General features: G+C 39.8%; 3 protein-coding genes, 1 long non-coding RNA gene and 1 pseudogene across 7 annotated transcripts in view; 2 read left to right on the plus strand and 3 right to left on the minus strand.

Annotated features, from left to right (window-relative positions):
• Window positions 1–9225: 9225 nt before the first annotated feature.
• Window positions 9226–30278, minus strand: EFHD2 (EF-hand domain family member D2). The gene is made up of 4 exons (XM_023499935.2): window positions 29226–30278; window positions 14727–14874; window positions 13433–13567; window positions 9226–11306 (listed from the first exon to the last, which is right to left on the minus strand). The coding sequence occupies exons 1-4, from the start codon at window positions 29555–29557 to the stop codon at window positions 11172–11174; spliced, it is 750 nt and encodes a 249-aa protein (XP_023355703.1). The 5' UTR covers window positions 29558–30278; the 3' UTR covers window positions 9226–11171.
• An 83-nt stretch (window positions 30279–30361) lies between these two features.
• On the plus strand, window positions 30362–34965 carry LOC116422846. The gene is made up of 2 exons (XR_004233384.1): window positions 30362–30706; window positions 34675–34965. It is a non-coding gene; the product is annotated as an uncharacterized LOC116422846 (long non-coding RNA).
• A 14535-nt stretch (window positions 34966–49500) lies between these two features.
• FHAD1 (forkhead associated phosphopeptide binding domain 1) lies at window positions 49501–221621 on the minus strand. Its single transcript, XM_031962819.1, has 32 exons — window positions 221515–221621; window positions 212326–212532; window positions 197848–198079; window positions 188899–188981; window positions 184444–184842; window positions 171683–171806; window positions 164891–165021; window positions 160663–160737; window positions 156510–156614; window positions 152688–152795; window positions 146573–146656; window positions 143102–143254; window positions 139131–139326; window positions 133435–133505; window positions 132531–132662; window positions 129143–129250; window positions 124873–125046; window positions 123682–123907; window positions 107718–107768; window positions 107180–107249; window positions 105634–105740; window positions 103751–103910; window positions 102515–102614; window positions 94545–94674; window positions 90609–90754; window positions 87906–87989; window positions 77700–77920; window positions 74364–74529; window positions 72756–72836; window positions 66071–66124; window positions 57734–57787; window positions 49501–50404 (listed from the first exon to the last, which is right to left on the minus strand). The coding sequence occupies exons 1-32, from the start codon at window positions 221605–221607 to the stop codon at window positions 50288–50290; spliced, it is 4242 nt and encodes a 1413-aa protein (XP_031818679.1). The 5' UTR covers window positions 221608–221621; the 3' UTR covers window positions 49501–50287.
• On the plus strand, window positions 83705–84686 carry LOC100932520 (annotated as a pseudogene).
• A 32529-nt stretch (window positions 221622–254150) lies between the features above and the next one.
• TMEM51 (transmembrane protein 51) overlaps window positions 254151–288358 on the minus strand; it is an 88558-nt gene continuing 54350 nt past the window's right edge. For 3 of the 4 annotated variants that reach the window (XM_031962822.1, XM_031962820.1, XM_031962821.1), the window contains exons 2-4: window positions 266239–266313; window positions 255745–256238; window positions 254151–255433 (exon numbers count right to left, since the gene is read on the minus strand). In XM_031962822.1, coding sequence (XP_031818682.1) covers window positions 255034–255433; window positions 255745–256088 — 744 coding nt within the window. In that variant the 5' untranslated portion in view covers window positions 256089–256238; window positions 266239–266313 and the 3' untranslated portion in view covers window positions 254151–255033. The remainder of the gene's footprint in view (window positions 255434–255744; window positions 256239–266238; window positions 266314–288358) is intronic. The other variant, XM_031962823.1, reaches the window with a different exon arrangement.

Consider the following 288358-nt stretch of genomic DNA (forward strand, 5'->3'; position numbering starts at 1 on the left):
TTTTTGATGCCTTTGTCAGTATTTTCCCAAGATCCCCAGAGGGTTGATGAGGCTGAGAAATAGATCAGGTGAAGGCTGATTAAGAGCTAGAATTTGATACTATGCCCCTAAAGTTATTAAAATGCCCTTTGACCAAGGGAAAATGTTATTAAGTGTATATCCCAAAGAAAACAAGGAAGAGAATTTAAATGTACAAAAATATTTGTGGCAATTTTTTTGAGGTGGCAAAGAACTAGAAAATATAGGGGTACCCAACAGCTGGGGAGTGGTTGAACAAAAACATGGGATATAAATGTAAAGGGATACTATTGCCCCATAAAAATGAATAAAAAGGACCATTTCAGAAAAACCTGGAAAGACTTATTTGAAGCGAAGGGAGGAGAATTAGGAGAACGCTTTATATAATAGGGACAACATTGTGAAAACAACAATAAAAGATAAAAGAATTCTGATCAACATAATGACCAAACATGATTCCAAAGGACCAATGGTGATCATAGTAGGCTACTCTCTTGACAGTGAAGTGGTGAACTCAGAGTGCAGAATGATACATATATTTGTGGCTATGGATTTTTGGATTTTGTTTAGCTTGACTACTCATGATTGTTACAAGATTTGGTTTTTTTTTTCTCAACAGGGGAAAAGTTGGGAGAAAGAGAAAACAAATGTTCCTTATTTTAAAAAGAAAATTAATGAAAAGATATAATGCTTAGCAAAAAAAGAACTAAAACTGGTGGCTGGGGAAGTGGGTAGGTATTCATTCAGGTATGTTACTTCCTCTCCTTATCCTACCAGGCTCATAAGGTAAATTTTTCTCTTCCTTCCTTCCTTCCTTTCTTCCTTCCTTCCTTCCTTCCTTCCTTCCTTCCTTCCTTCCTTCCTTCCTTCCTTCCAGGACCCTTTCCCACCTAGTATAAGGCCTTGCAATCAATCATTTAATTAATAAGCATTTATTAAGGACCTATTGTGTGCTTATCATTGGATTAGACACTGGATCAAGATTGAAATTGCCCCTGCCCTCAAGGGGCTTCCATTTTAGTAGGGAAAACAAGTATAGATATATACAGAATGAATAAGAAGTAGTTAGGAAGGGAGGGCATAAGCAATTCATTAATCTAGAGCCTCAGAGGTCATTAATTCAAGCCTCTCATCTTAGTGATGAGCCCTACAGATTTGAAATGATTTGACCAAAGTCATCCAAGAATTAAGCAGCAGGTATGGAATCAGGAAGGGCTTCCTGTAGGAGAAAGTGACTCAGCCCTGTACAGAAGAAGTGAGAGGTTCTCCGAGATAGAATTGAGAAGAGAGGGCATTTGAGGTGTGGGGAATAGAATTATGCACAGCAGGCACTTGGTAAATATTGTAGAATTAACCCTAATTGAATTTACCTCCTTTAGCTCCTAACTGCTGGGATTCTCTGTTTTCCCTTTTTTTCCTTGCCTTCCCTTTGGGCTTGCCAGGTCTTCTTGGCAGACATGCTGCGCATGGGGAATGAGGGGCAGGTGCTGCATTCTCAGGCATGATATGCACTGGGAATGAGGGGCAGGTGCTGGATTCTCAAACCCAGGGTGAGATGCAGCAGCATCTGAGCCTCCTCACATAACTGGCACCCAGTGTCTCCACTAGGTAGGATCACCTTGGGTTCCACGAGCATCCCACATACCCAAGAACTGCTCAGGCAGCATCTTCGGGGAGGATCAGAACAGAGGGGACCAAGTTTGTCCTGACCAGGCTCTCCTTCCCCCTCCCTAGGCATCCAAGGCTAAACTCTCAGAAGCAAAACCTCTGGTTGGGAAATCCTGAGTTCAAATCTAGACTCTTCCATTTACTAACAGTATGACAATGGAAAAGACATTTCCCCCTTTATGTCTCGGTTTAGGAATAGATGAAATTCTAAATTCTGACATTACAGTTGTGCTTCTCTAGAAGTGTTTAAAATTTTAATTTAAAAAGAAAAAAAAGATCTTGGGAGAGAAATTTCCTCCAAATGTTCTTTATTCACTTCTCTGTGCATGGGTTGTGTTCCCCACAGGTAAATGGAAGCTTCTTGAAGGCAGGAGCTAGTTAGTTTTTTGTTTTTCTGTCACCAGTGCCTTATACATAATTAACTATCAGTTTTGATCCATCCTTTTTAATACTGGAAAAATCAAGTAATTCTTTTGTAAATGAGTTTCCTTAAAAGGAAAGCTGTCTACAGGACTGTTTTTAAAAGGACAGACAGAAGACATAGTGGATAGGGACATCAGGAAGACCTCAGTTAAAATCCGATCTCAGACACTCAGCAGCTATATGGTCCCGGGAAAGTTATTTAACCTGTTTGCCTCAGTTTCCTCATCTATAAAATGGGGATAATTGTAGTATCTATCTCCCAGGGTTATTATGAAGATCAAATAAGATCATCTTGATAGGCTGCAGCTTCTAGGAGAAATATAACAATAATTCTGAGGCCCCTGTCCTTTGGAGTGCTTTTGTCTAACAATCTGTTTGTCAATGACCCTACTCAGGAATACTGTAGTATAGTCCTACAAACTTTGCAGACTACCAGATAACAATCTGTTGGTCAGTGATAACAGGTTTTCTGAGACAAATGTTGATGTACATACCAGACCACTCCTCAGTTCTACCTCTAAGCCATAAAATTAGCATATCCGAGACATGAAGAATCAGATCTCTCTGTCCTTTCCTATAAATTTATCTTCTTGCTGCTGGTTCTTTGCTAAATTCTTTTGGAACTTAGTCCGCTTCAATTGATGTTACAATTATAATAAACTTTGCCCCTTGACTAGGAGATGGATCCAAGTCTGCAAATTCTTTTGAGACACCTCATGATATCAGTCTGCAACCCCAATATTTTGGGGTCTCCTTTTGAATCTCAACAATATTTGTAAAGCCCTTGGCACAGAGCCTGGCACATAAGAAGAGGAATAAAAATGTTAAAGATGTTTTAATTATATTGGGGTTTTTTTGGCCTCAATAGAGGGTGATTATTCCCCTCATGGATGATGACTGAATGGGATAAATTGAGTGAAGACCTCTTATAGGAATGTGGCCTTGAACTATGCCTGATTTATGACTTGAGACTTTGCAATAAGTTGAGCTGTAGCTAAACAACTGCAGGTGTTCGATTGTCTTGGATAAACATTTCTCCTCCTATTTCTCTCCATCTCTTAATTCTCATTTATGTACTTCTGATGTAAACTATCCCCCTGATTTTTTGGGGGGAGGAAGGCCGGGAAAGGCCTTGAATTGAAACCCCTCCCAGCCTTTAGGAGGGGTTCTACCCTCCTGTTTATAGGAGAAATTCCCAAATAAGTAATCTCTATCTATGATTCAATTGGAGATCTTGGCCAGGGGCATAATCACCACCCTATATTTAAAGGTCCCCAGCTCTGGGCCAAAAAACCCCAATATAAGTAAATGCTGTGTGCCTAACCCTTTGCAAATAATCCTAACAGGAGTTTGCCAGCTGATGAAGATATTTTTTTCTCAGTATAATAAACCCATTTTTTGCCATAAACCTCACCTCTTTCATTTGGGTTTGCAAATTCTTTCACAAAGCCTGTGACTGGCCAGGGAACCCCATTGCTGTCAGGGAATCTCTCAGCCCTTATTTTTCACACCTCAACACTTCTTTTAAAGGTGATGATGGCTTTGGGAATTCAGATAACAGAATTCTCTCATCCAAGAATATCTGCTTGTGTAGCAGTTCTGTGAGGAAATTTGAATTAAGAATTTGTTATTTACTCTTTTGATTCTGGCATAGATTTACACGTTTAGAGTGTAAGCCTGGACTCCTGGGAGAAAAGGTCAGGGTAGATGGAAGCTTCTGCATTTAAGGTCTATGTAATCTTGTGCTTTGCAGATTGTGCTTTCTACTCCTCTACTGATATGTTGTCTGTTGGGAGTTGCCCTTTCTCCTGAGATTGTTACAAATCCCTTTTTGCTTTTTTTTTTTTTTTTTTTTTTTTTTTTTTTTTTAATCTTGAGAGTCTGATTTTAATTTGGGCAAGGATCATTGTCCCACAATGTGACCCTCAGCCTGCAGAGGTGGAAGACACCCCAACAATGTTAGGGTCCCCAGGTTGTTGTCCGGGTATGGTGAAAGAATTTACAAACTCAGTTTGTTTCCAAGTTAAAGGCAAAGATTTATTATGCTGCTAATGGAGGGCTAAGTTCCAAAAAGAACAGAACCAAGGAGCAAGAAGATAAATTTATAGGAAAAAGAAAGAAAGTCACTTAGATACTAATTTTATGGCTTAGAGGTTAGAAATGAGGAGTAGTGGAGGTGCAGTTGAGGACTGTTGAATTCTAGGGTTTAGAGATGGAGTTGCAGCCTATCATTGAATTCCCAGAAACTTTATTACTGACCAACAGATTGTTATCTGACAGCCAGTTTGTTTGTGGTACTACAGTACTCCTAAGGCCATGTCACTTTAAGGTTATTGCTATTTCCTTCCTAGGAGCTACACCACATAAATCTAGTATTCAAAAACCCCAAATATGACTAATCTGGCTCCCAGATATCTTTGTAGCATTTCATATCACCTCTAGACCTTCTCCCTGAACAAAGGAGGTCAAAAAACCTAGTTATTTCCTATATAAAAAGGCTATATCCAAGGTCCTATCTCTTAGCTCTGTGACTTTGCCCTGTGCCTCATACCTGCATTGTGCACTTTCTTTCCATCTTCCCACTGTAGAATTCTTCATTTCTCTCAAAGCACAGATTAAATGAAAATGACCTAATATGATTTTGGGATCCCCTGGCCTGGCGGCTTCTGTTCTAAGGGGTCAGTGGCCCTGGGGCTCCTGGTTTTGGAATCTGCCTCAGGAAACTTTCAAGCCCAATCTGTCAGATTCTGATTACTCCTTGGCCAGAGCTTCTGGCTTTAGGAAACTCTCACAGATCAAACTCCTGAGACAGTAGTGAATAAAACCACTCTCAATTCATCTGGAAATTACTCCCTAGCCTTAGCCTTGGGCTATAGAATTAATAAATCTATGATTGAAAGAGGTATAAGTGTATCATCTTGCTTCAGTTTCCTTACTGGATTCTCTTAGAATTTAGTCCGCTCAGTAATGACTTTACATTGCTTTCAATAAACTTTGCCCTTGATTAGGAAATGGGTTCAAGCCTGTAAATTCTTTTGAGACACTTCGTGTCACTAGTCTGGGATTTTTGGGGTCCTCCTTTCTCAGTCTCAACAAAACTTTATTCCTTTTCCTGACCCTCTCTTCCCTGTCAGTTGTTAGGGATCTCTCTTTGACATTTATTATTATCAATATGTATTTATTTTGAATATTCCACATATTTGCCTGTGTTCAGATTGTATAAGCATCCGGAAGATAAGGGACTATTTTGGTTTGGGGCTTTGTATTATATTTTAGTGATATTGTAAGCACTTAATAAATGCTTACAGATTAGCTCCTATGTCTTTAATGCTTTAAGATTTTCATCTTCTATGGTGTGGGGAGGTATCCCTGGAAGTGTTATTGTCTTTTTTATTGATTATGAAATTGGGGCTTAAAGCAATTGAGACTTTCTCAGAATCACTCTGCTAGGGTCAGAAGCAGGTCTCAAGCCAAACTTTTTGACCGTTTCACTTCCCAAGCTTCTGATGTGATCTATGATGTGGGCTTTGGCACCAAATAATGGCAGGTACCAAAAGTTGGGGTTCTGTCATGAGTTCACGATAGCCCTTCTCTTTGGCAAAAGGTAGATTCATTAATGTTTGTGGCAACCCTTTATGTAGTGACCAGAAACTGGAAACTGAGTGGATGCCCATCATCTGGAGAATGGCTGAATAAATTGTGGTATATGAATGTTATGGAATATTATTGTTTGGTAAGAAATGACCAGCAGGATGATTTCAGAAAAGCCTGGAGAGACTTACATGAACCAATGCTGAGTGAAATGAGCAGGGCCAGGAGATCATTATATACTTTAACAACAATACTATATGATGATCAATTCTGATGGACGTGGCTCTCTTCAATAATGAGATGAACCAAATCAGTTCCATTTGTTCAATAATGAAGAGAACCAGCTACGCCCATCGAAAGAACTCTGGGAAATGAGTGTGAACCGCAACATAGCATTTCCACTCCCTCTGTTTTTGTCCACCTGCATTTTTGATTTCCTTCTTAGGTTATTTTTACCTTATTTATAAGTCTGATTTTTCTTGTGCAACAAAATAACTGTATGGATATATATATACATACATTGTATTTAACATATACTTTAACATATTTAACATGTATAGGACTACCTGCCATATGGGGGAGGGGGTGGAGAGGAAGAAGGGGAAAAGTTGGAATAGAAGGTTTTGCAAGGGTCAATGCTGAAAAATTACCCAAGCATATATCTTGTAAATAAAAAGCTATTTAAAAAAAAAAAAAGGTAAATTTATTTAGAGGAATAGGTTACTGTAGTGCTCTGGTTGGTTTTCTGGAGCCTTGGACCAGCCTTCGTTTCAGCTGAGTAATCATCATGTGAATAGCCAGGGATAAAGTCCAAATTCTTTATTGTCTCCTTCACAGTCTGCCTTCTTGATTGGGGCCTGGGCTGGCTTTCTGGAGGCCTTGGTCTCAGTGGGGGGAGCAAGGGGACAGGCCAGCCATGTTGAGGCTGATGAAGATGGAATGTCTCTCCTTGGCTCCGAGCCCTTGAGCTCCAGCCTCCAGTCCTCTGTCTTCTCCGAGTCTGTCTCTGAGCCTTCTCTAGGTCTGACTCTGACCTCTTAAATACTCAATTACAATTACATCATTACAGAATACTGAGTATAAACCAATCATTATATCACTAGGGAGCCATTATTTGTTGAAAGATTAATTCAGTCATACTGAACTAGAGAACTATTAATCACCAGGTTAAACTAGAGAACCCTCATCTCATCAATTCCACTAAGTTAACACCTTGTTGTAAGAATTCTTGTCCAAGTACAGAGTTCTGGCCAATTACAGGTTACAGATTAAATGGTTACAGAAAAATTAAAACACAATAGACACAAGGAATGGTATAGAAGGGGGAGCCTGTGAAAGACCAGTTCTTCAGTAGAAAGGGAGCACCCCATGAGAATGGGGCATGCCCTTGGGCTGGCAGGCTAAATGCTGAAAGGGACTTAGCACCCCAAAGAGTTAGTTATCTGCAAGGGGGAGAAGTGGGATAGGGAAGCATAGTGGATTTGGGGAGATACCATGTGGCGTGGGGGAAGGGGAAGGAGAAGGACACTAGACTCAGAGGGTAGTGGTGGGCTGACCCCAAGGAAGGCAGCAGCACTGGGATGATCCACAAGTAGATTTTATAGGGAAAAATTTAACCTCAGGGTCATGTTTGGGATTTCTACAGAGGGCCGGTCTCAGGAGTTTGATATGACTTGGATTTCAGATGGAGGACCTCCCTAGTGGGTGGGACCATGGAGCAAAACTGATTTCTATCAGAGCCTTCCATCTGCTTGCCCCAGGAATCAATTCTTTAATTTTGCTTAGGACCTCATCACTTCCACGAAACCTACAGAGGAGAGACCTTCAGATGGAGGTTCCTCCTCATTTTGGCCATAACCTTCCCTGCTTATATTGAGACAGTTAGGCAGGGGAATCAGGAAGATCTGCATTTGAATCCTGTCTCAGTCTTACTCTGTGACTCTAACACAAGTCACTTATCCACCTGTAAAATGGGAGTGACATTTTTGTACCTCCCAAGACTTAGTATAGTACCTGGCACATAGTAGGACTTTAATAAGTATTTGCTGAAATGAGATAAGGCGAAAAGTGCTTTGTGGACCTTAATGGGCTCCAACTAAAGCTATCATTGCAGTGTGGGAGGTGGATGGAGGGTGGAGCTAGCCTAGCCTGGTGCAGTTCCCTGCTTGTGGTTTTGCTGATTTCCACCAGGTGGCAGCAGTGCCCAGTTAAATGCCAGGCTCTTTGCTGGCCTGTTCTTGCTTTCCCCGGCGCCATTTTTCAGTCATTTTCCAATGATATTCAAAGAGTTCAGGGGGACCCTTCTAATGCTCGGCTGCTGGAGACATGAGGAAATGAAGTGCTTTTGGGGGGACTCAATTAAGGATCCCTGAAAACTGATGGGGAGGGATGGGGTCAGAGAAGAGTATGATCATAGACTTGAGTCTGGTGGGGTTTGGCTTGGGAAGCCAAGGATACCGACCTCGGTACATCTTATCCAGGCCATTTTGTCTGTGCCCCTGCCCAATGCCCCTTTCCAGCTTAGATGCCCATCTTTGACCCTTTGGAGCAGGAATAACTCCCTCTCCAAGCAGCTTTCCATCATTGCCCCGCTGGCTCACTCTACATTTTCCTAGCATTCCCATCCAGAAAATGAAATGGTGTGAGACACCTCAGGCAGGTGACTTTTATGTCTTTGAGAGCGTTTCCTCATTTGCATGATAAGAGAGATGAATTAAATTAGCATTCTCAAAGCTGGACTCTGGTTCTGGTTGCTTTGGAAGTAATTTAAAAAGTATAAAATGTAACCGTTTTTTTTATTTTTAAATTTAGGAAAATCATTTTAATTTCTAATATGTTAAATATCTCTAGATAACCCACATAAACAATAGCTTTTTGGTATTCTCAATAATTTTTAATAGCATAAAGGCCATCTAGGTGACTTAGTAGATAGAGTGCTGGGCTAAAGGTCAATAAGACTTATCTTCCAGAGATCAAATGCCAATTCAGACACTTACTACCTTTGTGAGTCTGGGCAAGTCACTTTATCCTATTTAGTTTCCTCATCTATAAAATGAGCTAGAGAAAGAACCAAAAATGAGCTAAAGAAATACTAAATCCAGTGACTTTGCCAAGAAAACCCCAAATTGAGTCATAAAGTCAGATATGATTGAACAAATATAATGGAATAAAAAAAATTGAGAATGGCTGAAATAGATGATCTTTAATGTTCCTGTCATTCTGACATTGTGTTCTTAGAACTTTTCCAAGTCCTCCATTTTACGTTCTAAAGTCCTTAACTGTTTTAACATGTTTCCTAAATGCCCTTTCAGCTCTGATATTCTCTAAGATTTTATGCCTCTGAAGCCACACATTATAGGTGGCTAAGTAAGGGACCCTGACCACTCTCCCCTTGCCACCCCAGGTTTCCATTCTTTTTTCCCCTATACTAATAACTGTCTTGCCTCTGAAACCTCCCCCAACTCTAATCTCCTCTTCCACAATTACATCCCCCCAAGCACCAAAGACACCACACACATAAAAATATAGAATGGTTTTTATTGTATTTTAGTTAAAAAAAATAACTTCCACTGAATGAAGTTTTTTTTTTTTTTAAAGGGGGGGGGACAAACCCAAAAGCAAAAAAAAAAAATTTATAGTCATCTGTACAAAGACATTTCCTAAGGAAACACCACCGGGGATTCCCGTTGCTGCTTCATTAGTATCTCTGATTTCTGCAGATTATTTATACCAAAATAAAACCTCTGAAAGTTCAACAGTGAGCTTAGTATGATCTTCTGAGTTACTAAAATAAAGGGTATTGAGTCTAGAAAGCAGTGACATTGTCACGAGAGACACAGAGAGGTTGCATAACTTCAGTGGCAGAGCGGGTTGGTTTGTGTTTTGGCTGGGCGACTGACGACCGATCACAGCATTAAGAAATCACATTGACAGAAAACACAACATCTTGGGAAGCAAGGCCACCACTGGCTGTCGCTCAGGCCGTGAGGTTGGGGGGGAGGTCACAGAGGAGCCAGGCCAGGGGCTCTCATGCTTCCCTAGCCTGGTGCACACAATAAGACTTGTCTTGATCACCAAAATCAACCTGGCAAGACAGTGAATAATGTCCAGTCGGACACCGCACCACACATTTGTGTGAATGGAGAGAATGACGAATGAATGGGTCTGAACTGTGAAAGGAGAAAGGGCAGAACCCAGGGGCTAAAGCAGACCCTTTGGCTCTTCAATGTCACAGTGCATGCAAATACACCTAAAAGCACTTTTTGGATGCTGCCTGGAGAAGTCCGATAGTTGTATTTTTTCTCTCCCTTCCTACCCCACAATTTTCCCATTCTTTGTTTATTAAACCCTCCAGCATTGTTGTGCCCCACTGAGGCCCTTGGAGTTGGGTGTTTTTGCCCCACTAGGCCCACTTGTGCCTTGGACATCCCATCTTATGGGATGACAGTGGGCCTAATGAGGCAAGAGGGGTACAACTGCTCCCCTACCTACCTCAACCCAGTCTGAACATGAGGCGTTAGAATTTAGATACATGGTGGGATGTCCTTGTACTACTGAACTATTATCATGGGACTTCCAGGCTTTCTTGCCAGATCCGGGGGGGGGGGGCAAGGAATGATGGGGAGACCTTGGGAAAGTAACAGTTTTCCTTGGCCCTCTGTTTTCCCATTTGCAAAATGGGGTTGGAGAGATCTGACTAGATGCCCTTTGAAGTCCCTTTCAGCTCTAGGGCTTATGTTTCATCTATCTAAGCTGCCCCTTGGGAAAGTGACAGCTTTCCTTAGGCCTCAGTTTTTCCATCTGCAAAATGGGATTGAAGGGATCTGACTAGATGACCTTTGAAGTCCCTTTCAGTTTTAGTGCGCTGATTTTATGTTTCATCTATCTAGGCTGCCCCTCTCTGCTCTCTGACTTGTGGTAAAGGATTGCTTTTCCCCTTTCTTACATGATAAGAGGTGGTAACTGGCTCCAGAGCACGGGGCTGATGACCTGTTTTGAGCCCTGAGGGTTCCTTGTGGGGCTGGCAGAGCTGGCAGGGGTTGGCGGAGGAGGAAGATGAGGGCAAAGGAGAAGGAAGGAAGGGGGTGGGAGAACAGAGAGAAAGGGGAAGGGGTCTGTGCCTGCAACTGCTCTAAAAGGGCATGTTCTTCTACTCAATGGAGAAGCCCGTGCACTGGGGGCTACAGGGGAGTCCTAAGGGCCTAGATACAGGATTATATCTGAAAGGGGTTTCCTGGAGTGGGCAGAGTTGCCAGAGGAAGCCGGTGGTGATGGCCGTATTGTTAGGGGAACACGGGAAGAGCAAACAGGCAGGAACTGGGAGGCTGGGTTAAGGCCCAGGTGGGCTCATCATTCACAGGCAACAGCTCTTAAGAATTGGTCCGTTCAACCATGAGCTACTCGGCCTTTCCTTGGAGCCTCCATGGGGCAGGGGCCAAGAGGGGCTGGCTGGGCCCCGCCCTGCCCCCTCCTCACTGCTTGAAGGCCGACTGAAGCTCCTTGAAGGCGGCTTTTCTTTGTTTCTGCTCCTCGGCCTGTCGTTTGCGTTCCTCCTGCTCAGCTTTAATCTCCTCCTCGAACTTGCTGGAGACATTGATTGCTTGGACCTAGAAGTACAAGGGAACAAGGGAGTCAGGGTTGGGCCACCAGGAGAAAAGGAGGGGAGTGTGGGGGACTACCTTCTGGCCTTCCCACCCTCCAGAAACTCCTTCCTCTTTGCTCTTTTTATCTCTTTCCTCTTTCCCATTTTCCAGTTCCTCTTATAGGTTGGACTCTTCCATCAGAATATAATTGTGAAGGTACAGACCGTCTTGCTTGTTTTCCCCAGCATTTAGCACAGAGCCTTCATTCATTCTTCTATCTAACTCTGTCTTTTTCTATGTCTTCTGCCTATCTCTGTCCCTCCCCCTCTATCTATCCATTCATCCTTCTGTTTATCTAATTTTTCCATTCATTGATCCATTAATATGTCCATCCAGCCCTCTCTCTCTCCCCATCTATCCATTCATTCTTCTTTTATCTGTCTAGTTTATCTGTTCATCCATCTCTCTGTAGTTTATCCATTCATCAATCTATCCATCCCTTTTTCTCTCATCTATCCATTTATCCTTCTCTTATCTATCTAGTTTATCCATTCATCTGTCTTTTTCTATCTCTTCTAGCCTTCTGCCTCTCTCTGTCCTTTTCTGTCTCTAACCATCTACCTTCTCTCTGTCTTTCCCCCTCTATCCATTCATCCTTCTGTTTATTTACTTAGTTCATCCATTCATTGAACCATCCATTTCTTTCTATCTATCCATTCATTCTTCTATATATTTATCTAGCTCATTCATTTATCCATTTGGCCCCTCATTTCTTTTTAGCCATCCATTCATCCTTCTGTTTACTTATCTAGTTTACCCACTCATCTATCCATTCATCCCTCTCCTCTCTCCCCCATATTCATCTATTCATTCTTCTGTTTATCTAGTTTATCATCCTTCTATCCATCTCCTTTCTCTCTGTCTCTAGTTTATTCATTCATCTATCCACTCCTTTCTTTGTCTCTATCCTTCTGTCAATCTATCTATTCATCCTTCTGTCTTTCTATTTAAATTTCTGCTGATGTATCTAATTATCTATCTCTCCATCCATCCATCCATCACTATCATATACAGTAGAAAGAATATTTGGAGTTAGAAGAGATCAGGGTTCAAATCATCACTCTTACACTTAGCTAGCTGTGTGACCCTGGAAGAGTGCCTTTACTTTGATGAGCCTTTGTTTCCCCTTCTGTAATATTAAAATTCAGGTCTGGTTGTGACAGCCACCTACTCAATAAACTGCAGTATCTCTCAGAATCAAATACAAAATACTCTGTTTGACATTTAAATCCCTTTATAACCTAGCCCTCTCCTACTTTTCCAGTCTTTTTACACCTTACTCCTCAACTCTATACTCTGAGATCCAATGGCACTTTTGCTCAAACAGGACGTTCCATCTCTGGGCATTTCCTCTGGTTGTTCCTCACACCAAGGCTCCTCTCCTTTCTCACCTCTGCCTTCCAGTTTCTCTACCTTCCTTCAAATTTCAGCTCAATTCATCTCTTTCACAAGAAGCCCTTCCCAATCCCTCTTTTGGTGCCTTCTTTTCTTTTAACTATTTCCTATTAATTTGTTGTTTTTCTCCCATTAGATTGTAAACTTCTTGAGGGCAGGGGCTGTTTTTTTTTTCCTTTTCTTTGTATCCTCAGTGGTTAGTAAAATACCTAGCACACAGTAGGTGCTTATTGACTGCCGGAGTCCCAGGGCTTTGAGTGAAGATGTGACTTTTTAAAGATCACAAAATTAGCAAACTGAAGAGCCTTGATTCAGATCCAGGGACCCTGATTCCAAAGAAAACCCACTTTTCATGACAGTGAGTGGGGGGGGGGCACAGGAGGGATAAAACTATGTTTATATGACTGGGGTGAGGGACTTGGCAAAAGGTGATAGAAATGGGAGCATGTGGGGAAGGAATTCACTTAACTGTGTTGGAGGCCAAAGGAGAGGGGAAGAGATGGAAGAAAGGCTGCACAGCTTGTTCTGGGGGTCTAAAATTAGGGGATTTTAGTGTCTTCTGCATTATGATGGGTCTGGTTCTGCTGCCTCAGACCGCAAGGCCAGGTGAGAAAGCCCTCCTGCCTTCCTAGCCCATGAAGAAAGCCACAGAGCTCCACTGGGAGCACCGAGCTTCAAAAACCAAGATTCCTTACTTTGGCCTCGAAAAAGTTCTTGGCTCCTTTAACGCCCTCCGTCGAGACATCGATTTCGGAGCGCTGGGCGAGAACATGAAGACCGCTGTCCTCCTGCAGCTCCCCTGCTGCCGACTTTCGGAAAATCAGGAGGAACTGCAAGAAAAGAAGGAAACCTGGGTCATGAGGAAACCATGTAAAGGTCTTGGGATCATGGTCCCCTCCCATCAGCCCAGCAACCCGTCAGCATGGAGAACTCATCAGGTTTGAAGGTGGGAATCGCTGGAGTCTGGGAATCTCCCTCAGAGGCGTGGGTTAGTGACTACTAACTACTCACAAAGGTACGTGACTTTGAACACTGCTCTGCAGATCTCAGTTTCCATACTTGTAAAGTGAGAGGATGAGACTACATAAATTTTAAGATATCTTCTAACTCCGACATCCCATGTTCTAAGGGCCCTCCCAGCTCTGACCTCCTGGGTTCTAAGGGCCCTCCCAGCTCTGACCTCCTGGGTTCTAAGGGCCCTCCCAGCTCTGATCTCCTGGGTTCTAAGGGCCCTCCTGGCTCTGACATCCTGGGTTCTAAGGGCCCTCTCGGCTCTGACCTCCTGGGTTCTAAGGCCCCTCCCAGCTCTGACATCCTGGGTTCTAAGGGCCCTCCCAGTCCTGAATTTCAAGTTTACAGGATCATAGATTCTAGGCCTATAAGAGACCCCAGAAATCCTCTAGCCTAAGCTCCTTGTTCTACAGAGTAGAACTCTGAGGCCCAGAGAGGCTAACAAGCTTAGCTTCAACAGGGTCAGCTATGGGAGGTGGGATTTGAATCCAAGTCTTCTTGAGTCCAGATTTAGCACTACATACACTAAGTCACCAAGGTTGGGCACAGGGATACTTGTTGAATGAATGAATCAAATCCCTAACTGCTTATATCTGGATACTTTGTCCTGGATCGAGAGAGAATATTAATATTCTGATTTACCAGATCAGTCCGACTATGACAAGCTTACCACCTCCTAGGAAGTTTACAGTATAGGCAAGTAAGACATTTCTCAAACTCTGGAACCTGCAGAGCCAGCCAAGTTATCAGTCCATTTTAGTGGTGAGTTAATTGAAGGACAAGAATGAGGGTCCCCTCTCCCGGAGGCTTCATTATGTGAGGCCTGCTTTTGGGAAACCCAAGGAGGTCTGAGGCCCAGGTATTTTGAGGTACCCCCAGGCCTCTATTTTGAAAGGGGATTCTACTTTTCCCGACTCCCTTTTGTATCTCCCATGTTCAGCATCACCATCAATGGTGATGGCGGCCTCGGCTCCCTACCTCCCGGAAACTCAGCTTGTTGTCAAGATCCTCATCTACTTCTTTGATCATGTTTTTCAGACCCAGATGTGTCTGAGGAGCTTCAAGTTTCTCCATCATGAGCTTCAGCTCCATCAGGTCAATGAAGCCATCTCGGCCAGCGTCATACCTGGGGGGTGAGAACAGCAGAGGGTGAGAACAATTGTGGTTTCTGTCCAATCCAAACTCCATCGGCTAATGCCCTTAGCAGGAGCTGGTCTGCCAATCACATGAGCTCCAGGGGGAAGGGACAACACTGGAGACAGTTTTATTTACCCTGAGCAATTATTCTCCATAAAACTACTAATATCACAGCTGGGCCCTTAGAACAAAGCTTCTTAAACTCTGGGTTGTGATCTCATGAGACAATTCAGAATGTGGGGGTCAAGAAAAATATGGCAACAATAAAAAGTATCAAATAATTTCCCAAGATTTAATTCTTTGTGTAAAAAAAGCAAAGCACATCCATCCTATTAGTATGCAAATTTGCTAATTTAATAAATGGCAAAATCATATATATCCCAAAAAACTGTTTCAAAGTAAATTTCTTTATGATATATTATCAATAAATATTGATTCATATGCCCATTTTATGTTACCTATATTATTTGAGTTGTACAAAAATTTCTTGGGTGAAAAGGGGCTGAGAGTGGAAAAAGTTTGAGAATACACAATGTATTCTTAATATCAGAGCTTGGAGGAGCTTTAGAACATGAACATCAGGGATGAGAGAACCCTCAGAACACAGAATGTCGGAGCTGGGGGATCAGTAGGGAGCAGAATTTAACACACAGAATGTCGGAGCTGGGAAGGCACTTAGGACATGACTATCAGAAATGGAAGGACCCTTGGAACAGATGGGAGGATTCTTAGAACAGAAAATTTTGGAGGGAGAATAGGATATCGCAGCTGGGAGGAATCACAGAATAGACTATCCAAACATTAGGATATAAAAAAATAAGAACGTGGAGGGACTTTAGAACACGGAATATCAGAACTAGAAAGTGCCTTAGAAGAACCAAGACAATCAGAACTGTAAAAGGCCTGGGAACACAGAATGGAGAACATAAGAGTGTCACAGTTGGAAAGAATTTGAAGATCATCAGATTGAATCTCCTTTTTTTTTTAACAGACAAATAAATGGAGGTTTGGCAGTCAGTCTCCAGAGGACAACTCAAATCTTCTGACAGTTCACTTTCCATGAGAGTCCACTGTCTCTACACAGAGGAGACAAAAGGGGAGGGCAGTTGATGATAATGATCCAGTTGTCCTTGGGAGACTGGCATTTTAGACACACCCAACCTCTATCTCCTTTCCCAGGATTCTCAGCAATTGCCTCAGAGGACCTGTTTCTAACCTAATACCCCAAACTTCTACCTAGCCCTACTTTTTAGCCTTGGCTCCTTCCTTGTTGAAAGTATACCACCAGAAACATACAGAATTTAAGCTCCTTGTGGACAGGGGCTATTAGTTTCTGTCTTTTTGTTTCTAGTATCCAGTACCTCAATATAGTTCAGGTACAATAAAAGGCCTGTGGAACAGCTGAATGAAAATGACCCTCCCATCAGATTTCTGCAGATTAATTCTTCCTTTCAGCAGAAATAACAATTCTTTCTGCAGACCAACTCCCCCCTCTATCACAACTGCTCAGCAGAAGCTAGTCCCTGCCCTTCTGTTCTGGAAGGGAAGACGTATTTAGGGCACTCTCAGCTGGTTAGCTCCCAAAAGACATTTGGGAAACAGACACTGCTCATAAGAGGCCTCTCTCCCCCTGGTTTCCATGAGCCTCCCCCTCCCCTGCAGCTGTGCCGGGGTTAGGAGCAAGAGCTGCCAAGGGCACATCACACAGTGGGTGGGGACACAGGCTTGCTAACATGTACACAGGCCCCTGCTTATCAGTCAGTCAAACCTCTCCCAGGCTAGGGTTGGGCAACTGACGACAGCTGCAGTTCTGGAAAAACCTGGGGGCTTCAGGAAGGGGACCCTTTTCAGGCTTGGGGAGATAGAGCCCTTTGTACACTTGCTCTCATAGATAGGATGCTAATAATTGGAGTAGTCCAACAGCAATAGACTTAGAGGATGTCAGAGCTGGGAAGATCCTTAGAACCCAGGAGGTCAGAGCTGGGAGGGCCCTTGGGATACAGAATGTCAGAGCTGGAAGGATCTTAAAAGACCATCTGGACCAAAAGTCACACAGTATAAAGAAGGAATTTGAGGTTTATGGCAGCTGAAGGGGCTGACCCACAGAGCAGTTCATTTTATTCCTGGACACCCGACTTCTGCTCCTGCAGAGCGATTTCCTGGGTGAGCTATTTAGAGAGCTTCGGGTAGGAATGTGGGCATGTTGCCAACCTGTTGTAAATCAGCCACTCCCTTGAACTCTCTCTAACTGGGCTCTCTTTGGCAGCCAGAACAGGGCTCTCCATCAGCAAATGAGTTTGAGAGAAAAAAACACTGGATTTAGAGATGAAGACCTAGATTTGAATCTTGATTCTGCTTGCTGCCCCTCTTGTGGCTCCCTTCTCCCTCTCTGGATGTGCTTCTTCCTTTCATAAAATAAGACCCTTTTGGTAATAAAAGTGTGGCTACTTTCCTTAGTGGAAGGACAAGGGCAAGATTTCCATTAAGTCAGATTTACATGTCAAATCAATCATCTGAAGGGGTCTTGGAGAAGGGCACATCTCCAAGGCCTTAGATGGAGAAAAAACATGAGAGGAGAGAGAAGGGCTCCTTCCGGGTCCCCAGGCAATCGATGTTGCTAAGGACTAGGGTGGCTGAGGAAGCAAAGTGTGAACACATCTCTCTATGAGCAGATACATTGGTGAAGGGATGTGAGAAAGGATGTGAGAGGATGTGGTCAAGGCTGTTGGGAGGTGGAGGGACTCAGGCCGGTCAGAAACCAGAAGTGCCTGAGGTCTACCCCCGCTCGGTTTCCCCAGAAGCCTCCATTTAGAAGAATACCAGAAATAATAACTCCTGGAGGAAGCAATCTGAAGTGGGCAGAGCTGGGTGATATTGGGCAAATCATGTGATCTTTTCCAGCCTCAGTTTCTTTATCTGTAAAACAAGGAGACTAGAAAATGTGCCCTATTCCTTCTAATTCTATACTTGGGCTTACAGGGCTCTCTGGGGCCATTCCTCTGCCTCGGCGAAGGACAATTCTGAAACCGCCCAGTCTGCCTGCTATTTATCTTGCCCATAAACGTTCTCAGGGAAGGCAAGAAAAATCAGGAGAACGAAGACCAGATGTTCTCATTTCTACAGTTCCTTCCAGTCCTGGTAGCAGTTTACAAATATCTCTACATTAATATTCAGTGATTCTTCTCTGCAGGGACTACAAGAGCTCCATTTCATTCGCCACTCTGGAGGAGGGTCCACGGTGGAGTGACTGTGAGCCACTGCTCAGGCCTTAGGCCGCTCAAAGTCAATAAGTTTCCAATCAATGAGTCTGTGGTTGCGGTCTGGGTCCCCAGGGCCCTGCCCACGGGCCAAATGGTCTGACAGACATGATTAGGGAACGGAATGCCTTGGAGCAGGCCACAGATGGGCCAGCCAGACTGACAGCAGGGGCTGCCAGGGGAACTGAACTTTTATGTGACAGAGGGGGCTGTCCTGAGGGCCGACAGAGTCAAGGTGGGGCGGGGATTTATGACCAGCCACTGTCCGAAAGGACCCGTGTTTACAGCTCAGTGCTTTGCACTTAGTAGGGTCTCAATAATTGTTTGGAGAACTGAATGGAGCTAGAAGAGGCTGGGGAGCTTATAGGAAAGGCAGTGAAGAGTGTGCCGGGGGCAGAGGACCTGGTCTGAAATCCTGGCTCTGCTCTGCCACTGGCTCCTTGTATGACCTTAGGCAAGATATCTTCTTCTGGTCCCCATTTCATCAGGAAAAGCAGGAACTTCAATTAGGTGATTTTTAAGACTTCTGGCTTTAAAACCCATGATCCTGCATTTGAGTCATAGGTTTGAACCCTGAATTTAACTCGTTATATAATTATGTAAGTTAAAGCCTCAACTTTCTCATCTGTAAAATATTCCATAGAGCTATTGAGAGATATCACAAAATATCAGCTCCTTACAGAAAGCAACTGTTTCACTTTTGTCTTTGCCAACAAAGCTGGGTCCTGAGGAGGCTACTTAATGTCGAAGGAACTGAAAAGGCTGCTTGCAACTCAGACCCCCATAGGAGGATGAGCTGTCAGTTGGTTACCACCAGAAAAGACTGGGTATTTTCATTAGCTCTAGGAGCAGTGGTGGCTAGGGGGCTTGGTCTGGAGCCAGGTAGACAACCTGGAGTTTAAATTTGTCCTCAGATACTTACTAGTTGTGTGATCCTGAGCAAGTCACTTCACCCTATTTGCCTCAGTTTCCCTCTCTGTAAAATGAAGTGGAGAAGGAAATGGCAAAACACCCCAGGATCTTTGCCAAGAAAACCTCAAATGGGGTCATGAAGAGTCAGACACAACTAAAAACAACTGAACAATTGGCACACTTTGAGCCCATGGTGGGGCAGATCACCCTTGAATTAGGACTGAATTCCCCCTGAGTTTTGTGGGGTCAGTACCCAGGGTAACCTGGAAGAGACTTTGGTCTGTATCAGGAAGGCGGAGGGAGAGGAGAGCAGAGGGTCTGAACCTGTGGGCACTCCTAAGTCTGGCCTGTTGTTGGTCTGAGGCCCCGGGTGGCCCCAATTCTTCCCTCTGGGCTCAGTTAGGTCTCATTTCCTTCCCCTCAGTTCCCCAACCCAGTGCCTGCTGCTGGATAATCCAGAGCTCCCTCTCAGGCCTTGTGTTTGATCAGCAGGACAACGGCTGCCAGTCCAGATGTCAGCAGGGAGCGATTCTGAAGACGGGGATCTAGCTGGCAATGGCACAAGCCATTTCCAACACTCGCTCACTTGGGAGCAGGAGCAAGCTCCTTCCCCCTCTATTCTGCCTCAGATTCCATCCAATTCTGCAAGGAGGAGGGGAATGGAGGAGCAGAAAGGCAGATGGAAAAGTCTTTCTAAGGTAGTTGAGGCACAATATTATATCATTAGTTTCAGAGATGATTTCATCCCATTCTATTACCCATCTCTCCAGAGAGGTAGGTGATGTGGCCACATGTGGCTCACTAACTTTCTTCATATGAATGAAGATTGAATACTTGAAAGTATCAAAGCTAGGACAGTCCTTAGAACCCAGGAGGTCAGAGCTGGGAGGGCCCTTAGAACCCAGGAGGTCAGAGCTGGGAGGGCCCTTAGAACCCAGGAGGTCAGAGCTGGGAGGGCCCTTAGAACCCGGGATGTCAGGGCTGGGAGGGTCCTTAGAACCCAAGAGGTCAGAGCTGGGAGGGCCCTTAGAACACAAAAAGCTAAAGCTAAAGGAGTCTTAGAACATAGAATGTAAATCATCTGATAGGGGCTTTGGAACAGAGACTGTCAGAGCTGGAATAGCCTTACAAAGTCAGATTAGGAAGGTCCTTAGCACACAGCATTTAGGGAGGGACCTAGACAAACCTCATTATCAAGATAAGGAAAGTGAAGTCCAGAAAAAGGAAGTGACATTCCCACCACCACACGGAGAAACCTTGTGCAGCCTTTTCTCCTTTCTCTGGCTTTCTCCCCATCCCCCTCCTGCCCCAGGGAAGGGATTGGAGGCTCATTCATTTGCAGAGAGGGGGAAGGCAAGCGCCGGGCCTCAGCACTGCCTGTTTGGTGGGCCAATCCATCCCTGGCCCTGCTTGGCAACAGAGCATCCGGGCCGGGGCTCAGCACCTTTCTCACTTGCTGAGAGCCCGGAGACCCTGGCACCCTGTCTACATTCCTGCCCGCCTCTCAGTGAATAGCTCATCTCGGGAACGACTCAGCAGCTGCAGAAGCCCGGATGCTCACGGACAAAATCAGTCCCTTCCCCCCCTGGCCCCGGGTTGGAACAGCTCACACATCGCACACGTATCCTTCCATTCAGACTAAGACCCCTCCTCCTCCTCCTCCTCCCCTCCCTCATAATGCCTCCAAGCCCCAGGGAAAACTGCAGGGCGCTGTGGTCCCAGTGGAGGCCTGAGGGGGCGGCCTATGGGCTGGGGAGGGGGGGGCCCGGGGTCAGGGAGGGGGCCTCCAGTGGGCCGGGGAGGGGGCAGCCGGGGCACCAGAGCTGGGTCTCCTCCAGCAGCTCAGCTGTGGAATGCAGGTGGGCATTAGCAAGGAGATGGGCTTTATTCCCACTTGCTGCAGCCATTTTCTCCATTGGGGTTGAACCCTTGAGTTTGTGACTCATTCACATCCCATGACCCTGAGCCTTCTCTTTCCTTACCAGGCTCCCAGGCTCAGGTTTATCTTAAAGTTAGTAATGCCCTTAAGAAACTCACGATTCACTTACACCATTTCCCAAATGGGGAACACTGAGGCCCACATATAGCTGTGGATAAAGGTAAAAGTCTGGTCTATAGTTGACACTATAACTAGAAACATAAAATCATAGAATAGAACTAATAGCAGAATTGACTGGAAGTGGGGGAGGGAGCCTAGAACACAGAATATCAGAACTAGAAAGAACTTTAGAACACAATGTCAGAGCTGGGAGGGCCCTTAGAACCCAGGATGTCGGAGCTGGGAGGGCCCTTAGAACACAGGATGTCAGAGCTGGGAGGGCCCTTAGAACCCAGGGGGGAGAGCTGGAGGGCCCTTAGAACCCGGGAGGTCAGAGCTGGAGGGCCCTTAGAACCGGGAGGTCAGAGCTGGGAGGGCCCTTAGAACCCGGGAGGTCAGAGCTGGGAGGGCCCTTAGAACCCGGGAGGTCAGAGCTAGGAGGGCCCTTAGAACACAGGATGTCAGAGCTGGGAGGGCCCTTAGAACCCGGGAGGTCAGAGCTGGGAGGGCCCTTAGAACCCGGGAGGTCAGAGCTGGAGGGCCCTTAGAACAAGGATGTGAGCTGGGAGGGCCCTTTAGAACCTGGAGGTCCAGAGCTGGGAGGGCCCTTAGAACCCGGGAGGTCAGAGCTGGGAGGGCCCTTAGAGCACAGGATGTCAGAGCTGGGAGAGATTCTTAGAAGATATAACTCTTTCCATCACCTACTCACTCATTCATTCATTCAACAAGAATTTATTAAGGTCCTACTATGTTCCAGGCACATTGCTAGGTGCTATAAACACAAAAACTAAAGAGCCTCTAGCCTTAAGGATTAATATTCTGAGGCAGAATGACTCCACAGCAGAGAAGTCATCTCTATTCCTCCCCCCACCCCCACAGCAGGACTCAAGTGGGGATTACCCAATCACTCACCACTTCCTCCAACTCAGCTACACTGGATGAATTTTGACATTGGATCAGTCTCTGAATCAGTCAGGGGAGAGTGTGGGGGTGGGGAAAAGTTTTTTTATAACTTCCTGGGGACACATGGGTGAGTCACAGAATCAGTCTCAGAGCTCACAGGGACCTCAGGGGGAGCTTATTCCAGCCCATACTGGTACAATGATCCCTAGTACCAGTGTCCTTGCTGGATACTGACTAGCTGTGCCACCTGGGAGAAGTCCCTGCCCCCTGTAGAATGGGGGGATTGGTTCCTTCATAGCTGTAGATATAAACCAGTGATGTCTGAAGTGAGTTCATTCTCCCTTTACCCGAACCCTTCCAAAGAGAGGGAAAGCCAACCATCTCCCAAAGCAGGGCGTCCCACTTTGGGACAGCCCTTATACTCAGGAAGTTTCAGTCATTCACAAGCTTTTCCTTTTGCAGAACTGAAATTTGCTTCTCTGCCTCCTTTCATTTTTCCCTCTTAACTCCCAATATTCCTAATTATACCCTTAAGGGCACTGTAAGGGCACTGATTGCACTTCCACTAGACCAGGGGTCCTCAAACTACGCCTGCGGGCCAGATGCGGCAGCTGAGGACGTTTATCCCCCTCACCCAGAGCTATGAAGTTTCTTTATTTAAAGGCCCACAAAGCAAAGTTTTTGTTTTTACTATAGTCCGGCCCTCCAACAGTCTGAGGGACAGTGAACTGGCCCCCTATTTAAAAAGTTTGAGGACCCCTACACTAGACAGTCCGGCCAAATATTGAAAGAGGGCTCGGCTCTCCCTCCTTCTCCAGGCTCAATATCCCAGGTTCCTTCCCCTAATGCCCCCAGGCCTCTTACCATCCGGCTCCCTTTCTGTGGATGTGCTCCAGGTTATCACTGTCCTTACTACAATGTCAGGATCTGAACGGGACACTTAATACAGGGTCTGAGAAAGGAAGGAGAGTGTGGATGTCTCACATCCGTTGTCTCCCTCTTCATGGAGCATGATATCTATCAGTGGCAATTAAGAGGAGGGACCCGTGGTGCAGGCTGGGGTGTCAGACGAGAGACCAAGGTCAGGGTCAGGGCCAAGGGGAGGTTCTTGGAGTAAGCTGACTTAGCCCTCTCCCTCAGCACTGTGTGTGGGGGTGTGTTCGGGGACCAGAGAACACTATTTTTAGCAGCCCCTCCAAGTTTGTTCCGTTTGTAGTGGTCTCCCTTGTTCTATGACTACTTTACTGGTCACAAGGCTCAGTCCCATGGGGACTGAGACAAAAGTTTAATCAGGGTGACTGACCATGGGTGCAAGCAGAGAGGTAAGATTTTCTGAGGCCTTTTAAAAATGTGTACAAGAAGGGGAGGGCTATGTGGTGCAGTGAATACAGCACTGGCCCTGAAGACCTGAGTTCAAATCCAGCCTCAGACCCTTAGCTGTGTGATTCTGGGCAAGTCACTTAATCCTGATTGCTTCCTCAAAATATGTGTGATTTCTGAGCTTCTACCACTATGATGGAAGCAAGTTAAGAAAGAGGAAAGGAATAATAAAGGATTAAGAAAGTGAAATTTATCGATGGCTCAGGTCAGATCAGAAAACAAAAGTCAAGAAGCAGAAAAATGGCTTTAGAGTGGAATCCCACTGTTATGCTTTCCAGATCAGATGAAAGATGTGGAGGATAAAGTCACTTTAACATTTCTCCTAACCTTGGTTTCTGCATCACTCACTGGATCTTGAGCTAGAGTTGGAACAGCCTGAGAAGCAATCAAAGTCCATCCCTCTTCATTTTACTGATAAGACTAATAGAAATTAAATAACTTGTTTAGGATCACACAGCTAGGAATTATTTCAGGCTGAATTTGAACTCAGATCTTCCAGGCCCAGCATAGCTACCAACTTAGAGGGTTAAACGTCAGTCCCACAGGAGCTCAGGGATACCTGGTTGTGCTTGGATGTTGGGAAACCATCTCTTCTCTCATTTGAGGAGTCCCTTGTGAAATTAAGGAACTGGTCTATGCTGAGCAAGCAAATGGCCAAATGACCTGACTTCCTTACACCGGGGCAGGCCCCCCAGAAACCACTTCCTCTGCCCCAGTTGTAGGAGAGTTGTGGCTTTAGAAATTCAGGCCCAGAACCCAGAGCTGGAGTGCTGGACTCTGCCTTATGAGACCTTGGGACTAGCAGTGGAGGAGGCAAAAGATGCTTTTTTAAACTATATGATATAAGATCAATCCTTCCATAATCCTAGCTTTAGTTTCCTCAGATTTCTCAGTTTTGACTTTCCTTTCAACTTTAGCCCATTTTTTACATTCTGTTTTCTAAGGGCCCTTCCAGCTCTGACCTCCTGGATTCTAAGGGTCTTCCCAGCTCTGATATCTTGGGTTCTAAGGGCCCTCTCACTCTGACATTCTATGATCATTCTAAGGCTCTTCCAGTTTTGGCCTCTCATGATACTTTTCATTATATGATGAAATTGGAGAAGAGGACCAGGCTACAAAACAACCAGAGGTGGGGCAGCTAGTTGGTATAGTAGATAGAGCATCAGCCCTGAAGTCAGGAGGATGTGAGTTCAAAGTGACCTCAGACACTTAACACTTCACTGTGTGACTCCGGGCAAGTCACTTAACTCCAATTGCCACCACCACCACAACAACAAAAACAACAACAACAACAACAAACCAGAGGGAAATGAAGAAGGAACAAGCCTGAGCCAGAACCACATGTCTCCCCTGGCCCAGGAGGAAGGCTGAAGTCAAATAAAAATAGACAAGGCAGAGGCAGAGGTCAAAAGGAATGAATGCACTGAAGTCAAAAGAAACTTGCTGTATTCTTGGAGAGATGATTAAGGACCTTCCCTTATTTAAACCCCACTTGGGTGGAAAGTTCTCAGCCAGACAAATACGTCTTCCACAGATAGTCCAGATGGATTTAATTGATTTTCGACTTCACACAAATGTTCTCCTGGTTTTGTGGGTTGTGGATGTGGTAGGAGAAAGTAGCTTTTCCAGGCCATCCAACGGGATGGTGCTGAACTACTGTGGACTTAGGAACTTAACCTTCACCTCCTCTCCCAGTGATTTTCTCCAATGAAGTACTGGTGCTAACTTCTACGTTACTCTGGGAAGAGTGATTGCTGTCCTTAATCTCAGCAGACTGGTTGGAAGTGCATAAAGTCCTGCCTGCTCCAATGGAGGGAGGGATTTTAAGGCAGGGACACATGCAGAGAGTGCCCATTATCTCACCACTTCCCTAAGGAAGATCTTGGTTGGGTAGAGAGAAAAGAAGCTCCAGAAAGAAGGGGAAAAATGGGAGAAAGGGGAACATAGTGCAGTGGGATGGGAACATCCAATGGGACTCCCAGCTGGGGACCTGCCTGCATTCAGATCCCAACTCTGATATTTATATTAGATGCTAGATGACCCTGGGCAAGCCACTTGATTTCTGTGCCACAGTTTCCTCAGGGACATTCCCTACCTCACAGGATAAAACCAGCTGCAAACCCCCAAAGCACTCTGGAGCTAATAATTCTAATATTAGAACTAATAAGAGGTAGTAGTATGGGGCTGAAGAAACTGTCTGAAAGGAGGAGCTACAATTGGGGTGATCATTTACTGAGTGATGACAGGGACCTTAAGAGCTTGTGAAAGGAAAGAAGGCTTGGCTGGAGAAAAGGGAACCGTGTAGAAGGGACTAGTTGGCTGCCAAAGGCCCAAGGAGAGATACAGGGCTGGGTTGATGTAGGGCAAGTTAAGGAAAGGGGCACTGGCCTCTGATTGCATGTCCGGAGACAGAATTACACACTTGCTGCTGCTGCTGCTGGTGATCTCACTTTACACCACTCAAAGCCTACCTGAGGGGGCACCCCAGGGGAGAGATGGTTGAAACACCAGCCAAGCGTATTTCTCTTAGCAGAGGGAATTACTGGAAAAAGTCTGGGTAATTTCTAAAAAGGAAGTGAGTTTGGGGTGAAAGAAAGGGACCAAAAGGTTTCTGGGGTTCTTTCCATCATATTACGGTCTTGGGAAGTTGATAACCGCAGGAAAAATCAGAACGCAGCAGGTGAGGCTATCCAACACAGCCCAGAGGGGAAGGAAGACAATCTGGGGCTGATTTTGACTCATCTCCCTAGAACTCACGAGGCAGCTCTGCATAGGGAAAGGTCCCTGTGGATAAGAGGAGAGAGCTGCTTAGAAAAGAGAATGTCCCAAACTAAGAGGGAAGGGGCTGGGGTGGACATTTAGAACAGAAAATGTCCAAGCCAGGAAGAACCTTAGAACAGTGACTGTTGAGGCTGGTCTGGGTTATTCTAACTTCCTTATTGAAAAGATAAGGAGACTGAGGTTCAGGGAAGGGAGGATAGATTTAGATTCCTACCTCTGACTCATGTTCTCATCCCATCAAATAAGGGAGCTGAGGGGGGAGGGTGTGTGTGCAGGTTGGGGGAACTGGAGGAAATCTCCATCCTGGGTGGGATCAGTGGAAGGATTTGGAGGGGAGATGGGCTGGGACCCAGGAGTTCACTGGGCCTCAATGTCGGGAGCAGAATGGGTTTTTGTCTTCAACAGGAGCTGGTTGGTTACTGCTCAACAGCCTGGGGACTGCCGGTCTGGGCTGGCACAGTGGTGCCTTGTTTTCCTTGAATACTAAACCTGCTTGAGCCAGAGCCCAAGACGAGCCTATGGCTGATTCCCTAGAAGGCCCCAGCTCTAATCATTTCTTCTCCCAAACGGGGAGCCTACAGGGCTTGTAGCAGTTCCATCCAGCTAGGAAGTGGGCAGGTTTCCATTCTATTGATATCCTGTGGATGGGGACTTTCTAGATGGGGTTGTAAAGGTTGGAAATTTCCTGGGGGAGGCCCGTCTTTCAGAGCCAAAACAGGAAGGGAAGGACGGAAAGGAAGGAACTTTGGAAAGATTTAGGGCAGGGCTGTGTGGCATTGGCTGCAGGACATGAAATAAGGTAAATTAGCTGTGAAGTTGTAAAGAATCATGGGAAGGTAACATTTAGAGTGGAAAGAGGATCTTGGAGCTCATCTAGATCCTTTCATCTTGCAGAGAAGGCTGTCCAAGGTCAACGTAAGCAACACCTTGTGGCGCAGGTCCTAACTTGTCTAAACCCCGAGGCTTTTTATAATTAAAGGACATGGAATCAGACACCCAAAGGTTTAGCCTCCTAGGAAATGTTTCCTGAGCTTTCCAAGGAATTAAATGCTAAAAGAGGACCTGAGAGAAGGTTTGGGGAAGCTAGGTGGTGCAGTGGATAGAGCACCAGCCCTGAAGTCAGGAACATCTGAATTCAAATCTGGTCTCAGACACTTAAAACTGCCCAGCTGTGTGCCCCTGGGCAAATCACTTAAACCCAATTGCCTCAGGGAAAAAAAAAAGTTTGGGAATTATTGTTCTAATAGGTGGCACAATGAATGGAGTGCTAGGTTTGGAGTTAGGAAAACATCTTCCTGAATTCAAATCCAGCTTTACATACTTATTAGCTATGTAACTCTGGGCAAGTCATTTACTCTGTTTGCCTAGTTTCCTTATCTGTAAAATAAACTGGAGAAGGAAATGGCAAACCACTCAGTGCCACAAAAACCCCAAATGGGTCACAAAAAGTCAAACCAGTCCCCTCCCTATCCCCTTATACCTCAATTTTACTCAATGGAGAACATACACATACATCCATCTCTCATGTAGCCATGGAACCTTCAGGACAAGGAGAACTGGGCTCAGATACTTTAAATCCATCCAATACCTCCAGAAGATCATCCAAGTCTTCTGAGACTAGGGGGGAAAGGAAGGGGAAACCTATCCTAGAGAAATTCCTAAGGCTGGAATGAGTTCAAACTCCTGTCTTCTAATTAGCTATTCAAATGAAAAGGATCATGGGATCACAGCATTTAGATCTGGAAGAAGACCTTAGTGTCCTAACAGAAGACCAATTTCTTCTTGCTCAAGGTCATAAAGCTAGTCAAAGGTGGAGCTGGAATTTGAAGTCCTCTGACTTTGGACCTTTTGGGGACCCTCCCCAATTTTACTGAGGAGGAAAAAAGAAGCCTAGTGAAATAAAGGTAAGTTGCTGAAGGTTAACCAGAATTCTGAGGTCTCAATCCTGGGAGAGCCAAGTCTCGGAGACTCCCATTATATCACACAGCCTTATCATGAAGTCAAAAGTTTCAGTATCGGGAGAGAAAAGCAGAAGGGAGAGAAGTTGTGAAATTGGGGGTGGGAGAGCTGGGGGAAGAGCATTTGCAGAAACAGAACAGAATCCAGTCCTGCTGGGAGTTTGGATTTCTGATGGGGCTGGCTGCTAAATGACAGAGACAGTCTCCTGATGCCCCCATCCCGCTCCTGGCACAGAGACAGTTACCAACCTTACTGCATCACCTCCTTGAGCCGACCAAAGTCAGAGCTCAGACTGGAGGCTCTTTACCTCCAAGCTGTCTCACCTCCCTCTCTACACCTCACCTCCCCAAATGCTCTCTCTCCAACCCAAAGATTTCTGGGCCACAGTTCAACCATTAGGACCATTCCATCATCGGGAGCCAATGTTCCTGGAAGCCATTTGCCCTTCTCATTCCCAGGGCCCATGAGGGCAGCCTCCAGCCGGTACCTGCTCGGCAGGCTTCCTATTCCCTGGGAACTTTCTTTGGGGCCAGCCTGTTTTTCTTTTAGAAGCCCCGGTAGCCAAGGCCTGAAGAGGGGATAAGGGAGGAGAGGGGGAAGCTAGTTGAGGGGATGGGATAGAGGCAGGGAGAGAGATTTGAGTCTTAAGGGGCGCTTCAGCCTTTACTATCCCAAAGGGGAGGGGACTGGTGTTCTAGGTGTGTTTTTTCCCCACCTTACAAGCAAGAAGTAGGGATTGGGGATAGGAAATCTTAGAGAAGGTTTAAAGGGGCCCCGTAAATGGGGCCACTTCACTCCAGGGCCCAGGAGGAAGGTTTTCAGGAGACCGGAGAAGATATTCTTAAGGTGGGAGCATATAGAATGGATACAGAACTGCAGAGTATGAAGGCACGGTTTGGGGAGGTAGGGGAAAGAGAAATTAAGGATCTTGGGAAAGTCTGGGCCTCAGTTTCCCTATGTGTAAAAGCAAAGGCCCCCAAATGACCCTAAGGGCACTTCAAGTTCTGAATATCCGTGATTCCGAGAAGGGCTGGAGCTGGGGGGAGGAGGCACCTGACCCCAGAGCGAGTTAGGGGGAGGGGGACAGTGGGGCTCAAGGAATACACTCACTGCTTAAACATCTTCTCCATGTCCTTGATCTGCTTCCTGGAGAACTCCTTGAACTCGGTGTAGGGGTTGAAGACCCTCCGGCTGGGGGACACAGGCTCTCCGATCCCCAGGTTGAGGTCCGCGCGCCTCTGCAGCTTGGCGCTGAGCTCGCAGTCGGCGCTGGCCAGCGGATCCCCGGACTCGTCCGCTGCCCCGGGCCCTGCTCCGGCCGCGGCTCCATTGAGCCCGGACTGCGGCCGCTGCTCCTGCCCCTGCTCGTGATCGGAGCCCTCGCCGCCGTCCTCGATCTGCAGCCGCCGGTTCAGCTTGGTGGCCAGCTCGTCGGTGGCCATTGTGGCCGGGGGTCTGGCCGCGCCGCGCCGAGCGGGGCTGCTGGCAGGGCTGGGGGGGGTGGAGGGGCCGGCTACGGCTGCGCGGGCGGCTGCTTGCGCGGCGCGGAGCTGCTCTCTCTGGCGCGCCGTGGGACTGGCCGCTCCGGCACGGCCACTGGCTAGCTCGCTCCTCGCTCGCTCGTTCACTCAGCCTCCCGCTCGGCTCCCTAGCCTCTTCCTCTTCCTGACACTCCCCAGCGCCAGGCACCGCCTCTTAAGGTGGGACTTGGGGCTGCGCAGCTAGCCGGCGCCCCCCGCCCCATTCCTCCTCCGTCCCCGCCCAGCCGAGGTGGCTGCTTTGGAGGGCCGCTGGGAGGGATGCTCTCTCTATTTTTTTTTTTTTTTTAAATAGACATCATTTATTTATTCCGTGGCCGGACTGAGGTTTCGAGGGCGCTGACCTCCCTGCCAGGGCTTGGGAAGGTGGCTTGGGAGCAAAGTCTTGGCTTCCAAACTTCCCTTCCCCCAATTCTTCCCATCCCCCAAGGCAAGTTGGAGTCACTATCCAAGCTGAGCCCGCTAAACGGGACAGGTCGGGCTGGGGAAGTGAGGGGAGAAAGGGTATAGAGGGTTAAGATTTCTCTTCCGTAGTTCCCAACCCTATCCTTCCGAACAGTTTCCCAGGAGGTGATGAGCAAGAAGGGTGCAGGGTCAAGGGCTTGGACCTGAACTATCTTCTCCTTATTCCCCCCACCCCTTTCTCCGGGATCCCCTGCAGTGAAGTCATCATCCTATGTTTGTGACATCGGCACGTTACCATGGAGACGACTTGATGTCAACTGGTCAGGCGGTTCTCACTGCAGGATCCGGGAAGGGGCGGAGGGGGGGGGGGGGGGCGGCGGGAGAGAGAGGTGAAGGAAGAGAGGGACCCAGGGAGTCAGGAACTCGGGCTCAGACACAGCGGGAGCTTCTGGCTTCAGTCAAAATGGAAGAACAACTGGGAGGGGTGGGCTGGGTGGACTGGAGGCAGAAATTGGCATCGTCTCCAAAATGAAACTTAACATATGGGGGTGAAAGGTGGTGGGAATGGGGAAGCAACCAGTTCTGTCCCAAGGCCCGCAGCCAACAGATGGATGGCTTAGGAGAATTAATTGCTTGCTGGGGGAGGAAGTAAGGAAGGTGTGGGGATGGGGATTGGGGAGGGGGGGGGCTGAAAGGGTTATGGGGGAGGGGGGTTGGGGCAACCTTCTCCAGTCCTGTCTTCCCTCTTCAGCCCGGTGTGATTTAGGTAACGAGGTGTTGAGCACTGAAATAATCAGCCAGAAACTTGGAAGGGATCTCAGAAACCATCTAGTCCAATCAAAGCCTGAACAAGAATCCCCCTCAATCACCCCCTGACCCCGCATCTCGATCTTTGCCTGAAGATCTCAGTGAGGAGGAATCCATTAACTCCCCAGACAGTCCATTTGTTACATAGGGCTTAAATCTGTCTCCCTCCAGCTACCCCCACCCCCCCTTCCCAGTACTTCCAGTATTGCCTTCTGGGGCTCAGAAGAGCAAATCTTCAAATACTTGAAGACAGATGCTGGGTGGCTTCCTTTTTATTTTGTGTTATGTGCTTCGTGGAGAACAGGGCGAAGAATGTTCTGGTGGGGCAGATGGTGTTATAACAACTGATGCAGGAACACACACATTATTTTGTCTCCAAAGCATCCTGTTATTTGCCAAATTGGATCCAGGCTTCTAAAATTCATGACCCTAAAAACGAGAATGATTTCCCCCATATTGTTAGGGACAGTTGTTGCTGGAACTGGGATTCAGTTCCCTAGCCATGTGATTCTTAAGTTAGCTTCCTCAATAAAGAGCCAGCCCTGAAAGCTCTAGGCTACAGTGGAAAGAATATCTCATTCTGATCAGAAGACCTAGATTCAAATCACACCTATCTGTGTGATCTTAGCAAAGCAATTAACTTCCCTAGTTTCTCAGTTTTCTACTCTGTAAAATTAGAGGAAGTGGACCACTTCTTCTCTCAGGTTCCTTCCACCTCCAGATCCATGGTTCTTTATATATACATATACATATATTTCAAATTACATGTAAAGATTTCAACATTCATCTTTGTAAGATTTTGAGTTTCAACTTTTTCTCCCTCTTTTCCCTCCAAGACAGCAAGCAATCTGATATAGGTTATACAGGTGCAATCGTGTTAACCATATTTCCACATTAGTCATGTTGCAATAGAAAGAATCAGAACAAAAGTGGGAAATCAGGAGAAAGGGGGGAAAAAGAGAAAATAGTATGGTTCCATCTGTATTCAGATTCTACAATTCTTTCTCCGGATGTGGATAGCATTTTGCATCACAAGTTCTTTGGAATTATCTTGGATAATGTTGCGTTGTCAAATCAATCATAGTTGATCATTGAACATTGTTGCTGTTGCCATGTACAATGATCTCCTGCTTCTGCTCAATTCACTCAGTAGCAGTTCATGTTAAGTCTTTCCAGGTTTTTCTGAAATCATCCTGCTGATCATTTCTTACAGAACAATAATATTTCGTTATATTCTTATACCACAACTTGTTCAGCCATTCCCCAGTCGATGGCCATTCTCTCCATTTCCAATTCTTTGCCACCACAAAAAGAGATGCTATATTTTTATACATGTGGGTCCTTTTCCCTTTTTATGATCTCTTGGTGGTCCCATGTTTTAGCCCTGATATATGCATTCTATTGAAATCCTCTGGTCATCCAGGTTGCTCTCCCACTCAGCTCTCTTTGTCCATTCATAGACTAATGTGGTAGCAGCTTAGAAATAATGGTTCTGCAGTTTTCCTGGCTCTTAACTGTTTTTCTTCTACATTGCCACCTTGGTCTGGGCACTTGGGGTGGGCATGTGTGTGTGTAGTTTTTACCTGCACTATCTCAAATCCTAGAAGGGCCTCATATCAACATTTACTCAGTAGCAGCCAGCCAGCAAGCTATGTATAAAATACTGTCTTAGACCTTGAGAATATTAAAAAAAAAAAGTCTTGCCCTGAAGGACTTAGCTGCCAAGCCCAGTCACTTCTCCACTGGCAAATTTCTTTCACCAATCCTTCCCACATCAGCGCTTCCCCCCTCACTCAAGAACTCTTGATTGCCTAATTTGACAAGAAAGTTGGAAGAGGGATGTCTTTCTCCTCAAAACTCTGTCTCTCCTACCTACTAACATTTTCTCTTAACTCCACCAAACTAGAAAAAAAGCAAAAACAAAACAAAAAGCTTAACCCTCCCCCCCCACCCCCCGCATCATCAACATATGCTGTACACATGATATGTGTATGAGACACAGAAGAGCTCTTCTGCTCTAAGGTCTAAGCACGCAGATGATCCCAATTGCACATTCTTTGCATTGCCTGAGGAGTCATTCTTATCAAGTAATAAGTGGTAATAGACAATGATGATCTTAGGAACATAAATGACAGATATATAACTTTAAAGGAACTTAGAGATCATTGGTATAATTCCTTTATTCTACAGAGAAGGAAACTGAGACCCAGAAGGTTAAATAATTTATCCAAGATTATAGGAAATAAAGCAGCTAGGTGATCCTGCAGTGGGATAGAGTGCTGGACTTGGTATCAAGGAAGACTCATCTCCCTGAGTTCAAATCTGACTTCACATGACTTAGTCTGTGTGACTTTGGGCAAGTCACTTAATCCTGTTTTGTTTCAATTTCCTCATCTGTAAAATGAACTGGAGAAGGAAATGGCAAACTGCTCCAATATCTCTGCCAAGAAAACCCCAGATGGGGTCACAAAGAGTCAGACAGGATTGAACAACAATAAAAATGTACCAAGTACTCTGCTCAGTGCTTTATATTGTCTCATTAGAGGGGAACAGAGAGACCTTTGTTGGTATGAACAGGCAGTAGTAGCAGATCATGAAGGGTTATGATAAAAGAAAAATAATATTGGAAAAAAAAGATGGATGGGCTGATAACCCAATGATAGTATTGTGATCTCAGGAAACCCCCTAGTATCTGTAGCAAACATATGAAGTACATGATGTGATAATATGCTGTTTTTCACTAGCAAAAGTTTTTATTTAAGAAATCTTTAAAAATATTGAATCAAATGTTTATTTGCACCTAGGCAGATCCATTGAACCGGTTTGCACATGGACTGGCTTGTCTTTAGATGGATATATTCTTTCTGAGGAACCTCAACAAATATATTTATTGTATTTGAACTCAGCTGTTTGAAAAATCAAAAATTTGTGTGTGTGTGTTTGTGTGTGTGTGTAAAAGTTTGGAATCTAGCATTTGGGCAGTTTGATTATGTTTAAATGAATGAAAAGCAGTCATTATACCTTGGCATGTGCAGAGTTTTAAGTAAAATATGAGAGGAGATACTACCCTTGAGGAGCTTATATTCTAACGTCATTCAGGCATTTCAGTCATATCTGACTCCTTGTAACCCCATCTGGGGTTTTCTTGGCAAAGATACTGAAGTGTTTTGCTATTTCCTTCCCTAGATCATTTTATAGATGAGGAAATTGAGCTCGACAAGGTGAAGTGACAGGATCATATAGTAGATAAGTGTCTCTGAGGCTGAATTTGAATTTATGAAGGTGAATCTTCCAGATTCCAAACCCAGCACTCTGTGTACTATGGTTCCTCCTAACTGCTCCCTTTATATTCTAACAGGGGAATTGGTTGGCCAGTGAAGAGCATTTTGGTTTGGTTGGTTGGTAGAGAACCATTGGGAAGCTGATTGACATGACTTTTCCAGAAGCAGAGATAATAATGATCTAATTATAGTCAGAGAAAGAGGTTAAGAGATGGAGAGAAAGAAGAATTCATGCCTTCAGCTGCAGAGTAGATGTCAAGAAAACAGTTGGGATAGAACTCTGAAAGAATGGCCTGATTAGGGGCAGCTGGGTGGCACAGTGAATAGATCCCTGAAGTCAGGAGGATCTGAGTTCAAATCCAGCTCAGACACTTAACACTTCTTAGCTGTGTGACCCTGGACAAGTCACTTAACCCCAATTGCCTCAGGGGAAAAAAAAGAATGGCCTGGTTGTCTGGGAACAGCTGGATACAATTGGGTTTTATGAACTTGCACTTAATGACTGGGACCCCTTTTGATCCTTGGCAGGAGGTCCAAAGCTGAATGGATTAAAGTATCACAGAGCATCATCTTTGGAGGTTTGATGGTACAAAGGGCCAAGAGAAAAAAAGATGCCAAGATATGCAAAATGAACATTACTAGAGACCATCCAAAACCATCTAGAAGTGCTGTGTTTTCCACTAATTCTTGATTAAACAGCTGTGAAAGGCACAGCAGGGTATGAAAACGCAGGCTTTTTTAAAAAAAAAAGAGAGAAAAAAACCCCAAACAGTTTTTGGAGAAGGAGGCTATCTTTCTGCTCTTAGAAGCAACCACAACTTTGAAATAGAGCTAATAAATGGGAATTATGCCTTCAATAATCCAGTGACCCTTCACTTACCTCAGCTAATTATCAGGCCCACAGTGGAGCCTCCAAGTAATAAGACTTTTTTCAATGTGAAATGTTACAGGGATGCTTGAGATGGGAGCAATATGCTGCCGGAGATGAAATATAAGGATTCTGTAAAGGGTCTGGGCTCTGTAGAGTGTCTAGATCAGGGAATCCTAATCCTTTTTAGTGCTCCTATGCCATGATTTTCAGTAAACCTCTCCATAACCCCTCTTCAACATGGAAGGAATTCTATAATGTACCACATATATGCATGGGAGAAGGAAAATAAAAATGTGTTTTTTTTTCATAAAGAAAACTTTATTTAGTACATAAAAAATTTAAGTGTCTTACAATTGTTAAAAATTTAGAGAGTTACTGAGAGCTTTGGTTTTGTTTCTTATCAACCAACAGTTATATTCTTGGTATAGTTTTTGAGAGAGATGCCCACAGATCACATCTAACCAGCAGATTGATCCTTGCTCTGAATTTGATTGAGAGCAGAAATGAGAATCTGGATTCACAGAGATTAAGTTTGTTGATTAAATTTTATAAATGGAATGGTGAGCTCCTTGTGGGTACTGTGGTTTGAACGAGATATGCTTCTCAAAGAGTTCGCTGAAAATTCTGCAGCTTCATTGATTAAAAAATCAATTCAATTCAGAATTTCTGTATATTTTTGGAGACCAATTAGCTTGTCTTTCACTGAGTCATTAGCACTTTTTTTTTTTTTTTAAAGTTCAAAATGAAAGAGTTTAGTAAGAGTCTTGGTAAGACAGTCTGTATCAGATTTTCAGATGCATTATAATGCTTCCTCCCCTTTCTATCTCGTCCTTGTCTTCTCCTGTCTTCTCATGATTCTTTCTTCAATCCATAAATTTCACTAACATGACTATTTTCAGTGCATTTTTATTAGAATAATGTAGGTATTTGCCAACAAGATTCTCCCATTCTTTGGGAGTAAGCCACTTAAACTCTTTGAGTCAATTTCCTCATTTGAAAAATAGGTATAAGGAGTCCTGCAAAAATTTCACCTGGATGTATATCTACAAAGGGCCCTTGTGAGGATGGAATGAGGCAATTTTATATATATATATATATATATATATATATATATATATATATATATATATATATATATATATATATCTTTTTATAAAATTTTAAAAGCCTATAGACCAGCTATAGTTCTTCTGGTTATTCATTTCAATTCAGTCAGTATTTATTAGGTATCTACTATATGTCAGATACTGTCCTGGGTGCTAGCTATATAAATGAACCCCCCTATGGGGACAACATGGACATAGCTAATTAAATACTATATATATGTATGTGTGTGTGTGTGTATCTCCATTTATCTAAAATGCAAAATAATTTCAACTAGCAATGGAGTTAGGTTACTGTGATTTTCATTCCTTTTCTCTGTTTTTTCTCTTTCTCTCTTCCCCTCTCCATCCTCTTCCCTTTCTCCTTCCCCTTCTCTCTGTCTCCTTCTCTGTTTCTCTGTCTTTCTCTGTCTGTCACTGTCTCTATGTGTGTCTCTCTATCTCTCTCCTTTCTGTCTCCCTCACTGTTTCTCTGCCTGTATCTGTCCCTTTCTCTTTTCTTCCCTTCCAAGCTCTTATTCTCTTTCCTTCTTTTGCCAAGCAATTTTAGAGCAATCATTTCACCTTTCTTGGCCTCAGTTTCCACATATATAAAATACAAAAGGTCTAGTCAGTTGACATATGGTCTAAAGTTACTTCCAGTTCCTATATTCTATTATCAAGTACCTACTGTATGCAGTACATTGTGTTAAGTGCTGGGATCACTGAGATGAAAAAATGACAGCCCCTATTCTCAAGGAGGTTACAGATTTAAAGAGAATAAAAAACTCACCCAAAAAGTTGTAATTCAGAGTTAAAATGTGAGGAGTGCACAGGAAGAACTCAACAGGGAAGAATTCTCTTTTAATTCAGGTGATCAGAGAAAACTTCTTGGAGGAGGTAACACCCTGTATAATATCTTCAAAAATGTGCTCAGCAACAGGGCTCATAAGGATAGAATCCCAGATCTAGAGCTAGAAGAGACTTCAGAGATCACTAAGTCTTGCCCTTTCATTTAGGGATAAGAGAGGTGAGGTCCAATGAAGTTAAAGGATGTTCTGGAGGTGGATAAAGTGAATTCAGGACTTTTGGCTTTTTTCTGTGACACTGCACTGGGAGCCATTTATAGAGACTCAAGTGTTTAAACAGTAACCTTTAAGGGTCTTTTGCAGAAACATGTCCATGGGGAAATGAGCCAGGCCATCCACAAAGTGCCAATAGGACTTGGCCAAAGAGAGACAAAAGCTCCATTCAAGACTCTGAAGAACTGGTACTCAGAAAGCCAGATTTAAGTTGGAAGATTCTTCCCCTCTGCAGCAGCTTCCCTGAATAATTCATAAGAATATCTCTTATTCTTGGGTATTGAGTCTGGGTCCCTGTGGATAGAATGTGGGAGAGCTTGTATTATCTATACAACTGTCTATGGACTTAGGACCTTGACTGTGTCTACACTGTTCTTGCCCCGCGTTGACATAAGACATTGATTCTACATTTTATTTGGATTTTAATCTCTTGGGAATGTTGACTTAAGGAATGGCTACAATGCAGATGTGTGCTAGAGCCAGCTTGAACAGGCTTGTGAGAGCTGATAGTTAAATCAGGCTGCTAGGTGCACGTGTAGAGTGCCAGGTTTGGAGTCAGGAAGGCTCATCTTCCTGAGCTCAAATCTGACCCTGAGCAGGCCACTTGACTTTGGTTACCTCAGTTTTGTAATCTGTAAAGTGATCTAGAGAAGGAAATGGTAACGTATACCAGTATTTTTGCCAAGAAACTCCCAAATGGGGTCATGGAGTGTTGGAGATTACTAAAATCTGCAAATGCTGCCAATCATGACCTGATTTGATTTTTTTTTGCCATTTTCCTAAATTAAGAAAATAGGAAAGAAACTGTTAAGAATGTGGTTAACATTTTAAAGTGGGTCATGGTTATGTGCTATCTCCCTTGGAAAGCTGGTTGTTAAATATTTACCAACATACTAATTCTGTGATGTCACAAATAAAAGAGAAGGGAAGGAATAGGAATAGTTTCCATTTCTAAAGTCTTTTACAATTACAAAACTCTTTCAATTCAATTCATTGAGCATTTATCAAGTAGATAATGAGAAGAGCCTTGAACTTGGTCTGAGTTTGAATTCTAACTTTGCCAATTAGTCTGTGTAATCTCAGGAAAGTGTCAGGGCTAAAATCTGAACTCAGATCTGACTGTGAAGATGTTATCTACTCCATAAGTTTATGTTGCCAAGATTGAGGCAAAGGAAAGAGGAAAGCATGAAAAATAACTGGTAGATACCAAGGGATCATGGGAAGTCTAAAAATTATCAATCAGGAAATAACTGTTAGGGAATCATCAATTGTTCAAGCAACACATTAAACATGCATTAATTGACTACTGTGTGCCAGTCACTATGGTAGATCCTGGGGGATACAAAGACAAAAATAAATCATCCCTGCCCTGGAGAAGTCTAGCTACAGTCTGACTGTGGGCATAGCCAAATATAGGCAAAATAGACACAGGGACATTTGGGGGTGGGGTGGAGCAAGGGAAACATTAGCAGCTAGTGGGAATCATAAAAGGGAATTACCCTCAGAATTCTGGGCCTTAAGCTCTGGCTTCAAGTGGAAGCAGGTGATTTAGATTGTTTAAGCATTATGAAAGGAATTGCCTTCCAGGAAACACACACACACACACACACACACACACAGACAGTTTTCAAAGAGACAGGGGTGAGCCAAACACCAGTTGTGAGAACCTTCCAGTACTTAGTCATCACTGACTTATGTTCCTTGTCCTCCCACATCCACTCTCAAATAGCTATCTTTTGGGAGAGGGAGATGAAGTCATGCTAAGAACAACAACAGTTAATTTACGAAACTTGGAAGGGCTCTCAGTGCCTAACTTTCCAATCCACGCCTAAATCAGTCCTTCACATCATACCCAACAAGTGATGAGTCCAGCCTTTGCTTGAAGACTTCCATTGGGAGGGGGATCCCCCTACTTGCTGAGCTATCAACCCTTTTGGGCAGCTTTGATCATTAGGAAGTTTTTATTTTTTCCCTGCTTCAGGTGTCACCTGTTGCCCTTGCTCAGTCTTCTGGGGGCCAAGATTCAGCTGGAGGTTGGTTGTATAGATCTGTGAGTCTATATGAGTCTAATGAGATGATCATTAAATCTCTAGGAGCTGAGAAGGTCACCAAGAGAAATAATTCTTAGAGAAGAGAGTCCAGAAGAGAGGCTTAAGTTATGGGGACTGACATTGCTGATGACCCCAGGAAAGGAGAAAGAGCAGACTTGATCAGAAAGAAAAGCAGAAGAGTGATGTCATAAAATCACCTTTAACATCCCAGCTTCTTAAATTGTGGTTTTTAACTCCACATGGGGCCTTGTAACTGAGTGTGTGGGGGGGGGTTGTGAAATTATGATTTCTTACCAATAAATGCTTGATTTTTATACTTGTTTTATACTCCTACGATATACCTATGATCTCCTATATATACCTATGATCACATAAAAGATTTTCAGATGAAAAGGAGTTGTGAAGGGAGAAAGTTTAAGTAGCCTTCTTCCATATAACAGTCCCTCCAATACTCAAAAGCCAGTTCTCATGTCCCTGTGTCATCTTCACTGGGTTGGATAGAAAACTTGGGTGCAATGAAGGAGAAAAGGAAAAAACAAGCTTTTAGGTAGGACTCCAGAGCATGGATTAGGTGGGTGGTCTCTTTCCAAAGAAACAGGTATTAAATTACTCATCTTGGGAAGTCTTTGAGTAGAAAACAGATGAATTCTTGTTAGTAATATTGTAGGAGGGATTCCTGTGGATGGGAAATGGATTAGAAGGCTTCTGAGATGAGTGGGAAAGTAGTAGACCCCAAAGCAGGAAGACCTGCATTCAGATCTCACCTTGGACAAAGATAGGTAGAGTTAACTAGATGGTAAAGTGGTTAGAACACTGGGGCAGGATTCAGAAAGAGCTGAATTCTAAGCTAATCTCAGTGATTTAGTAGCTGTGTGACTTTGTGAAAGTCACCTAACCTCAATTCCCCTCAACTGTTAAATGGGACCTATTACAGTACCAGTATATCATGGATATAGTGAAGATCAGATATTTATATAGCACTTGACACAGTGCCCAGCAATTAGTAGGTGATATATAAATACTTATTCCCTTCTCCTAGTCATGTGAAATGAAACAACACATACATTTATTTCTCAGGGCCTCAGTTTGGCCTCCAAGATCCCCTTCAGCTCTAGGTTTATGATCTATTGACCTCTAAGGTCCTGAGCTAGATAGCTATAGGTCCTTTCCCAAACTAGATTTTATGATTCTGTGATGGTATCATCGTAGGAAGCTCTCGCCCCCACTCCAAAGCAAAGAATCAAACTGGGATTAGGAAAGCAGTGAAGGAGCTATTTGCTAATAAAATTAACACTTCACTTAGCACTTTACAAACACTAGCTTACTAATTAATCATCATCAACACTAATTTTAATCTGTGGGAAGCCCTGGGTAAAGCAGGTTAAGGAGGGTTAGTGAAGGGAAGAAAGGGATCCTGGGAATCAGAGATAGGTCTCAGGTTGGGATTTGAATATTGGTGGATTCAGGAATTCATCTCTCTTTTCCTGGATCCCTGATGCCCAGTACAGCATTAGCAGATTGGAAGGAGGGGAAAGAAATGATGTACAGCTCCCACTAGACATTCAGATGGGGGAGGAGAGCAAGGGCTACGTGTAGCAGGCATACACCTCTCTGGAGGTCACCAGAAGCAATTCTATCTGCAGAAATCCTCTTGGTGGTTGTCTTGGATACCAAAACAACTCTTTCTGAAAATGATGCTTATCCCCTTTCAAGTGAATCACTTCAGGCTATGGCTTGGACTGGAAAAGCAGACCATGTTTTCAGCATTGGATAAAAACTGAACAGGGGGTTGTGAATTACTCTACCTGAAAGTGTCAAAGAACAGTCATCTCTCTGCCTTGGGAGTGGTTATCAAACACCCAAAGGTACTGAGATGAGGTGACATTGATGTCAAAGAGACTCAGTACTTAGGTGGTGGGCTAGCACCAGCATGCTTGCAAAGAATAGAGCAAAGAATGCTAGATTCAGAGGTAGAGGACATCCCTCCTCTGAGACTGACTGCTGTGGGATCTTGGGTAAATTATTTAACTTTACCTGTAAAATGAAGGGAGAGTGGGCTGTGTGGATCATATGGTAGTTCTTTCCACCGTTAAATCTATGATCTAAAAATCTTCAAGAAAGTGTAAATATTGTAGTGAAGTATAGAACGAGAAGAGCTTATTTTTCTCAATATTGTCTCGTTTTCTCCTCAAAACAGCTCTTTGAGGGAGGTGCTGTTATTATCCCATTTTTGTAAATGAGGAAATAAAGACTCAAACTTTAAAAGACTTGCTCAGGATCACACAGCCAAGATGATCTGAACCCAGTTTTACCCGACTCCAAATCTAGGATAGTATTCATTATGTGAAGTAGATAGAATATCTATGTGGGTCTCCCCGCGTGGCATGGGCTAGCTTTTCCATAGGCCCTAGTCCTTAAAGGTTAGGGTACATTCCTTTAAAAGACATGGAAACTGACTGCTTAGCTAGCAAAATCAATTTGCCAGGAGGCTTCAGACCCATAGACTAGCAGCATGATCTATGTGGGCTAGCCCTGGGATGTTCTGAATCAAGGATATATCTCCAGTGATCAGGCCTTTGTTAATCACAGGCTGCCCTCCCCTCCCAACTCTCTGGACATGCCATAGAATCTTGTTGCCTTACAACTCAGTCCACCCCTGGGACTTTACACAGTGGAAGTATCTTACTCTTTTTGATTGGCTGGTTCATTCCAGAACCACCATTTTAAGGGGCCATCTACATTGTCATTCCTTTGCAGATGGCACTCTTGTTTCTTTGGCCTTTTTCTATCATCTTTCCATTTCTCTTCCCACCCCTCTATTCTTTTCAGCTTCTTATGGATTGACTTTCCCAATAGAATGTAAGCTTCTTAAGGGCAGAATCTTGTCTTTCTTTATGCCTTCATTTATATTTCCTGCACTTAGCACATGAGGAACATTTAATAAATGCTTATTGACTCAAATTAATCAATAATCATTTAGTTTATGCTAATGACACTGACTTCTTACCTTCAGTATGAGATATAAAATCATCTGTTTGATGTTCAAAATTCTTCATAACCTGGTCTCTTTCTACTTTTCCCAGTCTTTTTACATATTATCTCTTTTCCCCTGTTCCCAACTCTTCAATCCAGTGACACTGGTCACCTTGTTGTTTCTTGAATTTGACACTCTATGTCCCTATTCTTGACAGTTTTCCTGATTGTCCCTCATGCTACTAGAATGTTCTCCCTTGTCATCTCTTCCACCTTCAAGTCCCAGTAAAATTTTCACCTTCTTCAAGAAGGCTTTCCCAACTCCTCTTAATGCTAATAGATTACCTCTATTGACTCTCCTCAATTTATTCAGTCTATAGAATTTTTGTGCATATTGTTTTGTACTTTAGATCGTGAGCTCACTGAGGACAGGTACTGTTCTTGTATTTTTTTTTTAAACCTGAATGTTAGCAGAGTGCTTAATACATTTATTGTTATTACTGTTAAGTCTTTAAGTCATGTCTGACTCTTTGTGACCCCAGCACTCTTTCAACCATAGCACGCCAATATAGTCCATGGTATGTTCGTCAGCAAGATCTGCAAATACTGGCATGGCTTGTCATTTCCTTCTTCAGTGGACTAAGGCAAACAAGTTAAGTGACTTATTTAGGGTCACACAGCTAGTAATTATCTCAGGGCAGATTTAAACTCAGTTCTTTCAGACTCTAAACTCAATGCTCTATCTACTGAACCATACATTTTCCTCAACATATACTAAGTGCTTAATAGTTGTAATGCTTGATACATAGTAGGTACTTAATTGACGTTTATTGATTTGACTTGATTTGATTGCACAGTTTCCTCTGGGTTTAATAACCATTACACATTCTCATCTACTCAAAAGGTGGTTCTGTAGAAGGCAGAATAGAAATGCCAGTACTGTTTTCTCTTTGACTTCCTCATCCTATAATTCGTGGATGCTTCAAGCATCCTGTGATCACACTTGCACACTCTAAGGAACAACCGCCCCCACCTTTCTCCTCAGCTCACAGGAGCCTAGGCACTCTTAGGAAATTGCAAATTTGACACCTTCTGCTCCACCCTGCCCACCCCAGCCACATGCCTCTATCCAAAAGTTAACAAGAGCTTCAAGAAAACAACCGTATTAAGTGAACTCACCTCTCTTGCCAAGAGTGGCCACAGTATCTGATAGGACTTGGGCCTACATTAAGAGGAAAGTATTGGGGCACATCTAAATTCCCCAAAGAGCCTTCACCATTTGATATTTTCAGATATTATAAAGATTTAAAGAACTAGGCTTTGGTTGGAAAGCATACCCAAATGGTAATAATAATAACAACAGCAACAATACTGATTTAAAAATCACATTTACATAGCATTTTATAACTGCAGAGGATCTTTTAGCTAGATATTCACCCTCCTCATTTTCTAAACATGGAAACTGAAACTCAGAGTGTTTAAGTGACTTGACCAATGTGTCAGAGCTGAAACTTGAACTCAGACCCACAGAGCCTGAATCCTTTAAAAGGGATTTTCCTCCAACTATCTTGTGGGTCAGTTGTAAAAAAAAAAAAAAAAAAAAAAGTCCATATTTTGTATATGCGTACACTGAGGCTCAGAGATGTAGCAACTAATTTTCAGTTACACAATTAGTAAAGAACAGATCAAGTCGTGGACACCAGAACTTCTGATTTTCAAGAGAAGGTTCTAATCTCCCATTTTGATTCTCAGGAGTAGGCTCTATGCTCCATTTGGATTCCCAAGGGCAGCCTCTATACCCCATTTGGATTCCCAAGGGTAGCTTCTATCTCCCATTTGAATTCCCAAGGGTAACCTCTATCTCCCATTTGGGTAGTCTCGATCTCCTCCTGCATTCCCAAGGGTAGCTTCTATCTCCCATTTGGATTTCCAAGGGCAGCCTCTGTGCCCCATTTGATTTCCATGGTTAGTCTGTATCCTCCATTTGAATTCTCAAGGGTAGTTTCTATTCCCCACACCATGTGATGGTTGACATCATGTACCTCTCAGTTATCAGAGCTTGCTTAAAAAGGATCTAAGAGGTGTTGTTTTTAAAAATGATTAAATGCTCCCAAATTTTGTCAAAAGGATATTTATGGCCATCCCTTTGCTGAAGCTTGTGGACCAGAGCCAGAGAGATGAGAGGAATAGTCCTGTTTTACTTTGTAATGATTACCAAGGAAGACCAAAAACTTTCCTGCAAATGTAATTTCTCTGTCCAAGGAACCTTTCTGACTTGGCAGTGCTTGGTGAGAGTCTCATCTGAGAATATAATTTATGCCCTTGAATTCTCCTAAGTGCCTGCATGAAAGAAACCCCTCTGAAGGAAGTGCAGTCTGGGTCCAGGAAAGAAAGCCTGGCCCATCCCATCTCAGGGAAGGGATGCTGCAAAGATGCTCAGGGGAACAGATGGGTTAGGAAACCTTCAAAACAAATCATGAGGCACATGAGGTCACACGCTGGCTCAAAATAACTCAGGACATGGCACAGATGGAAATGAGCTGCACATCTTGATGGAAATGGGGCCAAAATGATAGGCTGAGCTGTTCTACCAGTGTCCGGGACCTATTTCACTTCTTCCTCTTGTTCATAGGAGCCTCTAGTTTTTCAGTCTATGTAGACTCTTTGAAGAAAGGCTGGGGGAGTCGGGCCCAAAGGTGATAACTTTTTTTTTTAAAGAAAATTTTAGTGCTATCCTAAAAAAATCAAATTGACTTATATTTTCCAGTGTATCTATCCTAACTTCCCTTCCCAGAGAGCTCGTTTTTACTGGAAAGAATGAAGTTGAAGGCAAAAATAGAATAACAAAACTAACCAGCATTCTGAAAAAGTCTGTAGTTTTTCATACCCATAGTCCCCCACCTCTGCAAAAAAAAGTGGGGAGAGGCAGGGAAGGATGCCATCTTATAACTTTTTCAAAGTCAACTTCGTTGTGTTAGCATAAAAACAAAGAAGAAACTGAAGGCTGAGAGAGTATTAGCAATTCATTTTAAGAGGCATTTCCTCTTTTTTCAGTAGTAACAAGTCCCAGTCATGGTTTGTTAGTTGGATCAAGTAAAACCTGTTTGCCAAAGAAGGGCTTTTCATACACATAGATATGAATCCCCACTGCCCACCATTGACCATTTCTTAAAGAAAAAAATGCTTATCACTTTTCATTTAACATATTTCGATTGCCCTCCAACTGGTATCTCTGATTCAGCTCTCTCTACCTCAAACCATTCTTTATATAGAAGTACCCATGGTTTTCAGGGCATAAGCACAGTCTGAACTAGATTAAAATATAATTGGGAAACATTTACTAAAATAAAAACACAGATTAAAATATAATTGGGAGACATTTACTAAAATAAAAATACAACTGTTGTTTAGTTATTTATGTACAACTCTTTCTGACTCATTGATTTGCCATTTCTTTCTTCAGCACGATTTACAGATGAGGAAACTGAGGTAAACATGGTGAAGTGATTTGACCAGGATCACTCAGCCAATAAATATCTGAGACTGGATTTGAACTTTTTCTTATTCCAGACTTGGCCCTCTATATAATTTAGCACCTAGCTGCCCCAGGTTAATTTTCTAGGAAGGATTTATGGGAGAATCTGGACAAGAATTCCATGATGACCAAGCATTGATGGTGTCACAGAGGTTGCCATCTATACCAGTGGAATTAGTACCCATGCCAATGAGATGGAGATCTAGCAAATTATTGAGTATTAGGTGATAGCTCAAAGCCAGGTACTGGCTTTTTTCAAATTCCAACTAAAATCTCATCTACAAGAAGTCTTTCCCAATCCTTAATTCTAAAGCCTTCTCTCTGTTGAGAATATCCAATTTATCCTGTATAGAGCTTGTTTTTCATTGTTTGCATAGTGTCTCTCCATTACATTATAAGTTTCTAAAGGGCAGGGACTGTCTTTTATCTTTCTGTGTTTATGGACTGGCTGACACCTATGGGCCACCATAATATACACCAAAAAGTTAGGAATTTGGAAAATGGGACTGACATGGCTGACATAAGGCTAGAAGTAGACCCTGAAGTTGTTCCATTTGGGAGTTACTTTTTTTCCCCTTTGTCTTTTTTTCTGCACCCGCACTCCTCATTCATTTGGTGAAAGGCCAAAAGAATCTTAGGAATGAAAATATCAGGCAGCCTTAGATAAAAACGTTCTCAGTGATTTGGTTGAAGAGTAGCCCCTAAGACAGTGCTGAGTTTAGGGGCCTAAGATGGAGTGTGCAAAGCCTTTCCAACGTAAGTCAGAAAGAATTTTAGAACAGATACACTGACTTTGGCAAGTAATTAGTGAAGTTAAAAAAAATAAACTTTATTCCTGTGGGTCATACTTAGATGACTGGCTATTCTAGGTTCCAAAAGAACTTGGCTCTAGAGTTAAGGTTGTCCTTTCAGAAAGGAAAAGTTTACCATAGCCAAAGCTCTGAGGACTAACAACTGTCCTACACAGAAAAAATCAGCTAAGGATTTTTTCTGTGTTCTGATCCTGGGTCTGTTAGGGTCTGGTCTGTCTGTTAGATCCTAACTTTCCTTCCTTCCTTCCTTCCTTCCTTCCTTCCTTCCTTCCTTCCTTCCTTCCTTCCTTCCTTCCTTCCTTCCTTCCTTCTTGCCTTTCTTTCTTGCCTTCCTTTTTTTCACCTTCCTTTTCCCTTTCCCCCTTCCTCCCTTGATTCCTTTTTCCTTTCACTCTTCCTCCCTTGCTCCCTTGCTGCCTTCCTCCCTTCCTTTCTCCCTCCCTCCCTCCTTTATTCTTCCCTCCCTCCCTCCTTCCTTTCTCCCTCCCCTCCTTCCCTTTCTCCCTCCCTCCTCCCCTTTCTCCCTCCCCTCCTCCCTTGGTCCCTCTTCCTTCCTTCCTTCCTTCCTTCCTTCCTTCCCTCCCTCTCTCTCTCACCCATATAATAAATTTGTAAAGCTATGCAAAACAAATTCCAATATCAGCTATATCCAAAATTGTGTCTCATTCTATATATTTATATCACTTCCTCTCTGCCAGGAGGAGAGTGGCATTTTTCATCATCAGTGCTCTTGAATCATGCTTGATTATTGTGTTGGCCGTGGTTTTAAAGTCTTTCTAAACTGTTCATTTTTACAATATATTATTGTAATATAAATTGCTATTGTGGTCTGTTCACTTCATTCTGCATAAGTTCATACAAGTTCTCTCAGGCTTCTCTGAAACCAACTCATTATATTCTGTCATAATATATTCAGCCACTTCTCAACCACAGGCACACATTTAATGTCCAGTTCTTTGCCACTATAAAAAGAGCAGCTATAAATATTTTTGCACACACAGTACTTTTTTCTTATTCTTTTATCTCCTTGGTTTATAGGACTACTAATGGCAAGTGAGTCAAAGGTTTTGCACAGTTTAGTGGCTTTTTGGAGCATATTTCTATATTTCTTTGTCCCAATTACAGTTCTACCAATCATGTAATATTGTGCCTTTTTCCCCATAGCCCTTCCATTTGTCATTTCCTCCTTTTTATATCAGCTTTGTAAATTTCATGGGTATGTGGTTTCTCAGAGTTGCTTTAATTTAAATTTTTGTAATTAGCTATTTGGAACATTTTTTCCTTTGGCTATAAGTAGCTTGGATTTTCTCCTTTGAGAACTGCTTATTCATATCCTTTGATCAGTTATTTGTTGTGGAATGGGTATTATTCTAATCAATTTCAATCAGTTCTTTATATATCTTAGAAATGAAATCTTTATCTAAGAAATTTGCTGCAAAGATTTTTCCTAATTAACTCTTTCCCTTCTAATCTTAGCTATGTTGGGTGTGCATGTGTGCATGTGGGTGCCAAACTTTTACGTTTTTTAATAATCAAAATTGTTTTCATCTTCTGTGATTTTTTCTATCCCTCATTTGGTTATAAACTCTCTTAAAGAACTGAAAGGTGATTTCTGTTTTGCTCCTCAAATATTTATGATCCTTAATAAAGGTGGTTAAGGGGCCAGTGGTTAAACTCCGAGTTTCTTTATTTATAAAATGAACTGGGGAAGTAAATGTGAAACCATACAAATATCTCCATCAAGAAAACCCCAATCAGGGTTATGAAGTGTCAGACATGACTGAAGTGGCCTTTGTTATTTAAAACGCAATTATCTATTCAGAGATTGCATTCAGTATTGGTTTAAACTCAATTTTTACCAGATTGCTGGCTGGTTTCAGCAATTTTTGTGAAAAATTAACACACAAATATTTTGGGCTACTAGGTTAGCTTGCTTCTGTATGTCATACATTTAATTTGTTCTATTGATAGTACTATTACTAAATAACTTTAATGATTACAGCTTTGTAGTATAGTGTGAGTTGGTACTGCTAGGGGTCCCCTTCCTCTTATCTATCTATCTATCTATCTATCTATCTATCTATCTATCTATTTTGCTGAGGCAATTGGGGTTAAGTGACTTGCCCAGAGTCACACAGCTAGGAAGTGTTAAGTGTCTGAGGCTAGATTTGAACTCAGGTCGTCCTGACTTCAGGGCTGGGGCTCTATCTGCTACACCAACTAACTGCCTCCTCCTTTTAACTTAGGGCTTTGTTTACTCTTAAGAACAGAACCTTAAGTCTCTGGGTTCTAATTTAAAGGAGAGATGGCAACCCATTCCATTTCCTTCTCTTGAGAAGTAATAGCCACTCATCTGAGATTTGCAGTTGAAGCCAGTTATATAGAAGTTATAGCCTTTTACCTATCAATACTGTGCCAAGTATGAGCAGTGATAGTCATGGCACTAGCAGGGTGCCAGTAAGCAGCAATCAGCTGAGGCCAGCAGAAAGTAACACCCTTAAGACTATGTAGCTCAGTCTTATTAGACCAAGAAGAACAGTACAATGATATCACCAAACAGCAGTGACAGCTCTAAAGCATCACAGGAATTGCCTCTAAATACATGCTCATTGTTCACATATATTCTTTGTGTGTGTGTGTGTGTACCTGTTCCACTAGTGGGATATATATTTGTGGAAAAATGTGTCTTAGGTTTATGAGAAGAATCTGCTATTCCTAATTTTCTTAGTATGTTTCTTCATTCAATACCTTGTTTTCAACTAATTGTATCTGCTGGTTGATTAGTAAAAGTAAACACATTGGTGGGGGCTCACAAGCTATGGTTCTTGACTAGATGTGAATATACAAAGTATTTCAAATCTAGGATAACTAGTGCAACCCACTTGGAAATGGAGAATAGGCATCCTCAGGTATTACGTAGTATAATAAAGGCATTGACTACTAATAACTTGAAAAATAATTTTATTGTGGTCAATGACAACAGTGAATTCTCACTCTTGATGGTTTAGCCATCTTTGTTATAAATTGAAAGACATTTATAAAAGAGACATGACAAAGGGATTGAAAAGAGAGTTGAGAGAGTGTCGAATGAAGGGAAAAGCAACTGAAGAAAAGAACAGGTATTCTTAGCATAATGAAAATGGGTTTAACTGACAATAATGCCTTTGACTTTTTCAGTCCATGAGAACTCAGTTTGTTCCTCAGGACTTGTGGCTTGGTTTATGAACTAAGTTTTTCTAAATTTATTTCAATGAACTCAAAATTCAACGTTTAACAACACTCCCTCCCTTGGCAGCCCAAAGTCCCATCCTATCACATGGAGGCAGCTCAGAACAAGAGTTGCCAGAACCACAGGACTTTTTGCCCTGTGGTCCATTAAAGGATTTACTGGGAGAAGAGGGATGGAGGGAGGGGTGGGGGTTGGGGGGAGCCTCCACTTGGCCATAATCCAAACAATGCATTGCATCATCTTTCTACTCAGGACCCTGGATTCTGCATTAATGATTTTGATTTGGGTGATGTCACACATTCATCTGAAGGTATTAAACACATACACACACACTCCTTTCCGCCACACATTCTGAAATTTGGTCTTGTGCAAAATGCAAGTCCTAGGGGAGGGAGGAGAAGCCAGTTCTAGGTGAGATTCAAAGATCTAGGAGCAGCATTCCACATCTGTCCAGAGAAGGCTCCAAGGGACTTGTGATTTGAAAAGTGTAGTGGGGCACAATTTTGTTAATTACTATAGTTTGTTTTAGAGAAGAGGATTTCCAGGAAGGCTCTATGTGGTGATTCTTTGTTTGGTAGGTCTTTCTCCTGGTCTGTCTTGGAGGTGATCTTTTTGGCCCTCAGCTTTAACACATAAACAAAGACATATTCATTATTACTCATGAAAATCTTTAAATAGCATTCAACCTTTCCCACTCATTTTCAGTGACCAGGACTCAGAGTCATAATTAGCCTGAGACGGCTGGGGTGCTGTCCCAGAATGCCAATATCTGGAGGGAGCCATGATTTCTTACAGCAGCCTATGCCTCACCTCATAGATCTCCCTCCCTAAGCCCATTTTGCCTTAGATTAGTCCCAGATGGTCTGTCCCAGAGTTCATCACCATTTGGCTTTCTAGTGAGACTTCTGGACTGATAGGTTAGAGACACAGCTCTTGTCCTGATTCTGTCCTCAATTCTTTGTGTGACTTTGAATGAATGACCTCATGGAAACTCAGAATCTCAGACTTGTAAGAGATCTCAAAGCCAACCAATCCAACTATAACTAATTCATTAATTCAATAAGGATTTATTAAGTACATATTATATTCCAGTCCCTGGGTTAGATATTGGAACTATAAAAAAGGAAGGAAGAAAGAGGGAAAGGAAGGAAAGAAGGAAGGAAAAAAGAAAGAAGGAAAGAAAAGAGAAAAGACATTTCTGGAACTCCTTCAATTTCTAATATTCCTCTACCTTCCAGAAATTATTTTGTATATACTATGTACAAATTTTTTTTATCTGAGTATATACTGCTGCTTCTTATTAGAAGAACACAAATTCCTTGAGGGCAAGAATTATCTTATTATCTTCCTTTCTTCTTTCTCTCTCTCTCTCTTTCTCTCTCTCTCTCTCTCTCCATTTTTTTTCCCTTCCCCTTTTCTTGTTTCTGTCCTTTTTCTTCCTCCCTTCCTTTTTTCCTTCCTTCCTTTTCTTCCTTCTTCTTTTCCTTCCTTTCTCTTTCTGCTCTCTTTTCTTCCTCCCTTCCTTTTTTCTTTTCTTCCTTCTTTCCCCTCTTTCCTTCTTTCTTTTTTTTTTTTTCTTTTTTTTTTTTATTATTACTTCCTTCCTTCCTTTCCTTTTTAATTTCTCTTTTTCCTTCTTCCTTCCTTCTTTTTCTTCTTTTTTCCTTCCTTCTTCCTTCTTTCTCAATTGAACGTCTTGAAAATTAAAATTCAACATAGAACTGCCAACACAAAAACCAAATTAGTAAAAAGTTCCTTACTAATACAATAATTCTATCTATTTTAACCATTTTAGAAATTAAAGTATTAAACTAGATACAAAAGTAGCTTTATCTTTATGTAACCATTTGTCTCGAATATAGTTTGAGTTAAAGAAAACAAAGTGCTGAAAGTCTGGAAAGGTAGGAATCTGAATAATAATCTCACCAATATCCTCCTCTAATAGGGTGATCCAACCTCAGCTTGAAGACTTGGTACAGCTGACTGAGCTCTGAACACTGTGCCTACCCTTTGATCCAGCACTTTATCCATTAAACTACTGAGCTGCCAAGATCTTCAGGCTTATTATTCTTATACTTTATGAGTCTGCCCATTCCTTATTCTAGTTCTTTTTGCGATTGGACCAGGGGGGGAGGGAAAGGAAATAAACATTGATTAAGCACCTACTGTATACTTTATTATCTCGTTTGATCCAAGGTCAACTTGATGAGGTAGGTTCTATTAGTATCTTCATTTTACAATTGAAGAAATTCAGATAGAGATTAAGTGACTTGTTCAGGGTCACACACAGTGTGTGTGTGTGTGTGTGTGTGTGTGTGTGTGTGTGTGTGTGTATGTGTAGTATAGAAGGGTTTAGAGTTCAGGAAGCCTTGTATAATCATTTAGATGCAGATTGGATTAGATAGTGATCCAATTTTGGCACCCAAGAGCTCCTTTAGAAAAAATCCAAATACTATATCTGTATCTGTAGAGGAACTCTGGGTATGGTAGCTGTTAGTAATTGGTCTAGTGACAAATGGAAAGTGGGAGATAAGAAGAGGCTGGCCAGCTGGGAGAGGGAAATTCCAGAAAATGGAGAAAAGCAAAGTTTGTGCAATTGTGTTTGAACATCAACAGAAAAGTAACCAGAGATTGCTGATCAGACAACAGTGAGTGATATTTGAAACCACAGGTGTTAACTTTGAGAATGAAAAAATAGCAGCTAGACAATGTACACAGCAATCAGTAGGTACAAATTCACATCTGATAAGATCTTCTAAATTCAGCCACCAGGAAAGGAGTGAGAAATCTTGACCAAGAATAGCTATTAGTAATGACAAATAGGGGACATCTCAAAGAGCTATATAACTGTGCATACAGTTTTTCCAGGAGTTCTTCTTATGGGTCTATATCCCAAAGAGATCATAATAGAGGGAAAAGGGCCCACATGTGCAAAAATGTTTATAGCAGCCCTTTTTTATAGTGGCAAGGAAATGGAAATTGAGTGAATGCCTATCAATTGGGGAATGGTTGAATAAGTTATGGTATATGAAAGTAATGGAATATTATTGTTCTATAAGAAATGATGAGCAGGCTGATTTCAGAAAAGCCTGGGAATATTTACATGAACTGATGCTGAGTGAAGTGAGCAGAACCAAGAAAACATTGTACATAGTAGCAACAATGATCATCACATGATCAACTATGCTGGACTTGGCTCTTTTCAACAATGAGGTGATTCAAGGTAATTGCAATAGACAAATAGAAAGTGCCATCTGCATCCAGAGAGAGAATTATAGAGACTGAATATGGACCAAAGCATAATATTTTGACTTTTTTGTTATTGTTTGTTTTTTCTTTCTTGTGGTTTTCCCCCCTTTTGATCTGATTTTTCTGCAGCACGATGAATATGGAAATATGTTTAGAAGAAATGCACAAACGTAACCTATATTGAATTACTTACTGTCTTGGGAGGAGGAAGAGGGGAGAGATGGAGAAACATTTGGAATACAAGGTTTTGCAAAGGTGAGTGTTGAAAACTAGCTTTGCATATATTTGGAAAAATGAATTTGGAATTTGGAAAAAAATAGGGAGCTTCACCCAAATTGGAGATTTTATTACTAAAATGCATTGATAATATATTATACAAGAATGATTAGTGGATCATTAAAATAGCCACATGAACTGACATTTATATGATTTAATTTTTTTTTTTTTGAAGTAGAAGGTTCTTCAAAATTATCTAATTTGTTTTACCTTACAGACAGGGAAGCTGAAGCTCAGAATGGTGGGATGATTTGCCTAGGGTCACGCAGCTAATAAGCGTCAGAGGTAGGATTTGAACCTAAGCCTCCCCAATTTCAAACGTTTTTACAAACACATACATTTTAATATAATAATCACATTATTAAAATATATTTAATATTATATAATTATGATATATTTAACTTATTTTAAAATAGATTTGCCATTTTATTTTAATATGTTTAAATATATTTTTTCATTTTAATCTCACTGTCATCCTGTAAGTGGTTAATAAATGCTTGTTAACTAAGACTTGAAGTTAAATGATAGACCAACTAATCAACAAGCATTTATTAGATTCCTTTTGGTTGAAGGTCTGTGAGCATTGTAGATGCAATGACAAAAAAAACAACAATCCCCCCCCCCCCAAAAAAAAAAAAAAAACAACTAAAACCAAAGCTGCCTGCCCCTAGGAAGCTTAGATTCTACTGAAGAATGGTTATGTAACTAATAAGTATCAAAGACTGGACACGAACCTGAATTTTCTTGACTCCAAATCTCATTTCCCACCTTTGGCATTACCTAGGTAATCCTGGCTTGTTTCCTTGTTCATAAAATGAGGGGCTTAGACCATACATAGGAGGTCCCTTCTTACTAGAGCTAGGATCTTAAATCCAGAATTTTGTGAGCTCAAAATTCCTTTTAGCTGTAAAACTTTCTGATGTCTAAGTTAGAGAGAGAAACTATACAACTAGGAGGCACATTGGAGATCATTTTAGAGACAATGTCATTTTAAAAACAATGAAATGGAAATTTACAGTGTCAAACAAGGAGGAAGGAAAACAAGCTGATATTTGAACTCGGTTCCTCTGACTCTCAGTCCAGTCTGCTTGCCAGGATGCCATGGCTGCTGTGTGAGGTGGCAAACCTTTATTAAACCTGTGACCTTGGTTGGAATCACAGCTTCAATATATATTAGCCATGTGGCTAAATTATTTATTTCAAACAATCATGGGATTCTAAATATAGAATTAAACCTCCAAGGCCATGTCATTCAAACCTCTCATTTTCTACATGAGGAAATTGAAGTTTGGGAGCTAAGCAATTTGATTCAAGATCACCTAGGCAATAAATATCAGCGGTAGGAGCATTAATACCTGGGGTCACCTGGGAAGGCTTCACAGAGAAATCCCTTGGACTAAGCCTTGAAGGCAGAGAAAAACTTCTAAAGGCAGAGAGGAGAGAGTACATTCCAGGACTGGGGATAGTCTGCAGTAAATGCCCAGGGATGGAAGAGGGTGGGAGGATCACAAGGAAACATTGAGTAGTGTTGTTTGGTTGGACTGTTTGCTTGTCTATAAAGTATGGAGAATGGTAAGACCTGAGCTTTGCATCTCACCAGGTTAATGTGCTGAAAATGGTTTGCACATCTTTAAGTTCCAATACAATCCTGCTAGAATCCAGTAAGCATCAACAATGTGGCAGGTCTTGGACACTATGGGTCCTGTAGATAAGGAGGGTTAATCAATGGAAAGAGGGATGGAGGAGAGAGGAACTCAGAATCTGGTTTCAAATGCTTCCTTCCTACCTCTGTAACATTGACTAAGTCACCTCATTTCTGCATTTCCTCATTCATAAACAAAGGATTTGTGACCCTACAGTATTCCCTTTCCTCCTCATTGTGTTGGTAAGCTGTCCTTGCAATATATTAAGCATCTTATACCACACATTAGTAGTGTTTGAAGGCCAAAAGTTGGCTTTGAAACATGGTGACTGGACTTTTGCCTCAAGTTCTAGAGATCATGCCATTTAGATCTAGGAAGTCCTTAGAAATTATCTAGACTGGCCCTCTCACTTTGCAGAGGAAGGCCCATGTTCTTGGCTCAAGAACAATTAGGTCAGAAAATCTTGAATTCAGAATTAGAATACTAGTTCCATGAGTCCAAATTCAGGGCTTTTGCTATGATACCACAATGCAGGATGCCAAAATACCACAGTATCTGTCATCTCCTTCATTAGAATGGTTGCTCCTTGATGTAAAGGACTGGTTTTAGATTTGTGAATTCAATGCTTAGCATAGTACCTAGCACACAGTAGGCACTTAATAAATGCTTGCTAAAGGACAAATTTAATCGGAGAAATGGGTGGATTCTAACTCAGACTATCAGAGATGTAGCTCTGAAAAAGCCCTTAGAATTCATCTAATGCAGTGCTTCCCATTTAGGGATTTGGGCCCAATGGGATGGTCAAAGGAATTTGAGCTAAAAAGTCTTTAATCACACTCTTGAAGCATGAAATAATTGCCCAATTATATCACAAATGTTTTTTCCTTTGTGACAACAAGAATATGCATATCTGAAGCATTATGTGCATGTTTCTGCAATTATAGGTAGAACAACATTTTACAATTATAATCATACAATGTAAATTTTAATTTGGAACTTACGGGGACAAAGCTATCGTTGTGGTTATTGTAAATACTTAATGAACAAATCTAAGCAGAATATCATAAATTAAGTAACCCCACAGGGGTCACAACACACTTGTGGTTGCTGATGAAAGGGGTTCAAAGAACAAAAAATCGTGAAATCTAATCCAATCTAGTTTATAATTGAGGAAACTGGGGCCTAGAGAGAAATGACTTATCCAGTTAATAAAGGGCAGAAACAGGATTTGGAGCCAGATCCTATGGCTCTTTCTTAAGACCACACTGCCTCCCCTCTAACTTAAGGGTTCTCTACAAGGCCATGACATATATGGTACCCATTTGGCCAAGCTTAGAAAGAACCTGAAGTTCTAGGAATCTCCTTCTCTCTCCTGGCCAGGCTGGAGCTACTTCTTGGGGCCAGTCTTTGGAAAGCCCATCAATCATTATCTATTGCATAAATCCTCCATCACCATTTGGTCTGGGTCCAGACTTGAAGCAGCCTGCCAGTTCCCATCTGCCTCTGTCTCTCACATGTGTGTGTGGATGGATGGATGGATCACACCACACTTGTAAAAGGGTATACCCAGGAAAAGACCTCAGCCAAGAGCCTGCCTCTGCACACGCTCACACTTCAGTGCAATGGTGTTTTGGCTGAGAAGGTACTTCCTACTTTAAGTACTAGACAGTTCTGAATTTGGGGACAGAATGTCTTTTGTTTCTCAAACTCCACCTTTACAGGTTATATGACCTTCAGAAATCATTCTCTGGGCCACAGCTTTCTCATCTGCAAAAATGAGCCAATTGAACCAAGCAATTTCTCCCCAAGTCAAGCATGATATAATGTCTATGGCTTTGTTATTCTTTCATGCCTGACTCTTTATGAGCCAACTTAGGGTTTTCTTGGCAGAGAATTTGCTATTTCCTTCTCAAGCTCATTTGACATATGAGGAAACTGAGGCAAACCAGGTGAAGTGACTTGCCCAGGATCATAGAGCTTGGGAACGTCTGAGACTGGATTTGAATTCAGGAAAATGAGTTTTCCTGATTCCAGGCCCAGCTCTCTATGCCTGTACCACTTAGCTGTCCAGGGAATTACAAATGAGATAATATTTGCAAAGCACTTTGTCCAGTATCTGGCACATAATAGGTGCTATGTAAATGTTTATTCCTTCCTATTCTCTCCCTTAATTCCCAGTCTTGGAATCAGGAAGATTTTAGTTCAAATACTACCCTTGGACACTGTGAAGGGAATGGGTAACTGTGAGACCCTGGGAGAGTCACTCCTCATCTGTAAAAGGAGAGTATTGAATTCAAAGGTCTGAAAGGTCCCTTCCATCTCCCAACTTATGATCCCACAATTATTTATGATGGCTTTTGTTTCCTCTTTTTATAAAAGGAAGCCTGAGGTAAGGGAGGGACAGTGAGTCTATACCTTTATAGGTCCCTTCCTATCTTCAGTGTTCTTTGATTCTATCAAATACAGGCAGTTTAGTATAGGGGAGAGAGCATTGCTGTGGAGTCCAAGGACCTGAATTCAAATTCTGCTTTTCTTACTATGTGGCTTAACTCTCTGGTCTCTATTTCCTCAATTGCAAGATGAAGGAATTGGATTAAATGAGTCATAAACTCTTAATATTTGGTGTTTGGGAGCCCTGAGCATTCATTGTTAGAAAGCTCTTCTAGAAATACCCTCTAGAAATGTGTGCCAGCTCACTCTTGTCTCTGCCATCCCACAAATAGCTCACTGGGTTCTTGGGGATGTGCCAGCCTTTTTTTCATTAGTGATCAATCTCTAACTCACCGTAGAAGTTGAGTCAGTAACTTTGCTCTTCACCATTTCAACGTATACTGGCTTCTGGAAAACACAAAGAACACCAGTAAAACTTAGCTGCTTCTTTTATTTACTTTCCAGACTTGGAAAATGGAATACTTAAAAAATTTTTTTTATTAAAAGTGAAGAGAATTCCTGAATGAGGAAGTCTTCTCTGTCAATGCAGGTGGACACTTTGCTGCAGGTTCTAGTGTCCGATGTAATGTTCTGATGTTCCGAGGGCAGCCCAAAACAGATTGAAATGGAATTTGGAAATACTTAACAAAATAAATACAAATACAACAAAATATAGATGATGTTAACGTGTTTTTCCCAGATAATATGTGGCCAGCAAGGATCCTTATGTACTGTTTTTATTGAGTTTGACACCATTGTTCTAGACAACTGAGATGTGAAGTGCACATGATAACATTGTCAAGAGGTGTCAGAGACAGGATTTAAATTGGACCTTCCTGTTTCTGAGATGGACACTTAGTCACTAAGTCACTGATTGCCAGAAGCTGAAACTGGTTGCTCAGATCTCTCAAATGCATTGTCCTTTAAAATCTTTTTAAAGGAGGTCATTAGAATCCCTTAACGCAAACCTTTTGTTCCAAGCCCTCTCAACTCTAACAATGTGTCCTAACAGCCCTCCTCCAAGGACCCTCGAAGCTCTGACATCCTGTGTTGTAAGGGCCCTCCCAGTTCTGACATCTTGGATTCTAAGGGCCCTCCCAGCTCTGACATCCTGTGTTCTAAGGTCCCTCCCACTGATATTTTGTTTTCGGTGGGCCCTCTCAGCTCTGATGTTCTGGGTTCTGAAATGGAATTCCTCTATGAACTAAAGTGATGCAATCTTGGCTTTTAAAAGTCACAGGAGAAAAGGAAAAAGCATAACAAATGTCTGCTTGGGGGGAAAACACCCCACACCCTGTGTCCCATTTCATAATTGTATTATATTTTATCACTATCTCATTCAAATTCTTACCACATCACTCTATTTTTTCAAAATAAAAGTTTCATAATGATGACAATGTATTTACTCTCAAGTATTTCTGTATCCTGTTAATAAAAATACCTTGTCAATAGTAGCCAATTAGAATAGAATAACCATTTTTTTGTTGTTGATTTTTGGTATAAAATAAGGCCTATAGGAAAACCTAGTTGAGTTGTATTCAGACATATTTCTAGGCATCCTCCAAGTATTGCAAGTTGTTAAAAAATCTGTTATCAATTTGGTCTTTTTCTTTCATAGACCATAACAATTCTAAGCTCCCTCTCAGCTTTGACCTTCTATGTTCTAAGGATCCTCCCAGTTCTGACATTCTGTGTTCTAAAGACCCTCTCACCGCTGATATTCCAGGTTCTAAGAGCCATTCTGACTCTGTGTCTTTAAGGGTTCTCTTAGCTCAGACATCCTGAGTTCTAAGGCCCCCTCTGGTTCTGACATTCTGTCCTAAGGCCCATTTTAACTTTAGCATTCTATATTCTCTGAAAGTGAATTCAGGTCTGAAAAAGAGGTTCCTGAATGGGTGAGCTGCAAGTTCTCTTGCAGGGCACCTCTGGGGGCCACCTCCAGGGCAGGGATAGCTCCAGACTGGCAGGAGCCAGCAGGAAGTGGGAAGCTATCCTTGGGCATCCCCCATCAGCTCAGGCCCAAGCAGAAGAATGCCTAAAAGCAGGGACACTTCAGATGCCCTCTGGCCCCCTTCTCCTCCTCCTTCTCCTCTCCCTCCCTGCCAAGTCCTCTTCTTCCTCATGCTTGCTCACACAGTCTCAGCCGGACTCTTCAGAAAAGGTTGCTGCTGAGCCTGCTTTGGAGAGAGTGCCAAGGGCCAGGAGCAGCAACTCTTGTCTATGGCAAGGGGCTTTCAGGCTCTGGTTTGGAGGTGTCCAGACAGTTAAGTTCCAGAGGAGGCACTGACCATAAGGCTTGGCCAGAGGGCCAGTGTATGCAGGAGCCTTCACCCACCAGCTCCTCTAAACCAGTGGCTGCAGCTACAACTTTGGACTCAACAAGTCTTTTGTTTAAGCAAATATTCCCTTTGGACTTTTCCCCTACAGCCCAGAGATTTGCTCCGGTGGCAAAGTAAGTTCTTGTTTTATTGAGCCAAGGTCCCCAAAAGGAAATGGTTATTTTGATCACTGTGGTGAAGCAATGGAGGTGGCCAATGTGGGGATTCATTTTTGCTTGACTGGTATCATTGTCACAAGGGCTTTATTTATTTATTTTTTAAGATTCTGAGGCTGAGGTGGGATAATAAATATAATTTTCACACACACATACACATACACTCACCCTATTTGTATTTAATGGTGGCCATCTCTTGGGTAAAGTTTGGGGGAGGGAAGAAAGAAAGGGAAAAAAGAAATTTACATGTTAATAACTTTGTTGTATATTTAAAAGGAGCAGCAAGTTGTACACAGTATATTTGCCATTTCATGTACAAATGTCTTTTCTTAAAGAAACCTTATACCTGTTATGAAAATTTTTATTTTGTTATATTAATTAAAAATAAAATAAAATAAATTTAAAAATTCAAGAATAAGGGTGGGAGAGAGAGAAAATAATAAATTGAAAAATAAAATGAAAAACTTTCTTTTAAAAGTTCATTTTGATTAGTTTGCTGTCTTAGAAAAAGGGTAGGGAAGAGAGAAGGAAAAAAATTTATAACACAAGGTTTTGCAAAGGTGAATGTTGAAAACTTATCTTTGCATGCATTCAGAAAAAATAAAATACTATTTCAAAAAGTTAATTGTGGAAGATCCCACTATTTTTATAAACATTATATTGGATTCCTGCAGCTCCCCTTCTCCCTACCTCTTCTCCCTTCCAAACTTCTACTCCCCCCCATGATTTCCAGCTACCTGAGAGTGGAAACTCTGGAGGGAATTTTCTGGGTCCTGCAGCTGCTAGGTAAAAACATTCCACCAAATTTTCAAGGGGCAAAGGATCTTGATTCATCCAGTCTGATTCATACATTCATAAGAATCCTCTCTATAAGAACCATGACAAGATATCCACAGACCTCTCTTAATAATCTCCAGGAGTGGAGAGTCCCTTCTCCTTTCCTTTCTGGATCAGCTCATTCCTCTCTTGGACAGGAAGTGTTTCCTTCTAACAAGTCTAATTTAGACAATTCATGGGATTTCAGCCATGGGAAAGAAAGTATCTTCCAGAAAAATCACACACAACACACACACACAACAACAACAACAAACCACATGGAAGAGAGTTTTAGCAGAATCTGGGCTTAGTTGATGACCACTTCTGACTACTTTCCAGTGATGGAACTAGATTTACTTAGTGATCATTGAATTATATTCCTATATATCAGAAATAGGAAAATTCTTTTTGTGGAGGCAGGAGAGGGGGAAGGAGAAGACTTGCACTAAAACCAGTATTTTTCCAAGCTTTTTGAACCTCAGAGTTAGAACTCAGGTCCTTAGTGGTCCTTTGGTCCAACTCATACCTGGACAAGGATTCCTTCTACCACATACAGAAGAAGATGATGCCTTAGAAGCTCTTTGGTCCAACTACCTCATTTCAGAGGAGGAAATTGAGATTCAAAGGCTTGCCCCAAGACCAGCAGGTAGTAAGTAGCACAAATGAGATTTGACCTCAGGTATCCTAACTCTAAATTCAGAGCTCTTTCTGAAAAGCTCTCTCACCTGAGAAAGAGTCACTAAATCTGTTCTTGAAAATCTCCAAGATGAGGAATTCATTACCTTCAGAGGCAATTCATCTCATGTTTGGACAGCTCTAGTCATAGCCTAAATTTCTAGCCCTGCTCCTAACTCTGTCCTCTGGGGACAAAGAGAACAAGTTGAATCTCTCTTCCACATAAAAAAAAGTGCTTCAAATACTTGAAGACTCATGACTTCTTTCTCCCAGAGAAATCAGCCCAGTTCCTTCAATTGATCTATTTATGGCTTGATCTCAGGCTCTTTATTATCCTTGTTTGACTTCCTCCATCCGTTCTTTCATTTAGCAATGTTGCTTTTAAATTTCTAGCTCTCAATATGATACTCTAGAAATGTTCTGACCCAGGTAGAAGACTGAGCTCATCACAACCCCAAAGGGTGGCTATACCTTCCTTAATGGCTTCTAAGATCTGACATGTTTTCATAGTTAGCATATTCTGTTATTGCCTCATAGTATGCACAAAATTCATCTAGACCCCTGGATCTTTTTCAAATGAATTGTCATCTCCATCTTGTACTTAGGAAGTTGATTTGTGGCTTAAGAGACACAGATGTTTTGAAAAATGCTGGGATTTTCTCAAAAGGCCTCAAAAAGCATAAGATTGAACTCAATTCTTACTGACTTCAATCCATCCTCTTTTTTGGATACATGCTCACATTTTGACTCACAGATCTAGAAATGGCAGAGTCTCAGAGGCTACCTAGTCTATGAGGAAACTGAGACTTAAGTTAATTGATTTACTTAAGTAGTTCACCCATGTATTAGCCTCCAAAATGGGTTTTGAAACCCGGGTTTCTGAATTCACAGCCAATGACCTTTCCATGGTATCCTACTGTCTTTTATTGCCACTACAAAATTCTGATTTAAAAAAAATTTTTTTTGGAGTATATTTTTTGGGGAAACCTTCCTTTCATTTGGTGCAATTACCAAGTAAGGAAGCAAGAGGACATTGGGTCTCTTCTAGTTCTAAATTCTTTCTTTGACTGGGTCTGATTAGGAATTGTATTACAAGCAGCCTTGTGAAGTGGGTAACAGCTGATCAAAACCCTTTCTGACCCAAGGAGTTCTCTCTTTGTAATGACTTGCAGACCAAGGTGCATGCAGGAAGAGGAACTTCTCCTCCTCCCTAACCTTGCCCCTCCCTGAAGAAGGCTTTCTGGGGCCAAAGGTGGCTAAGGTTCACAGATGCTGCCTTCTCTTCTTAGTAACTCTTCTCCTCCCAAGTCTCCTCCCTCTCATTTCTGGGAGAAGCACATATTCATTGGGTTTGAAGTCAGTTGTTCCAGGTTCAAGTCAATCAATAAGTATGTATTAATGGTGGGGGGCAGGAGGGGGCAGGAAGAGGGGATGGAAAGCAAAAAAAAAATTTCCAATGACCTTATATTCTATCAGACACTAGTCTGTCAAAATGTAGATTGGGCAGATGAGCCTCAATATCCTAATTTGCAAAATGGGCATAATATTAATGGTATCATTTTCCTTACAGGGTTATTGTGTGGAAAAAAATTTTGTAAGTCACTGTAGAAATAACAAAGATGGCAGCAGCAGCAACACCACAATATGTAATATTGCCATTTCCATCCAAAAGCCAATTTCTGATCTACTTCATTTCTGGGCTTTGGTTTTTTCATTAAGTTTCCTTCAAGATGACCTGTAGTCTATGAGACCTTTCCCAAGTCTTTCTTTTGTTATTGCTGTTTCATCTTGAGTGTACTTTGTATTTGTATTATTTGATGGTGGTACAGTGGATAGAGTACTGAGTCTGGAGTCAGGAAGACCTGAGTCCAAATGTGGTCTCAGATACTTAGGAGCTGTGTGATCCAAAACAAGTCACTTAACCCAGTTTACCTTGGTTTCCTCATCTATAAAATGAACTGGAGAAGAAAAATCACTTCAGTATCTTTGCCAAGGAAAATCCCAAATGGTATCACCACAGAAATTACTGAGCAACAACAACAAAATTATGTGTCAGGCATTAAGTGTTTTACAATGATTATCTCTTTGATCTAAAAATGACCTTGGGAGTAGATGTTATTACGAGTCTCATTTTATAGATGAGGAAATGGAGGCAAATAGAAGTAAAGTGATTTGCCCAGTACCACAGAGCTAGTAAGTGCCAGAAACTGGATTTGAATTCTGATTTTCCTGACTCCAGGTCCACTATTTTACCCATTGTACTACTTAGCTAAGGAAAGCTCTGAAGGGAGAGGACATTAATACCTGGGATCATCTTGGAAGGCTTTGCAGAGAAGTTCCTTGAGTAAAGCCTTAAAAGCAGAGAAAGACTTCTAAAGGCAGAGAGGAGGAAGTGGATTCCAGGACAAGGGACAGTCTGCAGTGAATGCCCTGGGATGGAAGAGGGTAGGACCACATGGGAAAGGTTCAGTAGTCTTGCTTGGTTGGAGTATTTGCTTGGCTATAAAATGTGGGAAATGTGCCTCTCACCAGGTTAATGTGGTGAAAATGGTTTATATATCCTTATGTTCCAACACAATCCTACTAGAACCGAGTAAGCACCAACAATGTGCCAGGTCTTGGACTTTCTGTGTTCTGTAGGTAAATGTGAGTTAATCATTAGAAAGAGGGCTGAGTTCAAATTCCTTCTTGGCCCCTCACTGCCTCTGTGACATTCATAAGTCACTTTCTCTCTTCATTTCCTCATCTACAAAACAAAGGGGTTGTTGAGGTCCCTTCCAAGTCTGTAACCCTACAATCTCCCATCTCCTCCTAATTGTGTTGGTAACTTATCCTTAGAATGTATTCAGACATCTTAATTATAATAATACAATGTAAATTTTAATTTGGAACTTTTGGGGACAAAAGTTATCATTGTAGTTATTGTAAACACTTAATGAATTAATCTAAGCAGAATATTATAAATTAAATAACCCCACAGGGGTCACAACACACTTGTGATTGCTGATGAAAGGGGTTCAAAGAACAAAAAATCTTGAAATCTAATCCAATCTAGTTTATAATTGAGGAAACTGGGTCCTAGAGAGAAATGACTTATCCAGCTAGTAAAGGGCAGAAACAAGATTTGGAGCTAGATCCTGTGGCTCTTTCCCTAAAACCACACTGCCTCCCCTCTAACTTAAGGGCTCTCTCCAAGACCATGACGTAGATGGTTCCCATTTGGCCAAGCTTAGAAAGAGCCTGAAGTTCTAGGAATCTCCTTCTCTCTCCTGGCCAGGCTGGAGCTACTTCTTGGGGCCAGTCTTTGGAAAGCCCATCAATCATTATCTGTTGCATAATCCTCCATCACCATTTGGTCTGGGTCCAGACTTGAAGCAGCCTGCCAGTTCCCATCTGCCTCTGTCTCTCACATGTGTGTGTGGATGGATGGATGGATCACACCACACTTGCAAAAGGGTATAAAGACACAGGAAAAGACCTCAGCCAAGAGCCTGCCTCTCTACACGCTCACACTTTAGTGCAATGGTGTTTTGGCTGAGAAGGTACTTCCTACTTTAAGTCCTAGATAGTTCTGAATTTGGGGACAGAATGTCTTGTGTTTTTCAAACTCTACCTTTAGAGGTTATATGACCTTCTGAAATTATATTCTCTGGGCCACAGCTTCCTCATCTGCAAAAATGAGAGGATTGAACTAGGCAATTTCTCCCCAAGTCATTCAAGCATGATATGTCTGTGGCCTTGTTATTCTTTCATGTCTGACTCTTTATTCGTGGACTTGGGGTTTTCTCGGCAGAAATAATAGACTGGTTTGCTATTTTCTTCTCCAGCTCATTTGACAGATGAGGAAGCTGAGGCAAATCAGGTGAAGTGACTTGCCCAGGATCATAGAGCTTGGGAGCGTCTGAGACTGGATTTGAATTCAGGAAAATGAGTCTTCCTGATTGCAGGCCCAGCTCTCTATGCCTGTACCACTTAGTTATCCAAGGCAATACAAATGAGATAATATTTGCAAAGCACTTAGTCCAGCATCTGGCATATAATAGGTGCTATATAAATGTTTATTCCTTTTTTTCCTCTCCCTTGATTTCTGGTCTTGGAATCTGGAAAATTTTAATTCAAATCCTACCATTAGACACTGTGAAGGGAATGGGTAACTGTGAGACCCTGGGAGAGTCATTTCAGCCATGAGACTCAGTTTTCCCATTTGTAAAATAAGAGTATTGGACTCAAAGGCTGGAAGGTCTCTTCCATTTCCAAATTTATGATTCTATAATTACTTATGAGTGCTTTTGCTTCCTTTTTTTTTGTAACCAAAAGCTGAGGGAGGGAGAGGGAGCCTATATCTTTGTAGTTTTATACCTTTGTAGTATAGTGGAGAAAGCACTGGTGTGCTTTCCTGAATTCAAATTCAAATTCTGCTTTTCTTACTTTCTTATTATTTATGTAGCTTCACTCTCTGGGTCTCTTATTTCCTCAACTGCAAAATGAAGGAGTTGGATTAAATCATATGTCAAATGTTTTCCAAGTCTAAAACTCTAATATTTGGCATTTGGGAGCCCTGAGTATTAAGTGTTAAAGACCTTCCTGGGAAATGCCCTCTAGGAATGTGTGCCTTCTCACTGTTTTCTCTGCTATCCCATAAATGGCTCATTGGGTTGTTGGGGATGTGCCAGCCTTTTTTCATTAGTGATCAGTCTCTAACTCACCATAGAAGGTGGTTCAGTAACTTTGCTCTTCAACATTTCAGTGTATACTGGCTTCTGGAATAAAAGAAAGAACACCAGTAAAACTTAGCTGCTACTTTTACTTACCTTCCAGACCTGGGGACTGAAATACTTTTTCAAAAAATTCATTTTTTCCTGATCCAAATATTCTGGAAAACAATTTGGAATTATATCCAAAGGGCTATCAGATTGTGCATATCCTTGGATCTGATAGTGTCTCTACCAGACCTGTACCCCAACGAGATCATAAAAAAGGGAAAATGATCCACATCCACAAAACAGTTCATAATCTGTCCTTAGGGATCACCCATCAGCTCCGACCCTTTTTGTAGTGGCAAGGAACTGGAAATTGAGTGGATGCCCATCATTTGGGGAATAGATGAATAAGTAATGGCATATGAATGTAATGGAATATTATTGTTCTCTAAAAAACAATCAGCAGGATGATTTCAGAGAGGCCTAGAGAGACTTACATGAACTGATGTTGAGTGAAGTGAGTAGGACCAAGAGAACATTGTACAAAGCAACAAGATTATAAGATGATCGATTCTGATGAACTTGGGTCTTTTCAACAACGAGGTGATTCAGGCCAGTTCCAATAGACTTGTGATGGAGAGAGCCATCTGCATCCAGGGAGAGGACTGTGGGCACTAAGTGTGGATCTCAACATAGTATTTTCACCTTTGTTGCTATTGTTGTTTGTTTGCTTGTTTTTTTTCTTTCTCGGTTTTTCCCCTTTTTGTTCTAATTTTTCTTGTGCAGCAGGATAAATGTAGAAATATGTTTAGAAGAATTGTACATGTTCAGCCTGTATTGGATTGCTTTCTGCCTAAGGGAGGGAGAAAAATTTGGAGCACAAGGTTTTGCAGGGGTGAATGTTAAAAGCTATCTTTGCATGTTGTATGTATTCTGAAAAATAAAAAGCTGTTATTATAAAAAACAAAAAATTCATTTTTTATTAAGTGAAGAGAATTCCTGGATGAGGAAGCCCTCTTTGTCAATGCAGTTGGACACTTGGCTGAAGCTTCCAATGTCAGATGCAATGTTCTAATGTTCCAAGGGCAGCCCAAAATAGATTGAGGTGGAATTCGGAAATATTTAACAAACTAAATAAAAATACAAAATAACATAGATGATGTTAACGTGGTTTTCTCAGACAATATGTGGCCAGACAATATGTGGATCCTTATGTGCCTATAATAAGACCCTGGTTTTTTGTTTTTTTTTTTTTAACTGAGTTTGACACTACTGGACTAGACCACTGAGAGATGAAATGCCCATGGAAACACTGTTACAGGGTATCAGAGGCAGAGCTTCAACTAGGCCTTCCTGTTTCTGGGAATGACCACTTAGCCACCAAACCACTGACTGCCAGAAGCTAAAACTGGATGCTCAGATCTTTCAAATGTATTCTCCTTTAAAACCTTTTTAAAGGAGGTCATTAGAGTCCCTTTGAGTATAAACCTTCTGTTTTAATATTCCTCCAGCCCTGACATTGTGGATTCTGAAGATCCTCTCACCTCTGATATTGGTTCAAAGTTCTATCTCAGCTTTGACATCCTGAGTTCTAAGGCCCCTTCTGGTTCTGACCTTTTATGTTCTAAGGATCCTTGCAACTCTGACATTCTGTGTTCTAAAGACCCTCTCACCTCTGATATTCTGGGTTCTAAGAGCCATTCTGAGTCTTGACATTCTGTGTCCTAAGGATTCTCCTAGCTCTGACATCCTGAGTTTTAAGGCCCCTTCTGGTTCTGACCTTCTGTCCTAAGGCCCATTTTAACTTTAGCATTTTATGTTCTCCGAAAGTGAATTCAGGTATGAAAAAGAGATTTCTGAATGGGGGAGCTGGAAGTTCTCTTGCAGGGCACCTCTGGGGGCCACCTCCAGAGCAGGGACAGCTCCAGGCTGACAGGAGCCAGCAGGAAGTGGGAAGCTATCCTTGGGCATCCCCCATCAGCTCAGGCCCAAGCAGAAGAATACCTTAAAAGCAGGGACTCTGCAGATGCCCTCTGGCCCCCTCCTCCTCCTTCTTTCCCCCCCTGCCATGCCCCTCTCTTCCTCATGCTTGTTCATAGAGTCTCTGCCAGACTCTTCAGAAAAGGTCGCTGCTGAGCCTGCTTTGGAGACAGTGCCGAGTGCCAGGAGCAGTAACTCTTGTCTATGGCAAGGGGCTTTCAGGCTCTGGCTTGGAGGTGTCAGTTAAGTTCTAGAGGAGGCACTGACCATGAGGCTTGGCCAGAGGGCCAGTGTATGCAGGAGCCTTTACCCACCAGCTCCTCTAAATCAGTGGCTGCAGCTACAACTTTGGACTCAACAAGACTTTTGTTTAAGCAAATATTCCCTTTGGACTCTTTCCCAACAGCCCAGAGATTTGCTCCAGTTGCAAAGTAGGTTCTTGTTTTATTGAGCCAAGGTCCCCAAAAGGAAATGGTTATTTTGATCACTGTGGTGAAGCAATGGAGGTGGCTAATGTGGGGATTCATTTTTGCTTGACTGGCATCATTGTCACAAGGGCTTTATTTTTTTATTTACTTATTATCTTTTATTTATTTATTTGCTTATCTTATTTATTTATTTTTTTTAGGCTGAGGGTGGGACAATAAATATAATTTCACACATACACACACACACACACACACACAAACCTATTTGTGTCTTTAATGGCTATCTCTTAGGTAAGCTTGGGGGAGGGAAGGAAGAAAGGGAAAAAAGAAATTTACATGTTGTATATTTAAAAGAAACAGTAAATTGTACATAGTAGATTTGCAATTTCACGAGCAAGTATCTTTTAAAAAATTTATACTATGTTATGAAAATGCTTGTTTTATTCTGTAAATGTAAAATAAAATAAATTTTAAAAAAAGGGTGGGAGAGAAAATAATGTATTATCTAGTCTCTGCCATCTTGACTCCCCCCCCCCCCCATAGTGAATTGAAAAATAAAATGAACAACCTTTTTAAAAAAGTTCTTTTCCATAGAATTGCTTGCTGTATTGGGGGGGAGAAAAATTTGGAATACAAGGTTTTGAAAAGGTAAATGTTGAAAACCATCTTTACATGTATTTGGAAAAATAAACAAAATGCTTTAAGAAATTAATTTTGAAGGATCTTGCTGCTTTTGCAAACATTTATATTACATCCCTCCTGTTCTCACATGGGTTGCCAGCTACCTGGAGAGTGGAAACTCTGGAGGGAATTCTCTGGTCTTGCAGCTGCTGGGTGGAAACATTCTACCAAATTTCCAAGGGACAAGGGATCTTGATTCATCCAGTCTAACCCATACATCAGTAAGACTCCTCTCTATAAGAACCATGACAAGATATCCACAGACCTCTCTTGATAACCTCCAGGAATGGAGAGTCCCTCCTCCTTTCCTTTCTGGGTCAGCTCATTCCTCTCTTGGACAGGAAATGTTTCCTTCTTACAAGTCTAATTTAGACAATCCATGGACTTCAGTCATGGGAAAGACAGTATCTTCCAGGAAAACACACACACACACACACACACACACACACATCCCACAACAACCAAAAAACCACATAGAAGAGAGTTTTAATAGAATCTGGACTTAGTGGATGATCACTTCTGACTGCTTTCCAGTGATGAAACTAGGATTATTTAATGATTGTTGAATTATGTTCTTATTTATCTCAAATAGGAAAATTCTTTTTGTGGAGGCCAGAGGTGGGGAAGAAAGAATTGTACTAAGAATAGGATTTGTCAAGCCTTGAAGCCAGAGTTAGAACTCAGGTCCTCACTGGCCCTAAGGATTCCTTCTACCACACACACAGGATGATACCTTAGAGGCTCTTTAGTCCAACTGCCTCATTTCAGAGGAGAAAACTGAGATTCAGAGGCTTGCCCAAAGACCTGAAGGTAGTAAGTAGCAGAAATGAGATTTGATCCCAGGCTCCCTAATTCTAAATTCAGAGCTCTTTCTGAAAAGTTTTTTCACCTGAGGAGGAGTCACTCAGCCTTTGCTTGAAGACCTCCAACGAGGAACTCATTATCTGGAGAGGCAGTTCATCTCTTGTTTGGATGATTCTAGTGATTAGGAAATTTTCTTACTTATACTAAATCTAAATTTCTATCCCTGCTCTTATTTCTGTCCTCTGGGACCAGCAAACAAGTTGAATCTTACTTGAACATGAAAAAAATGCTTCAAATACTTGAAGACTCATGATTTCCTTCTCCCAAAGAGATCAGCCCAGTTCCTTCAATGGATCCATTTATGACTTGATTTCAGGCTCTTCATTATCCTTGTTAACTTCCTTCATGCATTCTCTGATTTAGTAATGCTGTTTCTAAATCTCCATATCTCAACACAATACTCCAGAAATGTTCTGACCCAGGTAGAAGACAGTGGACTCATCATAATCCTATTTAAGGAAGCCATGCCTTCCTTAATGTCTTCTATGATCTCACAGGTTTTTATAGTTAGCATATTCTGGTATTGCCTCATCAATGCAATCCATTTAGTCTCCTGGATCTTTTTCAAATGAATTGTCTTCTCCTCCATCTTGTACTTGTGACATTGGTTTGTGGTTTAAGAAACACAGATGTTCTGAAAAATGCCAAGATTTTCCCAATTCTACTTGCACTCAGATTGAACTCGGATCTTATTGTCTCCAAGTTCAGTCTCCTTTTGTGAACACATGTTCACATTCTGGCTCATACATCTAGAATTGGTAGAGTCTCAGAGGCTCCCAACTTTTGCAAAAACTGAAGCTTAGAATGGTTGAATGATTTACTTAAGTATCTCACACAGGTATGAGCATCCAAGGTGGGTTTTGAACCTTGGGCTTCTGAAGTCCCAGCCAGTAATTTTTCCATAGCACTCTCCTCTCTTTTATTGTTACTCCAGAATATTTATTTTTTAAAAAATGTTTTTGGCGTATTTTTTTGGGAAACCCTTTTTTCATTTGGTGCAACTACCAGGTAAGGAAGTAAGAGGACATTGGGTCTCTTCTAGTTCTAAATTCTTTCTTTGACTGGATGTGATTGGGAATTATATTACAAGCACCCTTATGGAGTGGGTAACAGCTGATCAAAACTCTTTCAACCCAGGTAGTTTTCTCTTGCAATGACTTGCAGACCAAGGTGCATGCAGGAAGTTACTTCTCCTCCTCTCGAACCCTGCCTCTCCCTGAGAAGGACATTGAAACTTAGCACCTTCTTTCCTTCTGGAGCCAAAGTTGGCTAAGATTCACAGCTGCTGCCCTTTTCTTCTCAGTAACTCTTCTCCCATGGGTTCTCCCTCTCATTTCTGGGAGAAGCACACATTCATTGGGTTTGGAGTCAGTTGTTCTGGGTTCAAGTCAATAAATAAGTATGTATTAATGCTGGGGGGGGGGGGAGGAAGAGAGAAGGGACACAAAGCAAAAAAAAAATCCCAAGGACTTTTATTTATCAGATACTGGTCTATCCAAATGTATTCACCTGAGTGCTAGTACCAAAATTAGATTGGGCAGATGAGTGTCAGTATTCTCATTTGCAAAATGGGCATAATATTAATGGTACCATTTTCCTTACAGGGTTATTGTATGGATAAATTTTTTTGTAGACCATTGTAGAAATAAAGATAGCAACATCATAATATGTAATATTGCCCTTTTCATCCAAAAGCCAATTTCTAACATACTTCATCTTTTTATTCATTACTGGGCTTGTGGTCTTTTCATTTAGTTTCCTTCAAGCTAAGCCCACTAGTCCATGAGATCTTTCCTGAGTCTTTTGTTTTTGCTGTTTCCTCTTTAATGTACTCTGTATTACTTGTTGGTGGTGAAGTAGATAAAGTACTGAGTCTGAAGTCAGGAAGACCCGAATCCAAATGTGGCCTCAGACACTTAGGAGCTGTGTGACCCTGAACAAATCACTTAACCCAGTTTGCCTCAGTTTCCTCATCTGTAAAATGAATGCTCACAACCTCAGCATTACAGGCTCCAGCCTGATAATCCCTCTCACTACTACCTTCACTTTCACTGGGGAGAAACTACCTACAGTGGAGGGCAATAGCAGCAGCATCAATGGGGTGTTACATCTGGCCAACCTCACATCCCTCCTGCTCGACCAAAACAACCGCCAGGTGAGGTGAATGCTGAGCAAATGAGAAGTGCTGATGCAATTTTTTTCTTATCAAAATGTATCAAATACCAAATTCAAAGCGTTTGGGGGCAAATGAGGGCTGAGGTATCACTGTATATTCTTTATATTTACTTACCTCTGTATATATAGGTTATAAGCTCTTTGAAGGAAGAGACTATTGTATTTGTTCCTTGTATAAAGTAGGTGATCATTAAGGGCTGAATTGATTTGAATTCAGGTGGCTTAGTAGATCTAGAAGACTGAACTCGAAGTCACTAAGACCTGAATTCACATTTTGCCTTAGACACTAGTTATATAACCCTAGTCCTTTAACCTCTTTATGCTTCCATTTCCTCAGCTGTAAAATCAGGATACAGAGGCTATATTAGCTCTAAGGTCCCTTCAAAATCGAAATGGAGGATCCTATGAACTGCTTTTCCCTGACCCCCGGAAGGTCTTCCTCTCCCTACCTTTATTCAGGAACTCAGTCTGGATTTTTACTTCAGTGTAATCAATAGCTTGGAAGTTATGTGGCTGGTCTTTAGGAGCTAGAATCCATCTAATAACATTTCTAATCATCGTACCCGTTCATGCCTCTCTTTTGTTGTACAGGTGAAAGGGGGCATTTCCTTTAAGCTCTTCTGCTCCTGCTCCTCTAACCGTTCCTGGGGGAAAACAAGACTGGATCAGTGTTTCCCAATCTGTGCCTACCCTCAGCATATCTGTGAACTTCTTGGGATACTGGTAGCCTCTAGGCTGACCCACTTGCCCATTTTACATCCATCATCTCAAACCTATTTCCTCCCCCCCCCCATATATGTATTTTATTTTATTTTTTTACAAATATGTTAACTTTTTAAATACACATTTCTTTAGAAATCATGTTGGGAGAGAAAAATCAAAACAAAAGGGAAAAACCACAACAGAAGGGGAAAAAACCAGGAAAAAATAGTGTTGATTTACATTCAATCACCATAGTTCTCTTTCTGGATGCAGATGACATTTTCTGTCCAAAGTTTATTGGGATTGCCATGGAACAACTTTTTTTTTTTTTTTTACTGCATAAGGATACACATTCTCCCTCAGAGAAGTCTTTCAGAGGTGAGATAGAGGTGATGGTGTGATGACAGATATCTAACAACTGGTTTCCTGAAAACCTAGGACATGCTTTTAAGATTAATCTGCTCTATTTCCATTTTCCTCCATAACTTTTAAGTCTATGTAATCAATAAAATAATAAAACCCTGAAGCATAAATGCTCACAATGAAAAACTGAACTAGCTACTAGCAGGTAAAATAGTGATATACTTTTCTTCTCCATCAGAGTTCATGAGCATGTTCAAATCTATCTATGGATCTTAGGTAAAGAATCCGTGATCTTCCCATCTCCAGGAAACTGTCTCCTGATAAGACTAAAATAGAACTGGGAATTTACACATGATTGAGCAACCTGGGAGAGGCAGGAGGAGCTTCTTTTGGATATATCTCTTTACTTCCTAACAAAATGAGCCAGCTGCTGCACCATGAGACAAACATCTTTTAATGTCCCTGACCCTGTTTTCCTCCTCCTCCTCCTCCTCCTCCTCCTCCTCCTCCTCCTTTTTTGCTGAGGCAATTGGGATTAAGTGACTTGCCCAGGATTACACAGCTAGGAAGTGTTACATGTCTGAGACCAGATTTGAACTCAGGTCATCCTAATTTCGGGATGCCTCCTGCCTCAACTGCCTCCCTGATCCTTCTTAAGCCACTCCAGCATGGGGAGCATCACTGAGCACAGCTGGAGGTTTTACTTCTTAGGTTCAGAAAACATCAGAGCTGGAAGGAAACATATAGTCCCCAAACCTCAAATTACAGATGAGGGAACTGAGGCTGAGTGAGGGAGTACCTTGCCCAAGGCCACACACTTCATTAGGCTTAAAGTTATGTGGTTTTGAGGCATCAAGTTCCATCCACCAGCTTCATTTGCTGGAGGAAGAGCCAAAGGTTCTAACAGGGGAAGGGTCTGGTCCAAGACTTCAAAGGTAGGAGAACCAAGATTTGAGTCTGCCAGAAGATCATGGGTAGAGCTGGAAGTTACTTTGGAGCTCATTATTTTACAGCAGGATACCTCCTGGTTAGTAAGTGCCAGAGGCAAGATTTGAACCCATGTGCTCTGACCCTTTCAAAGTATGATAGAGGCATTAGCCACTGACCTTCTGCTGCTTGATGGAGCGGTTCATCCTCTTCTCCAGGCTGAGCTGGTGCTCAGCTCTCTCCAGGGCTTCTTTTAGCAGAGCTTTCTCTTCTGTCTCCTTGTAGATTTCATCTTCTAGTTTACTCACCTGTTCCTGGTACTCCTGCACGGGCATTTTATTCTGCCTGGTCAAAGAGAGAAGTAAAATCTCTTTCTTCTCCTTTCCTGTAGTTACCGCCTCCCAAGTGTTTTCCTAGGAAGGCCTCTGTGTGTTGTGGCACAGGGCCAATTGAATGGTTTTATAATAAACTGGAGGCTAGGGTAATAACAACAGCATTGATGATGATGACAAATCTGTATTGCTTTCTCAAGCAACAAAAAATATATATTCTATAAACTGCCTCAGAATTCGATCCTCTATTAAGGTAGAATTGAAGGGAATAAGCATTTATAGTGTCTACTGTTTGCCAGGCACTGTACTTCAAGCTTTATAATTATCATCTCATTTGGTTCTTACAACAACTGCAGGGAGGTGAATACCATTAATGCATTATCTTCATTTTACAGATGAGGAAACTGAGGCACAGAGAGAGGTTAAATGATTTATCCAGAGTTATATAGCTGTTAAATGTCTGATCTTCCTGACTTTAAGATCCAGCCACTTAGCTAAGGATTGAGGATTGATCTTGGAGTATGAAAAACAAGATTTGAGTCCCATCTTTGACAAAGAATAGCCATGTGGAGGCAGAGAGGCACACTGGAATTAAAATCAGAAAACTGAGTTTAAATCCTTGCTATTGACTAGCTATGAGTAAGGAGCTGTTAGATAGTTGAGAGGATAGAGCTCTGGGCTTGGCTACTAGAAGACTTGAATTTTCAAATCCAGCCTCAGACGGTTAGTAACTGTTTGGCTCTGAGCAAGTTATTTAACCTCTGTTTGGCTCAGTTTCCCCATCTGTAAAATGGAGATAATAATTACCTGCTGGATAAGTTACTTAACTAGTTTGCCTCAGTTTCCCCTTGTACAAAATAAAGATAATAATCATACCTTCTCTTAAGCATGTTACTTACTCTTTGCCTTGTTTTCCCCATCTGTAAAGTGGGGAAATCACACCTATCTCCCTAAGATTGTTGTGAGGACCAAAAAAGAGAATAATTGTAAATGTTTAGTACAATGTTTGGCACATCATAAGTTTTATATAAATATATAACACATATATGAACGTATGCCTATTATTATTTATAACCTGTGTGACTTTTGACAAGTCACCTCTCTTGGCTTCAGGTCAAGTGAGAAGGTTGGTCTCCAGGGCCCCTCCTTAGAAGGATGATACCATGATGTCTGGATGAGTCACCTAACATCCCAGGGCTCCAGGCTACAGAGATTATGAATTACTGATGAATAACTGATTCGTGGTGCCCTGGAATTCCCATTACCAGTAAAACTAGGTTCAGACATTTTTGTTTTCAGATTTCTCCCAGTTCTGCCATTTTCTATTCTATGGTCCCTTTCTCTTATGCTATTTGATGTCTAAGGTTCCTCCCACCACTACCATTTTGTTCTAAAGTGTGTCCTGGTTCTGACACTTTCTGTTATGAGCTCTTTTCTCAGCTTTGATGTTCTCTACCTTTGGGTTCCTCCCAGATTTCATATTCTGGGTTCTATGGGTCCTTTTAGCTTTTAATGTTTGAAGATTCCTCCAACAGGTGCTCCTTCTCTGCTCCTTTCTGCCTTATAGACCACTGGGCTGCCCAGACTCACAGTTTAGGTTAAACTTTTTGGTGTTGAACATTACATTCAGTTTTCTTTAGAACATAATTTTGGCTTTTTTCTCATAAGAGCCCTCCAGGAAGGCAACTACCTTTGGGGAGTTGAGAATGGAAGATTATAGTCTTGCATGGTGAATATGAGTATGGCAAGGTATGACTTATGTGTGAGAAATGGTACAGAAAGCTAAGGGTGTCTCCGGCTGTACTTTGACACAGCGGGAACTTAATAAAATGCCTATTGATTGATTAGAGGAGGAAGTGAACTTGGAAATGATGTTCACTTTAAAGTAGTGCTGATCTTTCTAATTGATTTAAAAAGGAAGAATGGATCTTCTAGCTTGTTGATTACATCTTTATCAAGGAAGGCAATTCCAATGGACTTGTGATGGAAAGGGCCATCTGTATCCAGAGAGAGAACTATAGAGGCTGAATGTGGATCAAAGCATAATATTTTTTTTGAGGGCTTATTTATTTATTTTTATTTCTCTTGTTTTCCCCCCCTTTTTGGTCTTGTTTTTCTTGTACAACATGACAAATATGGAAATATGTTTAAAAGGATTGTACAGAGGGGAGGAAGAAAAATTTAGAAACAAAGTCTTTCAGAAAATGAAGGCTGAAAACTATCTTAACCTGTATTTGGAAAAGAAAATACTATTGACCTTTATCACAAATATTCTTAAACTAGGGTCCTTTTGATGGTTATGTAGAAAGATTTAAGGAATTTTGTAAGCTTGGAGAAAAAATATATTTTTATTTTTAGTAACCTCTAAATGAAATTTAACATTTCCTTCAATTATTTTAAAATGTTATTAAGAGGAGGAGTCCATAGGCTTTTTCATCAGACTGCCAGAGGGATACATGATCCCCCCTAAAAGGGTAAAATCCTATTTTACCAGCACCTGTTGGATGCTAGGGATTGTGTCAGTGGGCTTGGGGAAGGGGCTAAAGATGAAAGTGAATTTATCTCTGTCTTCAAATTCCTTATAGTTTTTATTTTTTTAAAAAAGCTTTTTACTTTCAGAAGATATGCATAGATAATTTTCAATATTCACCCTTTCAAAACCTTGTGTTCCAATTTTTTTCTTTCTCCTTCCTCTCCCACCTCTCCCCTAGACAGCAAGTGATCCAATATATGTTAAACATGAGCAATTCTTGTATACATATTTCCACAATTATCATGCTGCACAAGAAAAAAATCAGATCAAAAAGGGAAAAAAGCAAGAAAGAAAACAAAATGCAAGCAAACAACAACAAAAAAGGTGAAAACACCATGTTGTGATATCAGTCCCTACAGTCCTCTCTCTGATTCTTGATGGCTCTCCCCTTAGTTTTTCAAATGGGATATTTAAGGTAGGGCATAATCAAGGAGAGATACAGGATGTGGTTAGGCAGTGGAGGGGATGCCCAGTTCGGTGAGAGCTGGCATCCAAACTGGCACTGCAGAAGACAGAAAAGTTAAAATCTATCTCATTGTATTTATTCAGTATTTGCAAGGGATCTCGCTTATCTTTACCCAACACCTATATGGCCCAATAGCCCATATTCTACATGGGTGTTTCCCCAAGAGAAAAGACTTTCAGGGTACCTGAGCACCTCATTATTTTTCTCGTAATCTTTCAAAAGCTCCTCCTTACGATCCAGCCGATTCTTGAGTTGGCTGATCTTTTCAAACACCAGGTCTAGGTCTCTCTGACGAAGCTGGTAGATCCTATCCCGCTCCTTCTGGGACGCGTATTTCATAGATATGTGTCCTGACATATCCTTGATGTTCATTAGGCTGCTGAGGGTTTTACTCATGTCTATATACTATGGAGGAAAGCAGTTTGTTGATTAAGGATTTGGCTGAGGAATGATAATGACTTAAAAAAAAGTCCAATTTTTAATTTTTTCCCCTGAGACAATTGGGGTTAAGTGACTTGCCTAGGGTCACACCGTTAAATGTCTGAAGTCACATTTGAACTTAGGTCCTCCTGACTTCAGAGCTGGTGCTCTATCCACTGTGTGCCACTTGGCTATCCCAAAAGTCCAATTTTCAATTCAAGTATATTCAGCAAACAAAGGTGACATGGTGAATAGAGTCCTGAATTTAGAGTCAGGAGACCTGAGTTGAAATCTTGCCTTAAATATATATTAGCTGTGTGGCCTTAGAAAAAATCATATAATCGCTCTCAATCTCAGTTTCCTTATCTGTAATTAGTTAATGAGAGAACATACCTTCTGGGATTGTTGAGAGGATGAAATGATATATGTATATATCATATCATTTATGATTATTTATGATATTATATATATCATATATATATATAATAAAGTGATTTGTGAACTTTAGAGCACTATATAAATGCCAGCTATTATTGTTATTATCTATAAATGTGAATAATATTAATAGCACCTTCTTTGCAGGGTTATTGTAAAAAATAATTTATCTATCCCCATAAAACTGTAAAAGCACTATATAAATGCTAATATTTTTTACTATTATTATTGTTATCTACAAATATTGTCATCTTTGAAATGGTAGATTTGAATAGTTGAGTTCTAGACTAAAGATGCTATTGTTGTTCAATTGTTTAGTTGCTCTGTCATATGCAACTCTTCACAACCCCATGAACCACAGCATGCCAGACCTTACTACCCTTCCACCACTATCTCCCAAAGTCTGTCCAAGTTCGTATTCATTGTTAACATGACACTACCTATCCATCTCATCTTCTGCTGTCCCCTTTTCCTTTTGTTGTCATTCTTTCTTATCATCATGGTCTTTTCTAATGATTTTCATCTTCTCATTATGTGGCCAGAGTATTTAAGCTTCACCTTCAGTTTTTGACCTTTCAGTGAATAGCTTGAATTATTTTTTTCATTTTTTAAATATTAACTTCTTATCTTCAAAACATATGCAGATAGTTTTCACCACTCACTCTTGTAAAACCTAGTGTTACAATTTTTTTCTCCCTTCCTTCCCCCTCAACAGTAAGTAATCCAATGTATGTTAAACATATGTAATTCTTTTATATACATTTCCACAATTATCATGCTACACAAGAAAGAATCAGATCAAAAAGGAGAAAAAAATGAGAAAGAAAACAAAATGTAAGCAAACGACAACAAAAAAGGTGAAAATACTATGTTGTGATCCACATTCAGTCCCTCATTCTGGATGCAAATGGCACTTTCCATTCCAAATCTATTGGAACTGGCCTGAATCACCTCATTGTTAAAAAGAGCAACATCCATAAGAATTGGTTGTTGTATAATTTTGTTGTTGCTCTGTAGAATGTTCTCTTGGATCTATTCATTTCACTCAGCATCAGTTCATGTAAGTGTCTCCAGGTCTTTCTGAAATCATTCTGCTGATCATTTCTTCTAGAACAATAATCTAAATTAATTTCTTTAAGCATTAACTGATTTGAACTCCTTGCTAGCCAAGGGATTCTCAAAAGTCTTCTCCAGCACAATTCAAAAGTGTCGATTCTGTGGTACCATTTTCTATATAGTCCAACTCTCAGCCAAATATTACTACTGGAATAACCACAGTTTTGACCTTTGTCAGCAAAGTGATGTCTGCTTTTTAATATGCCATCCAGATTTGCCAGAACTTTCCTTCCAAGGAGCAAATGGCTTTTAATTTCATGACTACAGTCACTATCTACAATGATCTTTGAGCCCAAGAATATAAAAGCTGACACTTCTCCTATTACTTCTCCCTGTTTGCCAGGAAGTAATGGAGTCAGTTGCCAAGATCTTAGTGTTTTGTTGTTTTGCTGTTTTTTTTTTAAATATTAAGCTTCAAGCCAGCTTTTACATTCTCTTCTTTCACCTCACCAAGGGACCTTTTAATTTTTCTTCACTTTCTGCATCAGATTGGTATTGCCTGCATATCTAAGATTGTTGATATTCCTCCTGGCAACCTTATAATTCCAGCTTTTGATTGGTCCAGCCTCACGTTTCACAGGGTGAATTCTGCATATAAGTTAAATAAACAAGGTTGATTGAAGATTGAAAAAGGAGTATGACAAAGTATATATTGTCATTTTATTTAACTTTTATGCAGATGGTACAGATGCAAAGACAGCAACAATGACAACAAAATCCCTGCCATTGAGGAACTTGCATGCTACTTGTGGGATTTTTATTTGTCAGTCTGTCAATAAACATTTATTAAGCATCTTCTATATGCCAGGGACTGTGTTAAGTATATTCAGATTTGCCTCACATTTTCAGCTATTACATAAGGCAGACAGATGCTTGAACTGGAACATTATACATTATCATGGCTGCCAGAAGGATCTTAAAGAACAGGTCCAGGTTTTTCTCTCAGTGGCTCCCCATTGTCCATAAGAAAAAATACTAACTTCATTTTGGCATTTAAGGTCTTCCAAAATTTGGATTCTACTAACCAATCCAACCTTATTTCGTGCTATTCAACATTCCTAGTCGAATTAGGCTGCTGTTTTCCAGACTTGATATTCCATTTCTGATCTCTGCATTCACACAAGCTGCTCCCAGCACAAGAAATTCACTTTCTCTTGTCTCCCTTTTTCACAAACTTTCTCCTCTACCAGGAATACAGTCTTGATTTCACCACTTGGTAACATTCATACTTTACTAAATTTCTCTTAGAGTAAAATGATTTTTCTATAAGTTTTATTCCTCCTCCTTCCCTCAGAAACACAAACTTCTTTTTTGTTTTGATGTTCCTGTCACCTGACACTTCAGAGATATTTAAATATCTGCTGAATTGTGGAATCAGTAATAATACTTTATAGTTCCCTTTTTCATTAGTGTTAAAGTTGTTGTTCAGTATTTTTAGTCATGTCCAACTCTTTGTGACCACATTTGGGATTTTTTTGAAAGAGACGCTGGAGTAGCTTGTGATTGCCTTCTCCCACTCATTTGACAGATGAGGAAATTGAGGCAAACCATGTAAAGTGACTTGCCCAGGGTCACACAGCTAATAAGCATTGGAGGCTGGATTTGAATTCAGTTCTTCCTGATATCAGGCTCAGTGTTCTATCCACTGAGCCACCTAGCTGACCTACTCCCAAATAAGTGGGAAAATGCCTGGATTCAGGAGCAGGAGCCTTAGATTTGAGTCTTGACTCCCAAACTATTCATCTATGTGATTTTGGGCAAACCATTTACCCATTATTCTCAGCTTCAACTTTCTCATCATAAAATGGGAACAATAATTCTTGTACTCTCTGCCTTTTAGGACTGATATGAGACAAGAGCAAATTTTAAAGCCTTTTGGAAGGGGAAATTCACCATCTTCCTTTAGCAGTATTATCATTATTCATTTATTTGCTTATTCATTAATTTATCTATTTAGTCATTCATTCATTCGTTTATTTTAATTATTAGTATTTCCCTAGGAGTCAAACACAAAACTCACAGATCAGTTATGTTGTAGGGAAAACAATGGTAGGCTGGGAGTCAGTAAAATTGGATGCTTGGCCTGGCTTGGTTATGAAACACTGTGTGATCTCCAGTAGATAAGTTATTTTGTCTCTCTAGGCCACAGTTTGGGCAACTGTAAACTGTTGGCCCAGAAACCTAATTTAATGTCTCTTCCCAGTTTTGACAATCAGTATTCTACAACCCCCTCTGGATCTCACATACAGGCTACTCAGATCCCTTCCATCACTGACATCATCACTGATATTCTTGTATTCTGTGTTCCCAGCTCTGACAATCTATTCTAAGTCTTCAATCATAGTCTTTGTTCTAAGACCCTTCCTATCTCTGACCTTCTGTGTTCTAAGGGCCTCCCAGCTCTGACCTGCTGTGTTCTAAGGGCCCTTCCAGCTTTGACATTCTATAACAAAAGCCCCAGTGACTGTGACTCACAAACATTTGACTTTCTGCCTTGGCAGCCCTTTGAGGAGAGGAGGTTGCTATGATCACTATCTGTTCTCCAAGACCAACATTAGTTTTGACAATTATTCAGAGTCTGGCATCCTTTTGGTTTACATTACTGTAGGTAGCATGTGTATTGTTCTCTCAATTATTTGAGTTTGGTTTGGTTTTGTGTTCTGTTCCAATTAATATAGATTGTTCCTGCTTCTCCTGAATTCCTTCATTATTCATTTCTTATGACACAATAAAATTCCATTATTTTTATGTAGTACAGTTTGTTAAATCATCTCCCCCTAGATGGGCACCCAGGCTGTTTCTAGTTGTTTGCTACCACAAAAGGTGTTGCTATCCACCCAAGTCTACCGCCCCAGTGCTGATCCAGTGCTCCAATCCACTCTTCCAAATTTTCATATTTCTATTGAGGGATCCACCATCATTCTAATCATGTAGGTTCCCAACCTTAACATCATTCTTCACAGAACCTCACTTCCTTACTTCTCAGCAGTTACCAAATCTTGCTGATTCAGCCTCTTCACTACTTCTTGCATCTTGTCTCATGAAGGCATTACCCTAGTTCACCTCCTCACGGGACTATAGCAATAGTTCCTTAATTGGTCTGATTTCTCTATCTCAAGACTTTCCTTTCTTTAATCCAAAATTGCCAAAGGGATCATTCTAAAACAAAAGTCTGACAATATCATTTCTCTGCTTTATAAATATCAGTGGCTCCCTATTATTTCTAGGGCCTGAAAGTCAGAGTGGGTACTTAATGAATGCTAGCTAGCTAAGTGCTAAACATTGGAGATACAAAGAAAGACTTTTAAAAACAGTCCTTGATCTCAAGCAGTACATCATCTAATTGGGAAGACAACTTATAAACAACTATGTTTAAACAAGATATGTGCAGGATAGATCAGTGTGGTAATCTCAAAAGGAAAATACTGGGAAAGAGTTCTTTTTTCTTCTTCTTTTTCTTGGATTCTGCTTTCTTTTTCTTTTCTTCTTATTATTAAAGCCTTTTATTTTCAAAACACATGCAAAGATAATTTTCAACATTCATCCCTGCAAAATCTTGTGCTCCAAATTGTTTCCCTCCCTTCCCCCTACCCTTCCCCCGATGGCAAATAATCCAATATATGTTAAACATGTATAGTTCTTCTATACATATTTCCACAATTATTATGGTGCACAAGAAAAATCAGATCAGATAGGAAAAAATGAGAAAGAAAACAAAATGCAAGCAAACCAACAAAAAGAGTGAGAATGTTATGTTATGATCTACCCTCCAATCCCACAGTCCTCTCTCTGGGTGCAGATGGCTCTCTTCATTACTAGATTATTGGAACTGGCCTGAATCATCTCATTGTTAAAAAGAATCATGTCCATCAGAATTGATCATGATATAATCTTGCTGTTGGCATATACAATGATCTCCTGGTTCTGCTCATTTCACTCAGCATTGGTTCATGTAAGTTGCTCCAGGCCTTTCTGAAATCATCCTGCTGATCATTTGTTATAGAAAATAATATTCCATAACATTCATATACCATCACTTATTCAGCCATTCTCCAACTGACGGGCATCCACTCAGTTTCCAGTTTCTTGTCATTACAAAAAGAACTGCCACAAACATTTTTGCATATGTTAAGTCCTGCAGAAAATAGAACTTTCCCCGAAATTTAAAAGAAGCTGGGTAAGCTATGGATTGGAGATAAGAGGGGAAGCATTCCAGGCATGAGGGGTGGAGTAACACAGGGTCAGTAAAATTGCCTGGAGGATTCCATATTGAACTTAGCTGCAGTGAATCTGGTCTCAAAATGATGGTGAAATAGAATGGTGAAATCCAAAGGAATCAGAAAAGTTGAGAAAACCATTTATTGGTGGTTTGAGTTTTGAAACTGGATAATAGAGAGAACACTTTGAAAACATTTTCACAGATTGTGTGGTGATGAGAGATTCCCCAAACAAAATGTTCCAGAGGCTATGGTTTTGTGATTTATCCTTGTGTAAAAGAGGTAAAAGCAACAATGTGTGCTCAGCCACATAAGGTAGATGGGCATGTAATGGAACCAAAGAGAGCTGTTTCTAGAGAGGGTTCTGTAAAACCTCATTCACATCTAACCAGGAAGATAATGTTTGCCGGTAGTATTAAAGAAGATATAGAAGAATAAAATTTAAGAGACTATTTTTCGAAAAGTATGGCAATTTTGAAACTCTAGAAGTTATGGAAGATTGACAGAGTAGAAAAAAGAGAATTTACTTTTGTAATTTTTTATAATCATAATACAAGAGACAAAATTATTCAGAAATAACATACTATTAATGGGCATAATTGTAAAGTGAAAAGGCCCTTATGGAGTAAGAGGTGTAAGCTTCTGGCTTACAAAGAGGTCATAGTGATGGCTCAGGTCATTTCCCACTCAGATGGTGTACTGCTTGAGCGTGGTGGTGGAAACTCTGTGATGGAAACTTTGGTGGAAGAGGTAGTGATGGTGGTGATGGTGGCAGCAGGAGGTGGCAGAGGTGGATTTGATGGAGAAGGTGGAAACTATGGAAGTGGTCCTGGGTACAGTAAGTAAGTGATAACTAATAAGTAGTAAGCAACAAGAGGGGCTGATGGGATGGTGGAAGATATGGAAACCAAGGCAATGGATATGGTGGTAGAGGAGGAGATAAAGATGGAAACCAAGGTGTTGGATATGGTGGCTCAATGTAGGAGGAAATTTTGGTGGTGGTAACTAGGGTGGCTGTGGGGACTATAATGATTAGAAATATATAACTATATATGACAAATATATGGCTATAATTGATGTAATATGATTTTGTGGTTCCCTGATTTTAGGGGGCTTCTGTTCCAATAAATCAGTGCTTCTAGATTTTCTGCCTCAGGAAACTCCCAAGCCCAATCTGTCTGATTCTGACACTCCTTAGCCAGATAGCTTCAGGCCTCAGGAAACTCCCATAGATCAAACTCCTGAGAACAATAGTCTGTCTGATAATCTGATAAATGAGAACCAAATTCCTTCTTGCCTATGAAGCCACAGAATTAGCGTATCAATGCTAGAAAGCTGGTTAAATGTGTCTCCTTGCTTCTGTTTCACTGTTGAATTCCCTTAGAATTCTAGCCCCCTTTTGTAATGGTGTTACACATTCTTTCAATAAACTTTGCCCCTTGACTAGGAGAGAATTCAAGCCTGCAAATTCTTTTGAGATACCTCGTGACACCGATCTGGGACCCCAAACTTTTGGGGTCTCCCTTCCCAATCCCAACACCCTAAAAATTCTAGTGGGCAGCACTGATCACATTCTGAAACCATGACAGGAGACAATTTTAGTGGAAGAAACTCAAGCATTTCTTATGGTGGTGGTTATGGATCTGATGGTAGGAGTGGTAGCAATGATAGCAGAAGGTTCAAAAAACTCAACAGAAGAGAGCTATAGTACTTAGCAGAAGAAAAAATGAGGAGCAGTCAGAAAAGCTGCAGGTTACTTTGAGACAGTCTTAGAAGAATCGTAAAAATCTGTCATAGGAGGAATGACGATCCATAGTCAGAAAAGTCAACTTAAAACCTAAACTCCTTCTAGCTCTGTCATCGTCTCAGTTTGTAAAAAGTGCAATTATTGATTAATGCAATGTAGTGTCAATTAGATGTACATCCCTGAGGTCTTTCATCTGTTGTAACTTTGTCTATTCTTTTTCTTTAAGTGACATCAGGCATATTGCCATATAAGTTGTGGAAATGACTGGGAATTAAAAAAAAACATATGGAATTTTTAATTCAAAAAAAGTGCCTAGAGATGAAAGAGGGAGTGCAAAGAACAGTGAGTGGGTCATTGTCATTCGATATAGAGAAGGGAGGAAGAATGAAGGTGACTAGGAAGGTGAAAAGGGGTCAGCTTATGAAGGGCTAGAAGATTTTGGATTTTATTATATAATTAATAGGGAGCTACTGAAGCTTATTGAATGAGAGAATGAGATGGTTAGATCTGCATTTTAGGAAAATCAGCTTCACAGCTGAATGGAGGCTGGATTGGAATGGGGAGAGAGTTGAGGCTGGCAGTCCCACTATCTGGCTCTTGCAATAATCCATGTATGAAGTGATGAGGGCCTAAATCAGGGTGATTGTAGAATCAGACTTAGGGAAAGGCATACACAAGTTATGTCAATGAAGGTAAAAATTACAGGACTTTATCAGTAGTTGAATATGACAAGAGGGGTGAAAGAGAGTGATGAGTCAAGGATGGCATTTTGCTATCCTGGGTGACTGAGAAGATGGTGGTATCCTTGGTAGTAATAAGGAAATTAGGAGAGGAGAGTTCAGTTTTGGACATGTTAAGATACCTATTGGACATCCAGTTCTAGATGTTTAATAGATGTAAGACCAGAAGTCAGAAAGGAGGTAAGAGCTGGACAAATATGTCTGAGATCTGAGAATCATCAGCATAGAAATGATAATTAAAACCATGGGAGCTGGTGAGACCCCCAAGCTAAAGAGTATGGTGGGAGAAGAGAAGTCTTAGTATATTGTCTTGAAGGAATCTAGTAAAAGGGACACTGAAGAGACAGGGTGAAGAGATAGGAGAACCAGGAGAATGGTGTCCCAAAATCTAGTTAGAAAAGAGTATCAAGGAGGAGAAGAAGGTGATTAATACTGTTGTCAAAAGTTCCAAAGGGGTTAAGAAAAAGAGGGTCAAAAAAAGGCCATTGGGTTTGGCAATTTAGATGTAATTGATAACTTTGAAGAGAGTATTTTCAGTTGAATAATGAGATTGAAATTCAGGTTGAAAGCAGAAAATAGAGAGCAAGAAAAGAGAATGTAGAGTTATCTACTGTAGACAACTTTCGTAAGGACTTTAGCCACAAAATGCAGAAGAGATATAGGATGGCAACCAGTGGAAATGGGTAGATCAAGTTTTTTTTTTTTTTTTTTTAGAATTCAAATGGGTCTCTAGGGATGGCATAAATTGTTTATAGATAGTAGGGAAGTAGCCAGTAGATAGGGAGAGAATAAAGAAAACTGAAAGAGTAGAGAAGGCAGTCCAAAAACCTGGATTAGATCACTCTTGAAGGTAAAGGGGTTTGCCTTGGCAAGAAGAAGGGTCACCTCATAATATGAAACAGAATGAAGGAGGAGACAATGATAGAAAGCATCTGAAATGAGATGAGTAACCATTTGGGTCTTATTGTGTTATATGATATAAAGTGCCAATTTAAACAAATTTTTGGAAAGCCACTTCTAGTTTTCCCACCAGTTCTTTTCAAACAGTTCTAGGTAAATCATATTCTTGGATTAAATAAGCATTTTTGTTTTTCTGGTCTGTTCATTGACCTACTTTTAAAAATTGTTTAATATATACCAAATAGTTTTAATGATAATAACTCAACATTAGAAGTTGAAGCAGGATAATTCTATGTCCCATTAGTTCCTGCTTTCATATATATATATATATATATATATATATATATATATATATATATACACACACACACACACACATATATATATATATGTGTATGTTGAGATTCTTTTGTTAGTGTCTTGCCTAGTACTATTTTGATAATATTCTATGGGCAAAGCTCATCCAAGAACCCTGACTATTTCTTTTAATTGGGTCTTCCTTTATTTCTGTATTCTTTATATATATATATATATAGCTTATTTGATGGTGGCAACTACCCTAATAGTAAGTAGTACAATTATTCTCATCACCCATCTATTACAGATGAGGAAACCAAGGGTTGGAGAGAATTAAGTGACTTGCACAAGCTTACACTGGAGCTGGCAGTGCTGGATTTGGATCTAAATCTGAGTCCAATTCAAGCCCTTTTAAAATATTATCTCCCAATGGCAAATAAATTTAAGTTAAAATGTCCTATGTCTTATATTCAGTCCATAGTTCTAGCAGGTATTTAATATATATATTTTTCACATACCAGCTTCTCACTGAGGTCTAGAGCTTCAGTCAAATTCAGCCTTGCTGACTTCTCCGCAGCTGAGCTGGAAAAATGACTTGAGGGCTGAAATGAGAATTAAAAAACAAAAATTCATTTTGATATTTAATTTGAACTTTTTGAATAAAAGGGCCTGGAACTGTGGGGTTACCAGAAAGTTTCCCAAACCCTGGAATTTGGTTCCATTCTCCATTCTTAGATAACTTCTGTTATTCTCAAATATAACTAATACATTTTTATATCCCCAAATTTAAATAAAACATTTTTCAAAATACATTTTTGTACTTCTTAATGGCAAAAGCATAACATCAAGTGGATTTATCTGTCATAAAGATTAGGGTACACTTATGGTTACAACTGTTGATCTGACAGTATCCTATATGGGACATGGAGAGTGCTTCACATCTAGAACCAGAAGACCCGAGTTTGAAACCTCCTGACTTTAAAGTTTGGCATGGTGGACAGAGTGCTGAGCCTGGAGTCAGGAATGTCTAAATTCCAATTTTGCCTCAGACATTTGCAAGCTGTATGATTCTGATCAATTCACTTATCTTCTTTCTGCCTCACTTTCCTCATCTATAACAGGGGGATAATAACACTACCTATTTCACAGGAATGTAAAGAGATTAATTAAGATTAATTTTTACATATAAATGCTTTGTAAACTTTATTGTGTAACAAACGTTAGCTATTATTCAAAGGATTATGGTTTTAGAATGTCATAGCGGAGGTCATTTAATACTGCCTATTTACTTTGCAGATAAGAATAGCGAGGTTTAAAAAGTTAGTCACTTGCTGTGGATTAAACATGTAGTAAAGAGCTGGGCCACATTCCAGTTTAAGTCTTCTGGTTCTTTATCTATGATCCTATCGGACCATTCTATTCTCCAGGTCTCAGTTTCTTCCTTTGTAAAAAGTGAGTAAGCTGGGTATCTCCCAGGTCATTTTCAGCTTTAAATTTTCAGAACTTCCTAGGACAAATCAGTTGTCTCAGTGGTATATTGAGGGATATATATTTTAAACACCCCAGCATCTGCCTGGTTAAATAACCAAAGCTGCCTGACGGAAAATTCGACTAATCGGCTAATCCTAATGACCACAAATTACCCTGCTAAATCTTCTGAAAACAAAATCTAGGTTTAAGGATTCTCTATGGGAATGTTAAACACCCTGAGTGTTTCTTTGCCTAAATTATCAGTCACTGAGATATCTTATAAAAAGATTGAATGAAGGGAAAAGATGGCTCTGAACTAAATGTTGTAGCAGAGTGGCTATATTCGTATAATCCTGGGATCTCAGAATGGAAGGCTGAAAAGAGATTTAGAGATTATCTCTCTTGGCTTTCTCACTGGAAAGATCACTCAGCTAGGTTAAAAAGCCAGTCCAGATTCTGCTGCTTGGGTTTTACCATTTACAATGTAATTCCCTCTCCCAACCACTCTGTGAGGGAGGCAGGGCAAGGATACTCAAGTTAGGAGCAAACAGCGCTTATTAAGGGGTTACACTGTGCCAGACAACGCCATGATTTGTTCCAAAATTACAGATATATAGTTACAAAATAACAAAGCAGCACTCTCTCCTTTGAGATAATGCTTCTTAATTGATACTGAAGTGAGCAGAACTAGGGGAACATTGTACACAGTAACAGCAAGATTGTGTGATAATAAACTAGGAGAGACTTAGCTCTTTTCAAGTGATCCAAAACAATTCCAATAGACTTGGGACAGAGACAGAACTAGGGAGTCTGAGTGTGGATCGAAGCATCCTATTTTCACCATTTTTTTTTGGGGGGGGGAGGAATCTTGCCTGTATTTTTTCTCTTGTTTTTTAGAGTTTTTGTTCACAATATGAATGATGTAGAAATATATACATGTATTATCTATATTGGATCGTTCGCTGTCTTGGGGAAAGAAAAGAGAAGGAAAGGAGAGAAAAAAACTGGAACTCAAAATCTTACAGGAATGAATGGTGAAGGCTATCTTTACATGTGATTGGAAAAAATAAAATACTATTAAATTAAAACAACCTCTTCCCTTGCCCCAAAGATAATGCTTCTTAGACAACCTCTGTTATATGACTCTACATATCTTCTAATGGATTGTAGTTTTGGGGAACTCCCTATAGGAATTCCCTTTACCACCACAGATTCTCAACCCTTGTTTGGCTTTATAGGTCACTGGGTCACAGGATCACATTGATTTGGAGTTAGAACAGAGCTCAGGTGTCAGCTAGTACAACCTCTTCACACTGCAGAAGAAAAACTGAGACCCAGAGAGGGAAAGGACTTGCTCAAGATCACAAAGTCAGTAAGTGACAAGAGTTAGGATCTGAATCCAGGACCCTTGATTTCCAATCCAGCTTTCTTGTCACCAAAGCTCCATGTCCTAGAAGCATATAATGCTTATGTACTTGGCCAGAGTCACGTGCTAAGAAGTATCAGAGTCCAACCCCTCATTTTAGAGATGGTGAAATGGAGGCAATGAGAAATGACTTCTTCAAGTTCACATTGCTAATAAGTAGCAAAGCTGCGGTTCAAATCCAGGTCTGGTGATTCTAAAACTAAAACTCTGTCCTCTCCTCTAGCTCTCACGGGGCATAGAGGACTCTATGGGCCATGGTCTATGGTCTCATCTAGATTTGGTACCCTCAGTTTGGATTTATATTCTCTGTGACTCCCAGGCCTACCAAAATGTGAATCGGTTTGCTTCCCACTTTGAGATCGATGTTTGGCAGACATGGTAAATTTGGGTCCTTCTCCCCCATTCTGGCATTTTTTCCCAGTTTGGGTTTCTTCGGTTCTGGAACTGGATCCATCCCAGCGTCTTTGGCACCTGGGAAAAGACAGAATACATTCAAGGGCAAGATTTTAATTTAATGAAAAGGGCAATTCTTCATTTGTTCTCCTCTGCTCCAGAATACATTCTCAGTGTAAAGATACACATCCTTCAAGAATCTTTTTCTAGAAAGGTTGAAAGCATTCACATAATCATCTGTGGTGAAAGGGATCAGAAATGCCATCCAGGCTAGCCTGTATTCCACCAAGAATTAACAATAAATATCCTGCTTTTGATTCAAGTAGTCCAATTATAGAAAAAAGACAAGTGGCTTAGAGGCAGCTAGGCAGTTCAGTGAATTGAGCTCTGGACCTGGTGTCAGGAAGACCTGAATCCAAATCCAGCCTCAAACATTTACTAGCTGGATGACCCTGGGCAAGTTACTTCACCCTGTTTGCCTCAGTTTCCTCATGTGCAAAATGAGCTGGTGAAAGAAATAGTAAACTATCCAGTATCTTTGCCAAGAAAATCTCAAATGGTATCACAATGAATTGGACATGACTGAAAAGACTGAACAACAACAAATGAGCAAATTGCAATCATGAAATCAATGGTGAATTATCTTACTGACCTGGGCTGTGAATTGTAGCCAAAATTGTAGCCATAATACACAATACACAAACACAATACATAATACACTCTTTCCTTCCTTCCTTCCTTCCTTCCTTCCTTCCTTCCTTCCTTCCTTCCTTCCTTCCTTCCTTCCTTCCTTCCTTCCTTCCTCTTTCCTTCCTTCCTTCCTTCCTTCCTTCCTTCCTTCCTTCCTTCCTTCCTTCCTTCCTTCCTTCCTTCCTTCCTTCCTTATCTTCTCCAAACTTCTGGCCCCATTTCCAGCACACATGATGCTTCTACTTATACTTACTCTGAAGTCACATTTTCTAATGGTCTATGATTTTATCAGTATGGGGTCAGTGTTGTGTATCTACTTTATATTACTCTAGATCAGGGGTGGGAGACCTTTTTCTGCCAAGGGATCTTTGCAGTCATACAAAATTATTAAATTATAAAATCCAATCAGTGAGAGATTGTACCAAGCTCAGCTTATCATTTCCCACAGTTGCCTTAGTGAATGATTTTGCGAGCCTTATACAGTCAGCGGACTGGACATTCTTCACCCCTGCTCTAGATATACAAATGTTGTCCTGATGGAATGTAAGCTCTTTGGGGACAGAGAATGTTTCATTCATGTCTTTGTATCTTCAGTACTGGGCACATAGTAAGTTCTAAGTGACCGATTTCCTGGTAAATGTCTATTGAGCCAGCGTGGGGACTCATAGCTATAAATCCTCTGCTTCTGGGGCTATGTAGGTTAGGGAGATTGGTTAAGCTCTAAAGTCCTGAGGGACAACATGCAGTAGGTCAAAAGCCACATGGGTGTCTGCATTAAGTTCTGCCTCAATATCATAAACATTTGGGAGCAGAGGGATGTTGTTCATTCTTTATTCTGGAAAAGTACCAATGGCATCATGAAAGTGATGTTTTGACTTGTGAGTGAATTGGATATGGGAGGCAGAGTTGCACAAAGTTGTCAGCCTTACTCTCTCCTTCAGAATCATATCAACGTGACTGGTTATGGTCCTGGATACAGTGGGAGATCAGGCTGCCAGAGGTAAAAGGTAGAAGAGGGGTAGGAATTGGCCTTAGTTGGAAGAATGGAGCATTTATGACAATTGGGATTGAGTCGGTGAGTGATCATTGCATTTCTAGTCAGAGAGAGATAGGGAGATCCAATCTCTAATAATAATAATAAAAATAAGCCTCTTGATTGACTGGTCTCTCAGTTTCTAGTTCATGAAATTTCTAGTTTGTTCCTAGTTCACTGTCCTTAATTTGATTCTTTGGGGCCAAGCAGAATGGTTTAATTTCAACAGGACCATTGGACAGTGTGAATGGATTGTGACAAGAAGGAAGTCCACTGGCTGGGAGGCTAAATGGAAAAAAAACCCCAACATGATTAAGAATAGTATTAGATGATGGAATACTTGTTATGGGCCAGAACGCTGAACTTGAAACAAAGGATTCTTACAAGGTGTTAAGTCAATGGTATTGATAAAGACAATGGTTCTCTAGTTTAGCATGGTGCTTAACAGTTCTCTAGTTCAGTACATGTACTTAGTACTTAATATAGTTCCACAAGATTCACACCTTTGATAAGAGAGCATATAAGTGGGACAAACTCGGCCAGAATCAGAACTAGAGAAGACAGAGAAGTGGTGGCAGGCTCTCCTCCTTCGCTTCTCCACTGAAACCAAGATCCAAAAGGCCTCCAGAAGGAGGAGCCCCAAATGAAGGAGACAGGACTTGGAAAGAGACAATAAGGTATTTGGACTTTAACCCCTGGCAACTTGTGTGGTGATTACTGAACTGAAACAAAGGCTGCCTCCAGAGACCCCAAGAAAACCTTAACAGAGAATAATACATTTTAGAGAAAATATTCCAATACTATTGTTCTATAAGAAATGATGAGCAGGGGCAGCTAGTGGTGTAGTGGATAGAGCATCAGCCCTGAAGTCAGGAGGACCTGAGTTCAAATCTGGCCTCAGACACTTAATACTTCCTACCTGTGTGACCCTGGGCAAGTCACTTAACCCCAGTTGCCTCAGGGGGAAGGAAAAGAAATGATGAGCAGATCGATTTTGGAAAAGCCTGGAAGACTTACATAAATTGATGCTCAATGAAGTGAGCAGAACCAGAACACTGTAAACAGTAACAAGATTATGTGATGATCAGTTATGATCGTTCTCAGCAATACAGTGATCTAAGATCATTCCAAAAGACTTGTGATGGAAAATGCCATCCACATCTGTAGAAAGAATTATGGAGACTGAATGAAGATTAAAGCATGTTTTGTAATCAGCAGGATGATTTTAGAGAGGCCTGGAGAGATTTGCATGAACTGATACTGAGTGAAATGAACAGAACCAGGAGATCATTGTACATGGCAACAAGATTATATGATGATCAATTCTGATGGACGTGGCTCTTTTCAGCATTGAGATGAATGAGGCCAGTTCCAATGATCTTGTGATGAAGAGAGCCATTCGCACCCAGAGAAAGGATTGTGAAAATTGAGTGTGGATCACAACATAGCATTTTCACTCTTTTTGTTGTTTGTTTGCATTTTGTTTCCTTATTCATTTTCTTTCATTTTTGATCTCATTTTTCTTGTGTAGCAAGAGAATTGTATAAATATGTTTGCACATATTGGATTTAACATATATTTTAACATGTACATCATATATAGGATTGCTTGCCATCTAGGGAAGGGGGTGGGGGGAAGGAAGGGAAATTTGGAACACAAGGATATGCAAGGGTCAGTGTTGAAAAATTATCCATTCATATGTTTTGAAAATAAAAAGCTTTAATAAAAAATAAAATTTTGTTTTTTTCTTTCTTATGCATTTTCCCCTTTTGTTCTACATGAGCAATATGGAAATATGTTAAAAATGATTGCACACGTATAAGCTATATCAGATTGCTTGCTGTCTTGGAGAGAAGGGAGGTAAGGAAGGGAGAGAGAAAAAAATTTGGAACTCAAAATCTTACAAAAATGAATGTTGAAAACTATCTTTATATGTAATTGGAAAAATAAAATACTATTAAAATGGACTGGGGGGAAGAATAGCATAGGATGGAAAAGCAAAAAATAGATTGTGATAAGCATTAGTGAAGGGGGGCACCCATGTTCCTGAGGTCACAGCTCTGCTGAAAAAAGTATTTGCATCTTGAAATGAAAGGAGGAGTATATATCCAGGAGGACTCAGAGAAGGAACAGAGGGAAACTTACTTGAGTCTGGGATCTTTTCCAGTTCCTTGATTCGCTCCCGTAGTTCAGACAGGCCCTTTTTCTGGCGCAGAATGGTTTCCTCATGGCGGAGCCCTTTGCATTTAGTCCCTAGTTCAATGAAGGATGAAACCTGTTTTTTGGAATTATGAAGAGATCGACTTTATTCTAGATGAGAATTTTCTCTCTCTCCAAGAAGTCACAACAGTCCCATTTCATAGGAGACACACTGTCCCTTAGTACACCAAAAATAGCATTTCAGGCACTTTAGAGAAAGGGAAAGGCAGAGCTGAGACAGCAGGTTGGCATCATGAAGGGCACCAAAAGGAGGCTCTGTGCTGCCATTCCAGGGCTCGTGGGGGGATGCAGTACAACAGAGGGACAAAAGCCTTGGTTTGGAGGCAGAGAAACTGTGAATGGACCTTTGAGGTCATCAAATCCAATCTTCTTATTTTAGACATAAGGAAATTGAGGCACAGACAAACTCAGGATCACAGCTAGCAAAGAGAAACTCAAGGTCACATAGCTAGTAAGTGTCTGAGGCTAGATTTGAACTCATGTCTTAGCCGACTTGAATCCAAATAGATGGCACAGTGATTAGAATGCTAGGATTAGGGTCAGGAAGAGTTGAGTTCAAATCCAGCCTCAGACCTTTACTATCGGTATGACTTTGGGCAAGTCATTTGAACTCTGCCTCAGTTTTCTCACCTGTAAAATAGGGATAATTGTGTTTACTTCCCAAAGGTAGTGGGAAGATCTCAGGAGATAATATTTGTAAAGCTCTTAGCACCATGCTTATTCTCTTCCCTTTCTTGAGGCAGCTAGGTGGCCCAGCAAATAGAGTCCTGGGCCTGGAGTCAGAAAGGCTCCCCAGATACATCCTAACTATGTGACCCTGGGCAAGTCACTTTACCATGTTTGCCTCAATTTTCTCATCTGTCAAATAAGCTAGAGAAGGAAATGGCAAACCATTCCACTATCTTTGCTGAGAAATTGTCATGAAGAGTTGACCTACCTGAACACACATCCATTACTTTGGTTAGCTCAAGGAAGGATAAAGGGTAAAATTCTTAGCTTGCTTTAAGTCAGGAGGCCTTGGATTCAAGGCTTGGTTGTCTGATCTTGATCAAATTTTTTTCCCACTCTAAATTCCAGTTTTCTACTCTATAGAATGAGGGATTTGGACTTGATGCTCTCACTTCTATAACCCAAAAAGCAGGGCTCTTTTATGGGGGGGGGGTGGAGAAACTTGAAGTCTCAAGGCAGATGGCTATAATTACGATGCTGAGAAAACAATTCTACTCCCCTGAAAATGCTGCTGATATCTTATTTTGATCCCCATTGACTATCCCAGGTTTTCTGAGCCTCAATTTACTTATTTTGGTGAATGATTGCAATCTCTATTCTTTTGGGGCTGAAACACGGAGCCTTCATCCCACAATACTTTGGACCAATGTCTTTGGCAAACTTCTTGAACAATGACCCTACCCCTGCTCTGCCTGCCTACTGGATGGATGAAGCTGTTGTTGCTATTCAATTTTGCCTGACTCTTTAGGGTCAATGTTGTCTTTAGGGTTTTCTTGGTAAAAACAGTGGACTCATTTAGGCAAATATGGGTTAAGTGACTTACCCAGGGTCACACAGCTAGCGAGAATCTGAGGGCATATTTTAACTCATGTCTTCCTGATTCAGGCCCTGTACTCTATCCAATGAACCACCATGCACCATGCCGAAGCTTTACCCAGCCCCTATTCAGGGGGAGAAACTAGCCTGTTAAGTGACTTAGCAGGCATCCTGGAAACTTGGTTTTCTTTCACTCAGTTAAAAGGAAAAATCATTCATCTTGGGTAATTCTAACCTGAAATGACCCAGGTCTTTTAAAGGAGTAGTTGTTGACCTGGAGGGGGGATGGAACCAAAGAGCAAAAAATATTTAAAACCACTGAAGTTGGAAATGGAGAAAAAGTGACAGGGAGGGGTTCTCTTCCATTCATTGCTCTGAATCAGATCAGACCCTCTCATTCCTGCCCATGAGAAAGGGCTTTTCTTCTGGCTTTGGCAGGGGTGAGAGGAGGTAAAGGAGAAGTAATACACATGGAGAGATTGGGTAAGGAGGGAATAAAGGAGAGCCCAGAGTTGGAAAAGAAGGAAGGAAAAAACAGGAATTGTTCCTGAACTTTTGGCGTCAGCCCCAATGTGTGAGATATTCTTCCTCTCAGTCCTCACTTTTAGTCTTAAATTAAATTTTTCTCTATCTTTTTTCCCCTTCTAAGCTCTTCCAAAGATTCTATTTGTTGTGATTCTACTTCCTTGCTTTGAAAAGTCACACTAAACCCCCATCTAAGAGCAGCTTTTTAAATAGACAAATTCAGTCTTCACCATTAATCACCCATATGATCTTGGAGAAAATTCTATCATTTCTCTGGCTCAAATGAAAAATAAAGGGACAGGACTAGACCTCTAAAGTCCCTGGAACACTAATATATATGGCCCTACAGCTTATTATATATCATTATTGGGCACTCCTTTGGTGTAAATGGTTGCCAAGTGTATTTATTCTATTGGCCCATGGAAGATGAAAGAAATCTCACTAGCAGGAAGGATGCCAGTCCTTTCTCATGAATCATTATGATAGGAATGAAAGATGTCAAGGCACTGTCTATAATCAGGGGTTAAAACCAATGTATTGTACAAACACAGCATCAATGGATCTGAGTCAAGTAGACAGCCAAGGTTAGAGCAAGGGTGAACAGAACCAGAATAGCTAAGCCAAGGTCTAGAACATGGATACACAGAACTAGGAAAGCTAAAAGAAGACCTAGATCATTGGTAGAAAGGGCCAGGATGACTAAGCCAATATCTAGAACATGGTGGCCAGAAGCAGGATGGTTAAACCAAGGTTTAGAACATGAGCGATCAGAAGCAAGATAGCTAAGCTAAGGTCTAGCATATGGATGGGCAGAATTAGGAAAGTTAAAGGTATAGAACATATGTAGTCAGGACCAGGATGGTAAGCCAAGGTCTAGAACATAGACAATTAAGATTAAATTTTTTGAGCCGAGATTCAGAACACAAATGGAGCAAGGTTGCTAAGGCAAGATCTGAAACCTAGACAGTTAGCAATAGTTTTTTCAAGCACAATCAGGAACACTCTAGGTTAGGGACAATGTGGGAATATGGCAAGACTGGAAGAACAGATAACAGCACAGAAGAGAAGGTCCTCAAGGGTCTCGAGTACCTAAAAATGATTTCCTTTGAATCTGATTTCAACTCATCATTTAATTCCTATGTGCTCAGTCTGTCAAAGTCTCCACAGTATCTCAATCCTTTTCCTCTATCACAGGATTTGAGAGTTAGATGGGAACTTCAAAGTCATTCATTCCAACCCAATAATTTTACAGAAAAGGTAAACTAAGATCCTAGAAGACTGATTTGCCCAAAATCACACAAGATGGAAACATCAGAGAGTATTGGAACCCCAGTTTTCAGACTCCAGAGTCAGTGCTATTTTTACTCTCCTATGTGACTTTTCTTATAAATGAGGAAAATGACTTATTGATATTAACCCTTTCATAAATGAGAAAGTAGTAGAATCAGGATTTGAACCATGTTCTTTGATCCCAAATTCTGTGCTCCTTCCACTGATGGCTTTTTTCTGAAGACTTTATACTCTCTTTTCTTAATTCTTCCTCCTATTCCTGACTTCATTTAAGCCTGGCTAAAATTCCATCTTCTTCAAGAAAGTAAAATCCCTTTCCCCCATTCTTCTACATTCTGGTGCTTTCCTTTTATTATCTATAACTTATGTGTACATAGTTTGTTTATACATTGTTGTTCGTATATTGTCTCTCCCATCAGATTGGGAGTTCTTCGAGGACAGGGACTGACATTTACCTTTATTTGAACTCCCAGAGCTTAGCACAATGTCAGAGATATAATAGGTGCTTAATAAATGCTTATTGATTAGACAATAAGAGATCCATATGGCTGCCTATAATGTTCTCCATATGATCAAATCAATTCAATAAGTAATCAGGCAGGTGGGTGATTCAGTGGATAGAACACTGGGCTTGGCGTTAGGAAAACAAACCTCAAACTAAGCCTCAGACCCCAGCTGTATGATACTGGGCAAATTATCACCTTGTTTGCCTCAGTTTCTTCATCTGTAAAATGAATTAGACAAAGGAATGGCAAACCACTCCAACATCTTTGCCAAGATGGGTCATGAAGAATTGGACATAACTGAAATGACTGAACAACAACAACAACAACATGGCTGCCTATAATGTTGTCCATCTTTTCAATTAAATCCATATTAAGTTTCTTCTTTATGCTGGAGATAATGAAAAGGGACAAAACACAGACTCTGTTTTCAAAAAGCGTGTAATCTAACTGGAGAGGGAAGACTCTGAGTGGGGATAGGGATGAATGCTCAGTGAGATCTTAACAGATTCATAGCATGACCTGGCAGAAACCTTGTCAGCCATTTAACCCAACCCCTTTCCAATTAAAAAAATATTTAATTTTAATACATATTGTTTTACGAATCATACTGGAAGAGAAAAATCAGAGCAAAAGGGAAAAACCATGGGCGGGGGGAAGGCAGAAAAAAAAGAAGTGCATGTGTTGATGTACATTCAGTCCAAGTTTTTTTTTTTTTTGGTTGCAGATGTTGTTTTCTGCAAAAATATTGGGATTTGCTATTGGGATTGCTTTGGAGTCCATAAGGATTGCTTTGGACCCTTCCAACTTTATAGGAGGAAATGAGACACAGCACAGAGAGGAATTATCTCAAAGTCACATAAGACACTTAGTGTCAAGGTTAGGACTCGAACTCAGAACTCCTAGCCCCTGGAAGTTTTCCCACTAAAATTCCTTTTTCCAGTAGTTATAGCCTATCTGGATGATATACTTTGGAGCTGAAAGGGGCCTGAGAAGGCACCTCATTTTATGGAGGAGAAACATATCAAAAAGAGTTGGAATGGATTGCCCAGGGCCACATGGTTACAGAGCTGGAAGGGATATGGATGAGACTGAACATAAACCGTACAGAAAAGGAAACTAAGATCCATAGAAAGGAAAGTGATTTGCTCGATTATAAAAAATCCTGCAAAGTGTTTTACAAATATTATTCTCACAATAATCCTGGGAGGTAGGTATTGTTATCATTTCCATTTTACAGATCAGGAAACTGAAGCAGACAGTGATTAAGTATCTTGCCTAGAGCCATAATAGAATAATGAAGTCTGTAAAGTACTTTATAAATATTCTCACAATAACCCTGGAAGGTAAGTGCTATTATTATTCGCATTTGACAGATGAGGAAGCTGAGGTAGGCAGTGATTAAGTGTCTTGCCCAGGGAAAATCTGTAAAATTTGACAAATATTATCCTCACAATGACCTTGGGAGGTAAATGGTATCATTATTCTCATTTTACAGATGAAGAAACTGAGGTAGAGAGAGGTTAAATGATTTGTCAATCTTCTGGATTCAACACCATTTACCACTTTACTTTGCTTCTCATATCCTTAAGGGAATTTCTTTTAAAGAAGATGATTTTCTGATATTCTAATCAAGCCTCTTAGCCTGGTTTGCCTTAGAAAGCAGGAAGGAGAATGAGTTTGGAATCCAGAATTAGAAAATATTTTTCTTTTTTGCTTTCCATTTCTCCCTTCCCCCCTTTCCTCTTCCTCTCAACCCTCCTCCCTATTTGCCCCAGGGTAGAGCGAGGGTGGGGGTAGCCAGGTTGTTAGAGCTGAGCCCCAGAGCTATGGCTAGATTTTAAATACTTTCTCCATCTCAAATTAGCTTTGAGAAAGTGAAATGAAGCATTGCTTTTCATTCTAGCTCCCGTGACAAGTTATTGGCAGAGGCTGTCACTACCCCCTAGTAGCTGTGGAGGTCAGAGGAAAGGAAATTGAGAAATCTGATTGAGACATTTGGTCTGGCTTCTCAATGTTGACTCAAAAGGTTTTATTTTAGCTGCCTTGATTTCCATTCAATCTAACCAGACTGGGAAATAAACATTTCTCTCCCCTAGTTGTGGCTGAGAAAGCTGATGCCTTAGGATGGGACTGCATCCTCCAGTTAGCTTAGTAAGGATAATTTTTTTTTGCATCACATGCCCAGCAGTGGGATCTGTGTGTCTCCTTGCAATGGAGATCTTTCCAATTCTGTTTTCCTGACTTTCTCTCATTACCCCACTTCCCCTAAGCAAAGAATCTTGGCATTGGAAGGACCTCTGAGGTTTTCTAGGATCACAGCTTCAGAGCTGGGAGGGATTTGGATAAAATCAAACCCAAATTGTACAGAAAAGGAAATTGAGGTCCACATAAGGGAAAATGATTCGTCCAAAGTCACTTTAGGGAACCAGGTTCTCCAACTCCAAGATTCACTTTTCCATGATACCATCCACTCCTTTTCTTCCCAACACATAAGTAAATGTACTAAATAAGGGTATAGGGATTGGTCTTGGGATTTCAGTGATACTGGGTACAAAACTATCTATCAAGTCGCCTAGAATGTTGGGATGTTAAATGACTTACCTGGACACGTGTCAGGAGCGGGACTAAAACTCATCCCTTTCTGGCTTTGAAGTCAGCTCTCTGACCACTCTACAAGCCTGTTTCCATGTTTTCTGTGATCTAGATAAACTACAATAATCACTAAAATCTGGGTTTTTTTTGTCCTTTTGCCCTTTTTACTCATAACTGGAATGGCTTTCTCCACCTTGCTCCTGTTTCTATTTTTTTTTTTTTTTTTGCCATCTTCCCTACCATCAAGGACCAGCTCAGCTGCCATCTTTCCTCCAAGAAATCTTCCCTGATTCCCTTAATTAGATTTTTTGCTCCTCAGATCTTTTCAGGTATTTTCTTGGATCATCCATCCATCTAATCATTCAAAAAATTATCCCATAGCTCTTTATATATGTGCATAAATGCCGTTATTTTTGAGCATCTCTCCCTCATTCACTTTCTTTCTTAAGTAAACTCCTTGGAAGTAGGGCATTTCTCACCTTTGTGTTCTCAATGCTTTGTAAACAATACAGCTAGCATTTACTAAGCACCTACTATGTGTTAGGCTCCCTTAGGTGCTGGGAAATAAGATAATAAAAAAGAGGTAGGAGTGATATTTGAGAACAGCAATAGTTCTGGATTCAGAGGACTAGGGTTCAAATCTCCCCTCAATCACTTACTACCCATGTGACCCAGACACATCTCTGGGTTCCCATTTTTTCATCTGGAAAATAAAGGAATTGTACAAGATATTGTCAGAAATTGGATGTAGCTCTAGGTCCAGCACCCTATGATTCTTTTCTGTATGCCAGTTTCCTTTTCTGTGAAATACGGTGGGGTGGGAAGTTTGTATTAGTCAGTCTCTAATGTTCCTTTCAGGTTTAAATCTATGATCCAATAATCCTATCCTTTAAATGCTTGGATTCTAATGGAGTCTGGAAGAGGGAACAACAAATACAGAGAAAGATAATTACAAAATATATTAAAAGTATTGCTGGGGCTGGCGGGATAAGACACTATTGATTCTTAAACTGGAGGCTGAGAACTATATACATTTATATATATGTATAATTCTCTCTCTCTCTCTGTTTATCTGTCTCTATGTCTATAAATATGTATCTCGAATTCTATTTCTTTATTTCATCTATTTCTTTACCTCCATTTTCCATCTACATCTAGATAACTGAATTTCAGTATGATTGGTTTTCTTTGTAATATGCTGTGTTTTATTTTATGCATTTAAAATATGATTCTGAGTCTTTATCAGACTGCCCAAGGAGTAGAGACAGCATCCCCTGGACTTGGAGAGTCATGAAGAACATGAAAATTTTTTTATGTATAGTAGATGCTTTGAATATTTGTTGAATTAGACTGAATTGAAGGTGATAGAAATCACTAACCAAGAACTCATCCTCTATACCTTTGGGTTCCCACCAGTAGCAGATCAGGACTACTCACCTCTTGGTTCAAGATATACATTTCTTTTTCATTATTGTCCACTTGTATCCCCACATCACACATAGTGCAGCAGCTTTTAGTTTCTACAGGGACGGAGTTTCTATAGCCAGAGGGAATGAGAGGAGCTTTTTAATATTGAGCAATTGCATTAAATTTAGAGAATTGTAGACCCTTTTGATGAACTTAGGTAGACCTAGGTAAGAGTGAACAAAAAGTTTTATTTCCATCCAAAACTGAAGGTGTCTAATGTTCAGGAGAGTGGAAATTCCTTGAAGGCAGGAATCATTTTATTTTACATTTGTGATTCTGGCCCACAGCAAGTGTTGTGCCAGAGATCCCTTCCTACTATCCCTCACCCCATTCCCACAGGCATGTTGGTGAGCCAAGGGGGCACTTCTTTTTTAAAAATTTTTAATAGCTTTTTATTTATAAGTTATACATGGGTAATTTTACAGCATTGACAATTGCCAAACCTTTTGTTCCAATTTTTCCTTTCTTCCCCATCCCTCCCCAGATGGAGGATGACCAATAATGTTAAATATATTGAAAATTAAATAAATTAATAATGTCCAAAACAGTTAATTTTTACAGAAAGAATTGACTTGGAAATTGTACAATTAGCATGAAGGAAATAAAATGCAGGCAGGCAAAAATATAGGGATTTGGAATTTATGTGTGGTTCATAGTCATCTCCAGGAGTTCTTTCCCTGGGTGTAGCTGGTTCAGTTATTCTCCCATTGAAATGATTTGGTTGATCTTGTTGTTGAGGAGGCCAGGTCCATCAGAATTGGTCATCATATAGTCTTGTTGTTGGGTATAAACCCCTGGTCCGCTCATTTCTCCTTACATCAGTTCATAAAGTCCTTCAGGACTTTCTGAAACATCCTGTTTTTCCCTTACTGAACAACAATATTCCATATCATTCATATACTAATTTTCCAGTCATTCTCCAATTGATGGGCATCCACCAGTTTCCAGTTTCCACAAAGAGGGCTGCCAAAAAACTTCGTGCAACAGGTCCCTTTTCCCTTCTTTAAGATCTCTTTGATATGCCTTAGAAACACCCCTGGATCAAAGGGAGAGAGTTTGATAACTTTTGAGCATAGTTACAAATTGTTTCCAGAATGGTTGGATTATTACAACCAAACAAATGTATTAGTGAAATTCTTAAAACCCAAGGATTATAGTATCTCCTGTGGGGCTGTCCTCCATGGGAGCTTTAGCTAGGGGATGTACCTTATAGAAGTCTTTAAGTTTTCAATCTCTTTGTTCTTTTTCTCTAGCAAGTTAGACATCTGAATCAACTTCTCCTTCAGCTCACTCAACTCCTGCTCCCGTTGCTGAATCAGGGAGAGATTCTGCTTCAATTCTCCTTTTAGCTGCTCATCAAAATCAGCTGAAAGGGGCAAGAAGACTTATGTCTGAGAACTGGTGGATGGATAGCATGAGAATCAGTCTAGCCCACAATGACAGAATGGGGCAGAAATATAATTTAAAGGCTATTCAGGGAATCTTAGAATCCCAGATCTAGAGCTAGACAGGACCTTAGAGGTCTCCTATTCTAAACTTCCTCTTTTTATAGATGTGGAAACTGAGGTCCAAAAGAGTTAAGTGACTTATCATATTGGTTTTGTGTTCTAAAGGCCCTCCCAGCTCTGATATCTAGTGTTCTAAGGGCCCTCTCAGCCCTGACATTCTGTGTTTAAGGGCCCTCTAAAAATAGTTTTATTTTACACAACTGAAAGGGAAAAGTCATTCATATTGGTGGACTCCAGCCAGAAATGATTTGATGGATTTTCTACAGATATAGACCCAGATTCAGGAGACCAAAGTTCAGAAAAAGTTTAAAACCCCCAAAGTTGAAGCTGGGGAAAGCCAATGTCTGGGCACTAACATGAGAGTCTGTCCCTTTCACCTGACCAGGCTCCTTCACCCCTGTCCACAGGGACTTATGACTATCAGGACTGAAAGGAAAAAAGAGGTGGGGGAAGGAAGATGAAGGGAAAATAGACGGAAGAGAAGGGGATGGAGAGACATAGAGGAAGAGGGATGCAAAAAAGGAGAGATGGAAAAAGAAGCGGGGAGACAAAGAGGAAGAAAAAGAGGAGGAAGGATCTGGTCCAGAACTTTTGGCATCGGCACAGAAATGGAAGAGTGCTGTTCTTCCTGCTCCTTCCAACTTGCCCTCACCCATCCAACTTTAAGAACTGGTTTAACCACAAGATAAAAAGTATTGGACTTTCTGCTTGCTTAAGAGCAGAAGGCACATTTCCCAGACTTTCTTTCCCTTAAAAAAACAGGGCTGTATCATAAAACAAATAAAACCATCATCTCTGAACTAGAGGGATAGAGAGATGACCTAATAGCTTAAAGCCTGAGGGCCAGTGTGGGGATAGAACTTCTTTCTGGACTTTACTAAGAATCTATAATACTGTGATTTGTAGAACTGCCTCAAGCCTAAACTGCATTTCCTATAAAAACATTTAAAGATTTCTCTTCAAGAATTTTTACCTAGAGGCAAACCACAGCATTTAAAGCTGGATAGAAATTGTCCTAAGAGGAACTTGAAAGATTGGAAGGTCAGAGCTGGGAGAGCCCTTAAAACACACAGACTGTCAGAGTTGGGAAGGCCTTTAGAACAAAGAATGTCAGAGCTGGGAGGGCCCTTAGAGCATAGACTGTTAGAACTAGAAGGGGAATTATAAACTATCATGCTTGACAGAAGACCTTGGAACATAAATCTCAAAGGAACCAACTCTCACATTTTATAAGTGAGGAAACTGGAGTTCAGATTGAGGAAGCAAAGCATCACCAATTATCTCCAATGAGATGCTTCCTCCAGGAGTACTGGCAAACATCTGTAGTTTAGGTATTGATATAATGGAAACATTCATTGTATAGAATTTTCCCTGAGATCCCTCAGTCTTGAGTCAGAAAATTCTATTCACAAGACTGTCTAAGTTAAATCTTCACCAAAAGTCATATAAATGAAAATGAGAAAACATTTCATTAAGGACTTTTTGGTTTTGGAATTTTCATATGCAAAGAAAGCATTTTGTTTTTCTTTTTCCTTATGGCATCTTGGGATCTTCAGTTGAATGAGGGAATATGTGGAATACCTTTAGTTGTAGACATCTTGGTGTGGAGTTTGGAAAGTTCTGTTTTCAGGGCAACAATAAGCTCGTGCTGAGAGATGAGCTGTTTTTGGGCAACCAAGAATTCTTCCCTGAAATGAATGAAATGATTAGATCAGACCCAGTCCCATGTGGTTTTCTATGAAAAGAATCTTTCTCCAGGCAAGGTTTGGGAGACTGATTTTTTTAAGAGCTTGATGAAGACTTCAGGGAATACGTGTGTGTGTATTTTACTAAATAGACCAAGTTATATGGTAGCATACTGAGAAAATATCGGTAACCATTGGAAAAGAAGGCAGAAAAACTCTTCATGGAATGGAAAGGCAGAGAATATCAAAGCTGGAAGGGATCTTAGAATACAAAATGTTTAAATTTAGAAGGGAGTTAGAACATAGAACATCAGAGCAAAGTTGCAACTTAGGACATAGACTGCCAGAGATGGGAGGGGACTCTTATTATATGTAATATTGGAACTGAAGCAATTTTTGTCATTGTAATGGTCATAGAACCAAGGACCTCAGATCTGGGAGGCATCTTAGGACATGGAATGTCAGATTTAGATGGAGTTTTAGAGATTACAGTCTCTACTATTTATGTAGGTATATATTTTGTAAAAAGGAAAACTGAGCCTCAGAGAGGTGATATGAGTGTCTAAATTCACACCAATTGATCCTACTTCTTCAAACTTTAGGAAACTTAGGGCTGAGGTTTGTTGCACAGCTAACAGTAGAAGTGGGAAAAGACAGCTCTGTTACTGAGCTGTAATGATTATCTGGAGTGGAATGGTTCTGCATGAGAGATAATTCCACATATTTTGCAAAATAAAAAATTGGACCTTGAGTTGGGCAAATGGGGAGACTGATGTAAATTAAAGAAATTGATATCTCTTTTGAAAATTGAGGAGTAATTGGTCTATTCAGTGATTGGAATTTGGGTCGAAACCCAAACATACAAACCAGCCAATGTTAAGGGGTCTTATTATATTTTTTAACCTTCTGACTAATCTCATCCTATACTATCTCTTTCTTTACTAGGTGCATTCTCAGAATAGAGGCATGACATTTACAGCCAGAAAGGATTTTAAAACATGCAGAGCTGGGAAAGGCCTTAGTGCTTAGTGCTTCTTTGCTAGTGTTCTCTAGTGTTTCTCTACACATACTGGGGATTTTCCTATGGAGAATGCTATTCCCAGTGTCAGGAGAGACCATCTTATCTTTTTACTTTCTTTTCTTAGTGCACACACTTCTCAAGGCACCAAGTTCTTAGTGCCAATTCTGTCTAATTTCTGTTGCTAAAATGAGCACCAAAGCCTTGATGTTACAGTATACCTTACTTCGATACTACAATATGAATTGTTTAAATGTTTAATTGACTGGAATACAAGAAAGGGTTGCCAAATTAAACATTTAGCAACCTAAAACTTGGTCTATTTCTCACAAACTAGAAATCTTTTTATGAACTTTCGTATCCCAGAATGGGGGCTTGAACTAACATAGAAAAACAAACTATAATACTCCTAAGGAATACTTACATTAGATGGTCATATGACTTTCCAGCAGCAAGAGTCTTTAGTAAAGCATCTTTCTGTATTTTCTTTTGAGCTATTAAAAATACATAATGATTTAATTATCACACAAATAAAGAAATAACAGAGGTGGAAGATACCCTTGAGATCAGCTAGAGTAACCTCGAGAAAAATTCTAGACTCTATAACATCTTTGATAATTGATTGTCCATTTTTTGCTTGATAATCTCTAATAATGGAAAAATGACTAGGTAGCCCAGATGGCTTTTGGACAGCTCTCATTTGTAGAAAGTTTTTCTTTAGCATTTAGACTAAATATCTGCTTCTCTATAATTTTGTTCTCAGTGTTTGTCCAGCGTTCTCAGTTCTTCCTTATGGGTCCAATCAGAACAAATGTAATTCTCCCCCTCCCACATAAGAGTCCTTCAAATATTTAAGAATAGTCATCAGTCCCCTCTTTCCACCCCCAAACCTTTTTTTTCAGGTTAAATTATTCTAATGTCTTCAACTCTTCCTTTTAGGGTATGATGTCCAATCTTCTCACCTCCTACTTTATTCTTCTCTGAAGCGTCCTTCATCAAATAAGATGTAGTACCTAGAACCAATCATAATTCTTAAGATGTGCTAAGACCAGGGAAGAGAATGGAGGGAATGTTGCCTACTTATTCCTGGAAGTCATAGTTCTATCACCCATATTCATATTGTAGGTAGAGCTGAGAATGGGGTATTATATTGGAAGGAAGCTGATTCTGCCTTGGTTTCAGATGGGCTATTTTTGGCAGTGAGACCTAATGGTTGGTGAAAGCTAGCTGTGAGAACAGGTAATAGGAAAAATTATAGGCAAGTAGATATGTCTTGAGGGCCAGATCCTACCAGTAGGTAAACAACAGGCCAGTAAGTCTGAGTTGGAGCCCGATCAAAGCAGGAATGGACAAACCAGGAACAGGAAAATGAGAAGAATCTTATTTTAATAAGGAGGTTTGGTGACTCCTCACTCTACAATGCTGTTCAACAACAACATGAATTTATTAAAGGTCAACTGTGTGCCAGGCACACAAGGTACTAGGGATACAGAAACAAAAATGAAACAGTCCTTGTCATAAAATATGAGAGCTTATATTTTATTAAGAAACAATAAATAGAAAATATATGCAAAATAATGGCTCCTTATGAAGAAGGAAGCACTTGAACTGAAAGACTTAAATAGGGATTCTTTTTTTAAAATAAATTTTTATTGATATTGTCAATCTTTTTCACAAAATTTCTCCCATTAACTCTTTCCCTTCCTTCTTATAGAAAATTAATTTATATAACAATTAATATTTTTGAAAAAGAGACAAAGGGACAGAGAGAGAAGAGAGAGATAAAGAGAAGGGGAAGGAAAGGAGAGAAGAAGGGAGAGGGAGAAAGAGAAGGGGAGGTAAAAGGAGAAGGTGAGAGATGGAGAGAGAAAGACAGGGAGAGGGAGAAAGGAAAGAGAAACAGAGAGATGGGGGAAAGAGAGACAGAGAGACACATAGAGAGACAGAGATACACACACACACACAGTCAAAGAAAAAGGGAGAGAGAGGTAATAGGGTTCTAGATCCTAATCAGGATTTCAAAAATTATCCATTCTAGTTCTTTTATTTTATTTTTATTTATTTTATTATTTATTTATTTTATGTACCAATTTTTATTTTATTTATTTATTTTATATACCAATGTTCAGGGAGGTTTAGTCACTTATCCAAGATCACATAGCAGTAGATAGCTAGATGGATAAGTAAATATTTAGAAAGATAATATAGTATTTATTAAGTATTTAATCTGTGCCAGGTACTATATTAAGTACTAGGGGTACAAATACAAGCAAGCAAGAATGTCCTAGCCCCAAAGAACTCAAATTTTTCTGTGGGAAGCAATAATAACGCATAAAAAAGGGAGCTAAGAAATTGGGTTTAAATTCATGAAACACAGAATTGTGGACATTTGGGACCAGAGACTAGGAAAAGCCGTTCTAGGTGAGAAAAACTTAAAACTCACTAAGAAGATTCCAGGATAGAGTCCAAGTTTCTTGTGGGAAGGAAGGCTAGAATAGAAGGAAGCAGCATGGTTTGGAGCTGCTATCAGAGGTAGGAGGGGTAAGGGAAAAAGCTAGGTGGCACAACAGATAGAGCACCAGGCTTGGTGGTACCAGGAAGACTCTCCTTCCTGAGTTCAAATTTGGCTTCAGACACTATCTGGGTGACTCTGGATGAATCACTTAATCTTGTTTATCTCAGTTTATTGTTATTTAGTCATGTCTGAGTCTTTGTGGCTGCACAAAGATACTGGAATAGGTTGTCATTTTCTTCACGAGTTCATTTTTAACCAATAAGGAAACTGAGGCAAACAGCATTAGGTGACTTGCCTAGGGTCACATAGCTGATACATGTCTGAGGCCAGATTTGAACTCAAGAAGATTAGCCGTTCTGACTCTAGGCCTAACATTCTATTCACTACACCACTTAGCTGCCCTTGTCTCAGTTTCCTCATCTGTAAAATTAACTAGAGAAGGAAATGGCCAAACACTCTAATATCTTTGCCAAGAACATTCCTGCATCTCCAAAAAAGGTTATAAAGAGTACCACTGAACAACAAAAAAATCAGAACGGAGAGCTAAATCTAGGTCCTTTGATTCTAGAGCTCTTTCCAGTGTCTTACACTGAGGAGTGATTGGATTTCTGGGATGGGAAACAACCTGTTCCAAGGCCCAGGGATGAGAGATGGAATGGGAGGAACAGAACAGTGAGCACACCATTTGTGTTTAGATAAGAGTGTTTAGAGGGAAATGATGTATAATAAATCCAGGAAAGGTAGATTGGAATTAGAGTGTGAAGGACTTTTATATACTAAGTGGAAGAATTTGTCTGAGAAGTACCAAGGAGTCACTGGAATTTTTGAGCTGGGAGATGACATGGTCAGAATTATGCTTTAGAAATGACCTTTTGGCAGCTGTATAGAGGAAGGACCAGACAGTGCAGAGATTCGGGAGCAGAAAAGCAAGTCAGAAGGTGATTGCAAAGAGGTAAGAGGTAACGAGGGATTGTACCAGTCCCTTTTACCCTAAATTTGTGGCTGGATGAAGGCAGAGAAGGGAGACAAGACAAAATGACAAGATTTGGCAACCAATTTACTAAGGAAGGTGAAGGAGTATGAAGAGGTGAGGCTATATCAATGCTTGCAAACATTAGTGACAGGGAGGGTGATGATGTCCTCCAATAAAAGAGGGAGGTATAATTAAAGGAACGATGAGTTCTGTTTGGACATGTTGAGTTGAGATATCAAGGGGACATTCAGCTGGCAATATCCAGAGAGTAATTGGCTATGTGAGACTGGATTTCAGGGGAGAGAATAGGATTGACTATATATGTAATGTGGGATTAGCCAATGAGACCAGTCCTTATGAGCATGTACAGTTTGTGATTGATGCAATCCCTATGTGGACTTCAGAATGCGTGTGGACATTCTTTAACTGGTTCCTGTTTGCTAACTAGTGAAAAGGAATTTCTCTGAGTTGCTTCCTAGCTAGGATTTGGGGTACATTCAAAAGGGAATCTCTCTCTTCTTTTGTGATTTAATTTCTGCCTGGCAATGTTCTGGTAAGAAAAAAGAATCATGCTGGAAGAGAAAGGCCATGGGCCCCCCTATGTAATTTTGATATGTGGACCTCAATCAGAGTCTGTTCTTTTGTTTTAGAAGAAAGAGAGGGGAGAGAGAGGTCTGGGAGCGAATCTCAAGCTGGGTTTTGCAGCCAGTTCAGCATTAATGCTCTATGGAGCAAGAAACAGCATTTGGGACACAGCCATCAATAACCAAGATAGGGACTCATCTAGCCTACATTTAAATCTAAACTTTTTTGGGAAAGGCAGTGAAGAAGGGACCAGTGCAATGTAAAAATTTAAGTCTGAGGCTAATTTTTATAGACATTGACTTGTATGGGGAGAGAATGTGTCCCTAGGTACTGGGGGAAAATGTTTGTGCTTTTGTTATTGTCATAACTTCTAAGCAAATATTTCTTTATAACAGCTAATCAATGCTAATTGATTAAATGGAGCTGAAGTGGGAGTTAACAGTGGCGGGGGAAGATGTCAGAATGGGAACTTAAATCAGTAGTATTAGAGAAAGACTCCCCAACCTCTCAGGAGTATCCCTAGAACCATGAAGATGAAATATGGCTAGTCAAACCCTTGAAGAGTGAGTTTAGAGCCACTTGCTATTAATAGATCTTTCAGTCATTCACTTTGAGATAATAATCAAAACCATGGGAACTGATAAGATCAGTAAAAGAGTACAACTTGGGACAGAGTTCCAAGCTACACACATAGTTAAGGGGAGGAACATGGTCAATCATCCAGCAAAGAAGATGGGACATTTTTCTGGGTAAGTAGAAGAAGCAAGAGAGAGCAAAGTCATGAAAACCCACAGAAGAGAGAGTGTTCAAAATCAAGATGATCAACAATGTTAAATGCTTCAAGGAAACAGAGAAGAAAGCAGACTGAGAAGAAGACCATTTAATGTGCTGATTAAAAGACTAATGGTCATTTTGAAGAGAGTGGTTTTAATTGAATACTGACGCTTGAAGTCAGATTACAGAGGACTGAGAAATTAACAAGATGATAGGAAAGGAAGGTAATGAGTGCCCAAAGCTTTTAATGAGATAACATATATAAAGCACTTTGCAAATTAAAGTACTATATAAATGCTTGCTGTCCTTATTTTCTAGGAGTTTGGCTTTCAAAGGGAGGAGAGAAAGAATAGTTTGGGGGAATGATAGGGCTAAATGAAGGATTTTGTTTTTATTTTAAGAAGGGGGAGACCTAGATATGAAGACACAGTATTTTTTTTTTTTTAAGACAGCAGAAGGTAATTAATCAATTAAATGTCAAAATCAAGTGCCCACTATGTGCCTGGAACTTGGGTTGCAGGTATTGTATGATGAATGAAGCAGTCCCTACTCATAAGGAATTTACATTCTAATGAGGGAAAGGAGTATGAGAAATGATTATTTCTTACATTTGCCAATAACTAATTGAATCAGAATAAAGGTTTTCCCCCTTTTCTGATTCTTCATCCAGAAGTAAATTAGTATAGAAAATCCTACCCAGCCAGGATGGCTGAAATCTAATCAAAAATAGTACAAGGGATCCTAGGTTTGGAGTAATGGGTGCATTCCAGTTCATTGTGTTTGCTTAGACAGGGCTGGGAAAATATGGAACATCTCTTTTTTCACATGATAAAGAAATTGATAAGTTTCTTTGACCAAGATTCGGGTGATCCAAGTCATGTATCCTCATTGTAATTCAGCCCACCCTCTCATGATAATATTAATTCCATCATTAATTGCAAACCAATCAGAGTTGATTGCCACCATCAGAAACATCAGCTCTTCCAACTGTGAACCCACTATCAGGAGGGGTATTTGGCTTAGGACCCAACTTCTCATAGCATGAGTTGAAACCCCATATGGGGTCTTGTAGCTGAATGTACGAATGATGAAAATATGATTTATTTTCAGCAAATGTTTGATTTGTATACTTATTTTATATACCTACATACCTGGGATCATGTAAGAATTTCTTAGACAAAAAGGGATCATGAGTGAAAAAAGTTTAAGAAGTTCTGGTCTAAGACAGATGGCCAAATGACCATCCTTTTATTAACAGACATGCTGGCATTATTAATAAAAATTGTTAAGGACCATGCCTAAGTGAAGGAGCAGGTCAATTCTCTGAGAGCCTCCACAGCTGTGAATCATAACACTTGAAATAGTTGCAAAGCAACTTTACTGACACAGGTGTTCCTTGTGGATTGGGAATGAAATAAATTGGAGGCAGAGGGAAGAGGAGAGAGGTCAGAGAATGCAACTGCCTCTCAGTTTCCTTGTATCATCCATCATCCATCATCCATCATCCATCATCCATCATCCATCATCCATCATCCATCATCCATCATCCATCATCCATCATCCATCATCCATCATCCATCATCCATCATCCATCATCCATCATCCATCATCCATCATCCATCCATCATCATCATCATCCTCTCACATGAAGAGATCCATTCTACAGCTCTGAGGTAGACCTTCAGCAGCCACTGGCAGGTGATTCCCGTATCCCAACAAAAAATAGTTAAATTATTCAGAAATTTTATCTCTTGAACCTTTTTAAATGCCACAAAGTACCTATAAGAATATATACAGCAGAAACATAAACATTAATAACAACATACACATTTTATATATATATATATATACACACACACAGAAGAGTCAAATACAAGGTAGCTTGGTAAGGGGGGGGGCACTGATAATTGAGGGGATGAGAAGAGACTTCATGCCAAAGATAGGACTTGAGCTGCATATTAGAGGAAGAGGGAAACTGTGAGGCAGAAATAAGGAGGGAGGGTATATTGGGCAAGAGGGATGACCAGGGCAGGGAGGCAGGAGAAAGAGTTAAGTGTAAAGAACATGGTTTGAACCTGTTTGACTGGATCATGGAGTGTAGGAGTATAGGTAGTATTCATGAATGTAGTAATTTAGGTTGAGGTCAGGTTGTATAAAATCTTTGCAGAAGACCTTATGTTGTATCCTAGAAGAAATCACTAAAATTGATTGAATAGGGATGTTGTACAACCAGGTCTGTGTTAAGGAAAGCTCTTTTGGTAGCAATGTGTAGGACAAACTGTCAAGGAAAGACTTAGGGCATTGAGTCCAATTAGGAAACTGTTACTAAGGTGATGAGGGCTAAATTAAGAGGGTAGAGAAGGGATTAGATATGAAGGATGTTGTAATGGTAAAAAAAAAAAAAAAAAAAGCAAGATTTGGCAACCCTTGTGGACATGTGGGGTGAAGGAAAGGCAAAAGTACTGTGGTTAAGAATTTGGGATTTTTCCCTTTGACCCAGCAATGTTTCTACTGGGCTTATATCCCAAAGAGATCTTAAAGGAGGGAAAGGGACCCACGTGTGCAAAAATGTTTGTGGCAGCCCTCTTTGTAGTGGCCAGAAACTGGAAACTGAGTGGATGCCCATCAGTTGGAGAATGACTGAATGAGTTGTGGTATATGAATGTTAAGGAATATTATTGTTCTGTAAGAAATGACCAGCAGGATGATTTCAGAGAGGTCCGGAGAGACTTGCATGAATTGATGCTAAGTGAAATGAGCAAAACCCAGTAACAAGACTATACAATGATCAATTCTGATGGACGTAGCTCTCCAACAATGGGATGATTCAAAGCAGTTTCAATTCTTTCATCTACACCCAAAGAGAGGACTGTGGGAACTGAATGTGGATCACAACATAGCATTTCCACTCTTTGTTGTTTGCTTGCATTTTGTTTTCTCTCAGGTTTTTTTCCTTCTTGATCTAATTATGTATAAATATGTATACATATATTGGATTTAACATATATTTTAACATATTTAACATGTATTAGACTACCTGCCATTTAGGAGAGGGGGTGGGGGGAAGGAAGGAAAAATTTGGAACAGAAAGTTTTTTAAAGGTCAAGGTTGAAAAATTGCCCATGAATACGTTTTGTAAATAAAAAGCTTTAATAAAAAATTTTTAAAAGGAGGCTGAAAAATCCTAGAAACAAACAAACAAAAAAAGAATTTGGGATTTTGGAAAGATGGTGGAAGCTTTGAAAGAAATAAAAACATATGGGAAAAGGGATGGTTTTAGGGGAAAAGATAATGAGTTTAGTTTTGGACATATTGAGTTTAAGATGTCTCTGGGACATTCACTTAGAAATTGGCAAATATGGAGCTGAAGTTTGGAGCTGAATATAGAGATCTGGGAGTTATATTATATCCATCATTAAACCCAAGGGAGCTTATGAAGCTACTGAAAAAGAGAATATGGAAGCAGAAGGAAAAGGAAGCCAGAACAGAATGTTGGGAAACATTCACAGTTAGGGGGCATGCCATGGATGACAGGCCAGCGAAGAGACTGAGGAGAGGTCAGAGGCAATCCACATGAGAAAAGTGAGAGAGGAGAGTTTGTAGGGAAAGCATCAAATGCTACAGAAGAGTATGGGAAGATTGGGACTGAAGTTTGGCAATTAAAAGGTGAGAGTAGTTCAGTTGGGTGATGACATCAGAAACCAGATGGTGAGGGAGTAAGTGAAAGGAAGAAGAAAGGGAGGGATGAACAATTAGAGGACAGGGAATATCTGTAAGCGTAAGTCCTTGGAGGAAAGAGGGAGGGATAAAGCTTCTGACTCCAGGGTCTCTGTTCTTCCAGCTGTTTCAGATGATTTTTTTTCTTGCAGTAGAAAAAAAAAAAGGCAAATACTCCAAGTCTGGGGTTTGATGAATCATGAGCAGCAAGGGGAAAGGAGATTGGAGAAGGAAGCCAAGAAAAGAAGGCAGTGTGACATTGAACTGATGGACCACGGGGCCAAAACTGGGAAGAGACAAAACGGAAGCAAGAGTAGAGGTGACAGACTGGGCTAGTACTGGGGGTGGGAGATCCAAAGGTCATACTGAGGACCAAGAGCAGGTTTAGGGGCACTGAGGCACAGGGAGAGATGGCAGGACAGCCAGGTGATGGCCGGATGAGAGAACTGGAGAGATCCTTGAGGGTGGTGTTTTTTAACATCTCTGTGTGATCTTAATTATTCAACATTATTATTTATTATATTAATAATATAACTATTAACCATAATTAAATATAATTTATAATAAAATTAATAATGCAATTACTAATATGGTTGATTATAATTAATAATAAAATCAATAGTATAATTATTAACTATAATATAATTACTTACAATTAATAATAAAAATTACCAACATAATCACAACCATAATATAATTAAATACAGTAATAAAATTAGTAGTATAATCATTAGGTATAATTAACCATAATAAATAATAAATAAGAATAAAATAAATTATTAGCTAGAATAACGCAGTTACAATTAACAATAAGATTAACAATAAAATAATTAACTACAATCAGCAATAAAATGAATGATATAACTATTGATGTAATTAATCATAATTAATAATGTAACTAGTAATTATAATGTAATTAATCACAATCAATAAGATTAACAATATGATTATTAGTTATGATAAAATCAATTAAAATAAACAGCATAATATAATTATTTACAACAGTACGATTAATTACAATTAACAATAAGATTGATCATATAATTATTGTTAACGGTGACATTTATGTAACACTTTAAGGTTTGTCAGGTGCTTTGTAAATATTACCTCATCATTATCTCATTTTGTCCTCACAACAGTAGGTACTATTAATTATCCCTTTTGTTTAGATGAGGAAACTGAGGCAGGAATGGGTTGCCCACTTTAAGTGACTTGCCCAGAGCCATGTAGCTTGAGTGTGACTCTGGGACTGTGTGTGGATGAAATGAAAGGAAAGAGGGAGGAGACTTGTCCATGGGAATTGGGATGTTTGAAAGACTATTGAAGTAGCCAAGTTCAAGGGTAGGGAGGAGTAGAGAAGCTAAGGAGAGAACTGGAAAACTCTGAGAAATCCCATTTTGTTCTGTGATTTGGCAGTAGAGCTGATAGGACCCTAGATGACTCTCAAGGACATTTGAGTTCAAATTCTGCCTTATTAGTAGTGTGAGTCAGCACAGATCTGTCTCAGTTTTCTCATCTGTAAAGTGGACATAATAATAGACCCTACCTCCCTGGATTGTCGTGGGGATCAGGGAGATAATATATGTAAAGTATTTTGCAGATATTAAAGTGCTTTATAAATGATAAGTATTAGGATTATTACAAAGGAGAAAGAATGGCCATCAGAATTTCTTTTTCCTAATAGTAGAGGTGAATTTGGACCATTCTGTGGTGCCCACTCTGCTACCTTCTGCCCTTTGTGACCGATGGCATATTGGAGAGGTGACTGACCTGGGTTCAAAGGTAGATCTTGGTCTTTGGCTCATAGTGAAGAAAAATGCTGAGGGGACGTGTACATTTAGGTAGGAATTTTCTTTTATTGATGTGGTGGTGTGGCACAATGGAAAGAGCTCTAGCTCTGAACAATCTGAGTTCCTTCCTATTACAGCATAAGTTTATTTGTTTTTTAAACTAATGGTTTGGGATAATATTTTTTGCAGATTTTTTTTTTAAAGATGCTTCCAAGATTTAGAAACAATATTCTAACCAAGTGATCTAATTACTAATCAATCAATCAACCACTCTAGGCACATTTATTTAGTTCTTCATTTGCATCAGGCATTTGGCCAGGCACTGGGATATAAAAGTCAAACAGACAAAAATGAATCATGCTTATAATAGGATAAAGACTATACCTATGGGACAGCTGGATGGCACAGTGGATAGAGCACCAGGTCAAATCTGGTCTCAGGCATTTCCAGCTGTGTCATCCTGGGCAAGTAACCAACCAATTGCCTTCAAAACCTCCCCAAAATACTATATCTAGGATTTCACCAAAACTGGAAATTCCTCTAGCAATGAAGGTTGGTAACATCTCAGCAACTTGAAGTTTTAATGAATTATTGTTGTTGAGTCATTTTAGCTGCTTCCAACTCTTTGTGATCCTTTTTTTTTTTTTGGGGGGGGGGAGGAATTCTTTGCCACAAAGAGTTCATTTTGCAATGAGGAAACTGAGGCAAACAGGGTTAAATGACTTATTCAGGGTCACATGGTTAGAAAGTATCTGAGGTCAGATTTGAACTGACAATGATGAGTTTTTCTAGTTCCAAGACCAGAGCTTTATCCACTGAGCCACCTATTTGATTGCTTAATAATAATACCAATAATGATAATAATAGTAATAATTATAGCTAGCATTTATATAGTGCCTACTATGTGCCAAGAACCCTAGAAAAGCACTTTGCCAATATTATCTCCTTTTGATCCTCATAACAACTCTGAGAGGTTGGTGCTATTATCCCCATTTTATAAATGAAGAAAACAAGGCAAAAAGGCTAAATGAAATGCCCAACAGGGTCACAAATCTAATAAGTATGTGAGATTAGATTTGAACTCGGGTCTTCTGGACTCCACGCCCATTGCTCTAGCCATTGTACTATTGAGCTGCATCAAGTTAAATAGCTTGTCCAGGGTCATAAAGTCAGTTTGTATTAGAGCTAGGACTTGAATCCAAGTCTTTCTGGCTTCCACACTGCCTCTTATGGGCATAATTGCCCCTCCCAATTCTAGAATTGTTAAGGACCATGCCTAAATGTGAAGGGGCAGGTCAATTCTCCAAAAACCCCCACGGCTGTGAATCATAACACCCCTGAAGGAATGGCAAATAAGCCTTTACTGACTCAGATGTTGCTTGTGGATTGGGAATGAAATAAATTGGAGGGAAGAGAAGAGAAGTCAGAGAATGCAACTACCTTTCAGTCTCCTTGTTTTGGTATCATCCTCTCACATGAAGCGATCTATTCTGCTGGACAGAAGTAGATCCCCAATAGCCACTAGCGGGTTACTCCCATAACGTAGAATGTTTAAATTTTTTAAAGCACTTTATTCACACTATCTTCTGATGTCAATGGAAAGAGGATGATTTGTTTTACAGATGAAGAAATTGAGGCCCAGAGAAGTGATATCACTTGCCAGATCACACAGCTAGTAAATGACAGAATTGATTTCAACTGATGTTAGAATCCTTACAAGGTGTTAAGTCACTGGAATTGATAGAAACAATGCTTATGTTTACACCTTTGAGAGTTCACATATTAGCTCACACATTAGTTTGCAAGTTTGGGAGGTTTCAGGATTCAGTATAGATTCACAAGTTTACACCTCCTGCAATCACACTCTCTCAGAGAAGGAGTCAACCTTTGGGTTCACACCTTTAAGAGATCATATATAAGAAGCTCTTAGAGCTTCAGTCAAGAGACTTGAAGAGATTGAGAAGTGAGTTGAGGAGATTGAGAAGCTAGAGACTGCAGTTGGGCAGAACTGGAGATTCGGAAGAGGAGAGGCTGAAGTTGGCAGAGGCAAATGACTAGCAATAAGAGCTGTCGGAACCAAGGAAAGCTTACCGGGCTATTTTGGAAGAGACAATAAAAGATTGAATTTTAACTCTTGGCTGTATTTGAGGTGATTGTTACTTTGAACTGAAACTAAGGCTGCCTCCAGAAAACCTCCCCAAGAAACCTGTTCCCAGAGAGAACCATTATAATTTAGAAAAGAAGAGAACACCACAAACTGAGGCCCTTGGAATCCAGTAGGTGCTTAATAAAATACTTGTTGACTTGACCTCATTAATGCTTGATCACCATACTGATATTTCGCTATGTGTTAAGCCCTGTTTAGTTAAACAACTGAACACTGGCAAAATAAGGGACTTGATTCCAGGGTCCTGGCATTCAGATTCCTCTCCCAATAACTTTTAATGATCTCTGCCTTCAGATAAAATTAGTATAGTCTTCATGAATATTGGGAACATTTGGTGTTCTTCAAATCAGATATTCTTTCCTTCTTGTTTTTATTTAATTTATTATTTCTTAAATAATAAAGATTATTTTATTAATTTTTTTTTTTTTTTTTACATTACAGACATTTCCGCATATATTCTACTCATTCAGTGAGTCCTCTATTGTAACAAAGAAAAACAGTTAAGGAAAACCAACACCATGATTGCATCAACATATGTAGCATCCCTTATCCATAGTTCCCCACCTCAATACCATAAGGAGAGTGCTGTGTTTCTGAATATGCTTTCTGATACCAAGATTGGTCAATACTATAATTACTCTGAACTTGGTTTCATTTGAACATTCTTTTTTTTTTTTTTTTTTTTCCTCACAGTATTATAATTGTGGGTATTCTTCTCTTGGTTCTACTTACTTTTCTCTGCATCCATTTATATAAAGCTTCCTGTATTTCTCTAGTTGTAATGTCTTATCTCCACTATATTCATATACCATAGTTCATTTAGCCATTCCCCAATCTATGACCACCCACTTTGTTTATAATTTTTTTTTTCTATTAGAAAAGTACTGCTATGAATGTAATATGAATATGCATGTAGATCTGTCTATGACTTTTTTGGGGTCCATGATCAGTAGTGAGATCTTTTTGGGTCAAAGTATAGAGCAATTTAGTTACTTTTCTCATTTAATTCTAAATTAAAACTTTAGAATAATTGAACCAATTCATGGCACGAATAGCATGTTTTATCTTTTCAGTATTAACTACTTGGTCCTTTTGTCATCTTTGTCACTTTTCAGGATGCAAATGGATGATGCTTTATTTTGCATTCTTCTTGTTAATGTGTTTAAGCATTTTTTGAATGGGTGTTGATAACTTATAATTTATTTGCTCATATACCTTCACCACTTATCTTTTGGGGGATAGTTCTTGGTTTTAGATATTTGCATCCATTCCTTAGCAGACTTTTATCAAATAATTGCATGCAAATATTACCCTCAATAGACATTTTCCCTTCTTTCCTTGCTGCATTGATTTTGTTTGTGCAAAACTTTCTTTTCTTTTTTACATTGTATGTAATCAAAAACTTCCACTTTCTCTTTCATGATCACCTCTAACCCTTCTTTGGTTAAGAATTCTTCCCTAAGCCATAGTTTCCACTTTCTTCTTGCCTTTTTACAAGAGGGGGATGAATCCCAGCTGGTTTCTGAAAATTCATTTGCCACAATAGCAAATAGTTGACAGTGGAAAAAAAAAGTCACCCGGCTCAAAATGTTTGGCAGAAAAGATAATTCCTCTTCATGTTGTTGCCCCAAGCATCCAAAGTGCTCTCTCCTCCTGTGTCTATTCTCTGGCTCTCTGGTTTTGTACAAAAGATGTCCCAAGTCATTAGGAACATTTTTCTTCTTAAATTGTGGTGACAAAGAGATCCTAAGATTGTTCTGTCACTGGAATACAACTGGGTTCATAAGAATGGTCTCCTTCAGGGGAAAAAAACAGCACATTGTTTTTTATTTATTTATTTTTTCTTGGGATTGGTGAGCATGAAAGCAGCAGCACAGCAATACTGACCATTTCTTTTTTGCTGATATACTTTATATTCACTACAAATTTCTCCCTTGAACTTTAGTCCAATATCTCTAACTGAGGATTAATTCTATGGTTTTCATTTCCTGGTCCAATGCTCATCAACTTTAGTAAGATTTTCTAGATTCCTTCTCAATTCTCATCCTTCTTGAGCTTTCTGGTGCTTTTTTATTCCCTCCTCTTTGATAGGTGTCTTTGCCCTTGACTTCCATGATATCACTCTCTCCTTTTCTACTTATCTTTATAATTTCTTCTTAGTTTCCTTTGCTGGATTCTTTCCTAATTGTGTGAACTTAAGTAAATTATTTCCTTTTTATGGGCCTGTTTCCTTATCTGTGAAATGAGGGATCAGAATCAATGGCCTCAGGTGTACTTTCCAATTCTAGTAGGTATGGATATATTGAGCTCTCTTTTATAGGCTTTCTTCTTGATATTATCAGGTCTTGTTGGTCCAGTGATCATATCTGTGCTTATTTTCTTTTTCTATCTTTTTCTTCCTTCCTCCTTCCCTCTCTCCCTCCTTCCATCCTTCCCTCCCGGCTCAAAATGTTTGGCAGAAAAGATAATTCCTCTTCATGCTGTTGCCCCAAGAATCCAAAGTGCTCTCTCCTCCTATGTCTATTCTCTGGCTCTCTCTATAATCTTACTCCTGAGCTATAATCCTGCCTTACCAACTGTCTTCTACACATCTTCATTTTGATCATCTCAATCACCTCAAATTCAACATGTATCCAACTGGATTCAATATCTTCTCTCCAATCTTTCCCATTCTCCAAACTTACCTATCTCTGCAAAAAACTGAGATGCTGTAACTGAGGCCCAAAACACTGGAATCATTTTTGACTCTTCTTCTCCCTGTTCTATTAATCTATTCCATAACCAAACAATTTCTAATTCCTGTTGATTCTATCTCACCAGTCCTTTCTGCATCATCTCATTTTTTTTTTTCTACTCACAATGATCACCATCTTGATTCAGATCTTCCTACCTCTTACCTAGATTATCTTAATGGCCTTCTAACCAGATTCCCTGCCCAATCAGGCTCTTCCTTCTCCAAACTATTCTTGACATAGGGGTTGACATAACGTTTTCTAGTGCATGTATCTTTGATCACAGCACTTACTGGCTCAGAACCCTTCAGAAATGTCCTATTTATTGTGACTAAGAAAAATACAGTCATATCCTGACATTTATAGCCCTCCATGGTCTGGCTTCATCTACTTATCCAGTCTTATTTCATGATCTTTTATTCCATATCTGTTCCCTGGCTTACCTCTTCTGGACAAGCTCTGCCTAGCCCTGAGGCAACAGGGAAATTTGTGTTGCATTCTCTCCCTTCCTAAACTCTGTGTTAGTCATAGGAGACTATTTGCCATCCCCTAAGCTCACCCCTAAGCTCTACTTCCAGACGTTGGAGCAGGTCATTGCCCTTGTTTCCAGAAGGTTCCCTGCTCATCTTTACCTGCTGAAATCCTTCCCTGCCGTTGAGGCCCAGTCTGAGGTTCCATCTGTGTCCTGAAGTCTTCTGGGATTCCAATCACCCAGAAAATTTTTCCAGAATGCTTTGCCTGGATTTTTCTCTAGTGGCTTCCTACCCCACCCCCATCCCCCACCCTCAACAATCCAATCATACTCTACTTTGGCTCCTCCTTTTCTGTGCACATAGACAAGGAGCAGTAGACCACAGACTTCTTGAGAGCAAAGAATGTATGATTTTTCATTTTTATAATTATGATAGCTAGCATTTATATAGAACCTACTATGTGTCAGGCACTGTTAAATGCTTTACAATTTTTATCTCAATAATAATAATAGCTAACATTTATATAACACTTATTTTGTGGCAGCACTTTGCTAAATGCTTTACAATTATTATTTCACTAATAATAATTAAATTTGCTAATATTTATATTGTATCTACTATATGTCAGACACGGTAGTAAATACTTTACAATTATTATCTCAGTAATAACAATAATAGCTAACATTTATATAGCACCTACTATATGTTAGGAATTGTGCTACTTTACAATTATCTCAATTAATAATAATAATAGCAAACATTTACATAACACCCATTATGTACTGGGCATTGTGCTAAACACTTTTTTTATTTGTTTATTTTTGGAAGCAATGGGGTTAAGTCCTCGCCCAGGGTCACATCATTAAGTATCAGATCAGATTTGGATTCCGGTCTTCCTGACTCCTGCACCAGTACTCTGTCCCCTGTGCTATCTAGATCCCCTGAAGCCATTTTACAAATATAATCTCATTTGATCTTCACTGTAGTCCTTTAAGATAGGTGCTATTATTATCCTTATTTTACAAGAAGAAATTGAGAGTGATAGAGTGATAAGTGACTTATCCAGCAAGTGTCTGAAGCCAGGTTTGAACTCTGGTCTTTCTGAATCCAGGCCTGGTCCTCTAACCACTGAGCCATCCAGCAGCTGGGTGAATAGTTGGTACTTCATAAAAGCCTATCTAGTTGAAGGGAACAGTTTACCTGGTATATGTTCCTTGAGGGTCACAATCTTCTGTTCGATGTCCTTGTTCTGCTGGGTCACCTTCTGTAGCCTCTCCTCTAGCATTACAATGGTCTGTGAATGCTGCTTAACTTGCTCCTTGTATTGGATAATCTCCAGCTCCAGGTCTTTTTTCTGCAGGTCTTTCTCTCCCTCCATTATTTTGAAGGCTTTCTGCTGCTCCAAAAGTTGTTCCCCCAGAAGGATCTAGGAGGAGAGAGAAGAGCAAGAGTGGTCAATGAAGAGTCTGGGCTTACAATTCCCTTGTCTCCCCTTGCCTTAGTTTCCCCTCTAAAAAATGAGGGTGTGAGAAGAGAAAGTCTTTGACTATTGATCTAATATCCTGAGCACTCATCACTCTATCCATTGTGTCACATTACAATTGATTACGAAAATGATGAAGAAGAATATGATGAGGTTATGAGAGTTGCTTATGTGAAAATTCCCTTCCCTAAACCAGTCTGGCAACTCATCTGTAAATTACAATGTTTTAGCAAGTTGACTGGGGGCACTCTGTGATATTATGAAAATAGCTTTGACCTCACTGCCCCTTTGAAGGGGTTTCTGGGACCCATAAGGGAGCCCAGACCATGCTTTGAGACCTGTTGCCCTATCCCAATGAAATCACTAATCCTGAAGGAATGAATAATAAGAATAATAACCACTTAAAATTATTCATTTTTGGAGTCAGGAGGTAGTTTCTTGTTTGATGAGAAAGGTAAGAAGTGGAGAATTTGTAACTGGAAAAGGAGCATTTTGAAGACCCAGTGAAGGAGGAGCACCTAGATGGTGAGCCTAGTCTGGAGTTAGGAAGCTCTGGCATCAGACACTTCTTAGCTATATAACCATAGGCAAATCATTTAACCCTTATCAAAGAGAATGAGGAGGAGAAAGAAGAAAAGGAGGAAGACTAGGAGAAAAGAGGAAGAGGAGGAGGAGGAAGAAGAAATAGAAAAAGAGAAGGAAAGGAGATAGAAGAGGAGGAGGGAGAAGAGAAGGAGGAGAAGGAGGAGGAGGAAGAAGTAGAAGAGGAGGAGGAGGTAGAAGAGGAGAGGAAAAAAAGAAGAACCAGTCAAGGAGCTCAAGAAGGCTCAGTCAGAGAAGTAGGAGAATAAGTGGGAGAGAGAGCACTGAAGAAGCATTTCTCTAGCCATAATAAAATCAGAACATACTTGTTTCTTTCTGGCTTCACTGAGTTCTGCCAAGGCTTTGCTCAAACTCAGAGCGAGGGATTCTTTTTCTTTCTGGTCTTCGGACTTTGTCCGTTGGCTTTCTTCTACCATAGTCAGTGCTTCATTTAAGTGAGAGCTTAAAACTCCCCCTTCTTTGGATTTAGATTCCACTTCCTAGAGGAGACAATCGACACCAAATGAACGAAATGTCTTTGACTTTTCCCTATTCTGTATGGATGTGTTGAGGGAACATAGGACTGAGGGAACATAGGAGGGAATGCCATAGACAAAATATAACGAATATTAGGTGCATACTGATGATATAATGGCCCTATGGCTCCTCATAAGACGTAATAAGAATTCAAGAAGGCTTTCTTTTCTTTTTTTAAAGCATATTTCCACATTAGTTATGTTGTGAAAGAAAAAACTAGAATACTATTTTTATGTAGATACTTTAGTTTCACTACAAAAGCTGAGGATGGGGAGAAGGAATGTTGCTCTTCTCAGTTAATTAAAAAAATTATGGAGTGATTGTTAACTCCACGGCCACTCAAAGGAGAATGGCTGAACCTCGCACACAGGAAAAGTCAAGTGGATGAAAAATGCTCATCGTCCAGAGCAGACACTGAGTGTGGCTTTAACCTGATGAAAATGTAAAAGGGAAATATTTGATAAAATGAATAAATGATAACAAATAAATAATAAAATGAAAATAAAATAATAAAAATATAGAATATTACATTCTAAAACTGAGTCACTATGAAAATAGCAGGGGTCCTTATGTATAATTTAGTGGTCCGTTTTATGTTTGAGTCTGACATCACTGGCCCAGATTATAATGTGTATAATTGGACAGGGAATTTAATCAGTCAGTGATCAGCAGAAACACATCAGGCAGGTTCTGTACGACCTAGAATTAAATGGCAGGAGGGGAGTTATCCGTTTGGGAAATTGCACAGTATTTCCAATAGTCCCAAACTGTTCTCTGCAGCAAATGACTATCTTTTAAACACTAGTTTTAAAAACCAGACTGCTTTATGGATGAGGATCTTGGAATGCTAGGATCTTTACCAATGACCCAAAGGATCAGGGAACTACACATGGTGAGCTTAAAGCAGCTGGAGCATATTAAGAATGTTAATTGACACACATAGGAGGGAATGTCATAGACAAAATATAATGAATATTAGGTGCATACTGACAATATAATGGCCCTATGGCTCCTCATAAGATGTCATAACCTAAGAAGGCTTCCTTTTCTTTTCTTTTTAAAGCATATTTCCACATTAGTCATGTTGTGAAAGAAAAATCAGAACAAAAGGGAAAAAAAACCATGAGAAAAAAAAACCCAAGATGAAAATAGTTTGCTTTGATCTGCATTCAGACTCCATAGTTCTTTCTCTGAATATGGACAGTGTTTTCTATCATGAGCCTTTTGGAATTGTCTGAAGACTCCCTTTCCTCCATGACATCGAGCAGATTGTCTGGAAGGATATGGATAAGAACAAGCAGGAGTGGGAAGGAGGGGAAAATGGCATCAATGGGAGGATGAGAAAAATTCACCAATTGGGAAAAACAGGGAGAAACATCGGCATGTTACTAGCTATGTAACCATGGCCAAATCACTTAACCCCAATTGCCTTAATTCCTCCTCCCCCATGCTCACTCCCAAGTCAACATCCCAGAGTATTGTTTGGGCCACCCCATTTTCCCTGATTTGTTTACTAGGGAGCTAAGTAGGATAATGATTAGACTGCTTGACTTGGAGTTGGGAAACTCAAATGAAAATCTGGCCTCAGATACTAGTAACTCTGGGCAAATCTTATATCTCTTAATCTCAGTTTCTTCATCTGTAAAATGGAGATAATAATTGCCTCTACCTCTTCTGGTTGTTGTGAGGATCAAATGATGTAAAGTGTAAAGTGTTTGGCACATAGTAAGCACTATAAAAATGCTAGTTATTATTGTTTGATCCAGATCTATGAGTCCATTCATATAATATAAGTAGTGTCAAGTTCAGAGATGGGATGGCTAAAACCTATGTAAAAATCTGTGGCATATTGATTTAGAAAACCATATATTAGGATTATCTGTTTTACTGTAGCAACTAGGTGGTACAGTGAATAAAGCCCTAGACCTGGAATCATGAAGATCTGAGTTCAACTTGGCCTTGGACAGTTACTGGCTGTGTGACCCTAGACAAGTCACTTCACCCTGTTTGCCTCAGCTTCCTCATCTGCAACATGAGCTAGAGATGACAAATCACTTTTGTGTCTTTGCCATGAAAATCTCAAAAGGGATCATGAAAAGTAAGACATGAAGTTGACTAATAACAACAAAATGTTTTACTGTATTTTTATTTATTTATTTTTAATATTTCCTGATTATATTTTAATCTGATTCTGGCTTCACTCAGGAGAGTTAAGACCTGTCACCCTCTGTTTGACACAAAGTAATAAAACACCTGGGATGGGGGATTCCCAGTATGAAAACTCCCTCCACTGATGAAGAACAGCCTCTTACCAAGAGTTGCCTGGATACACAGTCCTCAGAGGCAGGACTGGAATATAGCTCTTCCCAACTCCAAAGCCCAGCCCTCCATTCACACTGCAAAGATGCCTCTTCCATCCTTTCCTTTTGTGATATAGGGATATATCATATATCAAGGTCTGGGTGTGTCTCTGGTGGATTGTAAACCAGTACTGGTTTGTCCTTTCTTCTGTGATACATTTGGGAAACTAACCTATGAAGTACTTTGAGGGTCAGGGGTGATGTTGATGGTGCTGGTGGGTAATCTTAAGAAATCTGACAGAGGATTGACACAGCTGTCACTATTAGACTGTGCTGGGACTAGGTGATCTACCCTATCTCCCTATTCCTATACAAAGCTTGGAATGATTAGCTAATAGAAACTATGATTAATTATAAAAAATAATTGCTTACAGACAGAGTGCTCTTTAAAGAGGGAGCTTTGGACTTGGGAAGTCCTGGGTTCAATGTTGCCCTGATACAGAATTCAACTCAATCTTTTAATATCTTTTAACTCCAGGCAATTCGCTAAGTTTATAAATTGAGGCAGCTGGGTGGCACAGTGGATAGCATGCTGGATTTGGAGACAGGATGCCCCAAGTTCAAATTCTACCTCAGAAATTTACCTGCTGTGTGACCCTCAATAATCAATGTGGCTCAAACTCAGTTTCTTCATTTATAAAATGGGGAAAATAATAATAGCCTCTGATGGTATATGTAAAGCAAATCCTGAAATGCTACAGGAATAGTAGCTATAATTATTATGAAAAATTATATAAAATTATTATGCAAAGAATTTATAAACTTTAAAATGCTATATGAATTTAGATTATGTAAAGTGTTTTGTAAATTTTAATAATAATAATAATAAACACAATAGTTAGCATTATGTGCCAGAGCTTTATAATTATTATTGAATTTGATTCTCACAACTACCCTGTGAAGTATATATTATTTTTATCCCCATTTCATAGATAAGGAAACTGAGGCAGACAATGGTTTAAATCAAAACTTATTAAACTCTGGGTCATGATCCCACATGGAGTCTTGTAACTCAATGTGTGGATCATAAAATTATGATACATTATCAGGAAATGTTTGATTTGTATGCCTGTTTTATATGCTTATATTCCTGGAGTCTGGTGAAAAGGGTTTGAGAGTGAAAAAAGTTTAGGAAGTTCTGCTTTAAATGACTTGTCCAGAATCACATAGCTAGTCAGTTATCTGTGGCTGGATTTGAATTCAGTTCTTCCTGTGTCCAAGCCCTGTATTTTATGCATCATAGCATCACTTAACTGCTTTAAAGTGCTACAAATATATTAGTCATTATACTATCTACATTAATAGGGGGAATTCCTTACCAAGCTCTCCCTACATCAGGGAAACCTGGAAAAACAAACAAACCTACACAAAGGCTTTCAAGTCTATAAAGCACATCATAGAATCTCACAACAATCTCTTGAGTTTAAATACGGAGTTTTAAAACACATATGATAGATGGGGAGACTGAGGTAAAATGACCAGTCCTGGATCACACAGCTCTTATGTGTTAGAGGTTAGATTTGAACCCATATTATCCCGACTCCCAGCCCAGTCTTCCATTGCCAAGCCATCCTTTCTATGTCCAAAGGACCCCTCTTTGATCCCAAACAAAGCCTGGAGACCTGGAATTCCCATGCTGTTAATCCTCAGGCAGGCTTCTGCTGCTGGACGTCTCTCCTGCCCTGTCTCTGTTTCCTACCTTTTTCAGCTTTTTTAAGTGATTCTCAAGATCTTGGACTTTTTTCTTCTCTTCTTCCACAGCAGCCTTAGCTTGGTTCTTTTCTTGGATCATATGGTTCTTCCAAACCTGAAAGTCAACCAGGAGCTTTTACTGAGTGTGAACTTACTTAGGAAAAAGGGGTAAATACAATATGAAGGAAGAAGTGAATGAAGGTCATTACTCTCTGAAGTAGGGGGACTCTTAGGAGACAGTGTCAGAGCCGAGAGCATCCTTAGAACACAAGTGGCAGAGATGGGAGGGCTCTGATAACACAGAATGTTAGAACAGAGTATTATCTAGACCTCAGGACTTAAACTATTAGGATGTAAATGTGAGTCCTAAGGTTTTAGAATGTCAGCATTGGGAGAGATTTTGGAAAAAAAAAACAAATAGTAATATCAGTAATATCTTAAAACCTTAGATTTTTAGTAGATCTCAGAACATAGTGTTGTGCCACAGTTCTCTTTTATTATCCTGACTCAGTTTCCCTAATTATCCTGACTCAGTCTCCCTAAATTGTCCTGCCTTGATTTCCCTAATTATTCTACTCAATCCTGCAAAACCACCCTACCCTCTTAATCAGAATATTTGATAAGGATAAAAGATCTTATAGTTTAGAATATCAAAATGCCTCTCCCTTTCCCAAACTATCAGAATATCAGAGACCATCTTATCAAGATGCCTCTCCCCATCTCCGGGGTGCCTCCCCATATTATGTCATCCCATCTCAAGGGGCTCATCCCAACCTGTCAGAGTCCCAATCTCACTTTCAACACCCTGACTCCGCCCTTGCCTCAGTCTACCCCCTGAGTCTGAGCCACGTGTATATATGTCATTGAGATCTCACATTGTTTGCTAGATTCTTGGAGACGATAGTCTCATTCAGCCCTGGGACCAAACCATGGATCCATTTGGTCCCAGTAAATCTCTCTCTTTCCAATAAACTATTAAATACTCTCTAATCTCTATCTTGCCTCAGTTTCTCTGACATTACAATAGAATGCTAGAACAGAATATCAGATTTTAAGAGATGGGGGGGTCATCTGTTCCAGTCCCTTAGACAAGCCACTGAGATCTGTGGGGAGTCAGTGACAGGAGACAAGACAGGAGTAGAATCCAATATCAGAATAGTTTTTTTTTTCCTAGAATATAGTCACAGTCACACCATTCTTAGAAAGGGGAGCAAAGTTTCCCGGGTGCCTGCCCAGCTTTGTTTATAAAAAAGAATGGTGGAAATACTTGTCTAAACCATTCTTAATTAAGGAGGCAACTTGCCAGTGAATGTATTCAGGTCAAGTTGCTTAATGTAGTCACTGAAATGTGGGAATCACCACTGTGAATACGGAAAAAATGCAGAGTCTACCAGTGTGGGAGGTAGGTAAAAAGCCAGGAAAACTGGTTAGGTTGTTCCTATTCTCTCCCTGCAAGGGGTAGAAGGAATTAACTCCAGGCACTTCTCACTTATTCCCAGCTTGTGTTTCTATAATTGGTTAATAAGTGAGTTGTTTGGCTTTGAGAACACTTTTTTATCTACAGAAACAATGTTATAAATTGTGGCTAGCTTCCCGGGCCAGCTCACAAGAAACCTATTGGACCTGTTATGTGGTCTAGATACTGTATGTCGGAGTGAATAATAATTGTGCTGTTTTATTTCAATTGAACCAAAAAATATAATTAGACTGAATAAAAGGCAGCTTAAATCTCAGCCCCCCAACAATGTTGACACTCATAGAAAAGAAGGTTTAGTTAAAGGAGGAAAACAAAGTTTTGTGATTTTTTTCTTATGAAGACTTTTGGGTATATTTAAAGACTTTTTAGTGACATGTCACTTAGAAAATTTAGAACTGGAAGAGATTATGGACTCCTCCAGACAGCAGTTAGGTGGTACAGCAGAGAGAAGGCCAGTTCTAGAGTCAAGAGGATTTGAATTCAAATCCTCTCTCATGTAGCTACTGACTGTGACCCTAGGTGAGCCATTTCACCTCTGTCTGCCTCAGTTTTCTCATCTGTAAAATAGGGATGACGATAATAGCATCTATCTCCCATGGTGTTGTGAGGATCAGATGAGATAATAATTATAAAGAGATTCGCACAATGACTGGCACTTAGTAAGTGCTATAACAATGGTAGGTATTATTGTTATTATTATCAATTATTATGAATTGTGGTTGGATTTTTCATCAGAAGATCTGAATTTGAATCCTGGCTCTGTTACCTTCTACCTATTTGGCACTAGGGACATTTTTAATGAATCAATTAAATTAATTATTTAATGGATCTTGGTTTTTTACTCAGGAAAATGAGGATGCTGGATTAGATCGACTCTAAACTCAAAATCCCATGATCCACATTGTCTCTTCCTCTTTTAGTTCTCAGCTTCTTGATATACAATAATAATAATAATAATAATAATAAATACTGATGATAGCTAACATTTATAATAATTGATATATTTATCTATCCATCCATCTATCTTTTACAGTGTGCCAGGGACTGTCCTAAATGTTTTACAGTGACCTTATTTGATCCTCATAAAAAAATTCCTGTAAGGTAGATGCTATTATCCTCATTTTATGGATGAGAAAACTGAGGCAGAGGTGACATGATGAGGCAGAGTTGGCCAGAGTTATACAGTTATTAAGTGTCTGAGGGTGGATTTCAATTCACTTCCTTCCTGACTGCGGGCCCAGTGCTTTCTATCCACTGAAAGATTGCATTGGATGTACTTTAAAGACTCTCCTAGCTCTGTTGTTGAGATTCAGTTGGCCAAGTGCCATTGGAATTACCTTTTTCCTTCACCTGTTTTTCTTGATTTTTTATGCTAGGAAATAGTGGAAAGACCATTAGTCTTGAAATCTGAACACCTTCATTCAAATCCAGTCTCTTCTACTTAATCTCTGTTTGTTTGAAGGAAGTAGATTTCCCCGTGTGGCATTTGGCTATTTCATCTCTAAAGTGATGGGATTGGACTCTAGGTTTCAGCTCTCAATCCCACAATCAGTTGTTTAAGAACTTCTGACCACAGCTAATTAGTGGGTCAATGTTTACTAAATACTATGTGCTAAGTCCTGGAGACACACAAAAAAGGCAAAAGGCAGTTGCCCTTGAGGAGCTTGCTCTAATTTAGCCTTATTACGGACCACAGCATCAGACTGAAGTACAAAGCACACAGATTCTTCACCTAAGTACAAATTCTGGATTACAGAGAAGAAAAGCTCTCAGCCAAGCTGGTCAAAAAGGATAAAAATAATAGGATAAGAATAATAGGATAATATATATAGAATATATAATATATATAGATATAATATAATATAATAATATAATATAATATAGAATAATAAAATAATAGGATAAGAAATGACTTTACCCGGTTTTCCTCTTCCAGCTTTTCCTGCAACTGCTTGATCTGTTCCTTTATCTGTCTCTCATGCTCTGAGCCTTGTTGTTTCATCTTGTGCAGCAGGGAATGGTGAGCCTCCTGTAGTTTTTTGACATCTGCCTGGAGGAGAAGGGAACCGGTGCAGGTCATAAGCACAGGGGGAAGAACTACCATGGCCCAGGTAGACCACACAGCAAATTGTGCCATGACTCAAGCTGAGATTCCCACCGGGTAACCAGCACAGAGGGAATAATTCCTGATTGTGCATGTGTGTGTGTGTGTGAAAGAGAGACAGAGACAGAGACACACACAGAGGAGAGAGACAGAGATAGAGACACACAGAAAGACTCAGAAAAAGAGAGGCAGAGAAAAAAAACAGAGATAGAAACAGAGACAAAGAAAAAGACAGAAACAGACACAGAGGTACACACAGAGAGATAGAGATAGAAACAGAGAGGCAAAAAGATACAGAGATAGACAGATACAGACACACACACACACAGATTGATTTTTTGGGGGCAGATGTATTTCCAGAGAAAATGTAGCAGAAAGGACCCTGGTCTGGGGACAAGGTTTTATCCTCAGATTGGGCACTCCTTTGTTATCTAGCTATGGACAGATGCCATTCATCATTTGGGCTTTAGTTCCACCTCTTTCAAATGATGGGGCTGAATACATGTCTGCAAGTCTCTTGTGTAATGTTCTCCCCCACCTTCAACCCAGCCTATAGATCCCCTTTTCTGTTTCTCGTGTGGGAGGGAGTAGCTTCACTAGTTAAGTCATTACATCCAAGTACAAACTGGAAGTACAAACATCCAAGGGATCGCACCGATGCTAAGTAATGTAGTTGCCATCTGAAATGAATTAAAATGAACCAAAAATGCAGCATTACCTGGAGTTCCTGGTTCTTCTTTGCAATTTTCTTATGATTTTCCAGAAACTTAGTCAAGTATGTGGACAATCCTTCAGGAAGATGTAAAATAAGACAATTAGTATCATTAATTTTCAGGGGGGATTTCTTAATAGAGTTATCTAGTGACTGTTTGTATGTGTGTGTGTGTGTATGTTTTATGGATGAGGAAACTGAGGCAGACGTGAAATGGAGAGCCAGACTTGGCCTTTAGTTTCACTGATGTAAGAACTCCCAGGTGGGAAAATCTGTCTATACCTCCCTCTAAGTTTTATAGTCTCAAAAAGTTGCCTAGAATACTGAGGGATAAGGGATATGCCCAGGTTGTGGTCAGGATTTGAATCCAGGATAACACCCAGAATGAGTCACTTTTGACTTTGCCATGACATCTGGGCTAACCCAAAGCCTGCTCAAGAGTAGGAAAATGAAGAAAATCTATCCGTTCCATGCAGGATAAACTATGTTTTCCCATATTAAAGGCAGAGAATGGGCTCTCAGTTGCTTGGCAATATATCTATCAATGCCCCAAACATATGAGGTTTCATTGGAAGGAATATCCCTTCTGCCAATGCAGTATGCAGCTCTTCTATAACTGAGGGGATGGAAGCTGTGAACCCCAAATCCATCTCTCAGTAACAGCCCTTCTGGGGACAAGCATGCCAGGACTTAGCTAGGTTTGATCGCAAAGGTTTAAGGTTTTCAGGATGTAAGAGACAAAAGGATCTTGGAATGCAGAATACTAGATCTAGGAGAGGATGGAGAACTAGAATGGCTCAGCTAGGCGAGTCCTCGGAGTCACAGTAGGAAGGACCTCAAAATACCAAAGCTGGAAGGAGCCTTAGAATACAGCATGTCAGAGCTGGGAGGGCCCTTAAAACATAGAATATTAGAACAAGAGGGAACCTTAGGACATAGAATGTTAGAATGAGAAGGACCTTAGAATCCAGAATGTCAGAGCTGAGAGGGATCTTAAATCCCAGAATATAAGAGCTAGGAAGGCCCTTAGAAACCAGAATGTCAGAGCTGGGAGGGCCCTTAGAACCCAGGATGTCAGAGCTGGGAGGGCCCTTAGAACCTAGAATGTCAGAGCTGGGAGGACCCTTAGAACAAGGGATGTTAGAGCTGGGAAGGACTTTAGAACAGAGAAGGTCAGAACAGGGCCCTTAGAATATAGAATATCAGAGCTGGGAGGGATCTTAGGACAGAAGTCAGAGCTGGGAGGGCCCTTAGAACCCAAGAGGTCAGAACTGAAACAGCTCTTAGAACACAAACATCCCAGATGGGCTGGGCTGGGAGAGCCCTTAGAATACAGACTTTAAAAGCTTGGAGAGGCTCAGGGTCATAGGGTTAGTACAATGAGTGGACTGTTGGATGGACTGTTGGACTTTCCAAACCTCCCTGTGAAAGAAGAGATGTTTGGGATTTGTCAATAGATGTACTTAGTTGACATAAGGGAGAAAGAAGGCTCAATGATCACTTTGACTCCAATTTAGGGTTACTGGCAGATGTCACCTCCAGTAACTGGGGGCTCACACCTACTGAAGTATCCTAATTCAACTGTTGAACAGTACTATTAGGAGACTCTTCCTTATTTGGATTCCTGATCTACCTTCCTGTGATTTCTATCCATAGGGTCACTTACACCCACAACATTGACTGTTATTTTGACTTCTGCAGGGCATATCGGAAAAATATCTCTTATAACAGGAGTTCATACCTGGCTGCTCAGACCAGATTTTAGGGGATCTATGAACTTGGCTAATTAAAAAAATAACCTTTAAATTTTCATTAATCCCTAACTGAAATTTATAATTTCCTTCAATTATAAATTAAATGTAAAATTGCATATTTTATATAAAATTTTATACTTTTTATAAATATAAAATTACAAATTAAAAAATTAATGAGAAATCCCAAGGCTTTATCAGTAACTAAAGAGAATATAAAATAACAACCATAAGAACCCCTGACCTCTGGGACCTTCCTTTGTACAGACCCTAATTCCTTCATAAGCTTCTGGAGTTGTTCTGTGAGGTCCTAAAACTTAGGACCCAGAGTTTCAGAGAGTCACTGGCTAGCCTGCCATAAGTTCCAGGTTCTCGCACTGCCGCCCTTTCCCCTTTCTCTAATTGGCTGATGCCATTGCTGGTGTCTCCCTCCCAAATGGGAACTTGGACCACATTCAATAGGGGATGAATAGGTAGCAAAGTTGGAGTAGTTTCTAAGACTTTCTCTTTCTAGAAGCAGCAGATTAGTGCCAACCAGAGCCCCTAGACTTGAATCCCAATGCTGCCATTAAATACTGTCAGGATTTTCTCAAGTATAAAATGGGGACTGGAGATCGCCCTGTGTGGTCCAGTGGAATGAATTCTGAAATTTGGAATAAGAGGACCTGGATTTGGATCCCACTCTGCCACCTGATTACACGTGTGATCTTGGGAAAGCCATTTAATTTCTATTCCTCATTTATAAAACAAGGAACTGCACTAGATGACTTCTCAGGGCTCCTTTCAGCTCTACATATCACCATCCTACAATCAGATGGGCTCTCTGGTTCTTCCCAGCTTTAAGTCTGATGGGAGAAATGGGAGGGAACAAGCAATTTTTAAGCATTTATTATGTACCAGATATTGTGGAAGTCCTTCACACATATTGACTGATTGTATAAGCAGAAGACTTAAGTGAGCATTGAAAAAGGGGATGCTAGAGACTTCCTGATGAGAGGTGATAGACTCAGTGAAAAATAAGATGTGTATTTTTTGATCATGGCTAAGGTAGGGAATTTGTTTTGCTTTATTATGCTTATATGCTACCAGGACTTTCTTTTTCTTTTTCTTTCAGTTGAGGAAGGTTAGAGAGAAAAGAGGTGATTTTTAAAAATTTTATTATCATTATTATTTTTATTTTATTTTTTTTACTGAATGCAATTGGGGTTAAGTGACTTGCTTAAGGTCACACAGCTAGGAAGTGTTAAGTGTCTGAGACCACATTTGAATTCAGGTCCTCCTGACTTCAGGACTGGTTCTCTACCCACTGAGCCATCTAGCATCCCCAAAAGAGATTTTTTTTTTCCTGAATTGAAAAAAATTTCAAAAATTAAGCAACTACTTAATGTATTTTTGGGTTGGGAATAAGCTTTACACGAGCTTACTCCAAGCATCTCCAGAATGTATTTCCTATGATTGAGTTCTCTTTGTGTCCCCAGAAACTTCCACAAGGTCTTTCATACAGCAGAAACTCAATAAGTGCTTATTAATATTGGTGCTAATGAACTCCTCTGCTGCTGCTCTCTTTAACAGGAAGTATGTTACAGGAGTCAGTCTTTGATCAATTCAGCTGAATTAAAAATACATTTAGGAACCTCTGAGTGTATGTACAAGACATTGGGGACACAAAGGTAAAAATGACACTGCTTCCTACCCACAAGGGATTTCTAGTCTCCTACAGGGAAAGCATGGGTATAAATAAAAATGACTTTGAGAGATGGTAGTAGAGCACATATATATATATATATATATATATATATATATATAGTATAATTTAGGATTCATGAAATGGGCATTCTGTCCCTTACTTTCTATGAGTCATTTCTTGGGAAAGTCACTTCTCTCTGGGTCTCAATTTTCTCCTCGATAATGTGAGAGGACTGAACTAAATGTTCCTTCAAGCCCTGCCCAGATTTGACATCCTTTCATTTTTATGATTTCATCAAAGTGTGTGCAGAAGATTAAATAGAGCAGCCTGAGAGATTCAAGTTTGGAGGGACTACTTCTGGGGAGATTGACTACATAAGGAGTTCAAAGAGGCATCTAGACTAACTTATGAAACAACTGTCTTGTCCCTACAAGGGGTCACTTAGGGAAGGGGAACTTGCTCTTCCCCAAGGCAGCCTCTTCCATTTCAGGGCAGCTCAATGTTGGGAAGTTTTTCCTTATTTGAGCCAAAGTAGACTCATCCATTCTAGAGGAAACCTTATGGCTTATTTCTCTTTTCTAGGTTGGGAATTTGGCATAATAATCCCCAATCCTGGAGAAGAATTCTTATTTGGGCACCAACATTCTGTCCAGGCTGATGAAATAAAGGGTAATGGAACATTAAGCTCAGCTTGTTGTGTCTTGTCTCCATTATTCTCAGTCTTTTATCTTGTACCTTCTCAGAGTTAAGCAATTATAAGAAGAGAATATAGTCTCTCATAATTCTAACACTACTGGAATTCTGATGCTTTAATGTTAAAACTCACTATGAATAGCTTTTCTTTACAGGTATGGGTGACATGTAGTTATTTCAATTTGATTCAGTTCGAACTAGGTTCCTTTGGGGAAATGCAGGAGAATTTCACTCTAACCAGTAAAATGATTTGAAATTTTCAAAAGTATTTGGGAAAACAAGGGATTGGAAAGTACAGTAGACTATAAAAGCAAAATGAGACTAGAGAAAGAGATTGTGTAGAATATGCCACCAAAGCCTTTCCTTTCCCAATAAGATTTCAAGGGACTAAAGAATGTCACCGCAACTGGAAGAGACCTTAGAACATAATACTTTAGACTTGGAAGGTGGCCTTAGATCATTGAGTGTTCTAGCTGTAGCTGTAGAGCACAGAATGGTAAAGCTGTGAGGGATATAGACTAATATAAATAGGATATATCTTAGAAAACATAGAATGTTAGAACTGAAAAAATCCTTAGAATACAAAATGTCAGAGGTGGGAGGGCCTCTGGAACCCAGAATGTCAGAGCTTGGAACAAAAACAGTCAGAGCTGGGAGGGTCCTTAGAACACAGGATGTCAGAGCTGGGAGGGCCCTTAGAATACAGGATGTCAGAGCTGGGAGGGCCTTTAGAACCCAGGATGTCAGAACTGGGAGGGCTCTTAGAAAAAAAAGTCAGCGTGGGGTGGGGGAGGGTAGGGGCTTAGAACCCAGAGTGTCAGAACTGAGAGGGCTCTTAGAACAAAAAATGCCAGAGCTGGAAGGGGCCTTGGAACACAGAATATCAGAGCTGCGAGGGCCCCTAGAACCCAAAATGTCAGAGCTGAGAGGGCCCTTAAAACACAGGATGTCAGAGTTGGAAGGATTCTTAGAACAAAAACTGTCAGAGCTGGGAGGACCCTTAGAAAGCAGAATATCAGAGCTTGGATAGAACATAGGATGTCAGAGCTGGGAGGGCTCTTAGAACAAAAATTGCCAGGGCTGGGAGGGTCCTTAGAACACAAGATGTCAAAGCTGAGTGGGCCCTTAGAACACAGAATGTCACAGCTGGGAGGGTCCTTAGAATACAAGATGTCAGAGCTGGAAATGATGGAGTAAACATGCAGAATGAGACATTTCTGGATATGGACAATATTGGAATTTTTTTTTTTTTTGCTTGATTTGTTTTAAGGATTTTGTTTTTCTTTTTTTGGGACAGGTGGAAAAACAGGAGGGAGTGGAATAAATGCTTGATAAAAACGAGGAGACTGGACCCAATAGCTTCCAGTTCTAAATCCATGATCCTATGGTCATTCTATGTCCTCCTGATCTGGGGATAGTTTCATTTTTGTTTTTGGAGCGCCAGTGCCTGGCACATAGGAGGTGCTGCTGATTCACTGATTGGTTCACTTTAGTGATTCATCAAAATTAGAACTGGTAGGATGAAATAAAGATAGGGAAGAAAAGCCAGCACATCCAGTGGGCTCAAGGACCTTTGTCCGAGTGAGACAGCTCAATGCCCACATCCTTCAGGAGATGCTCAAACTTCTCCACCCAGAACACCACCACCTGCAGGATCTCCACAATCACTTTGTGCAGCCACATCACAGAGGCGTCCACGGAGAACTTCTGAAGGTGATTGAGCTGCTTTTTTAAGTCATTGCTACAGCAAGACAATCTCAAGCAAATCTGAAAAAGGTAAAACAATGAGAGACAGCAGAAGTTATGTATGGGACAGGACTCAGAGGGCCCCCAAAGAATTCCTGGAGAATGGCCTTCTCCATTTTGCTCACCCTTCCTCTTTACCTGTAATGGTGGCAAATATGCAGTCTGGTTAAGGGGCGCAGGAGGGCGATCCCTGTGTCTAATTATATTAAATTTCTCTACGACTCCCTTGTCCTTTATCCATGCTGGATTTTAGTTTATGATGGTCATATTAGACCACCTCCCTTGAACACATTTATTCATAGAAAAGACCATTTCTTAAATGTCTATTTTATACAAAGGTCTTAGGGCAGTGATTCTCAAACATTTGTTTTCAGGATCTTTATCCTATAAAAAATTATTGAGAATCTCTCCAAAGCATTTTTGTTTATCTGGATTATATTTATAGACATTTACCATATTGGAAATAAAAACTATTTTTGAATTTGTGGACCCTCTGAAAGGGTTTCAGAGATCCCCAGAATTCTCTAGACCATACTTTGAGAATGACTTAGGGGATGTTCTTGTTTTAGGTAAGACACAGACCTACCCTCACTGAATGCTATAATTTTTAATACTCAACATTTTATGAAAAGTGCAGAAACAGTAGTAAGAAAATGTTTGGTATGTTCTGGGGGAGGGGTGTTATAAATGACCAAGGGGCAATCAGGAAAGATTTCCTGGAGAAGGAGCATGAGCTGGTGGGCCACACAGCACTTTGTTAGGCCTTATTTACTGTGTAGCCATGGGCAAATCATTTAACTTTACTAAGTCTCAGATTACTACACTTGGCAAAATGGGGACAATGATACCTGTAGTGCCCTTCTTGAAGGACCGGTATGAAGTAGTCAGATGATATTGTATAATGCTTTGCAAGTTTCTGAGCATTGTGTACATTCTGGCCATTATTATTAAATAATAACAATGTATTATAACATAACATGTACTATGTACTATATACTAATCCATAATAACAATGTATTATAACATACCACGTAACATATAATAATTCATGTCACATAATAAAACATAGGTTAGACGTCATATTATTATGTTATATGTTACATTATTTTACATACTCTAATATAACAAATTATATAACATTGTATAATATAATTATTGTTATTTTCAATAACAACAATAGTGATAATCATAATCATAATATAGTAATAATAAGGATATTAGGGGAAAAGGGGGAGAAAGAGAGGCCACTCTAAGCATATGCAGTAACTTGGGCAAAGATAAGAGAATGAGTAAATGCTTGGGCCATGCAGAAGGGACCAGGTCGCCAGGAACACAGAATATATAAAAGGCTTATGGGCTCATAGCTTGAGAGATGAAAGGGATCTCAAAGGTCATCTGATTTAAATGCCTCATCATACAGATCGGGAAACTGAAGTCCAGGAAGGTTAAGGGAAGTTAGGGATTTTCAAAATCAATTTCCATACTAGATTTTGTTTCAAAAACTAGGACCAAATCTTTTCATTTTTGTATATCGTTATCATTAACAGCATCCCCCCCACTAACATATATAGTTTAGTTTTTACAAAGTTTTTGTTATTAATCTTTAATAGTTTTAGGAACTAAAACATTTTAGAGACACTCTGTAAATATTACCTCATTCAATCCTCACAATAACCCTGTGAATTATTATTCTTCTCTCTTCCCATCTTCCCATCACATTCTAAATAAGGAAACAGAGGTCCAAGGGAGATTAAGGAACTTGCTCAAGATCACAAAATTAGTTGACATCAGAGACATCAGCTCTCTATCCAGTGGTCTACCAGCTGCTACATCAAAATACCCGTTGATAGAAAGTTCAGCCCAGTTCCTAGACTTGCGAACATGATGCCAATTTGGCATAATTGGAAAATGCTCAATTTTTTGCTGCTGAGGCAGACCGCTGCAGGGAGAAGTGCCAGAAATAAAATCAAGGGCAGGATGAGAGTGCGCTTTACCCTGTTTGGGTAGTCACACATTCTGGCTTTCAGAGTGAACTCACAGAAAGAAGCCACCCTTCCACCACTGTAAGATACCAAAACTTTGCCAAGGTGACACCAACCCATCTGTACAACGGACAAATCCACTTAATGCAGGAATTGTAGATTTTTGGAAGGCACTTTCATTTTCTCTTTCCAGACAAATCCCTCGGATGAGGGAAGATACATATAATACCAGCAAAGTCTCAGGGTTATTCTGGGTCATAGTGACCATTCGAGGGCAGACCATGTCTGAATAGCTGGGGAATGCAAGCATGGGATTTAAGAGTTGAAAGGAGTCTTAATGATCACTTAAGTCTAACTCCATCACTTTACAAGGGAAGAAGCCCAGTTAAAGGTACAGAGATCATCATGGGACTGTGAACTTGACTCCAAATCTTATCTTTTTCTATTCTTATCACTTTGCTTAATAAGTTGTTATTCAGGTGAAGAAAACGATATTTGAGTGAAATATTATCAGTAGCAGTTAGCTCAAGGAAATGTGTTGAGCCTTGGCAAAGGTGGGACTTGAGTGATGGCTGGGGGTGGGGGTTAGAAATTGAAGCTGTTGGGATAGAGAACAGCTTGATACAATAGGGTCCAGTTAGGCCTGACTTTGGGCAATTTGTCTCAAACACATATAATATGCTATAACATAAAGAATATGAGATTGAGAGTTAGAAGTATTGGTTCTGTTACTTACTATATGATTTTGCAAATAATTATCCCTCTATGGGTATCAGTTTCCTTTTCTATAAAAGGAAAGTGCCAGGGAGGACTGTATGATCTATGCAAAGCCCTTTGTATTCCTTAAAATACTGTATAAACATCAGTAGTTGTTTTTGAAGTCAGGAATGCTGGTGTTCTATTACAGTCACAGACATGTATTTCCTAGCCATATGACCTTGGGCAGGTCACTTTACTTCTGTCTTAATTTCCTCAGCTATAACACCAGGATAATAAGGGTTGTTGTGAGGATCAAATGAGATAACATTCATAAAAGCACTTAGCATAGTACCTAGGCACTATATTTATATATTTATATAGTGGATACTATGTAAATACTTATTCCCTATATTTTTCTGATGTCCTATTTTCTAAGCTCTCCTCAGCTCTGACATTCTGTGTTCTAAGGGTCCTTCTAACTCTTATAATCTGTGTTCTAAGGGCCCTCCAGCATTGTCATTCTGTGTCCTAAGAGTCCTATATCTCTTATAATCTTTGTTCTAAGGGCCCTCCAGCACTGACATCCTGTGTTCTAAGAGTCCTTCCAACTTTGATATTCTGTGTAAGCTCCCTCCCAGCACAGATATTCTGTGTTCTAAGGTCTTTCTCAGACATTTTCTGTTCTAAGGCCTCTAACAGTTCTGACATTCTCTGTTCTAAGTTTCCCTTTACCTCTAATATTCTGTGTTCTAAGATCTTTTCTAGCTCTGATATTCTGTGTTCGAAATCCCCTATAGCTTTGACATTCTGTGTTCTAAGTTCCTTTCCATCTTTGACATTAGTGTTTTAAGAGCCTTCTTAGCTTTGATTTTCTGTGTTCCAAGCTCCTTCCTAGTTCTTATATTCTATGTTCTAGTGTTTTTCCCAGCTCTGATACTATGTATTCTAATTTCCTTCCTAATTCTGACATTTTTACTTGCTCTATGGGCAATAAGCTTATATAAGAACTGCACAATACATCCCACAAATCCCTCCTACTCTAGAGCAGGATGATTTTCAAAACAAGAAGAGCAAAAACTAAACTAACTTGGCATTTACTAAAGTGCACAAGTGACCTGGCAGTCCTCCAAGAAGGCCTTCAGCTTTCCCATTTGGACCAAGAGCTCCTCCTTACTGGTGTCATTGGACCAGCTGCTCTTATTCGTGGTGATATTTTTCTTCTGCAATTTGAAGTTGTCCTCGATGACATGGGAGATGGTTTCTACCAGCTGGTTGTGGGAAAGAACAAACAACCATCAAAAAATGGGCTAAGTTGGAGCAGCTCTGATAGAAGTGTGAAAGCAAGTGTGAAAACTGAGGAATGCTAGGGAAAAGGTAACTTCAATACCATGACTTGGCATGGATTCATGACTCATCACTGGAAAAATCATAGACTGGGCTCTCATACTGATTAATCAACTTGTTATTCATGGGCAAGTCCCTTTCCCTTTTGAAGCTTAATTTCTATTTCTATAAAATGAGAATAATATTTTCACTCTATCCCTCCTAGGAAGTTATTTGTGAAAATATCTTATAAACTCTAAAGAGATAACAAATGAGTTATCTGTTGAAAGGTAATGTATATTAGTAAAAAGAGTTCTAGATGGAGGCTCAGAGGATTTGGGTTCCAATTGTGGCTCTGTTATTTACCAGCTATTAGGCCATTTACATGGCTTCACTCGGCCTTACTTTGCTCATCACTGAAGTTGGAGGAAAAATTCCTTCCTGTTCTAAATTTTTTTTATTATGTTTGACCACTATTTTTGATACTATTTGTCTTAACTTAGATGAGTCACTTTTCCTTACTTTCTCAGCCTCAGTTTCCTCTTCTGTAAAATGAAGGAATTGGCTTTGATGGCTTTTACGTTTTCTTCCTGTTCTAGATCTAACGTTATGAGTCTTCTTGGGCTTCTTTTTCTTCTTGGTAAAATGAGCAAGTTGGATTTGATGATTTTGGAAGTCCCGTCCAGACCTGGGTCTAGGATCCCATAATTTTTCTGAGTCTGTTTCCTCTCTTGGAAAATGGGAACAATTCTTCTACTACATACTTCACATGTAGTAGATATGAAGAGGAGGCTACTGGGTAGATGTAAAACATTATAGAAATATGATTGATCAATGCCAGTTATTCTGATGAGTTATTATTGGAGAGGCAACATGAAATGACACCAGAGTTGAGATTACATGTCAAGACTAACCTTGATTCCAGAAGATTAATAATGATCACCTCTCAGAAGTGCAAAGTGGCAGGCTATCAGAATGACCACATCTGACAGTATATGCAACAGCCTGCAAATGCTACATATAACCCACCATCTCTCCAATAAGAGGAGCGAGAGACACTGATCACCACTGGTCCTTTGGAATCAAGACTGCTCTTGATTGTTGTCGTTCAGTTATTTCTCACTCTTTATGACCCCATTTCTCAACATCTTGTCAAAGATATGGGATTGGTTAGCCATTTCCTTCTCTGGTTCATTTTATAGAAGAAGAAATGGAGACAGATAGGGTTAATTGACTTGTCCTGGATCACACAGCTAGTAAGTGTCTGAGGATAGATTTGAACTCAGGAAGATCAGTTTTCATAATGGCAGGTTGGGAGCATGATGCACTGTGGTGCCTCCTAGCTGCCCCATTGTGCCTAGCTGTATTCAGATACTCAACCAGAATTTGAATGAACTGACAAAGAAATATTTGGGTGGGGGTCAGTTATTAGCAATGATAGGAGTACAAGATTCAAAAAGCATCAAGAAGACAATGGAGGTAGGTTTTGGAGGAGATTCTAAAGGTGGCGTTTCATAGAATCCCGTGAAGGGTCTTTGAAATCTTCCGATCCATCTCAGGAGGCCATGCTTCAGTGCTATTTGACCGATCAGTCCAATCGCTTCATTGTTGCAAGGAAGGAAACTGAGGCCCAGAGATAAGTGACCTGCCCATAGTCCCACAGCCTGAGTCAGAACCCAGAACCTATGACTCCAAATGGAGCATGTCTGGCTGAAGCACCTTGGTTCCTGGAATAACACCAGGAGATTTCTAGCCTTATGAAAGCTCACTGCCTTAGATTTGACCTCTATCTATCTTTACCTTATTGCAGAGTTAGTAAGATGTTTATTGGAGCCATAAAACTCAATGGCAAGACAGAACATGAGTGATCACAGACATGATCAGTGGTCAGATAGTTAGAAGAAGGTAGCAATTGGAATCCATGTGTACACAGGGAATTATAGATCTCTGCCCTAAGGTCCCATTCTTTGGAGCCTGAGTGTGGGGAACTTTCTTTTTAATGTGTAACTTTATTTATTTTTAAATATACATTTCTTAAAAAAAAAAAAAGAAAAAAATACATTTCTCTATGAATCATGTTGGGAGAGAAAAATCAGAACAAAAGGGAACAATCATGGAAGAGGAAAAAAATCAGAAAAAAGATGTGAATGTAGCATGTGCTGTTTTACTTTTAATTTCCATAGTTCTTTTTTTGGATTGTGTGGAACTTTCTTGCCTAAACTACTAGAAGAGGAGATTATGCCATTAGAACCTACAGAAATGGAACAGAAGAATAGGAGTAAATAACAGTTGGAATGGTGGTCAACCAGCCACACCACAAATCTCAAGGATGAACTAAGTGAGAAGACCGGATCTGGTTGAAGTATTAAGAGATGCACTTTTAAAGGCCCCAGAATTAAGAAAACTTCTGTTCAAATCCAAACTGTCATGCAGTGACAATTAAGTGATACCCTACAAATCACCATTGTGGCAGTTAATAAAACAGGGATTCTTAATTTGGGGCCCATGAATTTGTAAAAAATATTATAAATGTATTTCAGTTTAATTGATTTCCTTCAAAGATCTATATATTTTTATGTTAAGCATTTTAAAGCATTTTGAGAAATCAGCTTCACTAGATTGTCCAAGGAGTAAAGAATCCTTGCTCTAAGATTACAAGTTTCATAAAACTAATACAGAGATTTGTTTGCATCTCTATACATGTATAAACTATTTCAAATTGTTTGCCTTCTCAGTGAGGGGGTTGGGAAGGAAGGGAGAGAATTTGGAACCCCCCAATTTAAAAACAAATGTTAAAAATTGCTTTTACATGTAATTGGGGAAAAAATATGAATAAAATAACAAATAAAAAAGATTATTTTTCAAATGCCCATCTGAATTGGTAGAGGGAGTTTCCACTTTGGAAGTTTCCTGTCCCAATGAAATAAAAGATCTGGAACATCTTCCCGCACTTCCCTCCTTCAAAAAAAATCGTATATCAAGAAGTCTCCTTGAAGGAAAATTACTTAGGTGAATCACATGTGATTGACACCTGGTCTCAAAGGAATCGGATGAGTACTTCATGGAAACGTTGCAAGAACATCCAGGCTTTTGCTTTAATACCAGACATTTCTCAAAATCAGAACAAAGCTTTTCACTGTGGTGACAGGGAGAAAGTGATGTGCCAGCCTCACAGACGGGGATATATGCTGTCAGGATGGGATCTGCAGTCACTCAACGCTTGACAAGCTGCGAAGGAGCCGCAGTTGAGAAGTGGGACTCACCTGCTGATTGGTGACGATCCTGGACTGGGGAAGTTTCCCTCGGCCATAAATGGCTTCGATGATTTGACTTCGGAAATGTTCCAGCTGAAGCAGAAAGAGTGACCATCAGGGTGGAGACAGTCAGCTGTCCACAATCTGCCGTCTCCCCTTGCGCAAGCCCGGGGCAAGGCCTCGGAAAAATCTTGGGCTGCCCACTGTGAGAAGGCGGGGACCCCAGAAGGAAACAGAAAGCCCAGCCTTAATTGACTGGGAGGCCCTTCTGCCTGACTTAATTGTCCCATGGGACTGCCAGACGTGTTCTAAGATGGAAACAATGGCTGTGAATGGGACTTCCAGGCAATTATTCACTGGAGATGGCCATGACCTTGTCAGCCAAAAGACTAAGCTGTATGCTTTGGTGAGACAGATAATAAGCATGGAGGTCTGGAGCCTCTCGTTTGGGTGTGTTGCCAGGCAGTCAGTCTCTGGGGCTGCTTTCATATTTAGGAGGGGGCAGAAGTGTGGGGGAGAGGTCACGTGATTTCAAGTTGAAAAGCATCTTGAGACAGACACCAACTGAAAGGGCACTTGCCTTGAAATCAGGGGGCCTGAAGCTGAATCCCAGTTCTGATTCTCACTGGCTAGGTGAACCTCAGTTTTCCCATCTGTAAATAGGACTAGTACTATTTCTTCCTATAACATTTTATCTCAGTAAGAACTACAGCCATGTATAAGGCAGGAAAGGTAGACAGATTAAAAAGGAATTAAAAAATGAAGCCCAGGACAGTTGTCCTATACGTCCAGTTTCTGCTGCTTATACCTTAAAAAAAATTCATCAGGATGTAAGTGATTCATTCACAAGGGATGGGCAAAACAGCTTTTGTCCCAGACTAAGTAATAGAGAGGGAGACATTCAGGTGACCTCCTCTCTATCCTCCTAGAACCTCTCCTTCTCCTAGTCACCCGGTTGGTTTACCTGCTACTGGATGGAAGGGAAAAGCTGCTTAAGAAAATGGCATCTAAGGACATGATTCAGATTTCTGTACTATGATTTAATAAACAGAAATTACTGATGGTCTCTTGGCTAGAAATGTGCTGAACCTAAAATAAGTGGCTAAAAATGTACATGCCTGGTGTCTTATAAATATAATCAAAAGTGGTTTAGATTGAAAAGCAAAGTTTCCTGCTGAGTAAGATGTCATAGAGAATAGTTAAAATATGGGAAGAAGAATAACAGGAGAGAGATCTGGTAATGCAAAGAAAATGAAAATCTAAGGAAAAACCAGTAATAAAATCCATAGTCTTAAATAAATGTACATATCATATATATTTATATATGTATGTATATATCTATATCATCCACCTATCCATATCCATCTACTGCAGTCATCCACTTATCTATCTATCCATCCATCCATCCACCCACTCATCCATCCACTCATCCATCCATTCATCCATCCATCCATCCATCTATCCACAAATAACCAAATGGCAACTAACAAACAAAGTAAGCTAAAAGTCTTAATTCAAAAAGGTAAATTTGGTTTCATAGGTTTCACTGAAGCTTGATGGAGGGAGGGGAGATGACCCATGAATGGACATTTTTATTGTCATTTTAGTCATGTCCAGCTGACTGAAAAAAAGGGGCAGGTAAAAATAAAAGTATGGAGAGGGACTATAGAATACAATTGTAGAGTAAAAAGAACATTTGGGTGAAGATCAATACAACTAATTTGTTGTCAAGGCCTGTCAACTTTACCTTTGCGACATCTATTGAATACTCCCTTGTCTCCTCTGACACTGTCTCCATCACTTCATGACTGGATTACTGTAAGAGCCTGCAGGTGGGTCTGTCTGCCTCAAGTCTTCCCCCCATACTCCAGTGAGTTGTCAAATTAATTTTACTAAATTTTACTAAAGGGAAGCCTTAATGCAGTTGGGTAGATAGCAGACCTGGAGGCAGAAAGACGCTGAGTTCAAATCTAATTTCAAATGCCAACTATGTGATCTTGAGAAAAAGTTAACCCTGTTTGCCTCAGTTTCTTTATCTGTAAAAATGAACCAGAGAAGGAAATGGCAAACTACTCCCGTATTTTTGCCCCCCTTAAAACCCCAAATGGGATCAGGAAGATTCTGAAATGACTGACCAACCACAAAAATGTAGACCAGATCTTACAACTCCCACTCAATAAACTTCAGGGGCTCCTTATTACTACTATGACCAAATAAAACATTCTCTGTTTGGCTTTTAAAGTTCTCATAACCTGGCCCTCTACTTTCCAATCTTATTATAACTTATTTCCTTCCATATACACACTGTGGTCCAGGGACACTGATCTCTTTGCTATGCTTTGGGTAAAACACCCCATGTCCTGATTCTAGGCTGTCCTCCAGGCCTAGAATACTCTCTTTTCATCTCCATTTCTTGGTTTCCTTCAGGTCACAGCTAAAATCCCACCTTCTGCAAGAAATCTTTCCCAGTCCTCCTTATTCTTTGTGTCTTCCCTTTGAGACCACCCCCAATTTTCCCTTTGTAATTGTTGTTTTCCTCACCAGATTGTGAACAGGGACTTGAGATTCTTGAGACCAGAAACTGCTTTTTTATTTTGTTTTGTTTTTTGCTTTTCTTTGTATCTCCATTATGCAGCATGGCTGGTGCTTAATAAATGCTACCTGACTGACTGAGAGGCAAAAGCTATCTTGCTATAGGAATATATTACAGACTGGATGCGTCAAACACGTAACTCATGGACTCCATCTGACCTGCAAAACTCCCAAGTGTTTCCCAAACCAAATTAAAATGTTACTGGCAAATGTTCAACAACGTAATTAAGAATACAATAAAGCATAGGTAAGATTGATAAGTGGTTTTCCAAGTCAATATATGGATCCCAAGGTTTCTTATTCATAATTTAGTGGTTTCTATTTCTTTCTAAGTTTGATACCACTGCTACAGATTATATGGACCAATGGAGGAAATAGATGAAAAGTTTAGGAAATATAATACAATCCCTAGCCTACTGCTTTGAGAACCATGATTCAAGAAATATTTGGTCTTAAGAGGCTAGTCATGGATTCAACATCTTCGGGGAAAAAACAAAATTCCATTTAAAAAAAAGTATTTGTTAAGCACCTACTATGTGCCACACACCATGCTAAGGACTTTATAAATAATTATTTCTTTGATCTTAATTTGCTTTCACTTGATCTCAATAGCTTAAGAAATTAGAAAGAGAAGTGGGAATTTCTAAGATCAAGGGGAATTTATTAACAGTAGTGAGGATTCTAAAGGGTGGAGTATAATGGAGGAGAATCCCTAGAGAATTGTAGATTCAATTTGAATGAGTAAGATTGAGGTGCGTAGGATGCGAGGACCAGAAGAAATAGGAGTCTCAGAACTTGAGTAAGAGCTAGCTATTTGCCTCGCTCTCACATTTCCTATTTTAAGTTTCCTCTCAGCTCTGACATTCTAGGTTCTCAGGGCCCTCCCAGTCCTAACATACTCTGTTCTAAGGGTTCTGACATCCTGTGTTCTAAGGTCCCCTCAACACCAACATTATCAATAGAGCTAGAACCAATTTTGGTCAGATGTCATCTACTTTGACCCCCTCATTTTAGAGATGGGGAAATCCAGGGAAGCTAGACTTTCAAGACTTTCAAGAGTTGACATTAGCAGGCACCCAATCCTTTGATGATTGAGCAAGAAGTTAATGTTGGCCACCATTGACTCTGACGTCAAGATGTTTGAGATATTATTCTAAGGTTCCTAGACTCTGGTGGCCTATGGTCTCTCCAAGGTGATTATGTCTCTTACACCATTCTGAAGTATCATCCCCAAATGGAGAGGATAAGGCACATCCAGGAGACAGCCCTCAGCTCCTTCTTCTGGACCCTAGTCTCCTTCCAAGGTGGCCATCTAAAGCACCGAGGGGTTTAGTATCTCCATTTGGGCACATTCAAGCTACTCAGATGCTTAAGTCTCTATTAATTTGATTTCTTGAGAATTGAACCTCTTATAATTCTTTTTTTTTTATTTAATAGGCTTTTATTTACAGGTTATATGCATGGATAACTTTACAGCGTTAACAATTGCCAAACCTCTTGTTCTAATTTTTCACCTCTTACCCCCCACCCCCTCCCCTAGATGGCAGGATGACCAGTAGATGTTAAGTACATTAAAATATAAATTAGATACACAATAAGTATACATGACCAAAACATTATTTGAACCTCTTATAATTCTAAGACTCTTGTCATGGAGGGAGAAGTAGTTGGTGATTGGGTCCCTTTAAATTTGGCTAAACTCCTACTTATCTCCATTCCTGACCCTCATCAATCTGGCCTTAGCTATGTTATCCTAGTCAAGTCACATAACCTTGCTTTCCTCAGTTTCCTCATCTGTAAGAGGGGATAATAATAGCATCTACCTCCCAGAGTTTTATCCCAGAGGATCAAATGAAATAGTAATCATAAAGCATTTATCACAATGCCTTGCAATACTAGACACTATGTAAATGTTGATTATAATGAATATGATTGTGATCATATCTGATATCAGGAAGTGAGACATAGCCAAGAGAAACCTCACACTGAGTGACATAACTGCTTAGCTTCTGGTCTCTGGAAATGCTTGTGCCTTGTTAGTCATAGGAATGCTGAGGCAGAGGATTCGAGATAACATGTTATTTTGTCAGAGAAGACTTCTTGCAAGGGTCCCCAATATCTAGACTCTCAACATGACTTAAGAGTTTTTTTGGGAGAAGGCCATTTACTGTTCTAAGAACCCAGAAACTGAGGCCTCTATTGGCCTCTTCTGAAAAGAAGGCCTTATATAGCATTCAAAATATTGACTACAAGAATGAAACTGAGAAATTACTGTTTGCCTAACCATACTGCTTTTACTAGGAAGGGTTGGGGTGTAGGGTACTTGCTCAACAAAGTCTCAAAATATGTTTGTGATCAGAAGAGAGTCTAAACCACGTAATAGCAATATGAGTCTGGGGACTCTAAAGGAACAAGGGACAATCTCAGAGGTTTGCATTCGTGGTGACTCCAAATTTTGTTTCTGGATGAGGGGGGTTTATGTACTACTTGTGAGACCTTGTGTTTTTTCCCTATATCTGTTTATTGGTTCTCCTTTGTCTGCAACTTTCCCTCCTAAAGGATGAAATAAAGATTGCCTTCTCCTCATATGTATTTGTTTCCTTGAGTACTCATATAGGATCTGAGAACTCTTTATTCAAATTTATGGAAACCTAAACATGAGCTATATTTGGAGATTTTTCAGTAGTAACTCCATTGTGAGGGTAATAGAACAAAGGAGAAAATTATTTTTTCAATAAATTATCAATAAATTTTAATAAATTATTTTCAATAAATTATTCTTTCAATATATTATAAATTTCAATAAATTCAATAAATTATTTATCAATAAATAAATTCAATAAATTACAGGTTTGGACTCAATCTTCTTAGGAAAACACTAAGCCATGGATTATAGGTAAAATGAGACTGCATGATCTCTAAGTTTCCTTACAACCCAACATTCTATGTTCTAAGATTTCTTCTAGCTCAGATCTCTGTTCTGACATTCTCTGCTCTAAGGTCTCTTCCAGCTCTGACATTACCTATTCTAAGGTCCCTCCCAGATCTGACATTCTAGGTTCTCAGGGCCCTCACAGTTCTGACATCCTGTGTTCTAAGGTCCCCTCAACATCGACGTTATCAATAGAGCTAGAACCAACTTTGGTCAGATGCCATTTGCTTCAACCCCTTTATTTTAGAGATGGGGAAATGCAGGGAAGCTAGGTGATTAATGCAGCTAGTAAGTGGCAGGTCAGAGATTTGAACCCAGGGCTTCTGATCTCAAATGCGACATTCTTGTGCACTTGTGCCATGCTGCCTCCAGCTCTAACATTCTGTGTTCCGAGATCCCTCCCAGGTTTAATATTCTCTTTTCGAAGGACTTTTTTGTTCTGACATCCCATGATTCAGCATGATTCATCTATGATTCATTCACTCTGTTCTTTCTCACAAACATGCTTCTCACCAGCTGTTCTGTAAAGTATCTATATTCAGAAAAATTTAAATATTTAACACTGCCAGGTGAATGCCTGGTATCCTGGCACCTCCCTACCTGACACACTGCTTTGTCCAGATTGTCTTTAATAAGGCGCTCTCTGCACCCCATCTCTCGAAGCTGAATTAATTTCTTCTTGGAATCATCCTGCAGCTTCTCTTCAGCCTGAAATGATGAAAGGATTTTCTAATACGCGGCTTCTTGGAGTCAGGGGTGAATATACATGGATGAGGCTGCCTGAAATCCATTTTCTATATGAAGAAACTAAGACCCAGAGAATGAAACTGATTTGCCCAATGTCACACAGGGAGAAAGTGCCAGAGATCAGCTCTTGATTCCAAACCCAGGTCTCTTCCCATTTCACTTCTCTGGGGTCACTGAGTTTTACCCCCCTCTCACTTTAAAAAGGAGGAAACTGAGACTAGAGCATTTTATCAACTTGCCCAACCTCTCCTTCTCTATTGATTCCTTCTCTGTTGCCTAAAACATGACCTTTTGGAAACAGGAGCAAGTAATGGACCTTGCCCTTGCCTTTCCCCTTCCCAGCTTTCCTCTTTGGGGTAATTATTAACTATGGATTCATTCTGGATGACTTACAAAATTCGTGTAAGTCAGTCATTGTTTCTACCAGTTCCTGGTTTTATCATGGTTTAAGGAGATTTTTTTCCCTAATAGTGGACATTGGGGAGCAGTGGTATATAACTGTTAGTTCCATTTTACTGGGGAAGCAACTGAAGCCCACAGGGGTAACATGACTTTAGGTCACTCTGACTTGTGGAAAAGTGAAGCTTAGACTTGAACCCTGCTCTTCTTCCCTTTCCCAACCTCCCCCAAGTCCTTTGCTTTTAGATCTCTAAGAACATATGGCTTATAAAACAATCTACACAGCAAAGTAGGATTTTAACAATCAAATGTTTGGTTGTTGGTTATCTGCCATCTCATGAGCCACAAAGAAGACCTAGATTGAACCAGCCATATCATTAATCTGAAATAAATAGTTCCCAAAGCTTCTTGCCAATGGTGTTCTATGGTGGTGTGTGATGCTGCCCTCTGCTGATCATTCTCTGGCTCATGCAGACTGGACTCCACTACCATGGAACCTTTGAATTCTAAGTAGAAGGCCATTCATCATAGGACTGAGAGCCTGTAGACAATCATTAGTCCAACCCACTCGTTCTAAGTAAGTATAGGAAAACAGAGGGGACCTGTGAAAGGAAATTACTTTGCCAAGATCGGGTCCTCTGATTTCAAATCCTGTTATCTGTCCAATACAACCCACTGGGCTCAATCACTTTAACACTTCTCACTTTAAAAATGGGGAAACTGAGGCCCAGAGAGTTTTAATAAGTTGTCTGTGGTCACACAACAAGTCAATGGCTTGGAGCTACAGCTCAAATCTCATGCTATTCCTTGAGCTTTCGGTTCATTATCTTTTAAATCCACAAATCAGCAAAGATTTATTGAGTACCCAAGACCTATGAAGATTTTAATTTATTTTGAAATATAATTATGATTTCACTGGTATGGAGGAATCCTGATAAGGAACCACCATCTACTGATGCAAACCAGCTATTATTCTTTGACTTGGTTAACTATTCTTCAATTTATAATCTTAGAGATTTGTTTGGGCCACTGATAAGTTAAATGACTTGCCTAAGGTCATGTAGGTGATGTACATCCAAAGTATGATTTGAATCGAAGTCTTTTTGATTGAGGCTACATCCCTATCTCTCTCCTTCTCTGTCTCCAAGCTTCCCTGGCTTCCTTTAATAAGTCTCAGCTAAAGTTAATTCTATGTCTTTCCTCTGAGATCCTTCTCCCTGAGATTATGTTTCCAATATATTTTGTATATATCTTATTCAAACATAGTTGTTTGCATGTTAACTCTCCCATATTAGATAGTGAGCTCTCCCAAATTATATAGTGAGCTCTGTGAGAACTCTTTTTGTAGCCCTAGTGCTTAGTATAGTACCTGGCACACAGGACATACTCTGATTGACTTGACTAGCCACTACACCATGATATCTCATTAAAACATTAAGAATAGTAGAAAAAAGGTGTGAGCTCCCTGATTAACTTTATTATTATTTTTGTCAGCTTAGATAGAAAACTTGCCTTGAGTGATTTTTTACACATAATACCTTGTACTCTTTCTCTAAAGATCAAGAAATTTTTTTTTCTTAATTTGGCACCTACTTTTGCAACTGACTTACTTTGTGAATTCATTGGATCTCTTTGTACCTTAGAAAGAGGAGAATCATGGGATATACCTTGAAATTACAAAATTACAGATTTGAAGAGCATTAGTGTTTGAAAAGAATATAGGACACAGCATTAGAGCTGGCAAAAGCATTAGGATGGAGAATATCTGAGCTGGAAAAACAGATCATAGGATTCTGGAATCAAGAACTGAAAAAAGGACCTCAGAAGCCAATTCTCTCATATTATAGATCTCAAAATGAGGCTCAAGGAAATGAAAGGAGCTGTCTAAATTGACATCAGAGGTGGGCATTGAACTCAGATCCTCTGACTCCAGAATCTCCAGAGCAGAATGTTACAGCTAGAGGAAACACTAGAACATGGAATAGGATGCCAGAGTTAGGAAGGACTTTAGAATATCAATGGTTAGAATTGAAAGGAATTTTAGAAAACAGAAAGTGAGAGCTGAAAAGGACTAGAGAATACAGAATATCAGAGCTGGGAGGGCTTTAGAAAACAGGATGTTTGAGCTGGGAGATAATGTCATAGAATTTAGGATCAGAATTTCATAGAATATTAGATCCAGAAAAAAAGTTAGAACATAATTGTTAGAACTGTAATGGTGCTAGAAATTAAGCAGAGCTACTCCCAAATCCTATAGAGGATAAAATTTTTCTATCTATATGGAGGAGACATTGTGAAGGTTGGATGATCTATAGTAAGTTTGGGAGATTCTTAAGAGAAGTTTCCAAGAAATATTTAAGTATGTTATTATGTTAAATTGTACTTTATTATACCAGATTATATATCATACCACAAGTATACTGTACCAATACTATATCATACTATAACTATACTGTATTATACTTTACAGTATCACACAATATAATATAATGTTGTTCATTTTCAGTCATGTCTGACTCTTCATGACCCTATTTAGGGTTTTATTGGCAAAGATACTAGAGTGGTTTGCCATCTCCTTCTTCAGCTCATTTTACAGTTGAGGAAACTGAGGCAAACAGAGAGAAGTGACTTGCTTAAGTGGCACTGTTAGTAAGTCTTTGAGGCCAGATTTGAACCCACAAAGGGAAGTTTTCCTGACTCCAGGGTTAGTATTCTATCCACTTCACCATGTAGCTCCCTATATATCATATTTATACTATACTATACTAGATTGCCATATGATACTCTATTATACCATGCAGAACTCTATTCATATCATCCCATATCATACTATGCTATGGGATTTAATTTCATAAAGATCCAAGTGATGGAAGTAGGACTCAAGAGTTTGCCCATAATGAGAGTCCAGATCCAAAAAGGGAATCAGTCTCAGGCTAAGTTGAGATCAACCCAGAGGGTTATATCATGGGCTAGGGAACAACCGAAGCCAGCAATTGTTCCCAACAAAAAAGACCCTTTTGCAACATTCTAAATCATACCCTGGCCTAGGATTTTTCCACCCCCACAGAGGCCATCTTCCAGGGCTCCCACTGACAGCATGGAGACTCAATCTAGTCACCAGATAAGGATATTTTTTCCTGGTGCTATTGAGATAGTCAATTATGGAGCCAGAGATGGAGCCTCTATCCCCAGCTCTCTTCCGTTCTATGTAGAAGGCATAAAATGAGAGAGGAAGAAAGCTTGGTTTCCATGGGGTGAGGGGAAAAAAGAAGATACCTTGTTCTTCTCTTTCAGTGTCTTGGAGATGAGGTTTTGCTCATTGCAACTCTTTTGGAGCTGTTCCCCCAGGTCTTTCATTTGCTGCTCAAGGTCTTTGATTTGCTGAAAGAGATGAGAAAAGAGAGGAGTGAAGGGAAGCACCCCTATCTTCCAGGTTAGCCCTCTATGACACAAAAGAATCATCAAGTTTAACCCTAGACCACACAGAAAATAGCTTCCTATTTGATTCCATAAAGATGGATTCACCTTCCAATATGATTTCTCCTCCTCTTCTTCACCTTCCTGTGTTGTCTTCCTCCATTAGAGTATAAATTCACTGTGGGCAGGGTCTTTCTTCCTGCTTGTATTTGTATCCCCACTGCTTAGTTTCCTGCCTGGCATTTAGTGAGCATTTAATAAATGCTTGTTGACTTGACCCATGCAAACCCAAATTCATCTTCAATTATGATCCCATACAAAATAAAAGTGTCTTCCAATTTGACTCCGTACAAATAAAGGTATTCTCCCTTATATATAAGGTGACATATTCCCTTAAGCATAACTGGAGAAAGCCAGTCTCTTTGCATTACCTCAATTCAAGACCAAAAGTTTTATCAAAGTCATGATGGTAATAGCTATGTCATCTCACAGTGCTTGATTTTTTGCAGAGGCTCAGTGCAGTGGAAAAGGCCTTGGACCTGAAGTCAGGAAAACTTGGCTTTGAATTCCAGTTCTGACATTTAGGAGCTGTTCATGGGAAATAATTTCATCAGTCACTTAGCCCTGTTTGCCTCAGTTTCCTCATCTGCCAATGAGCTGAAGAAGGAAATAGCAAACCGCTCTAGTATCTTTGCTGAGAAAACCTCAAAAAGCATCACAAAGAGTCAGATGCAAATGAAAAAAGACTGAACAACAAAAACTCATTTGAGTCTCACATAAACTCTAGGAGGCAGATGCTATTATTCCCATCTTATAGATGAAGAAACTGAGCCGTTGCTCAATTACACATATGCAATAAATGTCAGAACCAGGGCTCCAACCTTGACTCTAACTCTAAATCTAGTTGATACCTTCCACCTTCTAATTCTAAAATCTATTGACCTTGGGACTCATAGGTTCCATTCTTCCCTTGAGGCTGGGAACTACCACAAGCTATGAAAATGAGGATCCCAAATTCAGAGCTGGAAAGGGTCTTAGAGATCATATTCTAGTCCCCCTCATTTTACATTTAGGGAAAATGAAATGATGTCCCTCAAGTAATAAGAGAGTGAGATAGGATTTGAGTCCAGATTCTCTTAAATGCTAAATTTTGGGTTCTTTCCATGGTGTCCATTGTCTTTCAATTTTCCAAGGTATGGAAGACAGGGTTTTTTTTTTTTTGTTTGTTTTCCCCTGATCATGCATAGATTTCTCCCTTTCTTCCTGTTGGCCTGTCTTGATGATGGAAAAAATAAGCTATGCAACTTTAGGAGTCGTGCTTTCGGTTGGATGCAACAGCCTCTGAAACAGATTTCTAGAGTGCAAGCACATCCCAACATCTTAGAACCTGTTGTCATCAATATTTTAATCTATGACTTGGATGAGAAAATTGACTATGGCAATAGAAAGAAGCTGGGAAGAATAGTTCTTTTACATGACAGGATGGAGATTCAAAAACTTTTTAGAAAATGGAATTATAAACTTAATCAAATAATATGGAATTTAATAGAGATGAAGAAAAAGCCTCACACTTGCTTTCAAAATGCTAACTTCTTAGTGCAAGATGGCTAGATATAGGTTTGCATGAAAAAAATCTAGAGGGTTTAGTGGACCATAATCTCAATAGGCATCAATAAGCATGATGAAGGAAACCTAACAGAGTGTTGAGCTGAAATTACAAAAGCATAGTTTCTAAAACACGAGGGATTATAGTTTCATTGCTTTTCACTCTAGTGAGAAAACATGCTGAGAAAACAGTGTCAAAAGGTCATTGCTAAATTGAAGAGTGTGTAGAAGTGAATGGCCAGACTTGAGACCAAGACATATGAGGATCATCTGAGGCAGATTTTTACAAAGTCTGTTGCTGTCCTGGTGCTGAAGGATAGCCTAATCCTAAACAGCAAAGTGGCAAGGTGGATAAAATGCTGTGCCTGAAGGAAGTAAGGGACTTGAGTTCAAGGCCCACTTCAGACACTTACCTAGCTGTATGACACTGAGCAATACTCATTTAATTTCTCCCTGCCTCAGTTTCTTCAGCTGTAAAAGTGCAATTATAATAGCACCTATTTCCTCGGGTTATTGTGAAGATCAAATGAGTTAGTATTTGTGAATTGCTTAGCACAGTGCTTGGTCTATAATAGGTGTTTAATAAATGAAACTTCTTCATTTGCCCCTACCCAAGATGCAGAGAGCACAGGCTTTGTGGCTGAATAGTTCGTCATATTTCAGAACTTGGATGAATGTCTGGCCTCAAAAAATATTCATTAATGATTTAATGTTGGAAGATGTTCTGTGGAGGCAAATTACGAAGGTGTTAAGTCTAACCTAGCACCATTTATCATAGAGTTAGAGGTAATCTTAACCATCATATTCAAAGCTTTCTTGTTGCAGATGAAGAAACTGAGAACCATAATGATCAACTGACTTGCCCTATAATCAATTAGTATCTATTAATGCCTTGGATAAAGACATGGAGAATATTTTTATTGAACATATAAATGACATAAAACCGAGAAGAAGAAGCAATGCATTGGATGACAAGAGTCAGAACCTGAAATGATCTTGCTAAACTATAAACTTGAGCTGAATCTAATTAGATGAAATACCATAGGGATAACTGTAAAGTCATATATTTGGTTCCTCAAAATTGACTTGGCAAATACAAGATGGAAGAGACATGGCTCTATGGTAGATTGTCTAAAAGGGATCTGGAAGTAACAAGATGATGCAGAAGCTCCCCAAAAAGCTGACTCAGGGTCTTAACGTTTTTATTGTATCCTGGACTCCTAAAGGCAGTAGCTTTTATTTATTTGTCCCTTCTCAGAACCAAGTTTTTAAAACATAGAAAACAACTAGCTATATTGAAAAATAACTATCAATTTTAAAAAACCAACAATTCATTGAATCTGACACTCTACACTGATAAGATCTTGGGGACTGTCTTCCATGAATAAAGAGGTGATAACTTCTTCAGAGCCTCCTTGGGTCAGACCCTATTTGGAAGAGATATTAAATTTTTTTTTCTCATTATCTACTCCTAGCTCCTATCCCAGAGCCCAGAGGCCTGTAATAGGAACTTGATTAAAGCTTGTAATATTGTAGTGAAATTTCAAGAGACAGGGACTCTCTTATTTTTCATTTTTGTATCCATATTGCTGATCCTAGGATCCTGAGTATAGTAGGTGGTATTAATACTAGTAAATATTAATAATTATTTGTTAAATTAAATCGAACAGAAGAAGGACTAAGGAAATGAATCAAAATACTAAACCAACCATGATTTCCTATTTCAGATTTGCATAATGATAATTATAGCTGACATTCATCAAAGTATCAATTCATATTAATCTGTCTTCCCCAACAATCCTGTCCTCAGGGGGCAGATTCTTAAGGCCCTTTGTCATACAACTTACTCTTCTCTGGATATTCTCCAGCTGTGAAGCAGCCACTAAGATCATCCCCACTTTCCTCATTCCTTTCAGCTCTGGTACCTTCCTTCTGACCATCATTTCTACATTAACCCTTTACATTTGCTTGCACACAGTTGTTTACTTGTTGTCTCCTCTATTAAATTAAGAACTCCTCGAGAACAGGGCGGTCTTTTGCTTTTTTGGTTTTTCTCCAATACTTGTCACACTGCCTGATACATAGTAGGTGCTTAATAAATGTTTACTGATAGACTGGCTCAGGGGCACACAATTGGCATTTAATACATGTATATGGATCGATTAACATGAGGCCCACAGGTAGTAGTGCTTAATAAATATTTGTTAAATGATTAGCACGATGAGCGCACATAGTAGGTGCATTAACATTTATTGACTGACTGGCACAGTGACATATAGTAACCACTTAATACATGTTTACCCATGACTAGCATGGTGCTCGGCACATAGTAGAAATTTAGTAAATGCTACTGACTGATTGATTGACATAACCATCACTATTCAGCAAGCCAGGAGAGTCAACTCACACTTTTGCATGCTTTTAGTTCTTTGTCTTTGGCATCCAGCTCATCTTTCTTCAAGTCCTCTTTCAGTTGTGTGTACTGTGGCAGAGAGAAAACAAGGAAGAAGGTATCAGGGCTACTTCTTGATTTTGACTTCTCTTTCCCTCTCTCCTCTCGCTCCCAGAAAGGATTCCTTAAGCAAACAAATGGTGGCTCCTGGACTCAAGATCCCCTGTGCTTAGCTAAGGAAGTCCTGCAATTTTTTTTCCTGAGGCAATTGGGGTTAAGTGACTTGCCCAAGGTCACACAGCTAGGAAGTGTTAAGTATCTGAGGCCAGATTTGAACTCGGGTCCTCCTGACTTCAGGGCTGGTGCTCTATCTATTGCAACAACTACCTGCCCCAGTCCTGCAATTTTTGCTGCCATCTCAGGCCCAATTAGCCAAGCATCATCATCCAGCTTCCTTTACCCAAGTCCAAAAAGCTGAGACATACCAAAAAAAAATCTGCCTCAGGGCTTTTCCTTCATCATAAAGAGCGAACAGGGCTTTGGGCTTCCCTCTCCTTGTGTCAGAGTAGAAGGAATCCTGGATTTGGAGGGACTTGGCTATGGCCATACAGAAAGAAAGTATCAGGGCAGGTCTGAGGAGCTGCGTTCAAATCCCAGGCCTGCTACTTAGCCCTTGTGTGACTTTGGGCAAATTAGTTTATCATTCTATGCCTCAGTAAATGAGGAGATCTGGAGATGACCTGGGAGGTTTCTTCTTGCCTTAAAGCTGTGACTGTATGATCCAAAGCTAGCGTGTGCTGGACTCGGCTTCTCCTGCCTTATAATAGCCAACTAATATCTTGGAAAGTAGCTCATGCTACAAATCAGAGCTTGACTTAATGGTGTTGTTTTAAAAAATTATCTAGACTTAAGAAAGAGATGTGGGAAAAATGTTAATAACGAAGATTAAGCTTAAAAATGTGTCCAAATATACTGCCTCCAAACTCTCTGAGAGTTGGTTGTTAAATATTTACCAGCACACTTTTGATCTCACATCTCTTAATCTTTCTGGGCCCCAGTTTACTGATCTGGAAAAGGAGTGGAAGGTTGAACTAGATGACCCTTTTGACTTTAAATTTACATGATTCCATGAACTCAGGTTCTTAAATTCTACAGCTAGTTCTACTATGCCACATCAATTAGTCCAGCCTGCTTATTTCACAGATAAGGAAACTGAGGATTACTCTGAGGTGAAATGACTTCCACAAGGTCATGTGACTCATGTGTAGTCAAGTTAGGATTTGAACACAGTTCCTCTGTCTCTAAATCCAGGAGGGGTATTCCTAAGGCAGCCAGGAGGCACAGGGGATAGAATGCTCAGTCTGGACCTGAGTGTCTAATCTTTGACTTTAGACATTCATTAGCTGAGTAAGCTACAGTAAGCCATTTGACTTCTCTTGGGCTCAATTTCTTCATCTGTACAATGGGAATAATAATAGTATTAACCTCTCAATGTTGTAGTAAAGGTCAAATGCGTTACCATAAATACAATGCTCTGGATATCTCGGAGCACTATAGAAACGCTGGATCTGAATGCAGCCTCAGGCACTATTATCTAAGGGAGGAGAATACTGGATTTGGACTCGGAAGAACTGTGTTCAAATTCCCGGTTTTCTGCTTACTAGGAGATCTTAGGAGAATTTTCCCTCTCTGGGCCTTTGTTTCCTTCTCATAAAATGAAAGAATTGGACTGGATGGCCTCTGAGGTCCCCTCTCAGTCGAGATTTAGGATCCCATGAGGAAAGATAATATTTGCCAGGCAGTCATGTAGAAGAAGGACTCAGTTTCTCCTGTTTTCCCCTGGAAGGCAGACTTAAGTGCCATGGAAGAAAATTACAAAAAGGGTAATTTAGGTTTGGAAAAGATTTCTAACCATTGAGACTGTTCCAGAATGCAATGGGCTGCTTGGCCAGGTGGTGGGCTCTCCAACTTACTAGCCATATGAGTTTAAGTAAGTCTCTTTGGACACCTTCGATCAAAGATTGGAAGCCCACCCGTCAGGGACGATGTTGGGGGGACTGTTTTTGCTTAGGGGCCGGACTCAGTAGCAGCTAAGCTTCCTTCCCATTCTCATATTCTGTGATCTTGCGAGTCTCTGAGGGCCTCCTCTGGGTGTAAAACATGACTCAGTGACTTCCATCAGGCCTGTCTCAGACAAAGGGAAATTTTCTCTGCATGTTTACATTGGAGTGGAAGGTTGTTGGGGACACAAGGGCAGCAGATGGGCTTCCGGACAGGGACAGGCTTCAGGAAAGCTGGCAGGGAGAGGGCTGCATTGATTGAGTACTCCTCTCTCCAAGGCAGTTGTGTAGAGCCACAGTGCTGGGCCTGGAGTCAGGAAGGCTCTTCCTGAATTTGAATCTGGCTTGAGACACTTACTAGTTGTGTGACCCTATGGAAGTCACTTAACCCTGTTTGCCTCAGTTTCCTTATCTATAAAATGAGCTGAAGAAGGAGATGACAAACCAGTCCATTATCTCTGCCAAGAAAAGATGAAATGGGATCACAAAGGGTTAGATATGTCTGAAAGGACTGAACATTAATTTCTCTCTCCATGGTGCTGGATAAAAAAAAAGCATGACTCATGCTCCATTCAGAGCTTATTCATCTAGGAAAGGGCAATTCTAGATCAAAGGAAATGAAGCATCCTGCCCAACTCAGGGGGAGGGGAGAGATGGGAGGGTTGATACTTTCACCCTTCAACATTTTAAGAGCTGCTGATCTCATAGATGGTCTATGCAGCTCCTAGCTTCTCCATGTCTCCCTTGAACACCTGTATAAGTAGTCATGGCTCACAGTTATAGCCCACCTCTGAATCACAGTATCACAAACAGAGCTGGAAGGTACCTAGTCCAATGACTCTCATTTTACAGATGAGGAAACCAAGACCAAAGAGATTAGGTGATTGAGGAGGAAACAAGTTGTTAAGCACCTACTATGTGCTGCCACTGTGCTAAGTATTTAACAGATATTCTCATTTGATCTTCACAACAAACTTGGAAGGTAGGTGCTATTATCACCCCCATTTTATAGATGGGGGAACTGAGGCAAACACTAGTTAAGTGACTGCCCCAGGGTCAAACAGTTGGTAAGTAGGAAAGCCAGGATTTGAATTGAGATCCTAGTGACAAAAAAAAAGTCATCTAGTGATGAGTCTCTGCTCTGTGCTAGTCTAGTCTTTGGAGGACAAACATACACTCCATTACTGGATCTAAACTCAAAGCTGTTCCAGCTTGATAGAGATTGTATAGATTTGGAGGGTCCAGAAATAAGTCCTCACCTAATCATGAGAGTAGGACTTCAGGAGAGGATAAGGCACAAGGAGGGGTAGGAAAAAGCAATAATGGGAAAAATAACAAGCAACCTATCAAATCCTGAAATCTGAACATTGCCAAAGAGGCAATGAGGTCCAATGGAAGAACATAGGATTTAGAGTCAGAAAAATCGAGGTTCAGATTGTGTTTCTTCCATTTATAGATTGTTTAGCCCCAAGCCATCCCCTTCCTTTTCTCAGGTCTTTGTTTCCTTCTTTGCAAAAGGAGTGATTTGGACTAAATGTTGTTCTAGGGTTCCTCCTCTCCCTGACTTTTCATGTCCTAAGATTCCTCTCACTCCTGACATTCTGTGTCCTAAAACATCTTCCATTCCTGGTGTTCTGTGTTCTAAGGTCCTTCCAACCCTGACATGTTCTATTGACCCTCCCAGCTCTGACATTTTGTGTTCTGAAGCCCCTTTGTTCCTGGCATTCTGTGTCCAAGTTCATTACAGTCCTGATATGTTCTAAGCCTCCTCCCAGCTCTGGCAGTCTGTGTCCTAAGGTTCCTTTCAGCCCTAATATTCCCTATTTCAAGATCCTCCTCAGATCTGACATTTCTATATGTCTTGTTTATGAGAGTGGCTTTGTCACTCAAAAAACCAAAACAAAACAAATTAAAGAAAAAATTCTGCCCCCCCCCAAACCAGATTTTGGCTATCTGGTTTGAGAGGACCAATTCTGGGGCATGAAGAACATCTTGGGGCTGACCAGTGGTAATGTTACCCAACTTGTCAATTTAACCTTCACACTTAAGAAAGAGGGATCAAGCTGGTTCTAGGCTCTGGCAGACTCAGGCTACATTTTTTCCCACAACCCAGTTAATATAGTGATAACAGCACTTCATCCATCCATCCAACCATCCATCCATCCATCCATCTATTCATTCACCCTGGAAGTGATGGCCGAAAGCTGATAATCCTTTTCTTGGTTTTCACTCTTCAGTTTGTCCACCTCCTGCCTTAGTTTGTGGACCATGCTGTCCTTTAATCCGATGTCATTTTGCAAATTGGTTATCAGCTCTGTGAAAGAGAGTGACTGGAGTCAAAGTGTTGCTGCTGAGATTCTGCCCTTCCGATGTCTCCTCGATCCCCTCTTTTTCAGTCCTAGTTTCTAATACCTTCCTTTTAGGATTGCCCTTCATGACCACCTCCTAGACTTTTATGATAGATTTGTCTTTCTCCAAGCTTCATCCCATTACCATACTCATGTTCCTTGGGCAGAGATTGGATCATGTTACTCCTCCAATCAATGACACTCAAGGGATCCTTATTTATTTTATAACTTAGGAAGTTAAAATTCTGACTCTGCCAAATATCCCTGGGTGACCTTGGGTGGGTTATTTCACCTTTCTATGCCTCATTTTCCTCCTTTGTAAAGTGGGATTGAACTAGAAGACTTCTAAAAAGACCTCCAGTCTCCTGACTACCTCTAGTCCATGCTTCAGCTCACATCGTGCCTGGAATTCCTCGTCTCCCCATTTGTCCATTGAATTCCTATATATCCTTTTTGTAATCTGGGTTCAAATCCTGCCTTTGACACTTATTAGCCCTATGAGCCCAGTCAAGTCACTTAACTTTTTTTGTGACTCAGTTTTCTTATCTGTAAAATAGGTTAGATTTGATGAACTCTGAGTGAAAATCCAGCATCCTCTTGTAAAGCCCTAACAGTTAATGGAATAGGCTGTCTCAGGAAGTAATGGGGTGCTCATTGGATGTCTTCAAATACAGGCTGAATGAGTCCTTCTCAGGTGTTACAGCAGTGAGGATTCTTGTTTGGATATGAATTCTACCAGTCATCTGCTATGGCCCTATCCAATAATGAATTTCTGTAGTTCTGTGAAATCCCAGCTCAAATGTCCCTTCATCTAAGAAGCTTCCCTGACCCCACCTGCCTGACTGAGTCAGTAACTGCAAATCTCCTTCCCACTAAGTATTTATTAAATGTCTCTGTCCAGGTACTTTGCTGGGTGTCAGATATATAAAGATCAAAACAGAATAGCCCTTGCTTTCTGAAGCAAGGGCTTATGGTCCATTAGAAGAGATAATATGTATACAAATAAGTATATTCAGAACAAGTAGGAGGTAGTTCTGGGAGTGAGACTCCTAGTTTCAAGAAAGGCTATATATGGAGAAGTAGAATCATGGACTGAGTCTTGAAGTAAGGGATTCTAAGAGATGGTGGGGAATGGAAGATAGCCTACTAGTGCAAAGATGTAGTGTTTGAGAAATGGTATTGTCAGTTGGACTGTCCTGTTGGGTTTAGGAAGGGGAATAATGTCTATGAAGACTGAGAAGGGTGTGAAGGATTTTAAAAGAGAGCATGTTTTTGATCCTGAAGGCAGTCGGGGACCAGGAGAGTTTATTGAGTAGGAGAGAAACCTGGTCAGATGTGAACTTCAGGAAGATCACTTTGGCGGCTCAGTGGAGAATGGACTGCAGTGAAGAGAAATTTGGGGCAAGAAGATGAGTTGGGAGGCTACTGAAGTATTTCAGACCTTTTCCTAATCTTCTAATGTACTGATAATGTAATATTGGGTATTAGAATTATCTTTTTGTGTCTTATCCCTTTTTGAGAATCTAAGCTCTTTGAGGGCAAGGCCTTTGTTCAAATTAAACTTTGAGTCTCCCCATCAGGACCTTGGACAATACACTTGTGTACAGTGAGTAATTTATTAAGTATTTGTTAAATTGAACAGAGAACCAAATCATTTCAATAAATATTAAGAATTTAATAACTTACATCAACATATGTATGAATGATGCTTTAAGATTGATACCTTTAGTATTTATTAAGTATCTTTATGGGTCCAGTCCTGTGCTCTCTTCAACAGGATTAGTAACTGGCCAGTTACTAATCTCCTTTCCTCAAGAATCTCCAATGGCTCCCTCTTGCCAGTAAGAAAAAAATCCAAACTTTTTCTTTTGACACTTAAAATTCTTCACAATTTGGCTTCTCCCTATTTTAGTTGTCTTCCCAATTCTAAAATCCAGACTATTTATTTTGACTTTCAATATGAGAGTCACAAAATTTGAGAAACTGAAGACATCACAGTTGCCATTAGTCCAACTCACATATAAAAGTGATCCTCAGTAGCACATCTAGCAAGAGGTCTTTGAGCCTTCCTTTGGAGATCTCTTAGATGGAGGAACCCAATATCTCCTGAGGCAATCTACTCCATTACTGGAAATTTTGAATTGTACTCATTTAATTTCCATTCTCTGTGCCTTTGTATCAATTACTCCCTTTTCCTGTGCTTTCTTTTCTTTTCTTTTTTCCTTTTCCCACCTCTAGTATCTAGCACAACTCCAATCATCTTAATACAGGCCTAATGTTTGCTTCCATCATCAAAGTACATGCCTAATTAATGTTTGTTTAAAGCAGGGGTCCTCAAACTTTTTAAATAGGGGGCCATTTCACTGTCCCTCAGACTGTTGGAGGCCAGACTATAGTAAAAAACAAAAACTTTGTTTTGTGGGCCTTTAAATAAAGAAACTTCATAGCTCTGGGTGAGGGGGATAATTGTCCTCAGCTGCCACATCTGGCCCAAGGGCCATAGTTTGAGGACCCCTGGTTTGAGGACCCCTGGTTTAAAGAATGGGTAAATGAATCATTGGAGTGGCTGGAGAGGAGTTTGAGGGAAGATTATCTAATAAGTGGAGGCAGGTAGGTGGCTCAGTGGATAGAGCTCTGGTTTGGAGTCAGGAAGACCTGAATTCAAATTTGACCACTAGCTGTATGACTCTGGGCAAGTCACTTAACCATTGTCTTAGTCCATTGAAGAAGGAAATGGCAAACCTCTCCCATATCTTTGCCAAGAAAATCCCATATAAGGTCATGAAGAGTTGGACACATCCAAACAACAAAAACATAATAAATATAAGACCTAGACCTCACCCTCGGATAGCTTAGTTTGAGCCATCTCTGCTCTGGCCCTGATGGCTGAGTTTGAGTAAACTGGATGAGCCGTCCTTCCTAGCAGAAGCCTTGTGGAGATTCCCAATGAGTAGGACTGTCCAGAATATCTATCCTTGAGATTCCCCATATCCTCCCAGCTCACTGGACATGGCAAATCATGGGATGGTCCACCCCATCTGGCTTTCCCTTTGGCTTGTTGTCCTGCTCTGCAGATCTCACACGCGGTCTGTCCATCAGACCTCTTCCTTCAGCCCCGCTCTTACTCTCAGTCTGTGCCCACAGATCCCTAAGATAGCCCTTGCTTTTAGCACATTTGCTCCTCCAGAGCATGAATTTTAAATGTTTATGCTCTCAGAGCATTATTCAGGCTTCCTGCATTTCTGAAGCTCCAAATACTGGAAAACCAGTGTCTCCTGACAATCAAGCATGAGGTTGCCCCCACTATCATAGCCTGAGAGACGGAGATCAACCGATTCCACATCAGATTACCAGAACAGGTGGTAAATTTTCCCCAGGAAGATGTCTAATAATAAAACAGACATTCATTTGGCGGAAAGGAGAGAGCAAACTGTCTCACCTGGAGATAACAGAGTTAGAAGAAGTGGGTGTGACCAGTTTGGCCACTTACTGACCTCAACAAGTCATTTTCTCTTGCTGAGCCTCAATTTCTCCATTTATAAAATATTGAGCTTTGTGACCTTTGGGATTCCTTCTAGGGCTAAATGCATGATCTTAAGACTACTCTACCAAGTTATAGACAAGCTGTATTCTACTTTGGTGGAGACAAGTCACTCATCCACTGTTTGCCTCAGTTTCCTCCTCTGTAAAATGGGAATGATAATAATAGAACCTACCTCTCAGTGTTGTTGTGCCTGGCACATGGTAAGCATTATATAAATGTTAGTTATTATTATTGTTGTTGATATTATTATCTTTCAAGGGCCCAGATTCTTGGCTCATGATAAAGTTAAGATGATGTATAAGGGAATTATAGCCTTGCTTCTTTACAATAGGAGGAGCCCTGAAGCATTCATTTGCCCTTAGGTGCTGCCTTGTCTCTTTCTAGATGGGGAATGCAGAAGGAGACCATGAAATTATCCATGACCACCCTGTCCCTTTCTGGAAAGGAGCTGGCATGGCCCTCCAGGGCAGAGCTGCTCCTGCAGAGCCAGGGTTCTATGGCAGAGAGCATCGGATGGGCTGGCAGCAGATGGCTGTGTGTGGCAGGGAGGGTTATGTGGCTCTTCCATACCAGGGCAAAGGCCATTTAGAAGCTAGTTAGAACCTGACTTGGGCTCCCTGGGGATAATCTCAGGAGACCCCACCCAGAATGATTCCTCCGTGTCCAACTTGATTATAACAAGTCCTATTCTGGAGATATGAACCTCTACTCCTCTCAGTCTAAACATCTGGCCAGAAGTTCAGACACAGCGCCTGGGAGTACGAGGTTAGTAATACAAAGGATTTCTGTCCTGCTCATTTTGTTCTCTGGGTAATCAAGGGCAGTTCCTCAGAAACAAAATACAGTGATCTCAAGTACTTTGGTGGGCCTCCAAACCTGGGACTCCTAGTCAAGAAATTACTAACATAGCTTGGCATTTGCTGGGCAACTGGCAGTTTAATCATCTATGAACTTTTGGAGGGTTGGGGGGGTAGTAGTATTTTTCCAATATACTTTTATTTATGTTTTCCTTTTTGAACCCATTTCAGTTTAGGGATATGGGTGATATTTCATAGGAATATAGATGTTGCATCAGAAAGAGCCTCTTTAAGAGATCATTGAGCTAATCTCTGAATTTTATAGATGAGGAAACTGAGGCTTGGGAAAGTCAGATACTTTTTTGGAAGTTACATAGGGTGGAGAGCCAAGATTTGAACTTAGATTCTTTCCTTCCAGATCTAGAACTCTCCTCCTCCTCCTGCTGCTGCTGTTACTTCTGCTGCAATACTAGCATTGTAGTACCTACCATGTGCCAGGCACTGGCTAAGTACTTTACAATTATCATCTCATTTGATAATCACAATAACCCTATAAGGTGGGTGCTATAATATTACTCCACTCTTATATAGAAAAATGAGGCAAACAGAAGTTAGGGTCACACGGCTAGTTTAGTGTCTGAAGCTGGATTTCAACTCAAGTCTTCATGACCCCAGGAGACAGCTAGTTGGCAAGACTATAGGAAGACTCCTCTTCCTTTAGGAAGAACCTCATAATTTTCTAGCTGTGTGACCCTGGTCATGTCACTTAACCCTGTCTGCCTCAGTTCCTCACCCAGTTGGAGAAGGAAATGGCAGTTTCTTTGCCCTCCTAAAAAACCAAACCCCCAAACCTCCAAATGGGGTCATGAAGAATTGGACATGATGAATGAAGTCCAAGCTAGAGCTCTATTCACCGTACCACCTAGCAGCCTGACTACTACCAGTATAGGAATTCTTTTTTTACCTTGGCTCTGCAGAGGCAGTTTGGATAATGAGACAGTAGAAACCACAAGGACAGCTGAGGGAAGCTGAACAGATGGTTGTCAGTAGGCAACAGAGAAGAGGCTAAACAAAGAATCTCTTTTGTTTGGTATAAAAAAGGGCAAGGGCAAGGAAGGTATTACTGAATCAGAGAGTTTGAAAGAGGGGTATTCCTGACCCAGAGTCAAAGGGTGAGCTGGAACCTAGCCACAAAAGGATCAAGGGGGCTTGGGTTAGGGAGAAATCAACAGCTGACCCCACAGCAATTTCTTAAGCAGCTGCCTAAGTACGGGTCACTGCACCAGGCTCTGGGGAACACTTAAGAAAGAACCATGATCAAAAGCATCAGGTTACATGCAAGTGACCAAATGGTGCTGATTCTTTATCAGCTCTCCCATCTGTCTCCTTCTCTCCACTCACAGCCTTTATCAGAGGCATCCTGGTACTGCTCATACTGGCTTTTGAGAGCCAGTTGTTAGATGTCCAGTGAGAACATCCTGGAAACCAGCCGGGGCACTTAGTATTATATTCCACATATACTTGAGGTTTCTTCTACTAGGTCAATGCTCACCTGAGCTGCTCTGCAGTAGAGAAGGGCCAGCCCCAAAGGAGAAGGGAGAAATCTGTGAGCTCTGAAAGCTTGATATAGAGGCAGCCTTGCTTACTTTGTAGGAGACCCAGTTAGGAGTCAGATCTGGGCTCTAGCACTGACTAACTTAATGAGACCTCAGGCAAATTACTTTGCTGGAAGAAATGGGTTGGAATCACATCTCTACATTAGCCTTTCAGACATGGCCAAGTTACTTGACCACTTCATGCTTAAAATGTCTGTCTTATTTACCCAGCAGGGCCATTGTGAGGCTCAGTGAGCTACGTATGTATTACTCTGGGATTTCCAGGTTGGGCTCATGATGGAAGAAAATGAGACTGCAGGACATTGGACTGTACACATTCTGGACAGGACACTTGTTATATAAAAGAGCAAAACTGGGCTAAATTGGGAAGCAGCCCAACCTGGCTTAGGTGGTGCAAGAAAGAAATTATCATTTAACAGTTTGCTATTTTAACTAATTACTCTTACTAACTAGATTCTAAACACAGTTGTTTCTACCTTTTAGAGTAAAAATACAGTCAGTCCTCCTAAAATTTTTCAGCTCTGGGGAAAAGCTCTCATTGCCTCACCCTTGTTACAATTCTGCCCCTTCTCCATCCATGACCACAGTGGTGAGACATGCCAATGGGTTGAGACAGCCTGGTCTCTTCTACTGTTCTTCTCCCACCTCCTTGTCCTCAGACTAAATTTACCTGCATGCAATGCTTTTTCTTTCTTTAAATTCTCCCCTTCGGCTTTCAGATTTGCAATCTCCACGTTTCTCTCAGTGAGGGTCTGATACAATATACCACTGTATCCTTTTTGGAGGCCGGCGATCTGTGGGAGTCAACACAAAGTCAGAACTTGGGCTGTTGACCTCATCCCTGCCTGTCCTGCTCCCAGACTTACCACAGCTTGGGGTAATTATTCTCCAGTTGGGGAGAAGAGGTTGAGTTTCTTAGATCCAGCCAGTGGGGAGTAGAAACAGGCAAGGTTGTCATAAGTCATGCTATTATAAATGTATTGAGAATCACAGAGTTGGAAAAGATTGTAAAGTACATCTAGTCCAGCTCTGTAAGCCCTGGATAAATGTCCTCTGGACCATCCCTGATGATTCATCCAGTCTTTGCTTGAATACTTCCAGTGATGAGGAATTCACTCCATTCGATTTTTGGAATGTCCCGAATATTGGGAATTTCAGCCAAAATCTGGGTCCCCAAAACTTTCCTCCATGCTCCTAGCTTTTCTTCCTCAAAACCAACCAGTACAAATCTAATCCTCTTTCCATGTAATAGCTCTTTGAGTGCTTGGAAATATTGAAAATCTTTCCCCAAGTCTCCTCTTATTTAGGCTAATCATGTTATTTATAACAATATCTTTTTATAACAAGTTTTGGATTCTTCTCATATCATAATTAAAAAAAGATTTAGTTTTTTCAATTATATGTAATATATATGCATAATATATGCATTCATTTTTACAAAATTTAAAGTTTCTAATTTTCTCCTTCCCTTCTTTCTCTCCTCTTCCTAAAATGGTAAGCCATTTGATATATATATATATATATATATATATATATATATATATCAAATGGTATATATATATATATATATATATATATATATATCAAATGGCTTACCATTTTAGGTATGCATATATATATATATATATGCAATATCATGATTTCTTTCATCTGGTTGGACCTTAGCTTGTCAACGTCTCTCCTAATAGATTATTTCTCAAAAATGTGGAAATTTATTGTTATTTGGTCATTTTCAGTTGTGCCCAATTCTTTGAGATCCCATGTAAGGTTTTCTTGACAGAGACACTGGGGAAGTTTGCCATTTCCTTCTCCAACTCATTTTTACAAATGAGGAAACCGAGGCAAACAGGGTAAAACGATTAGCCAGGTTACAGAGCTAGTAAGTATCTGAGCTTGGATTTGAATTCAAGAAGACAAACCTTCCTAACTCCAGGCCTGGCAGTATCACCTCCCTAATGTCATGGTTGTTTTTGAGAACAGAGGACAAATAGCATGTTAAACAATAGTTCTTGAGAATGAGAGCTGGGGGGATAAATGGACTGGAAGCTAAATATGAGCCTACACTTTGATATGAAGAAATTAATAGATGAATAAGGTTTTATTATTAATTATTACTTATTAGTGAATAATTTAAAATATACACATTTTAAAGTAGTTTTAAATTAGTTTTTAAATGATTTTTTCCTAAAAACTAAGTTTTTTTTCTTTGTTTAAGTAGACAAGTTCCTCTTTTCTTTAGTTCCCTAAAGTAAGTTCCTCTTTCCAACAGCTGTAGAAATAATATTAGTTAATCCACACGTACCATAAAAGCAGCATTCCTAACCACAAATGTCTGGCTCCAGAACAAGATTTCTAAGGCAATCTCACTCTGACAGGCAGGATGATAGACAGAAGTTCTAATCTGTTAGAAAATACTAGATTTAAAAGTTGTCACACTTGCTACATGCCCCCCAGTACTCCCACACTCCAAATGTTGGCAGTGGTATATCAAAATACCGACTCGGACACTTCCTGCCTCTGTGATTCCGGGCAAATCACTTAACCTCTGATTGCCTGACAAAATGGATTGATTCACTAGAAAAGGAAATGGAATATCACATCAGGATTTTTGCCAGGAAAACCCCAAATGGGTCATAAAGAGTGGAACAAGATTGAAGTGACTGAACAACAAAAACCATAATACACGCAATTTGTTTCCGAAGGTACCTAGCCTAACCACAAGGCAAGTGACCTGCCTTGTCCAATTGAATATGTTTATAATAAATTTCTCAAGATTTCTGAGACTTGTAACTTCTCTTTTTCTATTATAATAATGAGCTCTGTAAATCTGTCACTTGTCTCTGACTACTGAGGAGTTGGTAGACTTGATTTGTTGGCACTTTCTAGTCTCGCAAATAAATCATTTTACTCAGAAACTTTGCATCTTCTATTTCAGATAATATATCAACAGATATGACATCTAGATGGTACGGTGGCTAGGAAGCCAGACCTAGAGTTGGAGAGAACTGAGTTTAATTTCTGTCTCAGATATTTATTAGCTGCGTGACTCTGAGCAAGTCACCTCACTTCTGTCTGCCTCAGTTTCCTTATCTGTAAAAGAGTTTATACGATATTTTATATGATGTTATTATTCTAATAGTAGCCATTATTTCTCAGAGTCATGGTGAAGATAAAAGGAAATAATATTTTAAAATACTTGGCAAACTTCAAGACACTATTGTATATAAATTATTATTAAATGAGTTAATAATGTGCTTTTAAAATAAGTTAATTTCTTTTTATCTACACCTGAGACTTCATTGATGTAGGAAACTCGAAAATCCTTCTACAAATGTAGATTAATAACTATAAACAGTTCTGCCTTTACATAAGTGGATCATTCTGTAGATTTTTACATAAAGTGATTTTTATATAATTTGAATTTGTCCTAGATCAGCACAGGGCATTGGATGTCTTCAAGGAGAGAGCAGGAGTGGGCCTGCCATGGGTGGGCCTGGTCAGAACTGAGAGGAAGAGCATGGAGTGAGAGGAGAGGAGAAGTGGAGATAGGACATGGAGAGGACCTGCAGAGATGGGGAAAGACACAGTACCACACACAGACCCACAGAAGCAAGACACTGGGACTGGAGATGTTGGGGAGTGGGTGGAGCAGGGCAAAGGGGCTCTTCTCAGCTTCTGAGTCTCAAGTCAAGTCCCCATCTGTTAGCCCAGGTACTGATACTCTCTCAGCTCATCTTCTGCTTTCATGTGGAAAACTTATTCATACACATTATATATACATACATATATAACATATATACATATATGTATACATACACATATGTGCATACAAATATCTGCATATATAAACATGTATATGTGTGTGGACATATATATGAAATTTTATTTTGGTGAAGGATGAGAGGCTATAAAGCCCTGAGCAGACAGACAGGAGTACAGAGAGCACAGTATTGTACAGGGATGTTAACATAGGTGTTTTGGGGGAAAACAGATTTCTTTTAGAATTCCTTATGTAAGGTCAAATTTGCATAATGCAAATTTATATGAAGAAAGAACTGTCTATATTTGCAACTTAAGTCTTGGAGCATTGTCTGAGCATTTTTCTCCAGGTCTTTCTGATTCCAAGGTCAAGTCTCTATTGCTGCCTCTCAGTTAGTGACATCCTAGGGCTCATGAATAGCATTGTAACATCCAGAATGAGGGAATTTATAGGGTGCTATATTCTGCCCTGGTCAAGCTACATCTGGAATATTATTGGAATTCTGAGAATCATATGTTTGAAAGGGTGTTGATAAGCTAGAGAACTGGGCAACTGGGATGGTGAAAGATTGTGCCATGAGCGTTAGTTGAAGGAAATGGGTATAGTTCATGTGGAGAGGAGGGGTCACATGATACTTGTCTTCAAATGTTTGAAGGGCTGTCATGTAGAAGAGGAATTATATTGGTCCTCTTTGGTCTTGGGGGCAGAACCAGGAAAGGGTTGGAAGATGCCAAATAGTCAATTTCATCTCGAAAGGAAGAACTTCCAAATAATTTCAAGCTATCACAAAAGTGGAATGGATGTTTCAGGAGCAAGTGGATTCCCTACTCACTGGAGGTCCTCAATCAGAGGCTGACTACTATTGAGTATACCTAGCACTACAATGACTACCTCCTGGATATACCCAACACTACAATGACTACCTGTTGGGTACACCTAATACTATAATAACTACCTGTAGGATATACCCAGCACTACAATGACTACCTGTTGGGTATACCTAATACTATAATAACTACTTGTAGGATACACCCAACACTACAATGATTACCTGTTGGGTACACCTAATACTATAATAACTAACTGTTGGGTACACCTAACATTACAATGACTACCTGTTGGTTACACCTAATATTATAATAACTACCTGTAGGATACACCCAACACTACAATGACTACCTGTTGGGTACACCTAATACTATAATAACTACCTGTAAGATATACCCAGCACTACAATGACTACCTGTTGGGTACACCTAATACTATAATAACTACCTGTAGGATACACCTAATACTATAATAACTACTGTGTAACCACATACAATGACTACCTGTTGGTACACCTAATATATAATAACTACCTGTAGGATACACCTAATATTATAATAACTACCTGTAGGATACACCCAACACTACAATGACTACCTGTTGGGTACGCCTAATACTATAATAACTACCTGTAAGATATACCCAGCACTACAATGACTATCTATTAGGTACATGTAATACTATAACAACTACCTGTTAGATAAATCCAACACTACAATGACTACCCGTTGGATACACCTAACACTACAGTGACTACCCATTGAGTATATCCAACACTACAATATCTATTTCTTAAATATACCATTGAATCGAGCTGTATTCAAGGACCTCTGTTCCTTTAACTTTGAGAGTCTATGATTCTCTATTTTCCCCCTCTTTTTCCTATAGAGAACCTTCTCATTCTATATTTAATTGCCATGTGAGTCATTTCTTTATGTCCTCAGAGGGATGCAGGCACAGCTGTCACTGCGGCTGTTTTACTCTGGAATCTATCCCCATAGTACCATTGATCTTTCAACAAAAGTCCAGCTGTTAGTCTCTGGAATAATACTGACATTGTCTGAGTCAAACACAAGTTCAAGATTAGGTGACAGGTAATATAAATTCACTTTCCCCAGAACCACGCTTGCAAATAGCCCTTTGCTCACTCACCCACAAGGGCTGACAACCCAAGCCAGGAAAATGATCAAAATTGATTTCATGTTTCTCTCAGAGGTTAAATAGAGAAATCATAGGACCATAGATTTAGAACTGAAAGGAACCTCAGAGCTCTTCTAGTCCAAGTTGATATCAGTGACCTTGGTTTTAAAAAGAAATTTTTAATAATTATATTTCAATATATTTGACTTCCTTTGTAATCCTGTGGATTTTATTTTCTCTCTCTCTCTCTCTCTCTCTCTCTCTCTCTCTCTCTATATATATATATATATATATATATATATATATATATATTAAAAAAAACCATGATTCTGAGAAAGAGTCCAAAAGCTTCACTAAACCCTACCAAAGGGATCCAGAACAACAACAACAAAAAAAAAAAGTTAAGAACCCCTAATCTAATCTTTTTTTTTTTTTTTTTTTTTAAGATGAGGAAATTAAGATCCAGGAGACTGACTTGCTTAAGATGAACAAACAAATGAAAACACGTTTATCACTGGAGGATCTGGAACAAAACATCATTCTGTAAACACTTTCACAGGACCTCATCTAGAGAACATTAAGTCTAAAATTCAAGTCCATGTGACACATGTTTTTTTATTTCAGGAAGAATGAGCTTCTGTTCAGTAGACTGTCTTGCTCCAGACACCAAGCCAGTGCCATATGAGATGGCAATGGTATGCGACCATATAAATAGCCTTAGATTATAAACCAACTGTGGATACTAGTTCTAAGAAGTCTTGTTTTCATCTCTACAGCCCTAAATGGCACGGGGTAATATCAATTCATTTGATCCTTGCAACAGGAGAGAGATGCTATTATTATCCCTATTTTACAGATGAGGAAACTGAGACAAGGTGATCAATAGCTAGTGTGCTTTACACATTAAGGCTTGCAATTTGCAAATATTGACTCATTTGATCCTTACAATAAACTCAGGAGGGAGGTGCTAGTATTATCTCTGTTTTACAGATGAAGAAACTGAGGCAGAGGTAATTAAAAGCTAATGTTTCTTTACATGTGAAGACTTGCATTTTGCAAATATTGACCCACTTACTCCTTACAACAATACCAGCAAGGTGGTGCTATTATTATACTCATTTTACAGATGACAAAACTGAGGCTGACAGAGGCTGACTTGTCCTAGGTCACAGAGGCAGCAAAAATCTAAGAAGCAAAATTTGAATTCCATGAATCAGGGTCTTCTCGTCTCCTTTCTTGGAGGTGGCACTAGTGAGTGTCCTTTCAATAAAGGCTAAGGACACTCTCCAGTCTGACTTTTAATCACTGGGAGATGTTGTGTTCACTTTAGAAGAGATTCTAATAGACACAAACAATAGAAACTTCTCTTTCCCCTTTGATTTGCTGAGGGCAGTGGTGGAGGATGGGGAAGGGGAGGAAAGGAGGAAGGGGAGGATGAGGGGTGGGGATGATCTGGCAAAATCTGCTGCATCTGATTATAGAAGCTGGTCCTGTGTCATCTCCCTCTCAAGCCCTTTTCTTTTCTTTTCTTTTAAACCAAACAGCTGTGATGTTAGGAAAGGTAATGGGTAATAGACTGGGCTTGTACATTTCTAGGACGCAGGATGTGCACAACCCTTTAAATTATGCAGTGGAAAGGAGAAATTTTGAGAACCAGAGGACAGAGGCACAGGCATAGGCACAATCCTGTCCCTCCCTTCCCCTCACTTAGGCAGATGTGCAATGTCACACTCAAAGGTAAAAATATCTCCTACCAATGGATGTATTTAAAAATGGCAATTTTAAAAAGAAAAATAAAACAAAACAAATTTATATCTAATCTACATCAAAATTATTTACATCAAAATAATTTGATCTAAATTTTAATCTAAACTGATGCAAATAAATATCTAAATTTTAAGAAGGAGAGTCTCTTTTAGATTCAAGGCATAGTTATAACTAGGGTGGGGAGGTTGGAAGAACAGGATGCTAAAATTTAGTCAGTGTGAAAACTGAATTCCTTCTCTATCCTTGCTCTGGCTTCCCCAGCAGGGGCATGGTGAGTGTTATGGCCTCTGTCTCTCTACCATAGGTTATGTCCAGAGCATCTTCGCCCCTTGGCCCGAGCCAAAGCCTTGCCCTTGCCCATAGCTGATTTGAAACCTTTGAGCAGTACTTATCCTGGATGCTGTTTCACCCTCTTGTACCAAGTCCTAAACTAGTTAGTTCTAGATCAGCCTCAAGGACTCCACACTAAGGAAACTTCTCTTAAGAAATCCCATTAGCAGCGATCTTCAGAATTCAATATATAACCTTTAGTTATTATTTAGCTCTTTCAGTCAAGTCTGACTCTATGATATCAACTGAGGTTTTCCTGGCAGAGATGCTAGAGGGGTTTGCCATTTCCTTCTCCAGCTCATTTGACAAATGAGGAAACTGAGGCAAACAAGACGAAATGTCTTGTTTAGGGCCACATGGTTAGGAAATATCTGAGGCTGAACTGGAACTCAGGAAGATGAGATTTCCTGACTCCAGGCCCAGCACTTTGTGTTCTATGGCGTCATTTAGTTGCTACATCTATTATCTAGTTGTCCTTTCTTCTCAAAGAGCACCATGGCATCAGGAAGGGGCTGCCATGACAGGCAAATGAATTGGATTTGAGTGAGGGAGGCTGGGCAAGGTCAAAATCCTTGCCATCTGGGTCCAGTGGCCAGATGTATAATCTAGCAGCTTGAAATGGAGAGAATCCTTTGCCTACTGCTCTTGCCATTGAGGGCCAGAGTTGTTCCTGGCTGAGACTCAGAACTCTGGGGAGGAAATGAAGGGACACAGTTCAAAGCCAACTCAAAAAATATTTACTGAATATTCGTTATGTGCCTTGCACTTAATAACTAGCATGTATATTGGATCGAACTCAATGTGGAATCAGAGACTCATTGTTCAGTTATGTCTGACTCTTTGTGACCCCACTAGCGGTTTTCTTGGCAAAGATACTGGAGTGATTGCAATTTTTTTCTCTAGCCTATTTGGCACATGGGGAAACTGAGGCAAACAGGATATTGACTTCTGTAGGGTTACACAGCTAGTAAGCATCTGAAGCCATATTTGAACTCAACTCCTCCTGATTCCAGGACCACATTCTATCCACTGCACCACCCAGCTGCTCTTGAATATTCAGTACCTGCCCTGCTGTGAATGCTGCTCAGTTTCCTCATCTATCAAATGAGCTGTTCAATGGATATGACAAATAATTCCAGTTTCTTTACCTAGAAAAAACCCAAAACTACAAAGAATCGGGCACGACTGAAATGACTGAACAATAACAAAGAGGTGGATGATTTCATGCAGGATTCTTTAACTCCTTTCCATTTTTATTATGTTTAATATGCCACATGCTCATGGTATTTTGTGGACTTAGTCCTACAAGGGAAAAGGATCGTGACCAAAGCAAGGAAAGCCCAGACTTTAGAGCTGTAGATTCCATTTTAAGTAATATTACATTCCATCCTCGAGCAATCTCTCTATCTTAGTCAACTAAAGCTGGATATTTATATCTGGGTGTCCTCTGGTGACCAGTCGAAAAATTGTAGAACCTTGGACTGTTCTCATAAGAGAATAGCTGAGGAGGGTCATAGAGAGCACCATCTTGTGGATAACAGCTTTTTAACTCTTGCTGGATGAGTAATATAGGGACATGTGGCCATCTTATATAGACTTTAACCATGAACGGAATTAGGCTGCTGACATGGCAGAGTGATCTAAACCTGGAAATGTCCATGCATTATATTAAGTGTCTCACATATGATACCCTAAGGCAGGGGTCCTCAAACTTTTTAAAGAGGGGGCCAGTTCACTGTCCCTCAGACTGTTGGAGGGCCGGACTATAGTAAAAACAAAAACTTTGTTTTGTGGGCCTTTAAATAAAGAAACTTCATAGCCCTGGGTGAGGGGGATAATCGTCCTCAGCTGGTGCATCTGGCCTGCGGCCATAGTTTGAGGACCCCTGCTCTAAGGAGACTGTACTAACAAGAAGGGGATCCCCAAATCACAGAACCATCGAATTTGAGAGTTAGATGGAACCACTGAAGCCATCTCCTCCAATCTACAGAAAGGAATCTCTGTTGTAACTTAGCTGAAGAATGAAATCCATTCCCTGTATGAAAACCTCCAGTGAGGGAGAACCCACCACTTTCTAGGCAATCCATTCCACTTTTGGACAATGTTGAATTTAGGAACTTTTTTCCCCCTACTGTCAATGCTAAACTAGACTCTTCAGTTTCTGCCCACTGCTTCTGATTTCTCCTTCTGGTGCCAAATAGAAGAAGTAAAATATTCCTCCCCATATCAACTCTTCAAATCCTTGAAGAAAATTATGATGACTCCCCCAAGTCTTTAGGGGCTAAGAACCCCTAGATCCTTTAACACTTTTACATGGCATGATTTGAGGGCTTTCACCATCCTAACTGAAGTCCTCTACATGTTCTCTAGCTCAGTGTTTCTAGAGTGTGATCTGAGGACCCATGGGGACCCTGAAGATCTTTTCAGTGCTTCCATGAATTATTTTCATAATAATATTGTTTTATAGTAAATGTCAACAGACAGACCTTAAAAAATAAAATAAAAAATAAAAGCTCTTTGGAGTTCTCAATGTTTAAAAGTGTAAGACCAAAAGTTTAAAAACTACTAGTCTACCTTAGTAATGTCCTTCTAAATCTGTGGCTTTCAGAACTGAACACAATTCCCTGATTAGAATAGTTCATAGTACTGATGGATCTTATTGTTGTTCCGTTGTTTTAGTCATGTATGACTCTGAATCATCCTATTTGGGGTTTTCTTGTGCTAAGTAAAATACTTTACTGGAGTATTTTGCCATTTCCTTTTCCAGCTCAATTGACAGATGAGGAAACTGAGGCAAACAGGGTGAAGTGACTTGCCCATGGTCACACAGTTATGTTCAGTCCTTATTCCTGGAAGCTCTATTTCTCAATGAAACCCAAGACCACATTAACTTTTTTTTATCTTCCCCATCCTGTACTTGTGATGTTAATTTTAAAAATTCAAATAAAAAAGTTATATTAATCCCTACTGAATTTCTTTTAATTAGATTCAACCCAGTCAGTGCCTTAACAATCAAGATCTTTTTGGCTCCTGACTCTGTCATACAGTGTGTTCATTATCTCATCTTTTGGCGCCATCTGCAAATTGGATGAGCATGCCATCTATGACTTTATCCAAATCAGGAATAAAAATGTTAGCATGGGGCCAACCACAGATCCCTGGGACATTCCACTGGAGATCTCTTGCCCAGTCGATATTGCATCCAATAACCATTCTTTGAGTTTAAGCATTTGACCAGCTCCAAATCTATCTGATTGCATTATCTCTCCATGCTTTATCTCTCCAAATTTCCCACAATGATAATATGAAATACTTTATTAAATTTTGCTGAAAATTGAATAAATCTATATCTATAGTCTTCACTTGGTTAACCACTTTAGTAAATCCTGCCATAAACGGAAATGAAGTTAGTCTGCCATGATCATTCATTGTTGAAGGCCGTTTGTAATTATGTATTCCTAGTTAATATGTTCCTTAACTAGTCCTTTAATGATTTGTTCTAGAGTTTCCATAGGAATCAAAGTTAAGCTGACTGTTTTACCAGTGTAAACCTGTTCTCTTTCTTCCTGAAGAAAGGCAGCATGCAACTTTCTCTAATCTTGCAATATTTCTCCTATTTTCCACGGTCTCTTGGAGATTACTTTCAATGACTCAGCAATCAAAACTTTAAGTTTTATTAGAACCCAAGGATGTAATTTATTTCAAAAAGATGACCTAAATTCATCAAGGGCGGTCAGGAGCTCCTTGTTCTCCTTACTTAGCTTGGCAATCAACTCCCTATTGACCATTTTTGTTCTGTCATTTCCAGGGAAAATGAAAATTGGAACTGAGCAAATCTAACCTCAACTGGTTGTCAACTGTCATCATTTTATCCAACTCAAGTGGCAGACCGATCTTTTTTATGTTCCTCCTTTTTCTTCTGATGTAGCTAAAAACTGCAACATCTAAAAACCCCTTTTTGTTTTTCCTTAGCTCTCTTAACCACACTCTGCTCATTCTGAACATGTAAAACATATAAAAGTAATGTCAGGACTATGTTATATTATTGTTGTTCAGTTGTGTCCAACTTTTTGTGGACCACTTTGTGGTTTTCTTGTCAAGGGTACTGCAGTGGTTTTCCACTTTCTCCTCCAGCTCATTTTACAGATAAGGAAACTGATGTAAACAGGGTGATGTGACTTGCCCAGGGTCACAGAGCTAGGAAGTTTCTGAGGCCAGATTTGAACTCAGGATGATGGATCTTCCCAATTCCAGGACCGACCCTCTATATACTATGGCACCCAGCTGCCTCTGTCTTGTAGTATATAGTAGGTGCTTAATAAATGATGATTAAATTGAACAATCTTGTCAAATCAGTAATGCAAATATTTTCACCCTCATTTTAGTGATAAAAAATTTGATGCTTAGAGAGAGAAAATTCACCCAAGATCACACAGCTAATAAGTAGCAAGACTGAGATGCAAAACCAGATTTTAGTGTCACTGAACAAACATTGGATTTAGAGTTTCAAAATCTGGGGTTGAATGTTAGTTGTGCTACTCCCAAATTGTGTGACCACAAGAAAATAATTTAATCCCTCAATGATTTACTTTACTCCTCTGTAAAATGAATAAATAGAACTTATTGTTGTTGCTTGTTTTGTTCTGGAAGAGGACCATGACATCAGGGAGGTAAAACCATGACATACGAGTGAATTGGATTTAAGTGAGGGAGGGTTGTGCAAGATTACCTGCTTCATTTTCCCCTTCAGAGCTACCTAGGTCCAGTGGTTAGATATAGATCAAGATGACTGGAGATGGCCTTGGATGCAGATTTTTTCAGCTAGAATCTTGGACAGGTCTTAGTCTGACTGAGGCAACACCCATTCAGTGATGAAGGCTGGGTATCAAGAAGAGATAGAACTAGAGCAGAGATGACAAACATGCCGCTAGGTGGTGCCATAGTAGAGCGAGCACTAACCCTGGAGTCAGGGAGACCTGAGTTCAAAAATAACCTCAGACTCTTACTAGCTGTGTGAACCTGGGCAAGTCATTTTACTCATTTTGCCTCAGTTTCCTCATCTGTAAAATGAACTGGAGAAAAAATGACAAGCTACTCCAGTATCTTTGTCAAGAAAACCCCAAGTGTGGTCACCAAGAGTCAAACATGACCGAAAAATGACTAGACAAGAACAAAGTCAAACATGTAGCTGATGGCCATGTGACCTGCGACATTTGGAAAACCAGATTAAAATGTAATTGGGAACTAATGGATAAAATAAATACAAATATGATATGAGCTTAGATCATTTAGCTATGTGGCTTTCTGAACCACTCTGTATCTACAGGGTTTCTTAGTAGGATCTAGTCATCCCCTTGCTGATCTAGATGGTATCTTCTCAATGTTTTTTCAGCTCTGCATTTATGCGTCAAAGGAAAGGGATGAGACAAACACTCACGGCGTGGGGGGGAGGGGAAGTTTTTATCTAAACCACCTAATAATTATGAGTTTTGATGGATTTAAGTTATCTGGCCTTAATACTCTGTTTTGCTTTCACTATGGAGACATTTCTATACATCTGGACTTAAAAACAAACAAGTTAATACCTACTCCTCTAAATAAAATACCTGCTCTTTCAAGGATTCAATCTCAGACTTTTTGTCATCAATGTCCTGATCCAGGCGCTCTAGCTTCTGACCCATCTCCTTGTCATTTCGGTTGCGTGCTGCCTGTACTTTCATCAGCCTCTGAGTCATGGTAGCCACTTCATTCTGGAGATTGGCGATCATGGCGTCTTTGTGTTTGGATTCTATCTCGAAGCTCGAGAGGCGATTGACTTCCTCTCCCAGGTGCTGAATGATGTCATCTTGGGTGCTGAGTTCATTGGCAATGGTGACCAGCTGAGTCTGATCCAAGGATGACATACTGATCTGGTGGGACTGATCCAGGTGTGAGAGGTCGATGAGCTGGGTATCCAGATGGGGTATTTTGGCCACGTGGGACTGACTCAGTTGCATGAATTGACCCTAAAGAGATTTTCAGAAAGTTAAAAGGATCAGCGAAGATTTAGTTTGCTATTTGCTTTCAAGATTTAAACTATGGGTGCAATGACAGCAATAGGACCCAGAGCTGAAAAACATGAGTACAAATCTGGCCTCAGGCACTTAAGCAAGTTGCTTAACCTTTGTTTGCCTCAGTTTTCTCAATTGTAAATGGAAATGATAATAACACCTTTTAAGGTTGTTACAAAGATCAAATGCAATAATTGTAAAGTGCTTAGCATAATGTAAGTGCTATATAAATACTAGCTATTAATATTATTAGCCCAAAATATATTAAGCAACCATCATGGGTAATGTTGGACTAATCTGGTTCTCTCATTGATGAGTTCTTTTTGGGGTCTCCATTTTGGAGAGAGACCCAGGTTGGCCAGCCTTCATTATCTTCCTGGCTCTGCCACTGACTTTCTCAACTTCAAAACTATGAGCTTTCCTATGTGTATCTTCCTCATTGGAATGTAATTTCCTTGAGGACAGGGACTGTCTTTTTGCTTGTATTTGTGTCCCCCATTATCTATGTTGTATTTTTATTCATTTTGTTAAACATTCCCATTTTAATCTGGTCTCAGAGCATGGAAGTTTTACCCATGCAGGACCTCTGGTACAGGATGGCTTGGAAGACTGAGAAAACAAAGTAAGGGAGAGTAATTGGAAGGTTATGGTAGGATGAGTCCAAGCCTAAGGATGATGGGTGATAGTCATGTGAGTGAATAGAAGGGGAGGTACCTATGAGATACTGTAGAGTAGTGTGCAAAAGACTTGGTAACTGATTCATTATGAGGAAGGGTGAGGTTAGAAACCTGCAGGAAACTGGGGAAAGGATGAGCACAATACCTGCAGGGCATATTGTAAGTGCTTAATAAATGCTTATTACCTCATAAGGCATCTGACTAGTCACTGAAAGGAAAACAAGAATATAATAATAATTATATTATAATTATTGACATTTATATAGTACTTTAAAATTTGCAGAGCACCATATATTATTATTATTATTACTATTATTATCTCATTTTTATCCTCCCTTGATAGTCAGTTATGTCTGACTCTTGGTGATCCCATTTGGGGTTTTCTTGACAAAGATCCTAGAGTGGTTTTCCATTTCCTTCTCTAGCACTTTTGATAGATTAGGAAACTGAGGCAAACAGGGTTAAGTGACTTGCCTAGGATCACACAACCACAAAGTTTGCCATTTCTTTCTCTAGCTCATTTGACAGACGAGGAAGCTGAAGTAAACAGGGTGAAGTGACTTGCTCAGAACCACACAGCTAGGGAGTGTCTGAAGCCAGATTTTAACTTAGGAAGATGATTCTTCCTGACTTCAAGCCCTGGTCTCTATCTACTTTGACACCTAGATGTTGTTCCCAACCCTTGCCTCATCCCTTTAGTACATAGAGATTATTGGGCTCAAATAATTTAGAACCAGAAGGAATCTTTGAAGTACACACAGGATAACAAGATCATAATTTTAGAACTAGAAGTGACCTTGACGACCATCTGGTCCTGCTCCACCATTTTACATTTAAAAAAATAATAAAGCCTCCTTTTTTGGGGAAATGATTTGTTCAATCTCATATAAGCAGTAAGGGACAGAGTGAGGAATTATTATTGTCTCCAATTTACAGATGAGAAAGTTAATTCTTTGAGAGAAGTAAATGACTTGTCTAGAGCCACTCAGCTTGTAATATCAGAATGTGTACCCTGATCTTAAGGTCTTCCTGATCCTAATGTCTACCATCTACCCATTAAGCCATTTAACTGCCTGATTAAATGTGTCCCACCCACAGCATCCCATTTTGTCTCTAACCTATTAATCTGGTAGGTTTCCAAAGCAACACCAAAATAAAGTCTGGCCAGAAATTTTCAGCAAAGTTTAGACAATGAAAAAGCAAACCAAAAAGCCCTATACCTTTGCCAAAATCTGTTGTGTAAGATGTAGCAGCCATTTTCACAGAGACCATTCCAGTCTAAACAAGTTTCCTTTTGGTCTGAATGAGAATGTTTGGCTGCCCTCTATGGTCAGAGCTTTCATCAGCACCTTTGCCAATATTAGAATTAGATCCTTCTTAGGTCTCTGCCCATCAGTAAATCCCTGGTTTCTGTCAGGAAGATCAGAGCTCTCCCTTGTTAACCATTACTGGTTAATGAGAAAATAAAGTAAGGGAGAGTAATTGGAAGGTTATGGTTGGATGAGTACAAGCCCAAGGATGATGGGTAATAGTCATGTGAGTGAACAGAAGGGGAGGTACCTATGAGATGCTGTAGAGTAGTCTTTTTTGAAAGGGCTTGAGACAAAAATCCCAGGAATCAAATGATGTTTTTTTTTCCCATTTTTTCAGTCTTGTTCAACTATTCATGACCTCATTTGGAATTTTCTTGGCAAAGATACTGGAATGGTTTGCCATTGCCTTTTCTAGCTCACTTGACAATTGAAAAAATTAAGGCAAACTGGGTAAAGTGACTTGCCCAGAGTCACACAGTTAGTAAATGTCTCAGGCTGTATTTGAACTTAGGTTTTCCTGACTCCGGACCCAGCGCTCTATCCAATGTGTTAGTTACCTAATAGCTAATATTTATATAATGCCTGCTGTGTATCAGGCACAGCCTTTAGTGCTTTACAGTTGTTATCTGATCTGATCTTTCCAACAACTCTGGAAAGAAGGTACTATTATTATCCCCATTTTACAGTGGAGAAAACTGAGGCAGACAGAGTCTTTTGTTTTTGTTTTTATTGACTTGTCTGCCTATGATCACACAACTAGTAAGTGCCCAGTGCTGAATTTGAACTCAGCCCAGAGCCTTTCCATTGTACCACCTAGCTACTAAATTGTGGAGTAAGAAGAACACTGAATTTGTTAACCTGAGCTTGAATTCAAGAGTGATTTTGAGCAAATCACTTCCCTTGCTAGGTGATCACCATAAAGAATATAAAGGCTGGTCTGAAGTCACAAAGACATGATTTCAAATCGTCCATATGACCTTGGGCAAAATCATTTAACTGCTGTCTACTTCCATTTTCTCATCTGTAAAACTGGGACAATAATAATATTATGAGCATCACATGAGATCATGTTTATAGAGTGCTTTGTTAGTTATTATCATTATTATTTTCCCCTCCTATCAATTAAATGGCACTGTTGGGCTAAATGGCCTTTAAATTGCCTTTTAGCTCAGAAGTTCATAATCCTCTGCCCAAAGGCCCCTTACTTCACTGCTGCTCATTTCCAATGTCACTGCCTAGGAGGAGATGGAAGAGGTAAAAACTATCATGCTCCTTTGCCCACATTTGGGATGGAAATCCTCCCATGTTCTTCCTCCATAGGGAATTTTACAACTCACATGATTTATTATAGTGATAGGAGAGGGATTGGGGCACAAACCATTTAGGCTTGGCCCATTAGGATAATTAGGAAAATTATCATCATACACCATCATCCCAGAATGTAGCCGATATGTCTGGCTTCTTGGCTTTACTTCCCAAGCATTTGAATCATCTCCTTCAGCCCCCAATCCTTGGGTATAGAAAACTTTTTTCTGGTCTCTTCTCTGGGTGCAATCCCCTGGCTAAGATGTTATCGGTTATGAAAGTCATAATCCTAAATCTTTCCCTTCACAGCCCTTCTATATTCCAGAATTATAACTGACCCCCATTAATGCTCTATTATTGTCAACATGAAATGCATATTCCTAAGACTTACTGTTGTACTTCTGTCTCTGTCTTTTTTCCTCTATCTGCTCTCCTTATCCCTTTTTCCCTGCCTCCTTTTCTTTCCTCTCTCCTCTCCTTCTCTTTCTCCCCCTCCCTTCACTTTTTTCCATCTTACTTTCTCTCCTTCCATTTCCCTTCTTCCTTCCATCTCTCATTTTCTTGCTCTTTTTTCTTTCTTACTTTCTCTCACATAGTCTCTTATCTACATCAAAAAAAGGTGGTACAACTATGATATGCCCATTGGGGCAGAAGGGGGCATTTTCCATGAAGCTTCAACCAATCCTCAGCAGAACCCTTCTCCCAGGAGCCCTCACCTTTTCATGGGGTGTCGTAGAGCATTGTTCTGGGTTCAAGAAACCTTCATCAGATGACCAGATTGACTCTCCAGTTGTCCAGACTGATGCATGGCAATTCATAAAGGACAAACAAAAATGTTGTGAGTTTTGGCATCACAAAAGTTCACCATATCCATCCATATCAATCAACAAGCATTTATTAAGCATTCATTATGTACCAAACATCGTTCTAGGTGTTAGAGAGATTAAACACAAAGAACCGCTCACCTCTCCTGGCATCTAAAGCCACATTGTCAGCTATCTGCTGGATATATCTGCTCAGACATATGGTCCATGAGCATCTCAAACGCAACATGGAGAGATAGCATCAAACTCGAAAGATGACATAATAGACAGCACACCTGACTTGAAGCCAGGATGTTGTAAATTCAAATCCTACCTCACATACTAAATAAACTCTGGGGCAACAGGCAAACCACTTCCTTTCTCTATATTTTTATTTCCTCATTTTTAATGAGAAGTTTGGATTCAATGACCATAAGGTCCCTTTCAGTTCTAAATTTATGATCCTATGATCTTATGTCTAAACATAGCCCATATTCTTCCCTGAAAAAATGACTCTTCCTAATTTCTTACAGTTTCCCAATTTCAGAATCATCCTTAAATCTTTACTCCCTTTTACTCTCCCCACATCTAATCAGTTATCAAGTTCTATCGATTGTATTCTCCAACATCTCTTGGCTATCTCCCCTTCCCTTTGCTCACACCATCATCACCCATCATCCTCCAGAGTGGAACATTACAATAGCTTCCTAATTGATTTCCCTTTCTCTATCTAAACCCATTCTCTACCAGGGGTGCCAAACTTGCATGTCCTATAATAACTGCTATGCTCTGGGTTGAGATTAAAATGTAAATGTTTAACCAAATAATTAAAAATACACTTGTTGTTGTTCAGTCTCATCTGACTCTTTGTGACCCCATTTGGGGTCTTCTTGGTCCAGATACTGGAGTGGTTTGCCATTTCCTTCTCCTGTTCATTTTATAAAGGAGGAAACTGAGACAGATAGAAGTTAAAGAATTTATTTAGGGTCACACAGCTAATAAGTATTTAAGGTAGGATTTGAACTCAAGTTTTCTTAACTCCAAAAGCAATGCTCTATCTACTTTATCACCTAAATGTCACAGAAAATATACTTACTCTTCCTTCCTTCCCTATAATCTGGAATACTCATCAGTTTTCGGCTTATTTCTAAGAGTATCTGAATCCCCTCTAGTTTGCTTGCCTCTCAGTATCCGTCTCCTACCAAGGAGTCGTGGTTGGATTCTTTGTTTCCTAATTAGGTAACATGTATATATGTTGTTTTTCCTTCTGGGAGAATATATGTTTCCAAAGGGCATGGAATGTATCATTTTTAAAATTTGTATCCCCGATGCTTAACATAGTATCCTTCACTTAAAGTAGTAAGTAAACAACAAAAGCTAGATGAATCCATGAGTTACAAGAGTAGAGGCTGACAGAAAATTATTAATATAATTGTTAATATGACAGAAAAGCAGAGCCAAGATGGCAGAGAAAAACAGGAACTTGCCCAGCCTCTTCCCCAAACTGCTCCAAATTCTTTTAAATAATGACTCTAAACAAATTTTACAGCACCAAAACACCCCAAAAGATATGATAGACCATTTTCCAACTGAAGGCAATTTAGAAGTTTAGCAAAAAAAGGTGGGAGTCCAGTCTGAAGTCCTGGATCTGAAGTCCCAGTCCCAGCCCAGGTCCTTGAATCAAGGAAACTACTAATAGTTTCCCGATTTCTCAGCTCAGAGATACCAAACAGGAGCTGGAAGATCAGCAGAAAAGGTCTGTGGAACCAGAGTAGGAACCCAACATGCAATCCCAGTGCAGGACTGGCCCTGGCCCCAGCACTGGCCTGGACCCCAGCACCAACCTAGGCCCCAGCATCAGTGAGGTGGGACCTCTGAATTAGCATCAATGCTGGAGGTTTCTGTACTTCAGCTGGGGGACACCAGAGAGGACTCAAAAGGTCAGTGGAGAGGGTCTGTGGCAAAGGGGTGGAAGTCCCAGAGAAGTTCCTGTCATTGGAGCCCTAGCCCCAGCCAACACACTAGCTCTTACTGCTATATTAGTGGGGGGGGGGGGTGACAGGAGGCAGGGAAGAGACATACCTACCAGCTCCAGGGCAGAAAAGAGTACTTGTGGTCATATTCCTAGAAGGGTTTCTGAAAACATCTGCACAAAATCCCTAAAGTTGGGAAAATGCACCCTCTATCTTGGAACCAGAGTCCTACTTTAAGAGTTAAAAGCTAAGTAATAGCCTAAGAAAATGAGCAGAAAACAAACAAAAAAGTTTCTGACGATTGGAAATTATCATGGTTGTCAAAAAGGATCAAAAAACACACTCAGAATTTGATGACAAAGTTGAAGTTCCTATGTCCTCAAATCTCCAAGAAAAATAAGAATTGAGTTCAGGCCATGGAAGAGCTCAAAAGGCACTTTGAAAATTAAGTAAGAGAGATAGAGGAAAAATTAGGGAAAAAATTGAGAGAATATAGTGGCATTAATTGTTAATACCAAAATGTGATATGGACTGCCACTCCCTTAAATGATCCTTATAATGTCATTATTTCAGTAATGTCCTTACATTCCCGCTTTTAAGATAATTATTCTTGATTACGTTGATTTAAACCAACCTCTAGGATTCCCTAACCAGGGATGCTGCTTTGTGGGGATTTTAGCTCAAACTGGACTTAAGCTTTTTGTGTCCTTACCTCCTTCCATTAGAATCCATGGCATGAAGGCAAAAGAGGCAGAACGAAATGGCTTTCAATGCTTGGATTGCCAAGGGACACTGACAACTCATGACCTCATACCGTTTCCTTCCACTTTCCTTCTAAAACATAAAAACTTTTTCATGGGTCAATCTGGTTGGGAAATCCACTGGACCTCCCCCAAGGTAGCAGGTTTGCTCTCCCATTATCCCAGCCTCAGAATAATGCTTGAGTCTACTCCCTCTTACTCTTCCCACATCTAATCAGTTACCAGGTTCTATTGATTTTACTCTCCAACATCTCTTGGCTACCTCCCCTTCCTTCCGCTCACACTGCCATCACCCATCATCCTCCAGAGTGGAATATTACAGTAACTTCCTAATTTATTTCCCTTGTTCTATTCTCTCCAAGTCATTCTCTACCAGGGGTAGAGATTTATTCCCGAGCTCATGGCTTTGATTTGTTTCAAAACTTGGCAAGGTCAACCAAGTTAGCCAATCAACTACCTCACCCTACTTATCTCTGCATCCTTTATCAGGTAAGAAAACTTTGACTGAACCAATACAGTAAGTGTGAACAAGATCTCTATTGAATCAATCAACTAACAAAAGTTTAAGGCTCAGTGCAAAAAGACCTTGTTCAGTTTAGAAATCCTTGCAGAAAAATAACAGTTTGGTCATGTATACTTATTTTGTATTTAATTTATATTTTAATATATTTAACATGTATTGGTCATCCTGCCACCTAGGGGAGAGGGTGGGGGAAGGAGGGGAATAAGTGGAACAAAAGGTTTGGTAATTGTGAATGCTGTAAAATTACCCATGCATATAACTTGTAAATAAAAAGCTATTAAAATTTTTTAAAAAAGAAATCCTTACAGATATTTGGATGGAGGAGTAATATTAAAGCAGAAGCATATTTGGATTAGCTGAGGAGACTTGGTCATTACGGAAAAAGGTTGTATAAAACCAGTAAGCCAATTTGGAATCAGGCATTCAGGCATCTGGCAGCTTAATGTTGAAAGGCTCCTGCCAAGCTCCCAAGTAGGAATTGCTTGGTAGTGGTGAGGAAGGGGAGAGGGGAAAGGGAGGGACACTTCAGAATCTATTTTTCCCACTTTTCAACTTTGACCAGAGGAGGACATTGTCGTCTTGGGAGTGATGGGGGCCTTGGGCCTTTTAAAAAATCTATATCCCCAGAACTGCAATAGTTGGCAGTAGCATCCTTTAGCAGGAGTGAAGGTTACTATGAGAAAGCATCTTTAGGACCCTACCAGGAGCCCAGAAAAATAGCTACAAGCTTAAGGGGAACCTCATGGATGCCTCCAGCCCAGAGCTTAAAGGTTCTTTTAAAGGTTCTTCTTTTTTGTATCTTGGACTCCTTTGCCAGTCTAGGGAAGCCTATGGATCCCTTCTTAAACAAATGTTCTCAAATGCATAAACAAAATATATAAATTACAAAGGAAGCCAATTATATTAAAATAGTCACCAAAAAACTTTTAAACAAGCTCTTCAATTACAATAGTCTTGTGATGGAGATAGCCATCTGCATCCAGAAAAGGGACTGTGGTGACTGAATGTGGATCACAACATAGTATTTTCACCTTTTTTTGTTGTTGTTTGCTTGCTTGTTTTTCTTTCTCATTTTTTCCCTTTTTGATCTGATTTTTCTTATGTGGCATGACAAATATGGAACTATGTATAGAAGAATTGCACATGTTTAACTTATATTGGATTACTTTTTGTCTAGGGAGGCGGTGAGGGGAAGGCAGAGAAAATTTTGGAACACAGATTTTGTAAGGGTGAATGTTGAAAACTATTTTTGCATGGATTTTGAAAATAAAAAACTATTATTAAAAAAGAAGAAAAAAACAAGTTTTCAACCCTAGTTTAAGAATTCCTGATCTATTCTAGTCAATTTATTTTCAGAGTGAGAAAATTTAAGCTCCAGTGCTTAGCATAGTGCTTAGCACATAGTAAATGCTTAATAAATGTTTATTGATTTACCAACTGACTCAGAGAGGAACATGACTTGTCTAATATTATTGAGGTAAAATATAGCAGAATGGAGCATAAACCTGCAAATCCAAAGCTGCACTACATGATGCCCTCAATAAGTATGGAACTTCCCTTGGAGATTAGTTTTATGAAGAAAAGTTGACATCTCCTGAGCCATAGAGCAATGAGAATGGCCAATAGGCATAAACAGGTATGAAGAAACCTGAGATCAGTTTATCTCAAAAATGAAGACTAGATAGATGGTCTTCAAAGTTCCTTCCAGTTCTGACATCAGTTCTAAGGTCCCTTTTAGATCTGATATTTTCTGTTTTAAGGGATCTTCCAGCTCTGAAGTCCTATGATCAGAAGAGGCAACCATATGTATATGTGACATAGCCAAATGGGGAGCACGTTTTCTTCCTGGAGCATGAATCCACAGCATGACAAAGACAGCTTGCCAAGCCTTCTCAAGCCCGCCCACCCCAACCCACTTCTGATGATTCATATGGGATCAAATGATACCATGGGAAAAAAAAAAAAACCTGGAAATCTCCCTAGAATCTGTAAACTTCCAGGCAGAAAACTAAGGAACTTGGGGGAATAGGTGATGTTTTCATTTTTCCTTTATGTTAAAGGTTAGGACTTTGGATGGGAAATGAGGATAAGGAAATGAGCAGCAGGCCAAGTAGATGAAGTTGAGAACAGAATTTGAGTTTATACACAAGAGTGATGATCTTCTATGTAGGGATGGAGTATATCTCCTAGGACTTATGCAAGAATATCTTTGCCCAGGAGCAACTAGATGGCGCTGCAGTGGATAGATTATAGGCTCTGCCTCATTTCCAAAATATATAGAGAATTGACTCAAATTTATAAGAAATCAAACCATTCTCCAATTGATAAATGGTCAAAGGATATGAACAGACAATTTTCAGACGAAGAAATTGAAACTATTTTTAGTCATATGAAAGGTTGCTCCAAGTCATTATTAATCAGAGAAATGCAAATTTAGACAACTCTGAGATACCACTACACACCTCTCAGACTGGCTAGAATGACAGGGAAAGATAATGCGGAATGTTGGAGGGGATGTGGGAAAACAAGGACACTGATACATTGTTGGAGGAACTGTGAATACATTTAGCCATTCTGGAGAGCAATTTGGAACTATGCTCAAAAAGTTATCAAACTGTGCATACTCTTTGGTCCAGCAGTGTTACTACTGGGCTTATATCCCAAAGAGATCTTTAAAGAAAGGAAAGGGACCTGTATGTGCACGAATGTTTGTGGCAGCCCTCTTTGTAGTGGCCAGAAACTGGAAACTGAGTGGATGCCCATCAGTTGGAGAATGGCTGAATAAATTGTGGTATATGAATATTATGGAATATTATTGTTCTGTAAGAAATGACCAGCAGGATGATTTCAGAGAGGCCTGGAGAGACTTACATGAACTGATGCTGAGTGAAATGAGCAGGGCCAGGAGATCATTATATACTTCAACAACAATACTGTATGATGATCAATTCCTTTTTTTTTTTAATTATTTTTTTGAAAAAAAAAATTCTTTACACCATTGTCCCTTGCACTCACTTCCGTTCCGACTTTTTCCCTCCCTCCCTCTACTCCCTCCCCCAGATGGCAAGCAATCCTATACATGTTAAATATGTCACAGTATATCCTAGATACAATATATGTGTGCAGAACTGAACAGTTCTCTTGTTGCACAGGGAAAATTGGATTCAGAAGGTAAAAATAACCTGGGAAGAAAAACAAAAATGCCAACAGTTTACATTCATTTCCCAGTTCTTTCTTTGGGTGTAGCTGCTTTTGTCCATGATGATCAATTCTGATGGACGTGGCTCTCTTCAACAATGAGATGAACCAAATCAGTTCCAATAGAGCAGCAATGAATTGAACCAGCTATATCCAGGGAAAGAACTCTGGAAAATGACTATGAACCACTACATAGAATTCCCAATCCCTCTATTTTTGTCCATCTGCATTTTTGATTTCCTTCACAGGTTAATTGTACAATATTTCAGAATCCGATTCTCTTATGCAGCAAAATAACTCTATGGATATGTATACATATATTGTATTTAACATATACTTTAACATATTTAACATGCATCGATCTTATCTGCCATCTGGAGGAAGGGGTGGAGGGAAGGAGGGGAAAAATTGGAACAAAAGATTTTGCAATTGTCAATGCTGAAAAATTACCCATGCATATATTTTGTAAATAAAAAGCCATTAAAAAAAAAGATTATAGGCCCTGGAGTCAGGAGGACTTGAGTTCAAACCCAGCCTCAGAAATTTAACACTTCCTAACTGTTCAACTCTGGGCAGTCTTGTTGAGGTTAATGAGAAATTAACCTCAATTTTTGCAGAAAGAGAGCTGGGAGCGGGCAGGGAGAGAGAAGGAAAGAGAGAGAGTGAGTGAGAGAGAGAGAGAGAGAGAGAGAGAGAGAGAGCGCTAGAATTTTAGCACAGTCCGAGAAAGAAAACTCTTAACATCTAGGGCTGCCCAGCAATGGTACTGAGCTCCTCACTGGTGGAAGTATGAAAACAGATGCTCATTGACCATCAGTAATTATCCTTTGTTATCTCTCATAATTCTAAATTCTAAAAAAAATTTCCCTTTATATCACAAATGAGAATACCTCATTCCCTTTTTCAGTATTCTTTTCTTCAGTTGTTCCCTCCATCAGCTACTGGTTGGGACAGGGGAGGGACCTGAACTTAAGAATCATTTCAATCTTTGTTCCCATCTTCCTTCCAGCCCCTTCTCTTTATCCTGACCATAGAAGAAGCCTACAACAATAAGTCCTCTCTGGGGCTATTAAGAGATGATATTGTAACAGAGTTTATAGTCTGGTATTCTTCCGGGTCCTTGACTACCTTAACCATCTCAAAATAGGAATTGCACTTATTTCCCCTGAAAGTCAGAATTAGTGTGTAGATCAATGGAGGGAATGTCCTTTTGTTAACCAAATAGAGGAAATTTTATTCCTTAGTTTATTGTAAGCCAAACCAGAGAAGAGATGTCTATTTATTTCGAAATGCCTTTCCCATGAGCCAAGCTGACATTCACATGATCATGGCTCCCTCTGGTGAATAATTCAATTGAAACTCTACCTGAAAATGATGTAATTTTTCCTGGCTGCAGAATTTCTTCATCTTCTTTTGTTACTATAAAATGTAAGCTGGAAATTGCTTGGCTTAGAGAGTTGTCCTTAAGGGGAAATGCTGGTCTTACTGTTTCTCAAAACAACACGCTTGCACACTAATAAAAATGTGGATTTGACATATTTTAATTAAAGTAGAGTGTAGGTGATTTTCTTTCACACCATAGTAAGCAGGAAGGAAAGTAAGGAAAAAAGGTATGCTTGTATTATTTGAACACAGAATATTAAGGATGGAAGGGACCTTAGAACAGAAAATGTCAAAACTAAGAGGGCCCTAAAACAGAATGTCAGAGCCAAGAGGGACTTTAGAACAGTGTCAGTGCTGAGAGGGCCCTTAGAACACAGGATGTCAGAACCAGGAGGGCCCTAAAAACTCTGAATGTCAGAATTGGGGAGATTCTTAAAACAGGGAGTATCAGAGCTGGGAAGGACTTTGGAACACCGAGTTTTAGAATTGGGAGTGCCCTTAGGACACAGAGGAATCTCAGAACAAAGGATGTCAGAATTGGTAGGGCCCTTAGCACACAGAATGTCAGGGCTAAGAGGGCCCTTAGAACACAAAAGGTCAGAGCTGGGAGAGTCAGGATTGGGCTCCATTACAATATGACAAGTTAAAAATATACATTTAGACCCACATTTGCCGTTTTATCAGTGGAAGGAGGGAAATGGCCAAAAGAAAACTGCCTCTGCTCAGTAATGTGCACTTTTATAATACTGCCTGGGACACTGAGAGGTTGTGTCCACATGTTCACGGTCACAGAGCCATTGAAGATGTCAGACACAGACCTAGAAACCAGGACTCTCTGGCTCCGAGGCTGGCTCTCCGATCCAATCATCATCACAACCTCGCTACCAAATACCCCCAAATCTTTGTGAAATTTTAAGCTTCAACTGCTTCATAGTACACAAAGACTTTTGGGTCACCCTGTATACATTAACCCACAAAAATGGCTGCGGATGTCTTCATTGAACAGGAAAGCTTCATCAGATACCTTGTTTAACAGGAGATCTGCTGACAGAATCTGAAGGAATAGTCACTATCCTTCTTCCTCCGGCACTAGTCGGCCTCTTTTCCACAGGCGGACGAGGCTGGGTGCCTTCCATCACTTCTTGGGACAAGCTTCTGTGAGCACTCACTGGGCGGTTTTGGAGGATGGGGAGCTGTGTGGTGAATGCCGGGGTTGGGTATTGCTCCAACATCCCGGGCCAGGTTGTGTACCGCCCCTGTGGGAGAGAAAAGAGGGGGAATTATTACAGAGATCAGAGACATTTCCTGAGGTGAGGTCCCATAGAATATGTCCTATAACAGAAATATGAGAGGGCTCGGTATTGAGAACACTGGCCTGGGGTCAGGAAGGACTTGATTCAAAACCAAGCCTTACACACTTACCAAATGGCTCTGAGTAAGTCTGCCCAGACTCTGTCTCCCTTTCATCTGTAAAATGGGGATAATAGCCTATTTCCCAGGGTTCTTGGGAGGATCAAATGAGATAGTAATTGTAAAGTATTTAGCACAGTGCCCCGCACATAGTAGGTGCTATATATTGGCTTATTTCCCAATCTTCCCTCATATCCTTTGTTCTTGAAGTGGACCAAAATACCATCACTATGCTAGGATCGAACCATAGATAATGTGTCTGAGCGTGGGATTTGAACTCAGGGAAATGAGTCTTCCTGCTCTTTCCTACATGACGGCTCTTCAAATATTTGAAGACAACTATCCTTGAACCAGAAGACCTTCGTTTTAGTCCCGGCTCTGATATTCATTAAATAAGCCAGCCATGAAAGTCCCAGGTTCTATAAAATAGGGATCATGAAAATTCAGTTCCAGGGAAACCAGTAACTAGATTACAGAATTGAGAGGGGAGAGGAAAAGAGAGGGAGGAAAGAGAAGGAAGGTGATGGGGACGGAGAAAAGAAGAGGGTGGTGGGAGAAGAATGAGATAGTGGGGGAGGAGGAGAAGGAAGGAAAAGCATGGAAAGAGGGAAGGAAGGTGAAGAAAGGAGGGATAAGAGGAAGAAGAAGGAGGGTGAGGAAGAGAAAAGAATTATTATTAGATGATACAGCTTGATCAGCATCCAAACTATCTCTTCCTCATGCCTCATTTCCTCTTCCACCTTTTCACTGAGTTTTAGTTCCTTTTAGCAGAGAAGGAACAGAAAGAGGAGCTGACAGTGAAAGGGTCACTTCTGCCAAGATCTCTAGTCAAACAGCTCTGGTCAAAGCTTAGTAAAGGTCAAAAGTCAAAGCTGGTCTAAAGGTTAGTGAACATCTGGGAGATTCCTTTCAGGGCTTTCCTTCCCTCCCACCCCACTCTCCCAGCCTCCTTCATCAGCATGTATAGCTGAGAGGGGGTCAAAAGGAGCTGTCACCTCAAATTTCTGGTGCTGATGTTAACGCCCTCCTCTGTCAACCTCCCATGGCCACTTCTGCCTCTAGAAAATGCAATGGGTTGTGTGCTCCTGGAAAGGAGACAGTCCGGCAAATCAATACTGCAGAGGATAGATCTTGCTCTCTGGTAAAATCCAAATATACAGATGGAGCCAATCTGCTCTTCATGTTCCATCTGGAGTTTTGTCTCAAAAGCCGAGTTTGTGTCAGAGGGCAGAAAGAAAGGACAGATCATGGCAGGAGGAGATAGCCCTTGCATGGCAGTCAGGAGACCCAGCAGCCCTGTCCCTGACTCTCTACCAGTCAGCTGGGCAACTTTATCTCCAATTAGGCCTTTTCAGTTTTCTCTTGAATTAAAGTAAAAGAATTAGATTAGATCAGGTGTTTTAAATTTTTTTTCCTCAAAAGTATTTTATTTTTCCAAATACATATAAAAATAGTTTTCAGCATTTATTTCTGTGAGATTTTATGTTCCAAAATTTTTTCTCCTTTCTTCCCTCTTCCCCAAGATAGCAAGCAATCTGATCTAGGTCATACATGTATAATACTTTTAAACATATTTCCATATGTGTCATGTTGTGAAAGAAAAATTAGAACAAAAGGAAAAAACATGAGAAAGAAAAAGCAAACAAATAACAAACGAAAAAAATGAAAATACTATGCTTCGATTTACATTCAATTTTCATAGTTCTGTCTCTGGATGAATGGAATATTCTTTCTAAAATGTAATGTTCTCTATTGATGTTTTCTTGGGGTCTCTGGAGGCAGTCTTTGTTTCAGTTCAGAAATCGCCACAAGTGCAGCCAGGAGTTAAAGTCCAAATCCTTTATTCTCTTTCAAAGTCTTGTCTCCTTTCCTGGGGCCTGGTTAGCTTTCTTAGAGGCCTATCTCTATCTCTCTCCTTGGTTCCAAGAACTCGAGCTCCTGCCTGCCTTCTCTGGCTTCTGAATTTCCCTGAATCCAAAGGTTTGTGCTTCAGCCCCCCGCCACCACAAAGGTGGATGATGGAATGAATCTGTCTCAGCCTCCGAGAGCTTCTAGTGCACTTGTCTACTCTGACCCTGAGAGCTTCTCCCTTATATATCCCACACTGAGTATACACCAATCATTATATCATTAGGAAACCATTATTTGTTGTAGGATTAAATCAATGCTAAACTAGATTTAACCATTGTCTCCTCAATTCCACTTAGTACCTTGTTTCAAGTTCTGGCCCATAACATCTCCTTGTAGGATTAAATCAATCATACTGAACCAGGCTAAATTAGATAACTACTGTCTCTATCAATTCCACTGATTTAGTACCTTGTAAGAATCCTTTGTTTCAAATTCAGAGTTCTGGCCCAGAACAGATGCATATGGTTTTTTCTATCTCAAATGTATTGGAATTTAGATCACGTGTTCTTAACCTGGGAACCCAAGGGACAGACTTTAGGGGGTCTATGAAGTTAAATGGGGAAAAATACTGCCCTGACCTCCATTTGAAATGTAGTACTTTCTTCAATTATTTAAAAACATTGTTCTGAGAAAGGGTCCCTTGCTTCCCCAGATTGCCAAAAGTGTGGAGAACACAAAAAACATAAAGATCCTTTAGGCTAGATTGTCTTCCAATTCCAAAGTTCTATGTTCCAAATAAATAAACAATTAGATAAATTAGATAAAGCGAAATAATATTTATAATGTGCTTTGGAAAACTTGAAGCTAGATAAATGTTATTATTATTAATGCTCTTTCAGCTCTGATATTCTGTGTTCTAAGGACTTTCAAACTTGGATGTTCTATGATTCTATTAACTTTATATAAAAGACCAAGGTACTTTAAAAAATATTTCTCCAAGAAACCCTGCTTGTCTCTCAAGAACACAGACACTTGATTTAGTCAATTGGTTGCATAATTTATGAATTGATGAGAATTAGATGATAGTGCAATTAAATTATAGGAGCAGCTGGATGGCAGAATGGATAGAGGACCAAGCCTGCAGTCAGGAATACTTCTTTTCCAGAATTAAAATCTGCCTTTAGACACCTTGTAGCTGTGTGACCCTGGACAAGTCACTTCACTCTGCCTCAGTTTCCTCATCTGTAAAATGAACTGGAGAAAGAAATGGTAACTACTCCAGGATCTCTGCCAAGAAAACCCCAAATAAGGGTGCAGAGTCACACATGACTGAAAAACAGCAACAATGAAATAGACAGAAAATGATGCAAACCAAGAAGGAGAGAGTCAAAATTCCACAAAGGGCTTGATAGACTGCATCTCCTAAGATGAAATTTTATGGGGAAAATATGGCCTTACACTTGGATTTCAAATTTTACTTCACAAGTACAAGATGGTAGGTCAAAAGTACTATGGCTAGCAGTTGGACTGAGCAAGATCTGGAGGTTTTAACAGGTTCTAAGATGAAAATGAACCAACTGTGTGATATGGCAGCCAAAGAGCTAGTATGTTCTCAGACTGCAAGAAGAGAATATTTGTTTTCAAAAAGAAAGGAAGTGTCTATGTCCTCTGCCCTCCTCAGATCTCACCTAGAACTCTTTAGTGAGTTCTTGGCACTACAATTGGGGAAGGCCACTGATGAGCACTTCCAAAGGAGAGCAATCATGTCAGAAAAGGGTCTTTTGACTATTTCTCCTTCTCCTCCTTTTCCTCTTCCTCCTCCTCTTTTTCTTCCTCCCTCCTCCTCCTCCTCGTGCTGCTGCTGCTAAAAACTAAAGTTGGTTAAAAGTGGGATAGCTTCCTTGAGATGTGATGGGTCCCCTTTGTTGAAGACTTTTACACAAAAGCTAGATGCTTCTCAATCTGTGGTGCTGAAGGGGATTCCTTTTCTGATTTGGGTTACCCCTTCCAATTCTGAAATTCTCTGATTCGGCCTCTCATCTCCAGGCTAGCACATTATCCCTAATTTTTGCCATCGCTAATAGCACCAAATGGAACTGAGGGCCATCATTTTTTTCCTTACTAGAACAGCTTCTGCCTTTCTGGACTTTGACATCCTGCACCATCCCTAACAACTTTTTCCATTTTGCTTTTCAGCTTCCTGATTTTAAATCGTCTCTCTCCATTAAATATTTCTCTAATGTGCTTAGCATACTGCCCGGCACATAGGGGGCACATTCCCTTCCCATTAGAATATAAGCTCTCTGAGGGCAGGGACTGTTTCTCTTTTTGCTCATTGGGCATGCAGTAGGCATTTCATAAATGCCTCTTAATTTATTGACTGAATTGGTTGCCATGGATTCATGATTTCATTTACATAACAGCTCCTCTGCCCCCTCCTTTAGTGCCCACACTTTCCTTTGATGGCTTGTGTTTTGTTGGTGTTCCATTTATGTTTACCATTTATTTTTAAAAGAGAAGAATATGATTCACATGTTGGTGTAATTTCTATGTTTACACCAAGAACTTCATAAAGGGAGGTCAGCAGCTCCTAATAAAGCTTGCTCTTCTGTAGCTTCCTTCTTCAAAAGTTCACAAAGCATTAAAAAAAACAACAATTACAATTTTACGGCTTGCTTATTGTGGCAAACATCATTTCTTACACATCCCAGGTCTGAGAGCAAGAAAAATGGAATGTTTTCGCCTTGTACGATGACAGCTTCTAAGATGGCAAAGCCCCAACCCATGGGCTTTTCTCCCTGCCATTCTGATTGCAAAAAGGTTTTTTTTCCATCACACAAATGCTTTGGGGAGAAAAAAATTGTGTTTTCTCCTTTATCCAAATCTGCTTGCAAAGTCCTCTTTCCCATTAGGCCCAGAGAAGTTAAACCTTAAAGAATCTGCCTAAGAGTACTGGCTCAAGATTAGGTCAACAGTTAGCTATTTCAAGGCTTCATTTATGAACTCATCAAGAACCCAAAGCTCAGAAAGAGCAAGCTTCCTTTGGGGCTACTTCCTCCCAAAATCATAGGTAAATGGGGAAAAATACTGCCCTGACCTCCATCTGAAATATGGTACTTTCGTCAACTATTTAAAAACACTGTTCTGAGAAGGGGTCCATGGGCTACCCCAGACTGCCAAAAGTGTGAAGAATACAAAAAAACCCATAAAGACTTTCTAGGTCTTTTGTTCAATAAATGGAAAAGTTTAGTTAACCACTCTACTTGTAGGGAAACAAGATTTAGATCAGGGGTCCTCAAACTTTTTAAATAGGGGCCAGTTCACTGTCCCTCAGACTGCTGGAGGGCCGGACTATGGTAGAAACAAAAACTTTGTTTTGTGGGCTTTTAAATAAAGAAACTTTATAGCCCAGGGTGAGGAGGATAAACTTCCTTAGCTGCTGCATCTGGCCCGCGGGCCGTAGTTTGAGGACCCCTGATTTTAGATAGTATTCATTCAGATTAGATAAATGATAAGAAGTTAAAAGAAGAGAGTTGGTCCTGGAAGCTCATGGACTAATCTATCCAGAAATGACAAGAAAACAAATATTTAAAGAAAAGAAAGAAACTCAAAGAAGAATATTTTGGAAGAAATTGGTTCCTCTCAGGGACACCTTGTGGAAAGAACCATATAATTAACATTAATATTTTTCTAGTTCTTGAAGGATATATTAAAAACTGGTGAATTTTATAGAATGGAGCAACATAGGTGTATAGTTCTCAACAGCAAAGTGGCAGAAGGGATGAATGAGAAATGAGAAATGGGCTGCTTCTCATCCAAGGGGCCATTTTGCACACCTGCCCAAAGACCCTAACTCTGATGTTTACCACCTTTGGGTAAGCCATTTACCCTCTCAAGGCCTCAATTTCCACTTCTGTAAAACAAAAAACAAAAACAAATGGAAGAGGGAGATGGGCTAGAGCCGTGGTTTTCAAATGCAATGCAGAAATACTTAGGAGTTCCTCCATACCTTTTCAAAAAGTCCATGAGGTCAAAATTATTTTCATAAAAATACTGAGACATTATTTGTCTATTAAGATGTTCTTTTCCCCAACTACCTGTGTGAGGCCTGATTTCTCCATATACTTCAACCAAAACAACATATTGCAACAGATTGATTGCAGCCCGAGCAGCTCTGAGGATCCAGCTGCCTTCTCTTCTGCCAGACTTTAAGGAGGTTTGCAAAATATGTAAAATAATGCTTTTCTCACTTATATTTTTGTTTGGAAAATAGTTGTTTTTATTAAAAACTTGTTTATGTTAACATTTAATGGGATTGTTACTGTTACTTAGAATGATTTTAAAAATCAATACCTTAAAATCCATAAGTTTAAATTTCTAATACTGTAAATATTGATGGATCACATTCATATACACAAAAACTCTTTAGAGATTTCTCAACCATTTTAAGAGTATAAAGGGGTCCTGGGAAAGCTAGGGGGCATCTTAGTGCACAGAGCGCTGGACCTGGAGTCAAGAAGACCTCACAAATTCCTGAATTCAAATCCAGCCTCAGACACATTAACTGTGTCTGAGCCACTTTAACTTGTTTGCCTCAATTTCATCACTTGGAGAAAGAAATGGCAAACCAGTTCAGTATCTCTGCCAAGAAAATGCCAAATGGAGTCAGAAGAGTCAGACATTGTGGCGCAATAGATAGAGCTCCAGCCCTGAAGTCGGGAGGACTTGAGTTCAAATCTGGTCTCAGACACTTAATACTTCCTAGCTTTGTGACCCTGGGCAAGTCACTTAATCCCAATTGCCTTAGCAAAAATAAATAAATAAAAAGATAAGAGTCAGACACTCCTGAAATATGATTGAACAACAATATCAGGGAAGGGAGTGAAGCTCTAACAAGTGAGTGTCTTTCTGTATCTTTCTTCTACAGGGCCCTTTTCTCTAGCTCTAGTCAGGACATTTAAAAACCCAGGACCTGTGTTTAAAGAATGTTCAGCATTTTAGATTTTTCAGTTGTGGTTCTAATTGATCGGACTCTTTAAAATTCTTAAAATACTACAAAACATCCTCAACTTAGGCCCACTTTCAGTTTTCTGCATGTGCAATTTAATTACGAATTTTAAGATGGGTAGTCTTGGGCAAGCCATACCTCTAGTCTGGGCCTCAAGGACCACATCTGTACAATGAGATGGGAGGAATTAGCTCTAAGTCTCTTCCCAGCTCTGTCATCCTGTATTCTAAAGTGCCTCACATTTCTGACTGTGTTCTAAGGGCCTTCCCTTCCAGCTCTGACATTCTAAGTTCTAAGGCCCTTCTCAGCTCTGACATTCTCTGTCCTAAGGCCCCTCTCAGCTCCTACTTTCCATATTTCAAGCTTTCTCCTAGCTCCAATATTCTGAGTTTGAAAGTCCTTTCTAGCTCTGATATATTATTTCCTAAGATCACTTTTTCAGTTCTTGCATTCGCTGTTCTGAAGTCCTATATCTAAGGCCAGGGCCACATCTAAAACCTCTGACCTCTGTGGCAAGTGGACTTCAGCTTGCTGTGGGGAAAAGATTGTGTTAGATATATTGACTCTTGGGGCAGCTGGTGGTGCAGTGGATAGAGCATCAACCCTGAAGTCAGGAGGACCTGAGTTCAATTTTGCTCTCAGACACTTAACACTTCCTAGCTGTGTGACCCTGGGCAAGTCACTTAACCCCAATGGCCTCAATACTATATATATATATATATATATATATATATATATATATATATATATTCTTGTGCATGGTTGAAGTCAAGTGTAGATAGAAATTAAGGTTTCTGAAATCGACCAATTTCCCCCCTGCCCCCCCCCAAAAAAAACCCAACCCTTTTTAACAGAAAAAGGTTGTCAGAGAGGGCAGTAAAACAGGAGAAAGAGTAGATAGGGAATTAACTGTGAGTCCTGAGACTATTTGCAGGACTGGCAAGTTGTATTTGGGGCCAGTCTTCCCACTGACCCCATGTGTCTCAGTTGGCAGAGGACCCTTGATAAGGCAGCACATTCTGGGCAGGGAGTGAAGTCCCACCTAGTTAGTGCTCCCCTGGCTCATTGCACCCCAGCCCTGATCAAGGAAGCCTTGAGAGGGACAGCTGTAGGATTCTAGAGGGATAACAGCCCAGACTGGGAGAGAGTAGAGGCACAGTGGAGGCTGACTTCTGAGATCCTGAGAGAGGAATTGTTCCCTCTCCTCTCTCCCTCCCCATCCATGAGAGCGAGGGCCCCAGTTCCAGTTACCCACACTATTTCTTGCTCTGTCTTTGGTTCTCTGAAGCTAAATTCTTTGACTTTACTAACCTAATAATAATTAGAAATATAATGAAGCTACAAAACAAGTCAAGGTTCATAAATAATAGCACTGAAGGAAACCCAAAAGCCATCTACTTCAACTAGTTTGACAGATAGAAAACCGAGGTCCAGAGGGACTAAGTGACTCAGGGGGAAAGTAATATAAGAAGGATTTGAATCAAGATCCTCAGGCTTTGAATCCAGTGCTTTTTCCATTGAGTCATCTATGTTTAGATAACAAACAGCAGGACTCTGTCCATTTGTGTGGAAACGAGAGCCATAATCTAAAAAAAAACTGTTGAATGTGCTAAGATTCACTTGTATGTGTTCTCTAGGCATGTGGTGAGTGGGATGAAGTCTGCTGCTTTTTTTTCATGAGTCCAATTATTTACTTTCCAAAATTTTGTGTTGATGCTCTAGGTTCATTTAAATCAGTGACCTTACTGAAATGGTAACTTCAGAACCATAGCACGTGAAGGAAACATAAAGATTCCGGTTCATTTAACTTTAGGTTCATTTAAATCAGTGACCTTACTGAAATGATAACTCCAGAACCACAGCACTTGAAGAAAACTCAAAGATTTGAGTTCATTTAACTCTAGGTTCATTTAAATCGGTGACCTTACTGAAATGGTTAACTCCAGAACCAGTAGTGCCACTTGGGGTAAGGGATGGAGGGAATCCCAGAATCCCATTCATTTCCCAGAATCCCATTCATTCACTAATCCTTCATCTATTTGTTCAATTATCACCTATTATGTGTTATCCATTGGTTGGCAATAAAAAGTGCCTGCCTCAAGGAGCTTATATTCTATTATATTCTCAAAGTAGGAAAGCACCTCAAAAGGGAGCTAGTTCAACCCCATATTTGAACAAGAATCCTGCCAACAGAAAACTCAATATTTTCCAAAATGATGTTTAAAACATGAGCCCAAGGGATATCTATGTGAGCAACCACATGAAAGTTGGGAAGACATCCAGGACTGGGCTGGAGCCAGCTCTTGATAAACTCAGAGCTTATTAGTAAACTTTAGTGTGAGCATTTACCCCTGTAAAACTGTCAAATATACAAATCAGGTCTTCATTTATTGTTCTGATATTTGTCCAGACTTAAGACTGGCTTTTCCCTCCTTTTGTATCCCCAAGGCATAGCACAATTTCTAGCACATAGTAGGTGCTTAATAAATGTTTATTGATTAATATATTAATGGAGAAATGTTAATATTGCAAATTAAATTTTAAAATGTGTCATATCTTGTGATGGAAAGTGCCATCCACAGAGAGAGAACTATGAAGACTGAATGTGGATCAAAGCACAATATTTTCATTTTTGTTGTTGTTGCTATTTGTGTGTTTTTTTTCCTTTCTTGTGTTTTTTCCCTTTTGATTTGATTTTTTTAATTCTTGCACAGCATGATGAATATGGAAATATATATAAAAGAATTGCACATGTTTAACTTTTATCAGATTGCTATCTTGGGGAGGAGGGTTGGGAAAAAGAGTGAGAAAAATTTGGAACACAAGATTTTGCAAACTTGTTGAAATTGAAAACTTTCTTTGCATGTATTTGGAGAAATAAATTACTATTTTAAAAGGTGTGTCATATGTACATTTCAGGAGGGCAGGGAGCCAGTTATAATACATTTACCCAATCACATTCAACATTTCTGCACAAGTCAATCGTAGGAAGGGATGGGCTTTCAGCTTTAGAGCTATGATTCTCTGAAGTGGCAAATGACTTGGATTTTAGTCCTCCTGCGGCTACCTGTGACTTTGGACAAGATCCTCCCTCTCCCCAGCTCTCAGTTTCTCTCTCAGAATAGGTGATCTCTAAGGTCCTTTCCAGCTCTGACATACTATCATGTGTGTTCTTAGGAAAGGACCTACCTAAACTACAAAGAGATTTTGTTAATTGAGTGAAACACTGAGAAATGATCAGAAGAGGGAGCTAGAGCATTATGATGCCTTCCCATCTTTGGGTAGCATTCAGAGGCACAGATTTGTGGCTGGACTTGAGAAAAAGCAAGTCCAGTTTATATAGCAAACGAACCTGAGTTAACTAACCATTGAAAGAGCCGTTAAATACAATTGATTTGTTTTTATGCAGTGTGAAAGAAAAAGGGAAAAGAATTGGCTTTGGAGTAAGAGGATCTGGCAAATTGTATATGGGGGTGATGGAGAAAGTGTGAGGATGACACTTAAGTTGTGGGTCTAAATGGGAGGATGGTGATAGCTTTACCCTTAATAAGAAAGTTAGAAGGAAAGGGGGATATTCTAGGGGAAGGAGTTGTGGTGGTGAAGATAATGAGTTCGGTTTTGGATAGACTGAGTTTAAGATATCTATCACACGCTCAGTCTAAAATATTTATTAGGAGGTGAGAGATTGGAGAGGTCAGGACTGGACAAATAAATCCAAGAATTATCTACATAGTTTTTCAGTCATGTCCTGCTTTTTGTGACCCCATTTGGGTTTTTCTTGACAAAGATAGCAAAATACCAAATAGTGGTTTGCCATTTCCTTCTCCAACTTTTTTTTTATTTTACAGATGAGGAAACTGAGGCAAACAGGGTTAAATGGTCCAGAGTCACACAGTCAGTAAGTGTCTGAGGCTAAATTTGAATTCAGGTCTTTCTGACTCAAGTTCTAGCGCTCTATCCAATGTGCCACCTAATTTCCCCTTCTGCATTGAGGTTAGAGTTTAAAACCATGGAAACTGATGAGATTGTTGAGCGAGGGAAGTAGAGAGGCGAACCCATCACAGACTTTTGGGGAATACATTTAATTAGTAGGGATGACCTCAGTGAAGCTCCAGCTCAAGAGATTGAGAAAGAACTATCTCATCTGTAGGTGTGAGAACCAAAGGAGAGAAGTGTCACAAAAACCCAGAGAGAAGAAAGAGCAAGAAGAGGGTGATTGGTGATGTCAACAGAGTCAAGAAAGATGAAGATTGATAAAAGCCCATCAGATTTAATGATGCTAACTGGTCTACAATGAAATATTTTATCTAATCTTAACCAGGTCTAATTGATTCTAATTGATTCAGCTAGATGGTGCCATAGTGCACAGAACATTGGGCTTCGTATCTGGAAGATTCATCTGCATGAGCTCAATCCAAACTCAGACACTTACTAATTATATGATTCTGGGCAAGTCACTTCACTCTGTTTGCCTCAGTTTCCTCTTCTGTAAAATGATCTGGAGAAGGAAATGGCAAACCATTCCAGTATCTCTGCCAAGAAAACCCCCGATGGGGTCATGAAGAGTTGTACAAAACTGAAATGACTCAACGATAATTCTATATGCTGTTCCGTTCTTTTTGCTTCCAGTCTCTGAGTACCTTGTGTCAATCTCTATAGCTAAGATCCTCACCTTTTACTTTACTGAGAAAACAAAAGTCATTTATTTTATGAGTTCCCCTGGTCCCCTTTTCTACATCTTACATCATCCCTCATACTCTCCCCTTTTATTCCAGTCTCTAATAAAGAAATATCCCTTTTTGTTGTCCAATGAGCTCTCTTTGCCAATACCCTTTAATTACATCACCTCCCATCTCTTCTATCTCCTCTTCTTTATTTTCAATCTTCATCTACTGTTTCTTTCCTTGCTATCTACAACCATGTACAAGTTTCCTCAATCTTTAAAATGGTTTTCCTACATCCTACTATCCTCCTTAAGTTAGAGTTCTAGGAATCTCCCTCTTAACTCAGCCAAGCTCCTTGAAAAAGCTGTGCACACCCAGAACTGAGTGTGGACCACAACCTAGCATTTTCTCACTTTCTGTTATTGTTTGCTTGCATTTTATTTTCTTTCTCAGTTTTTTTTTTCCTTCTTGATTCTATTTTTCTTGTGCAGCAAGAAAACTGCATAAATATGTATTCATATGTTGGATTTAACATATATTTTAACATATTTAATGTATTGGATGATCTGGCCATCTAAGGGAAAAGGGAGGTCAAGGAGGGGAAAATTTAGAATACAAGGTTTTGCCAGGGTCAATGTTGAAAAATTACCCATGCATATGCTTTGTAAATAAAAGGCTTTAATTAAAAAATAATTAAAAAAAAAAAAGAAAGAAAAAGCTACCCACAGTAACTGCCTCTTCTCCCTCTTCCCTGACTCAACCCTCAGCTGTCCTAAACTAAACTAAAATTGCTCTCTCCAAAGCTGCCAAGGCTCCTTCAATTGCCAACTTAATCCTCATCTTTCTTGATTTCTCAAAGTCGTTGACAGTGCTGACCCCTCTCTCCTTTTGGATAACTCTCTTCTCCAGGCTTTATCATCGCTTCCTCCTACTTCTGCTATCTGACCACCCCATTTGTGGGATAATGTGCCAATTTCTAACAGTAGGTTTATCTTCTTTTCTTGATTGGTTGATTACAGTATTCTGTAAGATGAGTGGGTGGGTGGGTGAGATTGGACTAAATGGCCTCCAAGATCTTTTCCAGCTCAGAAGCTGGGATATGTGTGCCAGTGTCTTGAGAAACTATAATGCTATTCATGAAAACCTTATCAGGTTGTGAATACTAATGGAAGGAAATATAAAGTCTTTTGCTTTGTGAACAAATTGTCTGGATCAGTGAGAAAGTGCAATCTGTCAGTTAGCCCGCGTTCATCTGCCTTCCAGTTGTCCATCTAGCCATCAAGGTCATGCACTCTAGAGGGAATACAAATATCCACCACTTCTCCCCTTCTCCCCTCCACAATACCTTTCTACTTCTTTCCCTGGGCTCAATAATCAAACCCGTAGTACCATTGTTCCTGGATAGGGTGTGTCAATTGACAATGTTATAGATCCACTCATCATCCCATGCCTTGGTGACTCCTCAGACACTCTCTTCCTTTTACACTCCTCCCATACAACTGTTGCCTTTCATTATCTCTTAGATATTTTGATTGGCAGCTAGGTGGTACATTGGAGAGAGTGCCTGTCCTGGGAGAAGGGAGACTCAATTAGATTTGGTGATCCTGAGTCCACAAGAAAGTATGTTATATAGTCTTAACCAGGGCCAGCTGGGAGAGCCACAGTGCACAAAGCACTAGATTTGGAATCAGGAAAACTCATCTTCATGGGTGCTAAGCCAGCCTCAGATACTTACTAGCTATATGACCCTGGACAAGTCATTCCACTCCATGTGCCTCAGTTTCCTCATTTGTAAAATGAACTGGAGAAGGAAACAGCCAACTCTCTAGTATCTTTGCTAAGAAAACTTCAAATGGGATCACAAAGAGTCAGACATGGCTGAAATGACTCAGTTGAGCCACTACATGGAGATTCCAGCTCCTGCTAAGTTTCATTTCACTCCTTGGACTTCTCAACAGCTAAAATGCCTCCAGGTTCAGAAAACAAACTCTTTTTACCCCCATATTCAGCCTTGAAATTCCCTTCTGCTCTGCCCCCACCTCTTTCTAATTTCATAACTATAATCAAATCAACTCTATCATTGCTCCTGGAAGAGTTGTGTAATCAACCTCTCTATGGGTCTTTTCCTCATCCCTGTAACTTTCCCAATCAAAATAATTTGGCCACTGGCCAAATTATCCTATATGCGCTGCCTCCTTTCTCTTCTTTTTTTTTTTTTTTTTTTTTTTTTTTGCTGAGGCAATTGAGATTAAGTGACTTGCCCAGGGTCACACAGGTAGGAAGTATTAAGTGTCTGAGACTAGATTTGAACTCAGGTCCTCCTGACTTTAGGGCTGGTGCTCTATCTACTTAGCCACCTAGCTGCCCCATCTTTCTCCCTCTTTTATAAGAATGCAAGTTCATTGAGAGCAGAAATTGTATTTATTTTTGTGTTTGTATTCTCACATACTTAGCAAAGTGCTTGGCACATAGTAGAGATGAATACACTTTTTTCATTCATTCGCTTATTCATCCATCCATCCATCCATCCTTCCAGTGCAAGGGGAGGAGGGGCTGAGGCAAGGCTTACTGAGGTTAGGAACTCCACGACCAGTTCATAGGTGAGCCCCCTGGATCCAAACCGCAGGACATCCCCTGGTTTCAGTTTCACCGCCACGTTCTGAATGTGGCAGTTGTTGACAAAGGTCCCACTGAGGGAATTGAAATCCTGAAGAATGAAGCTGCCTTCCTCTTCATTAAACTCAATGAGGGCATGGTGGTTATCAATATCGGGGGTCTGCAAGACAAAAATTAGGTCAGAAAACAAGAAAACCAATAATGCTGAGGGGAGGTGTGTATGTGAAGGAGAGGGGAATGGTAACAGAGCTACCAAAAACTGGGGAACCAGAAAAAGATGCAATCATAGGAGCACTTGGCCCAGAACTGGCCATCTTCTATTTTTATGGCACCATAGTATCCATCTGTGAAATGGGGATATTATTGATACTGACTTCACAGAGTGGTTGTGAGATACCAATGGAATCCTTGCATGCAAAGGGCATTACAAACCCTAAAAGTGAAACATAAATGTGATTTGGGATTATTAATATATTATAACTTGAGACAGTGGTACAGTGGAGTTCAAATATAGCCCCAAACTTCATAGCAGTATGATATTGATCAAGTCATTTAACCCTGTTTGCCTCAATTTCCTTATCTGAAAAATGAGCTGGAGAAAGAAATGGCAAACCACTCAGTATCTCTGCCAAGAAAAACCCAAAGGGGATGAGGAAGAGTCAGAGTGAAAGAACAATCACCTGGCACAGTTTCAGGTACATATGAGGTGGTTAATAAATGCTGGTGGGTTAATTGAATAGTGTCTGGTATCAATCATAGAGTTAAAGCTGGAAGGGACCATCTCAAGAAAATGAAGTCCAGGGAGCTTAATGACTTGCTCAGTGATTTGAGCCCTGATCCTCTGGACCAAGGCTATAGCACACTTTCTGTGTGACAAACTATGTCTGTCTATAAATAAGCACACAGCAGGTGTTTAGTAAGTGTTTGTTGATGGATCATTATAATAAACATTAATGTGGCTGTCTAGAATGGGGAATGGGGACAGGAGATGTGGGTTCTGGTCTCTGGCTCTGAATCTGATTCATTAGGTGAATCTGGAGATTTACTCTCTCCTCATCTGTTAGAGAAGAGGATTAGGCTAAAACCATTTTCTAGTTCTAAACCATGTGATCTAGGGTTTCCTTCTATCCATCCAGGTTCCAAAGCCTTTCCCAAGTCTAATATTTTCTGTCCAAAAGTCCTTTTCCTCTAAAATTCTATGTTTTAGGTATCTCTCCAGCTTTGCTGATGTTCTATAGCCTAACTCTGCTAACAGTCTGTGTTTGGGGGCTTCGTTTCTGCCAAAATTCTGTGTTCTAGCTCTGTTGACATTCTGTGTTCTAGGGGCTTCTTCATCTCTGCTGACATTTTGCATTCTAACTCTGCTAACATTCTGTGTTCTAGGTTTCATCTGTATTCTAAAGCACTCTGGAGTAAGGAACTCTCCAACTCCCACCTAGACTAAACATTTATAAGCTCTGTATGTATACACACACACACACACACACACACACACACACACACATATATATATATATATATATATATATACACATACACACATTTATATGTAAATAGATAGATAGATATAGATATAGATATTATTCAAGCCTCCTAACCATGTGGAGCTTTGGTTTTTCCTTTCTGAAATGGAGATAATTTTCCCGCCCATAGAACCCCTCTTGTGGGGTGGCCTTGGGGCTCCGATGAGATCATGTCTGTACAGTGTATTTTGCAAGGCTTCAGGGCTATAAAAATGCCAGCTCTTGTTATCATTAAGGTCCCTTCCCCCTTGGACATTTCTTATTCCAAGCTCCCTTTCCAGCTCCGACATTCTATGCCCCAAGGGCCTCTCCAAATCTAATGTTCTTTGATTCCAAATGGACATTTTGAGCAGGTGCCAGTGAATGAGAGAACACAGACTCTTAGCCAGAAAACCAGGAATCACTTTATGAAAAGAAGGAAAAGCTCAGATTCAATTTGAAGCAGCTTGGGAGAGAGAACAGCTAGGTGGAACAGTGGATGGATCGCTGGTAGTCAGGAGTACCTGAGTTCAAATTTGAGCTTAGACACTTCCTAGTTATATAAGCTGGTCAAGTCACTTCATTCTGTTTGCCTCAGTTTCCCCATCTATAAAATAAGCCAGAGAAGGAAATGATAGTGTACTCCTGTATCTCTGCCAAGAAAAACCCAAATAGGGTCATGAAGAGTCAGATATCACCAAAATGACTGAACAGCAACAGAACAGAGGAAAGCGACTGATTTCTTCAAAGGATATGGATTGAAATTTTGCCTCTGGATGCTAACTATCTATGGGAATCTTGAGCAGGCCCCTTATTCTCCTGGGCCTTCAATTCCCTCATTGTATAACACTGGAGTCTTGGATTGAGTGGCCTCTGAAACCCCTTTCGGCCCTGGATTGTGGATCCCATGACCTAACCTTGGAGAGGGAGCATTGAGTGATGGGTTTCATGGATTAGTCTTTCAATTCTAGTGACTTCCACATGGAACCGATACCCCTAGCAGGCTGTGCTTATTTATATCTTGGCTTTTGCAGTATTTTTATTTGAAGGAGAATATTTAATGTGTGTAAATAAAAAAAAAGAACTTCCTTTCTTTGGGAAAATGGATGTTTAGCATCTATTCCAGGATGAGTAAAGGGAAGTCTTATATCTTGATTTCTCTGCACATTCTCATGATGCTATGGGTTCTTAACCTGGGGGTCCATGGATTTCCCACAGATTTCAGGGGATGCATGAGGTTTTTTTGCACTAAATAGTATTTTTCCTAATTACACATAAAGATAGTTTTCAATGTTCAGTTTTGTAAGATGTTGAATTTCAAATTTTTCTCCCTCTTTCTATTCCTCCCCCCTTCCTAAAATGGCAGGCAATCTGATATAGGTTATACATATGCAATCATGTTAAATGTATTTCCCACTAGTCATGTTGTGAAAGAAAAACTGGAACAAAAGGGGAAAAAAACCACAGGGGGAAAAAAAAAGAAAGTGAAAATGGTATGCTTCGATCTGCCTTCAGACTCCAAAATTCTTTCTCTGGATGTGGATGGCATTGTCTATCATGGGGCTTTTGGAATTGTCTTGGATCATTGTATTGCTGAGAAGAACTAAAACATAGTTGATCATCAGGGGGTATGAATTTAAAAAATATTTTGATACCTTTATTTCAATATAATTGGTTTCTTTATACATTTGATGCTTTTCAAAACAATTTTTCTGAGGAGGGGGTGCATGGGCTTCAGCAGATACTGCCAAAGGAAGGTTCCTTGACACAAAAAAGACTTTCTATGCTAGGGGAAAGCACTCAGTTTGGGAACAGAGGTGTATATTTAGAAACTCCAAATCTGAGTCTTCCATTCTTGGTTTTCAGGATTGTCTCTGGAGGGATGGGGAAGTGGGGCCTTGGGAACCATGACTTCAACATCCTAGGGAACTCCCGGTGTCAAAACTCCCTCCCCCAAACACTAAAACTTCTCTGCCACCAACCACCCACCACCATCCCAGCTGGAATTTCTGGAATACTTTTGGTTTTGCAAAATGACTTACATATCTTATCTCATCTGATCTCATTCTCATTTTAAAGAGTTACCTGGAAAGTTCTGCCTATTGAAGAATTTATCTGGAAATTGGAGATGATACTTCCTTAGGGGACCCTTCTATGTAGCATGCATGTTTGCCTGTTGGGTACCTAAGAGTGAGCACCAGTTTTCGCTTAGCTCAGTCTTGGAAGTATTGGGCAACATCCTGCCCAAGGTCGATGGCTGAGCCAATCGGTAGCTGATGTAGTAAAGAAGATGGGTCCCAAGCTTGCTCCTCACTCCCATAGCAATGGGGATTAGACAGCTAAAGCTAGAAGACCAACGTCAACTGCCTTCTCCTTTCTTCTCCCTGCACTAAGACGGCTACAGTCACACCTGTATCCCTGAGCCTTAAGCTTCTGATCTTCCCTTATAGATAAAAGACACCAGCAATAAAGACTCTTCCTGTATGGCTCCAGACACAATGGAATAAGTCACAAAACCAAATTATCATGAACCACTTTCCTATCAGGACCCCTAGCACTGATTAAACAGTTCTCTGAAGGGCACCAGAATTTCATTTCCTGAAAGTTATGGTCACGTATTCCCTGGAGACACAATATTTTAGCAAGGATAGATGCCCTGCATATCCCTGCTCTAAAAGGTACTATTTGGTTCTGTCTCTTCTAAAACTGCCAAACTAGTTCTCTGGAATACATGGGAAGGATGCCAAAGGGGCTTTTCAGTATCTTTATCCTGTTAAAAATGATTGAGGCTCTCTCCAAAGCATTTTTGTTTATTTGGATTATATTTATAGACATTTACCATATTGGAAATAAAAACTATTCTTGAATTTGTTGACCCTCTAAAAGGGTTTCAGAGATCCCCAGGATTCTCTAGACCATACTTTGAGAACCATTGATTTAGACAATAATTTTAAAACCTTTCTAATAACTCAAACCATGGTCTGTAGCATTTGCTAATTTCTGAGGTGTAAATTATCACAATGAAAATTTAACAAACAGCTTTTCTGAGCCTTCAGAATACTTGAGTAGGCTCCTAGTTATCCATGCAAGAAAAATAAAACAATATGGGATTAAAGAGAAGCCCAAATACAGACTCCTCCCCCAAAGATTTCCCTGTCCTAGGTGGAAGTGAACTCGCTTTCATTGGATCATTTAGTATTTGGTTTTTCTTTTATGCCTTTTATATAGAGTGGCTAGATGGCATAGTAGATAGAGCACCAGGTGCTCTGGGCTGGTGACTTGCCTAGGGTCACACACAAGACCTAAGTTCAAATCCAATCTCAGACACGTAGTAGTGTACAAGCCAATTCCTCTCGTGTGCCTCAGTTTCCTCATCTGTAAAATGAGCTGGAGAAGAAAGTGACAAACCACTCTAGTATCTTTGTCATGAGAACCCCAAATGGGGTCATAGAGTCAAACATGACTGAATAATAACAAACTTCCTTTTATGAACTCAGCATATTCCAATTTGTATTCTGCTTATCTGTGTTCATATCTATCACATTTATCACACAAAGTCCTTGAAAGGAAGCATGACTATTTGTATGAATACAAGATGACAAGCAAATGATGTAATGGAAAGAATTCAAATTCTGATTTGAAAGCAGGAAAGAATTCAAGCTCTGATTTGGAATCAGGAAAGATTTGTAATGAGGGATTTTGGGCATCTGAGTCTCAGTTTCCTCATCTGTAAAATGAAGATAGTAACTTGTGCTGTAACTCCCTCTCAGAGCTCTGTTGTGAGAATCAGATGACATAACTTTTTTTTAATTAAAGCTTTTTATTTTCAAAATATATATATGGATAATTTTCAACATTCACCCTTACAAAATCTTGTGTTCTAAATTTTTCTTCCTTTCCCCTATACCCTCCCCTAGACAGTAAGTAATCCAATATATATTAAATGTGTGCAATTCTTCTATATGTATCTCCACATTTATCCTGCTGCACAAGAAAAATCAGATCAAAAAGGAAAAAAAATGAAAAAGAAAACAAGATGCAAGCGAACAACAAAAAGAATTGTTGTGATCCACACTCAGTTCCCACAGTCCTTTTTCTGGGTGCAGATGGCTCTTTTTATCACAAGATCATTAGAACTGGCCTGAATCATGAGATCACGTTTGTAAAGCGTTTTGTAAGCCTTAAGTTGCTATACAGATACATACAGCTATTTTTATGACAATAATAATACTATCCAGAGCTGGTGGGGTACAGTAGATAAAGTGATGACTGGAATGCAAAAGACCTGACCTCAGAAAGTTATTAGCTAAATGATCACGGGCAAGTCATTTTAACTTGGGTATCATATTCCTCATCTATAAAATGAGGCAATGGGACCAAATGCCCCGCTAAGATGCTTTCCAGCCTTCTCTACAATATAGCCCAAGAGAAAACATATTGTATCTCCAAGCAGAAGACCTGAGTTCAAATACTGCCTCTGATGCTGACTCCCTATATGATCTTGAGAAAGTAAAAACTTCCCTGAGCCTTGGTTTCTTCATCTTTAAATAATAGAGTTGGACTAGCTGGCCTCTCAGTTCCCTTCCAATTCTATGATTTAATGAGTAAATTGTAATCAGGTTGTGATCTGTGTCAGAGGAGAGAATAAGTCTGATCAAGTCCACAAGCATCTTTAAGGACTTCCTTTGTGCTGGACAGTTCTAAGGGGTGGCAATACAAGAAAAAGCCAAAAAAAAAAACAAACAAAAAAAACCAAACAAACCCCAAATAAACAAATGCCAAAACCCAAACCAAATTAATAGTATTATTATGGAGACAAAATCTGAACAGCTATATGCAGAAAACATATATCTATATCTATATCTATACACATGTATGTGTATGTATGTATATATATGATAGACTAGAGATAATAGAAAGAAGAAAGCTATCAGCAAAAGAGACAAAGACAGACAGACACAGACAGAAACAGACAGAAACAGAGAGAAAGAGCAAGAGAGAGACAGAGATACAGACAGCAAGAAACAGAGAAAGAGAGAGACAGAGATGACAGAGATAGAGACAAGGACAGAGAAGGAGGATTCTTATAAACTAACACATCAGCTGGTTGGGCTCCTCTCCTCCAGAAACTGCTCTGGAGAAACAAAAACAAAAATGAACCTGTTCTTGCCCTCAAAAAGCTTTCTTTCTCTCAAGGGAGACTTTACTGAATTTTACTGAAATCTATATAAGGTACCTTTCACCTGGCTCTTCTAAAAGGAGCAAGAGAACCCTGAAGGAAATACAGCCACTAATTTGCCAAACAAACCCACTGTTGTGAACAGCATCTTCTTTTTCCAATCCATTTCCACTTCGAGAAAAGATCTGTCCCAGGGCGGACCTGTGAGGCTATTAATACTCTCCTTGGAAGATATTTGAAAAGAAAAACACTGTCTAGAATCAAGAAGTCCATGTCACATCTATCACCATCTGCCTCCTTCCAAAAATGCAAACTAACCTTTTTCTTGAAGCAGTGTTTTTGTAGCTGGTGCTGGCCTTTGCTTCCCACACTCAAAACATGGGGCCGTGTGCTGTTTTATCTTTTCATGTACTGAGTACGTCTCAATTTCCCATGTTTAGTGTAAAGATTTTCCCTAATAGCTGCCATTTCAAAACATCTCATTAACATCCCTAGGTGGCTGCCACCATCCTGAATGCCCCTGAGATTTCGCCGCCGTCACCATCTCCTAAGCGACAAGTGACTAATCTTTATTTTTCAAGAGGGGTATAGCTCCCCAGTCTGGTCTACCATTTTACTTAAAAACTATCACCTGCTATGAAAAGGAGAAAAGACAAAAATTGCTCCCTCATTTCTTTTCTTTTCTTTTCTTTTTTTTAATAGAACACTCCTTTTAAAAAATTTTGTTCTGGAATGCATCACTGCCTGTTTAACTGGTTCTTGTTATTGGAACCCTCTTGGAAATGAGATAGCTTTTCCCTGAGGTTCTTTTAATACTTTAGAAACTAGAAATAAGAGAGGCAGTCTTGGAATAGGTATAGATATGAATAGACAGCTGTTGTGAAGTCAGGAAGGCCCTGAGTTTTAATTCTGCTCATAATACTGGCTGCAGACTCTGAATGTAATCACTTACCCTCTCAACACCTCTGAATGGTCTCTAACAGAAAAGCACAGAGATAAAATGCAGATCTGCAGTGACTGAGAAAATTCCCAACTCCAGAATTCCCTAAGACCAATGAAATAAAAAAAAAAAATCTGAACTCCCTATCTCCCTATAATCAACGAGGCATCATGGGATGATAGAATGAGAAATGGACTTAAAAGTCAGAAGACCTGGATTAAAGTATCTTTTCTTACAAACTATGGAAACTTGAATAAGGCTCAATCCAATTTAGCCTCATTTTCTTTATCTGTAAAATGGGTATCATATTATTTTATACTATATTATATCATGTCATAAAATATATTATGTTGTATCATATATCATATATATTTATAATATATATGTTGGCATATCTATGTAGCATTTGTATAAATGCTTTAAGATTTACAAAGCCTTCCTCTCATTTGATCCTCAGAAAAACCCTGGGAAGTAGGTGCTATGATTATCCCCATTTTATAGATGAGGAAAGTGAACAGGATGCATTCCAACCTCCTATGGTTGTTGTGGGAAAATGTTTTATAGGCTTTTTAAGGTACCACAGGCATGTGAATTATTATAAATAAAACAAGATGGATCCGTTTTTGGCTCCAATCTGTAAGGAATAAATCTCTATACTAGTTAAGATTATGGAGATAGTGGGTAAAGGTGCATTGTTATTTTTGCAAGGCAATTGGGTTAAGTGTCTTGTTCAGGGTGACACAGATAGTAAGTGTCTGAGGCTGGAGTTGAACTCACATCCTCCTGATTCCTGGTGCTCTGTACCACCTTGCTGCCCCAGGAATGGTGCTTCCAAAAAAAATAAATTTAGGAAAAGTGAATAGATCAAAGCAACTGAGAGGCAGTGAATTATAGTGGGAAGAACATTGGATTTGGAGTGAAGGAACCTGTGTTCAGATTTCAGATTTGCCTCTTCCTAGCTATGGCGTCTTGGATGATAAATTGACCCAATTGGTCCTTTTCTGGGCCTTAGTTTCTTTATCCAAAAAGTGAGTTTGGATTTAATGTCTTCTACGGTCTCCCATTGGCCAAGGTTCTTCAGTAGCCCGAGGGATCCATTTGGGGTCAGAGAGCCAGTGCTTAAACCTCAATTCTAGCTTAATCCAAATCCTTGACTGTCTCTCATTCAGTCTCTGCTATAAAATGAAGAGTTTAGAACCGACCCTCACTAAGGTTTCTTCCAGTTCTAAATCTATGAGAATCCAAGGTCTCCATATTGATTAAATCAAAGGCCCCAATCTCCCCTATTCTCCATCCAAGCTCACATAACTTACTAATATAATGGAGGACTAATGACTTGGCCCCTATTGGCCAGGCTACCCATCACAATCAGAAAAGATGCAAATGTTCTAATTAGAAACGGTTAAATTCAGGAATTAATTAGTAGGTTAGGGACTAAATCCCTAAAGGAAAGGGGTTATTTCTAAGGGAATATATACTATATGGAAACTTTTTTGGAGGTGGGTGGGAAGGGGATCTTACCTTTAAAACAATGTCAGAATTTTCATGCCTTCCAATGGTAGTATATTTTCTCAGGAAAATAAAGCCTTCGGAACATTTTAAAAAAGCTTTCATGATTGCTGTTCTTCCTACAAAATTTTCATTAAAAAATTAATTTAGTTAGGAAAAAAAGAAGTCTTGAAATTACTCAGTAATATACTACTTGGGCCAAATGGAAGCTAATGTACAGTAATATTTATGAGTCTAGACCAGAGTTTAATATTTGTTGAAGTTGTTAAGGAAGGGGGAATTTGTGACTTGGCTATTCTTGGTATAATATAAGATAAGGGCAGAGGTACTCAAAATGTGGTCTATAGACCTCTGGCAGTCCCTGAAATCCTTTAAGAGGTTCTTAGAGGTCTTAACTAATTTTGTAATAATTTGATTTGAGTCATTTTTTGATTGTATCTGATTCTTTGTAACCACATTTTGGGCTTTTCTTGGCAAAGATATTGGAGTGGCTTGCCATTTCTTTCTCCATCCCAGTTTTACAGGTCAAGAAACTGAGGCACTTTTAAGTGACACGCCCAGGATCACTGAGCTAATAAGTGTTTGAGGCTAGATTGGAACTCCTGACTCCAGGCCTGGCACTCTATTCATTGCAACATGAAATTGGTCTTAATGATAATATCCTTTATTATTATTACTTATGTATTATTATAAATACATTATCTATTAAAATCCTTTTGCCCTTTTCAGCTGGCTATCTGGATGAGTTCAGATTTTCCTCTTATACTTCAGCCAAAATAATCTATTACAACATTTTGAAAAGAGAAGCAGATTAGAGAATCCAGCTGGTTTTTAAGTCAATTATGAGATAAATCAATAAAATATTTATTAAGCACCTACTCTGTGCCAGACAACATGGCTAAGCTGTCAGAAATACAAAATAAAACAAACAAACAAAAAAAAAAACAGTTCCTGCCCTTACAATCTACTGAAGGAGACAACATGTAAACAAATACATGTGTGTATATACATATATAAAGCAAATACAGGAAAAATGTATGATAATTAACAGAGGGAAGGCCCTAGAATTAAAAGGGATCGGGGAAGACTTCCTGTGGAAGATGGGATTTTAGTTAGGACTTAAAGGAAGCCAGGGGCAGCTACATGACACTGTGGATAGAACGCTGGGTCTGAAGACAGAGTCCTGACTTCAAATCTTGTCCTAGACACTTATTCTTACTAGCTGTGTGATCTTGGGCAAATTATTTAACTTTGATTTCCTCCAAATAAAATTAATGAGAGAGAAGGTAGGAGGAGAGGGAAGCTTTGAGTCAAGTCACTAAACTTTGATTTCCTCCAAAAAGAAAAAATAATAATAGAGAAGGTAGGAGGAGAGAGAAGCTTTATGGGGAAAGCTAATGAGTTCTATTTTGGACATGTTAAGTTTAAGATGTCTATTGGACATCTAGGTGTCCCAGTAGATAGTAGTGCCAGGTTTAGAGCTAGGAAGAATTACCTTCCGGAGTTTAAATCCGGCTTCAGACTAGCTGGGCAAGTCACTTAATCCTGTTTGCCTCAGGTTCCTCATCTGTCAAATGAACTGAAGGAAGAAATGACCAACCACTTTAGTATCTTTCCTGAGAAAACCCCAAATGGGTCAGGAAGAGTCAGCCATGACTGAACAACAAAATTAAGCACCTAGATTTGAAAAGATCCTATTCCCCAGTAGAATGCACATTCTTTGAGGGGAGAGACATGTTCCACGAGGCTTTGTTTAGGGCTATTTGACTGTATTGAATTCTATACTTCAGAATGTTCTCAAACTTCATGTTCCTCATTATTAGGGCTTTTCAAACAATACACTAAAATTCATATTTTAATTGAAGCTGAAGGATGCTAGTTCTTCAATTCATTTGGTTTGATTCCCCATTGTGAAATTTCCTAGCTTTATGACAATGAATCTCAGCCTTTCTGAGCTTGATCAAGGCTCTCAGAATTTTAGGACTAAGTTTCTGTAACTTCTGAAGTGCCTTTCTTTAATCCTTAAGACTGAATGATGGTCAGGATTATGCTGTTCATTGCCACATGCTAGAAATCCAAGCGTGAGAAAGGGAGAAGTGACAGCTAACCAGGATCAAAGAAAAAAAACGGCAGTGTCTGATGTTATCTTTCTATAGCTTGCCTCTGAAATGCCCATTAAAATCAATCCCCAATCCATGCTTCTGAAGTAAACCTGATTTCTATTTTTTCAGTGCAAATCCTGGATTCTACATTTGCTGAAAATCCAATGTTCCCATGGGGTTTCTCCCCTTTACTGTTCTATTGAAAGGGAAGTAGGGAAGCTAGGTGGGGCAGTGGATAGAGCACCAGCCCTGAAGTCAGGAGAACTCAGTTCAAATCTGGTCTCAGACACTTAACACTTCCTGGCTGTGGGATCCTGGGCAAATCACTTAAGCCCAATTGCCTCAGCAAAAAAAAAAAAGAAAAGAAAAGAAAAAAAGAAAAAGAAAAAAAGAAAAAGAAAAAAAGAAAAAGAAAGAAAGAGAAGTATAATTATGTAGTGGGCTGTATAGAGTGCCAGCCTTCAGCACAGGAAGATGGCACTTTGGACCTTGCTTCTGACACATGCCAGCTGTGTGAAGATGGGAAATTGGTTTAACTTCACTAGGGTAGAGGGGAAAGAATAGTACATTTAAAGTCAAATACTTGTTACTTATTGCTTATGTGACCCTGAGCAATAATAATAATAATAATTAATAATAACTAGCCTTTATACAGTGCTTCAAGATTCACAAGGCACATCAAAATTTTCTCATTTGATCCTCACAACAACTCTGGGAGGCAGATGCTATTATTATCTCCATTTTACTGATGAGTTCATGGAGGCAAACAGAGATTTAATGATTGTCCAGATTCACACAGTTAGTAAGTGTCTATTCCGGTGTTCCTAACTCCAGGACTTAATTCCTAATTCCAATAGTTCTATGGACTATACCACCAAGGAGTCAAAGATCTGGGTTCAGATCCCAGTAAATTATTTCAACTCTCTCTCTATTAATCTCATCTATATTATAGATGAGGGGGTTAGACTAGATCCCAGCTTCTTAAACTATGGGTCATGGCACCAGATGGGATCTCATAATTGAATGTAGGTATCATGAAATCATAGTTTATTATGAGTAAATATTTGATTTGTATACCTATTTTATATACCTAGATACCCAGGGTCAAATAAAAGTTTCTAAGGCAAAAAGAGAGTGGAAAAAGCCCTGGTCTAGATGACCCTGAAAGGATCTTATGGGGATCTATGATTTATAATCTCCACATGCTAAGCTACTCTATGACTATAAGTGGTCCAATGGAACATATGTTGGAATTAGGGTGAGATGCTCGGGTTCGAACACTGATTACAATCAAGTTACGCTTTATAGTGTCTGGCACAAAGTTGGAGAAGGAATTGGCAATTCCAAGAGTTTTCTCTCATGATCCCAAGTGGGATCTGGAAAAATTGGACTGGAATTGGAAAAAAACTAAACCAAAAATCTGGTACAGAGTAAGTATTTAATAAATTCTAGGAAAGGAAATGGAACTTGACTCAGAAGCATTTGGTCCAGTCAAAATCCTCAACTGTAAAAATAGAGTTTGGGAAGTGAGGTTATTCAGCTTTGGGCCTGGAGTCGGAAAGACCTGAGTTCAAATCCAACTTCAGACACTACTAGCCGTGTGACTCTGGACAAGTCACCTAGTCCTGTTTGCCTCAGTTTCTTCGTCTGTCAAATGAGCTGGAGAAAAAAAAGGCAAATCATTGCAGCACCTTTGCCAAGAAAACCCCAAATAGGGTCACAAAGATCCAGACAATGACTAAATATTTACAACAAAAATGAATCTTGACTAATGAAAAAAATCACTCAGTAAGTGTCTTAGAAATGAGTTGTCCAAACTATTAATAGGTTGGAATTCTGTTTTGTATTGAGCAATAGCCTACCTCAAAATATTGTGAAATAGAATACATAAACCAAATATTGTTTGCCAGTTTTTACCTAAAGACAACAAATGGAAATAGTTTTTAACACAAATTATCTTCCAGACCATATGGCCCACTTGCTATGCCAAGCCAAGTGAATGGATTCATTTCACATTTCCCCAGAAGGGGACTAAAGAGGTGTTATTTAATTTCCAAACAGTCAAGCTTGTTTTCAAGGAAGGATGAAAGAAAAGAAAAATACAGTAATTTAAGCACAGATTGAGGCTGAAGGTAAACAACCCAGAATGAGAAGCCCTTGAATCCTATCAACTACACAATGCAAACTTTACACCCGTCTCCCATGGGTACTGTATCTGGAGCAGGTAGGTGCTTAGTAATAAATGTTTGCTAATGTCAAACATTCAAGTTAGCAAACATTTATTAAACATACACTATATACACTGAGTTCAAATTCTGTTTCTCTCCTCCTCCCCCTGTATATACTGGCTTAGGTGATGATGGATGGAACATATCTTCTCAGTGCCCCCAGGGTGACTCTCTAAAATTATACATCACAGAAGAGCTGCTGATCTTTGTTGTTGGAGCACAGAATATACAACTATAAATTCCCAGCTGAAAAAATAACCTTAAGGATCATTTAGGCCAACTCCCTTATTTTACAGTTGAGAAAACTGAGGCCCAGGAAGGAGAAATCCTTTGTTCAACTAGCAAGGAGGCAGAGCTGGGATTTTGAATCCAGTGTCTCCAAATCTAGCACTAGTACAAAGAGTTTTTCTGTTTAAATCCAGGATCCCAAAAAATCTCCTTCCCCTTCCTCTATCACCTCTCAAATTGGGCATTCTACTAGGTCTGGGGAACATAAAGATGGAAAATGATAAAATGCTTGCCTCCCAAAAGCTTAGAGTCTAACATCTCTACCTTGATCATTTTCATTTCATATTGACTATATTTTATCTGTTTAGAGTTTGTATTTTCTCCTCCAGTAAACTCTGAGCTCCAGAATGATAGGAACTGATTTGTGCCTTTCTTTGTATCCCCAGCACTTAGCACAGTGCCTGGCACATAGTAGGTGCTTAATAAATATTGCTTATTTGCTCATTGTCTTCTCTATTAGAATGTAAGCTCTTTCAGGGAAGAAAGGCTGGCTTTCCCCTTCTTTGTATCCCCAGCACTTAGCACAGTGCCTGGCACATAGTAGGTGCTTAATAAATATTGCTTATTTATTCATTATCTTCTCTATTAGAATGTAAGCTCTTTGAGGGAAGGAAAACTGGCTTGTCTTTCTTTGTATCTCCAGCACAGTGCCTGGCACATAGTAGGTGCTTAATAAATATTGCTTATTTATTCATTATCTTCTCTATTAGAATATAAGTTCTTTGAGGGAAGGAAAACTGGCTTTGTTTTTCTTTGTATCTCCAGCACAGTGCCTGGCACATAGTAGGTGCTTAATAAATGTTGCTTAATTATTCACTATCTCCTCCATTAGAATGTAAGGTTTTTGAGGGAAGGAAAGCTGGCTTTTCCCTTCTTTGTATCCCCAGCCCTTAGCACAGTGCCTGGCACATAGTAGGTGCTTAATAAATGTTGCTTTATTATTCATCAACTCCTCCATTAGAGTGTAAGCTCTTTGAGGGAAGGAAAGCTGGTTTTGCCTTTCTTTGTAATCCCAGCATTTAGCACAGTGCCTGGCACATAGTAGGTGCTTAGTAGACGTTTATTGACCGACTGACAGAGAATGACAGGGAAGAATGAATGAATGAATCAAATTTCGGGCGGATGGGAAACACCGGTCCTATTTGGCCAAAGATTAAGCTTCCCGCTGCAGGGTCCGTCGGAGAACGCCGGCAAGCCCCGAGCCGCGGGGGGAGGTGGGACTGGGTTGGGGTGCTGGGGATCCTCCGTGTGTACGGAAGGGCCCGGACCTGGTCGGGGTGCAGGGGCCCCCGAGGGGTGGACCGGGCCTCTCTTCTCCGACGCTTCCTGCGCCCCTTCCAGCCCTCCTTTCCCCTCCCCCGTCCGCCCTCTACTCACGGGGCTGGAGGAGGCGTCTCACCCTCCGTGGAGAGGAGGAGGGGAGCCGGACTGGGGGGCGCTGCTCAGGTTCAGAGGCAGATGACCAGCCGCGAGCCCCGCGCGCCGCTGTCCTGTGTACGGCGGTCTCCATGGCAACTGGCTGAAGACCGGCCAGTCCAGGCTTCCAAAGGAAGAAGGCAGGCAGGGGAGCCGGCTCTGCTGCTCCAGCCGAGAGATTCGCTGAAGGCAGCGCGGGGCCGGGCCCCGGCTCCAAGGCCAGAGCCCAGGGCTCCCCGGCCGCGCCTGGCTCAGGGAAAAGCGGGGCCGACAATACCAGCCCCAGCTCCGGGCAGGGGGGAGGGCGCTGGGCTCGGGAGGGCGGGCGGCTGGGCTGGAACCCCACTCGGAACCCTAACACGCTGGGCGACCTCGGCCAAGTCCGCGACCTCTCTGAACCTCAAGCGATGTCATCCAAGCGCCCCAGCAATTCCAGCTTACTGATCGCTGTCCTTCCAGCGCTAAACTTTGCTCTTCTGAGGCTAGAAAGTCGTGGGGGAGCTGTGATGCCTAGACTCCAGCAGACGCTGCCCTTTGCCTGACGCACTCCCGGAGGCTGCAAACCTGTGGTCCACCTGCCCCTCAGCTCCTTCTCCCGGCTCAGCTCTCTGTGGGCCTGCCCCTGCCGCATCCTCCGAGCAGAGTCCTCAGATCCCGCCTGCCTCGGCTCACTTCGGGGATTTCAGGCCTCTGGGGTGCTTTACCCAAAGCAACCAAGACACAAACACGGATCTCCGGTGTCCAAGGAGGCAGCCGAACGTAGGCAGGCCGTCCTGGAGTCCGTGGCTAAGATAGTGAGAGGAACCTGCCTATCAAGGCTTTAAAAAAAATAGCTTTTTATTTTCAAATTACATGCAAAGATTTTCTTTTGTTTTCTTTTTTTTTAATTTTATTATAGTAACTTTTTATTGACAGAATCCATGCCAGGGTAATTTTTTTTACAACATTATCCCTTGCACTCACTTCTGTTCCGATTTTTCCCTCCTACCCTCCACCCCCTCCCCTAGATGGCAAGCAGTCCTATATATGTTGAATATGCCCTAGTATATCCTAGATACAATGTATGCGTGCAGATCCAAACAGTTTTCTTGTTGCACAGGGAGAATTGGATTCAGAAGGTAGAAATAACACGGGAAGAAAAACAAAAATACATGCAAAGATTTTCAACACTCACCCTTGCAAAACCTCGGGTTCCAAATTTTTTTTTCTCTCTTCCCCCCACTCCTCCCTAGATGACAAGTATTCCAATATATGTTAAATATGTGCAGTTCTTCTATTCATATTTCCACAATTATCATGCTACACAAGATCAGATCAAAAAGGAGGAAAATGGGGCAGTTAGTTGGTGTAGTGGATAGAGCACCAGCCCTGAAGTCAGGAGGACCTGGGCTCAAATTTGACCTCAAACACTTAATACGTCCTAGCTGTGTGACCCTGGACAAGTCACTTAACCCCAATTACTTCAAAAAAAAAAAGGGGGGGGGAAATAGCAATCAAACAAAAAAGCTGAAAATACTACATTATGATCCACATTTAGCCCCCATGGCTCACTCTCTGGATGCAGATTTCTCTCTCCATCACAAGTCTATTGGAATTGGCCTGAATCACCTCATTGTTGAAAAGAGCCAAGTCCATCAGAGTTGATCAATACATAATCTTGTTGCTTTAAAGGAGTTCTCTTGGTTCTATTCACTTCACTCAGCATCAGCCCATGTAAGTCTCTCCAGACTTTTCTGAAATCATCCTGCTGATCATTTCTTATAGAACAGTAATATTCCATAGCATTCGTATACTTCCTGCTTTTTTCTGGCCTCTTTCAAGTCCCAAATAAAGACCTACTTTCTCCAGGAAGCCTTTCTCTAACCCTCCTAATGCCAGTTCTTTCTCGCTATTGAATATCTCCAGTTTCTACATCATCTATTTCATTTGTAAATAATTAATGCTTTAAAATCTCAAGCTCTTGGTGAGTAGGGATTGTCTTTTGTCTTTCTGTGTCCCCAGAAATGATGCTTGTTGAGTGACTGATTGATTTCATAGCCAAGATGTCAGTCCAGATCTTCCTGGTTCCAGAACAACTCTAGGTTGTTTCTCCATGGGGAGTCTCAATTCTGGTTCACAAACTTCCCAAGATGTCATCAGTTTTTTGAAGATGTGTCCTGAAATAAGCTAGGGAGCAGAGGAAGGTCCAACAGAATGAATGCTAGCTCTGAATTAAAATCCTAGCTCTTCAGCTTCTTACCCAAGTGACTTTAGGTAAATTATTTAAAATCACTTTTGGTCTCAGTTTCCCCATCTATAAAGTAAGAGATGGCTTGTGTAGTCCCATTCAGCTCCAAATCTGACACATTCTCAAGAGAAAAGTTGATTCTTCTTTGCTTCTTCCAAGATCTGTAATTTCATCAATGTGGATAGTCAGGGGTCCTCAAACTATGGCCCACGGGCCAGATGCAGCAGCTGAGGATGTTTAGCCCCCTCACTTAGGGCTATGAAGTTTCTTTACTTAAAGGTCCACAAAACAAAGTTTTTGTTTTTACTATAGTCCAGCCCTTCAACAGTCTGAGGGACAGTGAACTGGCCCCCTAATTAAAAAGTTTGAGGATCAGCAACTGTTGGGTTGAGAATTAAAACCTCTCCAGCCTGGTAGGATCAGCCAGAACCTCCTTCTTCTAGCAGAGCTTCCGAGAGCTCAGTGTCATGACCTTGTCATAAAAATGCTCAAAGGTGATGGAAGCGTAGTTGTATAACTGGAAAAAGCCTCATAAGCCATTGACTTTAGAGAGATAGTGGGTGAGCCATAATGGACAGCAGGCTAGACTTGTATTCTAATCATGAGTGATTAGAATCAGGGTGATGCAGGTTCAAATTTCACCTCTGATGTTTATTGGCTGTGTGACTCTGAGCAAGTCATTAAATCTCTGAGTCTCAGTTTCCAAATCTGTAAAAGAAAGGCACTGGTGTATAAGGTCCCTACAATTTTATGATTTTATGCCAATTCCTTCATTTTACTGATAAAAAGACTGAGGCTTGGAGAGCAGAATCCTTTCTCAAGCTCACAAAGGCCACAAATGCCAGAGGAAGGATTTGAAATCAGATCCTTTCACTCCAGGGCCAGTAATCATTCTGAATTAGCGAAAGACAGTAAGGAGGTCATTTGAGTCAAAAAGTTATGTTAACATAAAAAGTTTTCAAGTTTGTTGCACTGCATTTCTTTTCTCTGCAAATTATAAGGGTATTAGGTATTAACAGCTAAAAAGAAGCTAAAATCCATAGGGATTAGAGCTGTAAGATACTTAAGAAGTCATTTTTTTTTCTTTAAAAAGTCTTTCTCAGCTGATATCTCTCTCTTCCTCCTCTCCCTCTCTTTCTCTCCAAATCTCTCTCTCTTCCTTCCTTCCTTCCTTCCTCTCTCTCTCTTTCTTTCTTTCTTTCTCTCTCTCTTTTTTCTTTCCTTTCTTTCTTTCTTTTCTTTCTTTCTTTCTTTCTTTTTTCCTTCCTTCCTTCCTTTCTTTCTTTTTCTTTCTTTCTTTCTTTCTTTCTTTCTTTCTTTCTTTCTTTCTCTCTTTCTCTCTTTCTTTCTCTCTCTCTCCCTTCTCTATGTCTCACTCCCTCCTTCTCTATGTCTCTTTCTGTCTCTGGTTGTCTCTCTGTGTCCATCTGTATGTCTGTTTCTGTCTCTGTCTCTTTCACTTTACTCCCCTCTAACTTCATACCATCTTTTTACCCAGCTAATCATCTCTGGTGACAACAGATAAAAAGTAAAAAATAGTAATTTTATGAAACTAACCAATACAGCAGTAGAATGCTCCATATTCTGTACCAGTGGCCTGTCATCTTTGCAAAGAACAGAGGGAGGCATATTTTCCTATTTTTCCTGGAGCAATTTTTTTTGTGTGCTTTCTTTTTGAAAAATCATTGATATCTTCTGTTTATATATCAGTTTCTATTCAGAATCTTTATTCCTCTTCTTTTCCTTTTCAGAGAATCATCCCTTATAACAAAAAATAAAAAGGTGGGGAAAAAACAGTTCTGCAATTATCTATCACATCAGTGACTTTATGTACAGTATTCAACATCAACAGGAACAGAGTCGGAGTGGATTTTGAAAACTTTAGAATATAAATCATCACCTTTTCCCAAAAGAGATGAATACCATGGCAGCTGTAGGCAAAAGCTAAGGCTAAAACTGGAAGTAGTGGATTCTATGTTGCTGCTTGAGGAGTAAGTAGAGGAGCAACTAGAAAGCAGAACATCGGAGAAGTCACCCAGTAGATTGACTAGTTTGGTGGGGATGTAATGGCCAGGGAAGGGTTAGTCAAGCACAGCATGTATCAATTCTGCTGAACGTTAAAAACATCTATTCAATAGATATGATCATGAAGGAACTTTTATAAACAGTTATTGACACAGAAAAGGGATATCAAAATTTGCATTTCCATGCTGTGAGTCACCTGAGCAAATGGATTTTCTACACATCTGTGCTTCTCTGCCAGGTTTCTGTTTGCCCACTGTCTCCCTGAGATACCCATGATACTGGTGAGAGTGTATGACCCAGGCTTATTTGTGGATTATGATCTATTTATTATTCCTGCCTTTTTTCTATTATGAGTACCTGTGATAGAATTATTGCTTTTACCTTATTGCTAAGTAAATAATCATGTTTAAGATAGACAAAGGGGCAACAAGGTGGTACAGTGAATAAGCACCAGCCTTGGAATCAGGAGGAGCTGAGTTCAAAACTGGCCTTGGATGCTTACTAGCTGTGTGACTCTGACTGAATAAAAAAATCTAATACATTATCACTGTGAATGGGTGGTTTGGGGTAAATAATAAATTTGGGGAGTAAATTGGGGTAAATAAAAATAATAAATAAGCATTCTGGTAGGGGCTTGGAACTATAGTGATTAGCAGAAAGAGTGTATTTTCCACAAGATTGCTCTTGGAACTTTGAGAAAGTCTCAGTATAATTTCTTTAGGATTTCAGACTTGTTGGTGTGAGAGTAGTTTGAGGTCAGTGGGACAACCCAGAGATTGAATGATGGGGGGAGGAGGAGTCCACTCAGGACTTAAAATAGGTATTGTGGGGTCTTGATTGGTGAAAGTCATAACAAGGACTTCAGAGTAGAGTGTGGGGTCCTTATTGGGGTGAAAGGCACACCGAAGGACATAGTGTCCAGCAAATAACCTTATGTGTATCTGGGAACCTACTCAAATCAAGCAGCACGTGGTCTTGAGTGTCTGAAGATCTAACCACCAGCACTAGCCTTGTACTTGGGTTCTGGGAATCAAGCTCAGTTCCCAAACAGCAAATCAAAACATCAGCAAAACCACAGCAATGTATACAATGATGCTCTATAGTTTGTCCTCCCTTTGTCTGATTTCTATAATTACCATGGGACTTTTTCAGGGTCTTTCCAGGGAACCACTCAATAGTCTGGCTACCACCCCAGACAGCCCCTATGAAAGTAACCCAGATAATTATTAAATGACTTTTTTAATTATATTGGAGCTCCCAGTCTCATTCTTTGGTATTAAATTTTCTCCCTTGGTGGAGAAATATCCCTTTGATGGGGCAGGAGGGGCCTCCAAATTTCCCTGGGAGAGGAATTCACGGCCCTACAGGTTTGTATATATACACACAAGTATATTTATGTATACATAATTTTTATATATGCATATATTATATATTCTCTATATGTGTTTATTTGTATATTTTCATGTAAGGAAATCTAATAAGGGAGGGGAAATGGCTGAAAGAATTTAGGTGAAGATCAGTGGAGACAGAAATAAATGCGTTTAGGAAAAATCACACACATGGTATATAAAAATGATGGAAAGGTCAATGATTTAGGTGTCTGCTAGAGCTCTCTCTGCTAAAAGAAAAGACAATAATTTCTTGACATGCCTTAAAGATAATTTAATCCTTCAGAAAGTAGAAGAACCATCATGGGGGAATATTCTATTTTGTATCTGTTTCTCATCAATAACATTGAACTGGTTAGTGCAGTGGAAATGATTAGAACCTTGGGACAAAGTGACTTTCATTCATTCATTTAATGAACAATTTTGAATGCCCATTATATATAAGGCAATGAAAAAACAAAGATAAAACTGAAAATATTTTCTTTTTGCAATTTACAACCAGTCCATCTAAGCCTGTCTGAGAATTTATGAGACAGGAATCATATGACAGCTATCCTAGATTTGGGAGAGAAGATTTCAGAGAATTCAGAGAAAGTGTAGATGGGATACCATGAACTAAACTTCTTCCAGAAATAGTAATTTAGAATAAATGAGAAATCTTCAAAAATGGATTTTGGAAAATTCAAAGGAAAATATTGCCAATGTTGACTAAAATGGAAGTCTTCTGAAAAAAAAAAAAACTGATGTGGATACACAAAGCACTCACTGATCAAGTTAAATTTATAAAAGACATCCAGAAGATGGAAGCAAAAGCTTACATCTAGAGCAAGAATTTCAGAGCATTCCTTTAAGAGTGGCAGCAGGAAAATGGAGAAAAAAGTTTGCAACAAATATCTCTGATAAAAACCTTATTTCTCAGATAGAGAGAACTGAATTAAATTTATAATTCTTCAGTTGGTAAATGGTCAAAAGATTGAGCAGGCAATTTTAGACAAAGAAATCCAATCTATTTATAGTCAGATGAAAAAAATGTCCAAATCAGAGAAATTGCCAGTTAAAACCAACTCTAAGGTGCCATCTCATAGCCATCAGAGTGGCTAATATGAAAAAAAGAAATATACTGTTTGTTGGAGGAATATTGGGAAACTGGGACTTAATGCACTGTTGGTTGAATTGTGAACTGATCCAAACCTTCTGGAGAGCAATTTGGAACTATACCCAAAGGTCTATCAAACTGTGCACACCCTTTGATCCAGCAGTGTTTCTACTGGACTTGTATCCCAGAGAGATCATGAAAAAAGGAAAAAGATCCACATGTGCAAAAATGTTTGTGGCAGCCCACTTTGTAGTGGCAAGGAAATGGAAACTGAGTGGATGCCCATTAGCTGGGGAATGGCTGAATAAGTTATGGTACTATTATGGAATGTTATTGTTCTATAAAAAATGATGAGCAAGCTGATTTAAAAAAAACTGGAATGACTTAGATGAAATGATTCTGAGTGAAGTGAGCAGAATCAGGAGAACATTGTACATAGTAATAACAAGATTGTGCAATGATCAACTTCGATGGATTTAGCTCTTTTCAGCAACACATTGACCCAAAACCATTCCAATACGCTTTGGATGGAAAATGTCATCTGCATACATAGAGAGAACTATAGATTTAATGCAGAATAAGCATAATATTTTTACTTTTTTGTTGTTGTTGTTGTTTGCTTTTTCTTGCTTGCTTTTCTTTTATGTTCTAATTTTTCTTTCACAACATGACTGATATGGAAACACGTTTAAAATTATTGTACATGTAAAACATAAGATTGTGTGCTTTCTTGGGGAGGAGAGAAAGGTAAGGAAGGAAGGGAAAGAAAAATCTGGAGCTCAAAATCTTACAAAAAAGAATGTTGAGGGGCAGCTAGATGGTGCAGTGGATAGAGCACCAGCTCTGAAGTCAGGAAGACATGAATTCAAATCTTAGCTCAGTCACTTAACACTTCCTAGTTGTATGATCCTAGGCAAGTCACTTAACCTCAATTGCCAAAAAAAAAAAAAAAAAAAAAAAAAAAAAAAGAATGTTGAAAACTGTCTTTTACATATAATTGGAAAAAATAAAATACAATTAATTGTGGGAAAAAGAAAAAGAAACTTTTGAGTTCCAAAGTCTCTCCCTTCTTCCTTAATCCCCTTCACTGAGAAGGCAAGTGATTGGTATACATAGAGAATCAGGCAAAACATTTCCATAATAGTTATGTTATGAAAAAAAAAAAACATAGACCCTCTCCAAAAAAAACTTCAAAAAAAATTAAGAAAGTTCTAAAAGTATGTTTCAATATGTATTCATGTATGTCAGTTCTTTCTCTGGGAATGTATAGCATTTGTCATCATAAGTCCTTCAAAATTGTCTAGGATCATTGTATTTCCTCTTTCACAGCTGATCATCTTACAATACATTTATTTATTTATTTTATTAAATAACTTTTTATTGACAGAACCCATGCCAGGGTAATTTTTTACAACATTATCCCTTGCACTCACTTCTGTTCCGATTTTTCCCCTCCCTCCCTCCACCCTCTCCCCAAGATGGCAAGCAGTCCTATACATGTTAAATAGGTTACAGTAGATCTTGGATACAATATATGTGTGCAGAACCGAACAGTTTTCTTGTTGCTCAGGGAGAATTGGATTTAGAAGGTATAAATAACCTGGGAAGAAGAACAAAAATGCAAGCAGTTTACATTCATTTCCTAGTGTTCTTTCTTTGGGAGTAGCTGCTTCTGTCCATCCTTGATCAATTGAAACTAAGTTAGATCTTGTCTTTGTTGAAGAAATCCACTTCCATCAGAATACATCCTCATACAGTATTGTTGTTGAGGTATGTAATGATTTCCTGGTTCTGCTCATTTCGCTCGGCATCAGTTCATGTAGGTCTCGCCAATCCTCTCTGTATTTGTCCTGCTGGTCATTTCTTACAGAACAATAATATTCCATAACATTCATATACCACAATTTACTCAACCATTCTCCAGTTGATGGGCATCCATTCATTTTCCAGCTTCTGGCCACTACAAACAGGACTGCCACAAACATTTTGGCACATACAGGTCCCTTTCCCTTTGTTAGTATCTCTTTGGGGTATAAGCCCTGTAGAGACACGGCTGGATCAAAGGGTATGCAGAGTTTTACAATACATTTATACACAATATCTTTCACTTTGCATGAATTCATGGAAATCTTTCCACGTTTTGCTGAGAGCATCCTGCTTATCATTTCTTATATAGCACAAGTATTCCATCATAATCACATACCACAATTTGTTCAGCTATTCCCCAATTAATGAGCATCCCCTCGATTTCTAGTTCTTTGCCCCGGGAAAGAACTGCTATAAATATTTTTGTACATATAGGTCCTTTTCTTTTTCTCTGAAAGAACAGATATTATCTGAATACAGACTGAAACATGGTATTTTTTCTATTCTTTTTTTGTTTTATTTGAGTCTTCTTGTACGAAATGACTAATATAGAAATGTTTTGCATGATTGCCCATGTAAAATTTGCATCTGATTGCCTAGTATCTCAGGGAGGGAAAAGGGATAGAATTTGGCACTCAAAACTTTAAATCAAAAATGACCCCAAAATTGGGAGGAAATGGTGTCAGGAATGCTAAGTTTCTGATAGGCTTTGGTATTAGGATAAACTTCCAACCTTTGTAATTATTTTAAAACGAAATCAGCTACCATGTAAAATTCTTTACTGAAGGTTTTCTAGGAAAACCTTGTGGCATATGAAACAGACAAGATTCTTGTTCAAGTGTAGGGTGGAGCAGATGGCCTCTGGGCCTTTTCTAACTCTGAAAGTCTGTGATTATATGATAATAAAGATAAATGCTTTAAAATGTCCAAAGAGCTTTTCTCATGCAAGAAAGCAATGACATAATAATAATAATTATAATAATGATGATGATCATTCATCTTATGAGTGATTTGGAGTAGTCATGACTACTAGTAACTTGAATTCTTTTGAGAACTGGTTGTGCATACTTTTTTTTTACTATTTATCTTTTAGGAAATTTGAGCTTTCATCATTAATTTCCATTTGTCTAGTGCTGAAGGTATGAAAAGTTTTTTTCATCACAGTCCCATGAGGCACGTTGTCAAGGAACTGCAATTTCATTGGTTTAGTAAAGAACTCCAAGGAGAGGATTTTCTTTCACCAATATAGATTGTGGCCCATCTCTAACTTGGTGTCTGATTTGAGTGTTGCCTTTGGCTATAGGAAGGAACTTGCTCAGTATGACATACTCAGGATCAGAGGCCATATTTTGATCTCCATCTTCTTAGCTAAGTCAAGGATTATGTTAGAGGTGAGAAAATAGAACTTTAAGAAGGTGAGGTCCCTTCCTCTCACATAAATGTGAGATCTGGGGCGCCAGTCCAGGTCCTTGTGATTCCAGATCCAATATGCTGAACATTCCCCTCGCATTTCTCCTCTTACTACACTATAGCACTTGCTTCCTTTTTCCTAAGACAGAATATTCTTGTCATAGGGAAATCTCTGTACACCAGATCAGTTGGGGAGGCAGCGCCTCCCCAGTACATACATTCCTCCTTTTTCTTCACATGTTCTATCTTGAAATTCATCCAGGGCTCAACGTTCTCTTGCCCAGAGTCTCAGCCCAGCCAAATGCAAAGTACCTCCACTCCCCTCCACCTCTGTGGTTCTGGAAAAGAAAACAGGCAAGAAATAGCAAGATTCTGAGCTGCTGAGAATGAGCCAGTGATGGAGAGCTGAGTATTTATGGAACTTAACTGCTCACTTGGGACCCTCAGGTCTATTAATAACCTGACCATATAAGTTTAGGAAATAAAGACTTTGTGATACATACACATATACAGACACACACAGAAAGAGAGAGAGAAAATCTTTTATTTTATTTTAATTAATATATGAGAGAAAAGACCTTAATTTTATTTTAATTAATATATGTGTATTTTATATGATATATATGAATATGTGTATATACATACATATCCAATAAGAATCTTTATTTTAATTAATATACAACTACATATTGTATAATTATAAATAAATATATATGTATAACCACAGAGAAATTCACTGAGATAACCAAAAGGCAAGTAAAGCAAAGTCAATTCCTGTCAAAATAATGATGATATTGATTACAATGATGATGAAGATAATGAGAATAATAATAATTCCCCCACCCAGACTATTTTCAAGTTTGAATTTATGTTCCTGGGTTTTGCTCATCTATCCCATCTTAAAATTACACCCCAAGGAGAGGAATTTCCCCCTCTTTATTCATGGTCTAGTGCACTGCAGATGAGGTCTACACATATTTCCAATTCATTGCCATGCCAGCAGAGCACACAGGGAGGTTCAATAACTGTGTAATTTTTCTTTCTTTCTTCGAAAGTGACAAGATGGAACTTGAGAAGGAGCAAGGGTTAGATTGCTTTTAGGAAACTGCACAGATGTTTTCATGGTTACTGAAACAAAAGTCCAGCTTTTAATTTTAAAAAATTAGTGCTGCTTTATTTCTGTTCTTTTTATTCATTCATTCATTTATTCATTTGTTTGTTTGTTTAAACCATCAAGCATTGTCATGAATGCTCTTTGAGTGAGTTATGAAACACCTCAGTTATCAAAGACTCAAAGTTGAGGGTGACCCAAAAGTTGTGATAGGAAGGGCTTGGGAAGGTCCATGGAACTTTACTGATGAGAAATAATACAAGAGGTACAAAAGTTGTTATCAGAGAAATGTGCAACTAGAAAAGAAATGGATTGCTCGGGGAATGAAGATAAGGGACAGCTGGTAGACCCAGCTGTGTGTCCATTGTCATCTGTGTATTTGTCAACAGAATGGAAGAGCTGCATCATCTTAAATGGTCCTCACCTGGCAAACTGGTGGGAGGATGTTCATAAGAGCCATTTGGGGCAAAGAAGAGCTGTGCTCTGAGCCATTTGATTGGAGAGAATCTCCACATGTATGAAATCAAGGGCAACCAGGATAAAAGCTAACAGTGGCTGGCACTTATATAGCACAAATATTTCATTTAATTCTTATAACAACACTAGGAGCTAGACTCTATTATTCCTATTTTAAAGATGAGGGAACTGAGGCAAACACATGACCTTGCTTAATGTCACCCAGCTAATAAATGGCTGAAACTGGGTTTGAAATCAGATCTTTGGGATTCCAGGTCTAGCACTCTAACCATTGCACTGTCTATCAGGGAAGCATAGTAATGCTTATTGAATTGGATTGAATTAAATGATGTATTGGATGGGGCTTCTCAGGAGGAAACTGGTCTCTTGGAAAATTCTCTGACCCTGGACATTTTCACAGTCCTAAAATGGTCTCCCTTCCGGCTTCCTTCTGCTAAAATCCATCTTGTGCACAAACCCTTTCCCAATCTCCCTTAATCCTAGTGTGTTCCCTCTATTGATTACCTTCCATTTATCATGTCTATGGTTTTCTCATACATAGATATTTGTATGCTGTCTCTTCTATTAGACTACAGGAATTAAATTTTTTTTTTTGCATTCCCGGCACTCTGCAGAGTGCCTGGCATTTTGTAGGCATTTAGATAAAATGCTTGTTGACTGACCGACCACTTGGTTTGACTTCCATAATTTCCCATTTCTTCTTGTCTTCCTCCCTAGTCTATGGAGGCTGCCATGAATTCACTCGATAGAAAACATTGAGAATTTCCTGAATCATCCCACTGGTTTTAAAGTCCTATTTATGTCTCGAGCCTGTATTCTGAGGTTTGGTGCTTTTATAGCAAAAAGAAGCAGACTCTGATTGTGGGAAAGGCATCCTGGGGAACAGTTAACAAGGATGCCGGAGAGATCTTGGGGGGTTGGAAGAGCCGGTGCTGTGTCTTTCCTCTAAATCACGTGCTCATTAATTCTGCTCTCTGACGCACTTTGGACTCTTTCCTCATTTGCTTGGTAACTCCATTAGTTTCCTGAACTCCCCAGTCTATAACCTGGTAGTTAAGAAACATATTCTCCAAGGCCACAAAGGCCTTAATTAGGAATGCCATCCTTCTTCAGATCCTTGCTACCTTGGAGACTTAGCTCAAATGCCTTCCCTCTCAGCCCAGAACCTAGTGTCTTCCCTATGGGATTACTTACTTCCCATTTATACTGTATATCTCTCTATCTTTTGACAGATCTATCCAGTGAAAGAGAGAGAGATAAAGAGACCTATCTACACAGAAACAGAGGTAGGTAGATAGATCTTTAGTTTTTTATATAGAAATACAGAAATATTGATATATATCCATATAGAAATATCTTACCTAGAAAGAATATGTAGAAATAGAAATACACATACATAGAAATACATAGATACATCTAGATAGAAAGTTAGAGATATGTAAATAGACCTATAAATAAACATATAGATCTAACTCTGATGGAGCTATCTATAGAAATATAGACCTATATATAGAGATAAAGAGAAATCTAGAAAGAAATCAATCTAAATAGAGATGCAAATATATAGATATAGATATGTTGATAGATCTAGAGATAGATCTATATAAAGAGATATAGATATATCTAAATATAAAAATATGAATTATAGAATGAATTTTCTATATACTGAGATACATATCTATATAGAAAGATATAGAGATAGTCTATATAGATTAATCTGTGTGTACAGAGATTTATATTTATACATATATGTAGATCTATTTATATAGAGATGGAGATTTTAAATTTATATAGATAAGAAAATATAGAGAAGTTTAAAAATATAGAGAGATTTATATATTTATGTATTCCTATATTTTGTACATATATATTTGGCATATTATTTTACATATGTATGTATATCTACATATGTATATGTATCCATATTTGTATATATTGTGTATAGTATATATCTATATCTTGTATGCATATATATTTCATCATATTAAATTTATGTATATGCATACATATATGGATTATATATATCTTATACACACATATATGTTTAGACATATTAATTTTATATGTCTGTATATATACAATATATACACATATAAGTTTGTGTATATCTATATCTTGTACGTATATATTTAGACATGTTAAATTTATTTATATGCATATACACATACATGCATACATAGATGTACTGTATATATATCTTGTACATATATTTAGCATATTAAATTTATGTGTCTGTATATATACAATATACACATATATGTATATCTATATCTTGTACATATGTATTTAGGGATATTAAATTTATATATGTGTGTGTGCTTGTGTTTCTGTGTGTGCATATGTCTGTATGCATGTGCATGTGTGTTTATTCCATTAGAATATGATCTCCTTGAAGACAGGGACCATGGTTTTGACTTTCTTTTTTTGTGTCTGCAGGGCTCAGCACAGTGCCTGGTACACAGTAAGTGCTTAATAAATGACTTTTGGTTCATTTCCTGTCTGATTGATGGATCAGCACGAATCTCCCCTTTGGAGAAGCTCCTTTGATGTCAAGACCCCTTTTTCATTCAGTCTGGGCTTCTCCCATCTTCCTGGGGTTTCTGGGTCACTTGCTGCCTGCCATGTTTTTTTCTCATTTAAATCTCAGGGTTATGTATTTGGCTAAGAGGGACTTTGGAGATCAGCCTCCTAATTTTACACTTGAGGTCCAGAGGTGTGAAGGGACTTGTTCAAGGCAGCACAAGGAGAAAGCAGCAGAACTGGGATTTGAATAGAACTTCTTAGACCCCAAATCTAGTGTCCTTTCCCCTTCTCCCTCTTTCCATTATTTCTCTCTATCAAGGCCCATGGGTCTCTCCTTTCCTGCAGGGACCTAAGAATTCTACTGGAGTCTCCTCTTCTTATTAATTAAAGCACCTGAAGAGAGGTGATTAGCCCAAAGTCACAGAGGTAGCAAGTAGCCAGGGGTCAAGTGGATGTCAGCTCCTGAGAGGCCTCACCAGCAGCTTTTCTAGCCATGAGTATATTTTTCATAGTTTTCATACATTTTTCATGAAAATGCAATTTTCATGTTTCAGATTTTCATGATTCCATTTAAACTAAAATCTTTGTTGACTGGAGAGAATTGAAGAATTATACAGCTCACCATGAATGTAACTTTGTTGAATCACCTAATAATTAGACAAATCAATACTTACCTAGCAATTTGTCCAAGTTTAGATTTTTGTAGGTTAGTATTTTTCACCCTAAGCAAGTCACTTCACTCTGCCTCAGTTTCCTCATCTGTAAAATGAGCTGGAGGAGGAAATGACAAACCATTCCAGTATCTCTGCCAAGAAAACCTTAAATGGGGTCAGGGAGCATAAGGCCTGACTGGAATGACTGAACAATAACAAGTGTTTCTTATAATAAGGTGCACCTGTAGCCCCAAGGAGCAAGCTGTTAAATGGCCCACATATAAAACAAAACCTATAGTGCCTTCCTTCTATCTTATTAGCCGTTTTTACAGAGTAATGTTTGCAACTAACCTTAAATGTCTCATTCAGACAACTATGATTGCATTTAAAACATGTATTAAGCACTTATTGTTATGTCCCGGACACCATATTTAGTGTGGGGATCCAAAAATAAGCTGACAAGTTAGTATCTGCCTCGAGGTATTTACAACAGAATGGGGGATGACAGTCCATAAAGAAAAGCTAGAAAAATTAATATATATACAGAGTTAAAGTTTGGAAACAGCTGGGAAAAATGAAAGGAAATCCTAGGAGACATGGTGTGAAAACTTGCCACACAATCATCCTAGGTACTCTTGTGTTTTCCATTCAAACATGTTTATTTTCTAAAACTTAATTTTTATATATCATTTATATTTAGATAGAGAATCATAGATTCCCAAGAAGCACCTCAAAGTTTATTTAGTTCAATTCTCTCATTTTACAGATGAGTAAATTGAGATAGAGAAAGATGAGGTGATTTACTTATGTTGACAGAAGTAGTGAGTAATATCTTGGAATTTGAATCCAGATCCACTATCTATTTCCTAACCAGAATGAAATTGTTTTGATGATTGCAGCGTTGTAAAATAGTTTGTTATCTGGTAGCCCTAGGTCCTCTTTCCTTGTCATTCCTTTTAATTTTTTCCCTTAATATTCTTGACCTTTTATTTCTCCAGATAAATTTTATTATTTTTTATAACTACAATATCATTCTTTGGTAGTTTGATTGGGATGGCACTAAATAAGTAAAGTTAAGTTGGTATGGTCATTTTTATTATATTGGTTCAATTAAGATAGGAACAATTAATATTTCTCTATTTGGCTCTATCTTTATTTGTATAAGGAGTGTTTTGTAGTTATATCTATATAGTTCCTGGGTGTCTTGGAGGGTAGATTCTCAAATATTTTGTATGTTCCACAATTACTTTGAATAGAATTTTTCTTTCTTTCTCTTTCTGTTGGGTTTTTATTAGTAAATACAGAATCACAGATTATTTATGTGGGCTTATTTTATATCCTGGCCTTTGATGAATCAATGTTCTTTCCATGGAAACATTTCATTAGCCTAAATATTTTCAGTTATTTTCTTCTCCCACACTGTCCCTAAGATAGTCTCTTTCTTTTCTGCCAAATTCTTCTTAGCTCTTTCAGAGTCCTCTATAAGAGAACTTTTTTTTTTTTTTCCTTTTCCTTTTTTCTTTTCTTAGCAAAGTTTTTTTGACCTCAGCAAGAACTGATTAGTTTTGGAAATTTGAAGCACAAAGATCATCACCCCCTGAGCTGGGTCTTAATTTGGATTTCCATCCTGCCCATAAATCCTTAGATGGATTTTATGTTACGGAAAAAGTATGGGTCCAATGTTAGAAGGCCAGAATTCTCCATACCTAACCAGTCACGTGAGCTTGGTCACATCTGTTTGGGTGGCTTCAGTTTATCCACTTATAAAATGATCAGATTGGATTAGATCATCTTTAAGGTCTCTTCCAGCCCATAGTAGAGCTATATTTCAATATTTCAAGGTCTTTTTCAGTTCTAACGTTTTGTTTTAACATCCGATCCTGGCCAGTTAGATAAGGACCCTTATCCACCTGAGAAAAAGAATAGGCAGATGGAGATAGCTGGAGTAATTGATGAATATTCATGGATCAAGTTCTCTGATTAGATTTATTTGACTTATTCATGATTGGTGTATTAATAATAAACATAACTAGCATTTTCATGTCATTTTAAGACTTACAAAGCACTTTACAAATATTATCTCATTTAATTCTCACAAGAGTCAGACACTGGGAAAGCATCTGAGGGCTGGATTTGAACTCGTGTTTTCTTGTCTGGACCTCCAGTAATCCATCTACTACGCTATCTGATAATAGAAGCATATTTACTCTATATTGGAGCATCTATCTCCCTATCTCATTATAAAATTACAAGCCCCTAATATCTGTGAGCTATAGGGAGTGGGGAAGTGGTACCAAGTCTGTATTATATATAGTTGCTCTTCTGGGAACAGTTTCATTTTCCCAGGCTAGGCAAAAATGGGGAACCTAGAAGGCTACATGAAGTTGATGTACAAATCTCCTTGAATCTTATTATCAATAACAACCTAATTAGGGCAGCCAAGGGGCATAATGGACAGAATACCGAGCCTGGACTCAGGAAGACTGTGTGATTGGACAAGCTATTTTACCTTATTTACCTCAGTTTCCTCATCTGTAAAGTGAGCTAGAGTCAGAAATGGCAAAATTTGTGAACAAAACAAAGAATTAGACATGACCAAAAAATGACTCAGCAATACCTGGAAAGTGGATTAGACTCGCTCTGTTTGGCTCTAAAGGTCATAATAAAGGTGAAAGGTGGAGAGAATAATTAGATTTTGGTCTTTACCTTTGTATCCTGAGTGCTTAGTAAAATGCCTACTGCAAGTGTTACTACTGGGCTTATATCCCAAAATGATTATAAAGAAGGGGAAGGGACCTGTATGTGCACAAATGTTTGTGGCAGCCCTTTTTGTAGTGGCTAGAAACTGGAAACTGAGTGGATGCCCATCAATTGGAGAATGGCTGAATAAATTGTGGTATATGAATATTATGGAATATTATTGTTCTGTAAGAAATGACCAATAGGATGATTTCAGAAAGGCCTGGAGAGACTTACACGAACTGATGCTGAGTGAAATGAGCAGGACCAGGAGATCATTATATACTTCAACAACAATACTATATAATGACCAGTTCTGATGGCCCTGGCCATCCTCAGCAATGAGATCAATCAAATCAGTTCCAATGGAGCAGTAATGAACTAAACCAGCTAAGCCCAGAGAAAGAACTCTGGGAGATGACTAAAAACCATTACATTGAATTCCCAATCCCTAGATTTATGTCCACCTGCATTTTTGATTTCCTTCACAGGCTAATTGTACAATATTTCAGAGTCTGATTCTTTTTGTACAGCAAAATAACAGTTTGGTCATGTATACTTATTGTGTATCTAATTTATGTTTTAATATATTTAACATCTGCTGGTCATCCTGCCATCTGGGGGAGGGGGTGGGGGGTAAGAGGTGAAAAACTGGAACAAGAGCTTTGGCAATTGTCAATGCTGTAAAGTTACCCATGCATATAACCTGTAAATAAAAGGCTATTAAATTTAAAAAAATGCCTACTGCAAAATGGGTTTGCTAATTTATAAACTGACTGAAAGTAATGTGCTGGTGGTGGGGAAGCCATTAGTGAATGGCTATCAGGATTAGGAATAATAGTCCTAATTATAATCTGGGGAAACTGAAGTACAGATTTAACCTTTGTCCCTCACAACTTCCTCATCTGCAAAATGGAGGAATAGGTTAGTTCAAGTTGGGATCTATCTAAGATCCCTTTCTGCTCTAAATTTGTGATATGATGATAAACAGTTAACAAGCATTTATTAAGCACCTACTATGTGCTAGGCTCATATGTTCTCATAGGTCTTAAGGATCCCAAGTTAAGGAAGATCCTGAAGATAATGGGAAACAGAAGGTACTTCCAAATGGGTTGGACTGGAATCTTCCAGAAGGATATATACAAATATTTTTATATATGTATGTATGTATGTATGTATGTATATAGTTACATGGGTTGGGTCATAGTCTGACATGACTGAAAAATGAGTTAACACCCACAACATATAACAAATGGTACTTATAGTTAGAGATAATAAGAAGCAGAAATGAGGAAGGAGGATATTGGTGAAAATCTCTTTGAAGATCAGAAAATAGGAGATGAAATATTGTGTGGGGAATGGTAAATGGGCCAGTTTGGCTGAAATATAGAATGAATGAGGAGGAGGAGGAATAGTGAGCTAACAGCTCAGAAACATAGAGTAGAACCAGATCGTAAAGGGCTCTGAATGGTGAACTGAGTAGTTTTATTTTGGCCTTGTAGTAGGGAGCCACTGAGGCTTTTTGAGCAGGGGAGTGGTGCTTTAGCAATATAAATGTAGCTGCTCCATTGAGCAAAGATCAGAGAAGGGAGACTGGAAGCAGGGAGACCAGTTAGGAGCCAACGGTCCTGGCACAAATGAGAGTGGTGGTTGTTTGCCTAGGAAGAGGCAGATGGCAAACACAGGCTTGGTCTAGGTTGAATGGGCCTTGTTAGCACTTTTAATGTAACAACAAACTCGTGGACTGATTCGTACAAGGGCACTTTACCTACTGCCTTTATTAGGTTTGTGGTCCTATTGATTTTCTATTTCCAGGTCTAGCTTTGTCCCTTCTCACCTTTCCAGTTGTGCAGAGCAGAACTGGTTTGGTTTTATGGGGCCATGTTTGCTCAGTGATTTCTATCAGCCAGGGGAACAGGGCCAAGGTAACTTTAAGGCTAGTACAGTTCATCCAGGTGTTGGGTCTCAAAGGGAGGGGTCTGTCCTTCCAGACAAGGGACTTCCCAGTGTCATGGGACAAGAGAGCTGTCTTCAAGGATTTGAAATTAAGGAATTCGATTTAATCTAATCTAATCCAACAAATATTTGTTAAGCGGCTAGTGTGTGTGAGGGAAAAATAGACCTTCTTGTAAATCTCCTACTGAGAGATGGCTTGGATTTATTCTATTCCGCCTAGAGCTCATAACAAGAGAGTTAGATTAAGGTCAGCATCAGGACTGAAAATTTCTGACAAATTCATAACAGTTAAGAGGGCAATCTCAAGAGTGGAAATAAATACCTGGGTTCTGCAGCGAATAGAACACTGGGATTCAGGAATAATATAACAATAACTTTTATATAATACCTACTATGTGTCCCTGTGTGAAGATGAGTTCCAATCCAGTCTCACTGTCTGTGTGATCTTGGACAAGTCACAACCTCAGTTTGCTTCTGGTTCCTCGTCTATAAAATGGAGGCTATGATAGCATCCCTTACAGAGTTATTGTAAGGATCAAATTGTTAACTGCTTAACACAGTGCTTGGCACATAGTAGGTACTATATAAGTGTTAACTAGCATGTAAACTCCTATAGGGCAGAAATCTTGTTTTTCCCCTTTCTTTGATTTCCCAGTGCTTAGCAAATGACCTAGCACATAGTAGGTGCTTAATAAATGCTTGTTAATTGTTTATCATCATGTCACAAATTTAGAGTGGAAAGGGATCTTAGAGATTATAGATCCCAACTGGAACTACATTACTCCTCCATTTTGCAGATGAGGAAATTGTGAGGGACAGAGGTTAAAAGACTTTTCCATAACTATACATCTGATAAGAATATGTAGTCAGATTTGAACCCATGATCTCTGACTCCAGATTCAGCACCCCATCAACCCCCATGCCATGAAGGGAATTTTGTATACCATGCTGTTTCTGAGAAGGACTTGATCAAGGAGATGGGAGTGGGATCCTATTATATGAACCTTTCTTGCTATTTCTCGGATATCAAAACCAGGTAAGCAATATCTGGGCAGAGGGCCAAATAAAAAACCCTCAAATAATATTTCTTGAGAATGTTTCCAGACCAGGAAACTAGATGCTTTTTGGGAAATGGAAGCAAGGAAGACGTTATTCCTACTGGGACATGAAAGCATCCAATTAAATCTTTAATTGTGTGGGGCTGATTAACTTCAGGCGTTCAATTCAATCCAATAAACCTTTAATTGAAGGTCTACTATGTGCCAGGCATTGTCTGAGATTCCAAAGATCCAGACAAAAACAGTACAAGTCTCACATATGCGCACAGATAAGAAAAAGCAGAAAATATAAAAATCATTTTGGGAGGTGGGTTGGTGGTGAAAGGGAATCAGGTAAATCTTCTGGATTGGAGACCAGAGCCAGTTTCTCCCAGGGGGTGAAGATGAGAAAGGCAGCTACCAACTATGAAGGACAGTTAATTTGTCTGAAATGTGTTACGAGCTCCCGAGTTTCAACTGCCAAAAAGATGATTGTCTATTTTGTTCTAGAGATAACAGAATCATTGAAGCTTCAATTTTGATGCTAGACGAGCAGGTAGGTGCTTATATTGGTCATGATGTGGGAAATGAATATTCAGATTAAGGAGAGGAGAAGGAAGTTGTAAGAGGACAGAGGACAGAAAGAACCAAAGCCAGAAGATGGGAATGTTTGTGCACTCGGAGGGTGGGGGAAGGCAGCTATTATTGGCAACATTGAGGAAATGAAGTTCAGTGGGCAAGGTTGGGTCAGATTAAACAATCCTTCTTAGAAATTCTTCCCTCAAGAAGGGGAAAAGTTGAACAGAAGTGTTTGCAAAGGTCCATGTTGAAAAATTACCCATGAATATGTTTTGTCAATAAAAAACTATAATAAAAAAAAAGAAAGAAATTCTTCCTTCCTGTGGTTTACTTCCCAGTTGATACCAAGCTGTGTTTTTCATTTTATCCATTCAATATCCTTCTCTAAAGGAAGTATGAAATCAGGATCACCCCAGTTCAAATCTGGAGAAACTGAAGTACCTAAAATATTCTCATAGGTTTATAACTCTTTATGGGTCCCAAGTTAAGGAAGGTTCTAAAGATAACAGGAAACAGAAGGCTTATTTCCAATTGGTTTGGGTTCGAAGACTTATAGAAGCCTTTCCCACTTGAAATAGGGATCTTATATACTGTGACATATTTAACATGTATAGGACTGCTTGCCATCTGGGGGAGGGGGTGAAGGGAGGGAGGGGAAAAGTTGGAACTGAAGTGAGTGCAAGGGATAATGTTGTAAAAAAAATTACCCAGGCATGGGCTCTGTCAATAAAAAGTTATAATAAAAAAAAAAAAAAGGAAAGGAAAAAAAAAAAAAGAAATAGGGATCTTAGATATGCCCATTTTACAGATGGGGAAACTGAAACCTACCGAGATAAAATAGTTTGCTCAAGGACACAAAACAACAAGCAGTGCTCCTTTTCAAATATGGCTCCTTCAGCTCATCTTACTCACTGAGAACACCTCTCTACGGGGCTATTTTTGTTTCCCTAATTCTAAGCTGAATTATTTGACTCCAGGTCAGTACAGATGAAAGCTCAGGTCACCACCACAAGGAATTGTGTTGAATCATTTGGTTTAACTAGAAAATTCCTTTTGCTACGTGACCGAACTCCAATTTGCCCAAGGTCAGATTTTTACAAACTGACTTTTCTTCAAGTTCAGTGGACCAGGGAGTAAGGTCAGGTCCTCTGATACTTCCTCTTGTGTGAGGCGATGCTTGAGTAGGAACACCATCCTAGGGCTTCTGACTCCTTCAGTCCTATCACTTGGAAAAATTCATTTTTCACCTGTATTTCATCACTGGATTATTGCAGAGGTCAAGAGACACGGCCCTGCTTTCCAACCCTTGCTCAGCTGCTTCTGACCTTTATGACCTTGGCTAAATCACTTCCATTTTCTGGGCCTTGGTTTCCCCATCTGTAAAGCCCAAACTCCTCATTTTGTGGGGTGGGGAGATTCCACCCAGGTAGGAAGTAGAATTCAGGTACGAGGTCTCTGTTGCTTAAGGATTTCCTTATATAGGAGAAGAGAGATTTTTGCTGGGTTACAATTTGCTTACTCCTTCATCCTTATGAGAACTCATCAGAAAATACAAAAAAGGCAGCATAAGGGAGTGGGGAGAGCTCTAGACTGGGAATAAGGAATTCAGGCCTCCTGGATTTGAATTCTAGTTTCTGAATCTCTGATGTGTGACTCTAGATAAGCTACTTTTTTTTTTTTTCTGAGCTTCCATTTCCTCATCCAAGAGAAGATAATACTCTCCATCTCACAAGGTCCTTAGAGAAAAGGGGCTTCATAAAAATTTAAAGGCTAAATAAAGTACTAGGATTAATCCATAGTCTTCAAGAGGGAAATGAAGAAGCATATGGTAAATGTGAACAGACTGCAGAATATCTGAGAATGGGATCACAGAGTGGGAACGGATCTCAGAAACCATTCAATCCCACCCCATCATTTTACAAATGAGTAAACCGAGGCAGCAAGAGGTATCTTACCCAATGTTATAGTTAATAAATGGTGGTTGAGATCACAGTATTATCAAATTATGGGTAGATTAGAGGTAAAATATGATCAAGATGTATGATAGGAAGAGAAAATAGATTGGTCATATGGTGAGGTTTAAAAGCTAGATGGCCACTCCACTGGTTTCCTGGAAAATGTTGGGTGGAACCCCTGAAGTAAACCTACAGGACATGGATGAGGAGTCAGGAAAGGAAAGGAAAGGCAGGCAGGGAAATCATCATAAAGGGGAAAATGACTAAGGTGGAAGCCTGTGATAGCTAGAATTATCCAGAAAATGCCTGAGGGGATACAACCTACTTTGCTGGAGGTGAGATCCCTGCTCCTTAGGAAAGACTTGGACTATTCTTAGGAATATACTGAGATTCCATGGGCCCTGCATCATGGGAGATCTAGTATCACAGAGCTGGAAGGAGCATCGGAAGTCCAGCGTAGCCTTATTTTATAAGTAAGGCTCTGAGAGGTGACTTGTCTAAAGTTATAGAACCAGGGAGAAGACCTCACCTATCCTCAATCTACACAAAATGGTTTCTTGGGGTGCTTTTTAGTCAATGTTTTGGGATCTTTCTACCTATAAAAGTCATTATTGACTCAATTGTTCATAATAGAAGGGAAATCTCATGGCTGGGAATAAACACCAATGAGGTATAAGGCAGAAAGACCCCATACATACCAAAATATTCATAGTAACACTTTGTGGAAGTGGGACAAGTGGGTGACTCAGCCCACTGATCCTGGAGGCAGGAGAGCCTAAATTCAAATTTGTCATAGACATTAATAATGTGACTCTAACCCAATTACATTCAAAAAACTCCCCCCAAACCAAACAACTTTGTGGAAACAAAAGATTGAAAATGAAGTGGGTATCCATTGATTTGGGAAGATGGCTCAATAAATTGCAGAATATGAAAATAATAGAACATTCCTGCACCATAAGAAGTATGTGAATTCAGAGAACCATGGGAAGGTTTGTTTGAACTGATACAAAGTGAAACAAGTAAAGCCAGGAGATACGATGAGACAAAAACATTAACACAGTAGGTGAAGACAAAATTCAGAAACTAAAGAAAAGGTAAACTGCAATGTCCGATCATGATCCACAGGACCAGAAGATGAAACAACTCTTTCCTCTTCTTAAGAGTGGAGGATAATTGGGGAAGAATATTGCATGCATCATCAATGGTTTGGTGGATTTTGGGTAACTTTTTCTTTGCAGGAATAGAGAGTTTGATTGAGGATGGGATGAAGAAGTAGGCAGTGTATATAAAAATAATTATGATGTAAAAGAAAAAGGCACTGAAAAGACTTTTTTTTAAGTTGCTGTTCATATGGGCTACTCAGTGAGATCTCAGTGGCTGTTCTATTTAATAAAGTCTCTCTTAGCCAGCAGGGAAGCTCTCTAATTTAGTTTCTGATTTCCCTGTCTGAGTTCTATGCCAAGAAACTATTTGTAGTTCTATTTTTCTCACTTGTCCTACTCATAGAATCCTATTAACCCCAGGCATTTTCTGAATAATTCTAATTGCTTTTAAGCTCCCAAGTTAGTTTTCCCCTTTCCTTTTCTATTATGATTTACTTGCCTAACAAAACCCACTCATGGACCATAAATATTATCAAGGAAAGGGTTATAAGCTGAGTTTGGGTCAGAGGCTCAAGGAATTATAATAATAATCAATAATTAGCATCCATACTGTGCTTTAAAGTTTGCAAAGGGCTTTACAAATATTATATCATTTTATACTTGCAACAACCTGGGAGCTAAGTGCTGCTAGCATCCCATTTTGTAATGGTCACACAGCTAATGAGTGCTTGAGCTCAGGTTCCCCTAACTCCTGATTCAACATTCTATCCATTGTACTATCTAATACACACAGCAAACTGAAGCTCGGGATCACAGAGCTAGTAGGTGTCAGAGGACAAGATTTGAACCCAGCAATTTATCCACTATGCCATGAGGTCAGAGATTCAGTATTTCCAAGCTATGTGACCTTGGGAGAGCCATTACAGCTAAACCTCTGTTTCTTTATATATGAAATGGGGACAATGGTCCTTCCCTGTACTACCTGCCTAGGTACAATTTAAGGTACAATTCAAAGAGTAATTGTGATTTGCAAACCTTAAAAGTCCTAGAAAAATATAAATTCTTGGTATTTTAGGAAAGGCAGTGAGAGACAGTAGAAAATAACCTGGAAATGGTTTCAAATTTGGCTTTGATAATTACCAGTGAGGGTAACCAGCCTCCTTTGAGTGAGTCTATGATTGAATCTGTAGAATGGGGATGATATTTGTACCACTGACTTCACAGGTCTTTTTGAGAGGATATTTTATAAACCATAACTTGGTATAGAAAATTAAGATTACTGTTATTCTCTTTCTTCTCATTTTCTAAGAGGGCAGGAGGATGGCCCCAGGTCAATCATTTTTGTGTCAGTCTCAGGAAGCCTGTGACCCCCTTTTCAGAACAATGATCAAATTCATAGATAAATATATGGTTGATGTCCTTTGTTCTAGAAGACCAAAATGACATCACTATGTTAGAATTGAGTTATAGTGTGTTTGACTGTGGCTGATCAGATCAATATGAGCTCAGAATGCTCTGCCACTGGTTGGATACAAATAGTCCCTATGAATATTTGGAGTAGTTTCTCTAACTTTAGGACTACAGAGGAAAATAATTATATTGATATACAATTATCAAAATATCAATTCGTATTTTAAAGTGCATTGACCCCAGGCTAGAACTCCTGTTCCCCAAGGCCTTCATCCAGCTCAGCCAAAGGCACCTCCAGCTCTAAAATTCTGTGTTCTCTGTTTTTAGGAAATAGATTCTCCTGATTGCCCCATGTGTCAATGTTATTACATTTTGTTCCAATGTCTTCTGAGCTTTCCTGAGCTAGTTGATCACAAAGAATGGAATCCTAGGATCTTAAGATTGAAGGTCTAAAAGGGAATGTTAGCTTATTTAATTTTTAAAAAATGAAATATTTTTATTATTTTTAAAAAGTTAGGAGAGAAGGAAGCACTGATGTAGTAGAGAACCTCAGAGTAAGGAATACCTGAGTTGAAGTCCATGGGGAAGCCTCTTAATATTCTCTGCAATTCTCTGAAGATTGGAATTGCAGAGATACTTGAGATAATATTGATAAAGCATTTAGTATAGTACCTGGCATACAGTAATCACTTAATAAATGCTTGTTGATTAACTGGTACTCAGTCAATAAACATTTATTAAGCGCCTACTATGTGTTAAGCATGGAGATTTCTATTCATTGAGATCATAGATCCAGTTTCTATCTTTCATCTCACACTTAGAAGCAGCTGATTTCAGAATCACAAAGACCTGGATTTGAGTCTCCTCTCTGATACATATTAGCTCTGTGACCCTGCCCAACTAAAGGCCTTCTTAGGGCAATTCTAAAACAAAAAAGGTGTCCACCTGAACTAGTGGGGGTTTGGGTCTTCTTGAGGAGTTCTCTAGCCTGATAGAATTATAGGTTTGCTGAAAAAAAAAAGAAAATTGAACATTAAATATTAATATAACCCCTTTATTTTTAGGTGAGGAAAACTAGACCCAGAGATATTATATGATGTGGTAGTAAGTAGCAGAGCAAGGGCCTCTGCATCCAAACCAATGTACTTTTTCTGTACTACAAAGTCTATAAAGCTCACTTGGCTGAATAGTTTAGGACACAGATGTACTGCATACAAAACAATTTTTATTTAAAAAACGACTCAGTTGCACAATTTTAAACAAAACTTTTTAAAAACATCAGACATTTTGGTAATAATATTTCCTCAATGATACAAGAGAGAGGAGAGCAGCACCCATCCACTGGGGGAAGCCTGGCAAACTTCTGGCCCGCAAAGAATTGAAAGTTTCATTGGCTTTCCAAAGCCTACCCCTGGTTCCAGGCCTCTGAACCATTTAGTGTTGCTGTTGGGTGACAAAACGATCTGTTGCGTGGTCCTGCTAATCTTCCAAATTCTTGTAAAGGCAGAGACATTTTCTTTTTCTCCATGAAGCAAACAAAAAAACCTCACTTTTTTTTTTTTTTACCAGGAGAAGGAAAACACACACACAGACACTCAAAGACAAAAACAATACGACTTTTCCTTTCCTAAATGGAAAGAGGAGTGATTCTTGCTAAAAACTCAGGAATGAGAAGGGTACTATCAAGATAGACAATAGGCATTCTTAAATTGAGAGGAACGGTTGTCTAAGAGGTCTTTCCCCCTAATCTCTCTATGTAAGTTTATGTGAAACATCAGTCTGCATTAATACTCCTGATCCCCTTTCTTGACCTCTGCCCTGCCTTCCCACCAAAGTTAATATGACACACACATATATATGGGGTCCATCAGTTTTAAAACTCTAAGCCATTCCAGCTCATTTGGAGTCTCTTGACAAAACAGCTCAGGTCCTGGAGAGCTCAGTTTGGTGACCGCGTGTCTGTGGCTGCTTTTTCTTGGACTTCATCATACTGTGGTGGAGGAGTCAAAGGTTCTATCGTGGGAGGAGGCAGATTCCCTTCGGGCAGGTTAATTCGGAAGTCCTTCAGGTGAAGTTTTTCTGACTTAATCCTGCGCACTTTGAGGGGCTTCAGGCGTTTTGCGAGCCTGGAGTTCTGTCTGTCTGGCAGGTGGGTCTCCCCATCAGCGTGGGCTGTGGTGGGAGTTGTCTCGTCCAGCCCCGTCAGAGACTCGTACGAAGGGAGAGAGATGTTCATCCCAGGGTTTTGGTTCAGTTCTCTCACCTCGGAGTAGTTGGTGTTCATCACTTCCTCGTAGCTGGGGACATAGTATCTTGAGTGGGATTCCTCCTCCTCTTGGCTGTAATATACCAAACATAGGGCACCCCATTAGTTTTGGCCACAGCCCAACAGAAGAATGGAGGAGATAAAGATTAGGGAGTGGACCTTCAACATCTGAAGAGTATATAGAGGAAAAGCAAAGTGTCCACTCAAGGACAAATTTATTTATTATTATTATATTATATATTATTATATTATATTATAATATATATACTATATATGTAATATATATATTATATATTAACATGAACTTTTTGCCTTTCCCTCCCCCCCAAATCTGCAGTTTGGAAAGGTAGATTCCCTTGTAAAGGTTTTTTGCTCATGCCTTACCTGTCTTCTTCCTGGGTCTGAGATGCAACCGCTGCATTATGCTGGATTCTGGCTATCTCCTCCTCCCCTTGCCTTTGCTTCCTCTTGTCCCGGATACTCAGGCAGATGGAAAGGAGCAGGAGCATGATCCCGGCCCCGACCAGCACATAGGCCACAGAGAATGTCTTGCTCTTGAGGATCCCACCACTGGGGCTGCTGCTGTTCCCATGCGTTGATGGTTTGTCCGCGTGACTGAATCCTGGGACGAGATTCCACACCGCCATGATGATCCCCAGCACCAGCATCCCCAGCCCAATGGCAGTCAGGGCATAGTGAGAGCCATTGGCTTTGGACTGGGCCATCATTGCCACAAATACTGAGCAGGTAGAAATTGGCTGGTGTATTTATTTATAAAGTAAGGTAAAATAATCCACTGAATCAGCTCTTAAGAGATCACATCAAGAATCCTTCAACCAAATCCTGAACTTCTCCTCTGGGATATGTCACCAAAAGATCTGAAAGGAAGGTAAGATGGGAAAATGGGAAATTAATTCATATCCCAAGGAATTTTACATTCTTCTCATTTCTCCATTATATTCTAATTTGTTTTTTAAAATAGTTTTTCAAATACATGTAAAGATCGTTTTCAACATTCATTTTTCTAAGACTTTGTGTTCCAAAATTTTCTCCTTCCCTCCCTTACTTCCCCCCTCCGGAAGACAGAAAGTAATCCAATATAGGTTAAATATGTGCAATCTTTTAAACATATTCCCATATTTGTCATGTTGTAAAAAAAAAAAAATCAGACAAAAAGGAAAAAAAAACTACACAAAAATAAAAGCAGACAAACAAAAAAGATGAAAACACTACGCTTCAATCCACATTCAATCTCCATAGTTCATATTCTAATTTGTGTTAACTGTATCTGGGTATAGATTTTAATTTTTTCCCACGAGAGTATAAGTTCCCTAAGGGCAAGAAAAGGGTCTTACCAAAGTTCTGTAGGAAGCCTTTTCTAGTTCTCCCAGTGTTTTATATGTGTGTGTGTGTATGTGTGTGTATAAAGAGAGCAAGTGAGCAAGAATTAGCTCTCTGTCTCTCTTTGTTTCTCTTTTGTTTCTTTCTCTCTGTCTCTCTTTATCAGTGGGCACTACGCGAGGCAGTGATAATGGCAGGAAAAATTTATCCTCCCCTTTTCTCCCCCCATACAGGGGCAATATGGTCCCACACATACTAGTTCCCTAGGGAGAGTGGGTTCAAACTTAAGAGTCCAAGCTCTCAGTTCTTCTGGCAACCCCCTTAGACCAAAAGCTTTAGAAGAGTTCTGTTCTCTTCCTCATTAAGGTCACCTTTCATCCATCTCTATGTATCTTGTGTATATACATTCATGTACATTTAAGTTCCCTGACGGCAAGGAATGTTGCTTCTACTTTTTCTTTGCTGATTGAAGGGTAAATTGAGGGAGGCAGGAACATAAGGGGCCAGGTTCCATCCTTGTCTTATATTTGGCTGTGGGAGTGCAGGCAATCACTGAATCTCTAAGAGTTTTTTAATCTGGGGTTCTTCCTGGACTCCTTTCACAGTATATAATCATGCCTCTTCTAAGAATCATATTTTTAAAGGCATAAAAAATATGAATGTGAAGGAAATAATTTGTATTGAGATATTGATATAATTTTTTTCTCATTCAAGGTCACAGCCCCCTGAAGTCAGTAGGCCTGAGGACCCCCGATAAAGAATCTTGCTCCAAGATGCAGGAAAGGAGGTATATTGGTAGAAGTTCCTCGCTTTTAATTCTTCACACAAAAGAAATCATAGATTGGGCCCCTATTTCTATCCCCAACACAGCACAGGGACTGACATAGGCTAAATGCATATAAAAGCTTACTGACTGACTGGTTGATTTGTACTGGTATCATTTTCTCACTGAAAGATCTCTACATAAGTGAAATCAGATCAACCCTTCCCCACACTTCTTTGGGGAAAAGAATAATAACTGAGGTTTACTGAGAGGGAATATGGTATAGTAGAATCGGGAAGGAGAAGATGGGCTTTGCTGCTTAGTACTCAGGTCACTAATTACAAATTATAATATAAATAATAAAAATATATTAATAATTATATATATTAAATAATAAAAATATAAATTATAAATAAATAGATCACTTAATTATGTCTCAGTTTTCTCACCTGTAATGGCCTCTAAGGTTTAATTTTTTTTCCAGTTTTAATGCTGTGATTCTATAATCTTATCATCCTATCTGTTACTTTAAGACTGCATATATCACTTCACTTGATCCCTGGGAGGCAGGGGCTATCATCCCCATTTTGCAGATGAGGGGACTAAGGCACAGAGAGCGCATTAAGGAAGTCCACTCCATCACCCAGGGATACTGCACCTCTCAGAGTCTCTGTGGACAAGTTCTTAGGAGCTTGGCCCAAACTCTGGCTCTAATGGCCAGACTCCAAATAGCCAGGGGCAACTGATACTCTATGAGGCATAGGGAACCACCCAAGTGGAGTATCATCATGATTATTATAATAAGTGACTGGGAGGGAAATGAGCTCCTAGATCTTTGCCTGGTCACCTACCAGGTAGCTGAGAGGCTGATTTGAGTCATCTTTTTAAAAGCCTGACTTATTATCCAGTCTCCACCCCAAAACTGAGTCTTCCCCTGACAGGGGTCAGAGGGACTGACTTGCAAAGTACCATGACATTTGATGGGCTCAGGTTAATCTCAAATTGCCTCCATGGCGGTGAGGCAGGGAATGGGAAGCCAAGTGTGGCAGCTCTATGAATGGTGGTGACCACCATCCTTGGCTCCCCTCTGACCTAATCTTCCTCCTGATTAAGACTTTAAGACCATGGATTTAGAGTCATAAGGGCCATCCATTCCAACCCCCCCATTTTACAGAAGAGTAAACTAAGCCTAGAGAGGCAACGGACTAGTGAGTCAATCAACAAACTTTTATTAAATACTTCTTATATGCTGGAATGCTCTTGTTCCTCCTCTGCCTATTGTCTTCTGTCTTCCTTTAAGTCCCATTTAAAGTCTCACATTGTACAGGAAATCTCCAATTCCTCTTAATTTAGCATTTGTCCTCAGACAAGTTACTTAAGCTTATCTCAGCCTTAGTTTTCTCATCTGTAAAATGGGGATAATGACAGTCCCTACTTCACACCAAATGGGATAATATTTGTAAAGTGCTTTGTAAATGTTAAAATGCTAGGGATTATTATTATTGTTGACAATCACCATTATTGATAATAATGTTTATTATTAGGTAATCATTATTATTATTATAATCATCATTATTTATTATAGATAATATTTATTGATATTGTTATGATAATCATCATCATCACCACCATTATTTTTGTATACCTTTGATTGTTAAGAAATTTCTCAAGGCAAATCTAGTCTGTTTTTCTACAATTTTCTATCTTTGTTCTTAGTACTGCCTTCTGGAAGCCAAAAAGAAAATCTGTTTTCTCTTCAGGGACTGAGAGAATATTTGTGAAATATTTAGGACAGTGCTTGGCATATAGTTGGTGCTTAATAAATGCTTGTTCTCTTCCTTCCCATTCTAAATGACATCCTTTCAAATATTAAAAAACAATTATCCCTAGGTCAGCTATGTGGCACAGTAGACAGAGCACTAGCCCTGAAATCAGGAGGATCTGAGTTCATATCTGACTTCAGACACTTTTAACACTTTGTAGTTGTATGATCCTGGGCAAGTCCCTTAACTCCAATTGCCTCAGAAACAAACAAACAAAAACCCTAATTATCTCTTCCTGTCTTAAGTCTCTTTTTCTCCTGGCTGAAAATTTCTAGTTTCTTTGATTGATTTTTTTTTTTTTATGGCACCATTCTAGTATAGACTTGGGATACTTCACGACATCCATTCATTGGTCCTAATTTGGGCCAATTCAAAGTTTAATCTCTCTTCCTATGACTGTCTTCAAATATTGGAAGAGCCATTATAATTTCACTTTGACTTTTCCACATTAAAACACAACCATTAACTCTAGAGTCTTTCCAGATTCCCTCATAATTCTGGCCATCCTCCTCTTGACAGTCTCCCATTTGTTAATATCAACAGCTCTCCCCCTTATTAGATATTGATCATTACCCAAATAGAATGGAGATTCCTTGAGGGAAGGGATTTTCCCTACCACAGTGTCTGGCAAAATAGCAGAGGTTAATAAATGCTTGTTGATGTATTGGTCTTCCTGCCATCTAGGGGAGGGGATGCGGGGAAGGAGGGGAAAAATTGGAACAAAAGATTTGGCATTTGTCAATGCTGTAAAATTACCCATGCATATAACTTGTTTTTTTTTAATTTTATTTAATTTTATTTTTTTTATTAAATAACTTTTTATTGACAGAACCTATGCCAGGGTAATTTTTTTCCAACATTATCCCTTGCACTCACTTCTGTTCTGGTTTCTTCCTTCCCTCCGCCCTCTCCCCAAAGATGGCAAGCAGTCCTATACATGTTAAATAGATTACAGTAGATCTTGGATACAATATATGTGTGCAGAACCGAACAGTTTTCTTGTTGCTCAGGGAGAATTGGATTTAGAAGGTATAAATAACCTGGGAAGAAGAACAAAAATGCAAACAGTTTACATTCATTTCCTAGTGTTCTTTCTTTGGGAGTAGCTGCTTCTGTCCATCCTTGATCAATTGAAACTAAGTTAGATCTTGTCTTTGTTGAAGAAATCCACTTCCATCAGAATACATCCTCATACAGTATTGTTGTTGAGGTATGTAATGATTTCCTGGTTCTGCTCATTTCGCTCAGCATCAGTTCATGTAAGTCTTGCCAATCCTCTCTGTACTCGTCCTGCTGGTCATTTCTTACAGAACAATAATATTCCATAACATTCATATACCACAATTTACTCAACCATTCTCCAATTGATGGGCATCCATTCATTTTCCAGCTTCTGGCCACTACAAACAGGGCTGCCATAAACATTTTGGCACAAACAGGTCCCTTTCCCTTTTTTAGTATCTCTTTGGGGTATAAGCCCAGTAGAGACACCATGCATATAACTTGTAAATAAAAAGTTAAAATAATAAAAATGAAAAAATAAATAAAAAATAAATGCTTGTTGATAATGGATAAAAATTTTCTTCTAATTTAATAAGCATTTATTAAGCACCTATTCAGTGTAGGAAATCAGAGACTGTTTGACTTTTGTATCCCCAGGGTCTCCCACAGTGTCCAACCCATAGCAGGCACTTAATAAATGTTGGTCTAGTCGCAGATTAATTTCCAAATACCAGGGATACAAAGACAAAAGGAAAAACAGCCTCTGCCTTCAAAGGCTTCTAGGAAGAGAAAAGGGGTCCCGGGGAAGAAAGGAGGAAGGAAGAAAGCACTAACAAATAAAGAAATCAGGGTATTCTGCCAAGTTGAACTCAGTGAAGAAAGCAAAGACTTCTAAGAGACTGTGGAGAAAGGACTGTACTCCAGCCTAGTGAGACAACTTCTAAGAAATTTCAGGAACAGAGGACTCTCTATCTAGAAGTTGGAGGGGACCCCAGAGGCTATATAGCCCATCCCCTCATTTTTACCATAGAGTCATTTTTCAGTCCTGTCTAACTTTCCATGGGCTCCTTTGGAGTTTTCTTGTCAAAGACACTGGAGTGGATTGACATTTCCTTCCCCAGCTCATTTACAGACGAAGAAACTGAGGCACCCAAGGTCAAGTAACAGCTAGTAAACATAGGAGACTGGATTTGAATTCAGTAATAGGAGTCTTCTTGGCTCCAGGCCCGGTGCTCTTTTCACTGTAACATCTAGTTGCCCATCATTTTAAAGATGAGGAAGGTAAGGTTTAGGGAATTTAAGAAATTTGCTCGAAGTTAAATAGAGAGTAAATGGAAAACCTCACCACTGGGCTTCAAACTCAAATTCTCCAACTCCAAAACGGCAACGCTTCTGCTTTCAGGAAGCACGCCTTGTACCCCTGGCAAGAAGCAAGCACCCAGTCTGGTACCTTATCAGATAGGTTCTCAAAATAGGATTTAGAGCTCTCTTAGGTCAATCAGATGGAGTCAGAAGAGGGCTGGAGCCCAAGGAAGGTAATGCTTCTCATTGCCTCTGTCAACAGACCCTTCCTGCACTGGAGCCCTTGGCAGGAAGGCCATATTTTTAGCTTCTCTGGGATGGATTTTTGGGCCCTAGAAGGGCAAGGTCTTTTTTTTTTTTTTTTTTTTTTTAATTTAATAGCCTTTTATTTACAGGATATATACATGGGTAACTTTACAGCATTAACAATTGCCAAACCTCTTGTTCCAATAGAAGGGCAAGGTCTTGATTTTAACTCTACATTCCTTCCAATCCTCAAACAGGGATTACTTATCCTGCCCTCTGAAACCTAATGCCTCAGAGATATTTTCTCATTAGATAATTATGGTGAATCAACATCTCTCCCTTGCTTTAAAAATAGGTTTTTTAAAAAGGTCTTTTGGGCTACGATATTTAAAGCTCAAAGTCCTACGGACATAGCAAAGGGTCAGTACATAATCTTCTTTATACGCTTATTTATGCTATGACAAAACCTTAACCATCAATCCATGGTTAAATGGGTGCTAACCCTAAATTTGTGCAAGGATAGAAAGTCAAAAAAGCAACAATCTTTGCCCTCATGGATTGAAGGAGAGTTTCCTGATTGACTGTAAGTTCCATGAGGGCATCGCACTTGTGTGTTTTTGTATCCCCAGATATACAGAGTAGGAGTTTTATAAATGCTTGTTGAGTGCTGATTGATTCAAGTGACTCCCCTCACACTCTTGCCCCTCTTGTGCTCCTTTACATTCATGCAAAAGGAAAAAGGGCCCAGATTGGCCCTTGTACACATATATTTCCCTTTCCCTACATTGCTTCCAATGTTGGTTCCTCAAACAGTTCTGGAATGGTTTGAAAGCATGTCTGGATCCTCATCTCCCACTGTAGCCTGGGACTGAGGGGAGAAGATGGTCCATCTGAATCCATCCCAGTCCTCCTGTTTCTCTCGTTCTTGGGCTTGGTGGTAACAGAGCACCCACTATAACTATATTTAGTGTTGAGTTTTTTCTTTTGGGGAAGAATGGAAAGGGGCTAATTCTGTGTTCCTGTGAACACAGGAGGATGATCACTTCCAAGAAGGACATATTGGAGAAGCTCATCTTCCTCATCATGGCTCTCAAATGTGGAACATTTTACAGTTTGCAAAGTGCTCATTTCCTTACAACTTTATGAAATGGCAGAGGGCAAGAGTTGTCATTCCATTTGGCAGTTGAAGAAATTGAGGTTCAGGAAGTAGTCAAGAGATACAGCCATGGTCCCATAGCTCCTAATGGTCAAAACTAGCAGCCCCTGGACCCAGGACTTTCACTAAACCAAACTCTCTCTTCACTGTTAAAGGCAGTATGGCATAAGATATAAAATGGAATTGGAGTCAAGAAGTCACCTCAGATACGTGTTAGATGCAGCTAGGGCACACCATACTGCACAGAGCACTGGGTCTGGAATCAGGAATACTCATCTTTCTGAGTTCAAATCCGGCCTCAGATACTTATTAGCAGTGTGACCCTGGGCATGTCACTTAGCCCTATTTGCCTCAGTTTCATCATCTGTAAAACGAATGGGAGAATAAAATGGTAAACTACTTCTATATCTCTGCCAAGAAAATCCCAAAGGGGATCAAAAAGTCAGTAATGATTGAAATGATTTAATAATAAAAACATCAATATGAAAAGAAAGCACTTTGGTATAAGGCATGGAGAAAGGAAAATATAGGGTAGCAGATCTTGAGCTGGAAAAGACCTTAAAGGACATCTAGTTCAACCTCTCAGGAAACTGGCACATGCCCAAGGTCATATAATAGGGGTAGAATTTGAACTCAAGTCCCCATACTCCAAATCAGTATGGTAAGGAAGATTTCTATACCTGAGTGTATATGTTATTCCTTCTTTGAGCCAATTTCAATGAGAGTAAGGCTCATGTGCTCCCCTCCCCACTTATCCTATTTCCCTATCTATGTAAAGATCTCTTTCAGGCCTCTTTTATGTCAGATAATTTATCCCATTCTACCTTTCCCTTTCCCTTTCTCCCAGTACATTCTTCTTTCTTATCTTTTAATTTTATTTTTTTAGAAAATCATACCATAACATTCAACTCGTACCTCTGAGTTGTCTATGTATAACCCTTCTAATTGCTCTAATAAGAAAGTTTTCAGGAGTTATAGATACCATTTTCCCATGTAGGAATAGAAATAGTTTAAACTTATCGAATCCCTTATGACTTCTCTTTCTTGTTTATCTTTTAGTGCTTCTTTTGCATCTTGTATTTAAAAGTCAAATTTTCTACTCAGTTCTGATCTTTCATCAGGAATGCTTGAAAGTTCTCTATTTCATTAAATATTCACCCACACCCCAGATTATACTCAGTTTTCCTAGGTAGGTGATTCTTCATTGTAATCTTAGTTCTTTTGCCCTCTAGAATATCATATTCTAAGTCCTCTGATTCATTTACGTAGAAACTGCTAAATCTTGTGTTACCCTGGCTATGGCTGTACTATATCCAAATTCTCCCCTTTTGGTTGCTTGAAATATTTTCTCCTTGATCTGAGAGGGCTGGAATTTGGCTATAATATTCCTAGAACTTTTCATTTTGGGATATCTTTCAGCAAGTAATTAGTAGATTCTTCCAATATCTATTTTGCCCTCTGGTTCTAACTAGCAGGAGAGTTTTCCTTGATAATCTCTAGAAAATGATGAGTAGGATTTTGCTTTTCAATGAGATAGTTTACATTTTCTTCTATTTTTTAATTATTTTGATTGTTTCTTGGTGGCTCATAAAGTCATTAGCTTCCACTTGGCCAATTCCAAATTTTACGGAATTATTTTCAATAATGAGCTTTTGTACTTGCTTTATCCTTTAGTCAATTCTACTTTTTAAAAAATCGACATTTTAGTCACTTTGCTAATTTTGCTTTTTAAGGAGTTGTTCTCTTTTTAGATATTATTTCTCCCATTTGGCCAATTCTACTTTTCAGGGCATTCTTCTTTTTGTTGGATTTTTGTGCTTCTTTTACTTTTTGGTTTATTCTATTTTTAAGTTGTTATTTTCTTCCAGTGTTTTTTGGTATCATTTACCAAGCTGTAGTCTTTTTTTTTTTTTTTTTTTTTATGATTTTCTTACATCATTCCCATTTCTCTTACTCATTTTTCCTCTACTTCTCTTACTTGGTTTTTAAAATCTTTTTTTGAAGCTCTTTCATGGCTTCAGACCAATTCACAGTTTGCCTTGAGGCTTTGGATGCAGGCATTCTGTATTGTATTCTATTGAGTGTGTTTTTTATCTTTTTTGTTACCATGGTAATTTTCCCTGATTAGATTTTTTTCTGTTGTTTGCTCATTTTCTATTTCCTGACTTTTAACTCTATGCCAAAGTGGGGCTCTGCTTCCCAAGGGGAGAGGGTAGGGCCTGAAGCTTCAGGGTTTTTATGCAGCTGTTTTCAGAGGTAATTCTGGGGATCTGTAAGTTTTTGTCTCTTCCAAGGTACCATGATCTAGGGAAAGACGTATTTACTCTTTTCCCAATTAAGCACTGGTTTGTGAGTGACCACAAGCACGCTTTTCAACCCTGAAACTACAGTTTGTTTATAATCATCAGTCAAAGATAATAGAAAGGTTTAGGGGAAAGCTCATTTTTTGTCTTTATTCTGCTATCTTGGCTCCATTTTTACATATTATCTTTAAGAGGGTCACTCTGGGTCACTTGTCCAAGGTCAAGTGACTTATATTTATTTAGAGACTGGATTTGAACTCAGGTCTTCCTGGCTCCCAGATATACTCAGTATTCCCCATATCTCAATACTTCAATTTTCATCATCATAACAGACTTGTGGGAAGCAGTGTGACAGTAGGATGATGACTGGCTTTAGAACCAGGTGACATGAGTTCGAATTTCACTCTGCAATTTGTAGTTTCAAGCTTTCTGGGCTCTTCCTCTAAAAAATAGGGAGACTAGACTAAATAAATGGTCACATCCTTTAGTCTCAAGTCCCTTCTAGCTCTGCATATATGTTCCTATAAACCAATTAATCAATAAAAATTTATTAACCACAAGGTGATGCACAGAGCAGTGGATATGGAGTCAAGAAGGCTTGAGTTCAGATCCAGTCTCAGATACTTACTATCTGATCCTGTTCAAGTCATATTAAGATCTGTCTGCCTCAATCTCCTCAACTGTAATACAAGGATTATAATAATGAACACTTATCTTCCAGGTTGTTATAAGGATGAAATGAAAATATCTGTAAAATGCTCAACACAGTGCCTGGCATATAAGTGCTTAATAAATGCTTGTTCCCTTCCCTTTTTACTTTGTACTAGATATTGTGCTAAGTATCATCAATATCAATAGATAAAAGCAAAAATAGTTCTTCCTGCTGACATTCTACGATTCACTCAAAGGGCCAAACATTACCCACCAGAGCCTGGTACCTACCAAATGTCACCAGCAGGGATTCAGGGGATACCTGCCAACAGCCCTTCATGCTAATGTCTTGGGTTTAAGAAGCACCTGCAATAAAGCACACAGAACCAGGTGTCTTAGTCAATGAATGGAGAATCTCCATTTCGAGTGTTTGAAAATAGATTAAGAGGCTATTGTAGTTGGGATGGAAAATGACATCCAGATCCAGAGAGAGACAAACACTGAATGTGGATGAAAGCATGGTATTTTCACCTTTGTTGTTGTTGTTTGTTTGTTAATTTTTTTCTCTTTTTTTGTGTTTTTTTTTTACCTTTTGATCTGATTTTTCTTGTATAACATAATAAATATGGAAATATATTTAAAAGAATTGCACGTTTAATCTATGCCAGATTCTTGGAAAGGGTAGGAAGGGAGAAATATTTGCAACACCAAGTTTTACAAAAATGAATGTGGAAAACGAAATATGTTTGGAAAAATAAAACATTATTTAAAAAAAGGCTATTGTTTGCCTAGTATTCTTGTAGCATTATCTCAGATGTAGAAGTCAAAAAATGTGGTAGGAAAGACTGGCATGGGGTGGGGCTGGTGGAACACAGCGATGGGGGGACCTAGTGACCATTGACACAGGTGGTTAAACGACCCAACATTCAAATAATTTAACTGTATGCACAAATATGGATCATAAAACCTAGGCCCAAATTCCTGTATAAATAACCCCCCATTCTCACCGATCCAAGGGCCAGGAACCAGAATCCCAAGTGGTAAGGTATAGATTGTGAACCTTCCCCAGGAAGGGATGACATCCCCCAAGATGAGAACAAGAGGAGAAAGAAATTAATGTTTGCCTGTCGGGTGCTCCAGTTCCCCGCCTTTACTGGATTTTTGCAACCTTGCCCTGCATCAATGTATCCTGGAGACACTGAGAACAATGAAAGCTTTCCTAGTGGTGAGAAAATGCAGGCCTGGGGCTGTGCCCTGGCAACCCATTCAACCCAGAGTCTGGATTCCAATCTGAAAAACTTGTGGAGTGTCTAGAGCTGGTCCCTGGAGGGCAGCTTAGATGAGCCCAGAAAAGGGAAAGTCTTGTGAGATCACAGGACAAGGAAACTGAGGCAAACGGAGACTCTATCACATGAACTGTAACCTAGATTTTCCAAATCTAATATTCTTTCATTTTACGTATGAGAAAATGAAGAATCAGAACATGAAAAAAAAATACTTTCATAGGATTGTAAGATTGTAGGCTGAGAGTTGTAAGAGTCCTTAAGGTGATCAAGTCCAAACATCTAATTTTATAGATGAGGAAACTAAGAGTCAGAGATGGAGAATGAATTAAGATCAGAGATTTAGAGAGAAGACATTTTATAGACCCAGGAAGGCAAAAAAGCACAAGAGTTACACAGGGAGTGACAGACTCAGGATTTGAATCCAGGACTTCTGGCTTCCATTCCAGAGTTCTTTTGATTGTACAGTAAGAATGGGACTCAGTTTCTCCTTCCTCTCATCTGAATCTTTTTTTTCCATTGTAAGTAAACCAGATTTGTTCCCGACACTGGAAACTGAGGTTTCCAAAACATCCAAGCATCTTGGAGATGAGCACAGAGCAAGGGATCTGGCACCGCCATCGGCTCCCTTAACAAAGAAACTTCTTCACTATTTATTAAAAACACCTTTGCCAGCCAGGCTGAATAACTGGGAATGATACCCCTTGTGTTCAGTTGGAGAGAAATTGACTGTTCTACATTCAGACAAAGGAGGAATTCACAGGGGCTCAAGGACCTGCCAAGTTTCAACCCACAAACTTTTGTCCCCAAGTCTCAGGTCCATGCAAAGCGGGGACTTACAATGAATGCCCAGTGCTGGCCAAGATCATCCCATGGTGAGGTTCAGATCACATTCAGACAGATTACAGGTCACAGGAATGAAGGATTCTGTTTCAGAAAAACAATGAGGGACCTTTTTAACCAGTGTATCAGAGTGGGGGAGGGCAGGAACCTCAGAAAATATGTGATCACTGAGTCAGAATGGCAGCTGACTGGGGAGGGGGGGAGGTCCCTCTGAGTAGAGGCTGGCAGGGAGAAAGGGCAAATTAAGCAAATAGTTCTGTAGAGCAAGACACCTATACTTAGAAGGTCTCATTACTTCTGGATGACCCATGGGTCAAGCAAAGAGGCTGAGATCATCCCATATTCTGCCAGTCAGAAAAAAAATTCGTTCTCTGACCTTGCTGAGCCACAGAAGTGTGTGACATCATGAGTGGGGCAGAAATAACTAGTCCATAATCTTATTTTATTTATTTTAAAAATAATATATAGTATTTATTATGTATCTTTTTTCTTATTTTTAATTTTTATTTTTCCCAGTTACGTCAGTCTGTAATCTAAAAAAAAAAGACCAATGGCACCATATTATGGCTACAAGGAACCTTAAAATATAGTATATTAAGAGGAGGAAGGAACTTTAAGACACAGAATATCAGAGCTAGGGAGATCCAAGAATTGGGGAAGAACTTTGAATATAGAATGTCAGATTTCATGGAAACCAAAATTGGAACCTAAAAGGTTGCCCCTTCCCTATTGGGGAAAAGCTAAACTAATTATGGTGTGTAAATATAAAGGAATACTACTGAGACATAAGACGTGATGAAAATAAAAATTGGATTTGAACTCAGATCCTTCTGACTCTGGGGCCGGAGCACTATCCATTACACCATCTAACTCCTTCTAATCACCTTCATTTCTGAACATCTCTCCTCCAAACCTCACCTACTGAATCATCTCTTGTAATAAAGAAAAGAAAGAAGAAAAAAGGTTTAACAAAAATCAATGAATTTGTAACCAAGTTTTATATATATATATATATATATATATATATATATATATATATATATATATATATATATATATATATATATATATATATATATATATAAATGAAGAGAGGAAGAAGGTTCCTTTCAGTAGTTTCATGCCTTACAATTTCTAGGAGTTCCCATGTCTATAGCATGTCTGTGGCAGCTAGGGAGAGAACTGGAGTCAGAAACACTTGAATTCAATTTAACCTCAGCTCTGACATATCACAAATACAGACCTCAAAATATATTGTGGATCTCAATAAGCTGCCAAAACTCATTAGAGCATCATCTCAGACCAAACCGTCGCAACAATTACCAGGGGAAAAAAATCCACGTGAACAACATTTAATAGATGTCGTCATACCCAATTCTCATAATCTCCAAGCTACGTGGAACACAAAAGCTTTCCAAAACATCGAGATCTAGCAGAAAAAAATTGCTGTTTTAAGGGACCAGTGAGCATGAGCCACATATCATTGCAGCAGTTGTCCTGAGGATGCTTTCAGAGATCCTACAGAGAGATGAGCTTACTTCATAAAAAGTAGATCTTAGCCATTTTATTCAGCTACAAAAATATAATTTTTCTATACTTATGGCATCAGTTATATAATGTTAAATATATCAAAATTATAGTAGACTAGTGATTTGTTCTGCAATTGTTTCTATTTGATTTTCATTGAACAAAGTGAATTGAATGAGATAATAATAATGCTAATAGGGATAAGGGGATGGATCTGTGATTGTGGTGACACAGGGAACATCCTGATGAAGATGTCTCTCTCTCCTTCTCCCTTCCTTCTTCCCTCTTTGTTCCTCTACTCACCTACTGAGTCATCTCTTGTAATAAAGAAAGAAGAAAAAAGGTTTAACAAAAATCAATGAATTTGTCAACCAAGTTTGAGAGTTTATATAAAATTCCCTCTCTCTTTCAGATACATATACACACTCGGATATAGATATATACACACACACACACACACACACATATATATATAATGTATATATCCAAACACATATATACATAAACACACAAACATATATAAATTTACAATATATATTATTTTGCAGAAAAGTTACACACATATATTGAGAGGAGAGAGAGAAGAGACTGAGACTAGGGGGAAGGAGAAGGGAGAGGGGGAAGGAGAAGGGAGGGGAAGAAAGGAAGGAAGGAAGGAAAGGAAGAGGATGGGAGGAGAAGAGAGGGGAGGAGAGCAGGGATTAGAAACCCAGGCCCTGGGCTCCCACTCCAGGGCTCCACCATGCATGCTAGTCTTGGGCACTAGGGGCTCGTGATAGCTCCTTTTCTTGTTGCTCTGAACCGATGTGACTCCACCTTCATTTCAGACTCATGAGAAATTCTATGCAGATATGAGACAAAGGCTTAAGAATGACCAGGAGAAAACTATGTTCTGCAAGTAAACCCAGGGACATTTCAGAAGAGAGTGGAATGAATAGGGTGATGGGATGAATGGAAAGCCAGGAAGGGAGACATAGTGTCCTCACCCTGCTTTTACTCTCTGTGCTACTGGCTACTGGCGAGCTCCTTCATCCAAACCAGAAGGCAGTCTGGAAATGGGGCCTCTTTTGGCCAATGGGTGTCTCCTTCATGGGATTCAGAGCTGGAAGGAATCTTACAGAACCCCATTCATTTCCAAAGAATAATAACAGCTCACATTTATCCATTATCTTAAGGTTTACAAAATGCTTTTCCTTTTTCAGTCTCATTTGACCTCCATCAGAGTAGGGCTGCAGTATTAGAAAAATCATGAACAGAGGGCCTGGGTTCAAATCCCATGTCTAATACCTATGTGACCTTCACTTCTCAGGGCCTGTTTATTTATCTGTAAAAAGAAATAACTGGACTAGAAGGCCTTTATATCTCTCCCACTTTCCATCCAGGATCCTGCCACTTTGGTGAGAAGGCAATAATTATCATTCCTACTTTATAGATTCAATCTAATAAGCATTTATTAAATACCTACAAATATTGTGGGGGGCAAATGTTTTTGGGTGGGTTGGGGGGGGGGGGGGGGTTTTTTTTTTTTGGAGAAAGGCCTTATAGGAAACAATTCTCCTGGAAGAAAACAAAGGGGAAAAAAAAAAAATAGGGAAGGGAAGGGAGGGAGAAGGGAGGAAAAAGCGGGGAGAGGAAGGAAGGAAGGGGAAAAAGGAAAAATGGAAAGGGAAGGAAAAAGAAAGGAAAAAGGGGAAAGAAAGAAAAAGAAGAAAGAAAAAAGAAAGAAAGAGATTGAAGGAGGGAGGGAAGAGTGAAGGAGGGAGGGAAGAGCTAAGGAGGGAGGCAGGGAGGAAGTATGGGGATAGAGAGAGCTGGGGAAGGAGAGAACATTGAATAATTTTTTTTTTTCTTAAGGACATTCACACTAAAGATCTTGTCTTAGCACATTTTCAATTTTTATAAAATCAGGCACTCAATGAAATGACTATTTGGGCTGCCTCAAATGGCCAGAGTGGGTCCAATCCAGATTGGCCAAATTGCATGTCCCAACAATTCTGTCTAAAGCTTAGATTGCAATTCCACAAATATACCAGGAATCTATCCAGTCTTCAAAATCTGCTTGGATGAAAACCAACTCTTAAGCATTTTTAGGTTACCAAAAAGAGGATGCTCATTTTTCTTCAAGGGTCAAAACGTGACAAGGCCAGAGTTTGTTTTGTAAACTAGAGTTCTCCCAAGCACTTTCCACTGAAAATAGGAGGAGAGAGGGAGAGGGAAGGAATTTTTCAGACCAATTAAATTCTGAGCATAATAACCCTCCCCTTTCCCAGATGTTCACTAAGTCCATGCTAATTCTGAGGATCAGGGCCTGTTTGTTTTGCCCAAATCTGGAAACTTTCATTTTTAGCAAGAATGGTTCCCAAACATTCTGCCAAGAAGCCCTTTTGATACTCAATATTCCCCCTATCTTATCACCCCTGTCTTGTTGAAACAGATTAGGTGCTTCTGCATCCTCATGCCTTGTAATCCACCCTCCTGTACTTCCTACGGTAATCTTAATGATGTGAGGAAAATCTTAAAATCAGAATGTCAGATGCAGGAGAGTTTGTTTGAGCACTTAACTTTCCTTAGAGAGCCTCAGCTGCCTCATATATAAAATGGATTTGCATTACCCCTACACAAAGTCAGCCTGAGGATCAGATGTAAAGAAGCTTGATAGACAGCAAGTGCTATTTAAATGTCAGCTACTGCTATTAATGTTGCTAAAACCCTCCTTCAGATAAGTAACATAGTGGATGGAGGCCTAGGTTTAGACTTGAGTTCAAATCATACCTGATGTATAAAATAGGAATAATAATAGCATCTTCCTCATAGGGTTGTGAGGAATGAAATAGTATGTATGAAATATTTTGTAAACCTTAAAATGTTACATAAATGTTAATAATAATAATAATTAGAATACATAATGATAATTATTCTAATATCTCATTTAATCTGGAGTTGAAATAACAATTCTGTGTTCAATATTGTTGAAAGCTCACCACCGCAGATACACTAATACATTGTTGGTAGATTTGTGGAATTGGTCTAACTACTCTAGAAAGTGATCTGGAATTATGGAAAGAAATGAACAAAAATAAGATGTCCATGCCCTTTGACTCAGAGATGCCATTGTTAGTCATTCCCCATGGAGGCCAAATATATTAATAAAAGTCCTATACTAATAAACTGAGAGTATTGTTTTTTGTATTATTAAATAAGTAGAAACAAGGCAGATGGATGCATATTGGGAAATGGCTAAACAAACTGTGGTTTATGAATACAATGGATTATTGCAGCATCATAATAAATGAAAAATATGAAGAATTCAGAGAAGCATGACTTTCCTAATAGGAAATCTTGTGACCGATACAGTGAGGTCAGGTCAGCAGAACTAGGTAAACAGTAGGAACAATAATTTATCAATAAAAACTTTTATTAAGTGATTATTTCATGCCAGTCATTGTCCTAAGAGCTGGGGATAAAAAAAAAAAAAAGAGCCAAAAGATAGTCCTTAACCTCAAGGAGCTTATATTCCAGCAGAAAACGGAAAATAATCAACATTATTGTTGCTATAAACAATAGCAACTATGAAACTGAATTTATTACTGACCAAACTTAGTCCCAAAGAAGAGAGATGGCAATACCTTTGTCTCTATTCTTTAGAGAGATGAGGAACTATGGGTGTTAAATACTGAATATCCAGGGTGTCCTTAAAGTCTTAGTAAAGTTTAAAATAGCTAATAAAGCTTTTGGGACACCAGGTATTGTCAGGCTTGGTGGATTTCCTGGTTAGTTTTGCTAAACTCCTCTGCTTCTCTCATTTCTTTCTTTTGTAGTCTTTGTTATAAGAGATAGCTCTCTGGGTATGTGTGGGTGTGTATAGTTGGACTGAGAAATGAATAGAACAAAAAAGCAAAAGATTTACCAATAGAGATAGAGCTGGGACCATAAAGATCATCTGGTCTAATTCTCTCATTTGCCAGATAAGGAAACTGAAACACATAGAAGTTAAGAAAAGTACACAAACTCACACAGGTAGTATGTATCTGAGGCAGGATTTGAATCCAGCACCAGTGCTGTGCCCCCCCCCCCCAAAAAAAAAAAACACAGTGCCTGCTCCAATTTTTAAAAAAAGAAGACAAAAAAAGGTATCCTATGTAACCCTTGATTAAAGACATCCTGTGCTAAGGAAATCTTACTCCCCAGCCAGCAGCTTAGCACAATACTGGCCATAGAACCAGCTTTTAATAAATGTTTGTTGACTTGACTGGAATACCTCTTGGGACCACCATTTTGGACAGTGTTTATGGTCAAGAGGTTCAGCCTCCTAACAAGCTGACACTGCTCTGCTCTATGACTTCCACCTACTGAGCCTAATTCCACCTTCTGAGAATAATGCAGATCCTTCTTCTATGGGACGGTCCTGTTCAAATAATTCAACAAAGTACTCATGGGTTCCCAAATCTCACCAAATACCCTTGAGAAGTCTTCTCTTCTTCAGAGCAAACATTCCTGATTCCTTGAATCCAGTCTCTTGTATGGTCTACAAGCCCTTCGCCCTCTTGGACACTCTCTTCTGGACCGTCTCTAATTGATCAATATCCCGTTTAAAATATGGCACTCAAAAGAACACACCTTTCTAGAGATGTGGCCTGATTAGGGAGCAAGGACGTAAGGTGATTGGTTCTCTTGCCCTTCTCTCAGTGCAGTTATTTGAGCAATCAATTTCTCAATCAACTGATCAACAAATAAGTATTTATTAAGCCCTTAGTGTATAGGGCTAAGCTCTCCAAATAGAAAAACAAAGGGGAAAAGCATCTGCCCTCATGGAGCAAAAATTCTAATGAAGGCAATGTGGCCCTCCAGCCATTCCCAAGTCTGACGTTTATCTGGAATGGCGGTAAATGATTGTAGAAAGTTCCATGAGAAAACAGGCTCAAACTGGGTTTAAAAGATAATACAGTATTCAATGGGAGTGGGGAGAGAAGAGGACGTTAAGACAGATCTGGGACAGATTAATTTGACAATCCCTCCTAAGCATCTGACTTTGAACCATCCCTATGGAGGAAGTCATAACTTCAATGTCCCCATTCTCTCCAGCCTCCTCGGGTTTAAATTTTAGAAAAGCCTGTAAAGATTTACATGAACTGATGCTGAGTGAAGCAAGCAGAGCCAGGAAAACATTGAACATAGCCATAAGAAGATTGTGTGATGATCAACTAAGACAGACTTGGTTTTTCTGCAGTTCAGTAACTGAAGGCAATTACAATAAACTTTGGATGGAAAACAATCAATACACAGTATTTTTGCCTTTTTTTTTTTCTTTCTCTTGGTCTTTCCCTTTTGTTCTGATTATTCTCTCTCAACATGACTCATGTGGAAATATGTAAAAAGTGAATGTACATGTATAACCTAAAAATTTTAAAACAAAAAACAAAATAAATAAATTTATAACTGAAAGGGAGCTTGGAGATTATGAAATCTAATTTCCTCATTTGACAGAGAAGGAAAACTTAGGGTCCAGAAAGTTTAAACAGTTTGCCTAAAGTCATACAGCTTATATCTGAGACAATATGTGAATCTATATCTTTCTGACTCCAAGTCTGGCTCAAAAATGCAAAATTGCTCAAAAAAGAAAAAGCCTGAAATCTTTCTTGTGATTAAATAGATTTGGAACTGAGAGACATTTCAGAAACTGTCTTTTCAAATTCTCCCTTTTTTTCAGAGGAGAAAACTGAAGCCAAAGAGAAAATTATTTGTCCAAAGTCACTTGGATAAGAAGAATAAAAGGGACTCTAGATCCTTTCCAAATAAAAGGAAGTTATTCTTCTTTCTTAAAACAGTTTGAAAAAATAAAAATAAATAGTTTGGAATACCTACAAATGGAACAAGAAGGAAATTCTGGCTTGGAAAACTATCTCCAAGTTGCTTAGTGATTTTTGGTACTCGCCTATATTATTATCAGTGAGGTGGAAACACTTCCTTTGACACAGATGAGATGCTGTTCTCCAATTTACAATCTAAGAGACTTGGCTGGGACATCGCGAAATGAGACTCATAGATTCACTGGAGATCACACAGGAAGTAATCTGGGGACATGTCCAATCTTCACCTTGAATCCAGTCTTCCTGAATTCCTGGCCTTTTCCAATCCCTTTCCCCCCCTACCAGCTGTTATAGTGCCTTTCTCTCCATCCCACAAATTCTCTTGTGTTCACTTTATACATATTTCATATTTACCTTGCCTGGTGGACACATACAATTCCCACCAAATAGAATATAAGCTTCTTGAGATCAAAGATTGTTTGGTTCTTGCCTTTATATCCACAGCACCTAACATAAACTGTGGCACACAGTAGGTGCTCAATAAGTGATTGCTGATTGATACCCATGGGATAATAAGTATCAGTTTTGCTAAAAATAAAATCTTTCATGTATTATTCCTTTTGACCTTCAAAATACGTAGGCAGTTACAAGTCTCATCAGCTCCATTTTAGAGATGAGAAAACAGATTCAGTGAAGGGAGTGATTTACCTTAAAGCCCATAGAAAATAGCACAGCAGGCACTCAAATTTAGGCCACAGGAATTTGGGCAGGGAGGAAAACCCTTAGAGATAATCTCATAAAATAACTTCAGTTTACAAATGGGGAAACAGTCCCAGATTGGGGAAAATATTTCTCCCAGGTCACACGATTGGTATATGGTAGTAATTTTGGCTCAAATCCAGGATTTAAAATATCTAATTAATTATAGCTAACATTTATACAATGCTTATTATGTGCCAGACACTGTGCTATGAGTTTTACAATTATTATCTTCTTTGACCTCCACAAAAATCTGTTATTATCCCCTATTTTACAGATGATAAAAAGCAAGTAGAGGTCAACTTGCCCAGCATCACACAGCTAGGAAGTGTCTGAAGCTGGATTTGAATTCAAATCTTGTGGACTTTGGGTTTTAGTGTCAATATACTTTCAAAATGCTGCAGTTGTGATAGGATTAGCCTGTGGTTGCTAATTCTCTCTCCACTTGGTAGTACCCTACCTGTAGCCAAGAGAAAAGCAGGGATGATATCAGAGATCACGGGATCAAAAGATCATAGGCTGAGAGTTCAAAGGTAGATATTTTAGTGATGATCTTGCCCAATCCCTTTTATGGTCCAACTGAAGAAAATAAGACTTAGATAGGGTGAGACTTCAAAAGATGGGGAAGGAGTCAGGATCTGAATTCAGCTCCCTGCCCACAAATCCAGGCCTTTTTCTCTACCCTACTCTACCTAAGAGCTCCCCAGGAAGAGTAGGGTTCAGCTTCCTTATTCAAAAATTGTGGTATGTGAATAGTAGAACATCACTGTGCCAAAAGAAGTGGTTAAATAAGAAGGAGTTGGATTATATGAACTGATATAGGGCAAAGTCAGCAGAACCAGGAAAAAAATGTGCAAAACGACTACAATTTCAAAGGAAAGAGCCAAGATAAATAAGCTTAATGATAACAGAAACAGCAACAACTGAATGGTCTATAGATTAGCCAAGTTTGGCACTCTTCCCCTTCATAGAGGTAGGAAACTATGAATGTGGAACACTATAAATTTGGTTGATGGGTAGGTTATTTTTGCTGAACTGCTTCCCCATCCCCACCCCCTTTTCTTTTTGATTCTTTGTTTAGTGAATGGGTAAGATTTGAATGAGACTTCCCGGACTGCAAGTTCAGGGTTCTTTCTATTGTACTACTTCCAACTGTAGACCAGAGAGAGGAAGAGCTTTGTCTCCTAGAACAGGAACAAGGCTGGGGGTGGGGAAGAATCTATACCTCCAGTGTGTGTGTGTGTGTGTGTATAATTTTTATTTTTTGTTTTTTAAAAGTTTTGAATTTCAATGTTTCTCCCTCCCTCTATTTCCACCCTCCTTCATGAGATGGTAAAGAATTAAGATAGAGATTTTATAAATACAATCACACAAAATATTTTATATAAATAAAATATATTATTAAATAATTAATTGATAATATTTTATTATATAATAATAAAATGTAAGATGTATTATATTTGTTAATATTTATATTAATTTTAATAGTTAAACTAAATATATTATAAACTTTAAAGAACCAAACAAATTGGGGAGAGGGGCAGAAAGGAAAATTGATTTGTCACATGGACATTTTCATTGTTAATAAGATTTCTTCTTCCTTAATATTAGCCATCCTTCCTTCTTGTTTCCTCTCCTTCTGTCTCCTATGCAAATTCACCTGCTCTCAGAGTTGAAAAATACTTCCTCTTCCCCCTCCAAAGTCCTCTGGCAAGTAGAAAGTCTCTGGGACAGCCCCAGTGGATTGGTATCATTTGCAGAGTAGCCTGACAAGGTTCAAAGGTTTATTACAGAATCACAGGCCTGAAGAAGAAACTCAACTCAAAAAGAAAGCAAAAGGAAGAACAAGCATTTATTAAACACCTATTATGTGGCAGGCAGGGTGCTAAACGTTTTACCAACATCACTTTCATTTGATCCTCACAACCACCCCTACAAATAGGTGCTATTATTATTCCCATTTAAAGTTGAAAAAACTGAGGCAGAAAGTAAGTGACTTGTTCAGAGTCACACAGCTAGTAAGTGGCTGAGCTAGCTTTGAACTCGGGTCTTCCTGACTTCAGGTGGAGCACTCTATCTCCACCGTACCACCTACCTACTTGAGGAAGGCCTACTAAGGTTAAAAGGTATATTGTTGACTTGTGTGGGCAAAGGAAGTTTTTATCCACACTAACAAAATCACAGGTCTTTTAAAGCACCCAGAGGACTTCTAATTGGTCTCCTTACTCAGGTCTATGCCATAAACCAAATCATCTTCTGCAGAGTGATATTGCAAAAACACAAAGCTGACTCTGTCAATCTTGCTCAATAAACTCCAGTTCCTCCTAAATCCCCTAAGAAAAAAAAAAGGAAGAAACTCCACCGTTGGTCACTATCTGACTCCTGCCCCTTTTGGGAGCTTATTGTTGCTTCTCTTCAAATACCTGTAGTCTAGTCAAATTTCTCTTCTTGTGCCTTAATCCTATTTTATCTCCAGGCTTTTGCACAATGTTCCCCACAACTAGAAAGCCTTCCTCCCTCATTAACACTTCTTGGAATCTCTATCTTCCTTCTTTCAAGGCTCAGCTCCTACACAAAGCCTTTTGAGAGGCAGGCTGTTGTAAGTGAATAGGGAACTGGAATTGGTTCCCTATTTCTTCTCTGCTCTCTTATTTAGAAAAAAAGGGGAGGAGAAATTTGCCTTAATGGCCTCAGTTTTCTCATCTCTAAAATGAGATAGATTCATGGCTTCTTAGGTTCCTTTCATCTTACAATTCATCCATCTGGAACTATTCGTGCCTCCCCAGAAAATTACTTTCCATACATGTATCACCTCTCCAGATTGAGTGTAAACTCCAAGAGAGTAGAAACTCTCTCCTTTTTAACTTTGCATTTAAGACTCTTTTAATGCTTGTCATTCCAGGATGGAACCTTCTTTCTCTGGGTCTTATCTCTCTCTTTTAGCTTTCTTTTTTAGGTTTGTACTTTAGGTTTATAGCACACTGTCAGGAACACAGGGGACATTTAATAAATGCATGTTCATTTATTTACTCACTCATTCACTCTAGGATACATAGTACATTAACTACATGCTGCATAGGTATGGAGGGAATTTAAGGTGGTAGAGAGCTTCCAATATCAATGCAATCACAGATACAGATAAAAAAATAATATCTGTAACAACCACAATAAATATTTAAAATAGCACTTTAAGATTGACCAGGAGGTATCAGTAGTATTTCTTCACTGTTTCAAGGATTAAAAGAGATAATGGAGAAATCGTGACATAGTGGAAGGGATGATAGAGTGGGAACCAATACACTTGCTCCTGCTGCATACTCTATACAGTGATCCTCAAAGTGTAGTCCAAAGAATTGTTGAGGTCTCTGAAACCCTTTCAGAGGGTCTACAAATTCAAAATTATTTTTTATTTCTAATATAGTAAATAGCTATAAATATAACCCATGTGAACAAAAACTCTTTGAACAGATCCTCGATAGTTTTATAACATGAAGATACTGAGAACAAAGGTTTGAGAACCGCTGCTCTATAACCTTGAACAGGTAACTTCTTCCCCTCAATCATCTGCAAAATGACCAAATTAATCTAGAAAGTTTCTAAGAAACCTGGGGATCCCCTATTCTTGGAACACTCTCTCACCTCATCTCAGCTTTCTATCTTCTCCGGCTTCCATCACATCCCAGCTAAAACCTCATCTTCTACAAGAAATTTTTTCCTCAGAGATTATACCTAATTTAGTTTGTCGATATCTTAATTGTTTATAGTTGTTTATCTCTCCATTAGACTGTGAGCTCCTTAAGCACAGACACCGTCCTTTGCCTTTCTTTATATCTCTAGCACTTAGCATAGTGCCTGGCCCGAAGTGAGCACTTAATGAATAAAATGATTAACCTTCCTTCTCTAAATCTATGATCTTAAGAGCTTTGGAAAAGTGCTTTGCAAACCTGAAAAAATTAAGACTGAGTCAATCCTCATTATGAATTTTAAAAAATGATACTTAATAGCATTTTCAGTCTTTCTGTTGTTTGCATTTTGTTTTCTCTCAGTTTTTTTTTCTTTCTTCTTGATCCAATTTATCTTGTGCAGCAAGATAATTGTATAAATATGTATACATATATTGGATCTAACATGTGTTTCAACAAATTTAACATGTACTGGACTACCTGCTATCTAAGGAAGGGGATAGAGGGAAAGAGGGGAAAATTTGGAACAGAAGGATTTGCAAGGGTCAATGTTATAAAATTACCCATGCATATAAATAAATAAATAAAATAAGATAAAAAACTTTAATAAAAAATAAAGTTTGAAAAGACTACCATCCCAGCCCTTCTTACACTCTCATTCACTCTCTCTCTCTTCCTCCCTCCCTCCCTCTTTTTTTCTTTCTTCCTCTCTCTCTCTCTCTCTCTCTCTCTCTCTCCCTCTCTCTCTCTCCCTCTTTGTCTCTCTCTCTCTCTTTCTTTGTCTCTCTCTCTCTTCCTCTCTCCCTTCTCTTCCTCTCTCTATCTCTTCCTCCCTCCCTCTTTTTCTCTCTTCCTCCCTCCTCTCTCTCTCTTTTTTCCTCCTCTCTCTCTCTGCTCCCCCCTTCCTCCTCCACCTCCAGGGAGCAATGCCAAAGAACAAAGTACTATTTCGCCTTCTGGGCCTGTGGATCCCAAGCCTGAGTGTCAGGATCTGGATGTGGGGGCTCCACTGTCTGAGTGAATTGGATTTTGTGTCTGGAAGGATAAATTCATTAGCCATTTTGCTGTGTTTATTGCAACCAGAAGGCCTGGCCAATTCTTAAGTGATTTAACCTAAAACAGGAGTTCTGGTATTGATCAGGAGGCCTTTCAGCTGCCTGGCCGCTGGGACCAGGCTTCCCATTAAGGCCCATCACTCCACCCCTCAGAGAGCTAGAGCTCTGGCATTCTGGGTATGGTTTAAGAGCGAAAGGGACTGCCCATAAATCATCCAGCCAGTCAACAGGCAGATACAACTTGTTTGGTATGTGTCAGGCCCTGGGCAGCCCTGGGGATACAGTGAATGGGGGGGGGGGGGGGGATTTTCCCTGCCTTCACAGAACTTACATTCTAATGGAGGAAATAACAGACAAATAACTATCAGCATACAAATACATGAAGAGTAAATGGAAGATAATCTCATAGGAGAAGACATTATCAACTGGGGGGAGAAGGAAGAATGCCAGAAAGTGAGATTTGAGTGCTCAATGGATACATGGAAAGATCCTAATTTTGGAATCTCAAAGAGGGAAGGAGACTGATGTTCCAGTGAATTTCATGGATAAATTTACAATGACCATTTAGAAGGAAGAATAGTCAAGTAGAATGAGCACAGTATTTAGAAGATCTGAGTTCAAATACTGCAGGTCACTTTACTTCTATGAAACACAATTTCCTCATCTGCAGAATGGGAAGGGTAGGGAATTGGCTTAAAGAGATGGACATTTAAGATGTCTTTTATCTAGAATCCCAATCCAATTTGCTTTGTCTTGGAATCCCAAGATAGTTGTAGAATGTCTCCCGCTTCCTGCCCCCAAGATCTTCAAGGGCAGAGACTTTTTCTTCATTTTTATTGTCTCATCGTTGACTTAAATATACTGTGAGCATTAATAAAAGCATGAGAAGTTGTTCAGAGGAAAAATAATCATGATAAAATTAGCATTTATAAAACACGTTAAGGTTGGTAAAGCACTTTACTAATTTTATCCTCACAACACTGGGAATTATGAGCCTTTATTAGCCATAGTTTACAAATGAGCAAAATGAACCTGGGAAAGTAGGGACATAGCCAGAATGACATGTCCAACCTTCTCTATTCAGGGCATTTACTAGCTGCCTAAAAATAAAAGGTGTTGGACTAAATGATTTCTAAGGTCCCTAAATCTAAGAATTTATGATGACAAAACAGGGCTGAGTAATTTAATCAGTAGCTTTAGGTGGGGTTTTAAAGGCCTCAAGTACCCAGAAGAGGAAGTTCCTGTGGTTGCCTTAATGGAGTGTGTGGGATTAGCAGCTGGCATTTGCATAAGAAAACCACAAACAAAATGGTGACCAAAAGTCTGGTTTGACTCATTGGTGAGTTGCCATCTTATCATTTGGAGCTACAGGTGTGCCTCACTGTAAGAAAACACAAAATACACAAAAAATCTGAATTTGGGCCAAAAGGGTGGTGATTCACACAGCAACAGCATTCTTCTATTCGATAAAGGATTCAACATGGTATTCCTTTCAGTTGGGAGCTGAGGGTAAATCTGTGCTGGTCTTTGGGATCCACAAATATTTGAGCTTCAAATAGAATCGTGAAGCCAAAAATAGCCGTGGAAAGAGATATTATTGGTTGCATCATCCATGGGGGCCCCCAGTCATTTGACACGGGCAGTACTTTTTACCTCTGAATCTCCCTCCAAAAGGGTAGAAATCCAAGAGGCCATTCTCTCCCTATTAAGGGTTCATTTTCAACAGCCTGGGTTGATAAATGACCTGAACTTGGCTGAGGATGAGGGTCTTGGAGTGGAATAGTAGAAAGGTCACCAGCCTTTGAGAAGGCTCAAATCCCAGCTTCTTTTTAATGTAAATGCTTAATTTTTTTGTATCCCCAGCATTTAGTATGCTGCCTGACACATAGTAGCTGCTTAATAAATTATTGCTGACTGATAATTGTGTAACTTGATCCAAATCCTTATGCTAAGTCTCAATTTCCTAACCTCTAAAAATGGGGAATTTTTTCTGCAAACTAATTCAGTTGGACCTTTGAGCACAGTGATATTGATATTCCCTCTTGCCAAGAGACCCTCATCCTGCTATCCCTTCTCATGCTCAGGTCTCATCCAGGATAATCAATGTTGACTGACTGACACGTTCTTTCTTCACTTTGAAGTCCATCTCGTGTCATTCTGATCTCTATTTTACCACTGGACCCAGATGGCTCTGGAGGAGAGAGTAAGGCAGGTGACCTTGCCCAGCCCTCCTTCACTTAAATCTAATTCACTCCCACATTATGGTATCACTTCTTTGATGCTCTGTGATGCTGGTCAAGTCACTTCATCCTTTTTGCCTTAGTTTCTTAATTTCTAAAATGAGCTAAAGAAGAAAATGGCCAACACGCCAGTGTCTCTTTCAAGAAAGCCCTAGATGGAGCCAGCAAGCGTCAGACATGACTGAAAATAACCAAACAAGAAAAATTATGTGCCAGAGATGTCAACACAAAGAATGAAATAATCCCTGTTCTTGGGCAACACATAGCTAACTGCCAGATCACAGCTGGATGATTGCTGCCAAGATTCTGTGCAACCTTGACGGGCCATGGAAAGAATCACTGGCTGAAGACCGAGTTGGAGAGAGAAGAACTTTGATCTCTTCTGCCTCAGCCTCCTATAGAAGCCAAACTGCCCCTAATTACAAAATGAATCCCTTCCAGAGAATCAGACTTACAGGCAGAGGCCCTGAGTTCAAATTCTAGCACTTTTGCTGGTTAGAGCTTTGTGGTCTTGGGAGGTATGGAGTCTCAGGCTGGGTTTTAGGTGCCTTCCAGCTCTATATCCCATGTTAAATACTTGGGCTGCTCCTATCCTTCGATCTCCAAGTCTTTTCTGCTTTCCAGAAGGAGGCAAGTGACACAGAACAGACAGCCTTTTAGCCTTGCTCACCCATGGGCCAAGCTCAGAGGAGAGAATAGCCAAATTATTCCCTGGCTCACTCTGGGCTCCTACAGTTCAACCTGTCCCCGTGATACTGAAGCAAGGCGTTTGATGTCTTGTCCCCAGGAAGGGAAGACAATACTCTGAAAGTCCTTGGGCCGGATTGCTTCTGCTGGGCAAGAGGGAGCCCTTCACCCTGCATTTTTGTTTGCTTGCTTTCATCCTGACAGTCACTTGGAATAAGCCAAGACCCAGGAGCCAAGGCCTGGCTGTTTCCAATTCTTTAAAGTTGAAAAGAAGAAATGAGAATTTGGATCCCCCTCTCATTCTGACTCCACACTGGTTGGCCAGTGTGCCCTTAAGAAATGAGAAAAACACCCAATTTGGCATTAGGTTGCTTTGGTCATTGGTCCCTTAACTTGGATACTTAGAGAAAGAATCGTTCCTATTAATTAAATTAGTTTCTTTCCTTCCTAACTTTTCCTTCTTTCTTCCTTCCTTCCTTCCTTCATCTCTTCATCCCTGCTCCTTCCTTTCCCCTTTCCTCCTCTCCCTTTTGTTTCCTCTCTCCATCTCTTTCTTCTTTCCTTCCTCCCTCTTTTGCTTCTTTCCTCTTCTTTCTTTCTCTCTTTCTAACTTCCTTCCTTCTTCCCCTCTTTCTTTTATCCTTTCTTCCCTTCCCCTCTTCTTTCCTTCTTCCCTCATCCCTTCCTCCCTTCCTTCCTTCCTTCCTTTTTATTATACGTGATAGCGCTCGAAATATAGGAAGAGAAGGGATAGAAGTGGAAATTTAGGTGGTACTGTTGAAGTTAATAATAATGACTAGGTGTCATAAACATTACTTATATAATACATAATAATAGTAGTAGTTCACATTTACCTAGAGTCTTATAGATCAAAGAATCTCAGGTTGGCTGGGACTCCAGAGACCATCTAGGTCAATCCCCTCATTTTATAAGATGAGTATATGGAGGCCCAGGGAGATAATGACTCATGGTCACACAGGGAAGGGTAGCCTTGGAATTCAGTTTCTCTCACTCTACAGTTAGTGTTCCTCTAACTGTCATGTTTTGTATCCATGGCTTATAATCATCACAGGTGTTATTATTTCAAAATAAAAAAGCATCAGCAAGGAACTCAGAGAAGTTAATTTTCTGTCCAGGGTCACAAAGCTGGTATCAGAGGATGGCAGAATTACACACTTCAATTGGAAGAGACCTTTGAGATCATCTAATTCACCCCTCACCTCTATTTGACTGATGAAAAAACAGAGGTTCAAAAGAGCATGGATTGCCCCAAATCACACAGATGATTGGATTCAATTCAATAAGCATTTATCCAGTGCCTACTATCTGCCAGGCCCTGTTCCCAGATCCTTGTATTATAAATCCAGCAGATTTTCCGTGGTACCATGAGGCCTCTCAAATACCCAGAAGGGATTAACCAAGTGTCTGGATTTGAGGCCACTTAGGAGGCACAGTGGATAGAAGGTTGGGTCAAAAAGACTTGTGTTCAAATCCAGCCTCAGACACTTATCAGCTGGATGACCCTGGGCAAGTCATTTCATCTTGTCTGCCTCAGTTTCCTCATCTGTCAAATGAGCTAGAAAAGCAATGGCAAACTATTCCAGTATCTTTGCCAAGAAAACTCCAAATGGGGTCACAAAGAGTCAGACAGCAGGGAACAACAGCAAGAAGTGGGCTGGGACTTGAACTTAGCTCTTTCCTTCCCCCCAAAGTCAGTGCACTCAATTCATAATACCCAGGAGGCTTCCTTTTAAAGACCTCTACAAGTTGGACAGTTGAGGGATGAAAAGATGCTAAATCCATTCCAGAGACATAATGGAGTTCTTCCAATTTAGCAACTGCTTAAATATTGAGGCAGAGGAGAGGGAAGAACCAAGGAATGAAAACCTGGACAAAAATAGAGAAATTTGGGAGGCATAGTGGACTTAGGGGGTGGGTATAATCCTAAAATCCTGAAGGTCGTTTGGTAGAGTTCAGAATTTACTGTAACTTAATAGCTCAGCCTGATCTTTCACTTGGAGCTCTTGGCTTCTTTTCTTGGCTAGAGATATTTTTTGTTTTCTCTCAAAGCAAAGAAGTCAGAAAGTGCTGAGAGACTAGACCCCTTCGGTCCTCTTGTAAGGAAATTCCTTATCAAATGAAAGACTTACTTAAAACCCAGCCACCCATTTCTAGCCAGTGAAAATTTAAGAACCAAAGTTTTAGTATTAAGGATTATCAGATTTGGATTCACTTTCCGTGACTGGGATTAAAGTTCTTCAATTTGGGAGCTGGAAGAAAGCCTTTATCCTAACCCCTAAACCTCAAAGGTCACCTCTAATACAATTTACAGATGAAGAGGTTCAGTGGAAAGAATGCTGGACCTGGAGTCAAAGAGATTCATTTTCCTGAGTTCAAATCCAGCCTCAGATACTTATTAGCTGTGCGATCCTGGGCATGTCACTTCATCCTGTTTGCCTCAGTTTCCTCATTAGTAAAATGAACTGAAGAAGAAAATGGCAAACTACTCCTGTATCTCTGCTAAGAAAACCCCAAATGGGATCACAAAGAATCAGACATGATTGAAATGACTTAATAATAACAATATAAATATGAGAAGAAAGTACCTTTGGTGTAAGACATGGAGAAAGGAAAATTCAGAGTAGGTACAAGGGTGTCCTTACATGGATCCTGGACTGGAAAAGACCTTAGAGGCCATCTAATCCATCCCCCTCAGGAAACTGGGTTAGAATTTGAACCCAAGTCCCTGTACTCCAAACATTATTATTATTTTTTTTTACAATGCACAATGTTGCAAAAAGCTCAATCTGGCTGGACTGTAGTGTCAAGGATCTAAGTGACCCCCAAACGGGGCCAGGATCAAAATAGTAGGTCATGCAAACTTGTGGAAGGTTTCAAATGTGAGACCAAGGACTTCGAATGGTAGTAAGCAGATAACAGAGAGTCACTAAAGTCTTTACAGCAAAGGAGGGATGTGAGAAGAGAGAGCTGTGGCACAAAAGGAAGAATTTGGGGTGTGATGACCTTGAATTTCAGGCCTGGCTTTGCCATGGCTACTCTTGTGACAGTGAGTAAATCACTTTCTTTCTCTGGGTCTCTTTCACTTTCTTCATCTGTAAAAGGACATTAGACTAAATATTTTCTAAGATCCCTTTCAGTGCTAAATCCTAGACTGTATGTATAGAATACACTTACTGATTGAATGTGGACACAAATATCTCTCTCACTCTCTCTCTCTCTCTCTCTTTCGTTCTCTCTTTCTCTCTCTCTCTCTCTCTCAATATAGCACAGTCACTTAGGAGGCTATTACTTAGCCTACTTAGTAGGTTATTCATTGTATTGTATTTCTAATAGCTTGCTTTTGAAGAGGAAAAATTTTAAACACAGTGCCTGGCACCCAGGAGGTGTTTAATCAAGGCTTATTGCATTGCATTCTTAACTTGCTTGTGTATTCCTAGCTTGCTTCTGACAGAGGCAAAAATATTTGGCACAGTGGCTATATACAGAAGGTGCTTAATTTTTTATTAAAGCTTTTTATTTTCAAAACTTTTGCATGGATAGTTTTTTTTTTTAACATTCACACTTGCAAAACCTTGAGCTCCAAATTATTTTCTCCCTCCCTTCCCTCCATCCCCTTCCTAGATGGCAAGTAATCAATATATATTAAACATGTACAATTCTTCTATATATATTTCCACAATTATCATGTGAAGTGCTTAGTAGATGCAGATTGTATTGTATTCCTCACAGAGAAAAATGTTTAGCAAAGTGTTTGACATACAGTAGGCACTTAATAAGTGCTTATTGACTCAGGAAAAAAACTGAAAAAGAATCATAGATTGAGAATTGGAAAAGATGTCTTATAGTCTAATATCCTCATCTGGTAGGTGAGGAAACTGAGGCTCAGAGAAGTAAGTTGTCTAAATTTGCACACGTCATCACAGAGAGGATTTGAACCTTAGTCTCTGATCCCAAGACTGATGTAATTTCCACTATCCCATGTTACCTCCCCGAGGCACAATAATTGGGCATGGTCCCAGCAGTCGGGTACACTGAGGCTGGCAGATCCCTTGAGTTTGGGGATCCTGAGCTAGAGGAGGACTACAGCTGTCTGAGTGTCTACATTAAGCTTGATTAAGCACCAATATTATGAGCCCCAGTCGTGGAGGACCATAGATGACTAAGGAAAAGTAAAAGATGAAAATAATTAAAACTTCCATGGCAATCAGTATTGGGAGTAGTTCTATGAGTGGCCTCTGAATTTCCATTCTGGACAAAGGGAGGAAACACAGTCAAAAAAAAAAAAAAAAAAAAAAAAAAAAAAAGGGAGAAAACCGGGAAAGGATATAATGAAAAATGTAGGCATTCAATGAAAAGACTAGAGGCCAGGAAAAGTGAGCTTGGGGGCTTGGTCAGACTGGCTAGTTTGGTAGCTAAAAGACATGAGAGTGGTTATCAAAGGAACTACAGGGCATTGGCTCTTTCTCTTTTTTGGGCCAGGGTGGGGACAGCCTGATACAATGACTG

The sequence above is a fragment of the Sarcophilus harrisii genome, chromosome 3 (genome assembly GCF_902635505.1).
Source record: "Sarcophilus harrisii chromosome 3, mSarHar1.11, whole genome shotgun sequence".
Lineage (NCBI taxonomy): Eukaryota > Metazoa > Chordata > Mammalia > Dasyuromorphia > Dasyuridae > Sarcophilus > Sarcophilus harrisii.

What these genes read in the sequence shown, in the direction of transcription:
- EFHD2 (XM_023499935.2), bottom strand. Translation starts at nt 29,557, where the DNA reads ATGGCCACCGACGAGCTGGCCACCAAGCTGAACCGGCGGCTGCAGATC. An exon ending in ATGGAGAAGATGTTTAAGCA is followed by an intron (nt 14,875 to 29,225) that starts GTGAGTGTATTC and finishes CTCACCCCCCAG; the next exon opens with GTATGACGCTGGCCGAGATG. An exon ending in ACAAGCTGAGTTTCCGGGAG is followed by an intron (nt 13,568 to 14,726) that starts GTAGGGAGCCGA and finishes CTTTTCTTGCAG; the next exon opens with TTCCTCCTGATTTTCCGAAA.
- FHAD1 (XM_031962819.1), bottom strand. Translation starts at nt 221,607, where the DNA reads ATGAAAGCTTTTTTAAAATGTTCCGAAGGCTTTATTTTCCTGAGAAAA. An exon ending in CTACGACACCCCATGAAAAG is followed by an intron (nt 184,843 to 188,898) that starts GTGAGGGCTCCT and finishes AAATCTCTTTAG; the next exon opens with GGTCAATTCATGCAACTGAG. An exon ending in TTTCGGCCATCACTTCCAGG is followed by an intron (nt 160,738 to 164,890) that starts GTGAATGAATAG and finishes TCTCTGCCACAG; the next exon opens with TACACACAACTGAAAGAGGA.